This window comes from Rhinolophus ferrumequinum, chromosome 18 (genome assembly GCF_004115265.2).
Source record: "Rhinolophus ferrumequinum isolate MPI-CBG mRhiFer1 chromosome 18, mRhiFer1_v1.p, whole genome shotgun sequence".
NCBI classification, from domain to species: domain Eukaryota; kingdom Metazoa; phylum Chordata; class Mammalia; order Chiroptera; family Rhinolophidae; genus Rhinolophus; species Rhinolophus ferrumequinum.
In genome coordinates this window covers 30,043,891-30,332,248 of record NC_046301.1, presented here as the reverse complement: position 1 = coordinate 30,332,248, position 288,358 = coordinate 30,043,891, and the positions used below count along the sequence as shown (strand labels likewise).

Genomic DNA, 288,358 nt, shown 5'->3' with positions numbered 1-288,358 from the left:
ACATTTTCCGAACAACAGCAATGAATTAACTGCTGCTGATGTTCAGGCCATGGAATTAGACATGATTCCTAAGCATCAGACTCATCTCCCCAGAGAGAAGTTTGAACGTGGATTTCTGAGAACAAGGACCTGGCAGTCAACAAGCTGAGATAGGTTGAACTTGACTGAGCAAGTACTATAGAGGGAGAAAAATACAAAACTATGAACTTGTTTCTATATTCACTCCAGTATTTATTAAGTGTACCAGGCATGGTGCTAGCATTTGGAGAGTCTGAGACCAAGAGAATATGACCAAGGCCCCCACAGGAACTGACAGTCTAATGAGAAAGAAGTGCAGACGACACTTACCAGCCATGAAGTATGTAATTGAGGTACATAGCAGATACTTGGAGAGGAAAAGGAAGAAGCACAGAAGGCTTGAGGTGACAAGCAAAGATTCCTGGGGAAGGTCACTGCGCTGAATCTAGGAGGGTGGGCGGAAGTCTGCTATGTCAATAGGACCTATCACCTATGCCAAGATGAGGAAGAGCGTGACCAGTTCTGGGAACGAACGTGACAGATGAAGCTGGAAAGGTAGTCGGGGCCCTGATTATAAAGATCCTTGTATGCCATCTAAAGATTTTAGATTTAATCTTGGAAGTGATGAGGGTTATTGATGGATTTTGAGTAGGAAAGTGACATGATCAGATTCACATTTAGAATGATCACTAGCAATTTATAGAGCTTTGCTACTCAAAGTGAAGTCCACAGAGCAGCATCGCATGAGAGCTTGTTAGAAATAAAAAAAATCTCAGGCCCCATCCCAAACATACTACATCAGAATCTGCATTTGAACAAGCTCCTGAGATTATTCACATGCACATTAAAGTTTGAGATGCACAGTTAAAGAGGAGATATTTTCATGAGAGAGATGAGATTTTAAGAGGATGAGTTCAGAGGCTATGGCAACAATTTATTAAGCCATCCCTTTAAACACCTTTTCAGGTATCAATCACCTATGGATAGATCCATGTATAGAGTGTTCTCCATAGTATACAATTGATGAGCGAAACACTCAAGCAACACTTGTGTAGACAAGCTGAGTTTTATCCTCAAGTTACCTTCACATTCCACCAGATGAGTCAGAATCCTATAGACACAATTCTATAGACAGAACCATATGTCATGTGCCCTAGAAAATGCAGTGGTGTCTATTGTGGAATTTCATATACAGTTTCAGCAGAAGAGAGGAGAAGTCCCTTTGTCTAGTTTGGATGATGGGTACAGGCAATGAAACTGTGTTCTTTCTCTCTCTGTTATCACAAAGGTCATGTGTGGGGTGAACACTGCCTTGGTAGTGGGGACCCAGAGATCCAGACTAAAGTCAATTGTGAACTTTACAATTACTGCTTGGGTGTGCTGAGAGAGAGAGAGAGAGAGAGAGAGAAAGAGAGAGAGAGAGAGAGAGAGAGAGAGAGAGAGAGAGAGAGAGAGAGAGCAAGATCTGAAAAGAAAAATGGGAGAGTCTGTGTGTCTTGGGGTTGTGTTTGGTGGAGATAATTTCCTCTTTGATCGTGGGCAATAGTGATAACGGGACCTCACTGGGGTTGCCCTGAGGAACTCCTTTTCATCAGAAAATAGCCTTTCCACAAAAGTGAATCTTGAAGAATTTGAAAAAAGGAATGTGATCTACTACGTATGAAGTTGGGGGTTTAAAAGGACAAACAAGCAATTAGTCTATAAATAAGCACGAGTGTACCTCATCTTTAACAATCAGGGTGTTATTGAACAGGGTGTACAAATTGGACTGGGGTTAAATTAAACCCATTTTAAGCCCATTCTGGGAATTTGCTATTTAAAGGAATCCTTTGTAGAGTGGATAATCACCCACTAATGAAGCTTTTGTTAAATCGGGAGTTCCACAAAGCTGAAATTCCCAAACAGACTGTGATTGGAAGGTCACCCCACATATATCTGGCAAAATACAATCTGTGTGCCAGAGAACTGAGCTCTTTAAAGAGAATCCAGTGGTTAGGAAATGCACCCTCGAAGGTAAATAGAGTAGTCCTGCCTTTGGGGAAAGTGGGTATGCAGTTAGATAAAAGAACACATAACTTGCTGACTAAAAGAAAATTTAAGGCCCAGGGGTCAAGTGAAGTAGGTAGAGGACTGGTAAGGGAAGAGCAGATGGATAAGTAGACAGCACATCGGAGGTAGAGAGAAGAAGAAAGGGTGAGTGGCCACAAAAAAATATGGAGATTGTACCTAAATCATGATTAAACCCTTCTTTATTCATCTCAGGATTTCTGGTGATGGTATCCAGAACGTTTCGAAATACTGTTAATTCAATTACCTGAGAAGCATCTGTGAGTTCTTAACTAGCTGAAGAGACATTCTGGTGGGGAGCAATGTAATATACAAGTAACTTAGTGTTAATCAAGTGATCTTGCATATCTTAACTCTAAGTGCCTAAAGAGGACGTCCTTCTGTGCTGGACTTCTTGGAATGCCTTCACAGAAAAGAGGGAGCTTGAATGGGAAATTGAAAGATGGGGAAAGTTTGGTAAATTGGAAAGGGAAGTGGGAAAATACAGTCAGAGTTAAACCCAGAGGTATGGCTATTTAAGACTCTCTCTTTAAATTACCAACTGCAAGTCATGGACTCTCAAATAAAAAGGGTATGTCCAGCTATAAGCATGGCATAGTGCTCCAAGAAAGAGCCCAGCATGGATAGATAAGGACCCAGCACGTTCCCTTTCCCAATAGCTACCCAGCTCCAACACAGGCTCCTTAGCACCTCACACTTTCCATGAAGTAGAATGTCCCCTTCATACAGCCCTAGGCTGAAAGAAAAGGGGATTGGGAGAGACAGAGGCACCAGTCCAGTGAATCAAAAGAGAATTCAAGAGATGGGGAAAAAAAAAAATCCAAGGCCAGTCAAAGGATCAGAAAGGGGTTAAATAGAGTCAAAAGGAGCTCCATTTAGATTTCAACCAAGATTAGTACCAGCTATTTCCCAAAAGCTTTTAAGACTTCATGTAACTTAGCAACTGACCTATGTTTGTTTTTTGTTTTGTTTTTATCCATGTCAGTTTCTCTATAGTTACTATCAGAAAAAAAAATGCTAAGGATTGTGCATTTACTGAGGGACGGGAGGCAACAATAAAAAGCATATACTATGTCCTGTTTGACAGGTTGTGACCAGACAGGACAGCAACAAAGATGAGCAAATGGTCTAATCCTGGGGGTCCTCAAAAGAAAAATAAAAGCCTGAGGGCCATCCCTGGGATTCAGACATGCTCTCAGGAGTGTGTGTCCCACAAAAAGGCCCCTCATGGGATTTTTTTTTTTTTTTGAGATGCGTCAGGATTTTATTCCTTGCTTACCTGAAAACCAGAACCAAACCAGGTGATCAGTCTTCACAGACCCCCTTATTGCATCCCACATTGAACAAAAGGGTCTAGAAAATAAATCAGGCTCTCTTAAAGTTGACTTGGGGCCCCCACGAGAAACCTCGCCCTCCATCCCCTCCAGATGCCTATTCTCTCTTCTTAGTGAAGGATATTTGGAAATGCCATTGTCAGTGAGCTCTCCTAGCTGTGAGGGATCACAGTCACAGGAATGTGCACACACACACACACACACACACACCACACACACACACACACACACACACACACACACACCCCTTGTCCTCGCCTTGCTGCTGCCATGCTGTGGCAGTTGCAGGGACAGCGCCCAGGTTCCTCAATAACTACGCAGCATAATGTGCATATCAGCACCACCATCGCGGACAGCTCAGAGCAGGGCATTCTGTGGAGCTTGTGAAAAATTCCCGTAATGTGAAAAAAACGCAAACTTCCTTGCTGTGCACTCAGCCCCCTTTCTCTCTGCCCTGAGAAAGAGTCAAAAAGTTCTGTGATCCTCTCTTGGCTTAAAGAGGACTCTCACACCTCCCCCAGAATGTCCATATCGCTTTTCATTTTAGAGAGTTAGGCACCTGGAGGTAGCTGGTTATTTGTACTGGTATACAAATACCTCAGGGATGCAACCAAAAATTCTGGGTCTTTCTATCTTCTCATCCTGCCATTCTTAGCTTGCTGGCTTTTTGTCATCCAATGGTCTCAGGATAGCTGCCCCTGCTCCAGGTATCATAACCACATCCAAGAAACATAGAAGAGAGGAAGGATGTCACTCCAGTAACGTTCGTCCATTTTATTAAGAAAACAGTGTTTTGCCCTGAGAAAAATCTCACATTCTGAGATTCCCATGTAGATCTCATTGGCCAGTACTGTCAGATAGATAACCACTTCTCGCTGCAAAGGAGACTGGGAGAATGAGTACTTCGCTTTTCCACCCTTTGTAGTAAAAGGGGGCAAGGTGGTGGAAGGGGATTAACACAATCAGTTAACGTGTCTGCCTTAAGCAAAAAAAAAAAAAACCCCGCATGCACTGTGAAGCTATTTCCTCATCTATAAATTTAAATAATTCTAGCACCTATTTCATAGAGATAATATAAAGTTTCACGGCATGGTTCCCATCGGACACAGGACACAAGGCACATCAGATCCCAGAATAAGCACTGGATATTCCATAGTCCTTACAGAAGGTATGCAGACGAAACTCGGGGTTACAACGTGATGCTAATGAAAAATCTTTTGAGGCAACAAAAGTGCACATCAATATAAAAGCAATAGGAAGCTTGAATCTTTATGACCTCAGAGTACAAAACAAAACAATCTCTTTTTAAAAAGGCTGACAAATTTGACTACGTTAAAACTGAAATTATCCCTAATTTACAGAGTAGATAGAATTGGGGCTCAGAGAGGTTAAGTAACTTGCCCAAGATTACATAGTTAATAATATTCGTGACAATAATAACTGCCATTTATGGAACACTTAGTATGTATGTACATTATATTTTATCCCACAACAACCCTGCAAGATAAGCATCAGCATCCCTACTAAGCTAATTCAGCCAGTAGGGCAGGGTAGCCAAGAGGGGAACCCAAAGCTGTCTGATTCCAATGCTCTTCCTTCTACAACCTAGTATGGCATGTACCAGGCCTTTCCACCATCCAGAGATGGGACCCAAAAGAATGTTCAAGCAGGTGAGTTCTGAGAACTGTTCTTTCAATAAACAAATCAAACTACTGCAGATCAGCTGAAGATACAGGGCTATTCAGCATAAAGTATGATGAAGCAAACATTTTGACACACCCTTGCCCCAACACTTGGAGATACATGGGCCAGGCTTTCAATTCTAGAGTCTATCCAGCCACCATCGATTCCTGGCCAACTGCCAAGCTGTCCCACAGATTCTTCTAACCTCCTCATGAAAAATCCTTCTCTTCAAAACATAGTCCCCCATCTACTGTAGAACCTGAAATACCACATTGGGGAGGCCTTGAAAAATGGATGTATCTCTGGAGATGTTATTTATGCTCATAGTTTATTACAAGTGAATTTGGTCCATTCCCTTCTTCATAGACAGTCAACTAAGAACAAAAGGAAATGAAACCTCACCTGGGTTACATATTTTGTTACATATTTTGAAGGGAAGTGGGGAGCTAGATTAGGTCAAACGGAAAGAGCACTGGACAGAGAGTCTGGAGCCCTGAATTCTGATGGAAGCTGTGTTTCTCCATTCATTTGTTGATTGGGGAGTCCTTTCAACTGCATGAATTTAAGGGTCTCTTATAAATCAGGCCCTGGAAAGGCAGGAAGCACGTCTGACAAAGCAGCTTTGTGAAAAAGGTGTCAGGATCTTGCTTAGCCACTAGGTATTTTGAGGTCTCTGAGTGAAATTCAGGGCGACTACCTTGGGGGCAGCCTGTTAGGAGTGGAGGTAGGTGGGTGGAGATGTAATGCAGGGAGCAGGTGTCAACATTCACTGAGAAATCCAGGAAGGCTACATCTACCATGGATTTCCCAGTGAAGAGAAAATGGCAGTCCTTATCTATGCAGACATCCAGCCCCATACTATGCTTCCATGCAGAGATACAAGTGGCCATGGTTCCCCTTCCTAGGCAAAGAGGGCTCTTAACTGAGAACCGTTTCTGAACAGCCTGTTTGCTGGAATCTCAAAGAGAAAAAACCTGTCTTTATTTAGTCGAAAGATTGAATCCAGCATCAACTTTATGCTAGGCACTGTGGGAGACACAGAGAAGCCTAGAGGAAGAGACCTATCTAGAAGAAAACTTGAGTTGAGCACCAACTGTGTGTCAAGCCCAATGCTAGGAGCTTTGCATCCATTATCTCATTAGATTTCAGAGGTCACTATTACAAAGCGAAAAGGAATAAACTGCCATGAGACATTCAGATGATAACGATTATAATAATCATAACATTTAATAGATCTTAAGTGTTTCCTGTGTATGCCAGGTACTGTTCTAAGAATTTGCGCATATTCGCTTGTTGCGATAACGTGCTGTGGAGAGGTCTCTTCATTTTTTCCTTCACTTTCTTGGTTTTCCCTGATCATTGTGGTTTCTATTTCTTGAGTTTCCTTCCTGCTGTATGGGGCCTCTGAGCCTGTCTTTGGTCTCAGTCCATAAAGTGATTCTGGGAAAGAGAAGAGGCTGGTCTCAACCAGCTAAGAGCCCCCAGGGTGGCCGTGACCCAAATGGAAGCTTCCAGGGAGAAGAGCAGGAAAGAACAGTTCCCCAGAGAATGGGTACATTAAGGAAAGGGGAATCCCTTAGGAAGTGATCCGTCACTTGTGACATTTAAAATGGAGTCAGGAAAAGTCAGAGGACAGGGGCCAACATAAAGGAGCTCCCAGACTAATGCCCAGAAAAATGAAACTGGATGAGCTGAGCTCCTTCCCATGCTTATTTCTCTGACTCCCTGGCTTCCAGCTTCCAGCCTCAGAGCCCCCACCCACCCACCTGACCCCCAGGAACTGGTTGGTGAGCTCAGCCTGACTCAATGCAAGAACCACAAGTTTTAAACCCAATTTAGACTCTCCATTTGCTGCTTGACCCTTGATTCTTACGTAGTATCTTACACAACCCCAAAACATCTTATCAGTTGAATCAGAAAATTCAGCCGGTCATTTACCTAAAGATCTGTGCTCCAAATCTTTGGACAATTTGAAAGCTGTTTTTATTGGATTGATTAAATTGGCCAGATGTTTTCCCTTCGTTTTGGAATGGCCTCGGGTACATATCTGATTACAGCACTAGAGCCTGAGGGGAGGAATGAATGAGGAGTGGATGTGCATTTTTTTAAACCCGAGGTTCTGCTTACTACAATTTGCTTGAATAAATTAGAGTGGGTACACTAGGCTTCTGAGAACCAAATCTATGAAAAGAGACCCTTCCCTGTTGATGACCCTTCTTTAGTAACAATGATAGTTCACAGGGCACTTTACGGTTTAAAAGGCAATTCCACATATATTATTTCATTGAGACTCGATGCAAAACAAGATATTATTTTTCTTATTTCACAATCAAAAATCAGTATTCTCTCACCCATAATAATCACCTCCCTCTGGTATGACCTATATAAAGTTCAGCCTTTTTGTGCCTGGCATCAGGCTCAACCAACTCTAGGGATCTGAGATCTGGGGATCATTCACATCCAAATGAAAGCAAATCTGGCTCTAAAAAAGACCTTACAGAAAACTCCAGTCAATACGACTCAGTCAGTTCAAATTTGGATAGACTTCTCTGCTCCAACACATAGCACTGATAGATAACATGTATTTTAGAGAAAGCTTAAACATGGATAGCTGGACTCGAAAACCAGATAAACATTCTCACAGGCTATAAATGGAACAGAAAAACAAAGGTCGAGAGTGAGTAGGATTGAAGTAAAGGCTGCTGGGCCTGAGGTCTGAGGGCAGACAGTGGCAGCTGGGACCTCCCCTCCTATAGATGGTGGGCACTCAAAGTGTTCTTTGAGACTGAGGACTACATCTGGGTTTATTCTTGAAGCCACAGCCTTGGTGGTGCCCCTTTATTCCCCAACCCCCGCCCCTTTGCTCTTGAAAAGAGGCTTTCAAAACTGCATCTTAACAAAGGATTTTTAGAACAGTGCAACTACCCTGTTTGATGATGGATACATGTCATTCATTATACATTTTTCCACACCCATAGAATATACAACACCAAGAGGGAACCCTAGTGGACCCTAACGTAACTCATTGGACTTGGGCTGATAAAGATGCGTCAGCATAAGTTCATCCGTTTGTAACAAATATACCACTCTGGTGGGGAACGCTGATGATGGGGGAAGCTGTGCATGTGTGGAGATGGGGGGGTCCATAGGAAATCTCTGTACCTTCAATTTCTCTGTGAACCTACAACTCCTCTAAAAAGTAGTCTATTAAAAAAAAAAAAACTGCTTCTGAGAGTTCCCTGGGGCTGTACTTATTTTGAATGGGGTACTGGGGACTTGGAACTGGCTGCAGGAGGACCGAGAGGCAGCCTCATAACCAGGAACAAAGCAAGCCAACCACTGACCTGGCTGGCCCAAATGACGCTGAAGGACAATTACGATGACACTACCCTGTCTTTTTTGCTGGCTACTCCACCTCTTCCTAATCACTAAATATTGGAGTGCCCAGGGCTCTGTCTTCAGCCCCATTGGGCTCTACTTACACTCACCACTATAACGTTCCCATAAGTTGATGTTTCCCAAATTTATGCTTGTAGCCTTGATCTCCTCCTTGTGAGCTCTAGGCTCATAGAAACTCCATGGTAATTCATCTGTACATACCTCGTGGTACCTAGAGCAAGACTGAGACAGTGGGTCTCAGTGAGAGGTGCTGCGTTACGTTCTCTGCCTCCTAAACACAGAGACAAGATGGGAGATTGGTCATGCAGCCTAGAAAGTTCAGGACTTCTTTCTCAGGCCCATAGTTTCACTCCCAGGATGCCCGAGGCTGACTCGTCCTCATAGCATTCCAAGAGGGTCCGCCCACATTTGCTCCCACTTGAATGCCACACTTCTCCAGGTTTGACCAAAACACCATCCACCAGCACAGTTAGGAGAATTGTGCTTTTCAGATCCCCCACAACTGGAAACAAAAACAGCAGAAATTACTCAGCTCCATCTGAATCATTTTTAGAAAAAATCCAAGGGGGCCCTGGGACAAGACAAGATTTCTCCATAACTAAGCAGATTGTTGGTACAAGTTACAACTGGCACAGTTACCCATTGCAATGGTAGCCTCTAAAATAACCCCCAGGCATCCCCACCCTCTGGTATTCACACTTCTGTGTAATCCTCTCCTTTTAAGTGAGGACTGGATTTATGAACTCGCTTCTAATGACTAGAATATGGCAGAAATGATGATACTCGTATGTCACTTCCAAGATTCAGTTATAAAAAGACTAAGGCTTCCTTTGAGGGCTCTCTCTGGCTCTCCCTAGAAGAATCCAGCTGTTACCTCGCAAGGCAGCCCTGTGGAGAGGCCCACGTGGGGAGGGCCTGAGGCCTGCCAACAGCCACGGACTAAGCCTAGAAGTAGATTCTCCCCCAGTTGAACCTTGATCCTTAGCTAACAACTTGACTGCAGTGAGGGACCTTGAGCCAGAATTGCTGGCTAAGCTGCTCCCAGATCCCTGACCCACTTAGTAACTGTCAGATAATAAATGTTTGCTGTTTCCAGCTACTGTATTTTGGGGTGATTTATAATCAAGCAATAGATAACTAATACACCAATTTTAACAGGCACTGACCCCACAAGCTCTGAATACCAATTTAGCTGTTTCCCACATTTGTTCAGATGTTAACGCGCACATTCAACTATTCCACATACGTTCAAATTCAGTTGTTATGCACATGTCGGTATGTCATTCACATTTGGATGCTAAACTCAGTATTTAAATATAAAATATTCATTTCAATGTACCCAAAAGCTCTCAGATGCTGCCTTGCCCCTGAAAACGCAGTTGAAGCAAATCTTTTGTGCAAACACATGAATGACACAATCACAGGGTCTTCGAGGTGGTGGGTGGGGGGAGGGAAGGTCGGAGACAAATACAAGGTGGTATGTTCCCCAGCTGGCTACAGCTTCACAAAACCACACAGCCAGTTGCTTAATCACAGTGGAGTCTCCAGAAAGACTACATATATGGCGTCTTGGCAACTGGTACAGTCCAGGACTGGGAGGAAAAGGGAATCATTTATTTGTTGGGTCCTTCCTGTTTCTTGTCTCTCCTTGGTCGAACTTCACCCAATGGGACATTAAAACCAGCCTACCCTTCCAGGATGTGTAATCCAGCAGCTCCAGGCTGCCGCTGGGGAAACCAAGTCCTATGCCCATGGTCTGGTGCTTCCTCTGAAACCAGACATGAGAGAGCCAAAGCCCCTGTGGGGGAGACAGGTCACTCCTGGGCACTGGAGCTGTTGTGGCTACCACCACAGCAGACGTTATGGAGGCCTTGCCAAAGTCCGGCCCTCACTCGGGGGGTGCTGAGACAGATGGCAGTATTAGGAGATGAGGTGACAGAGGAAGCAGCTGGGTTTTTTTGTTGATCAGCCACCAAGAAATAGAGGGTAGGTGAGGCTAAGCAAATCAGGGAGAGCATAAACTGGGACTGGAACAGATGTACGCACAGGTGAATACCTACTCATTGAAAAGCTACTTTTACATTTGAATTGTATGGGAATATATGCACATTCAGGTGTCACCTGCATTGACTCAGACTTTATTATTTGTCCCATGAATGCAAGGAGGAGCAACCTTATACAGTTCTGCAGCTCTGAGCAGTTTTGTTCCATGGAGGCATCCTTATTCCTCAGAAGAATTCTACATTCCTGGAAACTTAATATCATTTCATTCCCTTATCTGGTTTCATATGATGTTACCAAGAGCACAGGAAATTGGGAGCTGACCCAGGATGAGATAGCAACTGTGACCTGAGTCAATCCTACAGAGGGCGCTAGAGCTGGGATGGCCCTTCAGGGTTGTCCCCAATGAAGCAAACGGGCCTTTGGCCTTTCTATTCTTACATCAGCCTGTCATCAGCAGCCCCTCCTTCCCCCTGAAGGGGATGTAACCTTGGATGAGGCAGTTCCCTGCTGACAAGAGCAAATCTCAGCAAGAGACGCAACTCTGAGCCAACACAGCTAGTATTCCTGGTGGCCAGGGGATGGGCACATAGTCTGAAAAGGGATCTGGGTAGAACGCCAAGCAAGGTATCCACTATGGTTGGCTACCATCTGGACTAAACTCCTCATGTGAAGAATTACAACTTAATCTAACTCTGGTTTGCCTCCAAAATTAAACACACGGATTCACCCTAGACTTTTTTCCAGTCAAAAAAGGCTCCCAAGAAGGGTTTAGAATGATCACATGATGCTTCTTTCTGGGCTCAGATGATTCCCTGATTCACGAGAGTGACAGAGACAGGAGCCAGGCCACAGGTAATCCAAATTCCAGGAACCTTTGCATTTACAAACACTCTGAAATACAGATTCAGCTTTCTTAACCACCGTGGCTGGATTTCCTTGCCCCTACTGAACCAAAGGGCAAGCCCAGCTGTTTGCTCTAGACCAAGAGAACAGTGCCCTGTTGCCTCCTCGGATCTAAAGAAACTGGTAAAATAAAACAAAAGTCTCACTCTGAGGTCAGAAAATCTCACAACCCTCCCCCTGCCTCCAATGTGGCTAACTTCTTGGAATCACTGTCCCTCGCCTACCCCTTATGCATCTTCTAGAGTCCCTGCTGGCACAAAGTCTACAGGATCCTGTCACTACACTCAGGTTCTCAGGCTCTGCTTATTTAACAGGCCCACAGAATCCTCCCCTGCCCCAAAGCCAGTGCTTCTCAAAGTGCAGTCTGAATGCTTTGGGTCTAACTCAGTAGGGAATGGGCCCAACCCAGTAGGGAATGGGCTCCCATCCTGGCTTTTTCAGAGCAGCTGTTTTATTTGTTGTTGTTGCTGCTGCTGCTGGTTTTAATCTGTTTTACACACTGGTCTTCATATAAAAGGTTTTCTGAAGAAAGGTCAAGAAACTAAATTTGAAAACCTCTCTTCTTGTTCAATGTTCAAGCGTTCAGCATCAACGACATCAAACTGACTCCATTTCAGTAACTAGGGTTCCTCTTTCTGAGCACAAACTCCCATCTAACACTTGTTAATTTCCTACTTTAACTGAAAAGAATTATATATATAAATATATATGTGTATATATTGGTATTGTATGACCTTTTCCCCCATTTTGTTCCTTTTAAGGTTGCCGTCTATTATGGTAAGCAGTATGTGTTTATCATCTACATTTACGGAACAAAGTTTTCATTTTAAATAAATGTATTTCAAATCTTTAAATGAACAAATTTAAAGAAAACTAGTAAGCAATAGAGCAGGCACACACAGTTATGGCAAAGAACATAAAGGTTGTGCAGGGGTAAATGCCATCCTCTATGGGGCAGTTACCTTTGCTAGGCCATCTGTGGTCCATCAGCACCATCATCCAAATACAGCACTGCAAGAGTTCTCTATCTTACTGTACGTAAAAACCAGAGATGGAAGCCAGGAATCAGCATTCTTTACGGGCACCTTGGCTTATTCTGATGCCTGATGATCCCCTTTCCAGCATATCAATTCTCCAGGTCCACCAGACCAGGATTTCCTTAAGGGCAAAAACCATGTCTTACACATACTTAGTTGTGCTTAGCACATAGCTGTTAAATAAAGGTTTGGGAAATACAGTCACACAGGTAGGGCAGAAATTCCATAAAATCAGAAGTGTCAAGCTGGGAAAGGCCTTTCCATTATACAAATAGATAGTGAAGCTCAAGGAGGTTGAATTCCTCATGTACAGCCCTTGGCTAGTAAAAAAGAGCCACATCGAAGGCCAAATATCTGGACTCCAGGTCAGCATTCTTTCCTCAGAGCTCTAGAGCACTGCCTCTGGAGTTGAGGGCCTCCTGGGATTGGAACAGAAGTTTACAAGAATTTAGATTATGGGGGAAGCTCTGGTGAAGATAGCAGAGTAGGTAAACACTATGCTTGCTTCCACTAATGACCACATCAAAATTGCAACTAAACTACAGAACAACCATCATTGAGAATCACCTGAAATCTAACTGAACAGAAGTCCTACAACTAAAGACATACAGAAGCCATGTTGAGATTTGTAGAAGAGGTGGAGATGCAGAATGGACTGTCCCACACCCACGTGTGGTGGTTAAAAATCGGGAGGGGTATCTTGGCTGTGGAGGTCCCCTTTGTGGAGCAAGGAGTCCCAACCCCACACCAGGCTCCCCAGCCCAAGGCTTCAGAGCTGGGAAACGTAGTCTCCATCACTTCTGGATGTGAAAACAAGTAGAGATTGTGGCTGAGTGAGACAGTGGGTGGCTGAAGTCCCATGTGTTCCTGTTAAAGGGCCCCCACATGGACTTACTCACTGACAGATTTACTCATTCTGAGCTCCAGCATGGGGCAGCTGCTCGAAGATTTCCAGGGACATACAGGGAGAAACTGAATTGTCTGGCTTTAGGATGACGGCTGGAGGGGCAGCTTTCTCCCCGACAGAAGTGCTGGCAGAAACTTTCCTTTATTGAGTCCTCACTGCACCCAGCTTGCAGACACAGGTGAACACTATATCTGATTCTCCATCAACATAGCTAACATAATATCATTTGCCCCACCCTGGTGATTCCCTCAGACCCTGCCCCACCCAACTTGTGGACCCAGTTGAGCCACTTCCAATGTCTTTTTCATCCAAATGGCATGTCTTAGCTCATTCTGTGGACTTTCCCAAAATCTCTCAAAGGTTCACAAACCCCAAAACAAGCAGCATCTGGTCTCAGCATGCTTTGTACCTCTTGGTAAACAGCTCCAAGCCTGGCACTAGCAGCAGCAGACCTCCGTTCACAGCTTAGCCTCTCCCAGGCACCTCCAAGCCCAGCACAAGTTGTAACCATCTGCATATCACTTTGTAACTCACACCAAGGGGCCCTGGGTATATAACACGTGACCTTGGCCTGCAACAGAGCCCCTCCCAAGAGGCTCCAGGAACAACACACCCAGTGGCCAGCTTCCAACAGCACAAGAGCACCACCCAACCACCTCCACAAAAAATATATATAACCAAAAGCCAGGCTACACAAGCACCAGAGCCCTGCTAAAGCAAATCCTACTCCATAGGGTCAGCCCCTGAACAACAGCTCATCCGTTTTAGTCACAGCCAGTCCTCATAGTCAATCAACCCAAGGGTCAATCCCTCCCATTGATGGGTAAACAGCAACCAAGTTTCAACTACAACAGCAGGGCACACACAACCCACACAAGGGACACACTTTTAGTACCCAATTCAGGTGAACAGGAAGAGTGTGCCACTGGGCCCCACAGGACATGTACTACATAAGGCCATGCTAACAAGACTGGGAAACACAGCAGCTCTAGTTAATACATAGAAACAAACTCAGGGAGGCAGCCAAAACAGGAACACAAAGAAACATGTCCCAAATGAAAAACAGGACAAAGATCCAGAAAAAGAACTAAACAAAATGGAGACAAGTAATCTACCAGATGCAAAGTTCAAAACACTGGTTATAAGCATGCTCAGTGATCTCAGGCAGGACTTCAACAAAGAAATAGGAAACATAAAAAAATAACCAGTCAGAAATGAAGAATAAATAACTGAAATGAAGACTACATTAAAGAGAATCAACAGTAGATTAGATGAAGCAAAGGCTCAAATCAGTGATTTGGAAGATAAATAGCAAAAAACACCCAATCAGAACAGCAAAAAGAAAAAAGAATCCAAAAAAATGAGTATAGTTTAAGGGGCCTCTAGAACATCAAGTGTAACAACATTCACATGATAGGGGTACCAGAAGGAGCAAAGAGAGCGCAAGAAATTGAAAGCCTAGCTGAAGAAATAATGATGGAAAACTTCCCTAACCTGGCAAAGGAAATAGATATACAAGCCCAGGAAGCACAGACAGTCCCAGATAAAATACACCCCAAAAGGCCCACATCAAGACACATTATAATTAAAACACCAAAGGTTAAAGACAAAGACAGAATCTTAAAAGCAACAAGAGAAAAGCAGTTAGCTACCTACAAGGGAGCTCCCATAAGACTGTCAGCTGATTTCTTAACAGAAACTTTGCAGGCCAGAAGGGATTGGCATGAGATATTCAAAGTAGTAAAAAGTAAGGACCTACAACCAAGATTACTCTACCAAGCAAACCTATCATTTAGAATCAAAGGACAGATAAAGAGTTTCCCAGACAAGAAAAAGCTAAAGGGGTTCATCACCAAACCAGTTCATTACCACCAAACCAGTGTTACAAGGAATCATAGAGGGACTTCTTTAAGAAGAAGAAGAAGGAAAAAAGATAAAAAATATGAATAATAAAATGGCAATAACTGCATATCTATCAATAATTACTTTCAATGTAAATGGATTAAATGCTCCAATCAAAAGACCGATTGGATAAATGGATAAGAAAGACTGATTGGAAAACAAAACCCTTATATATGCAAGAGATTTACTTCAGATTGAAAGATACACAGAGACTGAAAGTAAAAGGATAGAAAAAATATATCTCATGAAAATGAAAACAGCAAAAAAAAAAAGCTGGGGCAGCAATGCTTATACCAAACAAAATAGACTTTAAAACAAAGGCTATAACAAGAGACAAAGGACCCAATAATTCCACTTCTGGGTACTTATCCAAAGAAACACAAAACACTAATTCAAGGGGATGTGTGCATCCATATGTTCATTGTAGCATTGTTTACAATGGCCAAGATATAGAGGCAACCTGCTTGTCCATCATTGGATGAATGAATAAAGAAGAGGAAGTACATATATACAGTGGGGTATCACTCAGCCATAAAAAGAATGAAATCTTGCTATCTACAACAACATGGATGGACCTAGAGGGTATTATGCTGAGTGGAGTAAGTCAGACAGAGAAAGACAAATATAATATGATTTCACTTGCATGTGGAATCTAGAGAACAGGATAAACGAACAATCAAAATAGAAACAAGCTCTTAGATAGAGAGAGCATTTTGATGTTTGCCAGACTGGGAGGGGTGTGAGGGAATGAGAGGAGATTAAGAGGTACAAATTTGTAGTTACAAAATAGTCATAGGGATGTAGAGTACAGCATAGGGAATATAATCAGTAGTATTGTAATGACTAAGTATGGTGTCAGAGGGGTACTGGATTTACCAGGGTAATCACTTCATAAGTTATATAAATGTCTTATCACTGTATTGTACACCTGAAACTCATATAATATTGTATGTCAACTATAGTTGGAACATAAAAATAATCATGGACACACATTCAATTAGTTTGATTCACTCTGTCCCACAACACAATTTATGCCCTGAATTTTGCAAAAGCCTAAGGGAGACTAAGTAGGAGAGCCTGGGTAGATCTGCATGACTGGAGGAAAAAGAACAAGCAAATCTACTCTAAGGAGTGAGGAGCAGTTTCTTCAAATGCATATGCCAGGCATTGCACATACCCTGGAACCAAATGAATGAAATGCCTTTGTGACATAAGGAAGTTGTACCCCTCCCTGACATGGAGAATAGGAGGTCCTATGTAGCCATCTTTATCCATCCTTGTGTTCTTTCTGTTATTGCCCCAGTACAGCTGTTTGCTCTAGACCAATAGGGGTGGGGAGCAAGCTGATGGACCCTGAAAACAAAAATTCTACAGTAACAAACATTCCAGCAGCCAATTAAAAAGACTGGACCAGGAATTAGAGATGGAGCCACCCATCAAAAGATAAATTGGAACAGGTATGAAACCATTGACCCGCTATTCTTATTCTCTGAACTTTAGTCAAAATAACCATAATGCAGTTTATATTTCTATCAGCTGATACCCTGATAGGAGAAACAATAATAACAAATCTTACTCTAAAACATGGCCTGGCTTCCCCTAACTTGCAAGAAAAGATCTTGGCTCTGCACAGCACAAACTGGAATGGGCTGCAAGAGGCAACCAGCTTGGAGCAAAGGGGAGCAGAGGCTCCCCATTCCTAAGCATAGAAGCACAGGGCTGGGTATGGAGAAGCTGGCCTGGAGTGAAGAGCTCCCAACAGTGATGAGATGCAGGAGGCAGAAGCAGGAGCTAGTGCCTGATGCTCCACTACGATCTGCAGGGAGACCTGAGTTCTCCAGTAGCCAGCACAGGTCGTGGATGGGCCAACCATTCCAGGCACCATGTTAGTCCACCCAGGTGTAGTGAATCACTTGGCATATCAGAAGAGCTGAGTGGAATTTTACTTGTATTTGACATTTTATCATTCAGAGTCCTGGCAGGAAACAGATGGCTCCGACTCCAACCTGCTCTCTCTTCTCCTTTTGCCCTTCAAGTGAATCTCCTGTATTTCCAGCTCCCCGAGACTGCGACGACACTGTTCCCTGTCCAGGTCCTGTCTTTACCTCTCTATGGCCCTCTGTTGGAAATATGCTTCCATCTCTAGCTGTCAAAATCCTACTTGACATGCAAAGATCTGTGCACAAATCTTCACAGCAGCTCAATTTTTAGTACCCACCAACTGGAAGCAACCCAAATAAATATCCATCAGCAGGTGAACGGAAACACAAATTGCAGTACATCCATACAACGCACTGCTTCTCAACATCAAAGAACACACTATTGACACATGCAAGGACATGGATGAATCTTAAAAATCATTACGCTGAGTGAAAGAAGCCAAATTAATTTTTTTTAAAGTACATACTGTTTAATTCCATGTATATAAAATTCTAGGAAATGTGAACTAATTTATAGTGGCAGAAAAGAGATCAAGCATGTGACTGGGGATGAGAACAGATAAAGGAAAGATTACCAAGGGCCTCAAGAACTCTTTGGAGAGTGAAAAAGATACATTTGATTTTGATTGTGTTGATGATTTCACCAATGTATACGTATTTCAAAACATATAAAACTGAACACTTTAGATACACACCAATTATACCCTCCAACAGGTGTAAAAGATACTACTACAAACAAAGAAAACACAAACTGGAAAAGCTACTGGCCAGTAAAGGAGTATTATTCGTAATAAATTAAGTGCCCCAACAGATTTTTTTTTAAATTTATTGGGGTGACAATTGTTAGTAAAATTACATAGATTTCAGGTGTACATTTCTGTATCACATCATCTATAAATTACATTGTGTGTTCACCACCCAGAGTCATACAAATAAAGCAATGGAAAATGGGTACAGAGTACAAGTAGGCAACTCAGAAATAAATACAAATGGCAAACATGCGTGCAGAAATTGTTCTGCCTCAAAAGGATGTAAAAATACAGCCTATTCATGAAAGGGTCTGAAGGACCAGCAATGTCTCTAATAGCCATGAGTGAGGGCGGGTCCTCCAGGCAGGGAGAGGGCACATCAGCCCTTGTACCTTCACCCCGCCAGTCTACGCTCAGCGTCCTCGGTGCTACCTGGCATGTCGGCTCACCAAATTCCTTATGTGAAACCAAGGCCCCCTCCCACGTGGACACATGTCCTCACACTGCACCTTTTCAGTCCAATCGTGATTAGAACGTCAGCATACCCCAATCACAGTTACGATTCTATTACTTCAGACTCATACAAAGAAGGGCTGGTTCCCGATCCTCAGGCCACAGGACAGAGCTCAGTGACCTGCGCTATCACAGTCCGCATTCTGTTACAGTGAGTGGCACACGCCTCTCTCCCCCACAGGGAGAGACACTAACTCCTGCCAGCTGTTTGGGGGTCTGTTCTTTGCCAGGCCCTCAGATCCCAGCACAGGGCTTCCAGCCCTGCTTGCAGAATAGTATCTTTTGAGTGTTAGAGTGGCACGTAGGAGAGTGCTGTCACAAACTTTTTTTATTCCACTTTCACAAAAACCCTGAGCTAATATGATGGTGAATATTATCGTTAGTCTTATTCTCAATTTGAGAAAGCAGAGGCTTGCAACTGGGTACCTTTCCTCGAGGTGGCCGGCTTTATCAGAAAGGGGGTGAGAGCCCCCCACCTCCTGCCTCAGGAAAGGGAGCCTCCCACCTCCTGCCTCTGCGCCCAGCGTCCAGTGCCCGCGGGAAGTGAGAGCTGAAAGGAAGTGCGCGAGGCCGGTGAGGGTGCGCCCACAAAGCGCTCTGACTGCTCAAGGGTTTTTCTTCCTCTTGGTCTTCTTTGGCCTGACTGTTCCACTCTATTTGCCTGTAGCATCAGACTGAAACTGACAGGCTGGCGGGGGAGCTGGAGCAGAGCGGGGTGGGGAGAGCCCAAGGGGAAGGGGGGCATGTGGGGGAGGGGCGGAGACAGGAGGAAGAGCTGGGATGGAAAAATCCCAGGTGACTGTGGAAGAAATAAGGAAAGAAACGAGGGCATCCATAAGAAGGAGACAAAGAAAAGTTGGACAGCCGAGGAGACACAAAGCGTACATAAGCTTTTAGGAAAGAAAAAAAAAGTGGACAGTTGATGGCTCATTTATTATTAACAAACAAGTAGCACTAATGAATAGCATCATTAAAGGGCATTTTGTGAATATTAATATGTAGTTATATTCTAAATAATGTTTTCCCCTTGGCCAGGCAATATCCTTCCAATCTCCATTCAAAAGTCACCTATTTTAATTACAGCCACCACCACGGCCATCAAAACCCCAGAGTCACAACCCTGATTCTGTATCGCTAACAGTCTTTATCACCAACAAAACACTGTTAAAAATAATGTCCTACATTTCTTTTCACTGTCTGTCTCCCTGCACTAGAGCATACGCTTTACAAAGATGGGTTTTTGTGTGTTTTGTATACTGATACGAACAAGTAAGTACCCAATATACCACAAACGCTCAATAAATATTTATTTAAAAAAAAATAAACTAATACTATATATGAAAGGATGAGGGGTTTCCTTTAAAGGACCACCACCTACTTCCTGTAAAATTCCTCTTTCGAATCAGACATTTCTCCCACCCAGGGCTTTCAAGAGAGGAGAAGAGAACCAGTTCGGCCATGAGAGCTGCCTTTCCCTCCGAGCAGGCTTCCAGCAGCAGAGAGGCTGGAACTGAGAGCTCATCACTGAGCTCCTGGCTGCTAGCAACCCGGTCGTCTGAACCCAGAGCAGCGTCCTTCCACAAGAGCACATAATTAGACTTCCAGAATTGAAAGGGTCCAACCCTCTCATGTTACAGGTATGGGCTTTGGAGCCAGTGAGGTGGAGTGCTCTTCCTAAGGGTACACAGCTAGCTCCTGAGTCCCTCTATGCTCTCTACTGAGACACAGGGCTTTGTTGGTAGGTAGCCAATGGCCCAGCCTTTGGCAAAATGCCAAAGGTAGAGGATACGCTGGGGCCTTCCAGCTTTGGTTTTCTGTGTTTTTGTCCCCCCATCACTCCTGCATAGGTCTGTCCTTTCCCAACCTTCCCTGAGCCATGATGTACTCAGTGCATTTGGCCCAGAAGACAAAACTCTTATTTGGATTTCTCCAGGGGAAGAAGCTCTGGCAGTAGGGTTTCAGTCCTAGGGAGCTGAGTGAAATGGTATTCTGCAGAGATTAACCTTGTCCAAACTCTAGTATGTGTTTATGTGTTTTTTTAAAAAAGCTTACAACCTTTTGAAACTCACATGACAGAGCCAAAATCCAAAACCAGTGAGAGGAAACGACTGGCCCAAGGTCTCTCTGTGAGTCAGGGCTGTAGGAACCCAGGTTTTCCCATTCCTGACTCTCTGCCTCCAAATTTTCTCTTCTTCCATTATCATCATGTCTTGGGCAGGGAAGAACTGCATATACAAGGAAAATTTCAGGCATTTTTTTCACCTGGATCCTCCCAAATCTAAGTAAGCCTGCGACGTGGGCGCCTGTTCTCACCTATGTTCTTTCAAATGGAGGAACCACATCATCAGAGGCTGCCAATAGAGAACTTGGAGCAGGAGATAAGAAACCCAATGCTTAAAATAGTCCACAATGACTTCTATTTGTTGAGCATCTAATATGTGCCAAGCCCTTCCAATTATTCATCCTCTGATGGAATCCACACAACAGTCCTATGACATAGGCTCAGAGAGGTTAATCAGCCTGCCTGGAGTCACACAGCCAGTAAATATAAGAGGTGGCATTCAGACTGAGCCTATTTTGATGGAAGATAGCAGAAACTCCTTCTCTTCGATTCACTTAATGTTCTCTTCAGTTCAGTTCACCACATGACACCAGAGCCCATGTGTTTGCTCCCTGGCATGCCACCTCTCTAAGATCCTAGCTGCAGTAGACAATGTCATAATGGAGCAAAGGACAAGCTTCCCATCTGCCTTCAGGAGGATAAGTTTTGTCCTTCAGAGGCTGCCATCTCCATGAAGTCCCTTCCATCCCATGTTTCCGGGTTAGGTTTTTCACAGCTTCCGTTGCCATGGCATTAGGTGCTCTCAACATCATTCGAAAAACCAGAGAAAATAAGAGGATTCAGCTTTTCGATTCGAGAGCTGCCCAGTTCTTTTAAAGGATAAACTCAATCTGGCCTTTGAATCAGGATTAGAAATGGGAGACAGATAATGGCACTTGTAGGCCTTGGAGTTATTTAGATTCTTGCTCCAAGAAATTCAGTTCACTTTTCAGACATGATCTCATTCTTCTGCACAGGCTTTTAGGCAGAGACCAAAGAAGAGACCAGGACAATTCCTTGTAGCGTGAGACTCGAGGGAGGTTCATGGCCTCACCCACGTGTCTGAACTTGTTCCTCTTCTTGTCTCTCCTCCCGGGCATGAAAGATAAAGATGTCACACCACTGGCACTGTTACATGTAAGTAGGAATTTATGTGAGGACCACACTGTTGCTCCATCAAGTTTAAAAGATCAAGAAATAAATATGCTGCAACGTTTGTAGACTATTAGGGATGAGAGGCATATTACTGTTTCAAGCTCTGTTCCCTCCACCTAGCGACCCATGCCACCCATGTGGCATCTTCCAGAGGAACAAACAGAAGGCCAGAGAGATGAAGTGAACTGAAGAGAAGGAGTTTCTGCTACTTTCTTTCAAAATAGCCTCTAGGTATTGGGACCACCTTTCCTGCTGCCAGGAAGAAGCAATTTCATTCTCCCTCTAGGATGCCCAGAGTATGTTCTGTTTGTCACTCACTCTCTTGGGTCTTTGATTTTTCTCTATGAGTCTACTTGCTCTTAGTGCGTTGGTAGAGTGGAAAGAAAATAAATGTCCTTTGGGATCCGGAAGACTTGGGTTTAAAGCTCAGCTTTTCTTCCACTGAAGAGCTGTATTGTTTTAGACAGATTACTTAATATTCTCTCAATTTCAGGGCTGAGACCAGTCTGGACAGACTCATTCGAAGTCCAACAGTCTCTGATTTCCTATGCTAGTTTACTTAAAATAAGTTATCAGAAAATTCCAGGTCCTTGCTTTATGCTTTAGTATCCTAGTACTTGTATTTTTAATGTTTTGAACATTCAGTTTCAGATTCCACATCTCACATTCACCACGTTTTTATATTTAGACACCATGGTTAAAGCCTTGTTGACCAGTTCCCAATACAGAGGAACCTGTTGAGAGCTCTACAACAGGGACACATACCAATTTTCAACTTGGCTAAACCACTCAATAATGAAAGGAGAGGAGACAGAGCCCTTGCTTTTGTAAAACATGCTGTTTACTAACCAATTTCCCTGTTTAAAGGTGAGACCAAAGATGTTACGTGTTTGTTTAGTCATCTGTGAATCAGTGCTCTCAGCTCTCAACCCAAACTGCAAAGGAAATTTTATTTGAAATTTTCAACACTCCTAGCCTTGGGCAGCATATAAACATAGCAGAGAGAAATGGCCTAAAAGTGAAATTCTAGAACTTTCTATCCCAATCAATACATTTAAAAATTAAGCAAAATAGACACTATTGAGTAAGAATTCATCCAGAAATTCATCCTCATATTTAAACTAAACCATCTACTTATCTGTCTTATCAGAATCAGTCTCAAAGTGAATAGTGTTTGAGGGGTTAAGTAATATTCTAGTAATTCAAGAGTTGTACGTTTTCACAAATCCTTCAGTACTCAACAAGCCTAAATTAAAACCCTTAAGCAAAGGGATATGGGGAGAAAGCAGGCTGATGGATTCTGGGTGATGAAAATGTTTAAAAATTGTGTGATGGTTGCATAATTGTGAACATACTAAAAAACATTGAGCTGTACATTTAAAATGGGTGAATTGTATGGTATTTGAATTATATCTAAATAAAGTTGTTTAAAAATCCCTAGGCAGCTAATTCTCAGTTTCATTATTATAAAATGAGGATAATACCTTAAAATGCTGGTGTGAAGACTGAGTAACTGTAGTATAGTGCCTCGCACTGGTTTTATAGTAGATGCTCAGTAAATAGAAGCTGCTATTGTCAGAGTAGCAGTAGTAATAGTAATTACGACAGTAATGGTAGTGAAATCATTCCTATATCCTCCATAGTTTCTTAGTCCATTGTAGCTCCAAATTTCCTTTCTTCTCGAAATTATTATCTATACAGTTCATTCGAAAACTTGAAAAAGTAATGACCTACCTTTTCATGATAGTGCTTCTATTGTTGTTCAGAGCAATTATTCATATCTTCTACTCAGCTAGTTTTATAGTTAAAAGTAACTTTTTGCTTGTTTATCTCATCTTTCAACTAGACAAGGACAGAGAGAATATCTCAGTGAGCCTCCCTACAAAACTTTCATTTGGGGGGTACTCAATATGATTTCTTGATTGGATTTTATTATTGGATCTGGTTTTGAGTATGAAATCAATCTCTTTCAGTTTCTTTTGTCCCTCAGTTGCCCCATCTGTCCCTTCTTTTCTAATTTCCATCTAGTAGCCCATTTATTATCTATCTGCAAATTTAAAGAATCCTCCTTTTAAAATGGCCTCCTCCATTTTCTACCATCCCTGTGAGGTGGACAATACACCAGAGCTGAGAAAAATAAATTATTGTTCCACCTGACAGATCATCAGTTGGAGAATCTTGCATAGAAGGGTGGACATGATATCTTCTTGATATGTCCCCTTAAGGAATATTAGTACATGTGGCCCCCAGAAACCTTTTATATACAGAATCTTGAGCCCCAAAACTTGCTTCCAAGGAGCAACAGGGTCTTCCTACTTGATTAATATCTTCTTCCCTGTAGGCTCCTTACTCTATGTAACTAAAGGACATATTTCCCACCAAAACAAAGAAAACCACACACATCAAGCAATTAAGTTAGCAAATGAGGCTAGGCGCCTAGAGGAAGTAGAACCAGCTATGATTAAGATCGAATCTGAATATCTAACAAAATAGAATCCACAAACTGGCAGAAAATGTCTCCTAACTACTGTCACCTTACGTCCTGATATGGGCAGCTAAGAATGGCAGGAGTGAGTGAAAATGCTGTTGGTTTAAGAAGCTCAGTAGAGAAGAATCCAAGATGGCAGAGTAGATAAACATTGTGCCTATATACTTCCGTGAACACATTAAAATTACAACTAAATTATAGAATAATCAACCTGGAGAACCATCTGAAGTCTAGCCGAACAGAAGTCCTATAACTACAAATATAAAAAAAGCCACGTTGAGACTGGTAGGAGAGGCGGAGACACAGAATGGAACCCAAACCTCTCTGTGACCGTTGAAAATCAGGAGGAATCGTTCGGCACGGAGGTTCCCCACCTGAGGAGCAAGAGACCACAGCCCCTCACACTAGGCTCCTCACCCTGGAGAACTGGTGCTGGGAAGAGGAGTCCCCACAACACCTGGCTGTGAAAAACAATGGGGATTCTGACCGGTTGAGTGGGACAGAAGGCTGCGGGAAACCCAGATGTCCTCCTAAATTGCCAGCATATAGACTCACTCGCTCGCAGGCACTCACCTTGGGCTCCAGCAGAGGACAGTGACTTGGGTGGCCTCAAAGAAATACAGAGGACAGACTGACGTGTGTGGCTTCAGAGGAAAAACTGGAGAACATTCAGCATTTTCCTGCTGAGGGATCCTCCTCTCATCAGCTGGCAGACCTGCGCCATCTTTCCTATGTTGAGCCCGCCCCCACAGGCCAAATCTGAATCTGATTGGCCCATGAGCTCTACTGCTCCACCCTGCTGACTCAGCTGGGAACCCCCACACCCAACTCGCACACTGCTGGAGGCACTTTCTCTGAGAGCAGCCAGCCCCTCCCTCATTGCACTCTTTCTTGGAAAACTATCAGAATCCACTGGCCCCAGGCTGGCAGCAACTGGCCTCCATGTGCTCTGAAAGTTTTGCTGAGTTCCTCCAGGCTCAGCACTGACACCAAACCAGAATCTTCATTAACCTGGTGACCACAACTCTTCCCACTCTAGTGACTCCATAAGACCCTGCCTCACCCAACTTGCATGCCACACGAGGCTTTATCAGTGGCTGAACCTTAAGGAAGCCGGCAGGTAGCAGCAGGCCTCCAGGTGTCTTGGCTTTTTGCAGAACTACCCCAGGCCTGTTACTGGTGGCAGACGTCCTCATCCTTGGTTTGCAGTATGGCCGCTCCCACGCACCTACAGGTTTAGCACAAGCAGCGAACAACCTCAAATCACTTTGTAGCTCCTACCAAGTAGTCCCCAGCTGGTCACAGGCAGTGAGTGGCCTGGGCCTGCACCAGAGCCCCTCCCAAGAGGCGCCAGAACCGACATATTTGGAGGTTGGCTTTAGACCATAGCAGAGCACTTCCCAATTAACCCCACAATTGGCACACACAAAAGGTGGTCTCAACAGGCACCAGAGATGGCTGGGGCAAATCCCACTCAGTGGAGGAGTAAGCCTCCCACACAGCAGTGCATAAGCTGTGGACGTGGCCAAATCCCACAGCCAGTCAACCTGAGGGTCAAGCCCACGCATTGATGTGCCAATAGCAACCAAGGCTCAGCTATAACAGGAGGTTATACACACACAACCCACACAAGGGATTAAGAAGTACAAATTGGTTGCTACATAGTAATCATGGGGATGTATGATATAGCATAATGGATACAGTCAATATTATTGTAATTGTATGGTGTCAGATGTGTACTAGATTTGTTCGGGTGATAGACGGGAGGCAGTTGGGGGCAGAGTAGAAAAGGGAAAGGGATTAAAAGTACAAACTGGTAGTTACAAAATAGTCAAGGGGATATAAAGCAAATATAGGGAATATAGTCAATAATATGATAATAAATATGTATAGTGTTACTAGGCTAATCTAGTAGGTACTATACTAGTCAGGGGGATCACTTCTTAAATTATATAAATGTCTAACTGCTAAGCTGTATACCTGAAATTAATATAAAATAACATTGAATGTCAACTGTAATTGATCAATTTAAAAGGGGGCAGGGGAATAAGAGGTCCAGATTTCCAGGTATAAAACAAATAAGTCATGGGGATGTCATGTACAGCATGGAGAGTATAGTCATTAATATTGTGATAGCATAGAACAGTGTCAGATGGTGGCTGGATTTATGGTGATCACTTCTTTAGGTATATAAATGTTGACTAACTATGGTGTACCCCTGAAACTAATATAATATTGTATGTTAGCTATATTTTAAATAAAAATATTTTCTAAAAAGCTCAGTGGATTGATTTGGGGTATTGTTTGTGGGGCTTGGTAGCAGATCAATAGTGCTCTGTATCTTTGACAAGTGACCTAGACTCATCTCCTGCCCAGCAACGAAGTGTATTAGAATGTTTTTAGCTGCAAGTAACAGAAACCCCTGCTCAATCAATAAAGAACTTGATTATCTCATATAACTGGAAGGCCAGAAGAAATATAGTTTTCAGAATTATTTGATTTGGTGGCTTGCCAATGTCACCAAGGACCCAGATTGTTTTCATCTGTCTGCCACGCCACTCATGGTGTTGGCTTTATTAGCTGGTCGCAACCTAGCAGCAACAAGTCTCAGCATCTCATCCAGAGACTTCAACATCTCTTAGGTGACCTCACAGCAGTAACTACCAGCACTGGGGAAAGGAATATCCTTTCCCCAATCAGGCATAATTGGGAGCTCGGGGTGAGGTCAGTTTCCCATAAGCACATGGTTATATAAGAATGAAGGATAGATGAGCACAATTGGATTTCTGTTAGGGAAGAAGGGGGAATGGAGGCGGCGTAGACAGCCAAGCATCATCATTACACCAACCATCCTAGTACATAATGAGATTACTGGCAAGGGCTAAATGCCTACATAAGCACATCAGCAGGAATTGCATTGTCCACATACCTAGGGATATAGGGCTTACCCTCCCTTAGAGAAAATACAAAGCAGTCTTTCTTAGGAACTCTAAAGGAAGGTCAAATCATCCAAAAGCTATGGCAGCAATGAGTGGAAGTGACATGAAGGTAGCTGGGGGATGGATGGGAACATGTGGGTGATGACTAATAAAAACCCACAGGCTTCTGCAAGGCTCTGAGATGTCTAACTGCCAGTGGGAAATGAGGGTGGAGGAAGGGATGTGTCACTAGCTCTTTCCAACAGCACTGTGACTGTCTGATAAATCAAGTCTGTCAGTGTGAGTGTCCCTGGCTTATTAAGTTAATGGAAGAAAAGAAATTTTTTTTTCAGATACAGAAGGGACCAAAGCCAAGTTCACAGGCAACAGCCAACTCAAAGCAGGATGACAAGCTTTCCTTTGAATTTTCCTGGCATCACTATCTGCACCTCTCTGATGTGCATGGTTTGACACTTTCATAGCCTAAAATGATTAGGAACCCAGAAATGCCAATATCTTCCCATCAAAGGTTTTGTAGGGACTGTTATTATCAATTATTGGCTAGCACTCTGCAGTTAACAGAACAGTTTTTCATGAATGATCGCATGAATTTTTACACAAGATATATATTTGTTGTTATCCCCCTTTACAGTTCAGGAAACTGAGATGCAAGGAAATTAAGTAACCTGCTCTAATCTTCATCGTTAGTGAAGAATTAGAAGTAAACCCAGGGTGACCTTTCAAAGAGGTAGAGTATCAATGTGTATTTTATTGCATAATTTCTGGCATCTCTGAGACCCTGGAGATTCTTTCTTTCCCCCTGGAGATTCTTAAACATTATCTTCCACTTTGGCCTGAAATTTCTACTAGTGGGAATATGCCCACTGAGCTACAGCATCATGTCTGAAAAAGGTCCTTGCCAAAAGGTCCATGTACTGCCTGGGAAACTGGAAAATAAATGGGCATCCAATTTGCTGACAATTATACGTTGGTGTCCATTCATGTTTTCCCTGAAATCCAGGGCTGTTTAGCCAACTTTTGCATGGAAAAACGGAGAGCCAGAGGTCCAAGGAAAGAAAGAGCACACTTAGACCAAACGAAATGAAATTAGTTATGGGAAGAGAAGAGGTGCCACAGCATTTCGCCTCATTTCTGGTACAATTGGGCAAAAAGAATTAGATAAATGCCTCAAACAGCTGGAAAAAGAAAAGGGAACCTTCAAGTCCAAAGAAATAGACTGAAAAGGGAAATGATTGCTAGCCTGGAGTAAAACCCAAAGGAATCTGAGTTAGACCTCTGGTTGCTGAGCCTTCTTTAACACCCCAGGTTCCAATCTTCAGCACAGCTTGCCAAGGACACTGACTCAAACATGCAGAGCTCCCAATGTAAACAGCCACGGAGTCCCAGCTCCGTTTCCGAGGGGCGCCCTCGAGGCGCTGTCTTCGGTGCTGAAGTAGCACAGCCCGGTGCCCGAAACACGCAGAGGCAGCAAGAGCCATTCCTGGCTGTGCCACGCTCCACCTCTGAGTGAGCTCCGGAGTCACGCGGCCCTCGACCATGGAATTGTTTGTTTCACAACTGAACCAAAGTGCCTTAAATCCCCACCTTTACGTTTATTCCCACCACTCACACCAACTTCTTGAAGGTACAAGAAAGGGACTTTTGGGGGGTGGGGGATGAGGGTGAGGGGGATCAAATGTATGGTGATGGAAGGGGAGCTGACTCTGGGTGGTGAACACACAATGTGATTTATGGATGATGTGATATAGAATTGCACACCTGAAATCTATGTAATTTTACTAACAATTGTCACCCCAATAAATTAAAAATAAATTTAAAAAAAAATATTTCAAAATTAAAAAGAAAAAAGAAAAAAAAAGAAAGGGACTTTTGAAGCTTCAAAAACCTGTACCAGCCAAATTGCCAGGTCAGATCATTTGCTACTAATATCCCCAGAATCCACTTGTAGTGTCTCATTTCCTCTTTCTATGGTGTTTCCTACCCCTGTCTTAAGTACAGCTTTTCCACAACCTTCTCCCCAAGCCTCCTCTTGGAAGAGAGTTTGGAGAAGCCTCTTACAAACCAGAGTGAATCTAAGTCAGTATGGGACTTCACTTGAAACCTTACATGCCATGAAATGAAAGCTTATACCACCATTTAAGAAAGACATCTGGGAGGCAGTAAAGAAGGAGGAGATTTCTCCAGGCTTCTAATGTCGCACCCACAGAGAGCTTCCTGTTATCTCTGCATAGGAGTATGAGCCTTCCTTATTACTGTTATCATTACACAATGTGAAAGGCTTGGTATTGTAGGACAAAAAAATCACATTTAACTTATTATAAACTAAAAATGTTTAGTCATTCAAGTGAAATGTAAGGCTGACCAAGACACAGGCTCTATTTTCAAGGCATTCTCAATCTAGTTGGGTGGATGGGTGGCACACTGCCAACTAATTATTTATATTCCAAGACATGAGCCAAGTTTCATGGGAGCCCAGAGACCTGCAAGGAGGACATAGGCATGGATCTAGAAAAGGAGTTTATTAGGTTAAAATAAAAAGGGCAAGAAAAAAGTGCAGGTTTTGTGGTTAGAAAATGTGGGTCCCTGTCCTAAATCTGGCAATTATGGTGTAATTCTAGAAAAGCAATTCTTCTGTAAAATAATAATAATAATAATACCAGAGAATAATAATAATACCAGACTTGCTGAGTTGCTTTAGAGATGAATTGAGATAACATGCAAACATACTTCCTAACCTGCAAAGCACTATTAAGTAAAAATCTGACCATTTCCTGACTGTTTGAGTGACAATGCCTAAGCTTGTATGTAAGTGCCATGAAGGCAGGGTGGGTCCTTCTGGCTGGTTACAGTGCCCAGCATAGCATCATGTTCCCTGAGAGAGTTATCAAGACTATTCTGACTCCAAAAGAGCTCTGACTTGGGGAAGAAAAAGTACAATGTTTGCCCTCGTGGCCAGTTCTGCCCAAGCCACCCCTGAGGTGTTGGGAAGAGAGGTGCAATAGAAAAAAGATGGCTCTCACAGGAGGAGTTGGCCTAAAACAGTAGCTCCAGATGGAATTTCAGCTGGAAGCATACAGCAGCAGCTGAGCTCAAAGAAATGACTGAGGTTTTCTGGACCTACTCTTTGGCTGGTGGGTGAGATGAATCAGAAAGAAAATATGGGACAGGTGGTGCAGGCAGAAGGGAAAGGAGATGGGGATGAGGAAAGCAAAAGAGAGGTCATGATATACAGTCACATTCCAAATCTTTTGCTTGGGTGGAAATTTTCGACTAATACAACTGCCACTGGATATCGCTAGAGCTTCATGAAGAGACACATTTTAGGAAGAAGATAATCACAGATTATTAAAGTTGGAAGAGACCTTTAAAATGGTCCAATCCAACACCTTCATTTTACAGATAAGATTGGGGCCAAGAGAGGTAAAGTTCAAAGTCAAAAAACAAATTCCTGGAAAAAACAGAACTGGATTCAGGTCTTCTAATTCCCAGGTCAGTTTGTTTCTCACTACTCAATAACTGAAATAAGGTGAAGTTTCAGGTACTGTAACAACTAAATATAACATTGCAGACTTAAGGAATAAATAAGAGGGTCTTCCCCCACTCATGTAACCGTCACAGTGTGAGTGGTATATTGGGTTGGATTTCAACCCAATTGGTAGGAAATTGACTGATAAGGAATTTTCCATACCAGAGGTTTACTGGGGAGTGCTTTCTGGAATAGGAGGTGGACAGAGGTATTATTGCAATTGCAACAAAAGCTTTGGCCACCACCACAGTGATCTCTGTAGTTGGGATGCTTTTTAGAGTTGTCCAAAATTGAGGCATGAGGCCCAGGCCTTTCAACCCAGCATTGACCAATTATTGGATGTGGGCTGCTCCTGGGGGAGGGAGTGGAACTTCAAGTGAAGCAGCGCTCTCTGGCCAAGAGCAATTCCAGAAGAAGAATTGAAATGTGAACTATCAGTAGCCAATGTACCCAAAATCTGGGGAATGAGTGCTTCAGGCCTGAAGGGGAAGATCTAGACAGCCTACCACAGCACCTATTACAGTAGTCCAGGTTTTGGGAGGGAAGCAGAACCCTTATTCCACATGGAAGCAGCACCCTTACTCCACATTCAGGGATCCATTCACTGCTCAGCCACACTTTAGAGAATCATCATCATCAACATGTCCAAAGCATAATAACTGGGCTCATGTCATAAGACAGAGAGCATAGCATAGACATACCAATATCCTAAGCAATAGAAGTGGACGTGGTTCAGATTCCATTGACAAGAACTCAGTCATATGGCCATACAGCAAAAGAAGCTGGGAACCGTAGTTTTGCCATGAAGATGTGCCCAGCTACAATTCTGCTACTATGAGAGAACATATTAAGAAAGAAAGCCCTAAAATGCCATTTATTTTTCACTCAATGTATGCTTTAAATGATCTCTTGGTATTTTATCCCTCCATTTGGAGCTGGAATACACATGTTCCTTGAACCTATGCTGCCTTATTATTCTTCTGGAAGCCAAAGTTACTCCAAAGAGAGTTGCTTGTTCTAAGACAGTGGTCAAGCCAGACTGCTCCCTGGATAGGGGTCTTTCTGACGAGCCCTTGAAGTGACCAGAAAACCATCAAAGAGATTTTCAGTAACTATCAGTCTGTCTATGGAAAGCCTAGGTTCCAGAATTTCTCCACACCCAATAAAATCTGGAAGGCACAATGAGTCTTTGCCCCTCCCTATGTATGTAATTGCAAGGTAAGGTACAGAGACTTGCTTGGTAATGTTTTGCTTAATTTGTAAATATTCCATATTTGCATAATTTGTAAATATTCCAAAGTCTGGCTTGTCATAAGCAGCATCTCTTCTGGCTCAACATCCAATATACCTGACCCCACTTATTTTATATCAGAACCCTGTAACCTAACTACTTTTGAAGAAACAACTGAATTTTTCAAGATCCAGGGAAGGATTTCCTAGTGTCCCGTCCAAAATCCTAGACCTGTACTGATAGTTCTGGTTCTCTGAAACCCAACCAAGCCTTCTAAAGTTGCACTGTAGAAGCATTTTTTCTTCTTCCTGTTTATAATCCTACAGTCACACTTAACCTGCAGAAGTCTTCCTTCTTACAGCACATTCTCTCAGGACTCCGATCCAGAGAATGTGGAACTGGGATCTATGCTGAAGGTGTTTATAATAGTCGTGCCAGGGGCACATCTGGAGTCAAAAAGGTGTCGGTGTGATCTGGGGAATATGCAGAACCACTCATCGAAGTGCAGGAAAAACAATATCAAAGCCTTTATGTTATCTTAAATATCAGAAAAAAATCTATCTCTATTACTCTCTAACATATGGGCCAACCATGATGACTTTTTTCATCCATGTGTCAGAAGCCCAGGTGTCACTTACAAGAAACGTGTTATTCTGAGAGAAGACTGAGAGTTCCACACCGTAGAAGGGTTAAGTGGAGTTGTAGATTATACAATCTAGTTTTAATTAAACTAACCCCCATGCCCCAAAGTAGATAACTCGGCTTAGAAAGATTCCTGCAAAGAAATCCCAAATGGAAGCAACTACTAATTACACAAGCAAGAAGAGAAGGCAGAGCCAACACTTCCACTTCTAGTAAGAGCTCAATCATATTACATATACAATATTCAGGACCATGTTACAAGATCAGAACAATGACTTATTCAGATCCAAGAAGAAGTTGGCCAAAAATGTTTGAAATTATCACACTTGTTTGAAATATCATTTAGCATCCACTACCCTAAATAATGAAACTCATCCTTAGTGTATATTATGACTTGAGATATTAGCTAATGATAGAAGTGTGTTACATAATTTACAAGTATATAAATAAACATACATTGGGGGTGCACATGCAAATAAATTTTTACTGATAGAGAACATACTCATAAAGATTTGGAGACCATTGTCATAAATCGTCTAAACAATTCATGACCGTTCTGTGAGTGGTGTTCATCTGCAGATGAGAAAACTGAACTCACAGCGGCAAAAATGCCCAGGTAGTACCATCAGCTATCAGATTTGTGTGGAAGCAAAGACTACTCACCAATGAAACTAGCACCCCCAAAACTGAGTGAGCAATTCAGGGAGACATCTGTGGGAATCAAAAAATGAACTTCAGCCCCCTAGCTAATGAGTCCTAGGCTCTGATCTGTTTTATTCCCAGTAGATTTTCCAGGAAAGCTGGGACCACAAAGACTACTTCAGTCTGCCAGACTGAATGAACCACAGAAGCCCACGGAAACATCATCCTTTAAGAAACAAACAAACAAACAGGAATTTGCACTAGGATGCTTTAAAGACCCTGTCATCGTCCCCATCAAACAAACACAAATGTTGCCTTAGTGCATATGTCTGGAGCAGGAAGCGAGATCACAATCCTAAATGATTAAATTTGACTTCCCTAAGGGGACCTGATCTTGACAAAAAGCAAGCTTTCTCAAATTCATCCCTTGGAGGTTGCAATGTTTAAAAGTAAAATCTCTTCCCATCACTAAAACTCCCTGGGTGGAAATAGCCCTTGGAAGAATGGAAACCCATTTCCCTCCGCAGCAATCCAGTCTGCTTCCCCAAGCTCAGAAATGTGCTGTGCTCAGCATTTCTGTGCTGATGCAGCATCCATGGTCAAAAAGGCGGGCGGCTGCAGCAGCCGCAGCAGCAGTTGCTCCAGGGGGTGGAAATCAGATTGCACCATTTCTACCTCATTTGGCAGCAGAAGCACCAAGTCACAAGGAAGATGAGGTCCTAGTCGAGAAGCGGCTGGATTATGTCATTCTAAAGGTGGTGAGTAAAATGGCTATTCGTTGGGGCATTAGGTTTTTGTGCTCTAAGTGAAGATTCTGGGTGTAAGATTCTGGGTAGAAGAGGATGCATGTTATGTATCTGTGTGTGCCTGTGTGTGTGTGATGGTACACACATCTGGGCACTCATATTGACACCGAGCAGCAATACATGGAAAGCTGTGAGTGGAATAAATAAGTAGAAGGTAGTGTTGTCAAGTTGGAGGGGGTGGGAGAAAACATGCCTTCCAAGCCCCTTGTTTCACAGAAGAGGACCCAGAAGTTCAGAGAAGTGAAGCCCTTTGCCTGAGATTACAGAGCTCATAGGTGGCTGGGTCTCGGACCCGGTGTCCTGATTGCCAGGCAGGGCCCTTCCCCTCGCTCTACGTAAGGCTAAGACAGATGACTGCCTGTATGCCAAGGAACCTGTATGCCTGGAAATAAGCTGAAAACTGCAGCCACAGCATCAGTGCTGCTGAGACATTTCTCAGTGTTTCCAGTAAACATGGGAAGCCATTTCTGACTAATGGCAACCTGGGATACAGCAGCAAAACAGCAGCACATGCTGACTATAAATTGCTCCAGTCCTGATGGCTACCTCCTCCCCGTGAGGTTATTTTTTGGATCACACAGCAAACAAAGTGTGTACAACACCAGCAAATCTTCCCAGCAGGATCAAGCGGGCTGTTGATAGGGCTGGAGAGTCTGCTTCATCAGTATATCCCCCTTTGCTTGGAACAAATATTTGCTGAGTGCCATCCATATGCCAGGCACTGTGCAAGCCACCATCACATTCTTTATCTCACTTAATTCTCACCACAGCTTCGTGAAGTATTAATATCCACACCTGACAAGTACACCTGAGACTGGATGAGGTTGCATTGTGTGGGTTGCTTGGGATCTTTTCAAAATTCCTACTTCTTCCAAGAACCATGGTTGTAAAAATACTTATTTTCTATGATCCTCCTTACCAGAATGACCATTGCCCTTAAACTGGAAGGAAATGTTCTCTCTTTAATGAAAAACAATTATTTGCAACATACTGGATCCAATGAGTAGACAGAGCAGGGACAATGACATCGAACGTTTGCAGATTTTGACTCTAAATGAAGCATTGCATGGGCCTTTTGGGTTTTCTCCTATTTTTTTCTGGGTTCTGGTTCAAGGTAAGGTTGCACAATATACTTCGGAATCTTGGCTTTTGTATACATCTCTACCCCTAATCATGTGATTTGGAATAAGTCATTTTCCTTCTCTTAGCCTCAGTCTTCTCATTGATAAACTGACAATTAAGACGAACAACCTCTATCCTCCCTTTGAGCGTGGACATGTTTATGTATGTATTCATTCTTTCACTCATTCAAGAGTTTCTTGAGTTCTCATGACATGCCAGATGTAGTGCTGGTGGGGGAAGGAATTTCAGAGATATCCCCTCCTGGCCCCACATCTTTCAAGCCTGGAGATGTTATTGGCCAACAGTGAGAATTCTAGTCAAGTCCAATCAATACTCTGTCCAGCACGCTTTCCATGAACTTTGTACGCCTTCTCCTCAGTCTCCCTCCCAGTTCTGAAGGGTTTGAATTTTCTTTCCCCTTGCTCTTTTCTATAGTAAGACGTATTGAAGTACTTATTCAATAAAACTCAGTGCCGGGCACTGTGGTAAGCAGTTTTCATGCATTACATCATTTAATGCAGACCATAATCCTCTTCAGTAAATATATGATTAGCATTGATTTACAGATGAGGAAACTGGCAGGTTGAGCAAAACTGCACAGCTGAAAAGTAGTGGGGACAGAGTTTCTATTTGAGGTGATGAAACAGTTCTGGAAATGTATGGTGATGGTGGATGTACAACATTATGAATGTACTGACTTGTATCATTTCAAATGATAAGTTTCAGGTTATGTACATTCTACCATGATAATAATAATTAAAAAAAAGTAGAGGGGAACGTAAACCTAGGTAGCATACAACTCCAGAACTTTCTAGCCCTAACCACTCTTCATGCCTTCAGTCCTAACCACAGACAGGACTCAGAAAGGAATGTGTTTCTTCTCCAAAGGAAGACTTAGGACTTTTTTTCTTTGGTTTCGTATGAAGCCACAGAATCATGCCCTCATGTCGGGGAGGTTCCTGTCTGTATTGAAGGTCAGCAGTAGCCTATTCTAAGTCTGGGAGAGTCCGAAATCATTTCCACCTTTCTTCTCCCATTTCTCTCTCAGCCTGTAAGGTAAACTCTGTCCACAAACTCAACTCCACTTCGAACACATTTAAATATCAGGTATCTTCTTGATAAAATGTCTTGGCTTACCTGTTGAGCGGGAGCAGAGATGAGAAAGATATAGTTCCTTCCGCAGAGTTTACAATCTAGCAAAAGGAGTATATACACAAATAACTACAGAAGAAAAGTCACTGAATAGAATTGCTGAACACCTATGCTAGATGTGAAAGCTACAGGGGTGACATAGATGCACAGATGACACAGGATCCATGAGAAGGGACTGCAGAGGAGACAGACTATATTCTGCTGAGAGAGAAAGGTATTTGCAATGGAGGGATAGTTCTCCTTATCCATAAAATAGCCATGGGCCTATTCCAGAGTCTAATCTTGCCACCTATCCCCTCTTTTTTTTTTCTCTTATTATTTTTTCTTCTTTCTTTAGGCTTGCTCTGTTTTTCTTTTTTTAACTTCTGCCATTGGATGCTTAGGTCATTCATTTTTGGTCTTTCTCCTTCACTAATATAAACATTTTAAGGTTGTAAGTTCTCCCTTAAGTATTTCTACCATGTTTCCCCGAAAATAAGACCTAGCCGGACCATCAGCTCTAATGCGTCTTTTGGAGCAAAAATTAATATAAGACCCGGTATTATATTATATTATATTATATTATATTATATTATATTATATTAGATGCGGTCTTATGTTATAATAAAATAAGACTGGTAGTCTTATAGTTAAATTTCCAATTTGTTATTTTTGCCCTAAAATGTCTTCATTTTTTTTTTTTTTTTTTTTTTGCTTTTGTATTTTGAAGTTATATTTCTGGGGGCATTCAAGTTTAGAATTGTTCTTCTACTTAATTGTTCTTTTCACATTGTTCATTATGTGGAAATAATCTTTATAACCAATAATGTCTTTTGTCTTCACGTCTATTTTATCCGACATGAATATACTATGCATTTTTTCTTTTGGTTAGTATTTCCTTGTTATTCCTTTTACCATCCTTTTCCTTTCAGCCTTTTTGCTCCATGTTTTTGATGCATCTCTTATAAACAGCATATAACTAGATTTTTTTTTCTGGTCCAGCTATATTTATTTCCTTCAAGCTCTACTATGCAATTAAAAGAATATTTATGTATCTTATCTAAAAATTTTAGGTATTAATTTCCAGGAAGTTTCCAGGTTTCTTATTGCCAGAAATAAAGGGTCTAAGACCCTGTTATTTAAGAAGATTTCTAAGGATGTTTTTTACAATGTCTCCCTTAGGTTGTTCAAAATTGGTCTTTGCTTTCACTCAGTCTGTGCTGTTCCATCACATCAAACAAGTCCTAAATGTCATCTTGTCTCTCCCAGACATCCCCAAAGAACTTCACATCCACAGCTATCATCTTCAGGATCTTCTCTTGTTCCTGCTAATAGATTGTACCAGAAGTGAAATTATAATAAAATAGATACTGGAGGTTGTCGCTTCCTTGAAAACAGATCTTAACTTCAAGGCTCAGTTCTCCAAAAGGGAGTTAGTGACTTAGACCCTTGGAAATCAGCCTCTTCTGTGATGACTAATAATGCCATTAACGCAAGGCGTTGGGAAACTTTTCTGGATTTCATCAAGACCAAAGAGAACTGCACTAGCAGTCCTTCTTTGCCAATAACGACACGACTGCATTTTTTTGTTTTTTTGAGGTAAAAAATATTTCATTAAAAAAAATATTAGCTTTTAACTAATATTTGTTGAGCACTTACTATGACAAGGCACTATGTTAAGTGTTTTTTTAATACCATGTGTCATTTTATCCTGCCAACAACTCTCTGAGGTAGATATAACCATTGTCCCTCTAAAAGAGAACCTGAAAAACTTGGAGTTTTGTCAGAGCTGTGCTCAGGCCCAGTGAGCAAGCAAGTCAACAGATTCTACAAGTTCTCCCAGCATGGAATTCTACCTCTTCTCCTGTCTATATCCTCCTTTGGTTTCCTACACAGCTATGCGACCCTTTCATCTCTGATTTCTAGCCACTTAATAACTGTGTGATCTTGGGCAAGGTGCCTTACTCTTCTAGTCCTCAATTTCCTCATCTTCTAGCACTAAGATTCTCTCTTGTCTCTGACCACTCCACACACAAGGGCCAAGACTGCTGGTCAGCTCGGGAAACGACGTCCCCCACCTGCTCAACCTCCATTTCTGTGGGAGCTCCTGAGACCCTCAGAATTTACAAACTTTCCCCCCCAGAAATAGCTGGATTTCTCCCTCTTTCATAATGTGTTGTTTTTACAACGCTTGTTCAGTCAGATCATGGGTCAAATACAAGACACATCATGAAATAATCTTTCCCCTGGCTCCCCTTTTGCTCAGCTCAGCGCCAGCCATGGACTACCCAGCACATGGCATTGCATTTCACCTGCCCACTTCCCTGCCCTCTCTTTGCCTGGGGTTGGGGGGGGGGGGAATGACAGGAGCAGAGGTCATCCCTGGACCCACCTTTTAGAAAGAAGGCAGAAAGACCGATAAGTACAAAACTGGCATTTACTGTGTTTTCTCTCAGTAAACACTAATCCTGTGATGTCAGTGTTATTATCCTCCCCATATTGCATGTGAAAAATTGGCCCAAAGTCATCAAATAAGGAGATGACAGAGCTAGTATGTGGTCTCACCTCTGTGTGGGCACCAAGATCCCTGCTTGTTCTCCTATAGAATCCACCATCTATAGTAGGAGAAGCAAAGGACCAATGCAAAACCAGCACAATTTCAGGACTGTCAAGAAAGCATCCTCTGTCTCCCCCCAAAAACCATCCCTCACGAGTTTAAAAGCTCCCAAAATGTTTGTTGACTGCTATTACAGCCTTTTGTAAAAAATTCCCTTAAGAGAATAAAGGTAGCGAGGTGCCAGTCACTGAGTTGTGATCTTGTCTTGCAAGCATCAGGAGAAAGCGTCATGAGGTGGGGAAGCAGAGAACAGAACAAAGGAAGGTTGGGGGTCTGGGTAAGTGGAAAACCCTACACCTCCCACCTACCAGTAAGAGAGGAATTAGGCTCAGAGGGGAAAATGACTTGTCCAAAGTCACTGTAGCAAACCAAGGACTAGGACCCAGGACTCCTGACTCCCAGACCAGTAGCAGACAGCCTGCAGCATTTTGTCAGCATGCTGTCTCCTTTACTAGAGAGGGAATTCTCTTGATAATTGTGCAGTTGTTGCTATATGACTACTAAGGAATCTGAAATGAAATGCCATCGTTTCCTGTCCTAAAGCAGCTCAACAATTATATATATATATATCTATCTCAGAGAAACAAATCCCCTGAAAACTATATTCCCACCATTCCTCTTTTATTCTCTCCCACCTTTTCTATCCCTTGCTTCAATCCACCGTTTTCTTTGGCATTGTATAGTATCAGCTTAGGATATCTGATCATGCACCAAAACCAGGGAGCGTGTCTGCCGTGCAGGGGTCCTGTTTATCAGCCCTGCCTTGGGGCAGAGGGAAAGCAGGAGATCACCCAGAACCAAATGGAAGTACGTTCACCTTGATTTACAGTCCTCCATCCCAAGAATTTCCCGGGGCGCTCTGTCCCCAAATGAGCCCCTAAGTCTTTCTCTATTTTCTGGCTCCCCTCCCCCGACCAACCCCAGGTGACGAAACGCTGGGACTGTTAAGATGCTGTTTAAATGCAGAATGTTATTATCACTATATATCAGCCAGATCGGCTTCTAGGTCGTACTAAGATGTCAGAATGATGCAAGCCAACATTTTTATTATTTAGGATACAGTCTACTAAGTTTATGTTGATTACTCTAAGTATCATCTTTGAAAGATAACTAGCATTAAAGTGTTGATAATATTCCACTTTTGCAATCATATTTGCATAGTGTACAACAGAGTTTAGCAGGAAAAATTATCTTAAGTGGTGTTTCTCATCTGTTCTGTCAGTCTCATAGTGCTTGCTTCAACTGGGTGCATGAGGCAGGACAAACGCTGACAATTTTTTTTTTTAATCAGCTTTACATTATATAATGTTATTCTTGTTCCTTCTGGGAAGCCTGCAGCATGAAGCTGTAATAGAAGTCTCAGTCTTTGGGGCCGGTCATAACTGGATTCCAGTTCTAGCTTATGCACTTGAGAAAAGTCATTTAACCACTCAGAGAAGCAGTCACCTCTTCTATAACATGGAATGAGCGAGGCTGTGAAATTGTGGCGAATATATAAAAAGCACCTAAATAGGCTTGGGCCCAACACATAGCTGACTGTCATGCAGGGGCCCCCTTTGTCTTACAGGCACTGTTTTTAAATGCCTGTTTACAGCATTTTTTAAATTAAAGATTGAAAGTTAGCCGATGTTCCCCACACTATACTTCAAGCTGACTATTCTTTGGCCTCCCAGCAGAGTTATATATGCAGATAATCTGTTTGATGCTGCTCAGTACAGAAGGGGCACTAATTTTCTTTTATGAACAATAGTTGAATGTCTCCTGAGTGTTAGCTACTGGGAAATGAATATTCTAGATTTCATCTATTCATTCATTCATTACAAACAAGCTATCCTCCAAACAACCCAATCATTCTTTCTATTTCCCCCTTTACTTTTTTTTTTTAGCACTCCCCCCAGGCCTACTCCAGTCTTTTTCCCAATTGGATGCTATTTTTCATTTTCGTCTTGTCACCACCTAATGTCCAATTTTATTTAAATCATCCTCAGACACAGTCCTACAAGATATGAATCACATTTGGCTTTTTTAAAACTCTGACTAGTTAGCTGTCTCATTTATGATTGACAAGATTTCCATTTTAGTAATTTCTACTAATTCTGTGTCAAATCTGTATATTTAATGAACACCAATTGGCGTCTCATTATTAGTCAGGATCACTTTTTAAGTGGAATGCACTGATTTCATAATTTATAGTACATGGTAGCTGCCTCTAAATGATATTCAAAGAAAGTCTTGTCCAGTTTACGTTATAACTGTATCTGGAATATGAATATGAACATTATATCCTCACCATGGTCTCATCCTTTATGCATATGAACAGTTTGCATGATCCCATCAGACTCTGAAACACAAACAAGGCTTTTCTTTTTGTAAAGGTATGTTGAATTGTATGTCCGCATAAAGACAGAAAGAAAAACAGGTAGTTTGCCTCTTGCACCAAAACAAACAGACAAACAACAACAAAAAAAAAACAGTCCAAGTTCTCCAACACAAACCCAATCTGACACAAGCTAAAAATTGCCTGAAGCACTGACGAGTTAGAGATCTTCTTCCTGCGGCAGGTAATGCATAGGTACTTCATTAGGAAAGAGATTCGTGCCCTATGTAGCAATTGAACACAAATATTTACTTGTGGTAATATCAGATGATAAGGGGAACCTGGTTCCTTTCTGAGCAAGGAGGGAGGGAGAACCCTGCCATAACTGCCCATCGTAAGCATTGCAAATGAATCATTAGTCTTTATCCAGCAATCTGGGTCAGGATGGAGCTAAAGAGGAGAGCTTTTAAAGCTGCTACAGGGCTCAGGTTGGATCTGCTTATGTGAAGGCACAAGAGGCAGACAGTTACATTGTGGTGAGGCATTCTAAGGGGGATACAAAATGCTTTCCCCTGATAGAGGGACCTTTTCCTGACCCAGAGAGTAAACAAGAATAAAGAGGGGTTGTACTTTCAGGTGAATGCCATTTCAACACAAACACACACACGCACACACACACACACACACAAACACACGCACTACTTTTCTCTAGGCTTTCTGTGTTCAGCTTTTCAGGCCCTAAACAGTGTCTGCCAGATAGATTTTAAAAGGAAGACACTGTCTTCCGGATTGAGGAACATGTGGATTTTTTAAACAATAGAATCACGTTATTTGTGTTGAAATGGACTTTAGAAATCATCTACTCCAAGCACCTCATGTTGAAGAAGAGGATATTAGAAAAGGAGGAGAGTGACTTAACTTGCCCAAGGTCACCTTCATCATGCCACAGTTTAATTTCTTTTGTTTTTTTTTAAGATTCCTTTTTTATACAGTATGAATAATTTATTAAATAATGCAGAAACAAAACAAATTGACTTGGTAACTGCCACCTGATAAACTGGATATGTGTCAAAGACTCTTGTCACATGCCTCATCATTCCCCCAAAATGATTACGAAAGGATGCTGTTTGCCAGACCTCTGTCTTGGTGTGTGTGGGGGGCGGGGGGGTCCTTCCTCAAAACCTCTTGTGCTGGCTTTAATGCGGTTATTTTCTAGGCATGTTTTAGCCCTTAATTTACTCAGCCAAGGCTCTGGAACTTTTGTGTGACTCTTGCCCTATCTCTTCAGGCAAGAGGGTGGCAGTGTGTGTTTTCCTAACTATGTTCTGAAATATCGCTAAAACTAGAGACATTTAAATATAAAAACTTAGGTTTCAAAATTAAATTTAAGCTACACAATAATTGTACTTGCTAGGGTCCATTGCTATTTCTTTTACTTACCGAAATCAGAAGAAAACTTAAAATTCAAATATGGTATGAGAAAAATATACAGGCAAGAAATGAAGAGACCTGCTTTTGTTCTTAACTTTCCCACTGAATTTGCTACAAACCATCCACATGATATCTAGCAGCAATTTTTCCTTCTCTCTAGGCCTTGCTTTCCTGAGAAAGCAGGAAACCGAATGATCTGTGGGGTTCCATCATTAGTTATGCCATTCAAATAGTATCTCCAAAATTGTTTTGTTTATTTTTTTTAAAGTTACAGTAACTGCATAAGTATCTGTAGCTATTTTCAAAGATGAGAACTGACACTAAAGGAACACTTCCGTATCTGCTAAATCTATGTACAGCTTTCAGAGGAGGCAGTTTCCTTATTGAAATAATTCTTCAAAACAGTGTTGACTGACTTTGGACTATGAGCTTGTGAATCTAACCCTTTAACCAGTATTTCCCCCCATTTACTTTCCAGATTGATTTATGAGGGATTTTTTCCCCCTCTTCCTTATTTGAAAATATTTGTTAAGACCTGAAGAGAATTAGGAGTATGGAGTATACAGTATGCATATACACACAAACATAAGTAAGATCAAGACTGGTTCTTATCTAACCTGAACACTTCAGTAGAAACAGTTTTATACTCAGTTTCTCTGGCCACGACCACTTGAAGGTTATAGAATATTCTATTTCAAGACACCTTTAAAAATGAGGGGCCCTTTTAAAAAGTACTGCTGCAGAGTGTTATGTTATTTTGATTTCTGCCACAGAATGAATCACTCCTGAATGCAAACACCAGCAATGAATGCGTTAGAGGATCCGCCATCATATTAAAAATTAAATCCGGCTGCATTTCATAATGGGCTTTTCTTTGTAAAGCACGGTTTCTTCTTCTCACCATGGAAATTGCGCTCTGATGGCCGTTCTTTATGGTTAGCACTGAAGCATCGGCTGAGGTCAGAACTCTACTTCTCTGAACAGGGAACCACAAATGTCACTGACACATGGTACACTTGGCAAATAGTATATTTCTTTCCAATCTCCTGCGTCTTCACTTAGCCTCACGTCATGCTTCTGGTAAGCTGAAGAGGGTTTATTCCTCGGGTGATCTTTCCTTCCTTTAGTGGGACGGAACATCGGGAGACACGCAATTTACAATGAATTCAAAAGTGAACCTCTTTTGATTTTTGTTGTTGTCTTTATTTTAACCTCCAAGAAGGGAGAGATTTAACTCAGTCTTCACCCCAGGCTAAGCTAATACTTAGGTCATGTCTGAGCTCTCTGGGGAACCCCCTCTTTATACCATCCGAGGGGCAATGGTGTCTTTTCACGTGGAGCAGCACAGCTGTCCAGCCATATGGGCCCCGAACAGCCCAGTCAATCGGATTTGGGGAGGTTTTACAATGTAATTTCTTAACGTGTTAGTATTTGGGGTGAATTTGACCAGGAGTATAGACATCTCTTAAGCCCAAGGGTTCAGGTTTTAAGAAGCCATCACAATGTCCCAGCATCTGATCAGATTGGTTAGAAACACATATGAAATCAATGACAGGGGGAGGGGAAAGGACTCCTGACCCTCTCGTTGGAGAAAGCCCCAGGGGTCTGCTCTATTAATTCAGCATCAGCTGCTCCCCCCCCCCTTTTTTTAACCCGGGGCTCATCATTTAAGGCGTTCCCACTCAGGCCTGCAGAGCCTGTTACAAAACCATCTCTCGGCTCCCCTCCCCCCATGCCGCAAGATGAGAGAGCAAATAGCCTGCATTGCAGCAACCGCGCAGGACGACTGCAATGTTGAAACCGTCCTCAAGCTAAACAAAACCAGGCCTTGAAGAAAAACCAAGGAAAAGACAGCAGCGGTGTGTCCTGCCGCCCTTCAGTCAAGATAACCTCAAGTCACAGCCCTGTCCCTCCATATCCAAAGGGTTCAGAAACTGTCTGCTTAAGGAATTTTTAATGAATAGAAAACAAATAATCCTGAGTCTAAAACCCTTGTCAAAATGGTGGGAGTCTTGAGCCAAGCGACCGCCAATATAGTTTTTCCACCAGAAAACTACTTTAAGTTTGAGGGGGAACGTTATCAGAATGGTAAATTTTCTCCGCAGAAATATCCCAGATGATGGCTTTTTCCAACCTCAGTCTTCAGAAATTAAAAATGTATTGCAGGGATCTTTTCTATTCGTTTCTTCTCTCTGTCTCTCTCCACCTCTCTCAATTTAAACCAAAGCTTTCCGCTTCTAAGAATTTATAAAAACTGCTTATTTTTAGGCTTCTCGTGGTACACTGTTGGCGGCAAAAAGCTAGTGTTAAGAGGTTTTGCGATTGCTATTCTTTTATGGGACAAACACCCAATAATTGACAAGAACCAAAGCGGCCTTGAAGCTGGCAGGGCAGCGCCCGGGGTCACCATTCACTCAGATCGTTCCTACTGGTGGGCGCGCATCTGCGCGACCCCCGCAGGACCACTTGCGCCGCAGCGCACCGGGCCATCTGATTTGAGGAGCTGCTCTTAGCTGTCAGGGGCTTGTCTTCCTCTCCATCTCTCATTGCTCTGAATCCACGGCTGCCCAAAAAGCAGATTTTTTTTTTAAGTTATCAAAGAAGAAAAGCCGGAGTAAGGGAAGCGGATGGGCCCTGCGCGTGCGGAAATCGCCAGGGTTGGGGTTGACTCCCACCGCTGCAGAACGGACTCTAACGAAAGACCGAAGATTTCTCTTTGCTGGCCCTAGTTTTTTTATTAGGGGTCGGGACCTAGAGTATGTCACGGTGTCGTTCTTATGGGCAGATTAATTCTGAGTCCTTCCTTAAGACCCAGCTAACCTCCTGCTCCCGGAAAAACACACCACGAACCACACCACCACCACAACAAAAGGCTCCTCCCCAAAGTGAGTCTAAACGTACGCTGGACGGGTGGCGGTCGGACGTGGAGACACACTTTCGTGCCTCTAATCTCGAGCGTCCATCTAGCCGGGGTGGCGCGGGCGGGCGGGAGGGCGCTGGGGGCGGAGAGGTGGGGAGCCAGGAGGGGCGCGCACACGTATCCAGAGGCGCGGGCGCGCGCTCCCGCTCTCCTTCACATTCACCTTGACTGCAGGGGGACGGGGGATGGGACTACCTTACCCCCCCTACACCAACCCTTCTCCCCACCCCCTGCCGCTGTCCTGCCCAGACGCCAGCTTGGGGCTGGAGGGGTGGGGTGGGATGAGGAGGTGAAAAGGCTCTCCCGGAGCCGCAGCGGCGGGACAGCCACGCGCTCTCCGCAGTGATGTCAACCGCTTCCGCCGCAGCCCCCCCGCCCCGTCCCCCTCCCAACTACCCCTACCCCGGGCCTCGCCAGCGCCGCGGACCGCGCCAGTCCTAGTCCCGCTCCTCCGGCCCCGGGACCAGAAGCAGAGGGCGTGCCGATGCCCTGAGTTCGCCACTGCGTTTGCCAAAGCGGGAGACCGGGAGTGGACCAGCCGCAGTACCGCGGCCCCTGGATCGGAGGAAGGGGAGGGGACAGTGGGCCCAGATGTAGTTTGACGCCCCCGGCCCTGAAGGGGAGTCTGCCCCGGACTGGTGTAGCCGGGGTTATGTTATTAAAGGGGCGGAGGGCACGGACCCCTGCAGGTGCCGCGCGTGGGCACCGAGAAAGCGCCCTCTTCTCCCAGGATAGAACTGGGTGAACGGAAGCGCGTGTGAGTGTGGGGGTGCGAATCGCCACCTCCATCCTTGGCTTTCCCGCTCTTCCGAGCGCTCCCACTTCTCACTTTCCCCAAATCCGCATTTTCCTTGGCACAGCTCTCCCCGAACAAGAAGGAGAGGGAGGTACCGGGGGCAGTGAGAATGACGTGTGCTGGTGCAGAGAGGGGGTGGGGGGCTGCGGGCCAGGCTCTGTGGACCGGCTCCTAATCCTCTTGTTTTCGGTACAGTCAGCAGATGTGGCTTCTTTTAGCTGAATAATCCTTTAAAGGAATAATAATTTTTTTTAAAGGAGATCGACCTCACCCAAAGAGGACGGCGAACGAGATTAGGGCTTGGTAAGGATAAATTAAAAGCCTCCAAATTCTCTCTGTCCCTCTCTGCCTTCCTTTCTCCCCTCCTTCCCCTCCCTCTTCCACCCTCCCCTCCCCCTCCTTTTCCTCCCATCCCCTGCAATCCGCACTCGACGCGAGTTCACGCGGAGGGCTGGATTTCCAGGCTGAACCGCAACTTGCGCTGCGCGTTATTATTATTCATCTGAGGGTGCTGCCGCCACAACCTTTGCCTCCTGCGCTCCTCTCCTTCCCCCGGGCCGCCGCCGCCAACAGGGCAGTCCCTCCTGCCCGCCAGCTCTGGGAGATTCAGAATTTTTTATCATGTTCATGATCATCGTCGTGATGCTCCTTATCACGGTTATTATTTCCTCCTACCAGGTAGAGCGACCACCGGCGCCTTCTCGCCGCCTACCCCTTCCCCGGCGAAGGGAGCAGTTGGGGCCCGGCCCTGGCGGCCGCTCCCTAGATGCAGCTTCCTCTGCTGCTCCGCATCCCTCCCTCATTCATCTGTACGTATATTATCTCGATCCTTTTTATTCCAGTAGATCTGCTGCCTTTCGTTGGGCTGGCCGAAACGCTGCGGACTGCGACCAGTCTTAAATAGAGCAAAAAGGAAAAGACCTTGAGTGGACATCGGGACAAAGCACTTTGGGGTCGGCGAGAAGGGACGCACGGGAGCGCTGGCTCCGGAACTCGACTCATCTCCGGTGCCAAAGGCCTGCCCGGCGTGCGGACCTCTGAGGGTATTCAGACGGACTTTTATTCATCCTTGTGGTATGCTTGAACGGTGTTATTGTTGGGGAAGAGTTGGGTTTTTCTGGGAAAGAGCGGAATTATGGGACTTCAGGTACACTTTACGTGGCTTTTCAGTTCCCCTGCCTCACCTTGTCGAGATCCGGTTGTGGAGAGGAGACGGGACCAGAAGGCTTAGAAAAGAGTAGAAGCCGGAGATGTTGTCTGGAAGGCTAAGGGAATAATAGTAGGGCGAGGGAAAGGTGAGTGGAGACGGGCCAGCTGGAGGAGGATTTCGAAAAGAAGGGTTAAAATAAAAAAATCTTTCGGGTTCACAGGATGAGTTTTGCTGGGGATGAAAATACGGGTGTCTGTCATAGAAGCTCTGAGAAATTGATGAAAATGTGATATGTCCATGTACACACATAAGGAGGCGTCTGGATTTGTGTGTAAACAGAGTGGAGAGGTGAGGAGGGCACAGAGGGAGGGTGCTTAAAATCATGTCTTATTATCCCTTTGGCTTTGGGGACTCTCATCCTTTGGCTCTCTCTCTTTTTTTGACCCAGGGAGCTAGCCGCACTAGACAGGAGTGACCTTTAAATCTACGCCCACCCCTTACCTAGTCAAGTCCGTTGACACTTTGGGGTGGGGTGGGGAGAGTGGTAGGGGGGTTTCGAAGACATATATATTCTCTCTCTCTCTCTCTCTCTCTCTCTCTCTCTCTCTCTCTCTCTCTCTCTCTCTCTCTTCCCCCCCTTCTCCTCCCCTTCTTCCCCTCCTCCCTCGCTCTCCCCCCTTCACTCTCTCTTCCTCCCTCCCACCTCCCTCGCTCCCTCCCTCCCTGCTGCATTTTGCATGAGCTATCTAGGTCATTAGCATTTTAGCGTATGCAAGACTTGACAAAGCTGATGAGGGGCCAGATGGGCCTCGCTCTTATGGGGTTTTTTTTTTTCCTTTTTTTTTTTTTTCCCCTTTTCCTTTTTCCCTCCACCACTTGGGACCTGAGCGAGAGGACTGCAGCAGGCGAGTTCCGGAAGGCTGACTCCCCAAATCCCGGCCGCGGACCTCTGCAGCTCGTCCTGCGGCACGCCCGACCAGGCTGCGCCTGGCCTCGGCCAGCTAGGTAAAGGCAGCCGCTGTTGCCCTGCCCTGGCAGTCGCTGCTGAGCCCCTGCTGCCCCCCTTGTCCCTTGAGCTGTTCCTCCTCCTCCTGGCCCCCCTCAGTTTCCTGGGCAAAGCTGAGGGCGAAATGGGTGGATAGGGTTTGCTAGACTGGGTGAGGTGGGTTTGATGTTGTTTTGTTTTTTTTCATTGTCTAAAGCTGCAGAGGAGGCGAGGCGCGGGGAAGGGACGAGGGGAGTGCGAGTAATTAACACGGCGGAGGCACCTCTCGGTCTCCCACTTCCACCCACACCCCCCAAACCTCCACCCTCTTCGCTTTGCAGGAAAAAGCCTGGATCCGAAAGGATGGGGGAGAACAAAGAGCCTTTGGAAGACGTCGCTGTTATCTCATTGTCTGTGTGATTGGGGGAGCTGCGGTAGGGTGGATGCTGTGGTCCTTTTCTCCCTGCACTCCCCCACCCCCATCCCTCTCCCCGCTGTCACTGCGCACGCATTCGCGCCGCTTTTTACTTATTTTTTTTCCCTGTTTTCTCATTCCATCTTCTCCCCACCCCCTTCCTTTCTTCCCCTTCTTTCCTTCCTCCTTGCTTCCCTCAGGAGAAAGGCCTCTCTCTCCGTGTTCACAGCGGACCTTGATTTAAATGTCCATACAATTAAGGCACGCGGTGAATGCCAAGAATGGGGCTGGCTGAGCACCGTCGGTCCGCGAGGGCCCGCCAAGGAAGGAGCCACAGAGGCGAGGCGCCCTCCACGGAGCTCAGCGCTGCGGGTGGGGGAGGGAGGGGTCTCCGGTTCCTGCTGTCTGGGCTGCGGGAGCTAGAGCCTTCAGGGTGGGGAAGTGTGTGGCTTGTGACAGACATGGGTTTAGGGATGCAAAAGGACTCAGGGAGAGAAACTGAAGCTGATTCTGTGACAGAACCACAGATCTGTGCAAGCACGGATGCGGTGGGAGGGGGGTGCCGGTGAGCGCACTGCGGAGTGATTCTGTGGGCATATTTTTCTCTACTCCGGGTGCATTGTATGCGGGTGGACACCTTTTTCCGTGGTTGTGTTTTGTTCGGGGCTTAGCTTTTGATTTGCTTTTTAAAAAATGTATCGGGTATCCAGAAGACTGGCAGACTGTACCAGGGTTTGCACTGCGGGTATATTGTGTTCTGCTTGAGGTTTGGAGGGAGGGAGGTAGCCAGTTGGAAGGGAGGAGGGAGTTGTTTTTGTCACCCTTCGCTGTAGAGCTGTGGGCACCTGACAAGATTAAGGAAGTCATTGGGATAGATGGGGAAGAAGGAACAAACTCTTGGTGGGTTCACAGCCTCCATCAGGGCTGAAAGCATGGCCAGGGCTCTTGGGAGCATCTCACTTCCTCCTTGTGGCTGTAATTGCAGTTTTAGGCAGAGATCCAAGAGATGCAGAGGAAGGGAGAGGCGCAATAACCTACATGTACCAAAGCCCGGGTGGGGGTGGGGGTGCATTCCTTTTAAAATCTGAACAGAAGGAAAAAACAGAATGTGTGCAAGTCAGGGTCTGAGAAAAGACTGTTTTGAAAGAGAATGTCAGGGAATGGAAAGGGTCAACCTTCCCTCATCCTGAAGAACCTGCTTCCCCAATGGGGCCTTCTTCCCAATCACTGGACCTAGAGCAGTAGCTGGTCCTAGAGGCCCCTGGCACACTGCACAGTGACAGCCCATCCCATCTCCAGCTCTGTGTTAACCCCCAAGCTGCAGTGGATAGCGGCATGACCTAAACTCATTAATTTCCTGGTGGAGAAAATGGAGGAGGGGCAAGTCCCTGCACAGAAAGGAGGCCAAGAGCTGGATCTTCCTACCCAGGAAACCTGCTGCATCCCCTTCCCTGCCCTTGGCAGAGGCCTATCTTTGCAAGGCCAAGGCCATAGGGATGCTTAGGTTTTCAGTTTGATTCCTGACACAGTAATCAAAGCCTTAAAGAGCCTTACTGAGGAGCTCTTTCCTCACCAAAGCCTCATCTAGCCTACTAAATTAGTAATCAAGGATACCCTGGCCTCATTTCTTCCCAAATATTTATGAGTACCTATTATGTGCCAATCATTGTGTAATTATATCTTAGCTTCTTCCTTTGCCCTCGTAAGGGGATGTCTGGAGTCAGGTGAGGTTCAGTGTGCCGTGCCCCATCTAGACACTTCCAGAACCTTCTCTGGGTCGGCAGAAATGTGCTACCACTTGCTCACCCCTGCAGAGAAGGCTACGGTTCACATCGTGCAACCTGCAGGCACAGTGCCTCGAGTTCCAGAAGGCAAGCTTGGCTGTAGGACAGAAGAGCGAGCAGCTTCTCTGGCCCCTGAGCCTTAGCCAGGGTTGTCCTAAGAGGCATTGGCAGTCATTGCCTTCAAAATAGACCTCCTTCCAAATGGAGCCTCTTTGGGATATAAATGCCCTTGCCTTTCCCTCCTTACTAAGAAGGCTGCTCTCAGGATTGTTTGGAGCATGATTTCAGCCTCTGATGACCAACCCCTTGCCCCCACCCCAGTTGTCCACATTAGTCAACCTTGTCTCCATAATTGCTTCCCTGTAATTCCATCAGACATGGCTGCACCCTTTGCTGATGTGCCTGCCCAAGTAATGCCCCTTTTAGTTGGAAACCTAACTGCACTTCCCTCTGAGAACTTAAACCGCAGGCACCACCGACAAGGCCTGCCAGGTTCCTGCTGCCGATAATCTGCAATGGGAGGGGCATATTTTTTATTTTATTACTTATGTAAACTCTTGGTCCAGAAAGCTTTAATGTGTGTGGGAGTGTTCTGGGTCTGCTGGGTCTGTCTGCATGAGTGTGGGGATATTCCTGTGTTCACCAGGTCTCATTACAAATGTTTTTATGTGGAGCTTTAATAGCCCAAAATGGCAGAGATGAATGTACCACTCTATACGCTATGTTATTTTAAGGCCCCCGTTTTGTTCACCAGTAGAGGTATTGGAGTGAAGATCAGTCCTGGCTTCTTCCCTTTCTCTATGTTTGGGGCCTATGTATGCCCGGCAATATTTAGTTAAGAAACAAAGATTTCTGCTTTTTCAAGGCCTTTCTTTAGCTCTTAACATCATCTTCTCCCCCTACCTGTGTATTTGAGCCCTTCTATTCACATCCTATTGTTTAAATGAAGCGGGGAATATATGATTTTAAAAATCTAGGACATGTTGGAGGCAGTTTGCTGAGAATATGCCAAAGAGGCCCCCATCGGTTCACACATACCACCATCACTATGGTCCTCATGAGGATGGGAGCTCCTATGTTTCTCAAGGTGACTACCAGATATTTTAAGATGGATTTAGAAATGTATCAAAGGAAAATTGGTGTAATTCTTTCCCCTGCCAGAGACAGCCCAGGCCCAGATCTCTGTTTAGCGGGAAAGGAAATTGATCAAAGGCAAAGGTAAATTTCTCTATCTCTTCTGTCACCAAAGGGGTAGAGAAAGGGGACAGGTTTTGTGGATGCGAGAGGAACCTTAGCCAGAGAAAGAAATATTTGGGGCAAGAGGTAATTTCTCAGCACGCATATGCCCATATACACACATTTTTTTTCCTCACATAACCATATCCATTGCTAATATTTATAGAAAAGCATTTAAATACACACACACACAAATCCATACATCTATACTGTCTCCACAGGGAAATAATTTTCTGTTTCCCTCTACTGAACTTACATAATACCTCCACCCCTTGTTCCAACCTGAGAGTGGAGTCTTCTGGAGGCAGCTGAAAAGCATTCTCCTTAGCACAGATGGAGCCTTCCTCCTCTAGGCTGTGGGTGGTTTTAGAGTCCCATGAGTCAACATGGGCTGAGGGCTGTGCTGGTGTATGTGTGGTTGAGGCTTGGCTGGCTGATTCAGGGTGATGAGTATGTCAATCAGAATAATTATGAGACTTTTGATACCTAATAAAGATTTTTTTTCTTCCAAGTCCCATCTACAATTCTTTCATTTGGGTGTTTTTTGCCAAGTCTTACTCAATTTGACTTCAGTTTAAAAGATATAGATTTCATATGTAATTGCATCTCCTGTGTAGACATAGAATAAGAGAACGGACTTCAAATGGGATTCATTGGAGTCGATGTGTGCTGTTCTATGCCACCCAATTCAGGTCTGCAGGAGACCTGGAAATATCTGCACCAAATTTAGATGGCCCCAAAGAAAAGGAAAAAAAACAGGCCTTATTGAGAGCCAGGAATGTTCCAGGTCAGAAAGAAAATGTCAGCAATTCTCAATAGGTTTACCTTTTCATTTTCTTATCCTTCTCTCTTTTGTCTTAAAAGGGAAATGTTACCCAAAAAAATAAAGACCTGGGTCATGCTGCATAAGCCCCAAAAATAAACTTCCAGAAGCACTAGGGGCTTTCTCTCTCAAAATTAAAGTGGGGGGAGGTTTATTTTTAAACTATTTTATTAAATTATTTAAAAGTCCAATCTATGTCTTAAAATATACAAATATTGGGACTAGGACCTAGAAGGCAATATTTTCGCTGGACGTTCAATTTGCTACTTGGTGTAACGTTTTTAAGGCGGTTCTCGGGAGATCCCAGTGTGCGCGGCTCCTGCCCCAGCAGCCGCGGTCACCCACCCGTCCCAGGGCTTCCCAGCGACCCGCTTTCCAAGGCGCATGAGGCTTTTTTTTTTCTCTAAAAAGACACCTTTCTCTTTAGACATCTAAATTGAGCAGGGTGAAGATGCACAGACGCTGGTTTCCCTTTTCTTTTGGGCTCCTGTTTTCCCAGCTTTGATATTTTTGTCTGAATCAAGAAACAGCGCATCCAGACCTGGGTCATCCTGCACTTCCCAAAGCTTCGGACTGATCCAAGGTGCCCTCGGCACAGACAGGGGCCACCAAAGACAGGGAGAATCCACCTTTTCCCCTTTCCACACACTTTCGTTACCCCCATTTCACTCTAGGGCCAGATGGGACACACGACGATCAACAATAGAGATAGATGATCAAGGAGTCGGGAACAGGAATTGGGGCCGGCTCAGGGCGGGGATGCATCTTCGGTTCTGAATGGGACGTGCCAAACCCAAGGCCCCCGGCAGAATGAAATGTCTTCCCTGCCAGCGCCCCAGCGCTCGCGGAGGCCTGCGGCTCTAGGCCTGGACGCCTCGAGCTCCCCGCCGCGCACCCGGCCTGGCCTCTGCGCCCAACAGCCAGGCGCCCAGTACTGGGCGTCCCTCTCCCTTTCCCCCAGCTCTTTCTTGTCCACAACAGGACCTGCGGCTCCGACGACCTCATCCCGCACCCCAGAAAGCCTCAGAAGGTGCGAGAAAGAGGAGCAGGCACAAGCACAGCCGAGGAGGGAGGAGGTTGGTTAAGGATTGCGACCGGCTGAAATGTCACTTCTTAGCCACTCCTTTGGCTTCCCACGCACAGAACGCACGGGTGAAAGCACCTTAGGGGTGTTTTGGGGGGGATTTTTCGCCTCAGTGCCTCCTCCCTGACTCCCCTTCACGCCGCTCAGCCTCTTCTATCCTCCACACCCACAGCGACAGGACCAGGGAGCTGGGCCTCTGCTCCCAGGACCCAGGATTCCACCGCGCCCCCCCCGCCCCCCGCCCCCCGTGATACGTCCTTGCCATGCCCTAACATCCTCCTTCCTCACCCCCGCAAAACTCTCTAAAGAAGCCAAAACAACAAAATCCTCAACCCAGAAGAAAAACAACACATTTATCCTTCAGCCTTAGTCAGCGCTGGTCCCAGATCCTATGCCAAAGGGGACGGAGCCGCTTAGAAGTCTGAAAGAGGAGCCGACATGCTCCTTCGGTGAATCTCTGAACCCCAGTCCCTATCCCAGGCAGAAAAAGATGCAGCCGCTCCCCTCGATTGGACATGGTCTGTTTTAAAAAGAATGAAATTCCTTCCTTTTCCTCATTTGCTGGGTCCACCAGGGTGCAGAGTCAGTGATGTCAGGTTCCTTTGGATTAACAGGCCAGTGCCCGGAAATAACCTTCAGAGCCCTGATCTCAAGGTCATGCACCCCAGGAATGGAGGCCGGTTGGCCTCTAGAGGCCAAAGGTTGGGACCAAAACGTGCCTGACAAAGGTCCTGCCACCAAAATCTTCTGACACACAGGAAGGTGCACCTGGACTAAACAAGGGGTTCCCTCAGCCCTCTCCCACACTTACCACTTACACAGACTGATGTGGGAAATATTTATTCCCATTTAATTGAGACACTGGTTTCATTTCAGGTTACTCCAGCTTAAGGCCCAATGGGGTTTTCTGCAGCTCTTTTCCCCTGTGCCTCTACAGAAACTAATTGCTGTTAATATCCAATTTTGGGCTTTATTATTCGTTAGCCAATTATGGATCCCATAGCCCAGGCCCCTTGCTGCTTACAGCCTCTGCTGGAATCAGCTAACATTGTGCCTGCTTTCTTCCTTCGCCTCTATTCAAACCCTTCCCCCACCCCCAAGATGATTTACTGGGAGCATCAGTCATTTTGTTTGTTTGTCCCCAGCACTTAGCCCAGCTGGGGGGTTGGGGGTACTTTCAGGCTTTTTTCCCCTTTTGAGGGCGATTTTTTCTTTGCAGTTGAAGAAAATAATTCTCACTTAAAAAAAAAAATTAAGTGTTTTCACTCTCTTTACCCCCCTCTGGGTTTTCTTTTTCTGAAGCCATTTTTGGAATAGCAGTTCTCCACCAGAAGAAAGCACGATGCCTAGGCCTCAGATTTCTCCCCTTCCCATTCTCCTGTTCACCTCCCCAGGAGCCTGGCCATAACCCAGCTGAAAGCTACCACATATATATAACACCATCGATTCCAAAAAAATGTGCTCAGATGATGTCATGTCACATTTTGAGGAGGGAAACTTGAAAAAGCAATTTGGGAAAGGCACCATTTTCGGAGAGGAGGAAGGAGCCTTTGTCTCCTCTCCCACTGATGCTCTGGAAACCGGTCCTGCCTTACTTCCTTACCGGGTGGAGCTGACGCGATTGGGGGCCGATAGCCTTATTTAAAGAGTGTTCTTTTGCTTCGTTTTATTCATGTGCTCTGAGTTCATTGATATACAGAAGCAAGCACTTCCCATTCCTGGTGCTCTGGAAACAGGAAAACAAAAGTAAAAAAAAAAAATCATAAAGACGGCAGGAAGATCCTTCTTTGTCTGTTTTCCCTTCTTCCCCCATTTTGAAATAATGCTTTAAATGCCCTCATTGCTCTTACATTTATCTCTAGCAACCTGCATAGTGTCAGCACCAGAATCCAATGGAGAGAAAAGAAAATGTCAGAGCAGCTGGCTTTGGCTGAAGCCTCCTATTGCCACCCGGAGGCCCGGCCCCTTCTGATGAACCAGAGGAGGCCGGAAGCTTTCATCACCGCCTGGGAATCCTACGGTCAGGTTTTTCGTAGGGGGGCATGTGGGGGCGAGTGTTGTGTAAGGCTGGGACATTGTTAAGAAGGTGCCTTACACATAAGGCTCAATAAATACCACCCAAATTGGATGCAATTAAATCAACAGCAGCTGTCCTGCTTTTCCTGCAGAAAAGCTACAATTATGCATATCCTCTTGGGCAGACGATAGAGTGGCCTCATAGGAAAGGAAGGGGCTTAAAAATGCTTCTGGTTCATTCCCAAGCCTCGGCCCTGCTTAACTCATCCAGATGTGTGGAGTTTGATTTTCAGAGCGTTCCACATACACGCCCAGGGCCAAAGTCTAAGAGTAAAAAACCCTTCTTTAGAACACGTCTGTCTTCCTGTAGAGCTCTTCTTTTACTTTCTATGACCCTTATACTCATCGTTCTCCCTTCACTGTTCAGCATTCACATCTCACGCAAGGTCTTCCCCATTAGGGTATGCCCGAAATAAATAAATAATCGATTCTATTTCCTTCTACTCTCCTCCCCCAGCCCCTTGAAAACATCTGCGTTCTCAGTGGTCAAAAGGTATTAGGAAAAAAGTAGTGAGGTTAAACCATTTCACACTAATATGTGAATTGCTGAGTCTCTTACCTTTTCCAGAGATATTTACATCTTAGAAGAGGCACTTACATAACAAGTGAAATCTAACTGTAGGAGTTTCTTATAAAGCCATCCAGAACTGGGAGGGCAGAATGGCATCAACTTCCCACTTTTGGAGGGAGGAGAGCATCGTTACCCCTTCATCCCAGACACACCAATGCTCCAAACACATAGACATGACATTTGATGAGAAAACACAGTTCAAAAGCCCTAAATGACTCCTTGTTAGTTCCCTCTCCAAGCTCTTACATTTTACTGGTCTCACTTGAAGGCAGGAAGGAGCACCCTGAGCCATTAATCAAGACACCTGTGATTTTTGCACATCACTTTTGCATATCGGTCTAGGTCAAAGGCCACCATGTTTATTTTTCATATTTTTTAATTTTTATAAAAATTTATTGGGGTGGCATTGGTTAGTAAAATTACATGGTTTTCAAGTGTACAATTCTGTAATACATCATCTATAGATCACATTGTGTGTTCACCACCCAGAGTCAGTTCTCCTTCCATCACCATATATTTGATCCCCCTTTACCCTCATCTGCCACCCCTCCCCCCTTACCCTCTGGTAACCACTAAACCATTGTCTGTGTCCATGAGTTTTTGTTTATTTGTCTCATTCCTTTGTTGCTTTAAAAGAATGAAACTAGCCTGCTATCTGCCACCATATACCAAAATTAACTCAAAATGGACCAAAGACCTAAACATAAGACCTGAAACAATAAACTGCATAGAAGAAAACATAGGTACTAAATTTACAGACCTGGGGTTCAAAGAGGATTTTGAAGGCAAGGGAAGTGAAAGCTTAAATAAATGAATGGGACAAGATCAAACTAAAAAGCTTCCGCACAGAGCCGGCCCGGTAGCTCAGGCAGTTAGAGCTCCATGCTCCTAACTCCGAAGGCTGCTGGTTCGATTCCCACATGGGCCAGTGGGCTCTCAACCACAAGGTTGCGAGTTCAATTCCTCGAGTCCCACCAGGGATGGTGGGCAGCACCCCCTGCAACTAAGATTGAACACGGCACCTTGAGCTGAGCTGCCTCCCGGATGATTCAGTTGGTTGGAGTGCGTCCTCTCAACCACAAGGTTGCCAGTTTGACTCCCACAAGGGATGGTGGGCTGTGTCCCCTGCAACTAGAAAATGGCAACTGGACCTGGAGCTGAACTGCACCCTCCACAACTAAGACTGAAAGGACAACAACTTGAAGCTGAACGGCATCCTCCACAACTAAGATTGAAAGGACAACAACTTTCCTTGGAAAAAAGGCCTGGAAGTACACACTGTTCCCCAATGAAGTCCTGTTCCCCTTCCCCAATAAGAAAAAATAAAATAAAAAGCTTCTGCACAGCAAAAGAAACCAAGAAACCATCAACAAAATAAAGAGGCAACCAACCAAACAGAAGATATTTGCAAACAACGCCTCCAATAAGGGGCTAATATCCAAAAAATATAAGGAACTCATACAACTCAACAACAGTAAATCCAATTAAAAAAAGGCCACCATATTTAAAGCCAGCATGTCATTCTGCATAACCGTGAATTCTGATTTCACTCTTCTATGAATCACAATTCATTATTGGATTAAATACTGCACTATATGACTCAGTGAGCCCCCTTCAGTCCAGTGACCCAAAATAGACTCCTTTGAGTTCCAGGCAAACTGGGAATTGGGCAGAGCCTGACTCTGGCATGTTCCAGGTTGGTTTCATTCACTCTCCTCTCCCGAGTCCGCCCTTCTCTTGTTTAACCAGAGCTCCCCTCATCTGCTTGATGCACTAGTCTCATTTCCATAGCGCATCTATGATGTGAACAATGGCAAAGCCAGAACCCAGAGCAAGTTCTTGTGTGGTCAGAACAGTTGTGACTTGTTAGTGATTGTGAGGTCAGCATGTACAGTAACCACCTACCCGGCTTCCCACCAGCCTCCCAGAAAACCTGGACTTGGAAAATGTCAAACGTCTCTTCCCTTCTCTGCCCCTCCCCCTTCTACCTCAGCCTCGTGCCGCCTTCATGTGGACAATTAATCAATAGTAGCAGCACCACATCAGAGGGTAGGAGTGTGATCTGCTGCTAGCCCATACTGCACCCCTATTGTGTTAAAGCTGTCATACTCAATTCCTGAATCACTCATCCTACTGTAGACTAAAAACTATCCAAGACAACATTCGGGGCAGCTAGGAAAATTAGTGTGATCCCAGGGCCTCTCAGAAATCTACAGGGACCCTGTCTCTTCCATATTCTGAGGCTTCCAGAATATTTTAAAAAACTAAGAAATGCCAAAGCAAGTCTATACGCTTATAGTTAAGAATTTGATATTACATGATTAATATCTGCTTTCAACTCTGTTTGTATACCTACCAGTGCTGTGTGTTATAGCGTCTTCCAAAAATATTACCAAATAGTCCACATATGGAACCCAAGCAAAAGGCCTATATGCTTAGGCTTAGCCCCCAGAGAGAGCATAGCAAGCTCGGGCTTCACAATACCTCTGATTCTTGGCTCTACCACTAGGTTGTGGGGCTTTGGATAAGTTATTAAACTTCTCTGTAAACAGATGACGACAATAATGCTATCTACTTCCCAGAGTTGTTGTCAAGATTAGATAATGCATGTTGAAATGTTTAGCATAGCACATAGCACTGTTCAATAGACGTATAAAGCAAGCATGTAAGGAATTGTAAATCCTCTAGTAGCCACATTTTAAAAAGTAAAAAATAACAAGTGACATTAATTTTATTCATGTTTCATTTAACCCGATCCATACAACCCAAAATATTATCATTTCAACATGTAATCAATATCAAAATTATTAATAAGATGTCTAACATTCTTTTATTCATATTAAATCTTCAAAATCGAAGGTGTATCTTACACTTACCATGCATCCCAATTCAGATGCTAAATTTTCGCGAGAAATAGTTGTTTTGTGTTTAAATTTTATAAAATGCATGGTTTTTTTATTTAAAGTTTATTGGAGTGACAGTTGTTAGTAAAGTTACATAGACGTTAGGTGTATAATTCTATAACACATCCTCTATATATATCACATTGCGTGTTCACCACCCAGAGTCAGTTCTCCTTCCATCACCATATATTTGATCCCTTTTACCCTCATCTACCACTCTCTTTCCCCCTTACCCTCTGGTAACCACTAAACTATTGTCTGTGTCTATGAATTTTTGTTTCTTCATTTATTTGTCTTGTTCCTTTGTTGTTTTCAGTTTTATATCCCACATATCAGTAAAATCATATGATTCTCGATTTTTTTGTGTCTGACTTATTTCGCTTAGCATGATAATCTCAAGATTCATCCACGTTGTCACAAATGGCACTATTTCATCTTTTCTTACCACCGAATAGTATTCCATTGTGTATATACCACATCTTCTTTATCCAGTCATCTATCGAAGGACACTTTGGTTATTTCCATGTCTTGGCCACCGTAAATAAAACTACAATGAACATTAGAGCACATGTATCTTTATGGATAAATGTTTTCAGATTTTTTTGGGTATATACCCAGGAGAGGGATTGCTGGGTCATATGGTAATTTTACTCTTAATTTTTTGAGGAACCTCCACGCTGCCTGCCATAGCGGCTGCACCAGTCTGCATTCCCACCAACAGCGTATAAGGGTTCCTTTTTCTCCACAGCCTCTCCAACACTTGTTACTATTTGTCTTGTTGATGATAGCCATTCTAACTGGTGTGAGGTGATATCTCGTTGTGGTTTTTATTTTCATTTCTCTGATGTTTAGTGATGTTGAGCATTTTTTCATATGTCCATTGGCCATCTGTATGCACGCTTTGGAGCAATGTGTATTCAGGTCCTCTGCCCATTTTTTAACTGGATTGTTTGTTTTTTGTTGTTGTTGAGTTGTATGGGTTTCTTATATTTTTTGGATATTAGTCCCTTATCGGAGGTGTTATTTGCAAAAATTTTCTCCCATTCGATTGGTTGCCTCTTTATTTTGTCAATAGTTTCTTTTGCTGTGCAGAAGTTTTTTAGTTTGACATAGTCTCATTCATTTATTTTAGCTTTTATTTCCCTTGCCTTTGAAGTCAACTTCATAAAATCTTCTTTGAACCCAAGGTCCATAAGTTTAGTACCTATGTTTTCTTCTATCCAGTTTATTGTTTTAGGTCTTATGTTTAGGTCTTTGATCCATTTTGAGTTAATTTTGGTACACAGTGACAGCTAGCCGTCTACTTTCATTCTTTTGCATGTGGCTTTCCAATTCTCCCAGCACCGTTTATTAAAGAGGCTGTCTTCTCTCCATTATGTTTTTGGCTTCTTCATCAAAAATTATCTGTCCATATTTATGTGGGTTTATTTCTGTGTTCTCAATTCTATTCCATTGGTCTACATGTCTGTTTTTCTGCCAATACTATACTGCTCATAAAAATTATAGTTAAAGAACGCAAATTCATATACCAAAGTTAGTTCCAACCATTCTTAAATATTTTCTAGTAACCAAATAGAGTATCTGTTTTCAAGCATAAGTTAAAGATTCCATTCTTCAGTGGCAGTAGCCACATTTCAAGTGCTCAGTAGCCATATGTGGCCGGTAGCTACTGCATAAGGCCATGCAGGTTTTAGCCTAATACCTGGCCATTGCTCTCCGAGCCACATCCCATCCCAGACATAGGGAACAGCTCCTTCTCTTCCCTCAGACTCCAAATCAGAGGCCAGGCCTGTCATTTGCTCCACACATGGCCTGTGAGATGAGCCCAGGCCCGGCCTCTCCAGGGCCTCTTTGGGGTACAATTTTTCCAGTCACTGATGGGGCCATATGCCAGGAACATCTTCCTGACTTTCCCCATTATAGTTCTGGGAAGACTTTAGGAGTCTCAGGATTACTATGCTACGTGCATATGTGTAATAAGTGGGGACGGCGTTTGTGGAGGGTTATTCTTAGAAACAAGAACTTGGTACATCTGTACAGCAGAAATGATAGGACTAACATGGACAAACAAGTGACTGACATTTATTCCTGTTCACAGACCAAATTGTAGCTGGGAAAATGTAGACATGAGTGTGGGACATGTTCCTAAATTTAGTTCTGTGCTAATTTCTCATACTGTTACTTACAAATCGTCTCAACTTCCCTCATATTCATTTTTCTAGCAATTTTTATTGAAATCTTGCTGTGTGTCAGACACTGATGACAGTTAGGAGGGATTTCTGGATATATAAGACTCCATCCCTGCCGTCAATAATCCTGCAGTTCAGTACAGATAAATAAGACAAATATGTAAATAACTATGACAAAGACTAATGTGATTGGTGCCATACAAGAGACAAACTACTAGGAGAGATCAAATGAAAGGCATGCATTTTCCAATGAGACGTACAGGGAAACTTCAAGAGGCAGGTGAGAAAAGGGGGTGGGGGGACATCCTAAATGGTAAGATTAGCATGAGCACTGTCCCAGGCAGAAAGAGGTTGGCAAAACTAAGCCTAGGTATATCAGAAAGAAAGTTTGGGGCCAGATTGCATGTGGGAATTGCTGGATCATATAGTGACTTAGTCAGCTCAGGCTGCCATAACAAAATACCACAGACTGGCTGGCTTAAACATCAGAAATTTATTTTTTCACAGTTCTGGAGGCTGGAAGTCCAAGATCAGGGTGCCAGCATGGTCGTGTTCTGGTGAGAGCTCTCTTCCCGGCTTGCAGATGGCTGCCTTCTCGCTATGTCCTCACGTGGCAGAGAGAGAGAGGGAGTTCCTCTGGTCTTTTCTTATCAGGGTAATCATGATGGCCTCACCTTCATCTCAAACACCATGACCTGCCAAATACCATTTACCGTCTTCAAATTCCATCACATTGGGGATTAGGGCTTCTATATATGAAGTTGGGGCAGGGGGGCAGACAAAATTCAGTCCATAGCTCATAGAGATTCCATTTTTAATTTTTTTAAGGAACCACCATATTGTTTTCCACAGCGGCTACACCATTTTACATTCCCACCAACCGTGCACAGGGTTCCAATTTCTTCACAACCTCGCCAACATTTGTGATTTTCTGTTGTTACTTATTTATTTATACCAGCCATCCTAATGGATATGAAGTGGTATTTCATTGTGGTTTTGATTTGCATTTCTTTAAAGATTAGCGATGCTGAGCCTCTTTTCATGTGTTTATCGGCCATTTGTGTATCTTCTTTGGAGAACTGTCTATTCAAGTCCTTTGCCCATTTTTTAATTGTGTTGCTTGGTTTTTGTTGTTATTGTTGTTGTTGTGACAATCAGTACTCTAGCAAGTCGGAGGCAGTTCTGACAAATACAGTGGAGTCAGCAGCGCCTTGCCTGCTAAAGTCTTTATCATGTAAGTCTAGTGTCAGGTAGGTGCCCTGGTCACCTGCATGCTTTCTGGTCATCATGTGTCTCCTGGCTGTTTGTGCTTAAATCCTCAAAACTTTCTCCTTGGTTGGCTCTCTGAAACCCTGCCTACATTTTGCTTGACTCCAATTTCTGAGAGCTTGGCTTGACCTGTGGAGGGGTCCTAGTCCAAATCGGATGAAGGACTTTAAACAGCAGTACGTTCACAGCCCTGACCCTGACCACTAATATAATATTCAGAACTCTGATGCTTTCAAGTGACAGAAACCCAATGTGAACCAGCTTAAACATGAAGGATAATTTATTGTGTCATGGAACCGTGTACAAGAATCTAGTTGTAACACAAGGACAGCTGGAAACACAATCTCAAAACATCTTCCCCTGAGTCTCCCGTCTCTGCTCCTTCTGCACATATTTAATTCTTCTCCCTTTCTGCAAATTGGCCTCTGCTACCGAGGTCCACACAGCAAGAAACATGCCATTGGGATTTCCAAGGCTTTACATTTTATAGCCCACCTTAGGTCATGTGCCTATCCCTGGGCCAATCAACTTGACCAAAGAGATGGAAAACCCTGATTGGTCAAGCGTGACTTCGGGGTATTCATGGAATGCCCATGGTAACTGTGGATGAGGAACGAGGGGCGGCCACCTAGAAAAAGGTACTGGCCAGGTAATACCACAGGTATCTCCTAGGACCACCAATGTCATATGAATGGTGCCCCTGGAGTTGTGCAGTTCACACACTGTGTGATGGAGGTCCTGGTAGAATATCTTATTTCTAGAGCCCTACCCTATCTGATTGACTTCTTCCTCCCGCGTCCTCCCTCCTCAGAAGATCTACATACTGGAGTCCATCATGTCCTCCGGAGTCCCATGGTTTGAAGTGCTGGCCATTTCTCCTAACCCTGGTGCCAAAGCCCCAGCATTCTTCAGGATCCAAGTTTAGTTTATGACAGAAGCTGGTTGTGGAGACCAAAAATTGGTACTTTTTTTTTTTTTTTTTTTTACCAACTGTGTAACATTTGGTGCTTTTCACAACACCATACTGCTTCTGTCTTGTTGTGCTGTCTCTCTCCATAGCAAGCCACCAATATTTCTTGTCTCCTCCCTAAAAAAAAAAAGAAAGAAAGAAAGAAAGAAAGAAAGAAAGAAAGAAAGAAAGAAAGAAAGAAAGAAAGAAAGAAAGAAAGAAAGAAAGAAACAAGAAAAAAGAAAAGAAAAGAAAAAGGAGGAGACAGCAGCAGAAATGTCTCTGTTTCCTTCTCCCTGAGGTTCTTGGACAGAGAGCAGTTGCGACATAAAGGAAATCCCTATGGAAAGGCCCTGTTCCCAGTCTCACTAATTCTGGGTTTAATTCTCTCCTGTAAGCCAGGCATTATGAGTGCCCCCTCGTACATCTCCTGTTTTCAATATTCTCATCTAATGAAGGTTCCAGATCCGAAAGTCTCTGAGACCCTAACCCTAATCCAATTAAACCCTGCAAAAGCAACTTGTCTCGAGAAAGACAAAGAGGTGAAGAGGTTAATAGCAGACAGAACCTCCACTGACAAGCTAAATTAGCCGTGCCCACCTCAGGAGAAATGTTAAAAGCAGATTACTGAGACGGCTGTTGGTGATTAACATTTGCTCAAAATCTAAGTAGGTGATTTTTTTTTTCCAAGTTAAATGTTAACCTGAGGAACGAGGGACAGTAGCTATGGGAGAGAAATACGAAGAAAACAGACCAGCTTGCTAGGTGGATGTCTTCTTCCCAAAGTAGTCGGGATTGAGGATGCTTGGGAACAAATCCCCTTGTTTCCCTCTCAGGTAGGAGAGAGAGACAGATTTTCAGCATTGTCTTTCAACAGAGAAGCTGTGTTCCAGGATGAGAATGAAAGCAGGGAGGCAGCTACCAAGCCTGACCTTGGAGAGGCCAGATCAGGAGCTATGTAGAGGCCTTCCAATTTTGTATCCTATCTTAGTTCAGCCTGCTATAACAAATACCATAGACTGGGTATGTCTTAAACAACAGACATTTATTTCTCACAGCTCTGGATGCTGGGAAGTTCAAGATCAAGATGCCAGCCGACTTGGTTCCTGATGAGGGCCTTCTTGGTTTGCAGATGACTGCTTTCTCCCTGTGTTTTCACATGGTAGAGAGAGAGAGAGCTCTGGTCTCTTCATCCCCTTATAAGAGCACCAATCCCATCACGGGGGCTCCACACCCTGGATTTCATCCAAACCCAATTACCTCCCCAAGGCCATACCTCGAAATAGCATCACTTTGGGGACTAGAGTTCCAACATATGGACTTTGGGGGGTTGGGGCGGAACAGAAACATCTAGTCTATAGCATATCCTTGTGAATCTGGGTTTGTTCTGATGCAACAAATAGCTAACACTGTGGAAAAGCACCATCTCCACACAATATTCTTGGTGCAAATAAACATCTTGATTTTCCTTGATCTCCTTTGATAGAGGCTTCGTCTACCAGGATGAAGAGTAGAAAGATTATGATGTGAGTATGAAAGATTATTTGTGAACACCGTTAGTAGGATGTCAGTACGGTTAGAAATTCAGTCCTTCAACAACCCGTGAGGGGGAAAATAAACAACCAGTGAGGCACAACATTGAAGCCCTAATCTAGACATCAGGGAGGAAACAAAGAAAAATTCGACATGGATCTTACCTTTTAGGAACTTATAATTCAAGAAAGAAAAGATTTGTATAAGTGGCTAAGAACAGAATGAAAAGTGATACTTAACATAGACTAGAAAGGTCATGTAGTTTCAAGAATGTAAAATGGTTACAGCCACTATGGAAAACAGTATGGAAATGCCTCAAAAAATTAAAAATAGAACTACCCTATGATGCAGCCATTCCACTTCTTAGTGTAAATCCAAAAGAAGTGCAAGCAGGGACTCAGACACATATTTGTACACCCATGTTCACAGCAGCATTTCTCCCAACAGCCAAAAAGTGGAAGCAACCCAAGTGTCCATCAACAGATGAATGGATAAACAAAGTGCGGTATATACATACCATGGAATATTACCTGGCCTTAAAAAGGAACAAAAGTCTAACACCTGCTACAATATGGATAAACATTGAGGACATTCCGCTAAGTGAAATAAGCCAGTCACAGAAGAATAAATCCTGTATGACTCCATTTAGATGAGGTACCTAGAGTACTCAAATTCATAGAGACAGGAGAATGGTGGTTGTGTGTGGCTGGGAGGTGTTATTGTTTAATAGCACAGAGTTTTGCTTTGTCTCCTGGCTAAGGTATGCCGTCTTTTGGGACTAGGACCTCCAACTGGTAGAGCACAAAGTTGTTGGAACAGGTGACACGAAATCCACCCAGTGGGTCACTGACAGTGGTGGTAAGTGGGGGTCACTTCTGCTTCAACCTCTTGGTTTCCAGACTCATATATCCTTCCTTTTAGAGACACAGGACAATAATAGGTCTTTGGGCACTGAAGGATGGCACCCAATCCTTTCAGCATATTCCCTCTGAGATGGCACTAGAGTTGCTCTTTTAGAAGGCTACTCCAGGATTCTATGAGGCCTGTCTCATGATGCTGTGGTACATGATACAATTGATGAATCCTGTGGTCATGGGCCTGCTTCTGATCCTCCTTAGCTTGAGGTGTGTCCCTAGTCAGGTGCTATGCTGTCTGGAAATCCATGCTTGTGGATCAGGCATTCTAGATAGTGGTGTTGGGTAAGATGCTGTGGGCAGGAGAGGCAAATCCATGCCCAGAATAAGTACCTACCTATATGAGGATGAACCACTGTCCCTTTCAGGCTGGTGTCCTTGAGGTACGAAACCATATCAAGGGTGCCTCTGTTGCTGACATTCAGAAGCAGCAGTCACCACAGTATTGGCCTTGCCAAGTGGGAATCATGCTGTTGCACCCAGAGTTAGCCTCCCTCTCTGCCACCTCAGTCATTCTGTTCATGTGCCTATAGTGCCAGTTCTGGAGTGAATAATGACAGCTGCTATCACCGGCCAAGTCATTTTGTCTGATTGTTCAGAGCCTCTGCCATGGTGGATGCTTCCAGGTAGACATTGAAGTATGCTACAAAATCCTTCAAATTTTGTGCCCACTCTCATTTGTATATCCACATGCCTACACCTCTGTCCCCCTCAGCCACTGCCCAAGATCTGCGTGTATTCTCACCAGTGGCCATCTTTTCTTCCACACAAAGTGGATGGCTAAGTGCGCTGCTCACAATTCTGTCTACCGGGAAGATTTTATCTTTACACTGAGTGTCCAGGCCACCCCTGACTGTGTCTGTTATCCATTTTTAGTTTGTTCCCACATATCAAGCAATCCATTTGTGAACCAAACTTGGGATTTCCCCCTCTTTCAGCTGGTCACATGGGATCCTGTAGACAGCCACAGGTATCATTACAGAGAAGGGGCACTGGTGCAACTGCAATGATAACAGGAAGTCTAGGCTACCTGCTCATGCAGCGTACTCATGCCCTATGGTCCAGCTCAGACTCGATCGAGGATATACCATTTCGGTTCTATGAGGGACTGCAGCTGTTCAATTTATGACTTTGCAGGTTTGACAGGAACCAGCTCATAATAGGTAGTTCCGGATGTAGAATAACTGGGTACCAAGTTCCAACCTTCCACGTTCCAAACTTCCAGAACTCAATTCCACCTCCACCAGAGTCCAGTAATACGCCAAAAGCTGATTCTCAAAGGGTATATCAATTTCTGAGGGCCTGGCCCTGCTCCAAAATCCCAGGACCAGCATTGTGATTCTCCCTCTGCTGATTTCCATAAGCTCTATAGTGTATCTTTTCCCCCTACTGACGCCTCCAGCCCCACAGGACCTGCCAGATTGTACGGCCCAAGTGGCACTGCAATTACACCACCAGCTGGATTTGCTGAATCATTCTTTCCTGCTCTGAGTCCCACTCAAAGCTGGCTGCCTTCAGTGTCCCCCAGATATGAGCAAGAGCAATATTCATAGGTGTGGGACGCATTTCTTCTAAAACCCAAAGAGGCTCACTGGTGCTGGGCTTTCTTCATTGTTGTGGGGGATGCAAGATATGCAATTTGTTTTCTTTTTTTGGGGGGGACACTAACCACTGGATTCCTGAAAACTGCACTGAAGTGTCCAATCTCTGAATATTCACAGGGCATTTTTTACCACTGACTGGAGTGCATGTTTTACCGAGGCCTCCAGCATCCCAGCCACCTCCGCTCGTCCTGACCAATCTGTAGGATGTTGTCAGTGTGATGATGTAATCCAGCTCTCTTTGGACTATATTATGAGAGAAGGTGGGAGAGTTAATAATAGATCTGAGGCAAAATTGTAGATGAATATTATTGTCCACCCCACAGGAATGCAAACTGTTTCTGATCCTCTTTTCCAATTGGAAGGAAAAGAATGCATTCACCAAATCTCTGGCCACATACCCCATACCTGCAGCTTGGTTAGCCAGCTCCAACAATGATACCATATGCAATAGAGTAGCTGCAATCAAGGTTGCTAGTGGATATAAGTTTGTGGTAGTCTATGGTCCTTCTGTAGGACCCAACCAACTTTGTAGGGCCCACCATTTGTTGGCAAATTGAATGGACTACCACTGCTACATCTTTTAGGCTTTTTATGGTAACACTATTCATCTCCTCTTCCCACCACCCACTAGACTATGATCTTGTTTTTTATTTACTCTCTTTGGTTGGGTATGGGGGGACAGATCCGTTTCAGTGGTTCCACTTGGCCTTCCCGACTGTGGGAGCTTTGTATGACACTGACCAGGGCCTGATGTGGGGGTTAGTCCAACTGCCAATTATATCTATTCAAGTTCTGTGCTTCAGACCTGGGGAAATGACCACTGGGTAGTCCCGCCATTTCACCAGGACTCCATTTATTACCTGGTCCTCATAGGACTTCACTCTTATCAGGGGATGTAAGGACAGCTCAGATCTCTAGGGATCAATGTCATCTCATGTCCTGCCACTCGATGGTCCTCAAAACATGTGGTTATTCCCTTTTCCCCAGGGCACAATCACCCAAATAAATTAGGTCTCTTGGGGAAGGACTTAGGGAATTATCACAATGTATACTTGCTACGATATTGTAGCAAGGGACCCTCTCTTCAGTCCATGGGTGTCTGATCTTAAAATTGTCTCAGGTCTGGAAACTGAACAAAGGATCTTGAGTTTTTATTGGAGTGGCTGCCCTCAGTCTACTACACCTCCTTTCTTGCTTTATATATTTTTTACTATAGATGCTAACAGCACCCTATTTTTCCTCTAGATATGCCATATTCTAACCAACCATTTCCACAGTTTCTGCAGGGTCAAGCTCACTTGGCTGTCTCTCCAGTCTTGCTAGTTTTTACAGTAATTGTGGCCTCTTGGCTTCTGGGTTACCTGCTGCCACCTGGTCTCTATTATTCAGGGCCCTTCATAATAGAGACCAGTGGAGGTTCATGAACTCAGCTCTGTGACCACCTCTCCTAGCTCTCCTGGCTTGCAGAGGAGGGCCACCAAGGAACTTCCTCATTCATTCCTGATGCCCGTGGTAAATGGTATGTCCTCTGGGCCCTCTCACAGAAAAAAGCCCTTTGGTGGATCTTCTTCTGGCCCTGTACCCACTTTCTCTTTGTGCCATCTACTACCAGTGCCATCTACTACTTCCAGAGTAACTCATGCATCTTCCACCTGGCTCAGTGGTGACCATCGTTTTGTCCAGGCTTCCGAGAGCCACTTCAGCAAGCAGCTAAGTTTTTTCCACCCTCTGGGGTGCTCAGTATGGTGTAAAATCTCATGTTCTATGAGATGCCCCAAGTCCATACATTCTTGCTCATCCAGCCTCACATTCCAGCCCCTTTGATCAAACACCCCTATAATCCAGTCCTAGCTATCCCCCTTCGGCTCCGGCCAGTACGTGCTCTCTCATTTTTAACAACTCTTTATGTGCAGAGTCTATTTCCTCCCTCATCTGGCTGAGCACATCTCCAGCCAGATTTAAATCTCTGCTGAGATTTAACTAGTTATCAGCCTGGCACCCAGAAAAGGAGGTGAGGTCAGCTCCTACGGGGAGCACTTGGTGCCTTGTAGGGGAGAGGTTTCTGCAGCATCTTCCAGCCCAGTGGAAGTGCTGGATATTACTAGGGAAGGGTGAACTACCTCTGCAAGCCCAAAAGGTCCAGGGTGGCTGTAGATTTAACATCCTCGATACCCATCCAGATGCCCCTGTCCGATGTTTCGGGGTCTCAAATCATCTTAATTGTCTCAGGCTGCATAACAAAATACACAGACTGGCTGGCTTAAACAACAGAACTTTATTTTCTCACAGTTCTGGAGTCTGAGAAGTCCAAGATCAAGGTGCCCACCGATCTGGTTTCTTGGTTTCTGATGACATCTCTCTTCCTAGCTTGTAGATGGCTGTGTTCTTGCTGAGTCTTCACATGGGGGAGAGAGGGAGAGAGAGAGAATGTTTCCTCCTCTTATCAGATTAGAGCTCCATCCTTATGATCTCATTTAACCTTAATTACCTCCTAAAAGCTCTGTCTCTAAATACAGTCACATTGGGGATTAAAGCTTCAACATACGAATTTGGTGTGGGGAACACGATTCAGTCCATAGCCCACATTTTCCCAGGGCCTTGTCCTTTGCATAACAGACCTGCCTTAGCTGAGCCTTCAAACATCTATGCAGCCCCACGATGCACACTGAGGTCTTCAGCCTGCTGCTCAAGTGTCTCTACCTTTCCATTCACGGTGGTAAGGGCCTCTTTGTGAACTATCACCAAGGCCTTCCAGCTCTGGCACTCAGCCAGTATCTGCTTGTTAACAGCCCTCATTATCCTTTTGCAGGGCATCAGTGCAGTAACCAGTCAACTCCACTGTCTTCATTGGCATTGTTCCTCTGTACCTTTAAAATGTCTGCATCATCATACCTGTCACATCGTTCCCCTCCACCATGACATTTCCCAGGTCACCACCTGTGAATCTTTAGCTATTGGACCACCACATTGTGCCAGAGATTCTCCATGCACCACCTCCTATCCTCTTTCACAGGTGGGGTGGTGGGTGATCCAGTCCTATATCCCCATCTTGCCCTCTGTTGTCTCAGACCATTCTCAATAGCACTGGTGTTTGTCCAGGTCCCATGAGAAGCAAACACTAAGAAGGGATTAAGGATGCAAGAATTTTATGAGGGGAAATGCCTATGGGAGGGCAAATGGGGAAGGAGCTCAAAAGGCTGGAGAGCCATGTCGGATCATGAAGCAAGTCTGACCCCAAGTGAAGGACAGAGGGAGGGTGGGAGCTTGGTACACACATCATCATTGGCTGTGAGTTCCCGGTGGAAAGCGTGGACTCAGTATGAATATGGCTGTGGGTTTCAGGGCAAAGAAGTGGGGCCTTTGGCCAATTACGATCCCTGTAGTTAGTGGTGTATGAGGTGTAGTCACTACTCTACAGTGCTCCAGGTCTTCTCTGACTCCAGTTGGGCAGAAAGAAAAAAAAAAGTGTTGCATTCAACAAAAGAATAAGCACATAATGTTTTTAAATCTTTGCGCGTTGATCTAAATATCCACCTCTGCCAAAAAATCACAGATAAACTTCCTTATCACTGCATAGTCTCCACCATTTTGGTAGGTATTTGTTATTTTTCCTACAGGTCAAAGGTAACACTGCCATTGCTGGCAGTCAATTAGACTGAGGATGCTAAAGTCCATCTTCACAGTTTGTTCCATATCTCTTCAATAATTGTCTTCTGGGAAGCTCACTGCCTAGTATTCATAATGATTTGCCATTGCGGTGAACATTTTGTAATGTTCATGATGCTTGGCTAATCTTTGTACATGAAAGTTCAATGGTCAATGGAGGCACATCCCCATGCAAAGTCTAGAAGGAAAGAAATGAGTAGGTTGGCTTCTGTTCCTTTACCCAAAAGAGAGAAACTCACATTCATGGTAGCATAGGTGACTACTCTGTAGGGAAGAGTTCTTGAAGGCCTGAGTGCCTCTGATTGCCAAAGCCATTCCACAGGTACAGTTGCAAATCAGTTCTGTGCCATGGCTTTTTACATCCCCAGTTTTGTTTTTTTTTTCATTTTATTTTATATCCCATCCTAGATCCTCCTCCCACTAGTCAAAATCAATTTCCAGTCATCAATGGCAGAGCCCCATATGCTCTTTCTGGACTAAACGTATACAAAACTTTTAAAAGCTTCTAGGTTGTCATCTCAGCATTTATTGAGCTCCTGGTGCATACCACACTATTCAGTCCGGAGATACAGAGATAATAAGATACAGGCCCTACTCTCTAAAAGCTCCCAATCAGCTCTTTCACAATCCTCATGCTCTCCGCTGCATTTGGAGTGCCAGGGTCTAAATTATTCACAGAGGATAAAATGGTCTATTTTGGGGTAATTCCTATCACACTTCATGGTGACTGCTTCCATTTTTAAAATAGCCTCAAGTGTGACTATTAATCAGGATATCATTAAAAATAATATCTGTCAGGATGACATTCATTTCTGTTCCATAAATAATGTCACCAGCATTGAATTCCTGAACAGTGGAACATTTACCAGGTTATAGAAGAACTCTAGGTAATGAGCTTCTGGGGGACAGGGCTAACGCAAAATACCTGGGACAGTGCCTGACACATAAGAGGAGCTCAGCAAGTGTTTGCTGAATTAATTTTAAAATTCCTACGTCTCACATTATGACCTGCTATGAGAGTACGTGGTTCTTCAAGCTCCAAGTTTCAAACAGCTTCCCAAAAATCTTAATGTGTCTTAGTGACCCCTTATCACTTTTTAAAAGTACATTTATATCTTAATTTTTAACATCTCTTAATGAATACATTTCATGTGTTCATTCATTGTTCAATATGTGAAAATGTACATAGTTCCATTGGTTTTAAATCTACTTCTGTTAAAGGTCAAGAGCTGTCCCCTTTTGAATTGGATAAAAATCAATGTCAGTGTTGCTTTGTCGATTTCTACCTTTCCCCTAAAACTAACATGCTAGGCTTACGAGTGTTTAATATTTTAAATTAGATTTTGAGATAATTGTAGATCTTCATGCAGTGGTAAGAAATAATACAGAGTGATTCCATGTACCTTTCACCCAGTCTCGAACTGATGGTGGCATTTGGATAACGACAGTACAATATCATAACTGGGAAATTGCATTGATACAATCCACTGACCTCATTCAGATGCTAGTTTTACGTACACACGTGTGTGTATGTGTGTGTGTGTTTAGTTCTGTGCAGTTTTGTCACATGTGTAGACTTGTGTATTCACTACCACAGTCAAGCTTCAGAACCGTTCCATTGTCACAAAGATCCTTCACGTTATTCTTCTACAGCCACAGCCACCTCCCCTCAACCCCTGACAACCACTAATCTCTATAATTTTGTTTATAGAATGTTACAGAAATGGAACCATACAGTACGTAACTTTGAGATTTGAAATCTATCCAAGTAGCTGCATGCACCAGTAGTCTGTTTCTTTTTATTGCTGAATCGTATTCCATAGTATGGAGGCAGCATAGTTTAACCATTCACCCTCTGAAGGACATTTGGATTGTTTCCAATTTGGAAATTTATTTGATTTTATAAAATAAGAAAAATTAGTCCTATCAGCCATTAGTTTGATAATATTCAAAAGCCTTAGTACTTTTCCTTTCTCATCCCCATCTTTACTGTTCCTTTCACTTTTTACAGTGCCCTTGCTGAGTCCTAGCATATTTTTCTGAGGTTTAGCAACCAAAATTCTGCATAGAATTCAGACTCAAAAATGCACTACTTTTATATGATAGTACAACAATGTTTTCCCTTATGTTTCTAATACCTTTCCTCATTGGGACCTACACGTAGTCAGCTTTCTTGGCTACTTGGAGCTGATGAGCTCACAGAACAAATATTGCGTGTAGACATATATTTAACCCAAGAGGCTATAAGTATAGTTTGGATTATTATTTTTCTCAACATTCAATCATTCATTTACCCATGATGACACTCATCGGCTACTTTTTTGTAGCTCAGAGAGTCTGGAAAGAGTCTCTTCCATCTTAGGATTCTTAGTTTGTGTTCTCACCATCTATCTGATAAATCCTGTGTGGTCTGCAAACTGGGAACCAGCACCTTGCTCCCCTCCTTACTCTCATACGAGGTTGGACAATTAAGTTTGCGAACTCATCCTAGAAAAAGTGCTATAGACCTCATTGCTGAATATCACTACGGTCACCTTTGTAGTATGCCCCTTAGGAAGCTATGCCCTGATGCCAGTGCCTAGTCCACCCTTCAAAGCAATTTTGGAACTCTTTTTCTGGAATGGCCATCAGAGCTGTCGTCGTATTACCCTTGATATTCTGAATGTTATCAAAATTCTTCCTTTCAATATTTCCTTTATCTTTGGGTAAAGAAAAAAGTAATTGGGAGCCAGATCAGGTGAGTAGGGAGGGTGTTCCAAAACAGTTATTTGTTTACTGGCTAAAAACTCCCTCACAGACAGTGCTGTGTGAGCTGGTGCATTGTCGCGATGCAAGAGCCATGAATTGTTGGCGAAAAGTTCAGATCACCTAACTTTTTCACTCAGCCTTTTCAGCACTCCCAAACAGTAAACTTGGTTAACTGTTTATCCAGTTGGTACAAATTCATAACGAATAATCCCTCTGATATCAAAAAAGGTTAGCAACATTGTTACAACAAGTTTGCAAACTTAATTGTCATACCTTGTATATAGGTTCAGGGCTTCAGGCCAGCTTTTCTCAGTTTCCTGTCACTGTGTCTCTTGCTAATGAAAGTCTTATCTATGACTGCTTTCTGCTCATCAGAAAGAAGGGATTCATTTGACTTTCCAAAATCCTGATCCAGGTTTCTGAGCTCTAAGAAACCAGCATCATTCCTATCTAGGCTGAATAAGAAAGACATCAATAAGCCCCACCAGTGGTTCCCACGTCTGTCTGCACATCATACCCTGGTCTCATCTCCAGTGCATTAAGTCAGGGGGAAACCTAGCGCATGAGCATTTTTTTAAAGTCCTCAGGATAAATTATAGGAGATTCATACATGGGAATGCTATACAACCATTAGGAAAAGACCGAGGAAGTTGTTTACATACTGATAAGAAAAAATCTCTAAGATAGTGTTATAGGAATGAAGTAGGTATAAATCAGTATGCTACCATTTGTGTAGGGCATGATTTTATTTATGTATATGTATGTTTATATATATAAATATATATGTATATTTATGTATATATACACATATATGTGTCCTGGGTAGTCTTTAATATATATATATATAAATTTAGCATATATAAATGAAGATATATATATATATATATATATATCTTCATTTATATATATTCATTTATATCATTTATATATCATTTATGTATCTTCATTTATATATATCTTCATTTATATATGCATAAAATGTCTCTGGAAGGATTTATAAGACTCTAGAGACAGTGGTTGCCTCTGAGAGATTTCTGGGTGGGTGGGAGATAAGGGTCAGAGGGCGACTTCTCACTGTGTACCTTCTTAAATGTGCTGGATATTAAACGAGGTAAATAGATTGCCTGTATCAAAAACATCAAATTAAAATTAAAACAAAAGGAAAGGGATGCCCATGCACGGCCAGGATGGAGAACCCCTGCAACGTGGTCACGATCTGACAGTGAAAACTGCAAGTCTAAATTCTAATTACACATTTACTGGACTATTAACTTACTTGTTTATTTTGGAAAAGGTTGAAAATTCCCTTTTAGGTGCCATACCCACTTGTCTTTTTAAAAATTGAGGTATAATATACAGAGAAAAGTGTATAATAAGTATATGTCTTGATGCATTTACATGTGTGTACACCTGCCTTCCAATCAAGATATAAACCATTTCCAGCACATCATTGGGATCTGTATGGCTCCTGTCAATTAATAACCCCTTCCAGAGGTAACCACCGTTCTGACTTCAATTACTCCTTGAACTTCATGTACATGGAATGCAGTATGTAGTCTTGTGTCTGACTGCTTGCATTCAACCTTATGCCTGTGAGATTGATCCGTGTTGTCACAGGTAGCAGTGGGTTTTTTTTTCGGGGGGTTCCTTGTGGGGGGATTGCTAAGTAGTCTCCCATTGTATGAATGTGCCACAATTTACTTATCCATTCTTCTGTTGATGGACATTTTGGTGATATGCAGTTTGGAGCTACTAGTATCCTCGACCTTTCAAAAATTCCCATTATGTCACTTTGCTCTTGTGAAAGACCAACATTAGTACCTCTTTCCGCTAACTGAAAGGAATCAGAAGAGGATTTTCACTTTTACAAAAAAAGGTGAAAAGCGAAAACAGCATGCAGCATTTGTTTTGCACGAGCCATTACAGAGGCAGCGTGAAGGCCCAGCAGCGAGAGTGGCCCCGCCAAGGCCCTTCCCCGGGAACCACACTCAGCGTCAAGCCCCATAGCTCTGAACTATGTCTGAGCATCTGGGCTTTATCTTGATTTTGTGCCTTTCTGTTTTTGCAATATATTAGTGTTATTTTAGGTTTTGTGTATTATTTGGTAGGTTATATTTTGGATCTGGGAACACTCAAAATTTTTTCCACATAAATTAAGGGTAACTGCTTCTTTGCTTTATGCCATTTCAGCTCAGGAAAGGGGTCACAGGAATGCTCTCCTTTCAGAGAGCGGGGAAACCTGTATTATAGATAAAGGAATATTACTATTCTTATAGCTAGCTGCCTTTCAGACATAGGCAAGGCACTCACTTCTCTTGGGTACAATTGCATCTTTTTATTATTATTATTATTGGGGAATGTTGGGGAACAGTGTGTTTCTCCAGGGCCCATCAGCTCCAGGTCATTGTCCTTCCATCTAATTGTGGAGGGTGCAGCTCAGCTCCAAGTTCAGTTGCCATTTTCAATCTTAGTTGCAAGGGGCGCAGCCCACCATCCCCTGTGGGAATTGAACCAGCAACCCTGTTGTTCAGACCTCGCCTCTAACCAACTGAGCCATCCGGCTGCCCCAATTGCATCTTCTTAACAGCAGTCTTCAATTGTGTGATTAACTGTTCAATGTTTATCTTCCCTGAAGGAGTATCAGCTCTATGAAGGTAGGGCAAGATCTGACTGTTTACTGGGACATTCCCTGAATAAAAAAGCAAATTCCCTATTGCCCTTCACCTTTCCTATATTCTAACCTGGAATAAGAACCTGATGTCTGGAGATAGGGCAGCCATCATATGACAATGAGAACAAAAGCAAAAGGAAGGCAGGGCAGGCAGCTATGAGATATCTAGGTCTTTGATGATGTCCAGAACCACAGCACCAACCCTGGACTGCCTACCTTCTGACTAGACTGCAAGAAGAGAAAAAAGAAAATGAAAATAGATGCACAGCGTAGAGGAGAAATGAGGGCTGGAGAAGGTCTGATGGGTTTGAGCCTCAAATCCCACTTTATTCCTGAGACCTGCCCTCACGTCTTGCCATGCACCCTGTGTCTTCTCATAAACCCTTCTTTTTGCTAAGCAAGCACCCCTGGATTTCTGTTACTTCAACAGAGGTCTCACTTGAATCAGTGCTTCAGCACTGTATTATCACTGATGTTTATCATTTTCACCTCTAACTCATCAAGGAAAGGTTACCCCTGTGCTTGATAATCTTTAATTTGTAAAAAGTAGGAGAGTTATCACAGTGTGGTAACAAGAACCTGGGTTTTGGAGTTGGACAAAATTGGATTCAAATTTCCATTTTGGCACTCACCCAACATGTGATTTTAGCCAAGTTACATAAGTCCTCTGAGTTTACTGGCTAAATGGTGATAATCCTGATTTTGCAGGGCTATTAAGGCCCGACTGCAATAATGTATGGAAAGGGCTGGCAGATAATTAGTATTCAACGATGACAGGAATTTTTTTTGGGGGGGAAATAGTGGAACGGTATGTATTATATAGTAGAAAGATTTACCTTGAAAGTAATTTTTCTATTTATGGAATTATCTTTTTTTGAGAGAGAGAGAGAGAGAGAATTACCTTATTCCCTAATGATGCCAGATGGTAGAATATCAATGCACACTAGTCCAAACTGGAAGTATTGCAAACAGTATGTTTAAGTGTCAATAAACCATTAGAAAAACTATGCATTAGCTAAATAATATCTTCAACGTAAGATTTTTAAAATTGTAGGCACTGTGTACAGAGATTGACAGCCCAAGGCCACTCCCAACTTCACTTGCCAGAGCCCGGGGACAAATCGAGTGTCTCAGAACAGCAGATGACTTTACAGACCACACGCCTCCTGTATCCGTCTGAGCCCCAGAGGCTTGGTGCAATCTCTGGACTAGAAAACCACAGCCACAGCTCTGCTCTTCATCATGGACAACTGTAGCTTTAAATACAAGACAGCACTTTACAATCAAACAAATCCAGATGGACAGCTCTCCCAAAGGCAACTCTATACCCAGGACACAGATTTCTAGACGAAAATGCAGCCAAGGCAGATACAAAAACAACTCCGGGAACACAAAGTCCCCGTCACTATAAAGTCATCGATCACTCTGCTGCTCAAAATTGAGTGGCGCATGCGCAGTGTGAGGGCAGGCACCAAGGTGGGGGAGGACACCAGCCAGATGCTGACGCCCAGGAAACGCGCAGGGTGAGTGGCGGGCAGCAGAAGACAGCAGTGACGGTGGGGAGGGCATATGTTCCCCAACAACACAGTCCACTCCCTTCCTGGCTGAAACGTCAGGGCCTGGCCTCCCACATACTGTCCTCAGTCCTACTATGTGCACGGCCCTGTAGTGTGGGCCGCCATTCCTTGTGTCCAATGACACATCAAGGAGATGAACTGACTAGGACACGTCCATCTTCTCAAAGACACGGCAGCTCCAGCAACTCCTTTCAGCATTGTAGGCCATGACCTCAACTTGGTCAGTTTGCTCAAAAGTGCCCAGGTCTGAGGGGACTGCCTTGTGCTGACCAAACTGGTAAGAGACTCCTTGGTAAACCAAACATCTGTTGACTGACTCGTTCAATTGGAGGATGTACCTCTTTGAGGCTGCCCTCATTTGGTAACACTCCTGGCTCCAAACCTTCTTATATTCCACCAACGTAAATCCCCCTATGTCCTTATGTCCATGTCTTCAAGTCCCTTCCCTTTGAAGCTAAACCATCTGATAAACTGTTAATGATGATGGTGGGTGGTCAAGGGTAGGCTATTTCTTTCCTAATTACAGTAATAATACTTACCATTTCTTGAGTCATTATCATGTGCCAGGCATTTTGGTAAGCATTTTACATATGTGATCTCATATAATTCTCAACCCTATGCAATAGATACTGTTATGATCATCCCAATTTTTATAGATGAAGAAATGGAGGCTGAGAGTGATTGAGTGACTTGATTGTCCCAAGTTGGGCTCTCCAGGAAGCAGACTCCAGAGTTACCGTGTACTCATCAGTTATTGCACTCATCAGGGAGTACCCTTGAAATCAACACCCATGGAACGAAAGGGATGGGAACAGGAGACGGCAGAAGAAGCTGAGCTGTGAGGCACTCACCAATGGTCTCAGCCAAACCATGGAAAGCTCTGGAGGTAAAATGGCCCTTCAGAGGTGTCCCAAATTGGGTCAGGATGGCCAGGTCTTTATATTCCCTCTCCATCAATTACTGGACTTGGGATCCCTCAAAAGGGTGGACTTTGGGCGAGGTGCCTCTGCAGCTGAGGCAGATCCCAAAGGGGCTGACAGATGGGAGCAGTCTGCTACCCACAATTCCAGCAGCTAGAGCAACAAGTCCTTCCTTGACACAGAAATTGGGTGGTACATCACCGTGTCCAGAATGTTAAGAAGGTCTCAGAAGTGGTGAGTGATTAGGACAGGCTTGGAAAAGAAGCCTCTCTGACTCTAGATCCTTCTAGTTAACCACCTTCCTAAACACCTCTCACCACCCTTTGAATGGAATGTTGAATGTTCAGCTCTCACAAGGTGGTTTTCTTTTTTTATGTGCTCTGCCTATAAATTAGTATCCTCCTCCAAGGTGATGTGCCCCTTGTGGACTTTTGTGATTCTTGCCTAAGGGAGGATGTGCCCTTCTGTGGAAGAAGAGTGGCCTCAGCAGTGTTGACATCCTGAGCCCTTAGCCTGGAGAAAAATCGACAGATACCTCTGCCCCCTACATTCTCAGTGGGTACTTCAACCTTGAGACCAAAAACACACAACCACAGAATGAAACCAAGTATTTCAGCAGCCCCACTTCATTCTTACTACTCTAGAACAATTTCCATCCATTTTCTTCTTTAAAAATTAACTTGTGAGATTATTTAATTTGCTCTTTCCTAGCAAAGCTGTTAGTGTAAACAAGAGTGAATTAAACAATGTATGTGACAGATCAATTTTGTAAAAATGACACTATCTCTGTAGGAATTTGAAACCATATATTTTTAAAATTACTCAAAATGACAGTATTCAGGGATAACCACTGTTAACATTTTGAGTATCTCCTTCCAGAAAGTTCTATGCATGTATACAGAGGAAATTATATGTATTCAATTTGACATAAACGGGAATAAGCTATACAAGCTGTTCTGTAATCTGCTTTTTCCCTCACCAGAGTGATAGGGACATCTTTTTTTGACAACAGAGTTTTCACACAGGAGAAGGTGAGAGTAAGCTGAAGATGACCCCGGAGATATGGACAGAGCTGGAGAGAAGGCGCTGGCTGAGATAAAGGATTAAGATCTTATCCTAAGTATAAGGAGAAGACACTGAAAGAAAAATTCAATTTATTTTTCAAATGGCTTATTCTGACTACTGGTTGTGACATGAGCTACTGGTTTGTTGTCCATTATTCACTCAAAAATCTACATCTAAATGATGTTTCCATGGTGTTCAACCTTCACCATGAGAAAGGCAAATATCAGCAGTTTCCACTCAATCCATTCCTACCCATAGGCTTCTTTAGTTAGAATATATTAATGATCAGAGAAAGAGACATCAAATATTAAGGGTTTCCTATTTTATAAATCTTATCTCTCTGTTTTCCAGAAACAATAAATATTCATAGTTAAAAAAAAAAGAGAGACTTTTGTGAGTAAAGAAAACTTACTGATAATTCTACCATCCAGAGATAACTACTAATCATTATCATGTTGGTGTATATCTGCCTGTCTTTTCTCTAAGAAGTTCCTTTACACAAAAGAGCAATCATATTGTACAAACTGTTTTATATTGTAACATATCGTGAACACCTTGCTAGATCATTAAATATTCTCCTTCATTTTTAATGGTCAGCTAGTAGCCATTATGTGATACCATCATTTGTCCCCAGTTGGTGGCCGTTTACGCTGTTATAATCCTCACTGTGATGAATATCCTTGCGGTATGTCACAAAGTATAAGTCTGTATGTATTGCCAGGTAAGATTTCATGTTCTTTCAGCCCCACCCTACCTCATACCAAAGATTGTAAATGTACCTCCAGCTCATATTAAATACCATTGTTTTGCTGTAAAAAAATTAAAAGGATTTTCTAAGTTGCTTTTGAAATTTAGCTCTGAAGAACACATGTAATTTGGCTGTTTTGGCTATGACTTCTCAGCAATCATTTAGCATATACCAGAATTCTTGAGAAGTGAGAAAAAGCAAACCTACAGAGTTTTTGAATACAATGGAATTTTATGAACAATACATTTAATAATGTATTAAATTGATGTAAAATTATACTTTGTGACTAGTTAGTTGAACATCTGTTGATTTCATTTTTCTTTTTTTAATTTGGAGATATACATCTTTTTTCTAGGTCTCAAACATTTTTTTGTAGGCTCCTTAAAAGCTGGTAGGCCTCAGGCAGTATGAGTAGATCCTAAGAGATAAAATGACATGGAGATATTGCTAAAAAAGGGCCGATAATCTGGAAAGATTTTGAAATAAAGCATGGCCACGCTCACTCTTGATAAACTCTAAACTGGCTCTCGGATCCCCTCCTCTCTTCTTGCTGTCCCTCTCTGCATGTGAGTGTAACCACGACTACCTGTAGGTCAAGGGGTGTCCCCAGGAAAAACAAGAGAAAGAAAGGCGTATCACTTCCCAGGGCTTGGTTCCACTCAATGGCCTGCTGTCTATTTTGGGGGGTGGAAAGGTCAGATGGGTCAGCCCACACACTGGCACATGACTTGCTCTTGCTGAATGGACATCTGCTGAGATGGAAATGCGAATGTATTGACATGGATACATATGAACAGGGCTCTGCAGATGCGACATAGTGATGGAGGCACAGGTCACCAGAAAAGCCCTGTATCTGGGCCCCAGACCCTCCACTCCATCTAGTGCTGCCTTTCTGGGTCCAGGAAAGCTCACTTTGCCTCCCAGTGTTCTTCGGAGGCCAAGGGATCTTCCTCTGAAAGGCACCTTCAGAAGACACAAGGAAAGAAAGCCACCCCCTTCCAGCCATCTGGGATTAGGCAGGCTTCAGCCTGCAGCCCCCACATACATCGTGGCAGGATTTCTCAAACCATCTCCAAATGTCAAGTGGAAGAATGAATTACAGCTCATTAATAGACGCTTTTTTCTTTGAAGAGACATTTTAGGAAGAGGAAAAGGTCACTGTCTGCCCCTATCATTCCCTTCTCACTCTTCCTCCCCCCCCCCCACCGATAGACTTTATTTTTGTACAACAGTTTTAGGTTCGTGGCAAGTTGAGCAGGAGGGACAGAGATCTCCCATTGACCCCCTGTCCCCACACTTACGAGTAGCTACCCCGTTATCAACATCCCCACCAGAGTCTCACTCATTGGTTTCAATTCCCTGTATTTATACTTTTGAATTTTTTTTTTTTAAGCCTCAAAACTTCTTTCTTTTCCAGAAGTGCCTCTCCTTTCATTTCCCACTTAATGTTCTTTTGGCTCTAGCCCCTTACCACGGGCATGAAATCTCTGGGGCTTCTTTCTTAGGTCCTCACTCCAGCTAAGTTTTCTTCGTGTGACTTTCTTAGTGTGATTCAGCGGCCATGCTGCATGATGAAGGTGTTGGATGGTATTCACTGATGTACATTGCATGGGAAAGGTTGAGTGGTGTCAGTAAAAGGGCATGTTTTAGTGGAATTGAAGGGTCCGCTTAAACCAACGGTCAGTGAAAGCCAATATTATTTTTCTTATCAACAAGATTGTAACCCTTTCTGGGGATAGGGGCCCTGTTGTACACGTCTTGCATCCTAACACTTAGCATAGTCCATAATAACAGTTTCTGCTGCTCTGAAAATAATACAAAATTCAGTTGATGTCCCCAACCCAATCGCATGGAAATAGCCCCCTCCCTCATCTCCTACCCACATCCCATGAATCACATACCTCGAGTGAGTTTTATTTATTTCTACTACTGAAACAGTTTTCCAACCCATCACCTCCTCTTCACTGCCATTGCCCCAGACTAGATCCTGATCGTGGCTTAGGGAAACATTCCCTTCTCGGCCTAGGAAACCCGTACAGATTCTCCAAAATCCAAAATTACTTGACTCTCCAGACAGCTTTCATCTCCCTCTCCCAGTAGGGCTTATTTCATTGTATTATAATTACCTATAAATATTTTTGGGGTCTACAATTAGTCTAAGTTCTTCCAACAAAGGTGTAATGTCTCCTCCTACCTTCACCTTGTCTGCCTAGCACAAAATCTGGAACACAACAAATACCAGTAAGTGTTTGCTGAAGTAACAATCTCCTCTAGATCTTTCCTAAAATGTTTTAAGATAAAAATCATATGCAAAAAAAAAGCACAATGTAAAATATTCAAACAATACAGAAATTACAAAATAAAGATAAATCTTCCTCCCAATGCCAGTTGTCCCCAAAGATTATCTGCATATGTATTTTTTCATTTATAAAAAACGGAATTATCCTGTACACATTTCTGGAGCTTGCTTTTGTTGTATGCATCTAGGAGACGTTCTCTATGGAATTTGTCTCACTCTTTTAAACAGCTGCATAGTATTCCACTGTAAGTATATTTACTTACCCAGCCCCTATTGGTGGACATTTGGGTAATTTTCAGTCCTTTGTTATAATAATGTTCCAATGAACTTATCTTGAAATCCCCCCTTTTAAGTCTTATTTTTAAAAAATGAGTAACACATTCACATGACTCAAAATCCAAATGTAAAAGAGGGTATAAAGTAAAAAGTCTCCCCCACTTCCTATAATCCCTATTCCACCCATCATCCACAGCCACCACCCACCCAGTTTTCCTCCACGGAGGCAATTAATGTCATGACTTTCATACCTATGTCTATATTGCTACACTTTTAAGACAATATCCAAAAGCTAAATTCTAAGTACTCAAATTGTTGTGTCAGAGTATGTGATTTTTTCGTTTTTAGCTGAGACTGCCAACTTGTTTTTCAAAAGCATTGTGCTAATGTAATTTAATAATTAGTACAGATGACCCTTGAAGAACATGGGTTTGAACTGCACAGCTTCCCTTATACGCAGATTTTTTTTATTCTGTAAATATCTGTATTGTTTTCTAACCATAGTTGAGAGTCCACAAATGCAGAGGGCCAACTGTATGCATTGATTACACCATTTTATGGAGGGCACCTGAACGTCTGAGGATTTTGGTATCTGTGGGGTGTCCTGGAACTAATCCCCTGTGGTTCCTGAGGAACAATGTAAGTTTTGGGAGAGTCAAAAGTTATACCTGGATTTTCAACTGCAAGGGCACCCCTAATCCCCACATAATACTAAATAAGACTTAGTAAATTAATATTTATATTCTTACCAGCAACAAATAATGTTGGTTTTCCTACATCCTCACCAACACTTGCTATTTTCAAATTTGTAAACATCTGCCAATCTGACAGGTGATAAGAAATAACTTGTTGCTTTGATCTACAGTTCTTTAATTATGAGTGAAGGTAAGCAGCTTTTGCTATGCTTATTGCTGTTTGCATTTCTTTTTCTGTGAACTCTGTATTTGGGTCCCTTGCCCACTTATCGGTTGGGTTGTTATATTTTTCTGACTGATTTGTAAATTTTTCTGGATAAGCATCTGCAATATGTTCCCTCCTAATACATTTATAATTAAAACCATGCACTTCAAAATGTAAAGTTTCTATTCAGGGGTCTCACTTTTGTCTCCCCAGTCAGATTGTAAATTCTTTGAAAACAGGGTCCAAGAATCTACTCTAATCCTAAATTGCATGGCAAACTCTGGTTGATCAGCTGCGACCTTCATTCTGGGCACTTGACATGGACCGAGATCCTCTGGGGAAGAATTGTGTCTTCTGTAGTTACAGAAAAAGATGAGATTTGCCTTCCTGGGTCAGCCCCTCCATCGATCCAGTCTAGCTTTCTATCTGACAGCAGCAACAAGAAACACGTTGAAGAGAATCCAATTACCCTCTTTGACATCTGCTTCAAAAGGTTAGGAATTTATCCTATGTATCACCATTCGAGATCTCTCTTCCATCAATTCATCTAAACCCTTCCTGAACCTCAGCCTGTGGTCCCACTCCAGGCACTACAGATAATGAGTTCTTTTGTTTATAAAGCAATATATCAACTTCTGGGTCAGGAGGGCAGTATTATGTGTAAGCACATATAATTCTTCCTGCTTCCCTCCAAAAATCTATAAATAGTAAATTTAAAATAGGTTTAAAATATTAACACAATATTCCCTTGATTCGTTCCAAACTTTCTTCAAACTTTTCTTTGGCCTTTTTAAATTGTGTATTATTACACACAGAAAAAGAGAAAAATATATAACTATACAGTTTAATGAATAACACTGAAGGGAACAGCTATGTACTCACACCAGGTCAAAGAAGGTCATTGCCAGGGTCCCCAAACCTCCTACGTGTCCCTTCTCCACAAAGGAAGGGTAAACTTTTGAGAAGATCACTTTCTTGTATTTCTTTATGTTCTGTCATCTATAGATATACCCCTAAATGCTAAACTTTAGCTCACTCTGATTTTAACTTTATGTAAATGGACTATCTGTATTTTTTGTGTGTCTTGTTTCATTCCCCGAACATTAAGTTTTTAGGATTCATCCATGTGTGCTGAGCCTGGTTCTAGGTCATTCATCTTCTTTTTTAATAGTCTTCCATGATATGACTATCCCAGAATTTAATTACACATTCTACAGATGATGGACATCTGGGTGGTTTCCAGTTTGGAGTTGTTATAAATTATATGCCGCTATTCTTGTAACTGGATCCTGGTACATATGTATACAAGTTTCCCTAGGGGTATCCTCAGGAGTGAAATTACTGTTATAGAGATGTATATTTTCAACTACTAGACATTGCCAAATGTCTTTCCAAAGTGGCTATTTGCACTTTTTTTGCACAAATTTCACTCCCACCAACAGCACCTGAGAGTTCCCGTTGCTCTATGTACTCCTGAGCACTTGGTATTGTCACAGGTTTTTAAAAACAGCTTTATTGAGATAGAATTCCTGCACCACACAATTCGTCCTTTCAAAGTGTACAAGTTGGTGGTTTTTAGTATATTCACAGAGTTGTGCTTCCATCATCACAATGAATTTTAGAACATCTTTGTATGCATACATCAAATCACCATAATGTACACTTTAAATGTTTTGTAAGTTTATTTGTCAGTTATACCTCGATAAAGCTGAAAAAAGAATTAATATTTTTAAAATCTTAGGACATGTTCATTAACACACACACACACACACACACACACACACACACACACAAATAAAGAAATAAAACCCACATCCCTTAGCCGTCACTGTTGATACTCCCAGCCGTAGGCAACCATTAATCTACTTCTGTCCCTATAGATTTGAATATTTCATACAAACAGAAGCATAAATATGTGGATCTTTGTGACTGGCATCTTTCACTTAGCATAATTTCTCAAGGTTCATCCATGTGGTGGCATCTGTAAGTATTTCATTTTTATTCCAAATAATATCCTACTGTATTTCCCACACGCGATTTATCCATTCCTCAGTTGATGGACATTAGGGTTCTTCCTCTTTCTGGCTACTATAAACATACTGCCATGGACATTCATGCACAAGTTTTTGGTGGACATACTCATACGGTTTCTCATAGTGGTTTAAATTTGCATTTCCTGGATTACTAAAAAGGTTGAACAATTTTTCATATATTCATTGGAATTTTTGATTTCCTTTTATTCAAGTGGTTTGTCCATTGGGGGAAGGCTGTTTGCCTTCTTCTGATTGATTTACCAGAAGATTTTTTTTTTTTTAAGTTCTAGATATCTGTTCTTTGTAAAGTATATGTGTCGCAATAAATATCTTCTTTTCTGTGGCTTTTTAAAACCACTCTCAATAAAGTCTTGATTAAGAGAAATTCTTAATGTTTATATAGTCAAGTATATGGTCTTTTTCCTGACCGTAAGATCAGAAAGTTTGTGTGTCTATGTAAAAAATCCTTCCCTATTCCAAGGTCATCAAAATATTCTCCTATATATTATCTCCTAACTTGTTTTCCTTTCATTTTTAGGAATTTTCCCCAACTGGAAATGTTTTATTGTGAATGATATTGGGTAGAAATCCAACTGATTTTTTTTCTCATATGGACACTTACTCATCCTAACCCTATTTACTGAAAAGATCGTTCTTTCTCTAATATTCTTCAGTGCCAACTCTAGCACACATCAAGTATCCATAAATATTTCGGGGTATCTATTCAGTTCCAATGGTCTATCTGTTTATTTTTATTTCAACACTACACTCGTTTAATAATAATTACTCTTGATAACCTATAAAACACCTGCTTCAACCACGTTCCTCTTCATGAGTGTCTTGCTTCTTCTTGGTCCTTTGCATTTCCATGTACATTTTGGAATCAGCTTATCAAGTTCCACCAAAAATTTGTTGGATTTTTTACAGGGATTGCATTGACTCTACCGATAAAACTGAATAGAAATGACACTTTATAGTACTGACTCATCCAAACTATAAGCATGGTATATTTCTCCATTTATTTAGGTATACTTTAATACCTCATGATAACTTTTATTTGTCTTGGTAAAGACATTGCACAGATATTTTGATGTACTTCACATTTTTAATGTAAATTATATTAAGATATTTTCCATTTTCCGTTTCTAACTAGTATTATAAAAATTTAATTGATTTTTGTACATTGATTTTTACCTCCAGTCTATTGGCTCAGTATTCATTAATGCTGGTCCTTGAACTGTAAATTCTCATTAATTTCTTTGTATACACCAGATCACCTACAATGATGGAAATTTTGCTTCTCCTTTTTAATTTTATTTTTCTTTCATTACTGTGCTGATTAGGACTTCTAGTAAAATGTTGAATGAGTGGTGATAGTCAATTTTTGTTTCCCATCTCAAAGAGAAAGTGAAATTTCATTAAGTGTGTTGTTTGTCAGAGCTTTTTGTTTGTTAGTTTTTTTTGTTTGATTGTGTTTTATTTTGTAGATATCTTTTATAAGGTTAAAAAAATTTTCCTATTCTTATTTTACTATAATTTTTTATCATAAATGGACATTAAATTTAATCAAATAATTTTTTATCCATCTTTTGAAATTATGATCACAGGCTTTACACTTTTTACCTGGTAATGTGGTGATTTACAATAATTTTTTTTCTAATATTAAACTAACCATAGTTTTCCAGAATAAATCAAGTTGGTGATGATATACTATCCTTTTTATATATTGTTGGCTTCTATTTACTAATATTTTGCTTATAATTTTTGTATTTGTGTGAAATTGGCCTATAATTTTCTTTTCACATTCTATCCTTGTCAGATTTTGTTATCAAGATGATGACAGCTTAAGAAATGAATTAGAAGGAACTCCTTTCTCTATTTTCCAGAAAGTTTGTGTAAGACTGGAATTATTTGTTCCTTGAATTCTTGTTTCCAGTGAAGCCACCTGATTTTTTAACTGGAGCATACAGTCCACTTATATTTAATGCAAGTGCTCATATATTTGGATTTAAACTTAGAGTCTTTAAATCTAGTATGCTTTCTAATTATCCCATCTATTCTCTGTTTCTTTTTCCCCCTTTTCCTGCCTCTTTTCACTTGTTTATGTTTTATCATTTTATTTTTCCCTCTGCTGATTTATAAGTTATATATTCTGATTCTATTATTTTAATGAATACACAGAAATTAAAGCATGCGTAATTAACTTACCAAATTCTGAAGTTAGTCAGTATTTATCCTTTTTCTGGACAATTAAAAATTTTTAGAACACTTTAACCTCACTTATCCCTCCATTTATCCCTCTCCCACATATCTGCTATTATTGTCATGCATTTTAATTTTATTTTAAACATCACAAGACATTATTGTTTTATTTAATCAATGTTAACTTATATTTTATCTAGATATTTATCATTTTTTTTTGTAAAAAATCCTTCCCTATTCTAAGATCATTAAAATATTCTCCTATATATTATCTCCTAACTTGTTTTCCTTTCATTTTTAGGAATGTTACCCACCCGGAAATGTTTTATTGTGAATGATATTGAGTAGGAATCCAACCGATTTTTTTCTTAATTTGGTATCACATTATTTCTGTTTGAAATATATCCTTCGGCATTTGCTTTATTGATCTTCTGATAGTAACAAACTTTCTCTTTTTATTTGTCTGTATGAAAAATTTCTATTTCACCTTCATTCTTGAAGTATATTTTTACTATATATAAGGTGGCAGTTATTTTCTTTTAGTGCATTGACCTTATCATTACGTTGTCTTCTGGCTCCCACTGTTGCTATTGAGAAGTCTGTTATTAGTCTTGCTGCCGATCCTTGGAAGATAGTTTTTCCTCTGGTAACTTTTAAGATCTTTCTCTTTGTTTTTGGTCTTCTAAGCTTCACTTTAACCTCAATGTGGCTTTTTCTTTTCTCTCTTTCTTTCTTTTTTTTTACTTGAACGAGCTTGTGATTTTTGGGTTTTTACATCTCTGGGTTGATATCTGTACTCATTACTAGAAATTTCTAGAAAATTTTTAGCTTTTCTCTCTTCAAATATTGCTATTGCTGTTGCCTCCCATTTTCACTCCTTTCCTTATGGAACTTTGACTAACTATATGTTAGACATTTTCACTCTGTCTCAACTTTTTTCTGTATTTTTTTTTTATCATTTTTGTTTCTCAGTGCTTCCTTCTGGAACATGTTCCAGACCGCCCTTCAGGCTGATTAATTCTCTCTTTAGGTTATGTCTAATCTTGTGGTGAACCCATTCATTGAGCTTTTAATTTCAGTTATTATATGTTTTACTTCTAGATGTTCTACTTTGTTCTTTTTCTATTAAATTAGTTTTACAGTTGCTGTTTCTTTCCATTTCCCTATAAATATATTCAAGCTTATCTTTTATCTATTTAAACATAAGCATAGTTGTTTAATTGTGCCAACAATGCCAAAAACTTGGGTCTCTGTGGGCCTTGTCCAATTGTTTATTCTGGTACTTAGTCATATTTCTGTTCTCCTTTTACATTTGCTATCTTTATGTGTTCTACTGTACTAGAAAGAATTGTTTATAGGAAATATTTGAGGCCTCAGGTGAAGTTTCTTTTCCCTGGAGAGGATTTGCATTTGCTCCTGCCTGATGTGGAGACATGTAAAAGTCCAGGCACTCCTTGAGGTTTCCTAAACCACCCAGATGATAATAAACCTGGGGACGGTTCGCCCTTATCCTAAAGATAAGGCCCTTTGAGTTTCAGATTCTAGTCACCATTCAAGCTATGCTTCCCTGAGATAGTTTCTTCTGAAAGTACCAGAAATCTCACAGTATTCCATGTAGAAATATCCATAGCTTTAAATAAGGATAAGACATTGATGTCTGGGTGCTTTATTTTTAGCAACATTCCCTAGGATATCAAGAAACTTGTTGTCATTTTAAGTCAAGGCAACATTATGTCAGTTTCCTTGGCAAACAGTTTATAAAACAAAACAGTATATAATTCAAGAGATATTTATTAGGTTTCTGCCGTGAACCAGATGCTATGGTGCTAGGAACACAATAGTGAGAAATACAGAAACCAGCCCTCCAAGGACTGCTTAATTTCTTTCCTGGATATAATTGGTGGCTTAAAGATTATTTTATTATTTTGATTTATAACTTTAAGAGTAAAATAAGTCATAGTGTTTCCATTATTTTCCACTTACTACTATTCCTCAGAGACCACAAAGCCTATTAGGGGACAAAACATGAAATAGCCTGGATAATTCAACTTTATAGTTATTTATATGGAAGTTCTTCTCTAGGGGCTACATGGGAACTAATGGTCATTGAGTTCTTAATTACTAGGTGTCCAGTACTCTACATTTATTTCTTACCTCAAACCTGAGAGAGAAGCATCAACACCCCTATTTCACAAACTGAAGAAATGGAAGTATAAAGGCATGCACTTTCCTGAAGTCACACCATGTGATAGGCAGCTTCTAAAATGGCTCCCAAAGTTCCCTGACTCCTGGTACCCTCACCACATTGTTGTATCACTCCCGTTCCTTAAGAATGGACAAAAAAGACTGACTTCCATTTTCCTCTCTCTCTTTTTCTCTGTAGAAACAAGCTCTTCTCACTTGTTCTGATGAAGCAAGCTACCATGTCGTGAGCTGCCCTATGGAGAGACTCATCTGAATAAACAGAGGCCCCCAGTCCAACAGCCCTGTTAACAACCATTGACGTGAATGTGAGAGCAGATCCTCCCCCTGGCTAAGCCATCAGATGAGACTGCAGCCCCAGCTGACACCAGATTCCTGACTCATGGAAACTGTGCCATAATAAATGTTTGTTTGAGCTACTAAGCTTTGGGATAATGTGTTATACACTGCAAATACGAGGCAATCTGATATTTGACAGGTCTACTTGAGACCACATTGTCTTTCTGTGCATGGTTATACGTTAACAAATTGGTAAATCCTCAGAGGAGTTACCTTTGAATAGAAACTTCATGAAGAATCCAGACAATATACACCATACAAAAGTAGAGCTACACTTGTTCTTAAAGCACAGGTAAGCCAACTACCTCATTCTACAGGTGAGGAAACTGAGGGAAGGAGACTTTCCCGGTTCCCATGGCCATGTGGGTAGGGCCAGGACAAGAACCACATTTGTTTCCCCATCTTTGCTTCATCCTCGCTTCCCTTGCTATTTAAGGGAGGAAAAATGCATTCTTGGGTTTTGTTCAATAATATATTTTGTATAAATGGCTTGTATGTGTTATGAAGTCATCAATATATTCTGGAAGAGTAGAAGATAAACGACTTGGCCCTTGGTGGGGCCAATGAAGAGAAATTGTTCCCGCATTCCCTTTGTTCTCCACCTCCGACTCCAGCAGCAAGAATGGAATTAGTAAGAGCCCCGGAAAATGGGTAACCTGGTTGCTTTATGAATAGGAAAGTGTAATTAGGCCACACAGTAGGCAAGAGGGAGGGAGTTATGAGAGTGGGATTAGCTAGCTTATCAACCAGAGAACAGCAGATTTTTTTGTGGCTCCTGGGATGTGAAAGGTGATTCATAAGATAAAGAATTTTTCAGGGTCCTGAGGAATCCTTAAAAGAAAACAGAGCACTCTTTGCAGAATGCATTCAATAGCAACTTATCAAACAACTTCTCTTTTCTCCATGATCCACTAGAGGTCAGCACTTACCCGTTTCTAAAGCAGAATTTCCACCTTTTTCATCTAAAGACTAAACCACGTGAGATATTTTGTCTGCCAAATAAACTAAATTTAGTAAGAAATAACGTGGGTTTCCAATTTTTACTTATAAAAGACACAAATAATAGCCACCACATGTTTCATATCACTCTTAGATAAACAGTGTTATCAAATCCCAGCACCCCAAAAATAATTTTTCAGTTAGCCTTCTCATAGGGAAATGTAAAATATCCACTGAAGTTTTGAAATGCTAAAAATTAAAAGAAAGAAAGAAGAGAGGCAGGAAGGGAGAGAAAGAAAGAAACTAAGGAAGGGAGAAAAGGAGAGAGGAAGTCTGAGATCCAATACGACTTCCCAGTTCTTTTGGGATTCAGAGGCCCTGATATTGAGAAACACCAATTTTAGTCAGAGGAGTCCAACTATCTCCTCAGGGGAGCATAGTTATTTTCCTTTTCAAAGTAGGACAGGCATATATGTCCCTGGGTAGAGCTTCCTAATCTATCCTCCGATTAGGAAAGGACTAAATATGTGCTGGAGAAATCTAGCTCAGGCAAGCTCCTAACCCCAAGTTCTTGCCCAATGATGAATGTTTTGGAGTTCAAACGTTGATATTTGGCATCAGCGAAATTTCCAAGTCTACCCACATTTTGGTGCCACAGGTTTTCACCGAGGAGACATCAATCTAATTCAAGACATGATGAATTTAATCAGCAAGTTGTAATCTGCTTGAAGTCAAGGACCCCCTACTCTATGTCACTTTTTCCCTCCACTATCACTACAGAGCTTGGCACATAGTATACATCGGTTGATGGCAATGTAATAAAAACTAAGAGTACCTGTGGAAATGGGCAATGCACTACACACCCATGACTTAGACATATGATCCATGTTTGATGCTCAAGTTAAGACTTTAACAGGTTGACAAAACTCAGAGGATTTGAAAAGGAATATTGTGCATGTTCTTTGTGTATCACATTATGAAGGTCCACTACGGGGCACATTGACAGCAGTAAAAATATAGCTTGGTCACAAGGTGGCGCTGTTGCCTTAGCGTCAACCTTTCCTCCGCCTCAGTACTCAAGTTAGTTGGGTCCTTGATGAGGCTAAATGGCCCCCAGATTAGTTTTCTGTGTTTTTTTGTTTGTTTGTCTGTTTCTGTGTGTACATTTATTTTTACATTGTAGAGAAAGTTACTTTTTAAAAGTTGTATATAAATGAAATAGTACATAAACCATCCAGAACGAAAGAATTAACATGCATTTAATGAAAAGAATCAGAATTTCTGTTAACACAATAAACACCTACACCCTACATTCTTTTGGACCAAATGGCAACTACACTTATATATTCAAGGCAAGAACTGGTACCTCAATGGTATGAGAACACCTTCTTTGATGAAGTCACTTAGGATTGTTAAAAAACTCTGCATACTAAATAAAAGAGCTGGGGGGCTAAACAAACAGGAGTCACTCTATCCCCTTTCCTATTTCCAACTTTTCGGAATCTAAGTTTATTTAAAAATTTGACATCTATAACCCCATCAACTACTATCTCTTCTTCAATAACTTTGGAATGGTAGATTTAACAACTTTAAAACTTGAGGTCCTTCTGAATCTCCCAAAGTGTTTCTGCACTCTTCTTCAGACGAGCCTCTTCTTCAGGGGTCAGTTTTACCTTTATAAGGTCTGTAATACCATTCTCTCCCAGGACACAGGGAACACTGAGGGACACTTCTTCATTTATTCCATAGAGACCCTTAATTATGGTGGAAACTGGATGCACTCTCCTAAGATTCTTCAAAATACTTTCTGTTAAATCGGCTACGGATAGGCCAATGGCCCAAGAAGTATAACCTTTCATTTTAATAATCTCATAGGCGCTGGCAATCACATCTTTGTGGACATTTTTCCACTGCTCAGGATCTTTATCAGTTCCTATATGTGAGTTCACATCCTTCAGAGGGACACCAGCGATATTCACTCCACTCCACACAGGAACACTTGAGTCTCCATGCTCTCCAAGGATCCACCCATGGCAGCTTTCAGAGTGGATACCAAGCCTTTGCCCAATCAAGAAACGAAAACGGGCAGTGTCCAGATTACAACCACTTCCAATAACACGGCTTTGGGGAAATTTACTTATCTTCCAGGTAACGTAAGTTAAGATATCCACTGGATTGGAAACAACAATCAGCTTGCAGTGAGGACTGTGTTGGACAATACTAGAAATCATGAATTTGAAGATGGCCACATTTCGCTGGACTAAATTAAGGCGTGTTTCTCCCCTTTCCTGGCGTGCGCCTGCTGTGATAATCACGAGGTTGGAGTTTGCAGTGACACCATAATCTTTGCCAGAAACAATATTTGGCATTTTCACGAAAGGGCTGCCATGTTGAAGATCCATTGTCTCGCCCTTCAGTTTGTCTTCAGCAACATCCAACAAGGCAAGTTCATCACTCAAGCCTTTAAGAAGGATGCTGACAGCACAGGCCATGCCAACCGATCCAGTTCCTATAATGGAGACCTTATTGCGATGAACGGCCTTCTCTGAAGTTAAATGCTTGGTAAGCTCACACTTGACAGTCGCCATCTTGGACACGGGGATAACGGGCCAAGCGCCCCCGTGTGGGATCCAGGCTGGCTGGCGGGGAAACGGGGTCATCCCCAGACACAGGAAATTCGCTCTGGCAGCGCCTACTCTCCGGCTGGCCCACAGGACTCCCATAGCCCAGCTCATGGCCACTCACCCAAGAGGTGGAGGAAGAGAATAGAGGAAAGCGGAAGGCAAGCTTCCAGGAGCGAAGGAAGGGAGCGAGTGACCGTTGGCTTGCTACTGCGTCTGCGCGTGGCTGTGGTGGGCCGTGGGCCGTTGGACGCGCCCTCAGCCTCCTACTGTGGCTGCTCAATACAGGAGCAGCTCGGGTGGCCTCGCAAGGGCCTCCTGGAAGTCCCTGTCCCGTCTGCTCTGCTCGCACTGAGGCGGTGATAGGGCTTCTCTAGCAAATGAACTCTAGAGTTCAAGTGTTACAAAACATGAATTCTGGGGGGGGGGGGGGGGAGTGGGAGATGAGGGTAAGGGGGATCAAATATATGGTGATGGAAGGAGAACTGACTCTGGGTGGTGAACACACAATGTAATTTATAGATGATGTGATACAGAATTGTACACCTGAAATCTATGTAATTTTACTAACAATTGTCACCCCAATAAATTTAAAAAAAAAAAACATGAATTCTCTTCAATATTTAATGTCTATAATAGATAGACCAACCCAGATCCCTGGGATTACTGTATTTTTAGTATGCATGCCAAGTTAAAAAACGCTTTCATTAAGTACAGATGAAAAAAGGTTCAATTTTCTGAACTGTAACCCTGCCAGGAAGAGCAAAGTTGCCTGCATACTGTCTCTCCGTGGCCTTGTGCACCATTTCCTTGCACGTGCAGAAGTGGGGATCCTGCTCTACGTTGTATCCAGTTTGAGAACCTTCTATTTGGAAAGGGTTCTGTTGCCTTTACGCCAGTCACCAACCTGACCCACAACTCTGGGGAAGTCACAGGCGCTTGACAACAAGGGTAAGGGGCCGACTATGAACTCGTCCAAAACTAAAAATCCTGAGGAGAAGCTGTTAACTTTTTCTCACACCAGAGGAAAGCTTATGATTGAGAGAGCTGATTACAAAATATTTCTCAAGTAGAAAGTTGTAGATGATGTGGCCTTCCTTACAATGAAAATATGTCTTAAATGTCCTTAAAGTGGCAAATTTTAACTCCTGCACAAAGATAATTGATTAAAGCAGTAAAATAAAATATGGTTGACCCTTAAACGATATGGGTTTGAACTGCACATGCCCACTTACAGATTTTTTCCAATTGACCCACACAGTTCAAACCTGTGTTGTTCAAGGGTCAACTGTATTAGCTAGTTCAACAACGCATCAGTATATCTTGCCTTCCAATGTGTTTTTCTGGTTATTCTTACAAATTTCCTTTCAAGTTTCTAAGAACATACGAAACTTTCCATCTGATGAAATATATACTCTAATAAACCCAATAAACTATAAAAGTCCAAATAAAATTAATGGTACTTTCTCCCCACTTATAAACAGAATTCTGACCATGTAAGGATTGCTCGAAGCTCTCTTCTCCTTCTGAGAGAGCAATGTGCTCTCCCCCAATGGAGCTCTTGGTACACGCAGCAAACTCCCTCTTGGTCAGCAAAAAAAGATTTCAGTTTTAGAATACTGAATCTTGACAAAATGAATATTTCCTATTCAAGGCTTGAAAAGCCATCCTCATTCTTCCTGCCAACTGTGAACGCCTAAAGCTTTCCAGACGGCAAAGCTGATCACACCAACCCCACACCACGCATACAGGGAGCACCATCCCAGGGCTCGCAAGGCAAGGGAAGACCCACTCTCCGGGAGAGCAGCGGTGGCCACACTTCCCTTATTGAACCATTCAGGGCTTTTCTTTTTAGCCAGTGATAATGTTGTAACAAATCCAGCTAGCGTTCCCGCTGCAGCAACAGTACCAAGGAAAATTCCACCTTTAACCACGAAAAGCCGGTCATTGGTGGATGCCACAACCTCCAGCCCAGAGGACCGTTCCCCAGGCCTAGTGCCCATGGTCTCCATGTTTATAAGCCTCCACTACTGCATCCGGTGCCAACTGGGCCCCCCCAGATTAGTTTTAATTACTAAATTGGGGGGGGCTGCGGGGGAAAGGGTGCGGAGAAAGGATGGGCAGAATGATCAAATCACAGCCAGACTCTTCACCTATGGGTTCATCTGAGACTCAATTTGATTTTATCAGAGCAGGAAGAAAGGGAAATAAATTTTACAGAAGCTCATTTCCTATCTCTGAGAGGCTTACTGAGCTAGGAGTTTGTATATATTCTGTTTGGGCTCCATTTTATCTGTGTTCTCTATTCTGTGGGGTCATCAATAAGACGTGGCCACGGTCTTATTCCTTGCAGAAGAGAGAGAGAAATGAGGGCTGCATATATGCATGGGGGGAATGGAGGGAGGTTTCTAGAGGTGAGTTAAAAGGTCTGTCTTTCACCATGTTTTCAATAACACAAAGCAGGGAAGGTTATCAAATACTTTTGATCATGATTCAGAATGACCAAAGTAGGCAGTAACAATTGGCTAGATCCAATTACATGAAGTTGAATCTTCAATAAATACAGTCTCAAACATGGATCCAAATAAATAAGCTGCCCTGGTTCAGCTGAATACCTCCTCCCAACACCCTCTGAACACATTGGGTTCACTTATATCTACTCTGGGCCATGGTTTATTTAATCCTCACAACAGCCCCACAAAGAAGCTACGATTAGCCCCTTTTTATGGATAAGGAAAACAGGTTAACTACCATGGCTACAGGCACGTAGCTAGTGGTGGTTCTGGGATTTGAACACATCTTCCTCCCCGAGAATGCTACTTCCGCTTTGTCTGCACAGCCTCTCCCACAAACATCAGCGAAGGAGGTGGGGCCGATGGAAGGCGGGTTCACTGGAAGGGAGCTTCTTTGTGAGGATCCATGAGGGGCCTCCACAGTAACATGCTCATGGCAGGAAATTTTACTCTAAGTTGTTGTGACTCTAAGGCAGGACAACATTAGGCAGTTAAAGAAACACTGATTATGGATCCAGCTGCCTGGTTTGAGGGTCAGTTCTGTCATTTACTGGTCATATACACTTCAGCAAGTTACTTAACCTCTCTGTGCCTCAGTTTCCTCATCTGTACATTAGGGATAATAATAGTGCCTAACATAGAGTTCTTGTGAGAATTAAATGAATTAAATACAGGTAAAACACCTTATATTGCACTTAGATTTTTTAAAAACTGTATTGTTGCTATTGTTTGAGGGGAAAAAACTTGTATTATAATATTATTGTAATTAGATAAGTCACAGTAATCAAATTCCTGAGCAAAAATTAAGTCAGAGAAAACTTTAAAGCAGGCAAACATTGTTCTTTCTTTTTTTTTAATTTGATCTCTCTAGTTTTTTTTTGTTTGTTTGTTTCCTTTTTTTTAATCAAGACTGCTCTATCCTATGAACCAACGGGCCTAGGCTTTTTATGTGGCTTTCATGAAGAGAATCAATGGTTCCTATGTGAATACTTTATAAAATTCAAAAAAAAGGTGGAATTTCCCTCTCAAGACAGCATAGATATCAAAAAACTAAAACAAAACAAAACAAAAAGTCTCTTCTCATGGCAGGACTCTTCGGTTCTAGAATAACTTCGAGTTCTCAAGAGCAACAGGCAGAACAAAAGGTGGTTAAATCTTCTTACATCCCAGGATATAAAGACCATTTAAATTTTTTTTTTTTACTTAATGTCATTGAACTGTATTCTGTAAAATAGTTGAAGTGGTCAATTTATGTTATATATTTTGCCACAATTGAAAATATTTTTAAGGAAAAATCACCTAAGAGCTCAGCCACAAGAGATGTAACTTAATTGGTTGGGTCAGAAACCAATTTTCAAGGCAGAAATCATGAAATACTCCTGGAAAAAGCAAGACGAATGTGTTGGGCTGCTTGTGAGCAAGTTGCCCTTCAGAGCCAAACAGCAGCACTAGCTTTTAGAAAAGTGATGTGTGGCTTCAGTTTGGACACAGACCCCCTTTTATCAGGAAGGTGGAGAAATCTCACATTTCTGTCGTCACATTTCTGACTTCTCCTAGGCCAGCTGGACCCAGTTAGCTGGCCCTCAAGCTCATCTACCTGCCCATCATTTAGAGAGAAGGTGGCAATGCAGAAATTCTCCTGAATGATTTTGGTCTCATGTGGGACTCCCTTTGCAGAGTCTGTCCAAGATTCTAACACCTCAGCCATTGTTCAACTGAGCTTCAAGAGGGTGGGGGATTTCCATGCTCTTGGCTTTGATAATGACATAATTCTGGCCCCAAGAAAGACTCCCAGAGTCTGCTTCTCCTCAGACACACACCGAGTGCTAGATTGTCCCACCCCATCCCTCAATATTGTCCGATGAGTCTTCTCAAACACAGAGCAGACCTACATTCCCCGAAAGGCCAAGTCAAGGTGTTGAAACATTAGGTCCTCTTTCAGGTACCAACCAGTGAAAATTAACCCTTGCTTTCCTGGGGATGGGTTTCTCCTCCATGAGTTTTATCTTATAAACAGACCCAAAGATGTAAAAGAAATACTAATGGTAGTCATTAAACTAAATGAGATGAAAGTGCCTAGAATAGTGCCTGGCTCATAGTTGGGACTCAGTAACTCTTTCTTTCCACCTCCCATTTACTCCATGTGTCTTAGAAAATCAGACGACTTGCACAGCCTTTAAGCTCGTTCTATATCCTGGACTTGGTTTCATCAGGGAGATCTACTAAAATTATTGTTTATAATTATAAATGATTCAGTAGCAATTATGGGAAATTGCTTATATAGGAATTGCTCATTGACTATAGGAAACTCTCAGAACTGGTATAAAAGGTGTGAAACAATTTGTGCTCTCTGTTTGGGTACTCACTGTCAAGCTTTGTGGAGTACCTTTATAGTGAGTGTTACTGCCCATCTTTTGGGAAAGCCACATGTGAAGCTGGTTTTCTTTGGACAAGCCTCAGCCTACCCATGGGAGAACCTTAACCTTCTGCTCGTACCTCTGATTATTCTATTGCTGCAAAACATCCATTCTCATGACTCCCAAGTCAACATCCCCAGGCGTGATCGGAGTTATGAGGTCCACTTGTAGTGTGTTTGTTGCACGTTTCTAATTTGATATCCTGACATTATCTCATGTTGTATTCTCATATGCAATGTTATTCTCTTGATAACCTAAGCTTGAATTCTCAAAGTACCTTTGATTTCTTCATTTCCAGGTGGCTGAATCCCTAGGAGTCTTACTCTAGTACTGCTCTCTCCAAGAGGCAGACAGATGTCTAGGATGAGGCAAACTGGGAAACTAAGGCACAAACTTTAAGGTGGCACTCGTGCACAGGGTAGCACAAATGCGGGGACTGCCCTGAGATCAGTGCCTCCTAAAATCTTATATCCTAGGAACCTCCCTCACTCCTCTAGACCAAATGTTTGTGTCCCCCCCGCCAGAATTCATGTTGAAACTGAACCCCCAATGTTATGCTATTACACTGGGGCCTTTGGGAGGTGATTAGGTCATGAGGGTGGAACCCTCGGGAATGAAATTAGTGTCCTTATAAAAGAGGCCCCATAGAGCTCCCTCGACCCTTCTGCCATATGAGGACATGGCGAAGATGGCCATCTGTGAACCAGGAAACAGGGCCTCACCGGGCACTGAATCTGCTGGCACCTTGATCTTGGACTCCCCAGCCTCCAGAACTGTGAGAAATAAACGTCTGTTGTTTATTTCACCTAGTCTATGGTATTTTTGTTATAGCAGCCTGAACAGACCGAGATCTATGGCACCTTCCTCACCTCTCCTTAGTCCCTTTCTGTTGATCTGTCCTTCCCCTTGCCACAGCCACAATCCCAGCTCCTGATCTGATTATTTATTGCAATGACTTTCTAACTAGGCACCCCGTTTCCACTCTTCCAACATCATTACCCTAGGAAGACTTAACTGTGCCCCATTTGTGTTCTCAGAACACCATGAAGGCATTTATCATCCAGCATTGTGGTTATTTCTTGACACCTCTGCCCCTCTCTTGAAGGCAAGACCTGTGACATCCCTCTTTGTGTCCCCAAAGAATACACTGGCACAGTCATTCATGAAGTGAGAGGTGGTGCATCAAGGTGGTTACGAAGGGAGCTCGGAGTCTGATTGCCTGGATTCACATCCTGCCTCTGCTCTTCACTCACCCGTGGCTTTGGGCAAATCACTTAACCTTTGTCACTCAGATTTTCCATTTTCAAACAAGGTGACCAAAGTACCACCTCATAGGACTATTGGCAGGATTGAGTAAGACTGTCCCAGTATTTGCCTCAATAAATGCTAGCTACCATTAATAAATGTTTGCTGAACTAAACTGGCTCTTCCCTATACATTAGTGACCAATTACTCTTCCTAGATTGCCGTTTTTGTTATCTCACTCCCCTGACCAAAATCCTCCCAGATCTTGCTCAGTTTGGATGAAGACTCAACTCCTTGGTTACAGGTGGAATTGATTTATCTCGATTTTAAAAACAAGTTTATTATTGTTTAAATGCTTCTTCAAACACGATTTTTGAAAAGCTTGTATTGTAATTACTAGTCGGACGCAAGAAAATGAATCTGTCAGAATTAACCTAGGGAGCAGTTCTGGGAACCTACCTGTAACTCAGTGATTTCCTGTCCTGGCTGCATATTAAAATCAGCTGGAGAGCTTTTTAAAGCATCCCAACCCCCAGAAATTCCAGTCTAATTGGTCTGGGTTGTGGCTGGACTCTGGGGTGCTTTGGTTTTTTTTTTAAAGCTCCCCTGGTGAGTCTAGTGTGCAGCCAGTGTTCAGTGGCACCCTTCTCACCTCTGCTTTGTCACACCTAGTAGAACTTTTGCGCCAACTCACTTACAACGACACAGTTCTCAGGTGCTTGCTCCTTGGCCGGCTGTTCCTGTCCCCAATTTGCCTGGAATAGGTCCAAGTCACACCAGTTCCTGCCCTGAAGGATTTATAAAGAAGTATCTTTTGATGCAAACAAGCCTTGTCTTCAAATCAGGCCACAAACACACCTTGACTCACCCTCATAACTTCCTGAACTCTCGGTCCGGTTTATGGTTTACTGATAACATCCTGGATAGAGAACCAGTTTCTGACTTGCAGTTACTTACTCACCCCTTGGCTGGGGCTGCAATCTCACATTCTCTGGGCTCTTCCCTGGTCCTACACTAGCAGAAATTCATTACTTTTTTGCTCTCGGTATTTTGCCTCCTGGTTGTCACTTGATAGATCCTAGCCTTCTGAGCTTTGACAATCTTTAACTTCCATCTTGCAATTCTAACCCCATCCCAGCCCCTAGTCCCAACCATTGGTGCCTTTTGGGCAACTATGTTCCACTTACTTTTCTGATAGAGAACTAGGTGATAACCTGAACATTGAATAACAACAAGGAAGAAAAAAGTCTGGAATAAGTTAATGCAGGAAGAGGGCATTTTGGGGGTTGGTCCAATACAATGTACCTTTTTTGTGTGTTTTAGGAACCTGAGGGTGATGGATAGGTTATTCCAGTACACAGTGCAAAAAACGCAGTCCTTCCAATCTTAATATCATGGTTTTCACTCCTTATTTATTCCCTCCTCCAGTTTTGCTTTTCTCCCTTTTATCACACATGGCACATGAACCCAAATAGGAAATCAGAATTACTTTTACAATGAAAACAAGCATGAGATTTCAAAAACTAACCAAGCCATGTTGGACTATGAAGTGTGAAAGAAAGTTACAGGTGACAAAGATTCATCATTTACATAGGTCCTTCACATAATATTTGTATCACTAATCTGGAAGGAGTCTGGAAGGAGCTTGCTCTTTAATTAAAGCCCTTGCAATAGACTTAAGACTTGTCATCTTCTCCCTCCTTACTTTGGACCATGAAAGACTAAGCTCGAAGTTGCATTTTAAGAGAAGCGAGTGCTGCTTCTTACGTCAGCTCACTTGGAGCAATTACATTTCTCTACAGTTGTCAACTGAGGGCAATTTAGTTCACGGATCTATCTAGTATGACACTTCAAGGGGTTCTTTGACTCAAGACTTTAAAGGCAACTAAAAGATTCATCAAGAGTAAGAGAATCCTACACTATGGAATGAGAACTGTGCACAATATACTCTATAATTAGCGTAAACATGACTATATAAATAATAACTAAATAATATGCAGTAATGTTTTGATATTAATTTCTTCTCTTGGTGAAAGCTTAGACAAATTTCTTTGTGGAGTCTCCTATTTTGTCATGGTTTATTTCATCATCATCTTCCCATACAAATCTGCAATGAAAAAGCCGTTTCCTGAAATTATGGCAACCACATTCATGGTTGGCAATTGCTCAACCTTCAGACAGTATTATAACATTCTATCCGATCATTAAAAAAAAAAAATCATCAGGGAAATCCACACAAGAAAATCTGAAGATAATTACATCAATTGCCTGCCCCATCCATGAAAGAAATAATGGCTCCAAGTCTGAGGAGAAGAGCATCTGAATGAAGACCAGCTTGTATACAAAATATATCCCAAGTAACAGAACGAAGTGATCTGTTGGGTAGGGTCCCTTGGGATCATTCATGTGTACATAGGATAATATCGATCGAAATTCTGTTTTAATTTTTTCATCTTGACAGTGGCCAACCAAGAAATCTGATCATAACTTAAAACTGCTCCTATTTCATTGTAATACAGAGAAGGTTTTTTTCTTATTTTTATAAGGCTATTATTGGTCATTAAAATATGTAACTCAAAAAAATAAACTAATTGTTACAAATGCAAAAAGTCATCAGAAAAAAATTTGTTGATATGGAAAATTGGGAAAATATGAAAAGTATAACAAATAATTAAAATTAGCCATAATCCTCTCACTGAAATGTAACATTTTGAAGGTATTTCTAACTTTTCTTTTTCTTTTACTGTATATTTATATGTATGTGTATAAATGCACATTTTAGGTAAAAAATGGGATCATACTATAAAGTGTTTTTTACAGTTATTGTTTGGGTGTATTTTTTCATGCTAATCAATATTCCCCCAAAACATGAATTTTAATGATTGCATTTAATAACCGCATCCCGCTGTAAAAAACATATCACAGTTTATTTAACTACTATTTCTCTGTTGTTGAAAGTTTAAACTACTTTCAATCTTTGAATATTATACATAAAACATAGTTGAATATCCATAATCGTAAACATTTATGACCTCCTTTCATTCTTTCCTTAAGATAAATTCCCTAGAAGTGTTTAATACTCCTGAAATTCACGTCTAAGCTGCTCTCCAGAAAAGTTGCACCGATATATGTATACCTCCTAATAGAAATATCTAAAGTGCTATTTTCACAGGGGCTGACTCCTGTGGATTTAGCATTGAAAGTTTCACATTCAAGGAAACCCTCTAGCAGACACCAGAAGTCCTTATTTTCAGTATAGGTGTGAAAGATTAAGGGAAAAATACAAAACTCAGATGGCAGCCAAAACATAGGGGCTGAAAGCAACACTGCTTTTAGTGTCAAAGAGATATCCACCTCCCATGGTCACTGACTGCTAATGGCTACCATGATTTTCAGTTCCCAATAACAGATCCTCCACTGTTCCATCACTAGACATGATATGACTTAAATCTGCAACTCAAGGGCCTTGTAATCATGAGCTTTAGCAGTCTTGTCTTTGACTCTGCCTGTAGATGAACTATTGTGCTTTGTTTGTTATTGAGAATTTGTTTGTATTGAGAGCTAGTTTAATTTTTAACATCATGAATATTGTGCTCCTGTTTTCTAAGAGTTCACATTACAGTACCAACACCAGCATGATCCAGACACCATGGAAAAAGAAGTCTCTTGACTGTCATTTTAATGACAGATGGAAGGACACAGGTACGTGATTAGGAAGATAAGTAACCAAAACAGAGCAGACTACACAGGGGCAGAAAATAATTTGGGGTCAGGCATGGTGGGGAAGGGGATATAGAAACACATGGAAGACTAAATCTCCAAAGTCCTTCCAAATCAATCAAAATTTTTTTTGTTTCTCCCACAGGCACCAATGCTTAGGGGAAAGAAATGGCCACTGAATTTAGTGTGAACATACTCCACTATGGAACACTAATTCTCATATTGTTTCCTTGATCACATTTCCTGATTCAGAGGTTAAAACTAAAGTGTCCTGGGGGAGACCCAAGATGGCAGAGTAGATAAACACCGTGCCTGCTTCCTTCCATGAACAAATTAAAATTACAATTAAATTATAGAACAGTCAACCAGGAAAACCATCTGAAGTCTGGCTGAACAGAAGTTTTATAACAAAGGATATAAAGAAGCAGCCACATCGAGACTGGTAGGAGGGGCAGAGACTCAGAACTGGCTAACCCCAAACCTCAGTATGGCAGTTGAGACCCAGGAGGGATATCTCCACAGCGGAAGTTCCCCCCAGAGGAACAAGGGACCCCAGCCCCACACAGGCCTCTCCAACCCAGAGTACTGGTTCCAGGAAGAGGAGCCACCACAACATCTCTCTGTGAAAAACAGTGGGGATTCCAAACATCCGGGTGGGAAGGAAGGCGGCAGGAAACCCAGACATCCTCTTAAAGGGCCCACGCACAGACTCTCTCCTGCGCAGGCACTCACCTTGGGCTCCAGGAGGGACAGTCACTCGGGGGGGTGTCGGAGACATGCAGAGGCAGACTGAGCTGTGTGGCTTTGAGAGGAAGGATGGAGGATAATTGGCATTGTCTCTTCCAGGAGTCCTCGTCCTGTACAGCCGGCTGGTGGCCACCATCTTTAATGTGTTGAGCCCGCCCCCTACGTTTACAGCCAAATCTGAATCTGATTGGCCCGGTGAGCTCCATAGCTCCATCCTGCTGACTCACTGGGACCCAACTCCCCTAACACCAGAGGCACTTTCTCCAAGAGCACCCAGCCCCACCTGCATTGCATTCTTTCTTGGAAAACTATCCAGTTTCTTGCAGTTTCTTGGAAAACTGCCTGGAGTCCAACAGACCCCAGGCAGGTGGCAACTGGCCTCAGTGTGTTCTGAGACTTTTGCTGAGTACCTTCAGGCTCAGCATTGGCACCATATCAGAATCTACATTAACCTGGTGTCCACAACTCTTCCCACTCTAGTGACTCCCTGAGGCCCTGCTTGACCCAACTTGCATACTGCTCGAGGTTTTATCATTGGCTGAACCTTAAGAGAGCTGGCAGGTGACAGCAGGCCTTGAGGTGTCCTGGCTTTTTGCAGAACTACCCCAGGCCCAGTACTGGTGTCCTCTTCCTCAGTTCACAGTGTGGCCTTTCCAACATGCCTCTAGGTTTAGCACAGGCAGCAAACAACTGCGGATTATTTTGTATCTCTTACTAGGTAGTCCCCAGCCGATCACAGGCAGTGGCTGACCTGGGCCTGCACGAGAACCCCTCCCAGAAAGCCCCAGAACCAACATACTTGGAGGTTGGCTTCAGACCTCAGCAGAGCACCACCCAAGTAGCCCCACAAGCAGCACACTTAATAAACAAAGGGCAGTCTCAACAGGCACTACAGCCTGCTGGGGTGAATCCCACTCAGTGGGGTAAGTCCCCGCACGGCAGCCTATAAGCTGTGCATGTGGCCAATCAGCCTGAGGGTCAATCTCACCCACTGATATGCCAATAGCAACCAAGATTCAACTGTAACAGGAGAGTATACACAACCCACACAAGGCACACTCCTAGAATACCTGGTGCAGGTGACCAGGGAGACTGTGCCACTGGGCTCCACAGGGAACCTACGACATAAGGCCACCTGGCCAAGACTGGAGGATGTAGCACATCTACCTAATACATAGAAACAGAGAGGCAGCCAAAATATGAGGAAATGAAGAAATACAACCCAAGTGAAAGAACAGGAGAAAATTCCAGGAAAAGAACTAAACAAAATGGAGGCAAGCAACATACTAGATACAGAGTTCAAAACAGTGGTTGCAAGATGCTCAAGGAACTTTCTGAGAACTTCAACAAAAAGATAGCAAGCTTAAAAAAAGACTTAGAAACCATAAAAAAGAAACAGTCAGAAGTGAAGAATACAATAACTGAAACAGAATGCACTAGAAGGAATCACCAGCAGACTAGATGAAGCAGAGGATCGAATTAACAATTTGGAAGACAAAGTATCAGAAAACACCAGAAAGAACACCAATTAGAACACCAGAAAGAAAAAAAGAATCCAAAAAAATAGAGGATAGTTTAACAGACCTCTGGGACAACATCAAGTGTAACATATTTGCATCATAGGGGTACCAGAAGGAGAAGAGAGAAAGCAAGGGATTGAGAATGTACTTGAAGAAATACTGACTGAAAGCTTTCCTAACCTGGCAAAAGAAACAGACATACAAGTCTACAATGGAGTATTGCTCGGCCGTGGAAGGGAATGGGTTCTTGCCTTCTGCGGAGCATAGATGGACCTGGAGGGAATTGTGCTGAGTGGAGTATATCAGACAGCGAAAGATAGATACAATGTGATTTTGCTTATATGTGGAATCTAAAGGACAAAATAAACACAGAAAACAGAAACAAACTCATAGATACAGGGAACATTTTAATGGTTGCCAGATTGGGGGGGGGGGTTGGGAATGGGTGAAAAGGGGGAAGGGATTAAGAAGTACTAATTGGTTGTTAAAAAGTAGTTATGGGGATGTAGCGTATAGCATAAGGAATACAATCAATACTACTGTAATAACTATGTGTGCTGTCAGATGGGTACTAGATTTACTTGGGTGATAGATGGGAGGGAGTTGGGGATAGGGTGAAAAAGGTGAAAGCACTAAGAAGTCAAATTGGTAGTTACAAAATAGCCATGAGGATGTAAAGTACAGCATAGGGAATATAGTCAAGAATATGGTAGTGCCAGGTGAGTGCTGGAGTGGTCAGGGGGATCGTTTCTTGAATTGTATAAAACTGCTGTGCTGTGCATCTAAAATTAATATAAAATAGTAGTGAGTGTCAGCTGTAATTGAAAAATTGAAAAGGGGCAGGGGGAAGGTGAAGGAAAGTAGGAGGTTCAAATTTCCAGGTATAAAACAAGTGAGTCATGGGGATGTAATGTACAGCCTAGGGAATATAGCTAATAATATTGTGCTAGCATGGTACAGTGTCAGATGGTAGCTGGACTTATGGTGATTGCTTCTTTAGGTATATCAATGTTGAGTAACTATGTTGTACCCCTGAAACTAATATAATATTGAATGTTAGCTATATTTTAATTAAAATCTTTTAAAAATATTGTTATATTTTTCTTGTACATTAGTTTTCAATTTGTTTTATTATTGATTACTACTAGTTGTCCTTGTTAACTAGACTCATTGTGGTTTTGTTTAAATAGCAGTCATGTAACAGAAAAGTAAATAATACAGAATAATATATTATTTAAAATTAATACCAAGTTTTCATATTTTATGTTAATGTAATGACACATATATGTGTAATTATTTATTATACGTTATGTTATCATTAACTTTTTCGTCTGGCATGATTGTTTCCTAGTTTGGCACTCTAAACAGTTGGTCACCTTACCAATCTTACCTCACGAAAAACTAGGCATTAACTTTTTGTTAAAAGTTTGACAATGCGTTAGGTGAAAAAATGCTGTCTTTGTTAAATGTGCATGTCTTTGATAGTAAGGAGACTAACCATTTTTAATGTGCTCATTGTCCACATTTCTTCCTTTGGAAACAGCCTGTTTGTTAACACTTGTCAAAATTTCTTTTGGCTTCTTTCTGTCTTTTTTTTTTTTGCTTTATAAATCTTCTTTAGGACCATACCTCTATGTCTATCATAGGTTGCCAACACACAATTTGTTGTCTCTCTTTCATTTCTGGTGAGTTTTGGGGGAATACTTTAGAAATCTTTGTTTTCTGAACTACCTGTTTTTATTTATTTTTTCTTAAAGAAGCCTTTTGGGTGGGTTAAGCTGTGGCGTTACAGACCCGAGGGGGAGGACTAGCTCCACTCATATAGAGATAGACCTTGAGCAAGTTTCTCCATACTTTTACTGATGACTTCTTTCTTTGCTTGAGATCAGCTAAATATTCACTTTTATTTTTTCTAGTTTTTCAAGTTTTTACATGTAAGCCTTTCATTTGTCTGGAATTTATATTGGCGAGTGATGGCTACATCATTCTATATTTCTAAGGAGGTTTTGCTTTCCTCCCCTAGATGATGCAAAAGAGTGAGACTGGTGCAGCTGTCCTCACTCAGTACCAAATCTTGTTCAGCTGCCTCTGAGTCATGCTGTGGCATTGGAAGGGTTTTATAGCTCCTGGCTTTCTAGTGGGTAGAACAGCTTCCAGACTGTGTCCCAGCTAAAAAAAAAGTCTCCCTTGGTGGCATAGAAAAATGAACTCTAAGATAACTTCCTATTACAGAGCCCCTGGGCTGCAGCTGTCTTGGGTTTCTCTTTAACCACTTCACTCCCAGTGTCTAGAAGATGAAAACCACACGTGGCATTCACTGTCACCTGGGTTATTTGCTCTGCCCTTCTCTTTCTTCCAGTGTCAGGAATTTGGTGCCCCACCCTCATGCTTCCTGCCTAGGTGACACCTTCTAGATCTAAATCTGGGGTGACTCAGAATGGTCCTTTTCTCTCCCCAGCTAGGCTCAGGCTCCACCCACCTGCAGCTGCAATAGGTGACAATTTACCTGGGAAAACAGGATCTTAATTACCTGCCCAGTATCAAAGGAGGAATTCCATGGATATTTTTTCCACTGTAACAGCATACAGTCGGCACTCTGTATCTGCGGGTTCTGCATTCTTGGATTCAACCAACCTCAGATCAAAAGTTAGTTGAATCAGATCCAGAGGGCCAACTAAGGGACTTGAGCATCCTTGGATTTTGGTGTCTGTGGATCTTGGAACCAGTGTCCCTTGGATACTGAAGGATGACTGTAATTATCTTCAAATACATTCTAATCTTCAGGAAATGCAGTTTGTCAGACTCACTTTTCGATTCCTTATCAGGCAAGCACCTTGCACTGATTTTTTATGTATATATATATATATATATATATATATATATAGTCAAATATTGGTTAGATTTAATTATATTTGGTAAAAATAATCAATAATGAATAAAGGGAGGAAAGTATCTTTCATGGCAAGGATTTACTTCTCCCCAGATATATTTCTGGGAGATTTCTTTCGTTTTTTCCCCTAAATTTAATTTTATCCAATATTTCTCAGAGGAGGTTTTTTGCTCCTTCTGCAGATAGTCGTCCTAGTGAAAAAAAAGGCAGTTACTTCTTCTTTGTCTTGGAGCCCTGGGCAAAATAGTTTACCTCCTGCTTACTCCACCCTTTCTCTTGTGGTTTCAAAACTCCTTTACATTCTGAATCAGATTTGTTGATGAGCTGTGGAAACCTCTGAGTTTAAGGAAATAGACTGTGGCAACCATAGATCTGACTAATCTAAGCCCTCAGGCATGGGTCGCACAAGCAGTCAATGTGTTTGTACTGCAGCCTATGAATATTTTATGGCTGTTCTTTTGTGCTCACTAAAGGGCCGGAATTGTACAATCTGCCTGGAGTAACGCCAAAAGAGTACCCTCTCCCGACCTCCGTCCCTAAATGATTTATGGACATGAGCGAGGCCTATCAAAGATTCATTATTGATGTTGTTCTTTAGAGACACTTTTCAACAAAAGATTAAGTGAATTTATGTTCCTCCAGATAGTGAACACTTTAGGGGAGTTTAGGGTGAAATCTGTGCGTTTGGGGAGGGCCTTTAGTTCTGGATCTTCAGAGATTAGAAGGAATTCACATTTCCTCGGTAAAAAGGGCAAAGGGTTGTTCTACAGCTCTTTCATCCCACTACTGTTCAGGCTTATTTTATTCCTGGAATTTCTTGTCACTCTAGATTGTCAGCCCTTCTCTTGTCTCCTGGCTCTTTCATCTCTATGCCTTTTGAATTGGAACAACTCCATCACCTGGGATAGGTCATGTCAGCTGTGTGCTCCGTCACTCTGAGTGATACTGAAGGTGAGAAGACATCACCACCCTGCTGCTGAGTCCTCAGTCTAATTGGAGAAGACAAGACCTACATACATTATTTAAGCCAGCTTGTAACACGATGCTAATATGGTACAATACTAGACAAGTTTCCAGAAGGGAGACAGTAATGTGCGTAGGATTACTGGAGGGATGACTTTATGGAGAAAATGGAGCCTGAATGGTTAGATTGTCATTGGCAGAGGGTGGGCATCTTAAGGAAGGAGCAACTTGAGTGAGAGTAACCAAAACAGAAATGTGGGATAAGAGAGACAGCAGGGACTGGGGAGAGAGCAGAAAGGGGGAGGCGAGGAGGGAGAGAATGCCACCTTCCATAATAAAGTAAGACCCAGGGCTGTTAGGTTAGTGTGGAGAGAGGACCCTTGTGGAACAGAGCCCAGGAACCTCAAATCTATACTTCTGATTTGACTCTTGTTGTGGTCTTTCCCCAGTCCCCACTGCCTTCACCACATTGGCCGCAGAAGTACATTTCTTCCCTTTTAGAGCTCTGTCCAAAAGTCCCTTTCTTTGCTTCCCTTAGCACAGGTCAAATCAACATAGATGTGAGAGAATTTCACTAAGCACAAAGAGAGAACAAAAAGGAAGCTGATTCATAAATAATCACTTTTACAAGGTATACCTTGCTCTCTGGGGCTCATCAATCTTACCTCATTCCAAATAAGATCCCAAGGAAAGAGGGCCTTGCCTAGGTCCACCCTACTAGCATGTTTCAGGGTACGTCTTTAACCTCCATCACCCAAGAAGACTCTTCTAAACATGTACATTTCTCAAAGCCTAAGCCAATTCCATTTAGCTTCCTCAGCTCACAAAGTTGTGGTTTACCCTTTCAGGAGAAACCTAATTCTATGACCCCAGAGTGAGTCCCATACACAGGATGTAGGTACTTTCTGCCCAGAGGTATCTTCTGGGGAGGGGTCATGCAGAGGCTCGGAAAGCAAGGACTTTAGAAGGCTTACAGTAGGATTGTGGCAATAGGGATGGAACAAATAGGTATAAGAGACACAGCTTTTGCCTTGAAGGAACCCACATGAGTGTTTTGCAATCTATACTCCTGCATCTATTCTTTGATGCAGACTATGTTTCTTTCCTTTGTCCTCTTTGTTTCAAGCCTACTTTCTCTCTCTCTTAGCTGCCCACTCCATCTGTTGGCTCTTCTTTGCTCCCAAGCTCTAGAATTGGATGGAGTATCTTTAGCTTTGTCTTTTATGTGATCTCCCAAGCCAGGCATACTGAACCTTCTTCTTCGTAGGGCATTGTTTTTAGAGGGGATTCCCACATGGTTGTGAGAAACAAACAAAGAGGCAGCCAAACAACTTGAAGAAGTTGCAAAATTTCCAGAAATCTAACCCAACTTCTTAGTCCTTAAGGACCATCACCACATCTTTTTTTAATCTTTGTATCGCAAGCATCAAATGCTTTAGTGCCAAGCACATGGAAGGGAAGTTTGTTGACTAAGATAATAAATTAATTAAAACAAGGAGAACAGAGTGATGCCACAGAAAGCATGGGAATCAAAAGCTTCAAGAAGGGGATGGTCAAAACACCAAATATCATGAAGAAATCAAGGAAAATGAGGATTGAAAGATAACGCTACTGGATTTGCAATTAGAAGGTCAATGGTACGCGCTTTGCTATGACAGTTTTATTGGCGGGGTGAAGGCATGTGAATGTGTGATTGTGTTAATACCGTAGTTGGTCGAGTAATGAATGACAGGTGAGGAAGGGAAGACAGTGAGTGTGATTATTACTTGTGGGAGTTCGGCTATGGCAAAAGCAGAGACTGGTAAATAGAAGTGAGGGAAAGTTGTCCTTGTTTTTTTCTTTAAGTTTTGCTTCTGTTCTTGTTTTTCCATGGGAGACTCTCAGCTGAGGGAAAGATGCTAATGGAGAAGGAAAGATTGTATTGGTTCGACAGGGAATGACTAACAGAATAATATTGCCACAGAGGGGGCTGGGTGAAAGAGCATGGACCAGAGGCCTTAGCTTCGAGCTGAAGATGCACAACTACCTCTCCAACGAGGGGAGAAATTGATGATGAGGGTCATAGTAGATAAAATTGTGGGCACAGGAAGTTTAGGGCATTTTCACCTGAGAGCCCTGATTTTTGCAGTGATGTAGGAGCGGCATGAGTTTGGAGCGGCCCTGTTGGGTTGGGGCTTGAAGAGAGTGGTGAAGATGGTAAAGGCTATGGGAGGAATGAGAGAGGGAGCTGAGCAGGGTAAAGGGGTTTTCAATGTTACTGAGGGCCATACTGAAATCGAAGATCACAGATTTGTAAGGGCATCGGTGTGCCTGGATATGCGACTTGCTCCATCTGGACTCCTGGCCAACATGGAAGCATGCAAGAAGGGAAATCACCTAAGTTTAGGGATTCACAGGGCATGAGTGTCGTTGACAACACAGTCAAGAGGGAGGTTTAGACTGAAAATGTAGGGAAATGAATCCTTGAAGCAGTATGGGTGTAAGGAAAAGGGTAAGTTGAGGAACTGGAGGCTTAAGATTAATGTGTATAGGAGAGCACTGGGGCATAGGAGAGCGAGTCAGTTTGGATGAGGTTGAGGTTATGGATGAGAGTGACTGAATTTCATAGGTGACACAGTCTTAGATCGTGGCAGGATGCACGGGAGGCCCTGCCGGTGGGTGCTTAATGAAGAGTATCACTAAATGCTGCGGGACCCCAGTAAAACACCAGGTACTGTAGTGAAGAGGCAGGTCCAGGTGTAGTAACAGTCTGACAGTCCAGGCAAGACGCACAGGTAGACCCAGGATTTGCACTGAGGAACCTCTTACTCAGGCCAGTGCACAAAGATAACTTCCCTCATTAAGATTCAGTTGCCCGTCTGTCAAAGGCTGTAACAATAGCACCAACCTCATGGGATTGCTGTGAAAATTAAATGAGATCATATACATGGGGGGGGAGCGGTCTGGGCACAAAGCCTGGCACATAATAAACACTTAATAAATAATGGCTATAGATGACTGCTATTACTGTGACCTAAGCTTCCACTAAGAATTCACAATGTAGGAAAGATAAGGCTAATATGAAAAATAACATAAGACCTCCGACCTATGGCGCGGCCTTCTTTGTGGAAACAGCATAGATTTTTTTCTTTTTAAATCAAACGCATTTGTGTTTGTATTCCAACTTTGTGGCTTACTAGCTACACGACTTGAGGCAAGTCATTTAATTAGTCTCTCTGAGGTTAATCATGATGCTTGTTAATATCTTCATTTCTGAACACGTATGAAGTGCCTGCCTACTAAGTACCAGGAAAGTACTAGGTGTCAGAGGGAAAGGGGCTTGAACAAGACATTCTCCTTGTGCTCACAGTATACATGAGGAGACAGGAAGAGACAATTCAAATTGGGAAAACTAAGAGTTCTGCCAAAGCTAACTCTCAGGCAAGAAGGTAAATACTGATTTATGCTGGAGAGGTCTTTGGCCTTAATGAAGTGATTAGCTCATTCCCTCCTTTTTATAAAGGCAAAAATTAGAACCTAGTACAGAGTTCCCACTTTTTAAAAATAATGAGGTTTTAGAAACTATTTTGGAAAGTAGAATAATGGGGTCAAATTCCTATGCGCGGAGCAATCTGCATGGAGATACTTCCCATTATGAAAGACTGTAGAGTGGGAGATCACAGTAGCAACACAGCAGCACCTCGGGAAGTTGTTCAGGTCCTCAGTTTGCCCATCTGTAATATGGGGATAATAACAGTAGCCACTTCATAGCGTTAGTGTGAGGATTAAGTAAATTCGTGTAGAATGTTTAGGACAGTGTCTAGCATGTAGTGAGGGTTCAATATATGTTAGTTATCATGATTCTGTAAATCATGATCTGATGAAAATAGGACTAAATGTCCTCCTCAGCCTGTGCAGGGACCATCAGAAACTGATGAATGGGTGGATCAAAGCAACAAAAAATAAACCAGAAATCAGTTTTAAAATAAGTAGATTTGCAAAACAACAAGGAGAAACTTCTTATCAACACAGCTAAATTTCCATGTTAAACAGATCAACTGCTGTGTCTTGAACGTAGTATTTACACTATAAATATTGGTTGTTATCTTAAGTACTTGCTTTACAAAACAAAGGTCCAAGGGAGGGACTTATTTATGAGTTCTTTTTCCGCTTCTTTCTTTTAATAGTTGAAAAGAAAGAAACCAAGACTTTCCCTTTCTCCTGTTGGAGCCTGAGCCTACACCCAGCCTGGTGACTAGGCAACTCTCCAGTTACCTGGTGTAAAAGTCCCCAAGCTCCTGGGCTGCAGGTTGTAACTCGCATCTCAGTCCTTTCTCTCAGGATTCTCTCAGAATCCTCTCCCCTCACCTTAACTGCAGAAGTCAAAAGAGAGATTGGTGTGAATAGAAGTCAAAAGGGAGAATAGGCACATGGGTTTTTCTCTACAGTCCCTTGGGAAGCTACTATCATTTTCTTCCAATCAAATGTTTATAAGACTATGGAACTGATTTTGGAACTTTAGAGAAAGTCCTCACCTCTCCCCTACTAATCCCCACCCCTCCTTCAACTCCTTAGGGGCTTTCTCCTCTGAAATTTGAGCTTAAATTTAAATACAATGTTCCCATAGAAACTGTGCAACTTCTCTTTTTTTCTGCCTGCTCTGCTTCGGTTTAAAAGCTAGATTCAAGCTATTATCAGAACATGCCTTCAAAAAAAAAAAAAAGAAAAGAAAAAGAAAAAAGAAAGAGATATAAAATGAAGAATGGATGCCCAGAATTCTCGGCACATTGCCAATCCTTATTTGTTTATAACCTGTACGTGGTGAGATGGTTATTAGGAAATTTGTTTAAGATCAGAGTACTCAACTGCGGTGATCAGCCCAGGAGCCATGACAAAAGTTTTTCAGTGCTTTTCCAAAGCAAAAGGACAGTAGCGATCATTAAGCAAACAATTTCAATATAAAAATCAATATAAAAATATATTCTTTGTGACCCTCCTTTAAAAAAAAAGAGCGATGGTGATTGTAGATACCAATTGTTATGTGCATTAGTTTTTAAAGAATTTACTTGGTAAAATTAAACAACTTTTTCTAAGTTGGTTCTCCTTATTTTTTGCTTTACTGGGCTGTGAAAATCATAAGACTTATTATACTAAAACCTACTGTTTCTATAGCTGAGAAGGCCCTCGTGAGACCTCAGAGGAAGTGCCTCTAAGAAAGAAATCCCCTTCTTTTAAAGAGGGCCTCCTGGGTATTTTCACTTTTTTTTTAACTTTAAAAAAATTTCTTTTTAACTTTTTTTTTAATTGAGGTGTAATTGACATGTAACATACTAGTTTCAGGTGTATAACATAATGATTCTACATATAACCTTTTTAAAATTGTGGTAAAATATACATGACATAAATTTACCTTTATAACCAATTTTAGGTGTACAGTTCAGAGGCATTAAGTACATTCACATTGTCGTTTTCATCTTGCCAAACTGAGAATCTGTACACTTTTAAACACTAATTCTGTATTCTCCCACCAGCCTGGTCCCTGGCAATCAACATTCTACTTTCTGTCTCTATGAATTTCACTACTCTATCTGATATAAGTGGAATTATAGAGTGTTTGTTTCTACGTGTCTAGCTTATTTCATTTAGCATAATGTTTTCAAGGTTCACCCATGTTGTAGCATATGTATGAATTACATCCCTCTTAAAGGTGTTATTAACCTTTTTGACAACTCTGCTTGTATTGAAGCTCTTTCAACAGTAGGATGGTTGGTAAAAGGGCAAGTCTTGCCAGCTTTCTCTGTTTACTCATCTGTAAAATGGTTCTGAGTTCTGTACTATCATGTAAACATATATAAGCAGGCATCATAAACCCTTGGGATCTAGACACATGAGTGGTAAAGCAGACTTTAGGAGGGCTATGGTGAACTGAAGAGACCTGCCTCTTATAAAGTGGTCACTGCTCCTCAGCTCCAATCCATATTTCCGATGTGTAATGTAGGCCCAATAGTGCATATAAAAATTTCTTGATTTTCATGTGTTGGTGAATACTGTTGAGTCAAACAGAGCATATTTACAGGCCAGATCTTGTCCACAAGCCACCAGTTAGCAGTCTCTGCTAGGGCTTTGTTAAAAAACAAAATTCAATGGAGTAAATTTGAAGATCTGATAGGCATTATTACCGATTCATGAATTGGGTAGCATTCCATCCAGCAATTAGGAGGGCGCTCAGAGGAGTGGCACAAAATGGAAGGCTTTTGTAGGAAGAAGGGATGCAAAAGAGCTATTAGGGAAAGAAAAAAAAGGGGTTACTTTTGGGCAGGGACATCTTTTTTAGAGGGAAAAGAACTGGGACAGGTTTTTTATTATGTATGTTGTCTCTTCTTTCTATGGGGGATAAAGAGGGCCTATATGACAGATTACTTTACTGGTGCTTGACCAGAAAATTCCATACTGGTTGATTAAGATTATATTTCTGGGAGAGGTTGAGATTGCAATTTGATTAGGTATTAAATCTAGGTTTGGTGTCATGGGCTTTTAGCATGAGCGAGGCCATTTGGGGCCTGTGGTGGTTTTTTTCTTTAACAGCTTAATAAAGAGCCAATTTTAGTGTGGCTTCATTGATTCATTGATGCAATAAATGTTTACTGGGTCTCTATTACAGGCTAAGCTACACATATCAGTAAGATACAGTTTAAAAAATACATGCTATGAGAGTCATAAATAGATGCAGCATAAATGCTCCTAACAGCAAAAATAATGACTAACATTTACTGAGCACTTCCTATGTGCCAGGGAGTTTTTAAGAGCTTAGGTGTATTAACTCAAATAAACCTCACAACAATCCTATAAGTAGTCATTCTTATTGTCTTTGTTTTACATATGAAAAGACAAGCACCGAGTGGTCAAATCACTTGCAAGTGGCCACGCAGCTGGAAAGTGCTGAGGCAGGATTTGAACCCAGATTGGTTCCAGAGACCAAGGTCTTGACTGAAAGAAGGGTAGGCGGTGAAGTGGTATAGGGTTAACTTGTGGGTGGCATAGGGTTAACTTGTGTATCTATGAAGACTTCCACAGGAGGTAACTTTTGACTTGTCTTGAAGGATGATGTCTGTAAAACAGGTGAGGAGGCAATCTAGGCAGAGGAAATAATTTGAGCCAGGGATCAAACCCTAAGTTGGCAGGAAATGAGTCTGAAGAGGTTGCAGGGTTTCCAGTGCCAATTATTCAACTGTTTTTCTCAAGTGAGGTAGCAGCTCATTGACAGCTTACGAGAATAAGGACGGTGTGAGAGCGGAGGGGCATTTACAAGGTCCTGAGACACAAACACTGAATTCTGTCAGAACTCCTCCGCCGCCACCTTGCTCACGACCACTTTCAGGGACTACAAGTCCCGTCAAGCAGCGGGGATGCGCCGGCCCCGCCCCTCGATAGGCCCCGCCCACCGAAGGCCCCGCCCCCTCCCGCCCGCAGTCCCCTCCTGCCCGGTCAGCCCCGAAGAGTTGCCCGGTGGCCGCTGCAGACGGAAGCCGAACGAGAGTATCGGCGGCGGCAGGATGGGAGACTCCAAAGTGAAAGTGGCCGTCCGGATCCGGCCCATGAACCGAAGAGGTGAGAGCCGAGCCCGTCTGGGGCCACCGCGGCGGAGGCGGCAGGTGCCTGGTGCGCCCTTTCCTTTGCGGCGATCGCCGTGTGGGGTCCGGACGCCCAGCCCTGGAATCCGTATCCGGGCGGGAGGGCGGCCCGCGCACCCCGAAACCTGGTCCCCCGCGCCGCCCCGCCTGCGAGGGACGCCCCTCCCCTCGCCCGCACAGTGTCCCGGGGCACCACGGGCCCCACGTCTCGGTCCGCTGCCCCTTCCGCCGGCGCTCCCGCCCCGCCCCAGCGCCCTTTCGCCCTCGATCCCTCTCTCTTCCCCTGCCCTTCCAGGAGGGCGCCCTTGTCCCTCACCCCCGCCTCGCTTCCTCCTTCCCCCACTCTTGCTCCTCGGCCCGTGCCTCGCCGCGTTCCCGCTGCCTCCTCGCCAGCTGTCAGTGCGGCCCCCGCCCCTTGGGTCTTCACCCCTCCGGCCTGGCGGAGACAGCTAGGGACCCCGAGGCCCCAATCCTGTGGCCCGATCGCCCCAACGCTGCACTTGGGTGGCTCGCGGCAGGAAAAATGGCAGGGAATTTGGTCTCCTCCTGGGAAAGCACTCAAGTGCAAAAATTCCTCGTCTTGCTATTTCACTTCATATTCCTTTAACCTGGACGGTCATAAAGAGTTATAAATACTTTGAAGTTGCCTAAAAGAGGTGTCCCTTACCCCCCCTACCCCACCCCGCTTCTTTCGACTGTTGAGAAAGTTTTGGTTTTGCTTGAAGTCATGTTTGTCATCTCTCAACAATAAATAGTTTAAGTGCCAAGATTCTTGTGAAATTGTATCTTTCAGACATTCTCTCTATTCTGCAGGGAGGGTAGAGAAAACAGATAAACCGGGTACGTTTTAAATCCTCTTTGGGCAGTGAAATGGAGTGGAGAGAACTCCAACTAGAAGTTCTAAGAGGAGGTGGTCCGGGTCTTAATGCTTAACTAGCAGTGTGACTGGGCAGATTACTTTAAATGAGATAATATATTTGAAAACACATTCTGTACAAGGTTATATTATTGGGGATCACTATTATAATCCCAGGAGATGACTTTTCAGTTGACAAGACTCTTAACTAATCAGAATCATTTGTAAGTACCAGAATCATGTTCTAAATCGTTTTTGTCCACTTCTTTGTCCATAATCAAGTGTTAAGTTCGGTAGAAATTAGGAGTTTTCCAATTTTCCTTTTCTTTGCTGGCTTTTGTGTTTAGTGAGATATACAGGTCAACCGGTTGACATTTTCTTTGTTGGTTTGTCCTTCTCTTGGGAGTTGGTTTATCTCTTTTCTTGGAGTTAGACCTTCTGTTGGAGTTGGTGATTCCTTCTGTCCCTACTAGGTCAGCTTAAGGCTGTCAGGTGACACAGAAGAGTTTTTCCCTAAGAACTTAAACTACTTAAGTCTTTGCCTCACTGTTCCGTGCTCTGACAAAATGAAAGAATTTAGAGGAACTCTGAAAATTTTCAAAAGCTTCTGTTCTTCAGTGTTCAGGCATCTTTATTTAAATTCGTCTTAAGTTTATTACCATCACAGCAAATTAGGAAAAACCTAAAAAACCAAGCCACGTAAAACACAACTGATCTGGGATTTGATCTGAAAGGATGATCTTAGCACATTCTTAAAATTTCTTTTTCATAAAAAAACTTGGAAATGTCAGTACTAGAAAGAGGCCAGCTAACCAACCACCACAAAAGACCTATCTCCCCTCTTCCTCTCCTCCATGGCTGTCAGTTTTTGAGGGGGAAGTACTACCCTTTTTACAAATTGTCATGAATTAGATTGTAATCGTTGTCAGTATCAGAGTTTTGATGGATGTATAGAATAATAATTTTAGCTATGGAATTGATGTTAGCTGTTCCTTTGGCGGAACCCATTTTAAAATTAAGGTTTACACATGGATCAATTATCCTATAAATAGAAGTACATTATTTGTGGTGCGCTGCCCCATTCATTTAGTGCCATCTCTTACCTAGCCTTATATTTCCTGAATGCACACTGCCTTCTTTTTTATTCAGGGATTACCACAGATAATTAAAATTGGTTCTATTTCTATTTTGTTAGGAAGCAGATGTTTACATAAATCTAGAAGTTATTATGGAATATACTGTAGTGAAGTTCTAAAAACCCGTGATATTTAAACTTCCATCTAGAAGTTTGTTTAAAAAGGCTAAAACAAAACCATGTTCATTTTCAGTAATTTTGAAAAGAATCATGTTACTTTGACCAACTATTACTTTTGGGAAAATTAATGTATCAAATAATAGTATATAATTATGACAGATAGTAAACCTTTAGTCATAATTGTTTCTCTCTTACCATACTAATGCAGAAATCAGCCTCAGAAATCACTCTTCACAAATAAGAATGAGAATGGGTTACTAGTAGGATGACGTAGTTTTCCTCTATAGATTCTGATGTTTGGACACACATTAACTACTTTTTGAGGAAAATCCGAAGTTTGCAAGAAGCTTCTAGTGTACCATTATGTTCTGCATGTGATTCAGTGTCTGACCATGCTTAAGTGTTCAGGTAGTTAGTTGGTTTATTATTTCATGTGCATCCTGCAAGTAAGAGCGGTTCAGTCTTTTTTGCTGACGTATATGTGGGTTTTAGAAATGTTATTTGAACATTAAGCATTAGGCCCTAATTCAATAATAGCATGAGATGTAATGGCTAATGAATATGCTTTTGTCAAGAATGTTTTTCTTGTTACATATTTTAGCATTATACTAACAAAACAAACAAAAATTAAAAAGGAAAATGTCTCTGACATCCTTCCATCTTGACAGTTCATACTCTCGTTTTCTTATTTTCATTCTACTTTGTGTTCACATGCATATGTAATTTTACATAGTTTTAATTTTGCTTTTGTGCATTCGAAATATGAACTTAAGCCAAAGAAAAAGGGGTAAACTTGTTTTGTCATGAGCTCTTGAAGTTCTGTTTGCAAATACTGTTTGTCTTTCATGTTATCTTTCAGACTTGTACAACTTACCAGGTAACTCTGTTTGTGTTCTTCAATATACTTACTGTAAAGAACACCCATTTATACATTATTAATCAATCTAATTATTAAATGAGCTGAAAGTTTTACAAGCATAAATGATGGTACTAGCTAGATCAATGACACTCTCCTATTCAGGAATTTGATGTTTTATAACTTTAAGTGGTTTAAAAAATATTTCATATTTATTGAGTGCCTGCCAGGTGTCTAGCTTAGATATTAGATATTATGGGATCTTTTTGCTTTTCCTCAAGGGGCTTCCCGTGTTTAAATATGTATAAGATCAACTACCAAACTAAATAAATCTATATATAAAGTGTTTGGAAAACACCTTTGCTATCTACCTATCCTGAGGTGGTAAAACCGGAAATTACACTAGAAATTTAGCTGGAGAGAAAAGCAGTGAAATGGGTTATTGCAGGTGTTAAGAAGTGTGTACAATAAATTTATTTCAACAGGCATTTCCCAGGTTTACTTTGTATTCTACAGTACCTGATGCAGTGAAAGACACAAAGAAAGACAAAGAAGAACGTGATGTGTAATAGAAATCAGCGCTTAAGTAAATCACTGTCTAGCATCTCAGTGGAAAGACTGTTATATAGCTATTAAAAATGATGAAAATCAAAACCATTTAATACGGAAGACTGTTTTCTATGTTAGAAGTAAAAGCAGAATCCAAAATGGTATGTGTAACTATTGAATCTACTGTTGTAGGCATCTACTACTATTCAGTCTACTCGTAGGATTATTGTTATATAAAAATGTAAAGAGGGATGGACAAGGGCTAAAAGAAACATGAAAAAATGAGATTGATTGGTCTTGTTGGGATAATTTTATGTCCTAAAATTCTTAGTGTCACCTAGTACTGTAGCTTTCACTTTTTAAAAAGTGTGCTTTATAGTTCATGATCGTGAGGAAATGACTGTCATGTGAAAAGATAAGATGAAAAGGTAAACACTATAGCAGATTATCAGGTGAGTGACTAAGCGCCAGGTGGATGGATGATAGGGAACTACAGGAATTCAGAGGAGTGAGAGATCCCTGAAAGCCAGGTGATTAGGGAGGGCTTCTCTGGGGGGACGCCTTGAGTGGAATGAGTGCAAGGTAGGAGAGGAGGGGAGAGCATTGGTTCTTCGAGGAGGAAGTATGGCCTGAATGCAAAGACACAGAGATGGGAATGAGCTAGGCAAGTTTAGGCATCAGAGCCAAGCTCAGCCTGCCTGCCAGAAAGGTAGGTTTTGTGAAGTTGATTAGGGAAGAATGAAATTAGAAAGGCAGGGCGAAATTACGGGGAACTCACATGCTTGCTAGGCCCAGAAGTCTAGGTTTAGGGTGACTGGTCCATGTGCTCTAATTTAGCTTTTTAGAACCTAGGGATGCATATATATTTTTAAATTAGTGTTTTGGATTTCTTTGGATGAATACCCAGAAGTAGAATTGCTGAGTCATATGACAGTTCTATTTTTAATTTTTTGAGGAACCTCCATGCTGTTTTCTGTAGTGGCTGCACCAATTTACAACCCCACTCACAGCACATGAGGGTCCCCTTTTCAAATAAGTTAGAGAAAGACAAATACCACATGATTTCACTTACATGTGGAATTTAAGAAACAAAATAAATGAACAAAACAGAATCAAGCTTAAAGAGAACAAACGGATGGTTGCCAGATGGAAGGGGTTTGGGGAGCTGGGTGAAAAAAGGTGAAGGGATTAAGAAGTACAAATTGGCAGTTATACAAATAGTCTCAGGGATGTAAAGAACAGCATAGTCAATACAGTTAATAATATTGTAATAACTACAGTGTCAGGTGGGTACTAGACTCACGGGGATGATCACTTCATAAGTTATATAAATATCTAATCACTGTGTTATACACCTGAAACTAATATGATATTGTATGTCAGCAGTAATTGGAAAAAAAAAAAAAAGGCAAGGTAAAACTGAGGAAGTAGGAGGAAGCTTAGAAGGCCCTAGCAGTCAGTGAAGAAACAGGTAATCCTTAGGACATGAAGGGGCGGTAGGGCAGGAGAATCTGTTTGAAACAGGAAGGTGTTTTTGACTGAGGCCAATAGTAGTTCTTTGGCCTTCTTAGAACTGATGTTGGAGTTAAGGATGACTGGATGGAAATTTCTGACATGTTTTCTAAAACAGAAGATTCTTGTTTTGCTGGCATCTGCTCGATATGCTAATAGAAATAAGACACACATCTATTACAACATTGTTTTGTTTCTCCTGTCAGCTCAGTGACTGAAATTGGGATTCACACACAGAAGGCCAGAGGCTTTTGGAGAAGAAAGTACAAGTTTATAAAATAAAATAAAAATTTGTTTGAACTGGTATTTACATTTTTACCTCCCCTGCCCCTACCTCCATAAAACAATGACGAATGTCTCACGGTTCTAGTGCTTCAGTTTTGAAGATGGAAAAAAACCATCGACAAAACTATTCGTTAAGCCGACGAATCGAGATGTTCATTGAGTGGAAATGGATTTATTATTGATCTTTATGCTCCCTGCTCAGGTCTCCTTGTGTTCAGAGCATGTTCTTCAACAAACTTGGCAAAGGAGAAGGGTATAATCTAGAGGAAGTGTGTGAAGCTAACCAGTCTGTGGGATGTGCACAACACGAGTGGTCGGAATTAGCACGTGGATGTAGGAATTAGCAAGACGTTTGCAAGAAAGGAAGTTAGCTGTAAGAATTCGGACAGCAGGAAGTATCTGTATAATTTACAGTTATTGAAAGGTTGCTGTGTGCTGACAGAGTCCCAAGCACCGAACTTGACTATTTGAGTTAATCTTCACAACAGGGTTAGGAAGCATTTATACTGGAACTCTATTTTACAGATGAGAAAATGGGAGTTTAGACAAGTGTAGCAACTTGCCCCAAATCATCTAACTACCGTGTTTGCCTGAAAATAAGACCTAGCGGGACCATCAGCTCTGATGTGTCTTTTGAAGCAAAATTAATATAAGACCCGGTGGTATTTTACTATACTATAAGACCAGGTGTAGCATAATATAATATAATACCTGGTCTTATATTCATTTTTGCTCCAAAAGATGCATTAGAGTTGATTGTCCGGCTAGGTTTTCTTTTCGAGGAAACGGGGTATGAAGTGGAGAAACTGGTACTTCGCACCTAGGCAGTTCAACTCCAGAACCCCAGCGTTAAATGCTATGCTTTCTTGGACAAGCTGGAAGAGTGTAGGGAGGGAGAGGTCGGAAGAGTCATGGAAGTTGGCCTTACAGAAGTAGAGAGGTTTGTGGGGAGTTAGGGATATGAAGTTATTTAGGGGAGGTACAGACTGAGTAAGAAGGATCTCAAACACAGTTTGAGGAGTACGGTGGGTGATCGTAGGTGTTTTAATAGAGCAGTGGCACTGTCAGAGTGATGCTTAGAAAGGTAAATTAATCTAAATGTAGAAGTAAATTATACAGATACTTCCTGCTGTCCGAGTTATTAGCTTGCCCACAAACTAATAATAAATGAGCTTGCTACTGTTTCATGGTGGCTGGTAGAAGACCCGGGACTTGTGGGTCAGAGGACTTACTGCTCATGGCACAGGCAGCAGCGTGAGCAGTTTCTCTCTCCTGCAGGTCCTACAGGGGCCACGTGGATGAGTCCACATGGATACTCTGCAAGCTTTGTGTTGCATCTGAGGAACACTGAGCTTGGGGACGCCTTTGCTCGAAAGTGGTCAGCAAGCCTGCTCTTTGTCTTGAAGGAAGCCCTAGTTCCTCAAGGTTTGCTGGCTGCAAACACATTTCTGAGAGAGGGGCTGGGTAATGAGTATTTATGGCCTTGCATACTGGATTTATCCAGCAAGAATATGTCAAGGTGGTATGAAAGCAACGGACATTTAGAAAATACAGGAAGACCGCAAACTTCTGATTTAGATGGCTAAGCGAATGGATGCTGGGTCATTAACTGAGACCAGAAGTATAGGAGAAGGAGGTTTTCAGGGTGGCGGTATGGGAAATGATGAGTTCTGTTCTTGGACATTCAAAAGGATTTAGGCAGTGCTTGTCATGTGTCATACACCGTACCTATAGCTGTGAATAAGATAGAGTGCGTGCCTAAACGAAACTCAACAGCCTTGTTGAGTTTTCAGTGTCTGAAGTACAGCCAAACGGATGGATCCAGAAGGCTGTTGTATAAATGAATCTGAAGCTAAGGGACTGGAGATACAGGTAGATTTGGGAGTCAAGACTATATTTAGAAGATAAAAGACCAAATTAAGGTGGGTTCTTAATTTGGAAGGAGGAAGTCACAGAAGTCAGGAAAAGAGACATAAAGAAAAGCAGGTGAAAGGAAGTAATGTGGAACCCTGGGGGAAAAATGTATCAAAAAGTGAGTGGTCAGTTGTCACATACCACAGGAATGGTGTGTATGATCATACTGAATTGTGTTCAGTGGATTTGAGATCATGGCAGTCAGTGGCAATTTTCAGAAGAATAACAATGACTGACTGACTGAATCAGTGTTGGTGTTTTGGTATTGAGCTGAGAAATAAGTGGGCATACCAGTATGAAGGCAGTGAGTGTACACGAATATTCTGCACGCAGCTCCATGTAAAAGGGAAGGGTAACGAGTGGATCCATTGCCTGTCTTCCCTATGCTGTACTCCACATCCTGTGACCATATGTATGTATATAATTATAGTTGACATCCAGTATTATTCTGCTTCAGCTTCAGGAGTACAGCACAGTGGTCAGGCACACACACACCAACAGTGAACTCTAAAACATCAAAAGAAATCTTCACTGTTCCCTAAACAAACACAAAAAAAGTGTTATCCAGAGGTGTAATTAGGAACGGGTCTTTTTTTAAGTCTGGGAAATATTTGAACCTTGTTATAAACAGAAAGAAGGAGCCAATAATAGGGAAATTTTTGAAATATGGGAGGAAGAGGATAATTATATAATGGGAAAGCCCTGGAGTGCCTAATTTCCTTGATGAGGTAGAATGTGAGGTTATTAATTAAGAGTAAGAAGAATTGGGTTGGCTGAGATCCTCAGAGTAGTGAATGTTTAGATATGTGGTTGAAGGACTCTAACCATATTTTATATCTATGGAGGACAGTGGGGTCATTCCTTCTAAGTATTTTTTTTAGAGCTATAATTCATACATCAAAAGTGTACAATTCAGTGGCTTTTAGAGTATTTGCAGAGTTGTGCAACCGTCACCACTATGCAATTCCAGAACATTTTCATCATCCCAAAGAGAGACTTTCTCCCACTAGCACTCACTCTCATCCACCACCTACTCCCACACCCTCCCACCTCCCCCCAGCCCCTGGCAAGCACTAATCTACTTGTCTCTGTGGATTTGCCTATTCTGGACATTTCCTAGAAATGAAATCATACGAGTACAGTATGTAGATTTTTGTACCTGACTTATTTCACTTGGCATAATGTGTTCAGGGTTTATCCATGCTGTAGCATGAATCAATAGCTTTATCCCTTTTGAAAGCTGAATAAATTATGTTATGGATATGCCATATTTTGTTTGCCCATTCATCAGTTGATGGGCATTTGGCTTGTTTCCACCTTTTGGTTATTATGAGTAATACTCCTGTGAACAATTGTCCCTATGTTTTTGTGTGGATGTATATTTTCATTTCTCTTGGGTATATATATCCGTAGGAGTGGAATTGCTGGGTCATATAATTTTTGAGGAACTGTTAAATTGTTTTCTAAAGTGACTGCACCATTTTACATTCCCACCAATAATGTTTGAAGGTTCCAATTTCTCCATGTCCATGCCAACACTTGCTGTTGTCTTCTTTTTGATTATTGCCGTCCTATTGGGTGCGAAGTGGTATTTCATTGTGGTTTTGATTTGCTTTTCCCTGATGTCTTATGTTACTGAGAATCATTTCATGTGCATATTGGCCACTTGTATATTTTTGGAGAAATCTCTATTCAAACTCTGTTCTTATTTTTAAAATTGGGTTGTCTTTTTTATTATTGAGTTGTAAGAGTTCTTCATATATTTTAGGTACCAGTCCCATATCAGATATATGATTTGCAAAGATTTTTTTGATTTTTGTGGGTTGCCTTTTCATTCTCTTAATGATGTTCTTTGAAGCACAAAAGTTTTCATTTTGATGTGGTCCAATTTATCTATTTTTTCTTCCGTTGCTTGTACTTTTCATATCTAAGAAACCATTACCTAACACAAGGTCACATGGATTTATGCTTATGCTTTCTTCTAAGGGTTTTATAAGTTGAGCTCTTACATTTAGGTCTTTGATCCATTGGGAATTAATTTTTGAATGTGATGATGAGGTAGAGGTCCAATTTTATTTTTTTGCACTTGGATATCCAGTTGTCCCAGCACCATTTGTTGAAAAGACTATACTTTCCCCAGTGGATTGGCTTGGCACTCTTGTTGAAAATCAATTGACGATAAATGTGACAGTATATTTCTGGACTCTCAGTTCTATTCCATTGATTTATGTGTCTGTCCTTTTGTCAGTACCACACTGTTTTGATTATTGTAGCTTTGTAGTAAGTTTGAAATTGGTGAGTGTAGTCTTTCTGCTTTGTTCTTCTTCAAGACTGTTTGGCTCTTTTGGTTTTGCCTCATAAGTTTTTAAACACCTATTTCCTACCCCTGTGAAGTTGATTAGTTTCTTGAATGTACACATGTTATGTTTTGGGCCATATAAGATTATTTTAATTATTTTCATACTATAACTTTTCTTCCCCTTATCAGGCATCCTGTCTTGGATCTTCCTTCATTCCTTCCTTTTCTTTAGAATAACTATATGATATGTTTAGTTACATTTTTATCCTTAATTTATTGAATAGATTTGCATATTCACTGGTAAAAACATAAAAGTAGATTATTAGGATATTTTATATATCACTTACTAGAAACCAGATGACCAATTTGCTTTGTACCTATGTGGCATCACATAATTTTTTTTTCTTCCTGGGTCAGTGGGCCTTCAGGGGATCCAAAGCAACCTTTAACTATAGTAAAGAAGTGTAAATCATATTCTCTATTCTGCTGCTAAGAATATGACAGTCCAACTGGGAAAACAAATCCTTTATACGTGAATTATTAGGGATGAATATTTTATTTATATGAACATAAGTAGACATGTAAAAGTATTAGGCATGTAACACAGTTGAAAATACAACCATATATGAGCATAGCATCCAAAGTTTGCAATTTAATTAAAATGTGAATCTTACAAATAATTTATCTTCATTTAAAAAGTGGATTCTCATGAATTTTAAGAGTAAGTTACAGTTAGCTTTTTAGGAATGTGACTGGTAGGTAAAGGGAGGTACATTTATATTTCTAGGTAGTAGCTTTGGTTTGAAAACAATTATTAATTTTCTAGATTACTAAATAGGCATTTCAGAATTATTTCGTCCTCATTGAGAATGCTTGTCCCCCGATGGAACCTGAGTTGTGTAAAGGGAGTCTCCCAGGGCCCGCCCGTCTTTTACTATGATGTCATTGGAGAATGAGGCACAGCTGATTTATGCATTGAAGAAAGACGTGTTTCAAATTATTGTTCACTTTACAAGGTGACTAATTTGCTGGCTGAATAAGCTGAAATGTCAGCTGCAGATATTTTAATACTCAACTTGAGGAATTGACCTAGAAAGGGATCCTGTTTGGAAAACAATATGGGATCTTTAATGTTAGTGGAATAAATTTTTCTTTGTTTTAGGACTTGTGGATACATCAAAGCATTCATGGTTCTGAGTACTATAAATACAGCTTGATTAGTCATGACATAAACTTACAGTACTCAACTTTAAGATCATTCTGGTTTTTTATTGGTTTCCAGATATCGTACTAATTAAATCCCAATCTCATTATTTTAGGCTTCACTAGAAATAAACTGGTGTCCATGTGTTACTTATTATAATAATGATGAATATTTGTTGCTGTTTTTCATTGTGGTAAAGTATACGTAGCATAAAATTGACCATCTTAAACCATTTTTAAGTGTATAGTTCACTGGAATTAAGCACATTTATATTGTTGTGCAAACATCACCACCTTCTCTAGAACTTTTTTGTTTTGCGAAAGTGAAACTCTGTACCCATGAATCATTAACTCCCCACTGCCCCTTCAGCCCAGCCCCTGGCAACCACCGTCCAGCTTTCTATCTATGAATCTGACTCCTCTAGGCACCTCATGTTAGTGGAATTGTACAATATTTGTCCTTTTGTGATTGCTTATTGTACTTAGTATAGTGTCTTCAAGGTTCATCTATGTTTTACCAGAAGTTCGTTCCTTTGTAAGGTTGAATAATATTCTGTTAAATGTATATACCACATTTCGTTGATCCATTCATTCACCAGTGCTCAGCTGGGCTCCTTCCACCTTTCTGCTGTTGTGAAAACGGCTGCTGTGACCATGGCTGCACGTCAGTGCTGGTTTTGCAGAGACAGTGCTCAGCAGCTAGGCCCCTATCTTGTTAATCTAAGTATTGTTCCAAACGAAGAGGAAGATGTTTATCTTTCGGATTTTTGGTGTTTTTTTAAATTAAAACAAATTTTTTTAATTCAGATTACATTGAAAGCCTAAATTTGTTACTGCTGTTAAATCACTGCTTTGCTTTCTAAACCATATAGAGCAAGAGGTTTTCTATGGAGAAAGTGTCATATTTAGACTCTTAGAGCACTATAATTTAGTTCAACCAACTAGTAACTTTTGATGGTACACTAGCTATGGTATTTTATATGAAAATGCTTTTCATATACCTGACCCTGAAACGCTGCAAATCTCACTGATTTATTTATTTGGCTGTATTTCTTAGACGTTCCACCCATGTTCTAAACAGTCTTGTGAAAAGCCTTCTCTTAATATATATGTATCAATCAACAGAGTCGGGGTGGGAATTCTGTTTGATAATAAAAACTGAGCTAATAAAGAAGTGAAGACAGTTGTTGATATTTTAAAGGCCAACTGTGATGGAAGTTACATGTAAGGACATTTGTTAAGCATTGCACTCTTTAGGACAAAATGAGTTTAGGTTGGATATATTGTTAACAGTATCAGGTGACTCTTTGTATTACGTAGGATTTTCCAATGATTGGTTGCTTTATCATGAAATTTAATGTTTCCAAATAATTATTAGTTGTATCTAATGAAGTCACGAAGGGGAGGCGGGAGGACCTGTGAAGAGGATAGGGAAAAAGCATGCAAATATTGAGGAAAATGTTGGGATCTGTCTCAATTCAAGATCATTTGGAATGAAGGCAGAGCACTGCTGGTGATGGGGAATATTTGATTTATACTCTTTCAGGCTTATATTCTATATGTATAGTCTGCATACAGATCTATACATGCAGCTCCTCTGCTCAGACCAGATGTTCTTGCAAGAAACTAATAACCAACTTTGTGGTGAGATAGTATAGTGTGAGTCATAGTACAGTTTCCGGGGAGCTGATAGTGCATTCGTATGTAATACAGATTTGACTATAAGGGGCCAGCCAATACAGTATGGTCAGAGACCATTAAGGGGTAGTTTTAACAAAGCAAATGTTCTTGAGCTCTGAGCCTAAGGAAAAGAAGCACAATTGTACATTTGACACGTTTCTGCAGTGTGGCTGACACTTTTTTGCAGCATTTCTGTGATAGTGTAGAGCGGATTTAAACACAAAGCATTAGAAATAGGTGTTAATGCTACTGATTGCAGTGGAACCATAGGCCTTTTTGGCGGTTGGTCTTCCACACCCAGGTGAAACATAGCTCTGATGTTTTCCTTTCAGTTCTCTGCCTGAAAAAATACTCTGGCTAAAAAAAAAAAAAAAAAGACCACTAATTTTTTTGTACTTCTAGGTCATATCTTTGAGAACCAATGTAGAATAACTGATATGAGAAAAGCTGAGTTGTGGCAGGCACAGGGTTTTTTTGGGTTTTTTTTTTTGCATTTGTTTCAGTTATATAAATTAAAACAAAAAAAGAAGTTATCTTTACTGGCATTGGAAATACTTTCAAGTTATAATGAATATGACATTGACGTTGGCCAAGGTTCTTTGGGAAATGCAGAGTGAGTCCCGCGGAGTACAGCTTTTTCTTAAGAGCGTATCTTTGCGTAGTAGAGACAGGCAAACAGAAACAGTTTTATACTTTGGGTCTGAAAAATATAAGAATATAAAAGTACGAGAACATAAATATGATGTGGCCTATACTTTTAAAAAAGCTTTATTGAAATATAATGTACATATCATACAATTTGACCAATTCAGTGGTTTTCATTATGCTCAAACAGTTGTGCAACTATCAGCACAATTTTAGTACATCTTCATCACCCCAATAGAAAACTGTGTCCACTAGCAGTCACGCCCCAGCCCGAGGCAATAACTAGTCTGTTTGCTTTCTCTATTTTCCTATTTTAGACATTTGAAATAAGTGGAATCATATAATATGTGGTAGTCTTTTGTGACTGGCTTCTTTGACTTAGCATAACTTTCATCCATGTTGTAGTACATATCAGTATTATTCCTTTCAATTGCCAAATAATATTCCATTTTATGGATATACCATATTAATTCATTCATTATTTGATGGACATTTGGTTTGTTTTCATTTTTTGGCTATTATGAATAGCCAGATAATATTGTTATGAACATTCAGTACAAGCTTTTGAGTGGACATGGGGTATCGTTTCTCTTGGCTATATATCTGGGAGTGGGGATCGCTGGGTCGTACGCTAACTCACGTTTAACCTTTGAGGAGCTGCTGGACTGTTTTCCAAAGTGCCTGCACCATTGTATTCCCACCAGTTATGAATGAAGGTTCCAATTTCCCCACATCCTTGCCAATACTTGTTATTATCTGTCTTTTTTTATTGTAGTTATGCTAGTGAGTGTGAAGTGGTATCTCTTTGTGGTTTTGATTTGCATTTCCCCAGTGTCTAATGATGGTTGCGCATCTTTTCTTGTGCTTCTTGGCCATTTATGTGTCTTTTTTTGGAGAGATGTCTATTCATATCCTTTGCCCATTTAAAAAGTGCGTTGTTTGTCTTTTTATTATTGTTATATATATTTTTAAATTAAAGTTTATTGGGTTGACAATGGTTAGTAAAGTTATATAGGTTTCAGGTGTACAGTTCTGTAATATTATCATCTAAATATCACATTGTGTGTTCACCACCCAGAGTCAGTTATCCTTCCATCACCATATATTTTTATTATTGAGTCGTAAGAGTTCTTTATATTTTCTGATGCAAGTCCCTTATTAGATATCTAATTTACAGATGGCTTCTTGAATCTGTGGGTTGTCTTTTTACTCTCTTGATGGCGTCCTTTGAAGCACGAAAGTTTTTCATTTTGATGTGGTCCAATTTATGTTTTTTTCTTTTGTTGCTTGTGCTTTTGGTGTCTAAGAAACCATCACCTAACTCTAAGTCATGTGGATTTACCCTTCTGTTTTCTTCAAAGAGTTTAACAGCTTTAGCTCTTACACATTTATGTCTGTGATCTATTGGAGTTAATTTTTGTGTATGGTGTTAGGAAGGGGTCTGACTTCATTCTGTTGCACGTGGATATCTAGTTGTCCAGCACCATTTGTTGAAAAGACTATACCTGGGCTGGCCCGGTGGCTCAGGTGGTTGGAGCTCCATGCTCCTAACACCAAAGGCTGCAGGTTCGATTCCCACATGGGCCAGTGCCAGATGGCTCAGTTGGTTGGAGCGCATCCTCTCAACCACAGGGTTGCCGGATCGACTCCCGCAAGGGATGGTGGGCTGCGCCCCCTGCAACTAGCAACGGCAACTGGACCTGGAGATGATCTGCGCCCTCCACAGCTAAGATTGAAAGGACAACTTGGAAAAAGTCCTGGAAGTACACACTGTTCCCCAATAAAGTCCTGTTCCCTTCCCCTACCACCCCCCCAAAAAAGAAAAAGAAAACGAAAAGACTATACTTTTTCTGTTGGATTGTCTTGGTACCATTGTCAAAATCATTTGGCCATAAATGTGACAGTATGTTTCTGGACTCTCTGTTCCATTGATCTGTCTGTCCTTCTATCCTTATGTCAGTACCACACTGTCTTGATTATTGTAGTTTTGGAGCAAGTTTGAAATTGGTGAGTATAGCCTTTCTACTTTGTTTTTGTTTTTCCAAGGTTGTTTTGGCTATTCTGGATCTCTGCATTTCCATATAGATTTTAGCATCAGCTTGTTAATTTTTGAAAAAAGGAAAAGCCAGCTGGGATTTTAATAAGGATTGCCTTGAATCCTGTAGACGAATTTGGGGAGTATTACCATCTTTAAGTGTGAAGTCTTTCAATTCATGAACATAAGATGTCTTTCCATTTGTTTAAGTCTTTAATTTCTTTCAATAATGTTTTGAATTCTCAGTATATGTGTCTTGCACTTCTTTGGACTTTATTCCTTAGTGTTTAAATCTTTTTGATGCTATTATAAATGAAATTATTTTCTTAACTTTGTTTCTGGAGTTTTCATTGCTGGTGTATAGAAACAACTGATTTTTATATACTGATTTTGTATCTTACAACTTTGCAGAACTTGTTTATTCTAGTAGTCTTTTAGTGGAGTCCTTAGGATTTTCTAAACACTAGATTATATCATCTGCAAGTAAAGATCGTTTTACTTCTTTCTTTCTAATCTGTATGCCTTTTGTTTGTTTAATTGTCTAACTGCCCTGACCAGGATCTCTAGTACAGTGTTGAATAGAAGTTGCAGTAGTAGATATCCTTATTCCTTTTTAAGACAATTTTTAAATTAAATTTATTGGGGTGATATTGGCTAATAAAATTATATATGTTTCAAGTGTACAATTCTGTAATACATCATCTGTCTATTGCATTGTGTGTTCACCACCCAAAATCGAATCTCTGTCACCATATATTTGAGCCCCTTTACCCTCTCCTATCATCCCCTACCCTCCTTAAACTTTGGTGACCACTAAACTGATGTCTGTGTCTATGAGTTTTTGTTTGTTTGTTTGTCTTGTTCGTTTGTTGCTTTCAGTTTTCCATCCTACATGTGAGTAAAGTTATGGTTCTCGACTTTTTCTGTCTGACTCATTTCGCTTAGCATGATAATCTCAAGATCCATCTATGTTGTCGCAAATGGCAGTATTTCATCTTCTCTTATGGCAGAGTAATATTCCACTGTATCCTTGTGTTATTGTTAGAGAGTAAGCCATGTTAGCTGCAGGTTTTTGGAGATGCCCTTTATCAGGTCGAGGAAGTCTCCTTCTAGTCTTAGTTTGTTGAGTGTGTTTATCATGAAAGAGTGTTCGATTTTTGTCAAATGGTTTTTCTGAAGTAAATTACTTTAAAAAAAATGACTATTTTTCCTTTTTTTTATCTGCAGAAACCGACTTGCATACCAAATGCGTGGTGGAGGTAGATGCAAACAGAGTTATCCTTAATCCTGTAAATACTAACCTTTCCAAAGGTGACGCCCGGTAAGTTAAGAAACAGTGTTATGATCAGTGGGTTTTGAATGACTGAAAGCAGTAGAGGCTGCTGAATTGAGTTCATCTTAGCAAACAGTGAATGCTTACTATGTAGAGACATGCTGCCGTCAAGTTGAAGAGACGAGGTCTATAATATGGAATGACCAAAAGCCAGAGTGAGGTTTTTAGATTGTATTAGAAGCTCAGAGAAGAGATGGTGAAGTAACCGAGGAAGACTTCTTGAAGGAGATGGTACTGGCAGGAGGATTAAGTAAGATCTAAATGGGAAGAAATGGGGTAGAAGGACTGCTTTTAGGTTGTTCCTCAGCTTAGGTTGTTTTTATTTCTGCCAGTTCGAATCCTGTGTGTCAGTCAGCCCATGTCAAGTGCTATCTTCTTCCTGCTGGCATTTCTCAGCCCTCAGTGAGTCTTTAAATTCCTGTAAGGTGTAATCACTACTAATTCAGTCATTGTATGTTGTTTTGAATTGTTCATTGTAGTTCTCCAGGAGATCATCAGGTCTTAGAGGGAAGGACTCTGTTGGGGTTGAGGATGAAAACTTTCGCATCTCTTTGGAGTTTGGATGATAGTATGGGCAAGAGGGAGGGCAAGAAGATGTAAAGAAAGTGAATTTGGAGAAGGAAGAGATTAATTTGGCTTTTCTCAGTAAGTGCAGGGAAATTAATTTAATTAAATAAGATGGGATCAGATTACAGGAGACCTTGAAAGCAGATAAGGAAATTTGGCCTGTATTTTGATCAGTAAGATATCACCTTTGATAGTTTTTGAATATTGTGATTGAGGAGGTGGATTAGGAAAAGTTGTCAGCTGGCATTTTAGAGAATGGGTCCAATTGGGGAAAGACTGGCATTTTTATAGAGGTTAGCTCTCTCAGAGATGTTTTTGTACTGACCCTGGAAGTGGAGAGCACAAATCAGAGAGACAGTGCCTGCCGTGATGCTTTCCACAAAGTATGTACTATAAGTACTTATTGAAACAATGTTGTATATGGAAGTAGACACTCCATAAATGTTCTTTGGAGTTGAGTTGAAAAGAACACTGGACTTAAGATTCAGAAAATCTGAAATCAAATCCTTACCTAACTATGTTATTGCAGCTACTTACATTTAACTTTTTTAAGCCTCACCTGTGTGATGCCTACCTTACCTGTTTTCTAAAGATCAAACTGGTGATTGTTAAAGTGCTTTGTAGAGTGTTCTATAAATGTTCAGTTTTATTGTTACTGATGTGTTATTTCTTCAGCATCTCTAGCATAGGGTACTATCAGATATGCCGTTATCAGGATGTGAAGGGTATAGATGTGTCAGAAATGAGGCTGGGAGTTTGGGCCTGCTGATTGAATGACCAATTGTCCTAAGTATTCATTGAAATCAGTAATTTTTACAGGCTGTTTATTGCTCTCAGACTTTCCAATCTGGAGACTTTTGCTTGCTTTGGAAATGGGGGCACTCCAATTGGGAAATTGGAGGCAATATCCTATGGTAGAAAGAGTGTGGGCTTTATATAGAGACTGACTTGGATTCAAATTCTGGCTTTGCCACTTGCTAGCATGGTTACCTACCTGTGTTCCTTACTTACAAAGTGTTTTCGTTTTCTATTGCTGCATAACCAATTATCTCAAAAGTCTAGTGGCCTAAGACAGCCATCATCATTCATTATGTCATGGTTTGTGTGGGTCAGGAATTCAGACAAGGCACAGTGCGGAGGGCTTGTCACTGTCCCACACTGTTTGGGGCCTAGCTGGAGGACTTGAAGTCTGGGGACAGGAGTCATCCGGGCAAGGCTCAGTCACCCAGGTCTGGTAGTTGATGCGGCCTGTTGGCTGGACGCGTTGCCGGGCCAGTAGGCAGAACATCTACCGACAGTCTGGTGCCAGGTTCCCAGGGCAGGCAAGCATCCTGAGAGCGAGAAAGCCAGGTGGAAGCAGTATTGCCTTCTGTATCCTAACCGCGGGAGTCATGCAGCCTCACGTGTGTCACATTTTCTTGCTCAAGGCTGGTATAAAATTCTACACGGTTTTAAGAAGAGGACATGTAGACTCATCTCTCAGTGGAGGGACGTCACTTTAGCAAAAACAGCTGGGGTTGGGATATGTGTTGCTGTGGCTGTCTTTGGAAAACAGTCTGCCACAAGTGTGTCATAGTAGCTCCCTGATAAGGTAGTGATGAGAATAAAATGAGCACATAGAAGTTAAAAAATAAGTTTTCTTTCCTTTTGAGATCTTTAAATCTCAGGGATTTGTGAAAGAATTAAAAAATACTTTTTGGTTCCATAGAATATTTTGGATGGCTCTTTTTTTTCCATATGCTAAAAATACAAATTGAGTATTACTTAGTGCTATAGAGTGCAGTCTGATAAAAAAAACTTAAAAAGGACAACTTCCAATAATGTTGATAGGTAAGTGGTTTTTGGTAAAATGAAGTTAAGAAGCACAGCTGTTTTAAAAAACAGCTTTTTATTGAAGTATGTGATGTCCATCCAGAAAAGTGTGTATAGCTTGATGAATTTTCCTAAGTTGAACACACTCCTGTTACTGGCACCCAGATAAAAAACAAGAACATTGGTAGTATGACAAGACTACCTCATGAGAAGTGGTTTTTCTTTTAATGTAATATCAAAGTGAAAAAGAAAACAAATTTTGGAATGTAGCAATTCAGTGGTATATGTTCACTTCATTAAATTTGAGGGGGAAAAAGGTAGGGAAGAACAAATTAAAAGCTGTTTTACATGACATGAGATCTAGCTTATAGAAGGACTAATCCATAAAACAAGTTATGGTTTTATAGGAGCTGTACTTTTAACTAGAGAGCCAGGGATTTGAAATTACCATGTTAAGTTATCTGAGTCTGTTTGAATCACTAGTCAGAAAGGCTCAACTTAATATTTTTCCTTTAAAAGCCACAACACCCGTGCTTTTCGAAAGTATCCAATTTCATTAACCTAAAACTGTGACTAATTTTATATGTATACTTAATAATTGAAGTCAGTATACTTTAGAAGTGAACATAAATATATTTTAAACAATGGTTTATATATATTCTAATTAATTTTAACTTCTGAGAATTTAATGATTTGATGTTTATGCTTATTAAAATTAATAGAAACCATGGTTAAATGAATAGGTAAACTGTTTCCAGTTTAATGGCTTAATCATGGGGACTTGGGAAACATTTTTGCTGTTGTTATATATGGAATTTTGAAAATAAGATGCTTAAAATTCAGAAAATTGATAGTACAAGGCTAACAAGATTAAAAATGCTGACTTTGGAGCCAGACATCCTGGATTGAATCCCAGTTGCACCATTTAACATGTGATATGGGGCAAGTTATTATATTGTCCTCTGCCTCAGTTTATTCATCTGTAAAGCAGAGATTATAATAGTAGTTGTCAGTAGGTTATTATGAGGACTAAATGAGTTAAAATACGTAAAATGGCAGTGCTTATTTACAATATACCTTATATAAATATTGAGTATTGCTGTTATTGTTATTATTATGGCCCTTTTTTAACTTATAGTACTTGGTGTGTTTACTGAGTTAGAATATAACTCCATAAAGGAAATAAATTTTTTTTTAACCAAAATGTATTCAACTCATTTCTTGAGTATATATGCCTATCAAGAAGTTACCTTGTTCTATACAAATTTCAGCTTTGCAGAGTCAGAAACTTTCTCTTATCTAGTTTGCCCAAAGTTGATGGGACTCCTGGGAACCAACACGCCATCTGTTAGAGAGATAGGACCCCTGATTTCATGTTTACAGCGAATAAAATATTAATCCCTGCAATCTGGGCTTCTCTGCTTAGTATCAATTAACTTGAGAAACCAGGTCAAAACATTGCTTGTGAACATGGGTAAGAACAAAGGGACATTTTATCAAATATAGAAAAGATTAAGGACGAACTCTTTCTATTCTGCAGCACTCTACTTGAACACTAGTGACTGAAATACACCAGATCAGTCTTTTTCTTATATGTATAGTACTGGATACACACACTGGTAGATTTGATTTGTTTATTTTCTCATGTACAGCTACACTACTTATACAATTAAATGTCTTTTTGGAATTACCTTTTACCCTGAATCAGTTTAATTTTCTAGATAGGTCCTGGGGTTTTCCAAATCTTCACTGGCCACATATTGACAAATCATCTTTTAGGGTTTATAGATGACTAACTCGTTATCTGTTCTTAGTAAAATTTTACAAGTGTAATTCTCAGTGTGGGGTTCTTAGCATTTCGGGGTATTTTAAGTCCCTTTTGTAACTAGTTAGGATAGTACCATGATGTAGGACAGTAGTCCCTTTTAAATAATGAAATAAATATTAAGCCTTATTTTGTTTGAATTATACCTTAAGACTTATTAAAATTTTATCCTGTAATAAAATGTTAATGCTAGTTAGCTTGTCACCATGATTGGGCAAAATAGTTTCTTAGGCTAAGGTTTATCTTCTGCTTTTTTCCTCATTCCCTCCTCTACCCACCAAACAGGCCTTTCCTGCTAACTCAGGTTAAAAGGTTGATTGAGATACTTAAATGTTTTTTTTGTGTTTTTTTTTTTAAGGGAGTAAGGTGTGACTTCCCATAGAGAGTGGCAGCCTCCACTTTATGAAACAGTTTTGTTGTAAAAGTTATGTATAGGTGAGTTTAGAAATGGGAATGCATTTTCCCATAGGAACCAGCAGTCATTTCTAGTAAAAATGCTGTTCTATTAAAAAAGTGACTCGTTTGGCCCACATCTCATATAATCACACTTTTTATATTTTGGTATGCCGCAGAAGTGCTTCATAGCTGCTTCTCATTTCATCACATGTAATATTAAAAAGATGTGTATTCAAGAGTTGAGATTGAATAAAATTAATAATTTTTATTTCTTATTGAGAACATTTTGAAGTGAAAAAGATTTTATTTTATGGTGTGGGTAGGTGGCGATAAAGAATTCAGTGACTGCCAGTAACTGGTATACTTTGTTGTCACTGTGCCAAACGTGTCAGCAGTTTTACCCACCATCATTTTTGCACATATCATCAACACAGTGAAAAATATCAACTGTGCAAATATCAACCAACACAGTGAAAAAGGCAAATGTCTCAGTATTATGAAAATAGTTTTGACCTAAAGACCCACTGAACAGTTCTGGGGGGACTCCCTGGAGTTCTCAGACCACAATTTGAGAACCAAATTTAGGGATTAATCTAATTCACAAGCTCTAGGAAATGAACGGTGTCTTTGGTTTGTTTATTTTTAAACTACTTTATTGAAATATAATGCACATACCATATAATTCACCTCCTTAAAGTGAACAATTCAATAGTTTTTAATGTTATTATTTTAATGTAACCACAACAAAGAAAATACCTGTTGAGAAGGACTCCTGGTGGCTAACTGGGCTCAAATTAAAAAAACAAAAATGAAAAAACAAGGCCCAGCAGCCATTGCTGAACAGGGCTTTTCATGCAAGCTGAGCTTCCGGGAGAATCCTGCACTTAACTGCCTGGCTGCCTGCATCCCGTTCCTGGTGTCCCTGCTGTCTGAGCCAACCCTTATAAAGGAGTTCCTAGAATTGTATTTCAACCAATAGGACTGAGACTTTCCCTGTCCAATTGGAGCTTTGCTGCTGTATCCTTATTAGCATCTTCACCGACCAATCAGAGCAGCTCCATTATAACTATTCAGGACAGTGCTTTTTGGACCAATCAAACTGAAGATTTAGAGTCCTCATGTGCATGAGAACAGACCAGACAGGGTGCAGGGAAGAGACTTTTCTCTGGGTAAGTCAGCTCCCCTCTGGCTTGGGCAGTGCACTTTCCCTTTCCATGTTGCCTTTCTCTGGCTGGAGCTGAAACACTGAAGATGTCTTAGTGGACTGGACTGGAGTGGAGTGGAGCTGTCCTTGGCACACTGGAGCAGAGCAGAGCTGTCTAGCCAGAGAGGAGCTGAGGGCCGCCTTACCCTGAGGGCTGCTTCACAGCTGTGCTGTTTCATTATTGAGCTGTTTGCGCTGAATCTCCTTCAGCGCACCCTAACTGGGGATTCCTGTTGGTGTTGAATCAGCGGCACCAGTGACCATTGACTGACATTGTGTATTTACCGAGTTGTGCAACCAACACCATTATCTAATTTTATGACATTTAAATCACCCTGTTCATCTACTTTCTGTCTCTATAGACTTGAGATTTGTCAATTCTGGTCATTTCATATATATGAAATCATATATGGTCTTCTGTGATTGGCTTTTACTTAGGATAATTTTTCTTTTGAGGTTTATGCATGTTGGAGCATTTATCAATATATCCATTTTTCTGGTGGAATAATATTTCATAGTGTTCTGTTTTGTTTATTCATTCTTCAGTTGATTGGATATGGATTATTTCCTCTTTTTGGCCATTAGTGAATAATGCTGCTGTGAATGTTTGTGTAAAAGTCTTTGTGTGGACATATATTTTCATTTCTTTTAGGTACACATCTAGGAATGGAATTGCTGGGTCATTTGTTAACTGTATGCTTTACATTTTGAAGAACTGCCAGACTGTTTTCCAAAGCAGCCTTACCATCTTACATTCCCACCATAAATGTGTGAGGATTCCAATTACTTTGGCTTTTAAAGAACTCTCATTTACTGTAATCTGGCTGATTGAAGAGTGCATATCCCTGCCCGAAGACATTCAAATTACAACTAAAAAGCAAAACAAAACATTGTGCTGTCCAAACAAAACAGGTCTTGGCCAGATTCAGCCCTTGGCTACTATTTGGAACCCCAGGTTCTAGTATACTTTTCTATGAGTAGTACTTCTTGTAAGGTTTAAAAACAATTGAGCAAAAAATTTAAAATATAGTGTACAAAAAGGTTTAAAGAATAAAACACTTTTATGTACCTATCACTCAGTTTAACAAATCATTACCAATACAATTTAAGCCTCCTCTGAACTGCCTCTCAATTTTAACCGCTTTCCTCTCCACCACATGAACCATTTCCCTGAATTTGTTTCTTTGTCTTTCTCTTGTATTTCTTTACATTTTTCACTATGTATATTTGTAAAATTGTTTGCACAATATTATGTGTACATGAATCCCTTTTTCTAGTAAAAAGTCAGATTAGATATGTGACGTAAAAAAGATTGACTACTCATAAAATATAATGCCTGATTTTTAAAGGCAAAAAGAATTTTGCTAAAAGGAGCCAAAAATAATATCACAGTTGTCTTGGGGAGAAAAGGTAAAAGTTGGTATTTTATCAAATACCCTGTTTATCAGGTATCCTTTTTTCCTCTTAAAACAAAACAAAACAAAACCAAACACAAGTTTTCCCCCCTCATCTATTATTTGCAGTGAATTTCAAGCAAGAGTGGCAGTGAAAACTGTTTCAGTGTACTTCCACATCTTTGAAGGACTGAATCAGTGAGCCTGTTAGAGGTGACCATGCTGAACTGAAGCCTGAAAGGGAAAGAAATCCTCGGTGTAAATTGCACTTTTCAATCCCTTGGTCAGTTAATCCACTTTCTTCTTTAGCTTTCTGTTTTCTGTCGCGTGTGTGTCTGTGTGTGTGTGTGTATTAACACTACAAGAGTTAATACATTAACTTAGAATTTCTCTTACAACTCTTTCCGTATACTGTCCTACCAAGTGTAAGCATTTAAGACCAGAATTTTCAGAAGTAGAAAACATTTGGAGAGTTAGACTTCAAGATCTTAATGAACCTGAACACTGATTTCTGTAGTGTTTTGTGAAATGGCCTGTTCTTTAGTACGTATTGGAGAATTTCTCCAACATGGACAGAATAAGCCATAGATAGCAGAGATTTTCTTGTTTTATAGTCATAATATGATTCTTCCCCCTAACCTTTCCATTTGGTCAGGTTTAACCTAGTGATGAATTGATAATAAAGGTTGTTAACTACTAGTCTAGTGAGAAGAATGTCTGAGATGTTGATCTCAACCAGCAGTAGTCAGTAAAGTCATTAAAAATCTTTTTATTTCTTCTGATTGTTTACTAGACAACAGTGTAGTCAAGATCATTAGGTAATTAATGAAATGCCTAATATGACCAGTCCTTCTTTGGAGGTTCAGAGTACCCAGATTTTGGTAAAGGAATGAATATATACAGAAATATATGCAGAATTAAGTGAGGTTGACCCAGGCATATACATTTCTCTTGCAAAGGGACTGAGTAATGCTACCAAGGGGAGGGCTGTATGCCAATAATTGTTTTGAAATATATGAAATCTTTTTCAGACTAATTTCTTGTTAGTGGAAGGCATCATTAGGTCATATTAGATAATGACATTTAAAATTTCTCTACTGCTATGTGGATGCTAATTTAAGTAAAGATTTTAATTGAAGGAAGTCATGCAAAATGTAATTATGGTATGTACAATAGACCTGTTTGTTTCCTTGCTGTGAAATGATTCGAGTGAGGCTAATAATTTTGCCCAAATAGAATTTACTCCTCTGGAGAATAGTATGTGGTATGTTTTAATTTCATAAAGAGGCCCTTACTAGGGGAGCCTGTCCACCCTGATTATGTCAGAGTAAAGTGGGGAGAACATTGGTCTATGTACTGAGAAATTTTAGATGATTCCTCTTTTAAAAAAAACACTATGACCACTGGGTGTACAAGTCATTTACTACTTTTGAATGTTGTTGTGAAAATGAATTGGGAGACTCTTAAAAGACAAAAAGGTAATAAAATATATATGGTTGAATTCATGTCATTGCATAGTTAGTAGTAGCAGATAATTAAATAGCAATAAATACAGATTTTTTTGAAGTTTTACCAGCAAAGAATAGTAAATTGCTAATATGAACTGTTTGATAGCTGATTAATAAACCTGTCTGAACAAAAAGTAGACTGTTATAGTAGAGTTTATGATACTTTAGCATTATCGTTGATCTCATTCATGCTCTCATTCATGCTTTTATTGCTTTTTTTTGGTACAACAACAAGAAGGAATAAACTTTTTTTTAATACAAGAAAAAGTCTCTATCATTGTGCCTGAAATACAATTTAAATACTAACATGTGATATAATGAAGTCTCAGGGTTAGGTGCGTATGGTCAGTTACCATTACTAGATTAAGTAAGTTAACCTAATAGGAATTAAATGTTTTGAATTTCCCTAGAATCCTGGATTCAGCATAAAATTATCATAGCATATGATATAAATATCTAGTTATGAATAAAGTTCAGGTAAATCTATCAAGTCCCATTATTGAGGTTTAAAAAATTTGCCTTTGTTTGTTTGACAAATTTTTTTTAAGGGTTCTTTGTCTCAATCACTAGTGTAGCAGTTGTTGCTAATATAAACTGATATTGTCTAAGAATGTAGACTTTTGTTTTAAAGATGTAGAGAGCAGTACTACATGAGGAAATGGGACATGAGAAACCAATCCAACCCGAAAAATACCTTACGAACCGTTATGATCCATTTATCAGTTGAACATTATCACTGCCAAGTGTGAGGCTAAGAGTTAGGATCATCTTTATTAATCCTTAGCTCCATTAAGTTGTGGATAAATAATTTTTAGCACATAGGGTCTATAAACATACTAGTAAAACAAAGAACAAAGCAAACAGAAAACTGAACAGTAGAAAGAGAAGTTGAATTATTCACTTGGGGATGTAAGGTTAGATTTTTGCAGGCTCACACTTGAAAAGATTCTGCTGTTTAATTTTGAGCATTGTGCATTTTCTTATGAGAGTGATATTTAGCTAAAATGAAAAATAATTTCCTTGCAAATTAGTAGTCTAGCATCTAGAGCCCTTTAAAATCTTCCTTAGAGTTTAAGAAGTTAAGTTTGTTACTCATTGATACAGAGAACAAACTGATGGTTGCCTGATGGGAGTGAGGATTAGAGAGATGGGCCAAAAAGGTGAAAGAGATTAAGAAGTACAAATTGCCAGTTATAATAAAAACAGTCACAGGGATGTAAAGTACAGCATAGGAAATACAGTCAATAATATTGTAATAACTGTGGTGCCAGATGAGTACTAGGTTTATCGGGGTGATCACTTAATAAGGTATGTAAATGTCTAATCAGTATGTTGTACACCTGAAACTAATGTAATATTGTATGTCAACTGTCATTGAAAAATAAATTTTATAAAAGTTTACTTTGTTAAAGAATTACCTTGTATGATGGTGGATTTCACATTTGCTTCACGTTTATCAAACCAAATTTACATATACTTAAATAACATTTCTATATAGAATGGGTGATAATTAAGAGTAATAATAAATCTTTATCTTCGTGTTTTGACCCTTATATGAAACAAGTCAATAATACTTTGTTCTACTTTTAGGAAAACTGAAACAGAATTTATGTAAAGTTCATCAAGTATGTAAAAGTTGAATTTGCCATTTAATTTAAAAAACCTTTTGTTGTGGAGAATTTAAACATATGCCGAAGTAGACAGAATAGTGTAATGAACTCCTATGTGCTTGTCACTCAGCCCCCAAAACCATTAACCCAGGGCTAATCCTGTCCTATCCACTTCTGCAATTCTTTTCCTCATATTATTTTGAAGTAAACCTCATTTTAATATTTTAATATATATTTTATTAGTTTTAATATAATCACAGTACCATTATTACACCTAAAATATTGACAATTGTTATGTAATCACATTAAATTTTCAGTCAGTGTTCACGTGTCCAGTTGTTTTGTAAAGTTTTTTCCCCTGATGTTTGTTTTGAATAGCATCCAAATATGGTCGACATATTGTGATTGGATAATATGTCTTTTGATTTGTTGGTTTCTTGGTTATTAAAGAAATTGGATCATTTGTTCTGTAGATGGATTAATTAGTGAATTTTTACAGAGGATAAATTATCCTTATTTAGTCAGATGCCAAATCTTGCTGATTTTTCTTGTGAATGTTTTTATCCTGACATTCCTTTCCATTCTCTGTGAAATTACCCTAGTTAGGACCCTAAGTGTTTAGATTACAACACAGACTTCTAACTGGTTTCTGGAACTCACTAATACCAGACTGCGCTTCCTTCAAGCTTGCTTCTATTTCCTATAATCTGCCTTTTGAATTCAGAGCATGTATTATTTCTACTAATTAAGGAATGTCACTGCCTGGGTAACATCTTTTGTATGTTTGTCTCACCCTGTTTTCTAGTGCTGGTACTGTTTAGCTTTTTCCTGTGTGTTTGGAGCCCCACTACCCTTTTATAGACCGATTGCTTGAAAGCCCAGACCAGTTTTTATTTGTGTCTCTTACAGTGCTTTGCAAGTGGCAGGTGTTCAGTAAATGTCTGTTGTTTGATTACAGCTGTTCTAGAAAGCCCCCTGTTCTGATACTATCCCCAATGAGTAGTTGGATGGGAGTGTGATTTGTGTCTGGGGGTTGGATTTTATGAAGAGTATTTCTCAAGGCAGCGGTAGAGCCTTACGAGCCATCTCCATCCACTCCACCATGTACAGTGCAATTTTCTAGTAATAGATGTCCTGGTCCACCAGAGACAGTCTCTTGTTTACTCATGTAGCACCACAGGTTTTGTTTTACTTTTGTCGTTTTTACAACCTTTTGTTTCAGTGTTGTTTTCATTGATTATATTTTAAGTTTGCTCTTTCCAAGTGATCTAATAATAGATCATGCTGTAGGATAAACTTCCTTCCGGAGGAATTTCCTAAAGACTGGATAATTCTGTTTGTAATATGTAGAAAAGATGTTGCAAACTGAGGTAGGCTACATTTACCCACATACGTGTTTTGTTTGGACTGCAGTTTCAATGTTTAGCAATCAGGTTTCATATAAAAATTCTGATTTGTAGTTTTTCTTGAACAACCTGAAAATCTGGCAATACTGGGCTTGCAGCCTCCTTTGATAAGCTCTTATTTGTGTGATTTGCCCGACCTCTGTGGACCTTTCCATTTACAACCCTGGGGGTAGATTCTTCCTGGCTGCAGTCACAAAACATACCCTTTCCTGACCTTGGGCCTGGGTTTGGGGGCTCACATTACTTTTCGAGACCATCAATTTCTGCTCTCTGAATATGCTGTATTCTCAAGTTTTCTTTAGTTTACCAGGTTTAGCCATGTGAATTCCATAACGGTTGACATGACTTTTATTGATGAATTATCACGTGTTCAACTTAATATGTCATGTTAATTTGCAAAAATGTAAAACAATGCCATTCTTTTATTAAATATATAAATATTTATACTTACATATTTTTGTTTTGGATAATAGTGTTATTTTTCTTAAAAACGTCATTTATGTTAATGTAACAAATCTTGCTGTTTTTAAATGAATTAATAAAATCTTAAAAAAGTTTCTCAGCTTTAATTTCTAATTCAAAAAAAAATTTCCATAGGCCATAACCCACATTTAAAAAACAAAGCCCTTTTGGGTCTTCAATAATATGTAAGAGTGTAAAAGAGTCCTGATACCAAAGAGTTTGAAAATCTCTAATCCTAAAAGATAATGTGTTAGCCCAGGTTCATTAAAATTGTCTGAGGCACTCATCAAAATTTTAGAACATAATCATTTTCACCTTGTAAGCAACATCATATAAATGGGTAAATCATCTCTAGGTCCCTGCAAAAGTATATTTAATATGTAGTATTTCTGAAATGTATAGCATTATTTAACTTAGATGTTTTGAACAAATAATTCTGTGAATTCAGGGCTCCCATTTAGAATGCCAGGAAATTTAACTTTTTACCTTTTGGGGTAGGGGGTCAGGGATTTCCTGGTTCTAAGCCTTTCTGATTGTTTCCTTGCTCTTGATCAAGAGAGTTTGTTGGGTAAACAGTGGGAAGAGGATTTGAAGAACTGAGATGGAATTTTGGTGTGATTTCAGGTTTTTTTTTGGGGGGAGGGAGGGTCTTACAAAGGGGATATGCAGTTGTAGAGAAGAAAACGGGTTTCTTGGAGATTTACAGGGGGTGAAATAATCCTACCTTCTTCCCTGTGAGAGGTGGACAACCTGGAAGAGAAGGTGCAATGCCGTGGTTTCCTGAAGTTGCTCCTCCATCTTCTTTCCATTCACCCACCAGCCGCCTGTTGCTTGTTCCCAGCAGAGGAGCACAGAGGAAATCTTTTTTCCTTCTGCTCTCCACTTTGGCTTACTCTGCCCTAGTAAAGAACCCTCACCTTACATCATTGGAGTAATAGAACAGTTAAAGGGAGAAGAGGAATTCTTTTGCTTTTGCTGTGGTGAGATAGAAAGGGAGGTAGACAGGATGGAGAGAACTTCCCAACAGTTGTAACTAGGGCAGGGGAATGCCTGGACCAGTTCAGTTGGGCAGCTGTCCAAGTAGGACGGTACCTATAGTCAGGACACACACACCTTTTGATTCTCTGGTTGCAAATACCTGTCTTGTGTCTCCAACTATTTTTTAGATCTCTTTGGGTTAGGAATTGAATCCTCTCGAATTAATGTCCTTATAAGAATATTAAGGATCCCAAAGGATTTATAGAGATAGAGTATCTATCTGTTAGTATCTAGCATAGGGTTAGGCACCACGGCTCTCAAGCAAAACTTGCAATTGAAAACCATCTTGTAAATTGTCCTGTTATCCTAAGAAGAGGGTGGAAAGTCCTTAGAACACATCGCATACAATTTCCTTCATGGTGTTGAACTGGAGCAGGCTCTACAAGTCTTGGGGGAGTGTATATGGAGAAGATACGATTAGAGGTATTTAACGATAGCGCTGATTATTGGAGGGTCTTTGGCCGGCAGTTCCCAGTGCTCGAGGAGGGCGAGTCCTGGTGGCTCTCTTGGTCTCCGCTCTGCCTTTCAAGAAGGAGCTCCTCTGGGCATCAGATTCCCAGGATAGGTAGGTCAGTTCTTCACAGAGTGGGTTATGTGACGTTTCTGTGGCTATCAGGATATTAAAGAGGACAGAAAAGGCGGGAAAGTATATACCAAAATTGATCTAAAAAAGCAAGAAACCGTTGACAAGTCAAAATTCTATTGCCAGCGAGATGGAATTATTTGATTATAAATTTGTATGTCAAGAATTTACAGTAATTTAACAAAAATTTAAAAATATTCAGATGTCAGCAGAATGTAGTCCCTGTGAAGGAGTAAAGGATGGCAAGATTAATTTTTACTTCGAAGAATAGTAATTCAAATTTCAGTATATCTGTTAGTTCTTATGTAGCTGGAAAGTTACAGATTCTTTGGAAGTTGAATTTGTCATGTATAAGCAGTTTTGATTGGAGTTCTTTATTTTGCAAACTGGGATTTTCACAGCATTGTATGCGATAATTCATGTATATGTAATTCTCCATTAAGATAAACCTTTTCCTTTTTATTTTTTGGATGGTATAAATATTCACAAAATTATCAAGTTTTAAAAAAATAAATTTTATCCTATGAAATGAAAACCATCATATGAATCTGTGCATAGTAACTGCTGTTCTTATAATTGTACTTTATTATTTTGTTTGATTTACATATTCCTCTGTGTAGAAAATAGGGTGAGTTGATGTTTTGGTCATATGTAACAAGTAAACTTCCTTGCTCAACTTTCTTCTGATAAAAGTGTTACCACAACAGAAACCCTGTGTGTAAGCGAAATCTTTGCATGTTCAGTTATTACTCCCACTTAGTCACTTGTCCAGCCATAGCCACCCTTGCAATTTGCAATAGTCTTTGGGGGTTGGCATCTGTGGTATAATGGGAGGAACCAGACGTTGTAAACACACTTGGTATTATTTCGCATTAGTCATTCTCATTAAGTTATACAAGTAGTACAGGAAAACCCTATTGTGCGAAAATCCTTTCTTTGAAAGTTAGATTTATGATGACTGAACCTGATGCCAGCTTTTATCCACTTACATCAGGAAGGAAGCATAAAAGTAGGATACTGGGACAGAGACTGGTTCAAGATTAAGTCATATCTTGGCACTGAACTAAGACTTTGTGCCTTGCCATTTCCGTAAGCTTCACTGAAGTTTTCTAACTCTGATTTCATCATTATCCCCTATGTCAGACACCTCTTACGTGCCACTTCAGATCCCCTTAGCCCCACTCTCCCCAGAGCCTTTGATCAGTTTTCACCCTTGGCTGTTGCCAACTCAAACTGGACTCTGACCAACTTCGCGTGGACATAATCTGACACCTCATACCTGCCCCCTCTTCCCTGGGACTGTACTGCATGATAAGCCTTAGGCTTTCTGAGGAATCCACACTAAAGAAATCCTTTTTGTATGCTTTCATTCTATATATAAATGGATTCTCTTCTGTATTAAACTGTCAAGTTGATCTGATGTATTTTGGCCTGACCTGAACTTAAAAATTAGGGAGAGGATAGGTCTGCTCTTCGTAGAGTGGATTCATTTTTAGATGTATCAACTTCATACGCATTCGAAAGGATCTAGGATTGAGGCACTGCCAGTGGGGTTTAACCATCCTCGTTGATTGTAAGGCTAGGACAAGGCACGAGTGAGTTGAAGGGCATTAGAGGAGCATGGCTCAAACTGTGGTTTGAGTTCTGGGTCTACAATTTACCAGCGGTGTGACTTTGGAAGTTTACATCACCTCCCTGAGCTTCAGTTTCCTTTTCTGTATAATCGAGGTGATAACACCATAGTATGGATCCTTTAGATTGCTGTGGGCATCAATGAGGTATTTTTGTAAAATGCCTGGCATGTGGTAGGTACTTGGTAGATGGTAGCTGCTGTTATTTCTTGATTTATTTATTTTGATCAACTTTCTTTATACAAATCTTATTCATTGAAATATGTCATATTATAAGTAATGTTTTTCTTTCAAACAACACTGGCATATGCTAGATACTCAGTAAATACTTATTGGCTGGGTTAGACATGTAGTAAACTTACCTTATTATGTTCCTAATAACAAATCATGCCCTTTGCCTTTTATTTGGCAATAATCTTAGATGACACGCTGTAGTTCTAAGTGTAGTTTCTTAACCCTCCCGATAGCAACTACAAAATGTTTATTTCTGGAATTGTGGGTTTTTTCTGAAGAGCATCAATTTGCATAATATTGCTCAGAGTTGGTTTCCTTGTTCTGAGCAAAGAGCTATTATTATCATAGTAAAAGGAACTCAGTGGTCAAGGTCTTTGAATGCTTAGAAGGTATAAGTAATACAGAGACAGTACAGAGTTCTTGGAAATACAAAAGATGAACAGAGAATTTAGTTATTGGATCTTCTCACTGATGATAAATAGCGTCTATTTATAGACATTATTATTGCTTATAGAGTGTTGGATTCTTTGCAAGGGTTTTACCTACAAGTACAACAAAAAATATAGGTACCATGATTACCTCAAAATTTTCAGAAGGGGAGTGAGGCAGGAAGGTGTTAATATAATCTCACAAGATCACACACTAAGTGGCAGAACTGGGATTTCAGCTCAGGTCTGCCCAAACTAATCTCTCCAAAGCCAGGTGTGCTCACTGCTTCTCATTGCCTTCTGAGAGTTTACAGAAGAACATCTTAATCTTTAAACATTTGAAAAAATATAGTTGGTTAATTCAGATGAGAGCAAAACTATGGGCATTCAACAACTGTTGAGTGATAATCTAATATATGCAACCCAGGTAAGGTGCCTGATAAGGGAAAGATAAATATGACAGGCACTTTTTTAAAGGAACTTACATTCTGGAGTTAGGAAAACCCATGCACAGCTAAGTATATTACATTCATTAATTCACTCAACAACTATTAACTGACTGCTTTCTGTATGTCAGGATGGTGTTGATCCTAAGAAAACAGTGATGAACAAAAGGAAATCTGAGGGTCAGCCTGGTGGCACAGGAGGTCAGAGCTCTGTGCCCCTAAGCCGAAGGCTGCCGGTTCGATTCCCACATGGGCCAGTGGGCTCTCAACCACAAGGTTGCCGGTTCAACTCCTTGAATCCTGCAAGGGATGGTGGGCTCTGCCCCCTGCAACTAAGATTGAACACGGCACTTTGAGCTAAGCTGCCGCTGAGCTCCCGGATGGCTCAGTTGGTTGGAGCGTGGGCTCTCAACCACAAGGTTGCCGGTTTGATTCTTTGACTCCCACAAGGGATGGTGGGCTGCGCCCCCTGCAACTAGCAACGGCAACTGGACCTGGAGCTGAGCTGCGTCCTCCACGACTAAGATTGAAAGGACAAGAACCTGACTTGGAAAAAAAGTTCTGGAAGTACACACTGTTCCCCAATAAAGTCCTGTTCCCCTTCCCCAATTAAAAAAAAAAAAAAAACTTTAAAAAAAAAAAAAAGGAAATTTGGTCCCAGGGTTCATGGAGCTTATTAGTCCAGCAGGGGTATTATAAACTGATCCAAGCCATTTTGGTTATTTATAATCAGGTGTTAGTAACCTCGTATGATTAGAGCTAGCTGAGAGCTTACAGGCCTTCTACCAGGGGTATGTTCCAGGTGGTTCTGACTGAATTGTGCCACTTATTTGCAGGCAGGCACAGCATTAGTCGTACAACCTGTTGCTGTACGCTCAATGAAGTCACAGCTGTGAGACAAGCACCTTGCTAGAAAGTTTCCCTTGAGATAAATGTAGCAGGGTTCGAATCCTGGTTAGGATTATGTGACAGAATATGAATCCAGATCTGGGTAGAGCCCTAGGCTGAGAAAACTCATACCAAAGGCACAAGGTGCTACGTTTGTGAGAATCTTATACTTTGTTCTCCCAAGAATGGAGGTAACCTGTCTTTCTAGTCCATTATACACAGTTTACGGTGTTTCTACATAGTTTTAACACTGCATTCTACCAGTGAAAAATGATTTCTGCATTATTGTGCTGATTAGCAAACCTCGTGTCGATCAGAAAAAGAGATAGCTGAAGGCACGTAAGACCTGCTTCTAGAGAAATTCTTAACCTATGTTGGCCGTGAACCCCTTTGGCAATCTGATAAAGTCTGGACCCTTCGCAGAATTAATCTTTCAAAAGGGTAAAATGCAAAGGAAAGCAAATGTAATGAAATACAGTTATCAGAAATATTTTTAAAGATGTATGATACAGTAATTGTGCTTTTTTTAATTACAGTATTAACTATAAGATCTAGTGTTGGGAATAATTGCTTTAATTTCAAATTTGTGATGCATGTAAATGCAAAGTTTTTGCAACCATTGTGATAATGGAAAGAGCTGTGATTTTTTTTTTTATTGGTGACAAAGTCATTGCTAATAACTGTATTTTATTACCTATATTTATAATGGACGGTCATCCATCACTGAATTTCAGAAGTTAGCAAAAATAGAAATGAAATGTAACTTTTTTCCTATCCATTTTCATAGACGCCCATTCATTCTGGCCAGGTTAAGAATCCCTGCTCTCTAGTGTGCATTCTTGACTGCAGTCTTTCATATGCTACCTAATCAACCCTGGAGTATATATTCACGATTAGGGTATCAAATATTAACTGATTATCCCTACATGTTGATTAAAACTAATACTTGCATCAATTGCTTTTTTTCTGTTTTTCTGTGATTGAGTAGGGATGATGAGACTGTACATAAAGAATATAGTGTGTGAAGAGTTCCGTAGGAGAGAGTTATGAAGTGTAATGGGATTATGCTGAAGTGTTTTAAAATAAAGGCAAAAGGGTCTTGTCTAAAACAAAGACAATTATGATAAGAGGATCTAGACAAACTTGAATTCAGTGATGTATGCTATGGCTGTTAGAAAAAAAATGGGGAGAAAGAATGAAAGTTACAATTAGCGTGTAATTCTTAAGGTTGGAAAAGACATTCCAGAAAAAGATATGATTAGGTCTTTGTTCTGTCTGGTTCAGAAATAAAAAGATATTTCAGATATAGAGAATAGCGTGACGGTGGGGGTGGAAGGTGGAAAGGCCGAATGGAGTCACACATAAAGGAGGGCAAGGCCTGGAAGATTCTCCTGTATGTGAGGGACAAATTATGTAGTCCCAGTTGTAAGCACTTTACACATGTTACGTTATATCATCTTCACAACAGTCCTATTCTTATTTGCATTTCACAGATGGAGGAACAGGCATGGAGAGATTAAGTATTGTGCCCAGAGTCAAAACGAGGCCTTGTCTGGCTCCACTGGACTCAAAACAGCTCAATACAAGATTACACTGATGACACTGTGGAGGAAAGATTAGGCAGGAGCATGACTGGAGATAGGAAAATCAGGTCAGAGACTGTTAAAATGATACTGGCAAGAGGTAGATTTCCAGCTTGGAAATCTACACGTTTATGTTTTCAAGTTAGACAACAGCCACAAAATAGGAAATGAAAGTCCAGTGTTGCTGAGTAGAGATTTTTACCAGCTAGTTTTAAGTATGTGCTTGGCTGGATCAATTCCTGTGTTACAAGTATCTCTCCCCCACTGAAGAGTGTTCATTATGGGCAGGATTTTCTTGTAATCACCAGTTAATGTTTACAGTAAGCACCCCCTTAGTCACTTGTCTAGATGGGAACGGCAAGTGGAAAGGTTCCCAAATGTTACACTGCATAGTGACTAAACTTACAGTTGTAAAATATACTTAACACATTGTCACACAGCAACAGAAACATTCAAAATCTGGCTTATTTGCTAGCAATGAGTTTGAGAAAACTCAAGAGAAGTACGAGGGAAAGTTTTAGGTCAAGGGCAAACTAACAATGCATTCAGGATTTGGAGCAGGATTGATCCATCTTTGATGTAAAATACAGCAGCCACCGCAGTCTATACACATGTATGTGTATATATGTGTGTATATATATATGTATATATGTGTAGCAGACAAATAACGAGAGTCCATAGTTCTTCACATTATACATGATTGGAATTAATGGGAGTTTACAAAACGTACCTAATCCACATTTTGCATTTACAGAGGAGCTAAGTTCCAGGTCACAACGCTTGCTATGGCTGAGCCCAGGTTCAGCTGGTGGCCTCATTGATTGGACAGATGTTTCTTAGGAGCCTGTACACGGATGGTGGGGAAGGCCCATAGATGTTCATTCCCTGCACACCCACCCATGCAGTCCTTCTAGCTCTTTCATTACTCTCACAGGCCCCGGAAAAATGCCACTTTATCTCACATTCCCTGATATTTTTGGTCAGAAGTATTGTTTTGTTTTTAATTTACCATCCAGCAATGAATACTTTCAGGTCAGTCAAGAGTAAATATTCAAATTTTTACCATCATAGTCGCTCAGATATGTTCTCTGCATTCGCGTTTTTTCACTTCCATATGTTTATTTTTCACTTTCATGTTGACAGACTGTTGGTCTGATTTAAACTGTCTTTTCTGAATAAATAGCTTCTGTTTAAGTTTAGTTGTTAATTGCAGTTATCAAATTGTAGGCTGGACAACAGAAGCGATTCTTTCATATTCTTAATACTCATCCCTAGGACAAGCCATTAATTGGAAGGACAAGCACTTTCAAACAGCCACATCAGGAAAACTAAAATTATTCCTTTAGGGTGCATTGGCTAAATGCACAGATAAAATTTTTATGCTATTTCACTCAGGTTTTTGATATACCTTATTCAATAAGGTAGTTAAAAGATATTTTTATTAAATCATATCATGAAGTATTTATTTCAATTACAGTCAATCCTCATCTCATTTTAAGCTATAACATAATTAATATCTTCTACTACCTGTTAACAAAAAGCACTTTATGCCAACTGCTAGAGTGGTTTACAGTTCTGTGTACTCTTCTCTTTCATGAAATACATACTGTACTAGGAAAAGTCTAATCCGATGCTTAAAAAGTTAATGGACTTCTCTCTTATTCTTGGTTAGTTATTTTTAAAAACTCAGTATACCAGAGTTTGATACACACGTTATAGGAAAACTATGTCTTTATCATACTCCTTGTTTTGTAAATAGCTTCTCATTTTAGTTGCACATTAACTTTTATTATTACAAATCAGTGAGGAACAGCATATTGATCTATTTTGTCTTTTATCCATTTAAAATTACTAGATGTAGATAATTTAAATTCCTACTTGATTACTATCTAGCTTATAAAATGTATTCCGTTGTTCTTCTTGAAATGAGTGTTAAAACTTTTATTGAGATTTTAAAATGAGGTCAGGTTATTTTATGGAAAATTTGTTTGATTTACCCGGCTTTGTTATAATAAGAGAAGATTTGATAAGATACGTAAGATAAAAATTTGATAATAAAGCCACATTCTAGTTAGATTATTAGGGTAAGCTTTTCCATATATTTAATTAGCTAAATATGCAGCTTCAGTATTTGGAGGAAAATATATTTAAAGCATGTCATAAGATGAAATCATTTTCTCAAATAATACTATTTTGTCAAATGTATAATAAAGTTAACAAGATTTGATTTTTCTCAACCCTTTCTGGGTTTCCGAGGTTAAGCGAAGTTCCACTAAGTGAAACAATAGCAAGTGTAATTAGCTTGATAGATTATGATAAAGTCTTTGCCATCTGTCCAAGAAGCTGAGAAAATGAGTACACTGTAACCTGGGTCACAACTCCTTTTGCAAGTCAGGTAGTTTCCAATTCTTTGCTTTCAGGAGACCTAATTGATTCATTAGCTTCTAGATCATTAAAAATTATATTTGATGTTAGATCACTATGTGATTTTGGAGGGGCTGGGGGGAGATACCATGACAGTTGTGCAAAGATTTGAGTGATGTTGCTCTAGCAAGCAAACCTCCTTCCAGTCCCATCCGCTTATATGTTTGAGCGAGGTTTTTAGTACTTCTCTACAAAAGGAAATAGGAATGGAATTAATACTCAGTGCTGTCTCATTGTAGTAGTAAGTCATAGTTGTCCCATGGATTCATTTCATTAAAGGTACTTTTCCAATACAGTTTTTACTTCTTATGTTTATCAAAGTTTGTGATATAATTGTTTTGTTCTGATCAATCATGTGCTACTAATAATTGTATTGATAGTTCAATGCAGAAGAAAAATAACCACAGAAGTTAAAAATCTTAATTTATGTAGATATTTTTGCAGAAAAGAGTGATAGAGTAGTTAACAAAAAATTTTACGTTAGGATAAAATATTTTGTGGAAAGTGGAATGGAAATACGAGTTTGTGGGGAAAAGGGGAAGATATAAAATTGTTGACTATTGAAGAAGAGATTTTTTTTCATTTACAAAAATAGCTGACAATATCAATAATAAAATATCAGTACCCAAATTTACAAACATTTATAGTACTTGGACACCGATATGTATATTAAAAGAAATTTTATTTTAAAATACAACATTTCAGAAATTATATCCTTTTCAGCTATTTGAACTCATTTTTGAAAAATTTTATGTGACAACTTAAAAATGAATAAGGAATCAACAAGGTTTTTGGGGGGTATATGAGCAAAAAAGCTTCAAGATTAATGTGCGCATACCTTGATATATTAATCTTAGATGTATATTCAATGACTTCCTGAAGATTATATAGCTTATCTATACAGTCTTTTTACATCTTCTCCTACTGATTTTTATATTATTTTTATTTCTGTTGGTCATTTCTGTGATGTTTTTACTTAACATATTAAATCAACTTTAAACATCTCTTCACTCTTTCTTTATCAAGATCAGGACCCCACCCTTCCCCTTTCACAACCCACTTGCTTTATTCATAGGTTGACATTATATTACATGTATATATGTATGTATCATTCATCCACCTGTCCATCTGCCTGCTTGCCCACACGTCCATTCACCCATCATCCATACTCATTTATTTCAGTGCAAAACCAAATAGAGTGTTAGGGTTGCTGGTCCCTCTCTTGGTTCATTATCACAACCCATGCGCTCTTTGATGGAATGTGTTCTAGCATAAACTTTAAATAAATTCTTAAGTTCTACCAGGTCCATTAGATTGTACCACATTTTTGTTTGCTTTATATTTGGACCACAAATCACTTGAATAGCTTTTTATGTTTCCTGTAGTTTTGTTTATTTTTTATTCTGCCTTTAGCTCCTTCTTAATTTTTCTTTGTCTCAAATTCTTAGCTAGATTATTCTATTAATTTCCTCCAACAATCTCTGTTTCAGAGCCTTCTGTCTTCTGGTTGTGTAGACCTGCTCTTAGATAACTTTTATCTGGAATTCAGTGAAGAAGTATTAACATTTTCCAGCTCTTTTTAATTTTCAGATCATCGTTTCTTAAGGAAACTGGTAGTTTAGAGTCTAATGTGTAGCAATGAGGGAAGGACACAATATTGACAAAGATACACATAGGAAAAGTGGTGACTGGAGATTTAAGGAGAGGCTTATAAGGGAAGATTTTGCTTTAGACAGGATGTAGCCATGGTTAACCTAACTCCTAGTCTCTCATTTCAATAAACATTCATTGAATGCCTGCAGTTTGGCAGGCACTGGGCTAAATTTAGGTGCTGAGATATCAAGATGAAGGAGCTGGTTTGGAGGTAGTCGACTCAAACATACCTGCAAGCAGTTGGTATGAAGTAATAATACGTTACCGTGTTTCCACAAAAATAAGACCTAGCCGAGCCATCAGCTCTAAAGCGTCTTTTGGAGCAAAAACTAATATGTCACCTGGCATTATATTATATTATATTATATTATATTATATTATATTATATTATATTATATTATATCATATCATATTATATTAAGACCCGGTCTTATACTAAAATAAGACCAGGTCTTATATTAATTTTTGTTAGTTGCTTCACTTATACTATCCCAAGATGGAATATGTGTTTCAGATAGGAAATGGATTTAAGAAGTTCATGGGGGAATCAGCTGATCCCCATAAAAGAGAGGTGCGATTGGGAAAAGCCACCAAACTTTAACATTTGTTATTGGTTAGTGACACATCCAGTTACCACAGCAGAGTATAAAGCACCATCTGGGGGTGTGTGGGAATGTTGTCCAACAGCCCTCTGCCCTGGAAGAAAACCATGTGACTATGCCTGGGGAGATTTTAAACTAGACACCTGACTGCCTTGTGTCCTCTAGATACCAGCCCTTACTCTGGAGTTTCCTCCAAACTAATTCACCAAAGAGTAAAATAAGACATTTGCATCATCTTGTCACCAAAGTCAAAGGCGTTTATCTCATCTAACTTTTGAAAGAAATTCTTTCTGTTGGGATTTTAGGAAGCCCATACACAAAACTCCCTTTTGCCCCTACCCCAATTCTGAACGGATGTCGTCACGGGCATCAATAAGTCCAAACAGAGGAAGCATACACATCAAAAGTAAAAACACTAACACCTGGTGCTTATTATGTGCCAGGCACTGTTCTCATCTTCGTAGCAACCCTATGAAATAGGTTCTCCTCTTGTCTATATTTTACAGATAAGAGAAACTGGGACGAGGAGAGCAGTTAGTTGCCCAAGGTCACATAGTAAGTGGTGGAGCTGGGATTCAGAATCAGCAATTTGATTCCAGAGCCCAACCTCTTTACTACTGTTTTCCTGCATCTCATTTCACCTTGGTTCCTGATAGAGCTGTTGGAGAAAATGGCTTTAAGGGCGGTTGGCCAAGTGAGCTTCCTGATCCCTCACCCCTGAATTAAAGCCTTAGCCAGGCACAGGCCCTCTGCACAGCTGCAGGCCCCCTGTGGAATATGGGGGAGCAGAGTCCAGTTCCTTCTCTTGAACGCCACTAGTTTGATAATTCACCCTTCCTTTCCTCAAGAGGCAGAGTGAGGGCCATAGACACCTCAGGAGTGTTACTTGGAGTTCTCCCACATGGAAACACGAGGAATGAGGCATAAAGTATTCTCTCCTTAGCCCTCTCACTTCATTTAAGACCAAGTCTTTTTTTGGGGGAGTTTGCATAGGTTGGGCAAGAGCTGGAGAAAGGGCAGCCTTCCCCCAAACAACAAGATTTCACGTGAGCGCCGCAGCTCACACAGCTTCAGCTTTGGGCTGCTGTATGTACTTCTCCAGCTGGGCCTTCCTAGTTTGTAGCACACTGGCTCATGCTGCATACTTTATTTGGAGGCAAGAGACAAAAACAAACAAAAAACCCCCCAAACCCCAAATCAAGTCATTTTAAATAAGCATCCTTCCTCAAGTGTCCTGAAACAAGCAAAGCTGTCTTGAACTTGTTCTCGTGCATCATTTGCCATATATGTATAGGGAGAAGCAGAATGTGAAAGTAGAAACAGCAGAATGTGACAGTAGAAATACTTGTAGAATCAGAAACTTAGGTTTGAATCTCAACTTTGCTACTGAACAAATTATTGAACCTCTCTGTGCTATTCTCTGCTTATTACTTTATAAAAGAGAAAATGTAAGACCTACCGTACAGGGTTGGCGTAAGGATTAGACCTAAACTTACACTGGGTATTTGACACACAGTACCAAAAGGTAGCTTCTATTGTTAATAAAGACATGAAAACTACAGACTTAAATGTGTTGAATGCTTACAAAACAATTTGAACACTTTTATACAAGCAAGTTTCTTGGGCAAGTCTTTTAGCACTGCTGGGAAATGGGAATACTGATGAATACTTAGGTATTTCATCTGGTTATCTGCAGACACACGCTTGTATGTATGAAGGTGAGTGCACAAAACTAATCTGCAAGTATACTTCCTATATGCAGTACTGGTCCCCTATATGTTGTATGCAAGTTGAATTTTAATTTTAATAATTCATATCCTCATTTACTCTTTTATTTCCAAGAGTCTAAATTTACATTCAAAAGCTTCCAATGCTTTTTTCTTTGTCTTTCAAGCTAATACATTCAGAGATTGCTGCTGCTTTCTTCAAAGCACTTTAGCTTGGTTAAGGGATTCCATCAGCTCTGAGGGCATTGTTTCTTTAAGAGTTAGTTGGTTATATCTTGGAACATGAAATAATGAAAGGATGTAGGTTATTTTTTTTCTTCTCTAAGCTCTTTCCCATGTGCTGTGTACCTGTGCCACACACCCCCTCCCTCCTCTGTGTTGCACTAAAATTAATGTATTTTGCTTGTTTGTTAGATAGGCTTGATAATCTCTTCTACCTGGATACCTGTCTCTCTCCTACCCCTTCCCCATATATCACTTAGTTGGTTTGGGGACTGGAACACATTTCCATCATGCTTGTTTGCCTATCCAGGAAACCATAGTTCATGAGGGAGGGAAGGAGGACACAACAAAAACATAAAACTAATGCAGGGAAGGAAGAGCCACGGTACGTAATTGACTTTAGCAACTTGGTCCTGGAAAGAAAATGTAGTATTGATGATCTCATAAAACCTACATGTTTTGATTTTGTCTCTTCAGTAGAGTATTGCTTCAACCTTGGTTTGAATCCCCAATCTAGTATCGTTGACCTTGAACAAGTTACTTAATCTTTCTGAGCCTTAGTTTCCTCACTTATAAAATGAGGAGAATAATAGGATCTATTTTTTAGGGTCATTGTGAGGATTAAAGAGAAGAGCACATGAATGCATTTACAATAGTACTTGGACCTGGTAAGAGGACGAACATGTATTGAATCTAGATTTGAACCCACGTCTACCTAGCTCCTAAGCCATGTTCTGCCTAAAACCCTTCATTGGCTCCTTATTCCCTACAAGATAAAATTCAGTCTCTTTAAACAAGAATGACTGGCCATAATATCACCTCTTCCCACCTCTCCAGAATTATGACCTGATCAGGTATGTGGTTTAGGTCCATACTGAGTGAGTGGAGAAGAGACTGGAGTTGCAAGAGTACAGTAAGGAAGCTATGTGGTAGATAGATCTAAAGGAAGATGAAGAAATAGGCATCACCGTGTCTGCTGCCTAACCGTGCGGCTCACTTCCTTACTTCCCATAGGCTTCTGAGCAGATGCCATTCCATGAATCTTCTCCTGACTACCCTGTTTAGAATGGGAACCCAGCTTCTCCATGTCCCCCTTCCCTGCTTTATTTTTTTTTCATAGCACTTATTATATTACATGTTCATTCATTCACTCATTTATTCATTCACTCACTTGTTCATTCATTCATTCTATTGGAGTAGAATTTATGCTCTTAGAGGAGTACGGTTTTTGTCTGATTTGTTCAACACATTTTCTCCAGTACCAAGATTACCATCTGACTTATAATAGATACTCAGTAAATAAGTAAATATTGCTGAATGAAAAAGTAAATGGGTTTGAGAAACATTTGAAAGATGCAAACCGTATCTCAGGAAAGGGATAAACATAGCAATCTTCGGTTAGTTAACTAAGCAGTTTATACCCTTGTAAGTAGTGAAGTATTTAGTGGGAGAATGTTTGGAAATTGAGTTACTACTTAAGGAAGCTAAGGAAATCTTTGCTAAGCAATGGATTTAGGGAGTAATTGTAGTAATGAGCCAGAAATTCCAGTTTTGCTCAACCTGCTAGCTGGCTTGAAGCCCAAGTTAACATATCATGAATCAAAATTACAGCAGTGATATCTAACATTTATTGAGCATGGCTGAGTGTACATGTAGTTCCGGGTCTTTGATTTATTCTTTCAGTGGTAGTGTTTTCAAACCTCTCTACATCCTGAATGCTATTCTCCAAAATACTCCTCTCTATCAATGCAAATTTTAAATTCTTCAAGATAGAATGGAGTATTCCAAATGTTGAGGAAACAATGAATGGGACTTTTGGTGATATTTGTACTTCTTACTTAAAGTTGGCTAGATAAGCAAAGATTGATAAACTGCCTTTGTGAGTCTCATCAGTGTCTAATTTTTCAGTCAGGTCAGCTTTATTCCTTACGCGCATCGGGGGAAGGGTGACAAAGAAAAAATAATGATCATCACACAGATTGTTGTTTGGTTGCTGGTACTGCCAGCTAAGTCCAAAACAGCAACAATATCATTACGTAGTTTGGCCGTATTAGAATAAGCTCTTTGTGATGTATACATCCGTTATAGAGTAGGGTGGAGTAGGATCTTGTTAAAATGTTAAAAAGATTCCAAATATTTCTAATTGTGAAGGTTTCAGAAACTGAAATCTTTAAAATTAAAAGATGGTGTTTAGGTATAATGTTTGATTTTGGTAGTTGACAGCAGTAATTATTTATAACTTGTCATTCTACTGACATTGCTTCGGGTTTTACACATACACAATACTTTGTGGTTTGTTTTTGGATCCAATATTGATTTTATTTTTGTCATAGTCAGAAGTATTAATAAAAATTTCCAAACATCATTAACATGTAAAATCATCACTAAATTTCTTCTTCATATGGTGACATTCTAAAGGTTAGGAATATAATTTGACTTAATTTTCTGGTGTAATTTATTATTTAAATGAGAAGTGAGCATTAGTCCCTCAATCAGGTCAGTAAAAAGGAAGTGAGTACGTTATTCATAGATAACAGTTCTATCCGAAATATGCAACCACATCATTTGTTGTGTCCCATGTTATCCTCTTCCTAAAAAAGCATGTTCGTCTGTGTTGATTGCCCTGGGCTGTTAATATATCCAATACCTAGACAATCATCATTTGGGAAACAATTAATTGTTGCAGGCAAAACAAATCAATGGATGCTAAAATTCATGGGTGAAAGTCTGATGAGAGGTGGTATTTACATAGTCTCAAAGTCGCCCTGCACAAAAAAACTAGTACTGTCACAGTGGCGAAAATGAGTAGATACAGCCGTAACCAAGTGATCAGTTCCCATCATCAGTAATGAGACGTGGACGTCACTATGTGCCTTTTGGTGGGATGCACTGACAAGGGCACATTACTTCTGTGCTGTGTTTGCCAAAATGTGTAACTTGAATTTAGTCGGGAGGAAGCATTAGGCAGACCCAGATTCAGGGACATTCTACAAAATAACTATCCAGTAACTCTTCAGATGTCAAGGTCATGAGAGTCAAATTGTCCCAGATTGGAGGAAACATGGCAACTACATACAGTGTGTGATCCTGGAGCAGAAAAAGGACACTGATGGGGCAATTGACAAAAAATTTGTGTAAGATTGGCTCTAGATTATTTAATAAATCTAGGTTGGTTAATTTCCTGGTTTTGATTTTTTTTTTTTTTTTTGTAACTGGTTCTATGAGATGTTAACACTTGGGGAAGCCGGGTGAAGGGTACACAGGAATTCCTTGTACTATTTTTGGAACATTTTGTAAGCCTGAAAGTATTTCAAAATGAAGTTAAGCCACAACAGCAACAGAAAGTAATTCAACTCAGCTGACAAACGAAGACTTTCATGCTTTTACTTGTGATGTTTCTTTTGATTGGTTAGGGATGGTTTTCTTTGCTTCCTAAATCTCCACTGTGATCTGGATAGCTGAGGTTTCTTATTAAGGGATTTTGGGATAAAGCGAGATGTTGCCGGATTGGATTGCAACTACACTTTGAAAGGTTTTGTTTAATTAATTAATTTACTTATTTATTTTTGTACAGAGCTGTAATTACATCTTTGGGTTTCCAATGGCTCTCCAGGTTATTTGAGCTTTACTGCTGTAGCCATCAGAACCCCTAGCTGGAAACTTAGGTCTGTAATTAACTTACCAGTTTGGTTCTGTTTTTATGTTCTGAATTCAGGTTAGTCCTATGGATTCTTTTGCTATGTGTTGTATATTACTGACAACTTGTTGGTTGTCTCTTAGGAAAAGCTGATTTTTGTATAAAAATATTTTATTTAAAATTGAAATATCATACTAAATATCTTAATTTTCTCTCAGAAAAGACAGTCTGGAGTTTTTGTATATAAAATGAATAAGTAAACTTACACTGGCATAAGCACCAAGTGGTAATCTTTTATTGGGTAATAATTAGAATGGAGGAAATTAATACATTGGGAAATGTTTCTGTTAGCAGGAGCAGTGTTAATATATGACTCATAGATTCTTAAGTCTAGAAGAAACTTGACGAGGCTGTTTTGACCAGTGTGGGAGAGGAAAAGACCATGGACTTGGGAGTCAGAAGACCTAGTTTTGCATATCAGTAATGATCACTGCTAATTATTGTGTTTTGAACAGGTCATTTAACTTTTCTGAGCCCTAAGTTTCTCATCTGTAAAACTGGAATAATAATAAGATCTTTCAAAGTTATTGTGAGAATTCAATGAAGTGGCATGCAGTGTACCAGGGCTAATGGGGGCATTTCATATATCTTGGCTTTGTTCTGACCTCCAGCTAGGTTTATAACTAAGCCGTCTGCAACTGATGAGAATCTGCTTTGCTTATAAAGTCCTATAAAAAGATGATAGCATATGTCTGTAACCTCTACCAGTATCTCACAAGTCTTTTTGTTGGGAAGCTTCTCCGTATCTCTTACTCCAAAGAAATTATTTTCTTTTATGTGTTAGCCACGTAAGCTCTTACTCCAAAATCTGTTAGACAAATGTCACTCATTTGCTGGACTTTCCTTGGAGTTTTAGTGTTCTTATCTGAAATAGTTTGACACAGATAAAGTATTAAATTTATTTTAGAAGAAAATCTTTTTTTTTAATTAAAGTTTGTCTTTTATGAGACAAAGGGACAGGAAGATGTACAGACAATTGGAAGGAAGCATTTCCATGTACAGTTTTCTTTCAAGTTTTAGGTTTGAATTGCCATTTGAGCCTCTGAAGAGAGACCAATTGTTCCTAAAGCTCCAGTCATTGTTCCTGTTTCACTCTAGTTTCCAAAGTACTTTCATTTATCCTTAAAATTTCAGGTTATGTAAGTGACTGTCATTGTTTTTAGACATTACATACACTGAAGTGTTCAGAGCAGAAGGAGCATGTCTGCAACTGACTCTCAGATGGTTAAGGAAGAAATAATGTATGTGTGTATACGTTATGTGTAAATACATCTTTATATGGGGGAGGGGGAGAAATGATATTGCAGTCGTGGCAATGTTAACAGTTGGTGAATTTGGGTGATGGGAGTTCTTTGTACTTTTCTTAATAACTTTTCTCTAAATTTGAAACTATCTTAAAATTATATTGGATTGAGTTATATTCCTGTACGCTGAGATGTAAGCGAGTGGCAGTGTCTGAGGGAGGGAGGATAGAAGCACCTGGGGAAGCATAAAAAACAAGTAATAAGTAATTCAGTAAACAGTAACTCACTGGCAAAAAAATTAGTTGTTCCTTTAATTTAACCTTTTTTTTCCTTAGCCAGAACAGAATTCTATTTTTTTTGTAGACGGGCCTATATAGATAGAGAGTAAGCTGCTGCTATATCAAAGCAGGGAAAACTACTTGGAAGCAAATCAGATGATAAAAAGTAAAGAATTTAAAAAAATATATATTTATAAGACATATACAAGGATAAGCAAAATGTATAAGGCAGAAATATTATGACTTTAAAAATTATCCAGTATTCAGGTAATCTCTCTTCTACCTGAGAGATACGAGTCAGTTTTCTACAATTAGCACTCTCCCCTACTAGTTAACAGATATTAATTGATCCTTTATTTTAAATTGCTATTTGATTTCATAGTTAACATTTCATATTCTTAATAAAAATTTACATGATGCTTATTATAATTTTGCCCTTCAAAAAGAACCTTCTAAACTAAAGAAAATTTTTTAACCTCTCCCTTTTCTTTCATGTCAACGATAACATTTCTTTGGGGAACTCAGAAGCCAGCCAAAGGTAAGAGATTTGGTGTATTATGCAATGCTTGTAAAGATCTTATGTGCATATTTTTGAAGTACTGGTAAGTTTCTTCTCAAAAGTATTTTCTCTCTGTCGCTTTTGTAAAAGTAATGTAGGCTGTCCGCCTGTTCATAAATGCGAAGCCGTTTATTGGCATAAGAGGGACTGGAGGTTTATGGAAAAACTGTATTTGTACTTTGACCAATTCTGGCCAGTCTCCTGGCAGCTGCAACACAGATTCCTTTTGTGCTCTGCTGTTCACCATGGACCGGCTCGAAACTGGTTGTTCCAAACTGTGGTCAGAACTGTGCTGGGCAGGCGCATCCATGTTGCTCCCGAGACAGCTGGGGACACATTTTTGGGCCGATAGAAACCTACCCTGGCCCACAGCTTCCTCAGGGGACCATGCTTCCATCTTCGATTTGAGCCCAGATTCTAAAGAAACTTCAGTGGGGTGTTTTGGTGCCTGTATCTCTTAGGGAATTTATAGGTGTTTCAGCGTGGGCACAGGGCTGTATTTTTGAAATGACCATTCTTTGAAGTTACTTGGAACTTTCCAGGAAATTCTGATTTTTATCTACATTCTTGGAATTTTGTTTTTGCTTAGCGCCTACGGTTGAATTGTAATTCCATTCTCTATTATTGTTGCTAAAATATGTTCTAGACATGGCTGTTTGGGACCCTGAATGATTAAAAAAATAGTTTAATGTGGCACTCATTTCTTTAAATACGTAAAACTGATTTTATTAGTTTTATCTCATCTTTTCTATGAAAAGATGCTGGATTATTTTTGTTTTCTTATTTTTTGATGGAGCAGGGGCTGGAGATTACAGCAAAGATGTGAGGAAACATCACATGACTATTTAAAAACTATTCATGTTTTCTGTAATTCACCTGTATCTTAATGGCTAGAGAAAATGTGTTGACATAAAAACTATGGAAGGACCAATAATACCACTTTATTAACATAGTGGTTACCTCTAGTGGGTGGTATGGTTGGTGAATGGGAGGCCTTTATTTTTTACTTTATGCTACTGTGTTATTTGACTTTATTACAATGAATGTGTTTCTTGTCTGTTACTTGAAAAAAATTTATATTTTAAAATTTTAAGGAAAAATGCTTATTTAGAAAGAAAACGGCTTGTCTGCTTTAGGAAATCTCTGGCTGGAAGATCCCTATAATAATTTATAAAATTGCTGAAGCTTAAGGGGACCATGAAGGCTAAGTGTTCATTCGTTTTCAACTAAGTGTTCATTCGTTTTCAACTCTGTGGGGCTTTCATGTAACTGGGGGAGAGAGCTAAGCTAGGCTAGTGATGGAAAGCCTCGTGGAGAGCAGACTCCTGGCTCAAAGGCTGGGTTCAACTCCCAGCTCCCCTTTCTGCGAGCCACCAAGTTCTTAACTTCTTTGTACCTCAATGGCCTTTGTACCTCAGTGGCTGAGCATGGAGTATCAGCTGTTGGGACAGTTACTTTAATGATAGCTTCTCTACAGGAATTGAGAATAAGATATGCAGTTGTTGGGTGGCTGGTTAGCTCAATTGGTTAGAGCATGGTGCTCTTAACAACAAGGTTGCCGGTTCGATCCCCACATGGGCCAGTGTGAGCTGCGCCCTCCACAACTAGATTGAAACAACTACTTGACTTGGAACTGATGGGTCCTGGAAAAACACACTTAAATAAATAAAAGTGTGTAAAAAAAGAAAAAAAGAAAAGATAAAAGAAATGCGGTTGTCTAAGAAATCCCTAAATTAAAAAGACAAAGATGAGGGGGAAAAAACCCATGATAATGGAGAGAGGAGTGCCATTTAGAAGCCGCATCTTTGATAAGTGTACATGCATGGTGATGGGATGGTTGAAGTGAGAGCTCAGCTCCCAAGAACGAATCGGGGTGATTTCTGCTTCACCTTACTAAGAGCAGAATTAAATAAAACGATCAGAGATGAGAGTTGAAAGCTAGAACGGAAGAAACTTAATTTGAGCTTCACATTTCATTTCATTTCACCCTGCTGAAATGATTCTCACCAGGGCTGATGAATATAGTTTGAAAAGCAGCCCTATCCAAAAGGTTGATACACAGTCCTTTGGGACCGCCTTCTAGCTTCCTTCTTCTTTTCCTCCTCACCCTGTTAGAGAATGTCTAACATAGTGAGCCACCACCATTACTGATAGATGTATGTGTAGCTTTGGGCAAATGTTGAAGCTTAGTACGGCAGCTGGGTGGTAGCTTCTGGACTCCAGGGCTCCTGCCTCTTGGGTGTTGTCAGCCACTGGGCTTCTGCTTGCCTTTCTGGCATAGCTTCTCCATCACCTGGCCCATCCCAGGGGACACATGCCTCCCCTGCCTGCTGTTTTGAACCAAGGTATGGGTATTCTGATCCTACCCAGCGTTGAAGGTGTTTTTAACCAGTCATCCTGTTGGTTGCTCCAGGGTCTCCTCTTGTTTATTTCCTTGTTCCGGTCCACTCCCAGAACTGCTCTGTGCAGCCGTCTCCTTTTGTGCTCTTTAGGGCTGTGATCTTGCTGTGGCCCCCACCCCACTCCCCCATCAGTCTCGTTGCAACTGTTTTTCAGGGATTCTCCAGTTCTGATCTAGGTACAAGCACGCAATTTTGGTGCCCAAAACTTGTTTCTTTCCCCTTTTGGCCCTTTCCCTCCCTCCCGCCATCATTTTGAGTTAATTTCTGGTGGGATGGAGGATATAGGCATATATATTTAATTTACCATCCTAATCTCATTTCTTTTGTTAAAAAAGTTAACTTTAGGGGCCGGGCTGGTGGCTCAGGTGGTTGGAGCTCCGTGCTCCTAACGCCGAAGGCTGCCAGTTCGATTCCCACATGGGCCAGTGGGCTCTCAACCGTGGTTGCCAGTTCAATTCCTCGAGTCCCACAAGGGATGGTGGGCTCTGCCCCCTGCAACTAACACCGGCAACTGGACCTGGAGCTGAGCTGCGCCCTCCACAACTACGACTGAAAGGACAACAACTTGACTTGGAAAAAATCCTGGAAGTACACACTGTTCCCCAATAAAGTCCTGTTCCCCTTTCCCAATAAAATCTTAAAAAAAAAAAAAAAAGTGAACTTTAGACCTCTGGTCCAGATGGCCTTGTAAGTTCACACAAAATTCTCCTGCCAACTCCAAACTCACAGCAGGGACAGATAAAATATTTTAAAATGTTAAAATCATGTCATCATATTCAAAAATGACATATGTAACTTTGGGGAGTAATAGCAAGTTGGGGCTGAAGCAGCGTATTTTCTGGGCCTTGGAATCAGAGGCGGGTTCTTGAAGATGACTAGAAGTGTAACTCTTGCAGATTAAAGGGGGTCCTGATGTCTGGTTGAGGACTGAAGGAGCTCACCATGTGAAAACTGAGTTTGGGTGCAGTTCCACCTTGAATGAAGGTTTACAAAAAGATTTTGGCCACCAACATTGCTCTAATGTTTGTGTAAATAGCAGGGAGTAGAGACATTGGGGCTTTGGAAATACCAAAATCTGGGCTTCAGTAGCTGGGAGTGGCAACGTAACTAGTCATGTAAAGGTAGCCAAAGGGAGAGGGAAAAAACAAGCAATCACGTAAACCATAAAATACAGACTCTCAATTCAGACGCAGTTGCAAGGCACAAGAGGAAAACTGTCATCAGGAAGTGAGGCAACAAACTCCAAAAGTTGGAGAGTTTGAAATAAAAGCTGAAATGAATTAAAAAACCAGTTACACTTAAAATCCTTAGAGAGACTAAATTATAAAACATGAAATCCAAAAACTGAAAATAACTTTTAAAAGATCGCAAAACGTATAAAGTAGTAAACGTAACAGAGCAAAACAAATCATCTGTGATATTCCACCAATTGGCATTAACCACTATCAATATTTCCAATGTACATTCTTTCTACTTTTTTTCTATATAGATATTTGTGCAAACATGGAATCATGGTCCAGACTTACATAACGTTTACATTAATACATTAATATGTGAACATTTTCTTCTTAGTCTTCTACAGTCTTAAAGTTATATAGTATCACACATGGGTGTGTTAAATTTAAAGAATCTGCTATTTTACAGCTATTTTCAACATGTTGTAATCATCTTTACATTTTATTCTCTTAAAAATGTGTTTAATTTATAGATGATGTGATACAGAATTGTACACCTGAAATCTATGTAATTTTACTAACAATTGTCACCCCAATAAATTAAAAAAAAAAGTTTATTTTCTCTAAAAAGGAAAGAAAAAATATAGAGAGTACATAAAAGCCTAAAGAAGAGAACAAAGAACACTAATTTTATGCAGAAATACACTTTATGTATATGTGTTACTGTGTGTATATGTGTATATAGTACACATCATATTGTACATATTGTTTTGTAGCCTCCCCCTTTTCATTCAACATTTTGAAGTTTTCCATGTGAAATAAAACTTTATATCATCTATAGAATGCTTAGTTGTGCATTGTAAGGCTACAATAAATAATTTAATCTTCATTGCGGGACAGTAAATTTTTTTTTATTTCACTATTATAAGCAATGTTATCAATGTTATAAGTATGCTAAGGTTTTATTCTTATTACACACTATTATTTTTATTTTCAACAGGTGTTTGCATATGATCATTGTTTCTGGTCTATGGATGAATCTGTCAGAGAAAAGTATGCAGGTAAGATTACAGTATCCTCTTAACTACTGATAATATAGCAAAGGTGTTTTAATATTTTTCCATAAAGTATCATTGTATTATTTTGTGTAACTTTAAAAACTATATAGAGAAATTCCTCCAATCTTTGCTATTAGAGTTTTTACATTGCCTGGGAAAGGGGAGATTCACAGTGTGCTGTTCTTGGTATACGATGATGAACTTAGATCAGAGTACATGGGTGAGGTCATCTTACTCACACACATCCCCAGGCCTTCCATGGCCCCAAGAGCACACAGTAGCCATATAGATTCCCTTAAATGTCTGTTGTGTGGTCTAGAGAGGCAGCTTGGTGTAGTGAAGGAAGAGTCAAGCAGAAAAGGAAACCTTGAATTTAACCAAGGTTCTACTCCTGACTGCCTCTGTGATTTGAAGTAAATCACTTAAGCTTTCAGTGTTCTGTGTTCTCTCTTTAAAGGAAGAGGAATCACTGTGTTCTCTCTAAAGTTGCTCTGAATTCTGTTACTCTCTTACTCTCCTCAATGACGACTGTCGCAAGCCACTTTTCACCACAAGTTTAGGACAATAGTGACAACCTTTTATTTCCTTCATCCATAACTACTTACAACCCCTGTTTCTAAGCAATCTCTTTTCAATACGGAATGTCATATGGTATTGGCTTTTGTCGGGAGAGACAGTACTACAGCTGTTTCAAAAAGTTAAGGTTAATTAGTTTTAGCTGGTCCAGTGATGACTTGAAGGAATGCGTTAGTATGGGAAGTATGATGATACACTAATCTAGTAAATTAACTAGGAAGTAAGAAGACATGATGGAGTGCTACTTATAGCATTTGAAACATAACAAACATAATAGCCCCCAGTTCTTACATATTTTATTTGAAGTGTGTCCAGATCCCAATTCCAGTTTGTGATGGGGAGGGGTTTCACCACCACCACCACCACCACCACCACCACTCAATGCTTGCGGACACCAGGTGGGAGTCCTACAATTCAACTCAGTTCTGGTGCTGTCTACCTAGAGATAGCATCCACAGGTTCCACAGGTTAAGGGCTCAGTCCTCCAAGGCTGGCTCCCACCCTCCCACCTCCACCTCAGAAACCAGTCGCAAGCCCAGGTTGTTACCTGTGCTTCTGACCAACTGGCTAGAAATCATAGGTTCCCACGACCTCCTCCTTGGATTCGGTTACTACTAGACTACCAGATTATTATAAAAAGATATAACTCAGGCTTATAACTACAGATGGAAGAGAAGGTATGAAGGAAAGGGTGTGTAGCTTCCATGTCTTCGCACTACTCTCCCCAAATCTACCTATGTTCACCAACCTGGAAGCTCTCTGCATTCCTTTTGGGTTTTTTGTGGAGGCCTCATTATATAGGTATATTTGATTAAATCATTGGCCATTGATGGTTGATTCAACCTCCAGGCCCTCTTCCCTCCCCAGAGGTCAGGAGGTGGGACAGAACGTTCCAACCCTCTAACCACATGATTGATTCTCCTGGCAACCAGCCACCATCCATCAGTGCAATCCAAAAGTCACCTCATTAATAACAAAAGACATATTTATAACTCTCAACACTAAGGAAATTCCAAGAATTTGGGAGCTATGAACCAGGAACTGTGGATGAAGACCAAGTATATCTTTTTTATAAATCACAGTATTGTCGCAATATTCAAGACTCAGAAGTTGAATGACTTGTTAAGGTCATGTTTGATTACTGGCGTATTTAATTTAGACTGTGGAGTAGCATTTGACCCTATTATTTATGTCCATGATTGAAAGCTAGAATAAATTTCCAAGATTTCCACCCTTTCTTAGCTGTAGACCTTACACTGTAGAGCCTATAATTTAAAATTGTCATTAAGGGGGGGAAAAAAAAGAGCCCCTGGAGAATTCTAGTCACCCAAGACCACTGATTCCAAACATTTGGCTACAGAAGCAAAACAAGCCATCCGTGAATTTAACCACAATTATATTTCTTTATGAAGAGGATTGAAATTTAGTTCCAGAGCAATGTTTTCTGCCTGGTAAGACCATTTGTACCATACCAGCGTGTTTTACAAATAAATATTTCCAAATGAAAAAAAGTATCATGGAGGAAAAGGAGAGAGAATTAATATAAATGATTGTTTTGAACTCTAGTAACCACTGAGTAAAGTATTAGCTAAGTGGTATATAGTTAATTTCAGGTTCACCTAGGTCCCAAATATAAATTTTGGATATTTATAATCACTGTTTATAAAATCAGCAGTGCATTATTAGCTTTTTGCATTGCAGAAGACTTTTGGTCAGTGTTTATTAATTCAAGATCATTATTATGAAGAACATTTTACTGATTTTCTCGTATGTGCTAACTAGAAATAACCTGAAGAACATAAGCCTTTGGAAGTATTCATCAAGTTTAAAAATCTTGTTTGGAGATAAACAAGCTGGAAAAAAAAGTGCCTTTTTGAGGCTTTTGGTTTTTTTTTTTTAATTGTTCATATGTAGTTTTGGCTTAAAACATCATTTCTTTTTCTCTCTTTTAGGTCAAGATGATGTTTTCAAGTGCCTTGGGGAGAATATTCTTCAAAATGCTTTTGATGGCTACAATGCATGTATTTTTGCCTATGGACAGACTGGTAATGTTTGTTTTTTAAGCTTTAATAATACATGTTTTCTTTAAGCTTTAAGGATCAGAACAGAAAAGACCAAAAAAAAAAAAATTACGTATTGTTAGCATCGGATCAGTTATGATTGATAGGGAGCATTTTGACTTCTGTACCTCTGTGGTCAACAGGGAAAAAAACTCTAAAGTGAAGGAGTCACTTTTTTAAGAGCATATTATATAGCTTATTCTTCATGGAAAAATGCTTATGATATTTTTAAGAGGCAGCCTGTGTGGTGTGGGTATACGAGCAAGAAAGGAAAAAGAATTATACTTAAGATTGGACTATGAGTGATTTAATTTTTTTTCTTTCTCTTTTCCTGTGTTTTCTAAATTATCTTTAATGAATATGTATTCTTGATGTAATAGAGAAAAATCATTTTGTAGTAGAAAAAAGATTACTGTTTGGTTTCTGTACTTTTGCCAAAGGGTGGTAGGTTCCTTTGCTCTGGGCCTGCAGGGATGACATAGATTTTTCGTGGTTTGGTTAGTGGTTGGGAGCAAACACAATAGTATTGCTCATATGGATCTTCCCAGTTAATTTTAGGATGCTATTCAGACTCACTATGTTTCAGTTGTTTTAGGTAACTTTTTTTTTTAAGTATGAAGATGGTTAAAGTTCTTGTTTTCTTCCTAAAGGATATTTACTTTTGACTTTTTACATGTGCAGTAAGAAAGCTTTTCTATCAGTCTCCTATTTATATTTGGGTATATTTTTATTTTGGGAATTTTACTCAGCGCTAATAATTTATTATGAGCACTGGAAAGAGGATTTTGTGTTTAAACTTCTCAAAATGACAGTAATAGCTGTGATTTTCATTTTTTAGGATCTGGAAAATCTTACACCATGATGGGTACAGCTGACCAACCTGGATTAATTCCAAGACTTTGCAGTGGACTCTTTGAACGGACTCAGAAAGAGGAAAATGAAGAGCAAAGTTTTAAAGTAGAAGTGTCTTATATGGAAATTTATAACGAAAAAGTCAGAGACCTTCTTGATCCCAAAGGGTATATGGCTTTAAGACTCTAAATGTTACAGTGTTATGGACGAAAATAGATTTAATAGATTGGCTTAAGTGAGATTTTTTATATTGAACTCAACTAGAGAGTTATTTGTCTAGTTATTGTCTTTGTGATTTTATCTAGTTACTGTTTTTGTGATTTCTTGTCAGTTACACTGAGTGACTTCCTGCAGCCAGTTCTGGGCTTTTGAACTTTGGGCAGGGAAGTAGGGGCTGGGGACTGTGGTTGAGCCGCATACGTTTGGTCATTCTGTCTTTCTCAGATAACATCCAAAACCACAAATAAAAGTTACATAATGAAAAGTAAGTTACTTAGTATCAGGATAACTGATATCCTTAATCAAATAAGTTGTTTTTTTTTGTTTTAAACCAAGAAATTTCAGGCAGAATTCAGGTGTTTGTAGGCTGTGAAGTGAGAGAGACATAATTAGAGATATAAAACCTGGACTTTAGCATAATTTTACAGATTCCCAGAGGGGAAAAATGCCCATTTAGTGGCATAGAGTTTGAAAGAGAAATGGCTCTGAAGCATTAGAAAGCCTTAAAAAATGCTGTTCTCACTCTACAGTCATATCTGGACATATTGAGGAAGATAAGAGGTATCTAAGGAAATGTGTCCATTGCACAGAGTTCTTTGAGTTCAGATTTTACGACAGTGCAACAACAGAGAGAAGGAAACGTAATAATCACAGCCTGTGGCTTACTGATGTAAAAACAATGTTCAGAAGTGATCCCCTAAACTTACCAGGGGATCGCTTCATAAATGTCTAACCACTATGCTGTACACCTTGAACTAATATAATATTGACTGTCAACTGTAATTGAAAGAAAAAAGTATTCAGAAGGACAAAGAGCCAAATGAGCTGAGATTTACAGAAATTGTGGAGGCCAACGAGGGGGCATTAGTTATGTTTGGATGAGGAAGATGATCAAGGAAAGATGGTCTTTAGGGGTAGTGAACCATAGTAAATCGTCACTCGATCAAAGTGAGTATCTTTGCCCAGAGGAGAAGGGAAGAGTCCACAGAAGGTGCTTGATGAATTTTGTGCTGAGTAGTAGTTAGTTCACAGAGAAGTTAGATGAGAACCACTCAAGCACAGGAGGATAGCTTGTGCCAAAGCGTGGAGGTATTAAGAACTCACTTGTTTGGAGAATGACCCAGCTGTCCAGTGTGGCTGGAGGGCAGTATGCATGGAAGGCAAAATGGGGAACAAAAGGAGACCAGGGGTAGAAAGATATGGCTTAAGTACCCACATCTTGCTCAGTGTTGTGCTCTTGTACTTTTTCTAGCTCTGCCCTGAATACTTTTTCTTGTACCTTCACTTCTGTGAAAACCATCGTTTTCTTAGAGATACAGCCCAGACCTACTGTTTCCAGAAATTCTTAGCTGGTTTCATTCTTGTGTTTTGTATTCCACAGTGCCTGTGTGGAATAGCTTAAACTTTACAATTTTTTCAGTCTTTAGTAATTTCTTAGATGTTTAGTAATTAACAGCTGGGGCTTTGGATTTACCTAGCTTTGGACGCAGGGTGTTTCACTGTTACCTATTGAGCAAGTACCTTTGTTTTCTAGGCCTCATTTGTGCAGAGAATATGATATTACATAGTATCTCGGAGGGCTGTTGTGAAGATAGACGGGTGATACACTCGAGGCCTCAGAACATTTGTGGCACATAGTACGCACTCAATAAGCGTTAGCTGTTGTCATTGTTGTCTCCCCGTGAAAGTTTCTTGAGGTTTTTGTAGTGTTTTCTGAAGAGTTGAAGTAAACAGATTAAAAACTGTAAAAGTGATCTCTTTACCAAAGGGAAGACTATTCAAAAGAACTTTGTTTTGTTATTCAGGTACTAATTTTATCAAGTCAGCATGTACTGTGTATCATAATGTAATTATGTTATTTTACTCAGGAGAGATAATAAGTGTACATTATCTTTAAGATAAAGAGAAAAAGGGAAAGGAAAACGTTAGACTATATCCTTAAGTCAGAGCTAACTTAAATAATTGTTCTATACTTTGTGCACAGTTTTATTGCAATAAGTAAAGTTTTTAGTGGTTGATCCTAGGGTATTGAAAAATTCCAGATCTTTAGAAAATATTAAGTTACATAAAATAAGAATCACTTGTAATCTTACCATCAACAAATATTCTTACATTATGATGTTTTTATTTTTTAAAGAGCTTTTTGGAGATATAATTCACATGACATACAATCAACAAATATTCTTAATATTTTTGGTTGATATCACTAAGTATGCTATATGCTCTATGTTTTTGGTAGATTCCTTTACTGGGTTTATCAGTTCCTTGTTTGCTAAGAGGCTTATTTATTTTAATCATGAAGAAGTATTTAATTTTATTGAATACTTTTTCCTACATTTATTAAAATGGTCATGTGTATTTTTCCCCCTTTAGTCTATTGACGTGGTAAAGGCCATGAATCTTTTTCCAGTGTTAAAAAAAAACCCTGGCAACCCTGAGATAAGGCCAATTTTAAGTTTTTAAATCATCAGATTATTGTCATTTTTTGTTTGTTTGTCTTTATTCATGATCGAGGTTAGTCTGTAATTTTCCTTTCCTGCGCAGTTAACATTTATTGAGTTTCTGCTCTTTGTACCACATTCTGTGATATGACAAGTAGATTGTTTGTATTTATTTGACTCTGCATTCTTTTTGGTAGTAAATAGACATCCCACAGTGTACCCTTTTGAGTGATGTGATATTTTACCACGTTATGAAGTTTTTGTTAGCAGTCAGGATTTTAAATTTTGGTTTAAATTCTTGTGGGATCAAGTCGGTTGGTTTAATTTATTTGGGATTTTTGTTGAATTCAGTATGTATTTTATTGAGTACAGTTGCGTCCTTTAAAAATCGGGTTATTGTTTAAAAATTGTTTCTTTGTTTTAATGAACAGAAGCCGTCAGACATTAAAAGTCAGAGAACACAGTGTGCTGGGACCCTATGTGGATGGACTTTCTAAATTGGCTGTCGCAAGCTATAAGGTAACATATCCTTTGTGTAAACTAATTGGGTTCCATGTAGCAGTTTTTTTCTTTAATTTGTGACTTTTTTTTGTAATTAAGAAAAATTACAGTAGTATATCACTTAAATCATTTTGTTTTACAAAAATATTTACTTAAAAAGCCATATATGCTGTCAGGACAGTTTAATTTTGAGAGAAGGTGTACATATTTGCAAGGCACTTATCTATTGCAAGGCATTTATCTATTGTGGATACATTTTTTCATATTTTACAAGCTCTAAAATTGTGATGTGCTTTACAATTACATTTTAAAATGATAAAAGGCAGGCTTTTTCTTCCTTAGTACACAAAATAATTTAGTTGATTTAATGAAATAAAATGTATGAGTTGAGTAGGTGGAATTCCAAGCCTGTTTCTAACTTGAGAGTCGATCATTGGCCTTTAGTTAGTTCATTGTCAAGCTTCACGGTTGTGCTTTGTGAATCCCTCAGGCTTTGTGCATTGGGGAGATGGGGGTGTGGTGACATGCTGTGATGTAATGTACATTGAATTAAGAGTCAGAGAATGTTGATCTAGTGACATTTAATTCGCTTCTGTGACTTCTGTATGACTCCGGATCATTTAGTCACCTCGCAAGCCTCTTTGTCCTAATTTTAAAAATAGAAATTAGTTTTATTGTCTTGATTATCTTATGACATAGGTCCCTTTGTTCATTAATTAATTCTGTCCTTTGGTCAATAATGCTTCATTTAGTAAACACCTATTGGGCACCTGTCATGTGCCAGACATTGTGCTAGGTGCTGAGGATATAACAAGTGAATGAAATGGTCCATTACCTCCAGATGCGTACAGATGTTATAAAAGTATTATAAAACAACATAGTTGTTTTTTGTAGTTATTGACATTTTATTCATTAAAAAAATATTTAGCATAGTTTTAAGTGCAGTGTTAGATGCATGTTCAGGATTCATTATCATTTGGATATGTAGGTGTCTGGTGATGGTGGTGTCTGGGAAGGTTTCCTGGAGATCAAATGGGATAATGCATGTGAAAAGGCTTTGAAAACTCTAGAATATTTATACAAATGTTAGGTATTGTTGGTACTTTAATAATGATTGTTTGAGGGTATATTTATGCAACATTGGAGAGAGATCAAGATATTTCTGAGTGCTCAGAGGAGATTGGAAAGTATAAAAGGACAATCTGCTTGTTTAAAAAATTAAAAGGCTTAATACATAGTTCATGCATGAGACAACAGATTAGAGACCAATGAATAAATGTAAGCTAAATAGGATAAAGCTTTTACATTAAGCCTCAGGATTGTCAGATTTAATGGGTCTAAAGTGGATTTAGAATGGATCTAGAAAATTATGATTTTTACCTTTTGCTATTGTTTTTCCATTCTGGTGCTTCTTTATATCTCTTTTGCAGTTAATTTTTTTTCTTTGAGGTATTTTATTTATCTCGTTGAATTTTTCCTTAAATATTCTTGTTCTTTTTTTATACAGCAAAATAGAACTTTATGATTTTGATTTTCAAATTTTTTTATATGTGTCAGTTGTGATTGTTTGGCTTCATAAAACAGAAAAAATATAACAGGACTTAAGTTTTTTGGAATATAAATTATTGTCTGTTTGATCATGTGTGTGTACCCTCAGTATCTTAAAATGTACCTGGCACACAGTAGGTACTTTCAATATATATTTGAATGAATGAATGAAAAAATGAATGGTGAGAAGTCTGGTATGGTGGCCCCAAAGATGCTCAATTCCTGCTAACTCTATGGTAATGCCCTTATGCTCATGGTTCAAGATGAATTTTAGAACCAAGATGTGATAGCATGCCTACTCCCTTTAAGGAGAATTCCCAATGACCTGTATTATACTTTACCTCTTATTCACTTAGTCATGTGGCCAGACTGCAAAGGCGTCTGGGAAATGTTGTCCCTTAACTCTGCTGTAATGTGTTCATTAAAAGATTGGATTCCTCTACTGAAAAGAGGAGAAGATTGGATAAAAGGAGGCAACTAGGACTCTTTCACACATATCATTTTTCTTGTCCCATTAAAATTCTTGTTAAGAAAGTAGTTCCTTGGAGAGTGGTAGTATACCCTTGTCAGTGTGTACTTCCAGGGCCTAACATCATGCTTGGCTCTGAAAATATATTTTGTTTGTAGGAGAATGTGTATGTATATTATTTTATTATTAGTGATGATTGGTGGCTGTTTTTCCCTGAATAAATGTTGATTATATTGGGGAAAAAAAATCCTTGTTAAGGTAGATGATGTTATAGCTCTGTATTGTTATTTGTGAAACTAAAATTCAGATTGGTTATGTAACTGTTTTAGAGTTTACAACATTTTTTAAAATGAGGATGCTATGATCTTTATTGCATCGTGCTGTCTCCCTTTTAGCAGTAATGGCGACAAAGTAGTAAATCTGTGCAGAAAGTTAGTCTCTTGATGTTTTCATTTTTATAAACAGGTCTGGTAAGATATATTCCAATGTGGTGATGTGGTGGTCTGCCTCCATGAAGGGGTGACAAATGATTTTTGTTTGTTATGTACTCATTAACCTAATTTGATTTAACTTCTATTGCTTCTGTAATGAAAGGCACTAAATTTTTTCAAATTTCTAGATTAGATGAGGACAGACATGGCATATTTGTCCCTCTTGTGAGCCGCAACATGTCGCTTCTGAACGTTCCTAACTCTCAGTCAAAGCTGCCGCTTTATTCTGCATGTACAGAAAATAATGTCTTTTATATCATAGATAGTATCATAGATAGTAATGGCTATTGCATTCTGTGGGGCTTAGTAGTCATTGAAAAACAAAGTGTGAACGCCAAATAGGGTTGACTAAGTAGTGAACCATGTAATGAATTTTCGTAGTATTGAAGAGTTTCAATATTAATAATTTTAATATTAAGAATATTATTAAGAATAAGCCAGATTATGAAATGTGTGTCGGTGACTTTTTTCCACTTAGGACATTGAGTCTTTGATGTCTGAGGGTAACAAATCTCGTACCGTTGCTGCCACCAACATGAATGAGGAGAGCAGTCGGTCCCATGCAGTCTTCAAAATTACACTCACACATACTTTGTATGATGTGAAGTCTGGGGTAGGTATTCAGCTAATGTTATAGCTCTTTTTTTAAAAAGTGGGTCATGGTTTATCTTACCCCCTTCAGGTGTTACATGATGTATAGCCCTAGCCGGACAAGTGTATCAATTAGGACACAGGACAAGAAACAGAAGCCACACTAGGTGAACAGAAAGAGATTTAAAGGAGGGGTTTGGGTGATTACAAAGTTGTTGGAACATCTGAGGAGGAATGAGTTCTAGACTGAATCTCTAGGAATAACTCCCATAGCTATGCAGATCTTATCGACCAGGAGCTGCTCCCGCTGCAGTGTGAACCGTAAGTCCCATAGCACGCCCCATAGCTATGATCCAGGACACCAGAAGTTGGTGCAGCTGCTTCTTAGCACCTTGGAAGCTGCAGAGAGTGTGCAGGGACACTCTTGTAGAAAACCTCATCCTTCCACTATCCTGCTTGCCAGCAGAAAAACCCAAAACGGGGTAAAGGGATGGCCTTTGTTTGACTTCTGCTTCCCAAATCTTAAGCAAGTGTATCTGATTGACAGAACCTAAGTCACATCCTGAACCCTGGCCTGCAAAGAAGCCTGAGAAACTAAAGGAAGGTAGAACAGAAGTTATGCAAGCTGATGGTCCAGAGTCTCTGTCACAGCATTTTTTGAGCTTTAAGCTATGATGGCTAACGGTATAAGCTAATGTTAATACTGTGGGTGATTCAGTAGAGATATTTTTGAAATATTACCTTCTACTAAGCAGCTAAGTATTAGAAGAATAAATTGCACTAGGGAAATAATACTATATGTTTGCTAGATTTATAGAATAGTTTTTTAAGTACTTGGTTTTGAAGCTTATAAGAGTAAACAGAGCCAGAAATGTGTATGTTTGTACACACTGAAAACTTCTCTGTTGACTCATACATTTATGTTTCCCTCTTACTTTTAATATGAACTTTACGTATTTTATTTTGATGCCTACCCCCAGTGAATCATTTTCAAATACCAGAAGCTAAAATAATCACCCTGGCAAAGTGTTATATTTTGGCAAGATTTTCATTTGCTGAAAGCATATTTTTCTTCTTTTACCATCACAGCAAGATTAGTGGAACAACAAAAAGCTCTTTGTTTCCTATTCCTTTTCAGCATAAAACAAAAAACATACTAAAGACTTTTTTTAAAAAACTAAATGTATTTTTGATTTGGAAAGCTGAATATCTTTTTGTTAGCTACATGTTTATGGAAATAACTATAAATGTATATTGTAAAGGGAAGTTTTAAAAAATGATCTAATCTATAGATTTTGGCATTGTTTTCCCACATTTCTTATATTGCTGCTGAAGTATAAAATATGTTAGATGTTAAGGAACATTTTGATAAAGGAAAATATCAGTATGTGTGTGTGTGTGTATAAAATAACTAGAAAAAATATGTAAATTTAAGACCTGGAATTATGAAATAAGGGAATTGTTATATATGAATAATATGAAAAATTTTAGAAAGTGTTGAGTTTTTAAGGGATCCTTCTATTTATGAAAGTTAGATTAATGGGTTTTTTTGGTATCAGTAAGAAATTGTAAATATATTTCCCTTGGAATTATTGGTAAATATTCATGAAGTTTTAAGCATAGTTTCAAATTCTATTAAAATTTATATCTTATAAGTGGTTTTGTATACTCCCATCAAGAAAATTTTATTGGGTTCCCTTCAAAATGTCCCATTTTGGAAGGGCACTGTTTTTCTGAAATAACTTTCACTCTGTCTGGATTAGTAGAGGTGTGTATAATTTTGTATCTACAGTTTTGTATCTAGATTGTACAATTTTCTTACGCTGTTTTATAGCAGCACAAACTCATTTTGAAATAACGGTCAAGAACTCCTTAATGAAGAGTTTCTATAATCTCATTCTGTAGAGGTGGTGTCATCGCTTGTGGTATTCTTTAACTGTGTATTAGTATTTATCCATTTACTTTCTAGACGTCTGGAGAGAAAGTGGGCAAACTGAGCTTGGTTGATTTAGCCGGCAGTGAGCGAGCAACAAAAACTGGAGCTGCCGGTGACAGGTTGAAGGAGGGGAGCAACATCAACAAGTAAGTTGTTCAGAAGCTTACTTTTATTGCTTTCTTGATTCATAGCCAAATAGGGGGACTTCTGTGGTTATTAAAAGAATAAGATTCTGGACAGATTCAAAGTATGAATAGATCTTTCAGAATTTTTTTCAGATGTATATATTTTTATGGGCCCGAGCCTGTTGTATGTTTTGATGAGATGTCTGATGGGGCTGAGGAGCGCAGACACAGTCAAGTCAGGGGTTTCTCAAGAGCAGCCTCATTGAGATTGGGGCCTGGCAAGTCTGTCCCTGGGAGTGGTCCTGGGCATTCCACGATGTTTGGGGACACTCCTGGCCTCTCCCCACTAGGGGGCGCTAGTATCTGCCACCTCTGTCCCCCACTCTCGATGACAACCCACATTATCTCCAGACATTGCTAGCTGCTCCCTGTCAGGGCACAGTCACTTCCAGTGGAAAAGCGCTGGTTGGAGCTACAGAAAAGAACAAAGAGAATCAGTCTATCAGCGTCTAGCTGGTGATCTTGACCTGGGTGTCGCTGTCTGAACCGACAACAACCTGGATACGAGCCACATCGGGCTTTCCCTTTACAAGTGCTGTGGTGCTTATTTATTCCAAGAAGCTAGGGTTTTATGAAGTCATGTTCTGTTCACCAATTCCTTCATGTGGTTATATTTTCTACCTCAAGCTACATTATTAGCTCCTGTGGGCAGGGATCTTTTCTATCCCCGTGGCTCCCAGAACAGAAGGACACATAGTGAGGTAACGAGTCCACCAGTAACCAACTGGAGATCACAGAGCACCATCATCCACATGCTATGCTATTACCGCATGCTGACGTGTATATGTACATATGTCACATATATATGTACTGTATATAATATATAACAACATGTGTAATATGATACATATGTATTATATAGAGAGAATTTCTTTTGCCTTGTACTATGTTTTAATTAATTGTATCGTTTTTGTGGCTTCCCTCACAAAGTGATAACCCCCCCGCCCGCAATCTGCCCCTCTGAGATCGTATGTAGCTGTTACAATTCCATGGACTCTGCTCCCTATGCTGTACTCCACATCCTGTGACTATATAAATATTAAATTATAGTTGACATACAATATTATTCCGCTTCAGCTTCAGCTTCAGGAGTACAGTGCAGTGGTCAGGCATCTGCACCATCCATGAAGTGGTCTCCCTAATAAGACATGTGTGGCTTCCTTTCTTAAAGATATGTGGTGTTTGTGTCGATATCTTGACCCAGAGGTTTACAGCTCACATTTTTATTTACAAAAATGAAAAAGAAAAAAATAACTGAGCTAAGCAATTTTATTGCTTACACTAGTAGTAGAGGGACAGCAGCTTTTAGAGTTTGTGATTTTAAACAGCAAAATGCTGACAACAGTGCTGTTTTCATGCAGGTACAAAGGCATCTGGATGTTTCAGTCTTTGTGCTGAAACGTGACATTTGATATACTGAGTTTTTTATGATCCTTACGGTTTGTTTTATCATGCAGGTCCCTCACAACCCTCGGTCTGGTTATCTCAGCCCTAGCAGATCAGAGTGCTGGCAAAAACAAGAATAAATTTGTTCCATATCGTGACTCAGTTCTCACTTGGCTGCTCAAAGTAAGTTATTTTTTCCCCATCCTCTTGGTGGTTGGCAATAGGGAGAATAACGAGTAGAATATTAGTCCCTCCCAATTATCTTCTTCTCCATCAGTGTTCAATTTTATATAATCATTAGGCTCTTATATGATAATCATAATTCTAATTGATTAAGCATAGGTTTCTTCCTAATTCACCAAAACCTGGAAGCAATGGGAGTTTTGGGCACTCTGTATTGCACAATTGCCTCTGAGATGTTTGGGGAATAGAAAAATGACCTAGTGCTAAACTAATAGCTGTGTGAATCATGGAGAAGGAATTTCTACTGTCTTACAGACTCCTTTTGTTTGACTGGCATTTTGGACCTTATTTTTCTATTTAACTTCAAGACTGCTCATGATATTTTGATTTGCTTTCAACTTTTTATAGCTGTTAAGATACAGAGTAAATCACATAGCCATTCATTGGTTGGTTCGGTAAATAAGAGAAATGCAAATGAAAAAGAAAAAAAAACTTTGTGAAGTGCTGTGAGGAGAACATAAAGAAATGTAAAACATTCTTTGCCCTCTTAATTGCTCAGAATCTAGTAAGGGAGACACGGTAAATACACAAAATATTATAATATGAGTGAGCGATTCCATGGGAGAGGTAGTAATAACGTGTAATAGGAGTTTGGGGAAAAGAGAGACTTCCCAGGTTTCTTCTAGTTTTCGAGGTTCCGTTTAACCTTGGTGAATTGCATATTGGTCTGGGAATGAGAGGATAAAAAGCTCATGATAGTTGGACTCTTTACCGAGTGGCCAACCTGGAACAAAATATTTTCCTGATAACTGTTTTCTATTTTTTTAAATGGAGAAATAATTCTATGAGCCCCATTTAGTCTTGTGAGGGTTTTTTCCTCATTGATGAAGAATGTATTGAACACCTGTTATTCACTGTGCTAGGGGTTGAGAATATGAAGATGATTTAAACACAAGCCTTTAAGTAGCTTTAGTAGAAGACCCTACTTTGACTTAGTCCACGGCTTCTTTAGAGAACTGTGTTTGTAAAGGGAATAGGATTTTCTTCTAGTTTCTACAACCTCTCAAAGGGTTACTGGTATTCAAGTTTACTTTCCAAAACTGTACACCATTTGAACATGCTTTATTAAATGTAATTTGACCAAAATGCAGTAAAATTGACATGTAAAACAAAAGGATAAACAATTTCATAATTAAAAGCCACTTCGAATAACTCTTGAATTAAAGGGATATTACAAAACATTTCACTACTGAGGAAATAATTCTACTGGTGTTCATGTGTTAATAATTAACCTTGAAATCTCGTTTATTTAATTTCCAGAAGAAATCTTAATAAGATACTCATTTCCGCCTCACTTTCCACAGAAACATTTCCTGATCATTCATGAGTATTCCCTGGATATGCCTGATTTAAAAGACAGAATATTCATTGTCCTGTTGTTTCAATGTTGCTATTTTATTTAAATCAACAATGGGAAATATCTTTTGTTAAATTAATTGACATAGTTAAAATGGCCTAGGTAATTATTCAGTGGCCATTCCATAGGCTAAAGGCCAGGAGAACATGTTTGAGGAGAATCTGATACCATGCTAAGTGGTTCACATGTATTATCTTATTTACTCCTGGGAAGATAAATGATGGTATTCCCATTTTACAGATGAGAAAATAGAGTCAGAAACAAAATCGGAATCCAGGGCCCGCTTCGCTGCCATCTTTTTTTGCTTAGGCTATGCTGTTATCAAAGGTTACTTTTCATTAGAAGGAGAAGTACTTGATTGTTATCAAACATTGATAGAAACTATTGAAAAAACTTCAACTTGAAGAACAAAACTAAACGTGTTTTTAAAAAGTTCAGTTTATCTTCTGTTTAGTATGATTAGGTTATAATTGTAAATTTCATATGTTAATTCTTAGGGTACAAAAATGAATACTTTCCTTAATTTTTGTCATTTTTTTTCTTAAAAACTATGTGATCTTCTTTATCACGTTTGACTTTTGCAGTAAGATTATAAGTAGGAGCATTTATGCAAAACGTATTTCAGGGTTTTAACAGTTTTCCCAAAGGCCTCTTGGAATCCATTGATAACACAGATCATTTTCCTTTGAAGTGGATTTTATGTCTCTGTTAGTTTTTCCTAGTTCTTAATTAGCCTACCTCCCTAATCCTTGTTCCATTTGGTATGCTTCTGATATTCTCCAACGTAATTTAAATAGTACTCATAAAATTGCTCATCCTTTATAAGATCTGCAATTTCTTTTAAAAGTTTTTTTTTTTTTTTGCCTTGTATTTGCTTTATACTTATGTTTTGCTGTTGATGTTTATAACATCTGAGAGTTGGAGAGATATTGATATACTTGGTGGGGCATAGATAGGAGTGCTTTCCTCTCAGGGAGGGTTGAGTGGTCAGTGGGGAACTATTTCGTATTAAGAAGATTTTGCCTTTCTGTGTAACCTTCTAAACATGGGTCTCTTAACATCAAGTAACTTCTGGTAACAGAAGCTCCAATGATGATTATCTTTCAAATTCATCCACTTTTTCCCATTCTTATTGCCATTTACATAATAAAGGCAACTTTCATCTCTCATTTGGATGATTAAAACCTCTCCCTCGAGCTTTCTTAGTCCATTCCATTCTTTACAATTAGGTTGCAATAGTTCTAAATTAATACCCTTCATAAACTTCAATCTCTTCAATAGCTCTCCAGAAGCCCTGATGATGAAGTCCAAATTCTTCAATGATTTATAGTTTACTAGGCCCTTTGTAATCAGACCCCTCCCTACTGCTCGTTCATCTTTTGCTCTTGGTATCATCAGTTCTAGCTAAGTGACTCTGTTTGGAACATTCTTCCTCCTCTCTTCCATCTTCTACTACCCTCCTCCTCCCCTTTACCTGGGTAATGCTTATTCATCTTAAGGTCTCAAATGTCACTTTCTCTGGGAGTCTTCCCTAACTTTTCAAGACCAGTCTTTTGCCCTGTTGTGCAAACAAGGAGTTGAATGAATTAATGAATAATTGGTCTGAACTAGCATTATGACCTTTGGTAAGTCTGTCAATCTTCCTGGGTCTCAATTTCTCGGTCTGTAAAATGAAATAGTTTGATTAAATGGCTTCAAAGTGTTCTTTCAGCTTAAAAAAATTCTGACTTCCCCAAATTAAATTTCTTTCCTAAATCCATTTAATTTGCAATTGCTACATTACAAACAAAGCTCGCTGATTTGTCTAATTAAACAATTAAAGAGTAAACAAGAAGCGTTATACTTTCTCCTTGACTGAGTGCCAGGTCTTTTGTTGCCATTTCCTTTTCGCTAATGGCCTGTGGCCATTTTTGAATACAAGCAGTACTGTTGTTGCTCACGCACAAGGGCTTTTAACATACCAAGTATTTGTTGTTTGCCAGGTTTCCTTTTCTCAGCACAAATTGAAGCACAATGTGTATGCTTTTCTCCTTTGGTACTTATTGTTACATATCCCCCTCTACCCAGTAACATTTGCTGCTCATGTGGGCTAACAGAATGCAGTGGTTCTTGAAGGGCAGCACTCCTGAATTGCAATCTGAGATGTAATTCCTCTGATCTTTCTATATGGCACTGGAATTCCATTAATGTGCATGGAATTCTCCTTGACATTTTCCTGGAAGTTGCCAAAGCTGGCCACCAGCAATGTGAGATAGAAGCAAGCAATCATACAGGCTTTGCAGAAGTCACGTTTGTTTCCGAAAGCTCAGATCATTTATATTTCCTTACCTTTTCTGCATGAAAGTATATTTCCTTCAAAGATTTATTAGCTATGTTTTCTGTGGAAAAGCCCATTTTCAGTAATGGATAAATACATGGTCATATTGTCTGTGATTATATGGAACTGTTAGGTATGCATAGGGAATGATCTTGTTTTTGGCACTCGGGCAAAATAATTTGGAAAGATGTCAGGTCACCTTCCTTATTCCTCAGGTCTGAACTCTCTGGGTGTTGCCAAGTGTTGTTTTGTTACTGTGTTACTGTGGGTACCTGTGGGGGAGTAGAAGTCATATTGGACTTGAAAGTAAAATACAACTAGACTAGAATATTGTTCAGTTTACTAGTTCTGGATCTTTAGGCAAGGTATTGAACCTCTTTTGTCAGAACAAACCTCTGTTTTCTTCATCAGTAAGATGCCGATACTGATAATCCAATTCACAAAAGGCTGAGGACTAAATAAAGTCTACGCACGAAGATTGTATAAATCACAGATTGCTCAAACGAATTTTAGGTATATTGAGATTTGAAAAAGTTAATATCTTGAAAAGTAAGAATTTTATATTGGTTAATGCTACCCAAAGGTAACGTTGGCTTTCTTGTAACCTAGTGAGTTACCTATTACAGACCTGTTTGAGTATTCTCTCCTATCTTGAGAATCTGTAATTCAGTGATATTCTGTTACTGAAAGAGGGTACTTAATCTATTCTTTGCGGTAATTCCACTCATCCTGGGATGGCATATTAGTGTATTAGTAGTTATATGTTGCTGTGTGACAGATTACTCCTAAACCTTAACAGCTGGAAATGACAGTCATTTATTATCTCACAGCTTCTAAGAGTCAGAATTCTGGGTGTGGCCTAACTAAGGGGCTCTGGCTGGGATGTTTCATGGGCTGCCATCAAAGTGTCATCAGGGGCTGCAGTCATCTCAAGGCTTATGGGTTTGGATCTGCTCTGCTTACTGAAGTGGTTGTTGGCAGGCGTCAGAAGATCTGTTTCCAAACTCACTCCTGTGGTCCTTTCACAGGAACAGCTCACCTCATGGCAGCGGTTTCCCCCAGAGTGAGAGAAATACCATGACAGTCTTTTTATAACCTAATCTCAGAAGGACATGCTATCACTTCTGCTGTGTTCTGTTCCTTAGGGGCAAATCAAGAAGTCCTGCCCACACTCAAGGGAAGGGCATGACACAGAGCTTGACTACCAGGAGGTGGGATCACTGGGGGCCATCTGAGAGGCTGCCTGCCACAGCTGTTGTATGGTGAAGTGGAGTGGGGTAGACTTAGTTTCCCAAGTCTAGTGTAATTCTGAGTTATATCTAGTTATTTTTAATGTTCTCAAGTGAAGTCGTTGTTTGAATTTGTTGGACCCCGTTCTAAAGTCCATTTCACTGTACTTACCAGTTTTAGTATAAGGCAAGTAGTAACTTTTTTTCAGCACCCTTCTCTGGACTGTAGAAGTGGTTGTGTGGAACATGAAGCCTGTGTTTGTTTTTGAAGTGCTATCAGAGGGAATAAAATGAAGTACCTTCAATGTATCTTTTGTTTTATAAGACTGTAATTGTACCTTCTTGTTTTTAAAGAATTTGCAAGGTGCTTGATAGCTTGTAACAATAACACTTGCTGAGCCACTATTTAGGCTTCTCAGAGATTCCAGGTACATGGTGTTATATAGATTGTAGGTAATTACTCTTTGATCAGATAACAAATAATATCACAATTGTTCAATTCATGCAAGGAAAAATTTATGAACATTTAAGAAATCATTCTTTTTTATTCTGAGTAGTCTGCTGACTTATCGTATCATGTTGCCTGTTAAAAGAGCACAAATTGACTTAGAGTTAATTTTTATTAAACTAAAATAAATGTAGACTTCATTGTATTTTCCTGTCCTTTCTCAAAAACCATCACTCCCTTTTACAGAAGTAGCTTGGCAGATAAGAAAGAGCATGGGATTGGGAGTCAGTATACCTGTATTTTAGTCCAGACTTTGTCCTTCAATATCTGTTTGACCTTGGGATGTTAGCTCACCATTTCTACCTTCAACTTTCTCATGTCATGTTTCCTTCCACCTTTATATTTCTGCTTAATTTCTCTTCTCCCCTAGGACAGTCTCGGGGGTAACAGTAAGACGGCCATGGTGGCTACTGTGAGTCCGGCAGCTGATAACTATGATGAAACGCTTTCAACACTGCGGTACGCAGATCGCGCCAAGAACATTGTGAACCACGCCGTGGTGAATGAGGATCCTAATGCGCGAATTATCCGGGATCTCCGGGAAGAAGTGGAAAAACTCCGAGACCAGCTAACCAAAGCAGAGGTATAAGGCACATCCCAGCGTCTCTTTCTGGGTCTAGGAAAATGTGGTAAAGTTAGAACTTGAATTTTCTTCCCCTTAGCCAGAAGTGATGAGCACTCCACTCAGAATTTTTGAATTTCCTATAGGAAGAGAAATTTGAGATGAGTAATAAAGGGAGATAGAATGTCGTAGTTGAAATGGAGAGTTTTTACAGGTGTTTAAGTATTGAATAAGAGGAGAGGATAAAGGGCATTGAGAGAATATTTCTTTCCACAGTGTAGGCAGGAGACGAGAGAAGAGGTATAATAGAACAAGGGAGAGGAAAAGAGAGAGGCTTGAAACGGAATATATGTAATTTAATTTTAATGCAGAAAATGGTGGAGAGTGGGTATAGACTAATTGGAGGAGGAATCAAACAGGTTTTTGTTGTATCTTTTGTTCACTGGTTGAAGTCAGAATGGAAATCTTAAAGTCTGTCACACCATAATAATCTAGTTTTTCCATGTTGTGGGTTAATTATGTTTGTAGGAAAAATATTTTATAACAGAAGTACCCACCTATTTAGTGGTACTCTATTTCCACTGTTCTTGAACATTTTATAATGTATGATATTTCTGTTCCATTACTGAATTTGAAACCTACACAATTCTAACCTACAATTGAATTGAGTGTTCATCCTCTTGTTAAAAGAGGAATAAAATATCAGATTTGGGATCCCTCCTTTAATTAGCATTTCTGTTCCTACAGTTTCCCCGCACAGTGGGACTCTTTCCTTGGGATGGAACCATAGCCCTCTTTGTCAGAACATGTTTTCTGGTAGCAAATGGGTAAAATACATGGTCAAAACTTGTTGCCTTGATCATATTTTTACCTTTTGAATCTTATCCTATTTGTATAGGAATAATTTTACAATTCATCAAGATTCTTTGAAATTTTGTTTCTGTGTTCCTGTTATTAACACCATCCAGTTTGCAACATGTACACCTTGAGTCGGTATGCCCTTGAATAAATAAAGACATCAATAGTCATCAATAAAGACTCGCATGAATCATGTGGAGGAATCTAAACATAGGACCTCCTGGGGTTTTAAAAATAAGCGCTTGATAGTTTGAACTATCTCCTTAAATGTGATTAGATCTTTACAGTAAGAATAGGTTGGGGGAAAAGGAAAAAGTTACGGTTTCCATTCAAACCCATGTTAGATGACTGGATGAGTTTGTGGGACTCACACAGTCGGGTGCTGTGTGTCAGTGACGTTATGTCTGAGGTGGATCAGAGACCTCAGCGAGCCTGAGAGCCGAGAGGAGGCAGGTTGTAACTTTTGTCCTTCTGGATTTATCTAATTCTTTTGTTAGGGCATCGTACAGACATTTCATGAAATAAACATTTTGCTTATAGGCAATGAAATCTCCAGAGCTAAAAGACCGGCTGGAAGAGTCAGAGAAGCTAATCCAGGAAATGACTGTGACCTGGGAGGAGAAATTAAGGAAGACTGAAGAGGTTGCTCAGGTTGGTGCTTCCTGATGAAAGCGAGAAACCTCGGGGCGGTCTCTACAGTGGGACCAACTCATGGTGTTTCTGGTTCCTTGTTTGATTTTCAGCTTCGAAGATGGTAAATCTAGCACCATTAATAACTTGCAGGATAAAATAAGACATAATTAATTGTTAATTATGTAAGAAATAATTTTTTAGGGTTGTAAAAAGTTTTTTTTTATGCAATAACTATTTTGTAGCCTCTGGCTCTGAACACCAAATTCTATTAAGTGCTTTGTAGACCTAAGGAACTTTCCCAAACCACAAAATTATTAGTAGTAGATATTAGGCTATGAGATGCTTGCTTGCACATGACAACTCAGTAATAGTAATATGAAATACTTAAATCTGAGGTAGCCATCTCTCATTTTTAGAACACTTCATATAGAGTTTTTAAATCTTACGGTGGGAACATTAGCCTTGGACAGAATCCTAAAACATCCAACTGTCTCCGTAATAAAAGACTTACGCAGTGGCTTTCAGCCTCTGTTTTAGAAACATGGTAATGTGGAGTCCAGTACCCCGTCAAGCAGTCTTTTCATGATTGGACAACTCTAATAGTAGCTGGTCAATACAACTCTTTCATTCTTTCATTTCTGCTCACTGGCCTTAGTTTGTTCTTCCAAAGCTAAGAGAGTAAGTGTCCCACTTGTATGTAGTAACTAATAATAACAATAATAGCCAGTATTTATTGGATATACATATGTATTGGGCCCTATGTTAAACACTTTTAAATACAGTATTTTATTTAATCCTCCAGTAGCCCTATGAGACTATTATTATCCAGGTTTTTAAACTCACTGATGCCTCTTCCTTTCCTTTTTTAAAGGTAAAAATATCTAGTGTTTTCACCTGTCCCCGATATGAGCAGATATATAGAACTTGCTACTACTTCTGTCACCTGGTAGATTCATCTTTAAGTGTGCTTTCCAGAACCAGTCTATACCTCAGATGTTGTAGCACAGTACTACTATTATGTAGCATAAAGTGGATGTTATACTGGGGGTGCTGAAAAAATGGATACAAGTGGACACTTTGGGCAATGTGGCTCAAGCAGTAGTTCACAGTAATCAGAAGTGTCTGGACGCTGATGGTAACCACTTTGGGCACCTCTTGTAATTGCAGAAGTCAAATGTGACTTGTATTCATCTTTTCTTATCAGTATATATTGAGTATTATAATTTTAATACAGTTTTCCTTTCTTGTAAAGTGTATATATTTTTTTGGCATCCTCTGTATTTATATTAGTAAAGAGTAGCATTGAAGTCGATTTTTAAACACTAATTATTATAGCCAATTTAAAAATTGGTAAGAGTATAACCACATGTACCCATCATCACCAGGTTTCATTAAAAACATAGGAGCAATCTTGTCTTATCTGTATCCCCCCACTGGGTTATTTTAAAGCATATCTCCCAAATTACAGAGATGAGAATACACCAGTGTATAAACTTTATTTCTTGTAACATATTTCACTTTCTGTTTTTCATAAATTATAAGTCATTCTACTAGTTGTCCAATTGGGAACTAATTTGTGTGAGCCTTTTGGAGCCACCGCAAAGGTAAAACATTGACTTTGAAGTGCTCTTGTAGTTGGGTTGCTTTGCTGATACAGAGCAGGGAGGTCTAAGTGAGACGGCAGTGCTGGTGAATCTTATCTTGTGCATCTTTCCTTACCTAACTCTTCTCTCCCTTTCTCACGTGTCCCTTTTGGGGACTGAGCCTGATTTTATCTGACACCTCTTTCAATACCTTATCTCTCCAAGCCCCCAGGCTTCAATGCTGCTGAGCTTTCTTCTTCTCTCCCACTGCTGCGCAAGACCTGGTAGTTGATGGTTGACCTCTTTCCAAAATAGACGAGCGTTTCCCAAAATGTATTTCGGGCAGGAGAGCCAGAAATTGTTAAGAAAGCCTTCTGGGGGAAACAAATGGTTCGTGTTCAGATAACTTTGGGAACATTTGGGTGAACTAAGTTCAATGGATTACTTTTTTGAAGGACTTTTCACATTATTTTGGGGGGTTCCATTCCAAGGCATGCAGGTTCTCCGTAAGGCCTGAAGCTCTGTGGCATCTTCCTCTAGTAGGCCAGCCCCCTACAGACCATCCCAGCCACTGAATTCCTGTGGAAACTATCTGTACCCTTTGCACCCTTAAGTTATGTAATAGTTTACTGTCATTCAATTTTTTGTGTATAGTTTTATTACTTAATGACTGTAAGATCCTCAAGAAAAAAGGCTGTATCTTTTTGTTTTTAAAGTGTGTGTTCAGTAATATATTCAAGTAAATGAACAGAACTAAAGTTGACTAATTTCTAAGCCCCGTGCCATATCTACAATACCAAATTGTCTCTTTTTTTAGTCTTTTCTATTCTCATTAAGAAACGCACACTGAAGTGAAATCAAACTCTTGACAAAGCTCAGGGTTTGGCAAATATGCCTTTGGGCGAAACCCGGTCTGCCACTTTCTTTTATTTTTTTTTTAAATTAGAATTTATTGGGGTGACAATGGTTAGTAACATTCTATAGGTTTCAAGTGCACAATTCTGTAATACAGCATCTGTATATCACATTGTGTGTTCAGCACCCAGAGTCAGCTATCATCAACAAAACAAATAATAACAAGTGTACAGAGGTGGTCTGCCTCTTTCAATTTTTTCTTTGTTTCCAAGGTGAGAATTAATAAGTCAGAATACGAGTGTAAGTAGAAGAAACTGTTGTATTACAAAAGTAGTATTTACTTATAGAAAATATAGAAAGATTATTACAAAGAAAATTTATGTTAACTGAGATCCAGTCATCCAGGAAAAACCACTGTTAATATCTTTGTGCTTTCTTCCAGGTTTTTCCAGTGCACAAATTGATATACTGTAATCTCCTTTAATATTACTTTTGAATTATTTAATATTCATTTAATATTATTTCATGAGCTAGTTTACAAACAAACAAATTTTAAATTGGCTATAATAATTACTGTTTAAAAATCGATTTCAATCCTACTCTTAATTAAAGTATCTCACTGCTTCAATAGCTGTGGAATGAATACTTCTTTAATACATTTACAGGAGCGACAGAAACAACTTGAGAGTCTCGGAATATCCCTTCAATCTTCTGGAATTAAAGTTGGGGATGATAAATGTTTCCTTGTTAATCTGAATGCTGATCCTGCTCTCAATGAACTTCTGGTTTACTATTTAAAGGTAAAGTGTCAGGCTTTGCTACTATTTCCTGCCATGAAATAGAACTGTGTTTCACAACATTTTTTTAAACCTTAGAGAACCACTCTTACTCAAAAATAATGAATTAGCAAATTGTTTTTATTTGAATAAGCTGTAGTGTAGAAACATCTTGGGTTTCTGGAATAGTTTCCCTTTTTTAGTTCTCGGGTGATGTCATTCAACCTAGTAATATAAAAAGTGATATTCTGATATTATTTCTAACAAATTAAATAGCTTAGCTACTATTATTTAATAGTAACTAGTAGGAAGTTAAGTAGACAACTTTAAAGCTTAAAAAATGACTTTTAAAACTAAATGATTCATTAGTAGATGAAAGCTTTTGTGGTTTATATGAAGCATACCTTTTTGTGAGTGGTTTGTTAGCGTATGTGGAGTTAAGTAGTTAACTTTAAAGCTTAAAGAATATTAGAATAGGACTTAAATATTCTGCCTTTTTTTACTCATTAGTAGACTAAAGCTTTTGTGGTTTCTATGAAACACACCTTTTTGTGAGTGGTTTGTTAGCTTACAAGAAGAGTTATGTTCCTAGGACCACTTGATATGAAATTTGTGTTTCCACTAACTCTTAGGAAAATTAAAAAGTTTGGATTATCAACTTATAAAAAAAGAGAGAGTAAGTTACGTAGAGACTGAGAATGTCAGAGTATGGAACAGAAAGAAAAGAAATACTGATAGACATTGAGCTCTGTAAACTGCAGGACCTACCAGGAAGACAGGAGACGACTTGATGAATCCTGAGACACTACATAAATTATGAGTAGCTCCCAGAACTTGTTTTTATTAACCCCAGAGCATAAATGAATTATATAATGGACTATATGACCCTAACAGGAAGTTAGTAAATATTAGGAGGACATTTCCCCCCCCGCCCCCCATTGGAACTATATGTGTGGGTTTTACTAAGGTGACTAGGAAAGTAAAGATAATGAGCTGGGAGAACTGGAAGCTGCTGTAAAATTAGAGAATTGTGTGGTTTCATTTCCAAAGAGACTAAAGAATTCATGATGCATTGGCTAGTTGCCCAGTTTTTATCAAAAATATCCCAGGATAATTGCTTGGTGTAATTTTGAATACCACGTTTTATTACACTGTGCATTAAGTCGTGTCTTTGATACATACAGTCATGTGTGAGCTCGCAGGTATTGTGGTGTAATGGGAGGAACGCTGGAGTACGAGGGGGATGGCCTGTGTTTCTGGTCCCGTACCACTACTTCACAGATGTCTGATCACAAGTCCTTTGCCCCCTCCCGTCTACAGATGCTTCTTCTATAAACGGAAGTTTTCTCTGTCTGGCTACCTCATGGGGTTCCTGTGAGGAGTAAGTGAGATTGGATATAAAGAAACACTATGTAAACAGAAGCAGTGTACATATATAAAATATTTCACGTACCATTTTCACATTTGATACTCTCTGTGGTACCTTACGTATCTGACCCTTATCTTACTCATCACTTACTGTGCTTCTAAACAGTGTTGGCAGCATTTTGTGTTAGAATTTGAGCCATAGATATTCATATGTGTTAGGAGAGGTGCAGTATTACAATAGGACTTCAATAGTCTGCCCTTTTTATTTCTCCGAACTATGAATTCTTTTTCTTTCTGATGTGGCGAATTTCAAATTGGAACACACAAACACACACACCCAACAAGAAAAAACCTGATTTATATCTGTTCCTTAACTAAAAAGTTAAACAAAGAAACTATTTAAAGACTTTTGGAGAGTAGTCAAAATATTTCTGGTCGTCTTGTGTGGAGGTGTTGGGATTCTGTTTCAGACTGTGTGGTCAGCCCTGTTTTGGCAGAATTGGAGACAGTGTTGATTTCTTCACTGCCCAAGCTAACCCCATGACAAGAGTATTCATGACCAAGCACGTTCAAAAGGATGCTGATCTCAGTCCAAGAACAGTTTTTGCTTCAGTAAAGTGACACCATGATGTGGGATAGAGGAATTTGGAGGCCCAGCGTTTTTTTTTTTTTTAATTTCTTTGCTTTCAAATTCTCCAGTCGATTTAGATGCTGGGCAGATGACTTCACATCTCTGGGTGACCTTTGACATCCCATCTGTAAAACGAGGGGACTGGATTAAGATCTCTCTAACATTCTTTCTACTCCCAAGTTATATGGTTCTCTTCCAGAACAGAATCCTCCATATATGTGTTCTGTCTAGAACTGGCAGAGGCAAGGTATAGTGGCTAAACCATAAACAGAACGTAACTCCAAGGTAATTCTGTATCTAATTTGCATGTATCGGGAGTCCTTTCTTTGTACGGGTCCATATACACAAATTCTAGTTACCACAATTTCATAAATAATGTTGACACTGCCGCCACTCATGAGATGCTAGATGCTCAGCCAGAGGAGCGCAGTAAAGGTGAACGTACTGATGTAAATAATGCAAGTGGTTGTGACGATAAGAATAAAGGTGTTTCAAGGGAGTGATAACCAGAAAACACTCAGATAAGGAACTCACTGGTATATTTTGCAACACCAAAAGCATAGAGGATAAAATGATAGAAGGTTAGAAAGGAGTGTGACAGTTTGCCAAGTCATGGAAAAATATGCTCCCTTTGTATGGTAAGTTACGTATTGAGAAGAACGCAGCAAGTACTGTTCAGACAACTCTGGATAAGCTTTTTGTAAAGAAATAAAATGTTTTGCTTCTCAGTGTTTCTACTTTTAAAATTATAGCATACTAAATAAATACTAGCTTTACTATTTTTTCACTTCCCTGTACATTATAACAATAAGAGAATTTTTAATGTTTTTACAGACATTTTTAAAAGTCACAGAATAATTGCAATTTTCCCCATTGATTACTAGTAAGCTTTCCTTGCACAATTGTTTTTATGCTTCCGCACACTCGTGCAAAGCGAGGTCTGCCTGGAGTTCTGAGGTGAACTTAGAGATTTATTCTAACATGAGCCTAGCTCCTAGAGAGAAGAGCCTAAAAACATTATGGCAGTAATATACTGTTTTTTCTAAAAGTTTTATATAAATATATTAGAAAAACAAGGGGGGATTAGCACCCAAATTCCAACACCCAGAGATGACCACAGTTAATATTTAATATTTTCATCTGTATCCTCTGGATCTATTCCTATATGTATGTGTCTACATTTATACTGATACATATTTTTTAAGTATAGAAATGGGATCGTAGTATGATTGATGCTAATCACACCCCTAAATTATCCACCAAACTTTCAGGAGAGCTGTTTGGCTTATGCGGTTCTGGATCTACTCTTCCACAAGTCAGCTATTTTTTAAAAGAATTAAACAATTTTTTCAGTTACAGTTGACATACAATATTACTTTAGTTTTAGGTGTACAACATAGTGATGAGACATTTATAGAACTTACAAAGTGATCACCTCAATAAGTCTAGTACCCGTCTGACACCATACACACAAGTCAGCTATTAATGGCTGGGAAAGCATTGGTGATTCTGAAGGATTTGGGGGCAGATTATACATAGGCACACTTGAGAAGGATTTGCAGCAGTGATTCAGTAGCAGCTTCAAAGCACAGGGACCCTATAGCATAGTTCCCATTGCAAGCAAACTGCCTGTTGTCTTTGCCAGTATTCACAGTCACCAACTGAGGTGATCAGAATGGCAGGGGCCACCACCATTCTATGTCTATGGAGCTGTGGGCGAGGCTTTCAGGAACCCAAGATGAATAAGACACAGTTGTGGCATTTTAGAAGTTTTTGGTTGGCAGCAGTGTGGCTCATCTCATGTAGAATTTGAATTTGTAAAAGACAGAAAGATACTTTTCCTTCCTTCTTCACCTCCATTCCAGAAAAGCTGTCTTGAGAGTCTTGGTTCTTTAAGCCAGGGTAACTTCTTTTTTTTTTTTTCTTTTTTAAGATTTTGCTTTGCTTTTTTTCCTTTTTTAATTTTCTTCTCTCTCTCTCTCTTTATATTGGGGAACAGTGTGTTTCTCCAGGACCCATCAGCTTCAAGTCGTAGTCCTTCAATCTAGTTGAGGGCTCAGCTCAGCTCCAAGTCCAGTTGCCATTTTCAATCTTTAGTTGCAGGGGGCGCAGCCCACCATCCCATGCCGGAATTGAACTGGCAACCCTGTTGTTCAGAGCTTATGCTCTAACCAACTGAGCTATGCCCACCAGGCTGACTTCTTTGTTAAGAATTTTGACTATTTAGATATGTAAAGAGTAACAAATACTTTTCTGCTTGTTGCCCCAGGCAGTTACTTACCTTTTCCTTCAGAAATATTGAGAAAGCTGAGAGATGAGAAAGCCCAGGCTGTACTGATAATGCTATTTTTCCTGCTAGCAGGATAGGAAAAGCCACCCTGTGAAATATGTCACCAACGCATATGCCCTGTCTTTCCCCCTTTTAAGGATTTGGCTAATCAAAGACAGATTCTCAAAAGAGCCACATAGATAGTTGATTCATAAAGGAAGCAAGGTTAAGTAAATTTATAGAATAGTTACTGTGTTTCCCCAAAAATAAGACCAAGCCGGACCATCAGCTCTAATGCGTCTTTTGGAGCAAAAATTAATATGAGACCCGGTCTTATTTTAATATAAGACCCGGTCTTATATCACATCACGTCAATCACATCACATCACATCACATCATCACCACCACCGGGTTTTATATTAAGTTCTACTCCAAAAGATGCATTAGACTGATGGTCTGGCTAGGTCTTATTTTCGGGGAAACAACGGTAACTGATCATCTCTGGTGAAATTAAATTTAAATGGATGAAAAAAGGTTAAAAAGCCATTCCTATCCTTTGATTATTTCTAAATTTTTAAATGTAGTACTTTGTATTTGCTAAAGTTTTCCCTAAAACTAGTATTTTTTGTCATTATACCCATGTATGACATACAGACTAAAAAGCTATCCTGATGAACTTTTATCTTATTTTGATTCCTTTGTACTGTCACAGCATTTAGTTACTGATTAGATAAAACTTCTATACCAAACTATGATATTTATTTTTTTCTCATCACTATTTTTATCGCAGTATTTAGAACACTATAGGAAGAACTTACCAAAAAGCTTATTGTTTAACTTGTTTAAGCATCAGACAGTAAAGTTTTGGCAGAGTTGAGCTTTTGGAACTCAGTATTTGAGATTCCAGTGAATCTTTATCCAGATCAGAATAGATTGCAAAGTAAAATGAGAGATTTTGTTGCCATTTATAGTGTATGCTCTTATAGTGTATGGGACCTTGTCTGTCTTTTATCTCCAGTGGTTCGTCGCCCAGCTCAAAATAGGTGCTCAATACTTGTTGAAAAAATGAAAATTTTCTTGTAGACTTTGGAGTAGATCATTGCATGTTTGAGTTAGTGTCTTTTCTCTGATAATTTTAAAACAACATTTGTGCAATAGATAGTATCAATGGAATAGCCAAACCCATAGGGAATTTTTATGAGTTTATTTGAGCCAAACTGACGACATGCCAGGAAGCAAGATCTCAACCGAATGACAGTTTTGCAGTTTCTTTTATACATTTGAAATTAAGTAAAGAAGATTACATGAAGGTGGGAGAAAGCAAGGTACAGGATAGTTAACAAAATTACATGTTCCCTTGAGGGAACCTTGAGGGAACCTTGAGGTTACGCCTCAGGGGGTCTGAAAAAGAGGATTACTCTGGTATTTCAAAGGTGTGTTAACTTAGATATACAAGAACAATGGACAGGGCTGGCTTAAGGCAAACATAAACCTTTTCTAGGCCTGGGGCATGACTACCTACCATGACCCGCCCAGTTAGGAAGTTTATGATCAGATCACCCTGTGAGGTTACTTTTGGTCAGATTTATTACGGAGCCCCGTTTTCATCCACAACAGTAAATTGGGGTACTAAGTGTAATCAGGGTTCAGAGGTGGGAGAAGTCAGTGTTGCCTAATAGTGAAAGCTTCAAGTTGAAGATGAGGTTAGAAGTAGTTGCTGAAAAATATTTTGTATTTCGAGGAAGAGAAGAAAGAGCATTTCAGGCAAAGAGAACAAGAGCAGGGCAAAGACTGGGAATGAACCTCTGTGCGGTGTTGAACCGTGATACTAGGAGTTGGTTCTACACTCAAACTCCAATCTAGGCTGTAGCTCAAGGCTTTTCTCCACCTCCACCCCCAGGACAAAAAGGGTTCCAAAGTCACAGTTAGTATTCCAGCTACAATTTCTCATAGGACCAGGAAAGGGGTTATAGTAGAAATGGCCTAAGGCCAAGTACTTTGGGGATTGCTTTCTTCTTTTTTAGGTGATCTTGGGCCCTTTTTCTCTTCGGACTGTTTTTTTTCCTTTTGGAACTTCTCTTTCCTTGGGTGTGGTAAGACTGGGTAGGAAGAACCAAGGTGGGAAATAGAGATGGGCATGGAATGGATTCTTGAGACCTGCTACAGAACATCCCAAAAGCATTATTTGTAGGACTTGTTCTCCAGGTTAGGAAAGTATGCGATTGGCTGGGACGCCTCAGCTAATAGTGAACAGTAGACATTTGCCTGGAATGTCCTTTGTGTTAAACAGGATCGAACAGGGTACCATGGGACAGTTCTGGATCCCAGCTCTTTGTTTCCTTGAAAACACCACTGCAGTATATTTGACAGAAGAAACCCCCAGAAAAGGGGAAACCAAAATGCTAGAGGGGAAGAGGCCTTTTTATGAGATTGATAGTCTTAAAGAGATGGGAAGAATTGGAACCCAGAATATAATTAGAAGGATCATCAGCAAAGAAAAGGAAACAATCATCTTCCATTGTGTCTGAAGGGAATGCTAAAAGAAATGATGGTTCATTTATTTTTCTTTCATATTTATGGAATGCCTTCATACCAGACCTGTGTTAAGTGCTTGGATTACAGTGAGGAGCAGGTCAGGCTGTTCTCTGCTCTCGTGGAGTTTCCAGCTAGCTGTGGAGATGACTGTAAACCCACAAACAGTTAGTACTGTGTAAGGAATTCAAATGTGAGAGTGATGGTCTGGCTGTTTCTGGTTGTCAGTTCAGGATATACCTCTCTGAGAATGTGCCCTTAAAAGCTGTGGCCTAGGGACACACTCAGGTCATGTCAACATATAATCATGGATGGGCAGTCGGATGTTGAAGCTTATAAGAAGGAGCTTGATTTTTATGTCCATTTGTTCAGTTACCTGCCAAAAAGTGAGGCTGGTGATTGGGGCTAAGAGAATTGAGACATCAGGGTTTATAGTAAAAGAACACATCTATCACATGTTTTATGAAGATTAGGGAGACCATGTGGTTCATAAAATAATATTAGTCTTTTCAAACTCCTTATATTTGAAAAGCATTTTATCCTCATAGTGAACTCATCTTGATTGAGACCAGGTAAGTGACATACAACTTAAGTAACTAATTTTTAGACCAATACTTTTGGTACATCATTGTACATCATTTGGTACATGGGTCATACTCTGAGAGTGGTATAGAATATTTGGAATCAAAATTGCAATGGAAAATAATGAATATAGTATAGATATTAATATGAAACTACAGTTTTTGGTTTAAAAGATATAACTCAACTCCGTGCATTATTCTTTATATGGAAATAAAACTTATGGAATGATTTTCAGAGAAAGCCAGAAATTCCCCCTGCTATTCCATTTACTTTTAAAAATCTCTTAGCTAAGGTATGGATCAGTAGAAGAGAGCTCAGAGTAGATGATTTCAGTTTCTGTGCATGTGACCATGTGACAGTACAGTATTAATCAGTGACTTGATTCTTTTGTAGGAACACACATTGATAGGTTCGGCAAATTCCCAAGATATCCAACTATGTGGAATGGGAATTCTTCCTGAACACTGTATTATAGACATCACGCCAGAAGGCCAGGTTATGCTGACTCCTCAAAAGAACACCAGGTAATGTGCTTTAATTAGTGTTAATGTCACAATAATTTTTAAGAGGAAGAAATCACACTTAAGAGGAAGAAAGCACAGATGGTACACAGGCTATTTGGCCTTTTTTTTACTTTTTAGGTTCACTTAATGAAGATACCCAGTTAGTTACCAAGCCCTTTAAATTAACTTTTTAGTATTTCTTAAACCCATCCCTTTGTCTCTATACCTACTACCTTGGCCTTATTAAAATAAGGCCCTCATCAGATCTTGGCTGGAATCCCTGGCCAGCACGCTGGTGGTTTTCCTTGTCCACTCACCAGATAGCCATGTGGCTTTCTACTATTTTTGATACAAAATCCTTATACCCATCCTATTTTTACTCCCATTGCTCTGCATCTGCCATTCCTGTGGCCAGCTAACTCCTGTTTAACCTTCAAGGTTAAGCTCTGTCATTATCTACTTTGGGGAATTCCCTGTTTGGTCTAAATTGAGAGCTCCTAATATATATTCCCACTGTACCTTATGCCTCTTGTTATGTTAACACTTGGTGTTGTCTTCTTCTGGGCTGTTAACCTTTATTACCCCATTGGACTGTGAGCTCCTTTAGGACAAGGACCTTCCTTTCTTCATTCTCTATCCTTAGCATATAATGTAAGACTAGGATGTACGGGCTCAATAAGTAGTGAATGAATGAAGAGACGTACCATTATTAAATTACGTTTGTCACTTTGTTTCCTTAACTTTAAAGCTGTTATTGCCCTGTTACGTAACTATCTGTAACTGTGATAAGTGATGCTTAACGGACTTATGTTGATCTTCCAAATGTTTTTCCATTTCATTATATGTTATCAAAAAATCATTAATATCGTTGCTGATTTCATCTATGAGGTCTAACTGTTGTGAAGGTATCAAGCTCATGGTGAAGTATGTAAGTGAGAAAGGAAAAGAAAAAAAGCAGAAGCTGGCCTGGCACTCTAAGCTAGGCCATGTTAGTCTCCTATTAAATAATCTCACAGAATACAACCTCAAGCAAGTTACTCTGAGGCTGTGATAAGACAAAGCAAGCCACAGTATAATTTTGTTTCAATACAAATACCAAGGTCACTGTGCCACACCCAAAAGACCAAACACTTTCCTTTGGCTGACATGGGTGACTCCTTCTTCACCGATTGCAACTTTATCCTCTTTCTACATCTCCCCTGTATAGGTACGATTTTTTCGAAACACCAGTCATAGAATTACTCCTGTTTTCTGACAGCATGCCATATATAGAGAACCCTCACTTCCTGAGACCCACTCCCAAGTCATTCCGCTCAAGCCCAGACCCGCAACGGTCCATCCCAGCACCCTCTCCCTGAGACATCAGGCTTCCTATGGCATGTGCTCTCCCTTTGCAGGAGCAGTGACCCAACTTGTTCAACATCAGTAATGCTCCTGTCTCTTTGGTTGGAAGGCACAGACTCTTATTTTCACTTCAAAGCTTAAAATGGACAATTGGCAACAAGTACTGTCAGTTTTCCTCCCAGTGACAGGCGAGTTTTTATTTATTTTCAAGAACATGTCTGCCAGAAGACTACTTTGTTTGTGTCTTGCTCAAGACAGGCGTCATATTTTGGCCTGCATTAACAGTGCTTTTTGTGTACCTCTCAGTTTGTCACCTCATATGTTTAAAAAGTTGGGTACTCAAGGGTCAAGATTTAATACAAGTAATAATTTGTATTGCTTCATCAAGGACATTCACAAACAAAACTTGTCTTCAGATTGTGAATGCATTGCTGTGGATAATTCAATGATGTCTAGTAGTGTTTGGGGCGACTGCCTTGATTTGTGCTAAAACACCAGCAGTTTTGCTCATTGCTCACGCAGATGTCAGCAGGGCAGGTGAGCGTTATAAAAATGCCTGACCTTGGGGACCTCACACAGACCACACTTTGGGAACTGTTAGTACGTTCATGTTTTCATTTACTAATATGGCTTCACTGCTGTAGCTTTTTAAAATAAGCCTATATGTGTGTTAACCTTTACTTAAATTCCTCATTGTATTGAAGGAATTTGTGTCATAAAGGCAAATATCTGTTAATTTTAGTAGGTCCTCGCTTGTCATAACTATATTTTTTGAACTCATGCTTTGAATAATCAGACTATAGGAATATAAAGACCAATTACTTTTAGTGTTTAAAAACTCACACAGTAAGTAAAATCTAGATAGAGAATAAAATTTTGTGTGTGTATATATATGTGTATATATATATATATATATATATATACACACACACAATAAGTAGTGAATGAAGAGACCTACCATTTTATATATTGTGTGTATATATATACATATATTTACACATATACACATATATATATATACACATATATGTACACACACAAAGTCTGTGTGAGGTCCCCAAGGTCAGGCTATTTTTATAATGCTTACCTGCCCTGCTGATGTTTTTCTATGCTATAGTCAGTTACAGAAGAATTTAGCATAGGTCTTATTTCTTATTACTGATACCCATAGATATTGCTAGAGTTTAGTTTGTTGACTGGCTCTTTTTATCCATGAGATTGGACATAACTCATTTTAGTTGTAATGTGTACTGCTACCATCTTTTATTATTGGCTGTAATGGTTCCATATTTACTCCTTAATATGTTATATACAAATTTAGAACTCTGAACAATAGAGTATAATAATCTATTATATTTAGTACCATAAAGATTTTAGATAGATCAGCAAAGAAGTGAATATAAATAATAAAATTCACCAAGGGCAGGTTTTATTTGGGGAATTGATTATTTTGTTTTTCCTAGTAACTAAATCTCTACAGTATTGGAAAATTAATGGGGAAGATTAATGGAGAAAACATGATAATCATCGTTTACCTGTTTGGCCTTCTTCTCCCACAGAACATTTGTAAATGGCTCTTCTGTATCCAGCCCTGTACAGCTTCACCACGGGGACAGGATATTATGGGGAAACAACCACTTCTTCAGGTATGACATTACTCATGGCTGTTAAGGAGATCACTGAAGATTATTCTTTGACATAGAAGAATGTATATTGAAAAGTAACCTTAATGCCATAAAAATTATGCATTGTTTTGTGTACATATTTATTTATTTACTATATGTGTATTTATTTACTATATATGTGTTTGTTCACTATATGGTTTGATCCAGAGGGCCATAGGAACAATACACTCAGGAAAAATACTGAGTTTACTTACGCAGTTTTTATTTCTCAGTGGAAGATGATAGTTTTGCCATCTGGTATAAGAATTCATTAATTTTTTTTTTCTGACATACTTCCTTTTTAGTTGTTCATTTTTGTTTTATTGGAAATGTAGTGGTTTTAGTTTCCTCATCCATAAAATAAGGTTTGCATTTCATTTAGCAATGCTTTTAGCTGCAAGTAATGGCAAACTTGACTGTAGTGGCTCAAATCAATCGTTTATTTCTCTGACAAAACAAGCAATCTGAAGGAAGATGGTTGTTGGCATTGGCTAAGCCCCTCAAAAAAACGTCATGGCAGAAGTCTTCCCAGAGCCCCAGCAACCTTCCTCTTACGTCTCATTTGGTAGAATTGGCCTCTTAGCTGAGAGGGAGGTTCATAGGAAAGTGTCTGACCCGGGACTGCACCCATTGTTTCCCATGTAAAATTGATATTGTGTTGGCACGGAAAGGCGGGCTGCATAGTGTATAAAATTAAAATCCTGGTCTGTTTCTCTTCCTGTCAATGGTGACTGTGCTTCAGACATAAATTGACTTTTATAATAGCTCATGGAGATCCTTTGCTTGATCTTTTGATTATTGACGAAAGGGCAGAAGGGTACAAAGTGTGTGGAAAATATTTTCCATTTGTTTTCCTTCTCAAACCAAATTAAGTATAAATTGCTTGGCTTTGTATTTAAACCCGTCATAGTTTGGGTTAAGTTGATCTTTCCAGCGTTATCCCTCACAACTTCTGCCATACAAATTTGTGTGTCCTCCTGTTGTGTCAATAATAATTTCTCCAGAGACAATGAGTGTCCATTCCCACGTTTTCTCATGCTGTTCCCTTTGCCCTAATGCCCTGTTTTATCCTTATCCCTTAAGTCTCAGTCAGATGGATTTCTACTCCTCCATCCCTTCCATTATTCCAGTCTTAAGTGGTCCTCAGCTGTTCTTCACCACCCAGCTGTAACAGTCCCGTGGCCTCGTGTCACACTCTCTGTTGTAATTATTTGCCCACGGGTGTCTGTTTTATTTCTGCTACTGGAATATGAACTTCCTGAGTGCAGTAACTGCCTTACACTTACATAGTGTTCCCTTGGCATCTAGCAAACGCCAACATTTAATGAATGATATGAATGAGTGCATATCTTTATTTTAAAAAGAATATTATTTTTTTCCCCAAGATTGAATTTGCCTAAAAAGAGAAAGAAAGCAGATCGAGAGGACGAAGAACAAGACACCTCCATGAAGAACGACACCGAGCAGCTGGATGTAGATGGAGACTCCTCGAGTGAGGTGTCCAGTGAAATCAACTTCAGTTATGAATATGCACAGATGGAGGTGACCATGAAGGCTCTGGGCCATAATGGTGAGCAGATCTGTTATGCATTTTAGAATCTTTTAAAGTTGGTAGAGAATTAAAAGTGTTTATGACTGAAAACTTTTTTAATTATTACTAGTTTCAGATGTACAAAACAATGCGATAGTTAGACATTTACACCCCTCACAAAGTGATACCCCCCAATCTCCTACCCCTCTGACATCGTACACAGCTGTTACAGTTCCATTGACTCGATTCCCTACATTGTACTCCACATCCTGTGACCATATATGTGTTAAATTATGGTTGACATTCATTATTGTTCAGCTTCAGCTTCAGGTGTACAGTGCAGTGATCAGGCATCTACATCATCCCTGAGGTGGTCTCCCTAATGAGACAAGTGTCCATCGGATGCCCTACAAAATCTTTACAACATTATTGATTACGTTCCCCAAACTGACTTTCGTATCCCTGTGGCAATCTTGTGGTTACCGACTGTGCTTTTTAATCCCCTCACCTTCCCCCTCATCCCTACCCCCTGCATCTGACAACCCTCAGTTTTCCTCTATGTCTCTTAGACCGTTTCTGAATAGTTTGTTCATTTATTCTATTCTGTAGATTCCACATATAAGTGAGGTCATGTGGTGTTTGTCTTTCTCCGACTGAGAACTTTTTAAGTGTTAACAAAAAAGGATATCTTTAGGTTGTTCTCTATATTCTTTTGGGTTTTTAGCTTTAATGTATTATATTTATAAAAAAACTTTCATTCTTTCTTCCTTGATATACAAGTCACTGTAGACTTGTTCTCATTGATAGAATTTCTCAGGTTTGAAACTTGACTGCCACTAGTTCATGATTGTCGTGGCTTTCTAGAGCATTAACTGTATCTTAGGTTATGTGTGGAACATGTAATACACCTGCTTTTTCTGTATGGAAGATAGTTTGGCATATATCTGACAGACTAGATTATACGAGGTTGGACAATTACGTTCGCGAACTCATTGTAGAAGTGCTACATACTTCATTGCTGAATATCACTGTGGTCACCTTCGAAATATTCCCTTTGGGAAGCTATGCACCGACACCAGTGCCTAGTCCACCCTTCAAAGCAATTTTGGAACTCTTTTTCTGGAATGGCCATCAGAGCTGTTGTATTACCCTTGATGTTCTGAATGTCATCAAAATGTCTTCCTTTCAATATTTCCTTTATCTTCGGGTAAAGAAAGAAGTCATTGGGGGCCAGATCAGGTGAGTAGGGAGGGTGTTCCAATACAGTTATTTATTTACTGGCTAAAAACCCCCTCACAGATAGTGCCGTGTGAGCTGGTGCATTGTCGTGATGCAAGAGCCATGAATTGTTGGTAAAAAGCTCAAGTCGTCTAACTTTTTTACACAGCCTTTTCAGCACTTCCAAATAGTAAACTTGGTTAACTGTTTGTCCAGTTGGTACAAATTCATTATAAATAATCCTTGTGATATCAAAAAAAGGTTAGCAACATTGTTGCAACAAGTTCATGAACTTAATTGTCAGAACTGTTATCATACGAGGAGCAAGGAAAGCTAAGTTTACTCCACACTGTCTTTAAGAGTCATACATGTATTTATTAGGATGACAAACAACGTGTAGAATAGCATTTGAAATAAATTATGTTGTATAGTTACCTTTTTCATTATTTACTTTTTTATAAAAATCTTATTCAGATCCAATGCAGTCAATATTGAACAGCCTAGAACAACAGCACGAAGAAGAAAAACGATCTGCGTTAGAGCGCCAGAGGCTTATGTATGAACACGAATTGGAGCAACTGCGAAGAAGGCTGTCTCCTGAGAAGCAGAACTGTCGTAGCGTGGACAGGTTTTCTTTCCACTCACCCAGTGCTCAGCAGCGACTGAGACAGTGGGCCGAAGAGAGGTAGGTGATGCCGAGGGCCTTTATTAGGTGCATTTAACCCACCTCGGTGAGATACAGAGTGGAAAAATCTAGACACTACTTTAAGAAGAAGTATATTAAAAGAGAGGAGTACAGCTAAGAATCACATGGCATTATCCTTTTTTTTTTGAAAAAATGGGAATGTCAACTTATATCGATTTACTTAACGCTGCTCAGGTTAGGTGCTCCCCCATTTTCAGTTTGTATGGCTTTCGGATTTGAATGAACAAGTACTTAGACGTTATACTCTATCATTGTATTATACTTTAGGTTCTGAAGCGTGGGTAGATGCTTTTTTAAAAAAGGAAAAAAAAAAGAAAGGTGGTTATCTGGACTGATTAGCTCAGGTAGGTAAAGCATGGTGCTAATGAGATGCAGATTGCAAGTTTGATCTCTGTACGGGCTGATTGGCACTGCACTAAAATGTCTTATCCGTGGTTACAGACTGTACTTAACTAACCTAACCTCTTGTTACTCAAAGTTTGGTCTGCAGAAAGGCAGCGTCTCTGTCACTTGGAGATTGATGGAACTGTAGCATTTCAGACACACACACACACACACACACACACACACACACCCACCCACCCACCCCTACTGAGTCAAAATCTTCAGTTTATCAAGATCCCCAGTTGATTTGTACATAGAGTCAAGTTTGCGAAGCACTGCCCTAATCCAGGGCCTGATTGTTACACGAGTGTGTGCCAGTGCTCATAACGTAGCCCAGATATGAGAGTGTGCATGGGTCAGTGTGGGTAATGTATTCTGTGTGCAAAAGACAGTTGTAAAGCTTGGTTGGCAGTTTGGCATTAACTTAACTATGTAGTGTGTAATATTCTGAAGTGCTGTTTGATGGTTATCCCCCCACCTTTTTTTTTTTTTTTTTTTTTTTTTTTTTGCATTTTTAAAGAGAAGCAACACTGAATACCAGCCTGATGAGGCTACGGGAACAAATTGTTAAAGCCAATCTATTGGTGAGAGAAGCTAGTTACATTGCAGAAGAACTGGATAAAAGAACAGAGTATAAAGTAACCCTACAGATTCCAGCCTCCAGCCTTGATGCCAATAGGAAGGTGAGGTGGCCATTAGTGGAAAAAACAAAGATATCTTTGGATGAAACTGTTCTATATTTCCCCAGTGTTATGTAAACACCAGTGGGTTTGTCCTCAGCCCCATCTCTGCCCTTCGCAGTCTAGATCCTTTTGTACCTGTCCTCCTCGCTCAAGCAGAATTTACTTCCTTCTAATGCTCCACCTTTGTGCATGTATGTCCTTTACCCACTAGACACATGCTCTCCACCGCCCGGCCTGACCAATTTATTTCACTCGACTCCTTTCTTCACATTTGTTTAAATTACTTCTGAGAAGTCTTTCCTGATGAATTTTCCCAAAATGGATTTTCTGTTCATTCTGTTACAACACTGCAACACCCCCTCCACCAAGTTAGGTGTTTTATTTATACCCTGTTATTTTCTACTTGCTAATAGATTGCTCTGAAAAACTGTTCATCGGTTGTTTCACGTGTGTATTCGAGATCACAATTTTTTGTGTGTGTGTAATGTAATAAACGTAATAAAATGTAGAGGGGAAGTACCATCAAAATCTTCTATCCTTGCCATTCAGTTGTTTTCTTTCTCATTTAGGTTCTTTTCTAGCTCTTGCTGATATTTATACATGATTTTTGATGGGTTAGATAGAATTTTGTATTCAGATAAATATTTGAGGGTCCATGTGTTTTGTTTCTCCTATAGTATTCACCACAACAAAGCTTTGACGAATCCTTCTTGAGTGTTCTATTCTAATTTGGTAGCAAGGACCACATCTTTCTCTCTCTTGTGGCATCACAGCATCAAGGTCAATGTTTTGCACAAAGTAGATATTTGGCAAATATTATGCTTAGTTTTATTTTAGTAATAAAGTTATTGTGAATATGATGCAATCATTATTTTATGGAGAATTGTCTTTTGATATATATTCTGTGTATAATTTGAAAGATCTTACTCAGAAGCTTATTTTGCTTGTTGGTGTTTGTAGGACAAACCGTGGGTGCAGTGGCACTCATAGACAAAAAACAATAGAGGAAAGCCAGTCCTGGGCAGAAGGTACAGGGCTCAGCTTCTACACGACTGAGAAGAGCAAGGCCTTTTTGCATTCTGTAATCTTTGAGTTGAAAAAACAGAACTGGGAACCTTTTGTCCCCATTAAGCATGACTGTAGCCCTTTTCTATGTATCCCGGCTTGGGCTTTGTTGGAAGGAGCAACCCTGCCTCAAGGTATCCAGTCAATACCTAGAAGTGACTTAGGTCACCTTTGGCATTTCTGCCCTCCCAGACACCTGATAGTGTGTTCATGGGTCTGGTTCAGTTGCCGGTACAGATGACGCACAGTGCTGGGATTGAAGCAGCCATTGTTAACAGATGGCTTCTAATCTACTTTTTACAGATTTAATAGATTAGTATTTTCAGATTTTAGCCAAAGAGAGATGCTGGACAAGAAGTATTTCTTAAAGAGACAGTCTCCTTAACTCAGGCTGGGTCTTGTAAGCTTTTACCCACCAAAACCTTTCTTTTTTTTTTTTTTTAAACTTAATGTCTTGTCCATGCTGTGAATGCTGTTGTTTAGTCTGGTCCTTACTCCTGGTCTTGTACTCACCTCTAGCTAGTGATTTTTGCTAAGAGGCAGAAATGTCTTCTTTTTCTTTTTTCCAGTCCCTGTTGTAGGTATTTGCAGGAGGGCCACGTCAGGATGTTACAGAGGATTGTTCATTGCTGTTTAGTCCCACTTCTAGCATTGTTCCCTTGAAAAGCCACTACCCCAGATCACTAATGAGATTTGCATATTTCCCCAGCTGGCTGAATGTAAGATAGAAGGGCCTTTACAGTATGTGAAAGAATGGTCATTTTTAACCTTCAGAATTCATTATATAAATTCTGTTCCTTTAGAACTGGTGCTAGGTAAGATGTTAAAGCAACATTGGTGTATTTCACAGTTCTCCCAAATTCTGAGTAGACATGTTAGAATAGTTGATAAATTTATCCAGTGAATCTAAATTGATTAGATAACTGATAGATTAACTGATAGATACATCTCTGTGGGGAAGATACGCAGGGGCATATTTATTTTCTATTTTGTTGTTTTAAAAAGTTTAAACATTTTTTTCTACATTAAAAACACTTTTTTTAAGCTGGAAAAACTTCAAGGAATGCTGTGGGTTTTTTTTGAGGTGAAATTAACCATTTTAAAGTGAACAATGCAGCGGCATTTAGTACATTCACAATGTGCAACCATCAGCTCTGTCTAGTTTCATACTGTTTTAATTATAAATTCAAACTATGTATATTTGGAAATTGGTATCGTTTCTTGCCTCCGAATGGGTAAATGGGATACTTCTCAGTTTACTCTTTTAAACATTTTGTTTTTTTATACCACGTAAAGATGCTACCCATTCAAAAAAAAAGTTTTAATTCAAACTTTTAGAAAGTGAAAGATAGTTTCTTAACCACCCATCCCAGTAAACCTTCCCCTGCCATTTAATACTCAAGACTCTCTTTGTACCCATTGATATTCCCTGGACATATGATGGCCTGAATAAAACATTTTTGACTTCTGATTACACATGGTCTTGTCTTTTGTTTTTTTAAATTTAAATTTATATCCAACTTCAACGAAAATTTAAATTTATATTTAAATTTTGATTGCATTTGGATATAAAGGCATTATCTTACACTTGTAAGATTTCTGGGAAGCTTTGCAATTCACAGAATAAAGAGTGATAGTAGTTTCAGTTTTGGTTGATGACATTTGGTTGATGACTGGTGGGTATAGAATGTTTAAGGTTGACTTCCATGATGGATATTTTTGTGTTTCACATAGTTACTCTTAACTGTCTTTGCAGCGAGGCTCTCTTCTTAGTGAACCTGCAATCCAGGTGAGAAGAAAAGGAAAAGGAAAGCAGATTTGGTCTTTGGAAAAACTGGAAAACAGGTTGTTGGATATGAGAGACCTTTATCAGGAGTGGAAGGAGTGTGAAGAAGATACCCCCGTAAGTTATTTAAAAAATTACTTAACTGGTATTCATTGAAGGAACCAAGCAGGAATGAGTCTACCCATTTAAGGGGAAAATTACCCATTTTGCAAAATGTTTCTAGAATATTTATTTTAATCCTCTAAGTTGTTTAGCTAATCAAGAATTTTAATAACCCATTATTCTCGTATCTTGTTTTTTTCTTTTCCTCATTTTATATTATCTGGATTTCTAGTCGAATTTTTTTATATCCCATTCTTACTCCTGTTGGTGTAACATGTTTCTCCTGTACTGGACTGTGAATTTATTTAGGACAGAGACCACAACTTATTATCTCGCTTTTATTTCTCAACACATTTAATCTTGCAAATAATAAACCTACAATGTCTGTTTTTGAATTGAACATCAGTGGTATCTGAATATTTATACTATTAGGAATATATTTTGAAGGTGTTTTGATCCTTAGGTAGGTGCCATAGATCTGTACTCTGATTCTCTTTCCTGAAGTTGCAGGTTTTCTCATTTAGATCAGCTGTGTACTTGTATATATTTAAAATAGAAATATGTATTATGTATATTTTTACATATTTTCAATACTGCTGGTCCTGTTTTGGCATATAGTTGTTTACTTCCTTAGCCTCTTGTTTTGTAAAAATTATTTTTCCAGAATGCCATCAATAAAAATGACTTCTTACATTTAGATGACATTTTTTCTTAGGTATTTTTATTTTTTATTTTCTAATCTATCCCTGCCGTATTTCAATGTAGAAATAAAACCACATTAACTATAAATACAACAAAGCAAGCCATTCTCCTGTAAGGGGTCACCTCTCATTAGCAGCTGCGTATCTAATGATTTGGTAGAAACATGTGGAATAGATATGAGTGAAAAATGAAAACTACTTTCGTGCACTCTTCTATTTCTGGTCTACATCTGTTTTCTCTGTTTCATGGCAAGATTTGCACATAAACGAGAAGAAATAATAAAAGTAATGACATGTTAGTGGGATTGTTCTCTCACAGGTGAAGGATGCTGACCACTATTTTAAATAGGAATGAGAGAAGGGGGAGAGAGAGTATGCATGTGCGTGTGTGCGTGTGTGTGCGTGTGTGTGTAATACAGTGCTCACCTCAGCTAAGTTTAATGACCTCATTAGAGTGCATCAAAAAGTGGTAGGTTGAATTCATTTATTTTAAGCGGTTTTCTGAAGTTGTATGTTCTGACTCTCCTTAAAGGTAATACGGTCTTACTTCAAGCGTGCTGATCCATTCTATGACGAGCAGGAAAACCATAGCCTCATTGGAGTGGCTAATGTCTTCCTCGAGTCCCTCTTCTATGATGTGAAGTTACAATATGCTGTTCCAATTGTCAACCAGAAAGGAGAGGTTAGTTTTCTCTCCATGCCTTCTATCCTGCAGAGAACGGTTCAAGAAACAGTAGGGTGTTGCTGCTATACTGTTGAGTTTCATCAGTAACAAGTGGTATTTATGTGTGTTATTAATACCTGTGTTTTCATGCTGCTTCATGGTGATTATTGCAAGCATTTGAGGGGAAGTTACTGTTAGAATCTAGGCTTCTAGATGCTTGTATGCCATTAACCTAACTACTTGACTCTAAAGCAGAAGGAAGAACAAAATCTGGAATAACTGTCATTCCCCTCCGTGGTGCAGGTGGCTGGCCGGCTGCATGTGGAGGTGATGCGAATCAGTGGTGACATTGTGGAGAGGATTGCCGGAGGAGACGATGCCGCGGATACCTCCTTTGACAAGGAGTCCCATGAGAACAGACTTACATGCATGGTAAGTCCGGTTTCATGTAGAAGTCGTGGAAATGGGGCTCATTTTAACGATTATGGGTATTTAGATGATAAATTATTTGTTATTTTTCTAATTTTGAAAATAGCTGTCTCTGAATCTTGAATATTTACTATTTCATCATAGATCCTGACGTACCAGTTAGCCTGGTACTTCCATTCCCTTCCTCTGGGCCATTCCACTCCAAAATTAAATGGATTTGTGTTTATCTGAACTTCTTAAGGAGCAGCCTCTGTAGTTCGTGTGTGTGTAAAAGGGGGACACACACGTGAACAGAAGACTCTGATACTGTGTGACCCACATGCTCTGAGAGAGGTAGACAAGCCAGGTTCTGGGATGCAGAGGAGAGGTCATTAATTAATTCAGATAGGAAGATCTGAGGAAAATTTCTGGAAAAATCAGACTCAGCGTGGACTTGAAGGAGGACGTGTTATGTAAAAACTTTCTCTCCATAAGGTGCTGTGGTGTTTTCATAGGTTTTTGTAAGTAAGATTTTAGGTAGGTCATTGCATTCTTGGACTTTTGCTCAATCGGCATGGGTAGTGCCACCTCTGTCACTCGTGACATTGAAAAAAAATTCCCTCATACATTTCTCTACACACTCGAGTGAGCCAGTATGCCATTGGTTGAAGAACCAGTTAAAAAGGTTTTTGAGGAAGAGAAACCAGCAAGGGTCATAGGAATAGTATAGGAGTGAGGAGGAGGCCATTAAGAGCTCAGGTGAGGGAATCCTAAACTTTACTCTTATTTCATGATCTATCCTAGGTCCAGGCCTGTGTCTCAGCAAATAATTCTAGAATTGAAGTTGATATTGAAAAGAGTAAATTAGGAATTAACTGCAAGGTATGGGGAAATAAAGCTGTCAAAAGTTGGGCTACTTTCTGTAGGCCTTTGTATATATTAAGATGGCCTCAGATGTTTAAGTCAGTTATTTCAGTATAAAGAGGAAAATCCTTTTTTTTTTAATTTTTAAGAATTTATTTGAGCAAAAATCAATTTGAATTGGGCAGTGCGAAGCTGGAAGTTGTAGGAGTGCTCTGGGGATGGGAGCCGGGGGAAAGACACAAAGTCAGGCGGCGGGAATTCCTAATTCATTCAAAGGCTAATCTTTATTGTATTGTATTTAATTTCAGAACATTTCCTTTGAGGTTATAGGATTATCAGAGATGGAGACATAGGCTTGATGACTCCATAATGGCCCATTTGAAAGGTGATGGACTAGTGAAAAGAGCAACTGTGTGAAAGTTTACCATGAGTAAAGTAACATAGAAGGATACTATCTCATTTGGGAAGTTTGTCTTTATTACTGAAAAGAAGTAGTATACCCTGGGTTGCAAAGCTTTTTTTTCTTCAAAAAAATAAATTTTATTGGGGAATATTGAGACAGTGTGTTTCTCTAGGGCCCAAGTCGTTGTCCTTCAATCTAGTTGTGGAGGGCACGGCTCAGCTCCATGTCCAGTCGCCGTTTTCAATCTTTGGTTGCAGGATCCCATGTGGGAATTGAACCATCAACCTTGTTGTTGAGAGCTCGCACTCTAACCAACTGAGCCCTCCGGCCACCCGTCTGGCAGCTCAGTGGCAGCTCCTTGTCTTCAATCTAGTTGTGGAAGGCATAGCTCGCTGGCCTATGTGGGAATCGAACCAGCAACCCTGTTGTTCAGAGCTCACGCTCTAACCAACTAAGCCATCCTGCCGCCCCAACATAGCTTTGTTTATTAAAAAATGTAGTTAAAGTATCCTAAGATTTTTAAAACGGGCGATATCAAACATATATAAAAAGTAGTGAGAACAGTGTTATTGATCCCCATTTGCCCTCCTTCAACATTTATCAATTCATGGTCAGTCTTGTTTCTTTCATACACCCAAGCTGCTTCTATGCTGTCCCTTTCCCTTGGATTATTTTGAAGTAACACAGACATCATATTTCATCTATAAATAGTTTCGTATCTCCAAAATAAGCATACCTACAAGAATCAATATAACCATAATATCATAATTAAAAATTAATACTTTCTTAATATGAACTATCCAGTCAGTGTGTTTGATTGCCTTAGTTGTTTTGTCTCGAAGGCTATTTTAATCTTTAGGCTCTGGCACTTTGCATGTTCTCACTCCCTGTCTCTCTTTGTCCTTTCTCTCTCTCTCTCTCTCTCTCTCTCTCTCTCTCTCTCTCCCTATAATTTACTTTCTGTAGAAACTGGGTTGTTGCCTTGTATAATATTTTCTCAGTCTGGATTTTGCTGATTGGTAATATTTAATGTGTTAAGATGTGTTGGGGCTAAATGGGTACCATAAAGGCAATGTATGAGGGATGGAGACTAGCAAGGATACTTTATAGGTGGCAGTATGTTCTTCCATCAGAAGGCACATTATGTCTGGATCTCATTTGGGGATGTTAGAAATCATTGGTGATTATTACCTAGGTATTTCATTAGGCATTAGAGAAGAATGATATTATAATTCCATCATTCCTTCATTTATTAGCCGGAATCCTTTTATAGAAAGAATCTTCCTATTAACTATTTTGCTATTCGGAGGTACTGTTTGTATAGGAAAGTCAGGTAAATGCTCCATTCTCTCCTGTTATTTACTAATTTTCAAAATAATGAATTGGTTTTTTCACTAATATCCAAAAATGATCAATGACATTTTTTTTGTTGTAGTTTTAATACCATTACGAACTCTTGGATTTAAACATAGTGGATGTGTTTTAATCCATTGTATTTATTACCCATATTAAAGCTTAAATGATCCCATCTTTGGTGTGTGGGGGCCTCTTCAGTTGGCTCTTGAGTCCTGTTGACACAACACTAACCCTCATAGATTGAGCTAGCCTTCGTGCTTTCTGATAGGATGAGTATTCTGGTCTCATGCTGTATATTTCCTGTCCAATCCTAGACCTGAAATCAGTCATTTCTCCAAGGAACCTGACTCTCTACAGTGGAAAGTGGTTTTTAAAGAACATATATTGAGCATGTGATAGCCTTTTGTGTAAAAGGAGGAAGAAAAATAAACTATACGACAGTAAACAAAATATTGGTAGGGAAAAAAATGAAACCAGTCTAAGGACACTTAAGGTGTCATGGGTGTTAAATATTGCCGGTGTATAAAAGAAGTCTGGATTTATTTTTCTGTGGTGAAAAAAAGTATGCACATACTAACATTGATATTTTCAATTACATTGAGTACAATTTCAGTATATTTTAAAATTCCAAACAACATCAATGCCTTCTGATATTCCTGGGCAGTGAGTATCTTGAGCAGCAGCAGCAAGTTAAAGTCTGTGATATTCTGACACCTTGTGGTGGTTTTTGGTTTCTGTCTGCAAAAATGAAAACAAAACAAAACAAAACAAAACCCCAAACCTGTGTTCTAGATATCAAGATGTTTCTCATTCCTGATATTCTTCATTCCTGGGAAGTCACATTCCTGAGAAGTTGCCTGTTGGGGAGAGTTCAGCCTATGAACTCTTGCTTTCTTATTTATTTCAACCTTAAAATTGAGACTAATTTCTAAGGAAAAAAAATGGCTTTCAAATAGAATTCAATCGCAAAGACGTATGTATTGAACGTCTATCCACTCAAAGCTTGGCAGTGTTTTCGTTCATTCCATTTCATTGGTATGGTCAGTTGTCACACCAGTATCATTAGGTAGCTATCCTATTTCACAAGGAGAAAAACTAAGCTTAAGAAAACTAAGATTTTAAGTAATTTGCTCAAAAAATAGAAGCTAATAAGTGGCAGAGATTTTTATTTAGATCTAAGTACTCCAAAACCCTGTAATCTTCCCAAATACCACTTGCCTCACCTTAAAGAATATAATAAGCATTTTTAACACTTTAACGAAAAAGTGATGATTTTTAAAATTTAAAGAAAACTTAATTGCTGAAAACTGATCAAACTGTGTTTGGTTTGAATGAATAAAATGTGTTAGTACATATTTCATAGCCCGTCAGGGAATTGCGGTCTAGATGTTTCTATCTAGATGGCAACTCTTGTTGCCATCACAGGAAAAAAATGAGTAGTAATAGGAGTTCCCATTCATTGCTTACCCAGTATGGACCTGGTAGAGAAGAAAAGAAAGTCATTTGCTTTGTGAGATTTTCTTTGTCCTTGTTATGGCTTTCTGAAGTGTTAAGACTATTATATTTGTGGTTGCTGAATTACACCAACTTCTGCCACATAGTCAAATCTATTTTTGTTAAATTTATTTACTGGAGAAATAGTGCATTATACAACACAGGAAGTGACCAGGTGAAGAATAAATAAATGATCAATGCTCAGTCATATGAAATTCGGCCTAATCAATTATAAAATCAGAATTTAGCTTAATTAATTTTAGAATTTAATTTCTTTCATACTTGGAGGAATTTTAGAATATTATAACATCACAACAACTCCAGCTTAAAAATTAACCTGGTGCTACCTGCCAAAAGAAATATTCAGAGTATTTGGCGGCTTTAAAATCTAATATGGGCATTTCTTCTGGTGTTGTTGGATCTGATTAGATGCATGTTTCTAATTGCACATTGTTTTCACAAACCCCCAGACTCCTGCAGTCCAGGGCACATTTCCTTTGATCTACCTATCCCCCCTAAAACTGCATTAAAGACGTTCACCATCTTTAATCTCCTTCTTTACCTCTCCAGGTCTTCAAGGTATACATTCCTGATGATTCCATGATAAAATTTTTCAAACAATGTTCTAGTAGCATGTAACATTCTACTTGGGAATCTTGTTTGTTTTTATACTTTAAAGTATCAAATAAATGTTTTTTGCCATTTCCTGAATATTTATTACTTGTTGGCACATACACTGATTTTGTTCTTCATTCATCATTCTTAATAATCTTTTGTTCTTATGACGTATTCATATTAGGTTGGTGCAGAAGTAATTGAGGTTTAAAAAGTTAAAAATAATTGCAAAAGCTGCAATTATTTTTGCACCAACCTAATAGTTAGCCAAATTTCTATTGTTGAATGGTGTTGATGTTTGAGAACTTTCTTTCTCGGAGTTGATTATTATTATTATAGTATGATGACGATCATGATATAAGACCCTAGAATATAAGTGTTCTTCATCAGACTGTAAATGCTTTAAAACACCCATCTTTATAGGCAAGGTTGTTGTTACCCGCTTGCTAAATATGACAGTGGTTGTCACTATTTCACAAAGGCAGGAATACAACCCCAGGGTGAATGGGATTTGGTCAGTCAACAGTTAGTGATACAGTCAGGCTGGAGTCCGTATCTCTGACTCAAGTGTTTCTTGGAACATTCTTAGTTAAAAACAAACAGAGCCTTTCTTTTCCTTCAGGTTAAAATACTCCAAGCCACTGGACTGCCACAACATCTGTGCCATTTTGTATTCTGCAAATACAACTTCTGGGATCAACAGGAGCCAGTAGTTGTTGCACCGGAAGTGGATACCTCGTCCTCCCCTGTCAGCAAGGAACCCCAATGCATGGTTGTCTTTGATCATTGTAATGTAAGTTTGTTTTCCAGACTTGGTCAACATTTAGTTACTCAGGTAAAAACAAAACAGTGAAATGAACCTTATTTTTTTGAATAATTTGATACCAATATATGTCTTGGATCAGAGTTTCTTAGAGTGGAGCTATAAAAAGTGTTACCAATACATTGAATACACTTCACTTACACAATGTTATATGTCCGTTCTAGCTCAGGAAAGCTGGCGGGAAAAACTACAGTGTCAATGCATTTAATTCCTCCACAATAAAAAGTTAACTTTTGTGATCGCGCGCACACACGCATACATATATATGTATACTCTTCTCCAAAAGGAATCATATTTTGTATTAGATTACTGAAGAAATTGTCATCTAAAAAGAAACTAATGCTTTAGAAATAGTGAAGATAGAAGAAAGACAAGAACTGACTTTATTGAGCACCTAATGCTCTGCTAAGCACTTTATGTTAGTCTTTCATTTGATCTGGACCTCAGTTGTATTTGATGATAGTCCTTTCTACCCGCAGAAGAAGCCAGTTCTGAGAGGTTGTTTGCCCAGGGCTAGTAACTAGCAGAGCCTGGACCGTCAGATTTTTAGATTCAGTCTTCTACTGTGGCACAGTTTTGGAGCTTTATCCTAATTATTGCAAAATACTTTCTTATATTTATCTTGTAAAGATGGACAGGTTGGGAGAATTTTTGAAAATTAGATGACTTTTTTTTTTTTTGCACTGATGATCGTTATTTATTTCCTTTTTCTGTTATTGGAGATAGCTTCCTAAAAACTGAGAAACACCCTGCTACCTTATTGCATGTAATAACTTTTATATCAGCACATACTAGATCATTGTTGTAATTCATAATATAATTATTTATACTTTTAAAAATAGCTCTCAAAATATTGCTAACACAATAGAATACAATGCTGGTTTTTCACAATAGATTTTCAAGGTGTAACATTTTTCAAAAGTCAGAGTTACAGTTACTTTTAAAGGGAAGAACCTTAGGCCACCTGAGTTTTCATTATGGGTGTAGTATAATAGTTCCGTTCTATAACTAAAACATTTTTTATTTCTCCTCTCCATGATGCAGTAAGTATATGATGTTGGGTGTAAGTAATCACAAGGTTACCAGAAAGTATTTCCTCTTCTGTAATTATTTCCTTTTAGGAGTTTTCTGTTAACATCACTGAAGACTTTCTAGAGCACCTTTCAGAAGGGGCATTAGCAATTGAAATATATGGCCATAAGATGACCGATCCTCGGAAGAACCCAGCCCTGTGGGATTTGGGGATTATCCAAGCAAAAACACGCAGTCTTCGGGACAGGTGAACTTTAAATATCCATCTGATTCCGTGTACAGTTTTTGCTTCTGTACATGTGATTACGATGTTTAGATTTTTAAACAACCACTTTGAAATAGATTTGTAATTAGACCTTCTTGAATAAAAAAAAAGGACTCATTTCTTGTTCTGCTATTAAGTTTGTTTAACTTCGCTTTTAATTGTATTTACTAATATGTACGTGTATATTACCGATTGAACTACAGATCATTCTGTTGAGTTATTCTGTTTGGAGGTCATCGTTAAATCTCGTGTAGGAGCCTAGGCTGCTTGTGTTGAAATAGAAATGTATGATTTTCCAAGAATTTCACCTATTTCTTAGGTGGAGTGAAGTCACCAGGAAAATGGAATTCTGGGTTCAGATCTTGGAACAGAACGAGAATGGTGAATATTGCCCCGTAGAAGTAATTTCTGCAAAGGATGTACCAACAGGAGGAATCTTCCAACTCCGGCAGGTAATAGAATTGTGAATGTTGGCATTTTCAATGTTAACATTAAATTCTTTGGGACCATAAAGTGTAATGTTGGGTTCCTTTTAGCAGAAATGTCAGTGATAATGAAATCTAGATTGGCCAAGTCCATTTCCTGTGTTAAAATCATCTCCCGACTTCATGTGTGTTTTCCTTCATTTTCAAAGCTATTTCTATTTATAATACTTTTAAACTAGCTTTTGTTAGTAGGTTTAAGTAAGAAAAAGATAAATGTTAAAGAACAACTTAGAATTGACTTGTATGAAATAAAACAAACATATCAAGCAGCATTAGAATATTTATAAAGACAAGGAGAAGCAATGTGACGTGTAGAAAGAACAAGCCTCCAGAGTCTGACATGCTGGGGTTCAGCGCTGGCTCCCCTGTGGCCTAGTTGTGCATCTGTGCGCAGGCCCAGTAACCTCTCAGAACCTTTCTCAGGTAGAAATTGGAGGTGACGATAGTACCAACTTCTGTGGATTAGTGTGAGGATTGGAGATACTGCATATGAAGTACAAGAGCTTGGTACGTGGGAGATGAGAAGTGTGTTTTCTTCCTGATGCCAACCAATTCTCCGATTCTCTGCAGACACCATCTGGGTGTCCTATGAGTGCCTTGTCTGCAGATGAGACTTCCAACTATTGGATTCCCAGGTTACCCACTTCTATCTGACTTGGCTGCAAAGTCGGGGGTTCCCACAACTCTCCTCCTCAGGTTCAATAATTTGCTAGAATGACTCACAAAACTCAGGAAAGCCTTTTACTTACTGTTACCAGTTTATCGTAAAGGATAAAACTCAGGAACAGTCAAATGGAAGAGATGCATGGGGCACAGTATGGGGAGGAGGGACGAGGAGCTCCCGTGTCCTCTCTGGTACGCCACCCTCCCAGCACTTGGAGATGTTCACCAAGCAGGAAGCTCTCTAAGACCCATTGTTCGTAGGTTTTTGTGGATGCTCCATTATGTAGGCATGACTGATGACAGCATTGGCCAATGGCAATACTCAGTGTCCAGTCTGCCATCTCTCCCTGTGGGGTGGGGCTGAACGTTCCAGTTCTAATCAAGGCTTGGTCTTTCTGATGGCCACCCCCACCTGAAGCTATCTGAGGGCCTGCCAAGAGTCGCCAAGTTAAAAGTCACATCATTTAAAGATGTGCCTATAACTTTTATCACTCAGGAAATTCCAAGAGTTTTAGGAGCTCTCTGCCAGGAATTGAGGACAAAGACGAAATATCTTTTTATGATACCACAGGAGGTGTTAAATAAATTCAGCTAGGTAGATACGAATACCTTCCAGAAATCAATACAGCAGGGAAATATGTGAGAATTGTCACTTAACCCCAGGCAGATTGTAAGCTGGAGTGTCTGTGCTGCCAACTAAAGAGGAGAGAGGGTATCTTAATAGAATTTACATGGTAGACATGGAAATACTTTTTTTGGCTCTACTTTAGTGGAATATTGCATCCTATGATAGCTTCCATTCTTCAGAATAATAGTAAAATATTAGAATAGCTCGGGAAAATAAATGTTGAGATCATTCAAAGCAAAATATGAGAAAAGATTAAAGGAAAAATAAAGTTTGCTGAAATATTTAAGTTCCTGAATGTTTTAGTAGGAGGAAGGTGTCACTGGGGTCACTTATTCTCTGACCCCAGCAAATGAATTTTAGCAAATTCATTCATGCATGGTCAAGGAACTAAAAGCAAAAGGAAATTAGTTTAAATTATAGCATGAGATATACACATAAAATAGGATTCTTAAGTGTGTGAAGAATCTTTTTCTGAACATCTTTTAAAACTATATATATCTTCTTTGGATCCCTTAGAAATTCATCTCCTGGAAGGTAAGACCAGTTAATTTTCTTTGATTTAGTGTGAATCAAATATTTAAGTATTTATCATACTTCTGACAACCTTTACTACAAGTTGGGTTTCAGTATTTCTACTTCTGGGTATTTATCTGAAGAAACACAAAACACTACTTTGAAAAGAAATATGCATCCATATGTTCATTGCAATGTTATTTACAATAGCCAAGACATGGAAGCAACCTACGTGACCATCCATAGATGAATGGATAAAGAAGTACTACATTTATACAATGGGATATTACTCATCCATAAAAAAGAATGAAATCTTGTCATCTGCAACCTGGGTGGACCTAGAGGGTATTTACACTAAGTGAAATAAGAAAGACAGAGAAAGACAAATACCGCATGATTTCACTTACATGTGGAATCTAAAAGAGAAAATAAAACAGAAACTCATACAGAGAACATTTTGATGGTTGCCAGATGGGAGGGGGGTTGGAGGAGTAAGTGAAAAAGGGGAAGGGATTAAGAAGTTCAAAGTGGTAGTTACAAATAGTCACGGGGATGTAAAGTACAGCATAGGGAATATAGTCAATAATTAATAATTATGCGTAGTGTCAGATGGATACTAGATTTATCGGGGTGATTACTTCGTAAGTTATATGAATGTCTAATCACTATGCTGTACACGTGAAACTAATATAATACTGTATATCAATTAATTGAAAACTTAATAAAAATTTAAAATAAATGCAGTCATGCAAAAAATATATATTGAGTTTATCAGGAAAGGCTTTTTGGAAGGATGTGCATCTTCACCTGGATGCTGATAAGAATCACACAAAGGCTAGAAAAGTTTTTCACATATAAATGGCAAGACTAAAGAATAAAGGTACTTGGAGTTAGGTAAATTTAGATAGAAAGTAATGTGTAGGAAGAGCTGGAAGACAGTAACGGGAGAGGTTAGAGAAGCATAGAGGGCCTAAAATGGTAGGTTCATTGAATTCAGTATCTTTCAAAATTGGAACCTGTTGTTCTTGAACAGGAAAAGTGACAGAGGAAAAACTGATTAGGTTAACCATATGAAATTTCTGGTTTTGTAGTTACAAAAAGGTCAAGTATCAGCAGCTAAAGGATGTTCACTATAATGGTTTAAGTACACTATTCAAGGCATTTTCTATGGGACGTTAAACCATTATTGGATCTTTTCCCTCCTTTTTTTTCCTTCTTCTTATCTTGAATCCTCCCCAGAGTGTATGTATTTCACACATTTAAAATAGGCCACTTTCTGTCCTAAGTAAATAAACAAAAGGTAGCTAACTAAAAATGACTAAACTATTTTAGACAATTAAACTGTTTTCTTAGGTACTTGTTCCACAAAATATTTGATGCATAGTGGTTGGAAAATATTAAAAGACATCTGTAGCTCATCTTTTTAAATCTAGCTTGATGGGGATCAATCATTGCCTAATTGATTTTTCTGATAATGCCAAGCTCTTGGGATTCCAAATCTGACGGAAGAGGAGAATAGTAATAGACTTGAAATTGTATATTCAAATTCTATTTTATGTTTCTAGACTTTATATAAACCAACTTTGAAGTCAGTAATTTGGGAAAACTGGGAATTTTAAAAAATATATTTAACTCTAAATATACATAGTCACAGTAATTATCCTGAAAACGTGCCTAAGAAGGAATAGGTTCTCTCTGGTTGAGTCTTCATTTTGCAGCTTGATTTAAAATTATTTTATTTTGTGATTAGAGCAGTGAATCCAGGATAGTAGTAATTATTTCTACTCTGATTGCTTATTTTTTAAAAGTAGATCATACTATATATGCTGGGTTTGGAAATCTCTTTTTTTAAAAAGTATAGTTAACATCTGTCACCACACTCTTTAACTTAAAATATCGTGTATATTTTTCTATAGCTATATTTTAATGACTATGTAATATTTTATATATACTATAAGCAGTTACAGTATTATACATATAATTTGTAACTAGTTTTTTATTCTTAACATTGCTTTAAGATTCTTTATGTACATATATGATTATTTACTTACACAAGAATCCTAGAAAGTTGAATTGCAAGGGAAACTTATATTTTTTAAGGCAACTTGCTCTGCAGAAAGCTTTACCAGTTTATATTCCCACCAACAGTGTATGTAATTGCCTGTTTCATAAACTTTGGGCAGTATTGGAAATTTCCTTTTTAAAAGGTAATTGCTAGCTTAGTAAGTGAAAATAAATGTGTATCATGTTTATTTTAATTTGTATTTATTTGATTATTAGTAAGTTGACCATTTTTTATTGTCTATTTGTGTTTCTTTTGTTAGAATGTTTTCCTTTATTGTTTATTTTTATTGAAAAAATACGTAAATCATGTATTCTCTTTCTACGCCCTTCAAAGGTAATTTTTCCTGATTAGTTTTTCAATTTGTAGTTTACCACTTACCATTTAAAATAGTGTCTCCAAGTTAAACGCTTTTCCCAGCATCAGCCTGTAGGGGTCTCTCTAAACCAAATTTTTGTGAATCAAACTGATTTTTAAAAGCTCTTAAAATTGTCTGTGATATAGGGGCAGTCCCGGCGAGTCCAAGTGGAAGTGAAGTCGGTGCAGGAATCTGGGACTTTACCACTGATGGAAGAATGTATATTGTCTGTTGGCATTGGATGTGTGAAAGTTAGAGCGCTCAGATCCCCCAAGACCCATGACACCTTCCATGTAAGTCTCTGTGCCTGCTAGGTTCTTGCTGAAAGACCCAACCAGGCGCTGGAACCTGTCAGAAAACGGCCTTCCACGAACAGTTCTTTCAGTATTTCTTTTGTTTCCCATTGATGTCTCTCTTTTTTTCTTTTTTTTTAATTGTAGTGCATTTGTATGGAATCACTGCACCAGACTGTTGGTTTTGCCCTGGTACATGGAAAACTGAGGGTTAAAACATCTCAGTCTCCAGAAACTCCTCAGTGCCTGCTAGTGATTAACCTCCTCCATCACCCACCCCTCTGCAGAAAACCCCTGCTGGCTTGTAAAGACTATTTGCCAGCAGGTGTTTGATTTCCCCTGGGGAGTGGGACTATAAACCCAGCAGGGAAAGTATTGTACTGGTTCCTGAAAAGGTCAAATGAGTGTTCTTCACTTTCCTATGAGAAGCTCAAGGTTTTACTCCAACTTTCTGAAAACTATAAAACCAAGAGTGAGGATGAGCTAGGTGGGAGAAAATATAAAGTATGGGAAGAGACTCAGATTGTTTAGTGTAGCCGGATTCGTGTTTCGGTTCTGCATAATGTATTTTGTCTTGTAGGAGGAAGAGGAAGACATGGACAGCTACCAGGTAATGAAACACCTGTTAGCCTCATCAAATAAGCTTGATTAAAGTACTAAATTACCTATTCGTGAGTCTTGCTATACTGTTACTTAATACTTATACAATTTTGATTCAAATATTGCTTTTTCTCAAATTAAAATAGAGTAGGGAACAATAAGTGTTTCATAGCCTGTAAAAGTAACATCTGTTTAGTGTAGGAAATCATTTGTGACTGTTATCCTTTTCCAAACCTGGAGCTCCTCCCCATCCAGGCTCCCTGCTTTTTCTGTCCTTGAGTGGAATCACCCACTCCTTTCCTTATAAGAGTTGTCTCCTCTTGAGTACCAGTCAAGCCACACCCCCTAGGTATTTTCCTTATTTGAAGCCAGGTCTTTCTTCCCCATTTCATGGAGTCATACAGGTTTTGTCCCCCCACCCCACCCCACCCTTCTTCCTAATCTGCAAGATTTTGTTTATGTCTGTTAAGGTTTATCTTGTTAGTCTTGTTAGGACTCTCAGAGCTCTTTGGATCCTGATTATGTCATCCAGTGTAGTCACTCTCCTGGTTTTGCATCATTCTAATTTGATAAAAATGTCTGCCTTCCTATAAGTCACTGATAAAAATATCGTATTGGAGAGGGTTAACTACAACGTCCTATCGCACAACAATACAGACTTCTTTTAAGCTGACATTATTTCATTAATCACCGTTCTTTGGATGTGCTATTTCAGTCGTTTCTGATTTCATTCAAGTAGATTCATTGCACATTTCTCCATCTTGTCCACAAGAATGTCATGAGCTATTTGGTTAAGTGCCTTAGTGAAATCCAGATATACACCATTTCCGCAGCATTCCACTGAGCTACCCAGTCTTGTAACTCGATTACAAAAGGAAATGAGGTAAGACTGGTGTACAGTCAGGTGTTGACTGGAAGAGTTGTTCATCTCTGTAATGCCCCCACCACCAAAACACCACCAAAACAAGGGAGAGAAGCATTTACATGTTTGCAGAGACTAGTGAAACATGTTGAAGGCTGTAGTGAAGAATTCGAAGAATTCTTATGATGGCTTTAAGGGAAAACTTTGAAGATGATTGAGAAGTATTTGTGATTTTTATTCAGCAAAGAGACCTCATGGAAGATCTTAGTTACCAGCTCTTGGCGTTCTGCCCTTTGAGCCAATAGGAATAAAACTGGTTCTGGATATCAGAGACCACTCTTTCAGAAACAGTAGTGTCTAGAACTGTAATGCTTTAATTTCTGAGAGTTTCTGTCCTGCATAATGGTTGGAGTCAACTCATGGTGATAATGAAGACATTAGTGGTATATAATACTTTGCGTTTCCGAACCAGATTAAAGTAAGATAGAGCACAGTTTCAAATATATTATCTTGGCATTGTACTGACTGTCATTTCCCTTGTCTTCTTCCAGGATCGGGATTTAGAGAGACTACGTAGAAAATGGCTAAATGCGTTAACAAAACGTCAGGAGTACTTAGATCAACAGTTGCAAAAGCTTGTCAGTAAACATGGTAGGAAAGCAAGTTGAATATTTCCTTTCCCCCACGTCGGTGCATAATTAATTCCCATTTGCAGCCACATAAATTAGAAGTAGATGAATACATCAATAATGGGGATGGCAAGAGCATAGGAGTGTTTCTTATTTGTGTCATATCCTTTCAAAAGAACATTTATCTAGTTGTAATGATGTCTTTGCCCTCCCAGCCCCCAACAAAGAAAGAGAATACACAAAGTAAATATTGTCCCGCAAAAATAACTTAAGGTAAGATGCTAGCATTCCTTGTCCAAAAGCACTTGAATCCTCTGACTCTGGAAGAAATCATTCATGTGCTCTTCCACGAACCAAGGATGGGCTCGCTGTAAAGAGTGCACCAACCCCTCTAGCTTATAGTTACTTTTTCTTTGTGAATTTTTTTTTTCACTAATTCAGGAAGTAATAAGTTTCTAGTGAATTGTCATCAACCGATACCTGAAATATGGGCAAATCCTACCATTACAAAGGACAAAAAGTGTCAATAGCGAGGGGGATATCAATCTTTGCCCCTTATTTCTGATATTCTAGATAAGACAGAGGATGATGCTGACCGTGAAGCTCAGCTCCTAGAGATGAGGTTGACGCTCACGGAGGAAAGGAACGCGGTCATGGTCCCCTCGGCCGGCAGTGGGATTCCAGGGGCCCCCGCAGAATGGTAGGAGGTTGCCGTGTGTCTTCTGAAGTTCTAAATGCTCGCTAAACAGACTGCTTTCTGTAGGAATTTTGCCTGTGCTTTAATGAAAGGAAGACTCGTTATAGCATATGGAGAAAAAGTTGTTTGAATTAGAGGAAGTGTTAAATTATTTTCATGAGTCAGAATAACTATGACCTAAAACTGTTTTATTAAATAATAATTGTTATTGGCTCAAGCAATTAAGATTTCTGAGAATCTAAATCAATATTTAGTACCAGTGCACTTAACATTTAAAAAAATAGTTAATATGTTAATTACTTGGGTCATTCCCTTAAAAGACTATTCGGTCATCGTAAAATTGCATCTCCAGGAGTTTTAGGTTTTGGTGCTGGCTAAAACTATATTGTCAGCAAATGTTCTGTGCCACTTTATAGAAATTAAAAATAGTGAATTAAGCCATATGAGGCCCTAAGGTATATAATTTTATAAGAAAGTAACTTTAAACAAGGGGACTTCATTTATAAACAGGTATATGTGTCTTATAAGACTGAGTTCTAGTTTCAGGGCATATGATAATTATACATGAGTGAAAAGGAGCAGCACTTACAGTCAAGTCTTTCTGGCATCTCTGATGTGAAATTATAGCAAATCCAATCGCAGAGCTATTATTGGCTTGAGCTGTAATAGTTCTGAATGTGTATTAAGGCTGTGTCACGAAGTACATGCTGATGAGACAGTCCACTTTATTTGAGATGCTATTTGTTCATTATGTTTTAGGACACCAGTTCCTGGGATGGAAACACACATTCCTGTTATATTCCTTGACTTAAACGGTAAGTTAGGAGGTGCGTTCTGAAGGTTTACCTCTGACAGATTAGTGTCCAGATAACCCCTAGATTCTGACAAAGTATGCAGTTAGGCAGTTCTGTAAGCGTAAGAGTAGGAACCCTTCCTTGTGTGCCAGAGGACTCTGATACTTGACAGAGAATGGATTTTCTGTAAGAATAATATTTTTATAACGGTAATAGGTATGTTTCATCGTGATGTGTTCTCATATTTCATTCTACAACCCAAATTGCTACGTGTATGCTTTGTTCTTTCAGCAGTTTGGGATGGTAGTCATGGTTTCCTGTGCTTAAAATAGCTCATTAATTAATTCATTTAGACATTCAATATTTTATATTTTGGGTGTACAGCATAGTGGTTAGACAGAATATTTCCTTCTTTAATTTTTAGGAAAAGACCTCTCTCTGGAAAGGACTAATAACTAGTGATTGCTTATGTAGCATGTTTTATTTTATCTGGTGTTTTCTTAGCACTGTTTAATACATTTCTCACTTTTTTCTGTGAGTTCTTATGCCATTTACCCCTACATCACCTATTTTTAAAATAACTTGTCATTTTTTTTTCTCTGACTTTCCCCCCTCTTGTAAAATATTTTGGATGTGGCTACATTTTACGTATACTTTGTCTGAGAAGGAAAATAAAAATGAAAAGGTAGATTAACAAGCTAAAAATAAGTTAAAAGTCAGCAGTTAAATTCCTAAAACATCTGCAGAAGAACTATACATTAAAAGTAACTATCCTAAATGGACAAGATTAGATGTCTTCAGGGGTTTTCTTCCACCTAGCTGGATAGCTGGAAGTGAGTCATACCTGAGGTATTTCGCATCTTGTGCCACTTAGCTTATTGAGACACATGGAAGATTTTTGTATATACACAGAGTTAGGGAATAATATTTAGCCACTGTCTGTCCATCTGATGGGATTGTAATATATTACCACTGCACTCTCTCCTTCGTTGTTCTCTTGACCTCTAGAGACTGAAGATGACTCTGAACTAGTCTTATGTTGGGTTCCTGGATAGGTGAGGGTGTGTGTGTGTGTGTGTGAGTGTGTGTGCCTGCTCACGCAAGAAGGTGGGAATGAATAAGCTTAAAGAAGACCTGTTAGTAAGACTATTCCTAGATATGATAAGGACCTTATTCAGTCTTTTGCCCGTTCTTGATCCACCCAACCCCATGTACTAGAAAAGATACTTTTGATGTCTATTCACAAGCTTATGATAGATAGATAGTTGGTAGAGCCAGGCTTGGAACTGAATAACCACAGCGCCATGGGACAACCCTCCAGTTTCTAGCTCATGGAGCCAATTGATTCGTTTTTTGAACTTAACTATCAGATAATTGGAATCTCATTCTTGTTTCTCCAGATAGGGAATTTGGGTTATAATCCTATCGTGAATGTTTGTGGGCTGACTTGAATAACCTCTTGGGTATCTTGGCTTCAGTTGCTTTCCATGTAAAAAAAAACGGCATAAAGGTCGGAGATTGGATAAGATAATTTCTTGAGGCACTTTCCAGCTCTAAGATCCATGAACTGTTGAATGGTCATCATCTCTGTCACATAAGATTTTAGAGCCAAAGCAAATGAAATTTGACATAGAAGAATCTAATACTAAGCACATTGAAAATTAACTGGTAGGGATTATCCTTTAAAATGATCTCCATATTTAATTGAATGTCTTTGCTTTTAGCGGATGATTTCAGCTCTCAGGATAATATTGATGACCCGGAGGCTGGTGGATGGGATGCTACCCTCACCGGGGAAGAAGAGGACGAGTTCTTTGAACTGCAGATTGTAAAACAGCACGACGGAGAGGTAAATAAAGCGTAGCTCAGGAGGACTGGATGAAAAGTAGTTTCTTTAACCTTTCCATGAGCCGTTTGAAACAGTTAGCAAGGTTGTCATTTCAGTGCTTAATTTCTCAAGAAAGATGAGTGAACACCTTTTATTATGACTTTCAGAAAGAATGGAACCACTTCCAGAAAGAGTGGACCATCAGGTTACATCCCTTCACCATTTTCCTTCCTCTCCTGGTAAAAGCTCATAGTTTAGGTCAGCTGAGGTCCAGGCCGTAGGGAGGGGTGACTGGAATTTGCAGAGGTCAAGTGATAACCATGCGTGGGATTTGCTGTGGGATTCTTCAGTAAAGACTTCTTAAAAGGGAAAAAAGAATAGATGAAGCCAGTGTGGCCAAATCTTGATAATGTTTGAATCTGAGTGATGGGTATTCAATGGGGGCTTATTTAAATATTGAGTACATTGGAAAAATTATAAAATATTGTAAGGAAGGAAAGCTGATACGATGCTTTGATGGGTACGTCCTCACTTAGTGGCATGCCTAAGTTGCACATCCTGACTCTAACAGTGAGGAAACAATCAGACAAACCCAATTGTGGTGTTCTCTGTAAAACAGAGGGCCTGTGCCCTTCTTTAAAGAGTCAATGTCATGAGTGATTCAGAAACCCTGGGGAACCATTCCAGATTAGAGTAGACTACAGGGACATGACAACTAAAGGCAATTTGTGATCTGGATCAGAATCATTAAAAAAATGGAATATGGACTCTATATTACATAATAGTGTTGTATTAATGTTTAATTTCCTGAATATGATCGTTGTCCAATGGTTAAATAAGAGGATGTCCTTGCTTTTAGAAGATACTCGCTGAAGTCGTTAGAGATATAGTTATATGTCTGTAACTTACTCTGAAGTGATTCAGCAAAAAAAAAATATATCAAAAAAGTAATAATAATACTGTATATATATATGTGTGTTGTGAGAAAGATAGGATAAGGGAAGGTAGCAAATGTTAACAGTTGATGAATCTAGATGAACGATACACAGAGGTTCATTGAACTGAATTTCCAAATTTTTTTTTTTAATGTTTGAGCATTTTTCAAAATAAAACTTTAAAAGCCAGCCAGCCAGCCAGGAACATTCTGCTCTGTACTTCCCAGACCAGGGTGCCTGAGGCCACAGCCTCATATTCCACAGTCTCTCAGGGTAGTTCTGGTCGAACTGCATTCGTGACTGGCACGTACCACTTCAACCCAAGCCCAGATATTCCCTTGCGAGGCTTTTTGTTTTCAGGAGGAAAAGGAGAAGTATGTTCTCTGTGTCTTCTCTGCAGGTGAAAGCAGAAGCCTCCTGGGACTCTGCAGTACACAGTTGTCCTCAGCTCAGTAAAGGCACACCTGCGGATGAGCGACTGTTCCTGATTGTGCGGGTGACGGTCCAGCTCAGCCATCCGGCCGACATGCAGCTGGTGTTACGCAAACGAATCTGTGTCAGTGTGCACGGTCGGCAGGTGAGTCCTTACGCCTAGTTGAAGAAGTGACTTGAACCGCAGGTCTGACACGAGGGCAGGGCCAGGGAGTGATTGCTCTGGCCTTCTGTCCCAACAGGCTCTGGGGAGCATTGAGCTTTTCGTTTCCAGGTGACTCTTCCTGTCCTGTAACCGCACTTGTTTCGGTCCCGGAACATGTCATCCTGGCTTCCTCCTAGACAGTGTTCACTTGTTACACAAACTCTTTCTTACTGCATATTCACAAAGGACTGCCATTCTTTTGGGTGCCCCAGGGCCCTGTCAAGGCGAAGTTCACTGTGTGTGTTTGTGACTTTTCATCTGGGTCCTACACGATGAAAAGGTTCACTGCAGAGGTTCAGGCAGAGAAGGAGCTGTTGGCTGTTCCATGGAGAGGAGGAGATACATGTGCAGAGGTAGTGAGGATGGAAAGGACGTGGCAGGCCCGGGGACCTTGAGAAGCAGAGTGTGACAGACTGTGCTACAGAGGCCAAAGCTGTGGCTGTCGACGTCATTGCAGCTGGACTATGAAGAGCTTGTGTCATATGAAGGGGGTTAGTAGAAAACTCTAGGTAAAGATATAAACCATTTCTGTTACTGGCTTTTGCAAATATAAGATTTGGGAGGTTGATTCTAGGGATTCTTTTTAACTGTCTATTCTTACTTTTTGGAGGCCTTCTCGATACACTGACGAAAACCAGGACAGATGAAAATAAATCTTTTCATTTAAAAGAGCACAGTCATGGTTGACAGAGTCCTAGATATAATCTCCACGCCTAAAAATTAATCTTTAGTTCTAAATGTCACACTGATATCAATCTTTGAAATGAAGACTGGCGGTATGCTGTTAAAATTGCAGCTCTTTAGCTTGGCAATCCAACATCAATAAAATCCAGGTCATCGGGTTAGCCATAGAGGCACGTGGTGTGCCTCCCATTCACTCTTCTCTCGCGCTCCCTTTTCTCGGAAATCTTTAAGGGATTGAAAAAGACACGTTGCTCCCAGGGAGCATTTTGAAGAGTCATCTGCCATTTCAGAACTAGAGATACTGGTTGTCAGGCACTGAGCTTGACCTCGTACCAGCCCCGCAGAATTTTTAACAGAAAGGGTGCATTGTGGCATCACCAAGTTTCTTTTTTTTTTTTTAAAGGTTTTGTTTTATGTTATTTTTTTCTATTTTTTGTTTTAGGAACAAGGAATTCTCGCATTTCCCCCTAGTTGAAATGATTTGGCAGTATCCAATGGATGCTGAACGAAATGGTAGTATTCTAGGGCATAGCTGTTTTCCCTCCCAACTTTAGATACTTCATTCCTAAAAATGACTTCTTTGCAGCAAGAACAGAGACTTCCTTATGACCCTAATACATGCAAGTCAGCTTCAGCGATTCCATACAGATAGAAAACAAAACAGGAAGATGACAGTAGCACCCACATTTTCCCCCACCACCCATTGGAAGAAAGGTAGTGTCACTAGCAGTGGCACAGGCTCACGGCGAGAGAGTGAAGGGGTGAAATAAATGGTCTCTCTGCAGTCTGAGAGGCTAGCATCTTTTAATTTTTTGTTAACTGACGATTACAGAAATCGAAATTATGAAAAAGAAAATTATGATTAAGCAAGTTTTTGAAAATAACGTATTTCTAAAACCAAACAGCTTGATTTTTCTATTTTCTTTGGGGGTTTTCACATATTTCCTGCTTCCCTTTCTCATGGGGAGAAAGGTTCAGTGTTCATTTAATATTCTCTCCTCTTATCTTTATTCACCAATTGTATTCTGCCCTCATCCCTGCTCTCTTCAACCTCTACAGGATGTTCAGTCTTAGCAGCATCTTCAAATGAGTCATCTATGCATTAATTCAACAGTTCAATTCTTAACTGCTCAAAGAGCGCAGTCAGCATAAACAATGACCATGCACTCTTAAATCATTCTTCATAACGATCCTGCTTTGGTCAAGAATTTAATGCCTGAACTTGTCAATATTCATGGTACAAGATGTCCATCGTGCTGCACCAAAAAAAAAAAAAAAAAAAAGTGTAAGAGTCACCAGTCCTTGCTTACATGTTAGTTAGAAGGTCATTTTATTGTGTAGAAGTCAACAGCCTTATTTCTGTAGCCCTGTAGCAGAGCTGAACCAGATGCTTAGTGCCAGTTTCCAGTTTAGGGTCTATACTTTTCATACACTGGGTACAGGACCTGTCACCCGTTGTGTACATTTAGATGCACAGGTATCTACAGTTGGTTTTGTGTACTAAGATAAAGTTGAGGAACTTGTATTTAGTGATTTGAATTTCAACTTGCTTATATGGGAAACACTGTTTCTTCTTGGTTAGAGTGAATGCAATATCTTTACGCTGTCTCTCTGTCAATGTAAACTCAGTTTTTGAGGTGGGAAACCATATCTTCTATTTTGTTTTTCTCTAGGGTTTTGCTCAGAGTCTCCTAAAAAAGATGTCTCATCGGAGTTGTATTCCTGGCTGTGGAGTGACTTTTGAAATTGTCTCCAATATTCCAGAGGTGAAGGATCATATGAAATTTGAATTTACTAAAAATAAACATGTAGCTTCCTGAAAAGTCACCTACCCGAGAAATATGTATTAAATGGAATTGTATATTTAGGGAAATGCTATAGATTTTTAGAGCAACTTCCTAATCTTAACTGGACTCATAGTAAAATGTACTTGTGGCTTTAAAGGTTCTGGTTTTAGTATTTTATTAAAGAAGAGCATTCTTTTGAAATGCAAATCAACACCTTTTCACTGAGAAGGTGAAGAGGAATAAAAGGTACAAACTTCCAGTTATAAAATAAATGAAGTCACAGGGATATAATGTGCTGCGCAGGGAATATAGTCAATAATATCGTAATAACTTCGTATGGTGACAAATGGGTCCCAGACTTACTGTGATGATCACATTCTAAGGCATATAAATGTCAAATTGCTATGTTGTACACCTGAAACTAATCTAATGTTGTACGTCAACTATACTTTAATAAATAATAAATTTTTAAAAAGACATAAGATAATGTTGTAACCCTTGAAGGGAGACAACATTGTATAGCATAGAAATTTAGTGTTTCATTTTGGAGTCAAACAGAAATCTTGTTTATTTCACCTATTACCGAAGTGAACTTAGGTAGGTACTCTGAGCCTAAATAGTGTCATTTATCAGATGAGGTTAGTGATATCATCGGAACAGGCTTGTTTTTAAGGATTAAATGAGACAATGTATACAAATTGTTGGTATTATTGCGATTGCTATCATTATTATAGTTGCTATTATTAGTTTATTATTATTTCTCTTTATGAACTGAGATATTCATAGGAATTAAACAAATGGAGCTTAAACTATCCCTGACAGAAGCTTATTGGGGGATGCAGTTTATACATGCTTCCTAATATTTAATTCCTGAATTAGACAGATTTATTTATCTGGGCACCGGCACTGCTGGAATTGGAGGCCTTTCTTACAGGGGGAGGATAAATTAGGGGGTCTAAGAAAAGGAATATGAAAAAGGGAAAGAAGAGCAGTCCCTCTGACACACTCACTGTCCAGAAGCAGGGAGTGAGACTGAACTTTCCTCAGGAGTGGACAATGGAACGGGAGCCGTGGGGCTGAACATGTCCTCTTAACCACACCTCCAGTTTCAGCCTCATTCTCTTCATTTAAGGGCTCAGGATTTGTTGATTGATTCCACTGAGTGTTTGAGCAATAGATGGACAATATATATTTTAATACAGAGACCAGTTTTGGGAAGAGTAAAAAGATAATGCAATACTTAGGCTTTGTTTTAGATTTCTTATATCGCAAACGCACATTTTCCTCCCAAAGAATGTCAAATAGTAACTAGTTATTTCCTGGATCTTCAAAGTGTTAGACTTACACAGTAAATATTAACTGTTAAACTATTTAATTTGGAGCCTGCTGAACAAATGTTAAGTCTGTTTTCAGAGTTAGACTACCTGCAAAATCTTGGGTCTATAATAGATTACTCCTTGTATACTTATGTGTTTGATTAGAGACTTACTGTTTACTCTCTGTGTCTGAATGTTTTATATGTTTTTCCAGTTGTTTCAGATCTTAACTCTAGAAATGATTTGAATGCAGTTGAGAAACAGCTGCATTCAAAATCTAGTGTACATAGAGACAGCTACGTGAGCCATCTTCAGTTCTTCCTTTGTTCTCTTCATCTTCCCCCCGGCCCCCCAGCTGGTAGTTTTCTTACCTTCTTTAAAAGTGCTTTCATCTTCAGGTAATATGGTTTTCAAAGGGAAGAAATGTTGGGGAATCAGCTGAAAGATAAGCCTCATGTGACTGGGGTACCTGTTAATAATTAGCGAAACATCTCAGTTTGCAAGCGTTATTTTCACATTATCAAATCCTGATGGTAGAGAAAAAGGAAAAGTGAGACTTACAGCTTACAGTGTCAGGACTACACTTAGTTTATTTTTTATTTAAAAACAAAAAGATCCCTTAAGAAGCTAGGTTTCATCATGAAGAAGCCCTGAAAAGTTCTTTGTGTTCCTTGTTTTACAGAAGCTTTGAAGGCTGATGGCAAAAAGAAATGGTCAAAGGCCAGAGAGCAAAGGGAGATGTTTTTTAAAAAGCAACTAGAATGCTTTCGTTGCTAGTAGGAGTATGAAATGATACCAACCTCTTTAGAAAATATACACCTGCCCCATGATCCAGTAATTCCACTTCTAAGTCCTTAAGCAAGAAAAATGCAAGCATATATCCATAAAGTCTTGCACAAGAATATTCATAGCAACTTAATTCAAAATAACCTATATGGAAACAACCCCAAACATCCATCAACAGATGAATGGCTAAATAAATTGTGGTATATCCATACTTTGGAATCTTAATCTGCTATACAAAGAAATGAACTACTATACAAATAAATCTCAGAGTCATTATGCTGAGTGAAAGAAGCTAGACCTAAAAGGGTATGATTCCATTTATTTAAAATTCTAAAACAAGTGAAGCTAATCTATGGTCCAAGAAATTCTCTTGCCTTGACGAAGGGACTGTAGCCCATGAATGAACTTCCTGAGGTAACAGAAATGCTTTACATCTTGATAGTTGTGTGAGTAACATGGATATATGTGTTTCTTAAAACTTTCCCCTTTCTTAAAAACCAGGATGATGTCTATCCCCTTCAGATGCCAGAAAGTATTCTGTGTTGAGTGGTAAAAAGAATTGGTGATAAAAAGAATGCGTGCAATACCAGGAGTCAGGAGACCTAAGTTCTAATCTTAACCTCTTTTGTTAATTATATAGCTTTCCTCTTTCCTCATCTATAAAATGAGAATAATTTCTTCTTTTCAGAGTTATTAAAAGGCTCAGATGAATTACTATAGGAGACAAAAGTTTTGCCATCTTTCAAATTCTTCCTTATTTAGTCTGTTCTAATGCTCATTTAAATTTTAAAAAATATTTTTGAGGTTAGAATGTGGCTTACAATTGATATCTTAAAATTAATTGGCAATTTTTTTTCTTCTGAGAGCTGTATAGAAAGATGTTATTTCTTAAAGTTGATGGCATGTTCAGTTGCAGTAGCATACGGATATATATTTTGTAGTTTTTAACATTATTATAACAAGTTTACAAGTAAATAAAGTATCTGATTTTCCCTGAGAGGAGTAATTTGTTATGAAACAAGTTTGCTTGAGGTGACTGAGTACATTAACAAAGTCCTTCCCTGGCTTGTGAATGTCTGTCCCTGTCAGAGGAGCAGGGTGGGCTCTACCGGAAAGCACAGTGAGGGAGAATTTGCCGAGCTCCTCCTCTTCTTGGTAGGCTCCCTGCCTTTTGGCCTCTGCCCCTCCAGAGTTGTGGATGGAGACCAGGTTTAGAAGCTGCCACGTTTTGAACATGCAGTCCGTGATAGGCTGCCTCGTGAAAAGATTGAAACTCAGCCCTTCCTTCCGCTCTTTTTCTCCATGCCCGTGTCTGCCACCTACTGTCGTTGTTTGGTTCCCACCCTTACCTCGCTATCACCCCAGCTCCTCCTTCCTCTCTCTTGCCCTTCAAGATCTGTTCCTCAAGTATTGTGGTGGTTCAATTTCCAGCTAGCCCACCAAATCCTTTCTAATGTTTTTGTTTTCAATGGCCATAGAGGACAGTTTTGTTGAGAATGTGCTCTTTCAGCTACACTGTGTTTAAACTAGCCTTTCAAGACAACCTAACGACCATTTATACCAGGATTTCTGTGGGAAATGAGTTTTGAGTTCCAGAAGCTGACTTTAAAATGGAACTTTGGAATGTATCCTATTTATTCACAGTTCAGTACTCTCTCTCTCTCTCTCTGTGTGTGTGTGTGTGTGTGTGTATTTGTGTGTGTATTTGTGTAGATCAAGAAGCATTTATGTTTTCTTCTGCAATGTACTTAATTTAAATACACCACTTTCCATTCTCCAGGATGCCCAGGGAGTTGAGGAACGAGAAACATTAGCAAGAATGGCAACTAATGTTGAAAACACAGCTTCCCCTGACTCAGAGGCTTATATTGAAAAATACCTCAGAAGTGTGCTGGCCGTGGAGAACCTTCTCACGTTAGATCGTCTTCGCCAGGTCAGCCCACAGTGCTGATAGCCGCAGTGCTAACCCAATCTGATTCTGCGTTTGACTTTCTGCAGTTCACAGTACTGTTATGTCTACACTTTTGAAGTGTCTGTTTAAGTGGAGCATATTAATTTAGCTTAAACATGCCAGTTAAGTCTTTGAAGTTATAAAAGCTACATTTGACAAGTTACTTTTTCTAAGACACTACATGGTTATTTAGTTGCCTTGTGGAAGAAAATATTTAACTCTTACTGGCTAAAGAATTATTTTAAAAATTCCTTCATACTGGGCAATAATGTTGCTGAAGAAATACGCAGTAATGAGGCACAATGGGTCCCTCATAGCTTGAAAACGCCTGCTACAGCCTTAGAGCGGTGTCGAGAAGGGATAATAGAAATGCCAGCAATAAACCTAGTCCTTAGTGAAACCCTAAACCTCATTTTACCTAGCAATATTGAGACTTTTTTAAAAAACCAAAAATACTAATGAAAAATAAACGTGAATGGTCTAATTTTCATGATCTTTCTCCTGGGACTCACCTCCCAGGAGAGGCCGGCTGCAAAGGGACCATCAGTAGATAAAGAAGAGAATGGTGTAGGTAGCCTGCCAGCTGTGTCATTAACTGAATATTCTGCAGTGAGTGGAATTGGATCATTCTGTCATGTGAAGTAACATGACAGAACTAGGAATGTGTATGTAGACTTGGTAGCTCAAAGCCCGCTTTTGATAGTATTGCTTTGGAGGTGTGTCTCTAGTAAGTATTTTTCCTCTTTTTTCTGTCTGACAGGAAGTTGCAGTGAAGGAACAGTTGACAGGGAAAGGGAAGCTGAATAGGAGAAGTATTAGCTCTCCAAATGTGAACAGGGTGAGTACATGGAATCCCCATTCTGTGCTCTGCTCGCGTTCTTTCCTCCTCTTTCCGTCCTTGGATGTCATTTCTTTGTCTGAACTGATGGCAGTGCCCTCCCTGCCCCTTCTCTTCCCGGTAGGATCTGTCCTCACTGATAATAGGGAACAGTGCCGAGTATAGTGACTGTAGGTGCTCAGTGAATGTTGCACGAAAACCAACCTAACCCATTGCCTAGGGCATCCCTTTTGAATTTTCTGGGCTTAATTTAATGACTTTAAGTTGAGAGAAGTCTGGGTGAGGTTTACAAACTGAGTTGCTTACAGGTCATCCAGGATAGTATAAATGTGTAAAATAAGTTAGGTTTATTTCACTTAAGTATCTTAAGTTTGTTGTTGTTTTTTTAAACATAGATAAATAGTTTATGTGCATATTAAGCATGCAAATAGTTCTTCACAAAGAAATATGCTTGAAGCCCTATGATTTATCTCCTTTTCTTACTTTTGATAAAGGTTTAGTTATGAGAAATACTATACCTTTGTCTGAACTGTACGCTAAGAAAAAACAGTATAAACATTGTGACAAAGAGTAGCTGTCCCTTAGCCTTAGTGTTTGAGAGACAATAGTGAGCGGTAAAAAGGGTATCAAACCGGAGGGTACATGTGGCCCCTGAGTGACTGAGTGACATCACTTAATGCTCTGAGACCGAAATATTGGGAACATTCTCAGACATTAAGAAATGTCACTTTAATTCAACATAAATATCTTCTCATTCCTTCAGAATGTGATATATTAAAATGTACTGACATCTGCAGCGATTTGGGATTTATAATCGTGTGGTTTAAAATGGGTTGAGTGTATACATTTTCTATGAATATCCAGAAAAAGGAATTGTAAGATCAGGACACCGGGAAGGTACCCAGTGACCTGAATGCTCTAAATGGAAGGGGAGAAACAAAAGGAGTATCTCTTACTCAGGCCCATTTAGTTGCTATCTCAGTGGAAACTGGATATCTGATCTTACACAAACCTCCCATCTTAAAATTGTTGATAACTAATTCACTTTTTAAAAAAAATCTGTGCCTCACAATGTCCCAAGGCCACTAATCTAGTTTGCAACTTTTGTCTTGACAACCTCTCTGCTACCATCCAACTTTAACACGCGGTCGATTTGATTTTCAAAGTCCTGTTTCCAGGACCGTTGATTTATGTACTTTCACACATAAAGGACTAATCCCCCTCGTTATGTCTTCTTCAGTTGTCTGGCAGCCGTCAGGATCTCATTCCATCCTACAGTCTAGGCAGCAACAAGGTAAGCTTTTGTACGTTTTTTTGTGTCTTAGATCTATTTCCCATTCATCTTTCTTTCTCTCAAATATCATGTGCTAGTTTTGCAGGCCAGAAGTTCTCCTATTCTTCTGTACCTGTAAAATTTATTGGAATGTGTTTAGAATTCATTTCTTTTTACCTGCCAGTTAGAATATGATTTAATAGACCTTCTTATTACTCTACTTTTTAGGGGTTAAAAAACAACTTTGTTGCTTAAGTTTATATTTCTGTTTAAAATGTTCTTCCAGTTTGTGTCATAAAAGAGACTTCAAATCAGGTTTTTAATGGTAAAATAGTAATGTAATGATTGAAAATGTATGAGGAATAAGAAGATTATACCCTAAAGTTAATATTATTTGTTAGAAGAAAAAAAACACGGGAACAGAAATTTTGTTAGCTGGAATTTATTTACTTGTTAATAAGATTGGCTATTTAATGCTAATTATTAAAGGTAAGTGAGATTCATTATACTACTCTTTCTATTATTGTTAGATATGCTATACTGTTTTTGTATATGTTTGAAGTTTTCCTTATAAAAACAGTAAAGTTGATAAACACTCATTTTTAGGATCTAGGTTACTAGTAGTGTGCCTGAAATAATAACATATATGTATGTGTATATATCCTGTTACTTCAGGCACACTACTAGTAACCTAGATTATAAAAATGAGTGTGTGTGTGTAAATGTTTATAGATATATAAATTGCTCTCCAACTCATCAATTTACTGATTATTTACCGTGTCTCTGAAAATGTGCTAAGGTTTAGTACTCCTTTATACTGGTTCAATAAGTTTGATTAGCTCTTGATAAGCAAAGCATAGGTTGCAATTACCTGAATGAAGCAGAGTTTTTGGAAAATTGTGTCATTATTTTAAAATGTAAATAAATGAAATATTTTAAGGAAAACCTATTTATAAGGAAAAAACATGACTTTCTGTGTTTTTTGGAAATACATTTAATCCAATTGTAAGTTTATTGAAAGAAGTGGCCAAATTTTTTTTAGCTTTTCTATTCCCCCCCCGCCTGGTTTCCTTATGTTTAAATGGAGAAAATAATAGAAAATAATAGTATCTACTTGAAAGAAAAATATTGTGCTTTATCTACTCCAAATAAATAGAATAAAGGAACATAGATGCTCTAATAGAAGTATGGCTAGGTAGAGTAGGAGCCCAAAGCAGGGAGTGGACACTTTTATGTGCATTATGCAAAGATGAAGAGAGGCTGCAGAGAGGGGAAACCCCACAGAAGCTTAACACGAAAAGACGATAAGGTCCTCCCAAAGCAGAGAAGGAGCTGAAGCAAGAGCGTGAACAAAGCATGGAGGGATGAAAGACTTTGCTGTGCTCATGACAGTGCACCCAGCGTGAGTTAAAGTCAAGGGCCCCCAGAGAAAGGGGGCCTTATTTGAGAAGATCAAACGTGTGCCAAGGAGTAAGGGGGGGTAGGCGTTGGGGAGCCACTGGAGGTGTACCATGCTTAAATTTGAATTGGAAAGTTTTTTTCTTAACAGTTCACCTAAAGGCCACTTCTGTTCCTGGCTATGATCCATAAAATTACATTGGAATAACGTAGATAGCAAAAATGCATGCAGTTATCAATGCAAAAGTGCAAACAAATTTTTAATTGGAGGGTGGAGAGATCAGGTAAGGGAGAAGATTCAGCAGTGGGGAGAAGGAGGAGGAGAGACTGAGATATGTTAAGGAGACAGAATCCCAGAAGTCTGTGGGCATGAAGGATGAGGCTGAGTGAGTGGCGGTACTAGGGTGGCACCAGGGTTTCTGGACGATCATGTACAGAGATGAACTGTAGGAGGGCCAGGCTTGGGGAAGAAAATGATGTAGTTCAGTTTTTGGCAGTAAGGTATCTATTGCCAGTTCAAGTGTCTGGAAGCCTGGGCTGAAAACAGAGTGAGGAGGTCAGGGCATAGTTGAAATAGGGGGAGGGATTAGGTCACAGAGGTAAGGCCATGAGGGCATGATGATGACACGTAGCGGCAAGTGCAGGAGCAAAACCTGGCCACGCCACTGAAAGGAAGCCTCAGAGAGGCAAGGAGACCAGGGAGGGAGAGTGACTTGGCAACAGAGGGAGGAAGGTGTGAAGAAGGACTCCTTCCAGATTCTTCAGAGACTGGAAAGTGAGAACTGAAAAGACTATTTGGATATGACAGTAAAGAGTTTGTTGGAGACCTTTCCCAGGGCAATTTCTGTGGAGGGTTGGGGTGAAGTTAGAAGTCATTTAAATGAGTATATATAACATTACATATTTTTGTTGCTCCACCAGGACTTCCCCTATTTTAATCATCTTGATTTCTTGGGGTGCCTGGGTAACTTGTTGAAGATGAGGAAAGTCTGATTTCCACCCTCTCCGATTTTGCTGATGTCATGCTGCCATTATAGCGAGAAGGATATGGATCTCGCCTCTCTGTTTCAATATGTATTTTAAGTTGTCGTCATACATGTCAAAACAAGTTAAACATCCTTGTCTCTCATTGCCGCCACTTCCTCAGAGTTCGGTCTCCCCTGCTCCTCCCTGACCATAGCAACCCCCACTCTCTGACAGACAGTGGTACTTACGTATCTGGCAATGATGCTACATTGCCAGGGAAAACAGAAGGTTTTTCCACTTGCCGTTCCAGCTCTGCTCCCCGTTCAGTGTGGACCTATCATTTTTATTTTGTCTGGAACTCTTGGCACCCATGAGCCCTGAAAGGGTACCAGGTGTAACTGGGCTTCAGCCATCATCTTGTCACTGTCCCGTGGGCATCACTTCTCACTTGTGTGCAGATCTGCAGGTTGAATGAATGTTTACGTATCAAAATTAGAGGCCTTTTGCTTTTCACTAGGGAAAAGATTGAGGAAAATTGTTCTAAGACAGATTATTATGGATGGACCTGTCTAGTGCATAAGGAAAGTCAGGTAGTAGAGGATTATACTTGTGATGCTAGAAAACAAAGCAAAAAGAATACTAAGCAAAGAGGACTTGATCTCAGGCTCACTTCAGCAGGGAGTACAGAGTGGCTCGTCCATTTTTAGATGAGGGGCCCTCAGTAGTTTTATCGTCTAAAGCAGAGCATCTTACAAGATTTTTAGGGAAAATAAATATTCTTGTTTTTTTTAAAGTGTTTATTTATTTTTTAAGTGTGTTTTTCCAGGACCCATCAGCTCCAAGTCCAGTAGTTGAAACATTCTTAAAATTATATTTACTTCCATGTGAGAAAAGAAACGTTTCCCCTCCTATCAGCAGCAATGAACAGAGGTTCTCCCTATGGCCTTTTTAATGAAACAATGAAAAATATCTTCAAATATGGCATTGCCTTGAATTCAAAGTGTGTTATTAATGCGACCCCTACCAGAGTTCCTCAGAATTGAGTAGTGTTTAAACTAACTGACGTACAGATTATGTGAGTCCTATTAAACCCCTTTACACAGCAGCAGTGCTTACACACATGTGAAACGACATATATACAAGGGTGTCCACTGTGACATTGTTTATAATGGCAGAAGATTGGAAACAAACTAAACGTCCCTTGGTTTAGTCTGGTTAAGTACATTTTACCCACACCCACATACACGCGTGCACACACAAATAAACAAGTGGGATGCTATGCAGCTGTAAAAATAATCAGGAACCCCTCCAGTTACTAATATGGAAAGGTCACCAGGATATACTTAGTGATTAAAAATGAAGTGCAGAACAGTATGCTGCCATTTGTATTCCAAAAGGGGGAGGACGAGAGAGAAGTGTGTGGGGCTGTTTATGGATTTCCTTCCATATACGTAAGAAACTTTATGAGGCTCTCTGAGAAACTAATAGCATTTTTCATCTGCCTCGGGAGAGGGTAGAAATATGTGGGAGTAGAGGTAGGCAACTTCTCACTGTATGCTTTTTATATTATTTGGGTTTGGATTATGTGAACAAATAACCTATTTAAAAATTAAATAAATTAAAATGTAAAAATTCTATTCTCTACCCTTTTAAGTAGCTAGAAGTTTTTGTTCTCTTATATGCAGTGGTTTGAGAAGATCTGTTGCTTTATCCATAACAGTTTGCTCACAAAATCCTAAAGGAAAGATGACTGAAGAAATTGTTTTGGAAAATTTCAGATTCATGTTTTTTTGTGTTTTTTTTTTGTTTTCTTTTGGGGAATTCCTGTATTCTTCTGTTGTCAGAGATCCAGGGAGAGGCAATGAATCCATTAGGTTTTTCTAATGAGCAGGATGCAAGTGCTGTCCTACTGTCTGAAACTTAACATGCTTGTTTTTCCCTTGAGAATAAAAATGAGTTTTTAAATAGTTTTTATAAGGTGACAAAATTCGACATTATACTAATTCTTTGGCTCTTCAACTTACCATTTTGTGAAAGTAACTTCTGAAGTCAGTATGTCTGATTGTTTTCTAACGTCCCTTGTTATCTGGGCCTAAGACTGAAAATATCGGTCAAAAGACATGAGGAGTTAAGGCATCTTACTGAATTTAGAAGGCTCTGGAATGTGAGGATTTGGAGTCAATTTATATTAAGCCAATAATACAGATAAATATTTGAGAACTTGTGAGATGTTCTTTTCTCAAGCGTGGGACAAGAGGAGAGGAGTGAAAAATGGCAGAAGTGCTTTGGGCATTCCGCTGACACCACAGAACTTTGCTCAGCAGGACCATCTTGGTTTCTTTGCACAAAAGTATTTAATGTACAAGAGTCGAGTCAGAAATATCATTTTAACCTGGAGTTGATGATGCTTAAAATGCTTGAAGATGTCTTCTGAAATAATTGAAAATTATAATTTCATTAGTTACATCTACTTTGTCAACTTGAATGGGCCGATTTCTGGGTTCTCTGTTTACGTTCACCTATGGCTATCCCTCTGATTTTGATTATGAAATCAGAATTACACAGTAAGAATTTGATGCGCTATGTCTTCCCCTGTATGACTTCAGAACATTTAGGTTAGTGGAAAGATTGTGTAGACGCAGGGAGAGGCCACAGAGTAGGTTCAGGCCCCCCTTCCTCCTAATTTTCAGTTAATATCATGGCAAAGATCGGTTCAGTTGGGAGCAGCTGGGAGCAGCGTGACACGGAAAGCTGTGGCAGGAAGGCAGGAACAAAGAGCTTGATAGGATTAGGGCCGTTGGAGAAGGGAGAGGAAAACAATCTCACACTTGGGCCTGTAACACTTCAAATTCAGCCAGGTATTTTGCATTCCTTTATCAAGGCTTGCTACATATTAAAATTGGAATTGTTTTCCTGAGCTCCATCAAAATTGAATTTGATTAACTACTCCCAACTTCTAAATATACCTTAGGGCCTAAAAAAAAAAAATCACTCTTGATAAGCTTTTCAATTAAAAATACAAACTATCCCTAGTCACAGTGATGTTATTTACTATAACTGGATATTTCACCCTGTTCATAAGGCAATTCTTTTATAGATCTACTGAAAACTTAGTAAACTTTTTTATGACCAGTCTACCAAGATGGACTCATGTTTAGGTGGAGAATTATTTCAGCACATTGTTTTTCCATCTAAAAATTGGCTGTGCATTGAGCTCTTTTGCAATGCAAAGAACATTGTCAACATAAAAACACTGGGTTTTCTAAAGCCCTTTTAGATGGAATTATGTTTTTTAATAAGTTAATAAGATAATGTGTTTGTCATCTTCGGATTGGAGTTTTTGATGCAATTAGAAGCAGCCAGAAGCCTAGATGGCTATACAGGTAGCAAAACTGAATTGTGTGTTTTAGCCACATCCCCTTCCCCAAAACTACAGTTAGCTCGTGTGGCCCTAGGAAGGGCCACTGTCAAGTGTGAGGATTTCTTCAGCTGCATTAGAAGCCATCTTTGGGCCTGGAACATCTCTGGCGCTTCTTTTGATGTACCTCTGTGTTACTTTCCTGATGAAAAACAGACCTCTTTGTGGAAAACTCAGCGAATCTGTGTCTCGTAGAGGACCTGTCACAGGAAACCTGAGGCTGCACGTGGCGGGGGCAAAGGCGGGCACCAAACCAGGTCCTCAGGTCAGCTGAGAGCCTCCAGTGTTTTACCCTGTGCCTGTAAGCATGTGCTAGCTACAAATGATCACTGTCGCGAGTAGCGTTTTGTTTCCTTGAATCCAGCCTGTGAGGATACATCCTCTGTGATACGTGTGAGGCTAGTGCAGGGATCCACAACCATGCCCGAGTTTTCTCTCTCGTCTCTCCTCATCTAGGCTGATTCTGAAGTTTGATAGACAGGCAGAATGTTAGAAACAGATCACAGATTTATCTTTTTAGATTTTAGGTAGTGGAGTATATAGATAACTGTGGCAGAAGTTAAAAAAAAACACAGCAGCAGCAGCAGCCACATTCTCACTTTGAGAGCTGAGCTCATAAGAGAGCAGAAAGGTCCAGGGTCTGGCCAAATGGTTTTTATTAATTGTCCTGAGTTCCTCTCCCTCTAAAGTATCTTTAACCAGGATGCTTCCCCCACCCCCCAACTTTTCAGTACAGGGTGATGACTCTGGAACAGCCAAACATATAAAATTAATTGTAAAGACACTAATTGCCTTGTCCCCGGGGGTGGGGGGGCAGTGGACATGGTGTAGCTAGACCCTGAACCACAGGTTTATTTTCTGGCAAGAGAATGGGACATGTACTGCTTGAGAAAAAGAATATAATGAATGATTTCAGTAGAGTGTTTCCCCGGAGATCTGTGGGTGTCAGAGAGAGGAGGGAGGAATGTTGTACCCAGTTCATTATCCAAATTTGTTGTTCCCTGTGAAGCAGAGCTTGTTCTGTCTCAGAGTGATTTGAGACGCTCTGTGTCCTTGTCTCTGGTCACCGAGACCTGGGAACAGTTAGCATACGTGATTCCTCAAGGTTAAGATGACGGTTACGATAGGTGGATGAAGTGAAATGTGTCGCCATTTGTCATTATCTGATAAGGCTAGCAGTCTGGCTAAGGCGGTGTGTAAGTACTGTGTGCATCCTTTCAAATGTTCTCACTTGAGCTATTTGAATATATGAGACAGTAAGAGTTATTGCTTTCATTCTGATTTGGTAGTAACATTGTGTGTGGGAGTGCCAACTGGGAAAAATTACTCGGGAAGCTCGCAGAGCCCTGAGTGTGCCTTGGGGAAGAGGTGACACCTACATTATTTGTCATTGGACCATTATATACCAAACAGCTGAGGTGCCGACTCCAAATCAGCTACTCAGTTTTCCAAAGGGACAGAGTGCCACTCCGTCAGCTGCCAAACAAGGAAGGAAATCTAAAATATGAAAATAAATGTATTCTCACATTGAGTAAGTTGTCTTCAAAATAGCCTTGCAGGAGCTTACCACTGTCAACCAAGCATGAGGCTTTTGAAGCCCCAGGGGCTATCGACCTTAGTGTTCACCCACCTGAGTGTGATGTCCCAGAATATACAGAGCCCCTCCCCCCCCTTTCCAGACAGAGAATGCCATTTAAATGCAAACAACATTAATGAAACATTAACGTATGTAAATCAGTGTGTGATTCATAGTAACACAAATGCTCCTGCAGTGAAGTGTTTCAGAATTCATGGCTTCCCAAACCTTCTCTTCGTGTCTCTTTTGTTTCCTTGCTTCCTAATGCTAAACACCATACCATTTAAAGAAAAAAAATCAAGTGCTGCGAGAGTTCCTAGGGCAAAGTGTTCTCTAAGGTAAACAGGATCCAGATCACTTAGAGCTCATTGATTTTATGATCAGTACTTAGGTTGCTGTTGAAAGCAGATAGGTTTCCAATCCGTATCTGAAACGTAAGAGGCCTTTCTACCTCAATCTGTCTTCTGGAGCGGTGAAGAACTTGCTTTGCAGGCGATTACTAATGAAAACTCACTTAGTCGTGGCGGTCACTCATCTGTGCAATACTAGCTTAAACTAATATAAGATGCCATTATTTAACTCTAGTGAAAAAGAAGTCAGAGTGATTAACAGAGGATCAAATGGGAACTTAAAGTGTTTGAAAGATTTGCGTCTCATCTCCATTACTGGTTTGTGTACTTGTAACATTTGGTTGGGATTTATTTCTTTCCAAGATGGGACTAATGTTAAAAGTGCTTTGATGGTGTCACCATTTTTATGGCTCACCACAAGTTCTAGAATGGTAAATTAATCAGTGATCTACCGTGTTTCCCCAAAAGTACGACCTAGCTGGATAATCAGCTGTAATGCGTCTTTGGAGCAAACATTAATAGCCACCCGGGTCGTATATTAATCTTTGCTCCAAAAGATGCGTTAGAGCCGATTGTCCGGCTAGGTCTTATTTTCGGGGAAACAGGGTAGCTGGCATTGTTTTGGTACTACCCAATGAAATCTCTTTAATGGGAATTTACAAAATAAGTTGAGAGTGCAATAAAACTTGTTAATTCAGACTTCCGTTATTGGGAACTTGGGATGCCTTGGTTTGGACTTAACTGGAACTTACCTTTAATGTCTATTTAAAATGAGAAGCGTGGTAATATACTGTGCTACAGTTTTTCCTTTAGTGAACGATACGTGAATGGATGGAAAGATACACTCCTGGAGAGGAGAGAAGAGACACCTGACACCACTAGAGTTGTTCCTGGGTTTCAGTTGAGAATCTGAAGTGAAAAATGGTTATCTTGAGGCAGAAGAGCCAAAACAGCCCAAGAAGCAGAATAGGGAGAATTTCAGAAGGAATGTGTTAATATATCTGTATTTTGTGGGAAGCAATATGATGTAGTATGAAGAATGTTAGGATGGAAATGAAGAGACCATCAGTGGTAAACTGGAGGGAAATCCAAATGTGAGGTGTTATTGTTATTATTAGGGAAGTTAACAAGACAAAGAAGATTAAAAAGCACAAGAGGAAAAGTACTTACGTAATCAAATCGATCCTGTCCTATAAGGGGAAGAAAGCTTTAGTAATATATAACAGTCTTAAGTGTCTTTAGTTTTTTTTGTTAGATGATTGATTTGGATCAAAATTTCCGATTTTGTCCTGCATAGGGTCGATGGGAAAGTCAGCAGGATGTATCTCAAACTCAAGTTTCCAGAGGAGTAGCTCCCGTGGCCCCATCCCTCCCTGGTTGTCCCCAAAATAACCATTCTCCTGATCCAGGTAAGTTATATTTTCATTTGTCAATCACTGTCATGAAATTTGAGCAGCTTTCAGAAATAGTTTCAATCAGGATTTCCTACCAGGTAACCACTGTCCTACTAGTTAAAGCCCATCTGAATTTTCCTCTTTCTTGTCTTGACATGTTAGGTTATATTGATTTTTGAATGTTGAATTTGTCTTGCATTCCTGTGATAAATCCCCCTGGATCATCATGTGTTTGTTATACTTTTATTTGCTTGATTTCATTTGCTGATATTTTGTTAAGGATTTTTGTGCATATGTTCTATGATGGATATCTAGCTGTACTTTTCTCACAATAATGTCTTAGGTTTTGGTATCATGATTATGTTGGCCTCATAAAATGACTTGGGAATTTTTTCCTCATCATCTTCTTTTTCTGAAAAGGTTTATGTAAGCTTGGTATTACTTCTTCCTTCAATGTTTGACAGGATTCACCAGTGACACTATTTGGGCCTGGAATTTTCTCTGTAGGAAGATTTTAAATTATGACTTCAGTTTCTTTAATGTAGGGTTACTTAACTTTTTGTACTTCCTTATGAAACAGTTTTCATAAATTATGTTTTTCAGGGAATTTTCTATTTCATCTGAATTATTACATTTATTTTCATGAATGTTACAGTTTTCCCTATTGCCCTTTTAATGGGATCTGTTTTGATATTCTTTCTTTTTATTCTCATATAGATAATTTTTTTCTTTCTGTGTTTCTTGAATACTTTTGAGACAGGTTTATCAGTTTTCATAGTCTTCTCACAGAACCAACATTTGGTTTTATTTTCTCTTTCATTGATTTCTGTTATTTCTGTCTGCATTTCACATTTTGGCATGTTGTGCTTTCATTGTCATTATATTCAACATATTTTCTGATGTCCCTCTGATTTATTCTGTGAGCCATGGATTATGGAGCATGTTAATTCATTTTCATATATGTGTGGGGAGGTCTTATTAATTTTTAAATTTAATTTCATTATCAGAGAAAAGACTTTCAGTCTTTTGAAATTTTTTGAGACTGCTATATATCTTGGTGAACATTCTGTGTGCACTGAAAAGAATGTCTATTCTGTTTTGGAACATAATGTTCTGGATATATCAATTAGGTCAAGGTGGTTGATAAGCTTGTTCAAATCTTCTGTATCCTTACTGATTTTTTTTCCCTATTCTATCAATCACTGACAGTGGGCACTGAATCTCCAAATATGATTGAAAATTGTCTATTTTTCCCTTTATACCAGTTTTTGCATCATTCACTTAGAAACTCTGTTATTAGGTATACAGAGGGTACCAAAAAAATGTATACACATTTTAAGAAAGGAAAAAACTGTATTAAAATTGTAATAATATATACTGATACCAAAAGATGAATACAAGTCATGTGTACACATTTTTTTGGCACACAGTATATACGTTTAGGATTGTTATTTTTTCCTGATTAAGTAATATTTCTCAGAATGAAATGTCCCTTTATATCTCTGGTAATACTTTGAAATATCTCTTGCTTGATATTACTACATCAACTCTCTTTTGCTTACTGTTTGCATGGTATATCTTTTTCTCAGTGTTTTAAATTTTAGCCTGTATTTGTCTTTAAATTAAAAGTGATTGTCTTGTATACAGCATATAGTAAGGGATAGCTTTTGTAAAAACTCTAGTCTGACAATTTCTTCCTTTTCATTGGCATGTTTAATTCTTTTACATCTAATATTATTATGTCTGCCACGGTGCTGTTGGTTTCTATTTGGCTTTTCTATTTTTGTTTTTTTTCTTTTCACTGTGACTTCTCTTTGCCTTCTTTTGGTTTAATGGAAAAGTATTTTTTAGTGTTTGATTTTATTTCCTCTTTTGGCTTTTGGATATACCTGTATTTATTTGCTTACTTATTGAAGTCTTTTTTTGAGGACTATAGTATGTATCCTTATCACAGTCTACAAATTAATATCACTTCCTACTGCACACATAGAAGAGCCTTGCAACAGTATAATTCCATTTATCTGATTTCCCTCCCTGCCTTTATTTTGTATCGTTGTTGTATTTTTTTAGATGTTATGAACCCATTTTGCAGTGTTACTCTTTTTGCTTTAAAATTGCCACTTTTGAGGAAATTAAGAGACTATGGATGATCTTTCCTCTTTTCCTTCATATTTATTATTTCTGGCACTATCCAACCTTCCGGAATATCTTATATTCATCTGATATCATTTCTCTTTCGCTGGAAGACTATCCTGTATTATTTCTTACTGTGCAGTTCTCCTGGAGAAGAATGTTCTCCTGTTTGAGAATATCTTTTTTTCACCTTTTTTTTTCCTTAAAGGATATTTTCTCTAGATAGAGAATTCTGGGTTGATAGTTTGTTTCTTTTAGCACTTCAAAGATGTTACATTATTTTTTAGACGCCTTTTCTTTATTTAAAAAAATTTTTATTTTTTAATTAAAGTTTATGGGGGTGACAATGGTTAGTAAAGTTACATAGGTTTCAGGTGTACAGTTCGGTATTACATCATCTGTATATCACATTATGTGTTCACCACCCAGAGTCAGTTCTCCTTCCATCACCATATATTTGATCCCCTTTACCCTCATCTACCATCCCCCTCCCCCTTACCCTCTGGTAACCACTAAACTATTGTCTGTGTCTATGAGTTTTTGTTTCTTCATTTGTTTGTCTTGTTCCTTTGTTGTTTTCAGTTTTATATCCCACATATCAGTGAAATCGTATGGTTCTTGACTTTTTCTGTCTGATTTATTTTGCTTAGCATAATAATCTCAAGATCCATCCATGTTGTTGCAAATGGCACTATTTCATTTTTCTTATGGCAGAATAGTATTCCATTGTGTATCTATACCACATCTTCTTTATCCAATCTTTTATTGAAGGACACTGGTTGTTTCCATGTCTTGGCCACTGTAAATAGAGCTGCAGTGAACATTGGAGCATATATATATTTACGGGTGAATGTTTTCAGATTTTTTGGGTAGATACCAGGACAGGGATTACTGTGTGAAGGTTCCTCAAAAAAATTAAGAATAGAATTACCATATGACCCAGCAATCCCACTCCTTCTTTTCTGATGAGAATTCAGCCGTCATTTCTGTCACCTTTCCCCTACATGTAATGTGTCTTTGTTTACTTTGTTTGCTTTCAAAATTTTCTCATTATTATTATTAGTAGTAGTACTAGTTGTTCAATGATATGCTTAGATATAGTTTTCTTGAAATTTATCTTGCAATGTTCTTGCATCTGTAAGATGAAGTTTTACAACAAATTTGGGAAATGTTCAGCTATTAGTTCATTAAATTTTTACCCACTCTCCTTGTCTCTTTGTAATCCCGAGAACCTAGAATCTAATTACACGTATGTTGGATTGCTTAATACTGCTCAGATCACCAAAGCTCTATTCTTTTTCAGCTTTTAGTTTTCTTATTTCTTTTGGTTGGGCAATTTTTATTTTTTTTTATTTTTTTGTCATTTCTAATCACAGCACACCCAGGGAATTTTTTATATCAGTTATTCTTCTTTTCAGTTCTAGAATTTCTACTTCATTTTTAATAGTTTTAATTTCTCTGCTGATATTCCCTGGATGTATATTTGTTAAGACCATAGTCTTCTTTATAAAAGAAGCTTCTGCTTTTATAAAGAAGCTGCTTCTTTATAAAAAAGAAGCTTCTTTAAAGTTTTTATCTGCTAACTCCAGCACCGGGACCATCTCATGTTCTATGTCTGTTGAGTGCTTTTATCTTGACGATGGGTCCTTTTTAGTGAGTTTTGACAAATGTATTTACCCATGTGTATTATAACTTATACCCCAGTCAAGATATAGAAGATTTATGTGACTCCAGTTACTCCGCCCATTCAACCAATGTTCTGATTTCAGATTAGTTTTGCCTGTTTTACAATTTCATATAAACGATGTTATACAATATATATTCTTTTTGTGTTTGGGGTTTCTTTTGCTCAACATATTTGTTCAAGTCATCCAGGCTGCTGCATGCATCAGTAATTTATTCTTTTTTATTGACGAGAAATATTTTATTATCACAATTGAATTTATCACAGTTTTTAATCAGTTTTGTTTATGGGCATTTGCTTTGTTTCCAGTTTTTGGCTACTGTGAACAAAGCTTGTTCTTATGTAAGTCTTTCTGTGAACATTTCTTTCGAGTAAAGATCTAGGAGTGAAATTACTGGACCATAGAGTACCACCTTGTTTTAAAATTCTGTAAATATGTTGTTTTTTTAAGAATATATATATATATATATATATATATATATATATATATATGTAATTTATATATATGTAAGAAAATTACATATATATATATATATAATCAATGCTTACTTGCTTTACTTGCTTTACATACTCGTATTTACTACTTTGCTTTGGTCATTATTGCTTCTTGTACCCCACACCATTCTTCTGAGTTTAGTCTCTTTTTTGGTGAATTATAGTGCTTTTAGCAATCACATTTTAGTGACAAACTATTTCTTTTGTATGTTAGAAGTTTTTATTTTGCTCTCACTTGGAATCCTTTCACTACGGAAAATATAAAACATACAAAGTAGAAAGAGTAACATGATGTGCCCTTCAGTACCCCCTCCTGATTTCAAAATGATCAGTTCATCACCAGTCTTATTTATCTGCACTCCCACTACTGCTTCACACCCTCTCATGACAGACACTTCTGAAGCAAATCCCAGATATTATTTTATCTGTAAATATTTGTACATGTATCTCTAGAGCAATACCCACAATACCATTTTACTCCTAAGAAAAATTAAAAATAATTCCTACTTATCATCAAGCATCTTGTTAGAGTTTAGATTTCCCCGAGTGGATCAAAAATATCTTTTATGTATTTTGAATGAAAATCCAAGTAAGTTTCATACGATGTGGTTAGATGGTATTTGTCTTAAGTCTATTTAATCTGTGTGTTCCTCTCCATCTTTTCTCCATTGCATTGTATTTTTGAAGAGACCACCAGGTTTTTGTACAGTAGACTGTACAGTCTTATTTTTGCTGGTTACATCCCCATGAGGTTGTTTAAACATGATTTTCTGTCCCAGTATTTTCTGTAAATTAGTAGTTAGATCCGCATCCTTGGTCGGATTCAGGCCAATTCGAGGGAGGTGTGGGAGGTAGGATAAACGAATGGGTAGTTCTGGGTACTTCCTCAGGAGACACCGCATGTCTGATTGTCTCTCTCTGTGATATATGCAGCCTTTGATTGATTAGTGATTAGATCTTTATTTAATTAGGAGTCATCTTTACTCTGGAATGTTAGATTGTCCCTAAATTTTTTTCCTCATCATTTAGATGATTATATCTTCTGCCTCTTTAGTCATCTTAAACTTATTTTATTTTCTGTTTGTCTCTTTTTTTCTTCTGTTTGTTTCTCTCTTCCCTATTTTTGCCACCTTGTAAATTGTTTAACTTTTTTGAACTTAGTTTTACCGTATCACTTGACATTATAGCTATCTCTTTGCTTTATATTTTTAGTGATTGCTCTTCTGATTACAAAACAGCCTTACCTTTTCATAGTTCACCAGAGTTGATATGACTGTACTTTATGTAAAATGTAGAAACCTTACAACTGTATAAGTCCATGTACCAACTGTATTGCCAGTGAAATTTGAGTCGTTTCAGGGTCAGTGTGGAGTAGAGATAGGAGCGTGGCTGTGCCCTTCTGTTCAGGCAGTACCTCCTACAAACCCCTCCAGTGGTCTCGCTTTTTTAAAAGAAGTGTTATGAGTATACAGTGTTTCATCATTTATGACTTGAATTAGATTTTCCGAAAAATTTAGTTTTATTCACGAAGGGGAAAGAAATCTTATATCATAGGCATCATCTGCATGTCTGATCCAGGCTTTGGTAATGAAGAGCAGCTAAGAACATTGTTGGTTCAGGGCGTGTGTCCCTTGCTTGTAAAAACAACTAAAACACCGTTCTCTTCCTGAAAGGTCAGTTTCATCATCTCCATGCAGTAAATAGCATGAAAAATTAAAGTTGAATAATATGTAGTCCCTGAAGCGTTTAAAGTCTAGATGGAATGCTATCCATATGTGTCATCAGTTATGTGATTTAAAAATGAGAAACCTTATTTTATTTTAGGGTAGAAGTTAGAACTTGAACCAGTTAGTAACGAGGACTGGGGTTGGATTACCTTCTGCATACTAATAGGAACCCTGGATATTAGAACATTTTAGAAGTACCCCACTTCCTCCTATTTATTCAGAAAAGGAAACACCATTGTGTTTGAGTGTAACTATAATAATACTGTGTTTTTTTAATACTAATTTTTAAGTATACTTTTTTAATCTGTAATTTTAGATTTGCTTACAAATGATATTTGGCAAATTTACAGTAAAGAAAATGTCTGTTGTAACTGTTTTTGCCTTATCTCTTTTCCCTTTGATATTTTTGACAGGACTTAGTAGCCTTGCGGCCTCCTACTTGAATCCAGTAAAATCCTTTGTGCCACAGATGCCGAAGCTACTGAAGTCTCTCTTCCCTGTTCGTGACGAAAAAAGGGGCAAGCAGTCATCTCCCTTTGCACATCAGGTAAAAGCATCAAAAAGCAACAGGGAACGTTTTTCAAAATAGATTGCTGGCAAAATGGTGCTCTGTGTTGCCCTGAAGCTGGAGGGAGGGGGGTAGAAAGCAACAATGGGGGGCGTTAGAACTAGGCTTTTAGACCTGGTAAAAGCTTGTGATAATTTCTCTTCCACTCTCTTCAGAGATAACAGAGCTGTTTAAACTTATTGACACTCTCAATCCTTCTTGCTTTTAAAAAATGCTAAGTACGCTACTAATGTGATTTATGGTAATACCACTTAGAGCAACAATAGTAAAATTTATGAAGTGCACTTAGTGTTGTTTGTGTATTGCCAAACAGAAAATGCAATTCTATTTTTAATTCTTGATTTCATTTCTTATTTCAAACAATTTCATATCATCGCTGTCCTTCCCTCTCAACCTCTTTTTTTTCTACTGTGGTTTATCTGTTCTTTCATTTATAATATTAAAAGTGATCATTTGTCTTATTTCCCCTTTTTCTTAAAACTCCACCTGGCCTTAGAATAAGTTTTGGAGAAAATGTTAAAGCGTTTTCCAAATAATCAGGAAACTGCTCCTATGAGACGGTGAGTGGGAAGCCTGTTGGAAATGCAATTTCTAGACTTCTAAAGGTGTGAATTCAGCAGAAAATGATAAATGAGGATTTATTTATACTCATTCAAAAACACATACAGTGCAAGTTCAGTTGTTGAAATAGGTCTTTTGACATCAACTTCTCAACATTCACTAAAACATTCAAGTTACAAAAATGCAGGTGAGCCCTGTCTGAGACCTTAACTATTTAAAAGAATTTCTAAGTTTATGAATGCATATGCAAGGGTGATGGTGTTAGTTTTGTAAGACTGCTGTGCAGATATATAATTTTTCAATCTCGTATTATATAAGCATATATGTACTCACATTGGATGAAAACACTGTGATCTTGGAAATGTTTCGACTAAATTTAACTAGGCATATAACGGGTTCTTGAAAGTTATCAAAATGAATCTGTGACCGTGAGAGCTAAGAGAAATAGCAAGTCTAATACTTGGTGGGGGTTGAGGTGGGCAAAAATGATTTTTCCAAGGGTTAGTTATACATTATTCTGTTCTAAACTTCCACATTGTTATTTTGCAAAGTATGATTCATGGACTGTGTCAGAATTTCCATGGTAACTTTTAAAAAATGGTACCAAAAGAAATGCCTGATCTCATAATCCATACCCCACCTGGGGGCACCTTATAATCTGCATTTATGAGCAGCCAAGGTGATTCTTACTCACATTAAAGTTTGATAACCACTGTTTTTCAATTGCCATTGGGTGAAGACAGTTATATACGTTAAAGGAAATTGGAATGGCATTAGAAGTCATTGAATCGACCTACAATAGTTACAATTATTTTTTAAAGCTACTCTGAGTTTTTGATATAGCAAGTCAAATCACCTGCTACAATAAGAAATTATTTTTACTGTTTTGACAGTAAGTGATCATTTCTTCTGGAAGAGCAATAATGTGTTAGAAACAAATCTAGCGATTGGAGGATAACTGTAATTTATCCAATTTAAGGAAGGTAATCTTGAAATATTTGGAAGCTATCTTAAAGCAGTACTTGCTAATTCAGTTTACTTTTTTTTTTGGAGCATATATGAGCAAAAGTGTTGGGGAAAGTGGTCCCAAATGTTTTATATTTCATAAATAAATGAAAAGATAAATGCAAGACTGGACTTAAAGAAGACGCTCAACAGTGGAGCTAAAATGTTCCAACTAGTTTATGAAACCCTCACTCCACTGAAGGACCCTTTCTCAGGGTTGCTAGGGAACTGCATCTTGCCTGCACGGCCTCTGTCCTCATCTGACTGGACCTTCCAGGAACATCATGCTTGAAACACTTTCATCTCTAGGCTTCGTTCACTACAACATTTGCCAGCTTCCCTTCTGCTGACTGCTAAGTCTTTCTCGATTGCCTTTTCTGGGACCATTTATTCCATCAAGCCGCTAATATTCAGGTGCCCCAGAGCTCTGTCCTGGGCCTTCTTTTTCTTTTTTCAAACCTCATTCTTTCCTTGGGTAATGTCATTCCACGCCTTTAACTATTTATACACTGACCGTGCTCACCTTTCTGTTCCTGCCTATTCAGTCCTTCTCGCTGCATGGATGTAATTGTTCATTCAGCTTCTCCACTTAGATACGTATCGGTTAGGCATTCACGTTTTACAAGTCCAAAACATTACTGTTTGTTTCAGCTCACAACTCTGTTTACCCCCAACACACAAAATACTTACAGAACTACATGCCCACGTCAGTATGTAGCACAAACATCCACCTGGTTGCTTACACCTCACAAATAATGCATCAGTAAAATTGGGTAGGTACAAAAAAAAAAATTGTGTAGGTACCAACCACCTACAATCCAGTGACTTCTGGTCCTCTCCCTTTCCCACCACTCATCCACGTCACCGTTATCTCTTAACTATGGCAGCAGCCTTCTGGTTGGTCTGTCTGACACTGGTTTTCCCTCATGACCGTGTATCATGCGCAAAGTAGCCAGAGCGACCTTCAAAAACCTTACATTAGTCCACGGCTTGAAGCCTTCCACTGCTTCTTACTGAAACTAAATAAAATCTGCATTTCATACTGTGACTAACAGCATCCTGTGTGATCTGATCCCCTGGCCTTTACTGTCTATTCCCTTTATTCTCCTCTTTGCTCATCATACTAAACCATATTGGCTGTTTCTTTCTTTTTTTATCTCAATGACTCATGAAGCTTCTGTTAGTCTTAGGCTTTCGTACTTGCCTTTCCTTCCACTTTGACTGCTCTTTCCCAAATCTTTGCATGGTGCCTAGATCTCTGGAAGAGAGGTTTACTACTTGACTGGCCAACAAAGGCCACTCTGAGGAAATTGTCTGAGTTTAGAGTAGCTTTGACCAACCAAACTAAAACAACAGCCTCCACCATGCACAGTACGCTGTGCTACTGTGTTTAATCTTTTCCTTAGGAGTTAGTGTTACGTCTGTATGTGTATTGATTATCTCCCCTCTAGACCGTAATCCTTGAGGGCGGGGGCATAGTCAATGACAAAATGTCTGCCGGTCGATGGACCACGACATACATACAGATTACAATATTGGATAGCTTGTATGTACCCAGTGTCATATGGTGCTATAAAGGACTCTGTTTATAGTTTAGAGGTGAGAGAATCACATCTTGGTGGGGATTTGAGATATCAAGACATACTCATGAACTTTCTTTCCAAGACTGATTGATGTAAATTACACCAAAAGAACCATTCCTAAGGGAGGGAAACACTGTAGCTTATCATTTTGGATTCAGTTGATCAAAGATACTTGTGTTCATCTCATTTTTACTGACTGTCTCTGCTAAAGCTCTAAAAGAAGTAAATTATAATTTTAAATGACAGTATCAATATACAGGTTCCATTACTTGGGCCACTTTAAATATGCTTTGAGTTGTTACCACCTGAATGGTGTTTCATCCTTCGAAATGGAATACTTTAGTGCCAGTGGAATTTCAAAATAACAGAAACAAGAACAAGGCGGTATTGGCTACTTGAGTGTTCCCTAATTTTTTTACTCTAATGGCATCCTGTTCACTTGGTAATCAGATTTGGTGCCTAAAAGTTGAGGTTCATACTTTTTTTGATAATGTATACCACCCCTCCTTGTGGAACCTCCAGGTCTTCCAGGGAAAAGCTCGGCTAATTTCCAGCTAGTCTTTGCCTCCGAGTTTTCTCTGCTATTACTCAGGAGTTACAGGGAGGGGTGGAGGAGGATCTATGTTCCCTTAGGCTTACTCCAGACCTTAGAGCTACACGTTAGTCAACTACATCTCATGTAATAAATGCTTCATCATTTTTCACTTGTCTTGCCAGGGTCTTGCTTAAAGTGGGGAGCCCAGAAGCGATATGGCAATCCATATGCTTAAAAATCATACAACCATTATCTTTCTCTTCTAAATAATGTACTTCTACCAAAGTAGCATATGATTGTACTTTTTTTTAAAGGCATGTATTAACTCATCATGCTTCTGGTCAGTTAACATTCCTGTGTTTTTTTTTTCTGTTTATTTGTTTACACTTTTGGCAATGAGTTCTCCTTTATCACTATATTGTTTAGTTGATGTATTAAAAGTACTTAAATAAGGGACTTGAGAGTTATTTCTAAAATTTTGAAACTTGATTTTGTTATAACATTTCTAGGATATCAAGATACTTTTTTGAGCAATTATTTTAAAAGTACATGTGTTCTAGCTATCATCTGCAAACCTTTTAAGGGCATAATCTGTCTGCATTTGAGTCATAAACAAAATATTGAACCTTATAGGGTGGAAGAGAGAATGCTGTCATACACAATTAGAGATCACTCCTCAAATCACAGGGTGACAGATCAACATATTTCAGCCCTATGTATTTAGTAACTTATGTCTTCAGTCCACCTCTCTCTCGCGCGCTCTCTCTCTCTCTCTCTCTCTCTCTCTCTGTACCCTCCATCTGCCCCTCCCCCAAAGAGATTGTGGGAGACTTTGTTAGATATGTGAAGTCCTCTATATCACCAGTCCAGTTAGCCTAAGACAGAAGTTCATACTGATGAACATTCTAGATCACCCTGTTCACTGAAGGGCTCTGCCGAAGCTCTGTGTGAGTATCTAATGGTCCGGCTTACCAGTAGCATAAAGAAATACATGGACACCCTGAACCTTGCTCTCTATTTTGATTCTCTTTTTGATTTGCTGCTAGTGCCTTGTGAGTATACTAATTTCACTGGCCAATATAAATAATTATTAAATAATCAATAACAGGCTAAAAAACTTGTAGGTTTTGGAATAACATCAAAGATAGAATGCAGAGAAATAGAAATCAGCGCATACGCCTTAACGGAATCTGGATCAATTCTACAGTATAGGAAGGGATAAATATTGATATATCAATATTGTATAAGACTTAGAGGCAGTAAGTAGATAGTAACTTTCCTTAAGACTTACGACGTGAAACGGCACAAAAAAAAATACAAAAACCTCAAATGGTTTGAGTATCAGCAGAAGCAGAACATGATAACCAAAGAGACCCTGTATAATAGCACACACTTTTATTTCTACCTACCCCCAACTTTTTTGATCATTTTGAAAGCCATTTCTCTTTCCATTTCCCACCTAACTATGGTGAAAGATATTAAAAAGCCTTCCTTTTTATGTTCTGTCCCAGTTTAGTTTGGAGACTTGAAATTCCTTCTCTGAAACAGTCAGAATGATGAAGACACTGACCCTCACCTACCTAAACACCACCTTCGGTTCTCCACGGCGTAATTAGACTGCACTTAGATTATTGCACTTGGTTCTGGATACGTTACTACTAGAAATTCATTGACCAATTGAAATTATTTCAGAGAATAACATCAGAAATGATTTATGAGGAAGGATTAAAGGAGTTATTTATAGTTTGACCAAACAATGACTGAGAGAGCTGATTGTATAAGCATTCAAGGCCGATCAACACCAAAGGCGGGGAAGAATTGTGTAAGGCGAGTTCCACTAAAGCACTGGCTTGAAAGGCATAGAATGACAGAAATGAAATTAATGAAGGGAATGGTAAGAACTGTGAGTAAGTAAAATGATTTATAGATAGCAGGATACTCTTTAAAAAAATGGGATTTTTGTCACTTCTATTTTTCAAAAATAAGAAGATTTTGAGGGTATAAAAATAGTCCAAATAAGAACTGAGGAATGGAATAGGTGCTGTTTCTACCACTCATTCCTCATATTTTTATTGTTAGCTTACGTGGAAGAGACAGGAGTTGTGTAATAAGGGAATGATTATTATCAAAAACGTACTTTTAATCAGAGTGTCCTTGACATTTTCAAACAAGAATGTTCAGTTCCCTCCCTCATGCAAAGATACAAACATACAACTACAGTGAAACTCTAATGAAAAGATTAACGTTTATTAACTTACTCTTTGGAATCAGCAGGTTCTCAGATCAAGATGCTATTTTTTTGGCATTGTATTTCAATATTTGAAAAGATTCATGGATCTTTTCTTGTAAGGTAGAGGTTAACAGTTTATTCAGAAGATTTAAGAAACAAAGATTCTAATACAAAATCTTTTGGCTTGTCCATATTCATAAAGACTTATGTTTCTCATTTTTATAGAGACTTGTTTTTGTTTGTAACCAGTTTCTGTCTTGAGTCCCAGAAATGCAAAGAGACTGCACTGGAGAAGGTGACAGCTGACAAAATTGCTGCCTTTGACCTTCTGATGCAAGTTTAGTAACTAATCTGGAAAATAATGAACTGCAATTAATGAAATCTGTACTCATATTCAAGTGTGTTTCTCAGACAGCACATAAAATAATTGAAAGAACTTCCTGCTCTCTAATTAGTTAGATTGAATTAATTTGGCATAATAGCTTTTTTCATGTATCTAGAAGTTTGTGTTCAGATGATGCTATTTCTGTACTTCAAACTTCGGGACTCCAGATGGCATCTGTGGTTCATCTAGGGAACTAAAGAGTTAACGCTCAGATTTAATATCCACCCTCAAAAGCACAGTCCGAGTTCCTTTCCGGCCTGTCTTTGTTGCCCTGTCTGCCCTTTTCAGTGTCCTGCACTTTGCTTAGGATGGCCGGCCTCGTCACCCACTGGGAGTTTTCTCCAGTTTCAGCACAGCTTCCAGCGTGGTAGATGGACAGAGCCTTGGGAGACAGCAACACCCTGCATGTCTCTGGTGCCAGCTGGGAAGATGCTTGTCTAGTTCTTCTGCCTTCATAACAGGGATCTTTTCATATATAAAATAGGAACAGAGAAGCCTGCTAACGTCCTTCCCTTGTGCACGAAGATGCTGCTTTAGACGACTTGGACTTGGGCTCCCTTGATGAAACGACCCTCCTTATCCGTTTGTTGATTAAGGGTTCATCATCTTAACTAAGATTAGAAAAAGGATCTAGCCTTGTTTTTTAGCCTTCCCTTTTCCGTAATTGTTCAGGTTCTTTAAATTTACTTCTTCTTGAGATGACAAAGGGAAGTTTGCACAGGCTTTCCTTCTGGAATGCAGACTTCTTTTAAAATGCGAGGCAAGTGATTTTCATTGCTCGGAGGGAAGAATTCTTAGGCACTCTTCCTACTGGGAGTAGAAGATTCTTATCTCTGTTTTATTTTTCCAGTCATAACATTTTGCTGTCTATCTTTGCCCCAGAAATGTATGGGTCCTGTATTGACATACTTAGAGATACTAAGTTGACAAAGTTGTCTTCAGAATCAGGATTAGTAGCTAATGTGAAAAATAATGAAAATAAGATAGTTCCTGAGGCAGTAGAGAAGTTGATCGAAGAGACTTCAGTCTGACAGTCATTTTTCAGAAATTGGCATTGTATGCTTTTGTATAATTCTGTAGATCAGGGATTGGCAACCTGTGTGTGTGTGTGTGTGTGTGTGTGTGTGTCCGTCCAGATAATGTTATTTTAGGCTTTTGCAAGCCATACAGGCTCTGTAAAATAAGCCATAGACAATAGTAAGCAAATGAGTCTGGTTGTGTTCCAATAAAACTTTATTTATAACCCTGAAATTTAAATTTCATGTAGTTTTTATATGTCACTGAGTGCTCTTTTATTTCAACAATTTAAAAATGTAAAAACCATGCTTACTTAAAGGACTTACCAAGCTGGAGAGAGTCTAGAGTTAGACCCTATTTTTCAGTTTCCAGAGTAACAAATATTCTGTGTTTTAAGTAAACATCCTTCATCCTTCATGGACACACTTGAAAAACAACCATTATTTTTGATGAAGTGAATGTTACATCCTCTTTTTAAAGAATATAAATTATTTTTTCACATAATGTTTAAATAAGTTTTAACAATTATCATGTAGAAGTTTAAAAAGTAAACTAAATTCTAAAATTAAGAAACTATTTTTTCTGACAACTCCAGAAATATTAGTGTTCATATTTTTCTATGTGCAGTACCTCTAATAAGTCGAACTAACACATATATCGAAATAAAAAGTTTATTTGGATAGTCTCATTCACTTTTATTCACGGAGAAAATGGTTTACTTATTGATAGAAGAAACGGTCCTTTTAGTTGTTTTGTATAATTAAAATTAAATAGGAATATCAGCTATTGGACCCTGAGTGCCTGTTTTTGAGGTGCATGGGGACTATGTACCGTATAGTTTGGCTCATACTGTAGCTCCAGCTCCTGACACAATCTTTAGAATATATAATAGCTACCTGGTACATGTTTGTGAATGGGTAACTCAATAAAGCCTAAGTTTTTTTGTTTGAAAGAAAATTGAATTAATGTTGTATCGTGAATGGCTTTGGGATTGATAAACATGAGTAGGAACTTCAGATTTTTTAGATCAGATATAATTGTTGATGGTTTAAAAATGTGCTTATGGTCAGCCAACCCAGAGATACGTTGGAAGACAACGCACAGTGTTCCAGTGGCAAGGACAGCCACGACGTTGTGCACATGTGCTGAGTGCTCACTGTGTGCCCGGGGTTTCCTGTGCGTCCCCTCGGACATCATGTTACATTTTCTAGTAGCCACATTTAAAAGAGTAAAAGGAAACAGGTCAAGTTAATTTTAATAATTCAGTTCCTTAACTCAGTATTGCCATTTCACCTGTAATCAGTATAAAACATTTACTGAGGTATTTCCATCTTTTTATCTGTACAGGCCTCGAAAGCACATGTGTGTTTCATATGTTTTAGCGCATCTCAATTCAGATACTAGATTTTCATTGGAAATACTTGATCTGCAGCATTTCGACTTCGTAGCGTTGAAAAAATAGGTCCACATGCCCAAGCTGTTTCAAACACACTTAAAGGCACTTTAATTTTTAAATGTATATATTATTAATTAAAATTAAGTAAAATAAAAAAAAAATGTTTTTCCCACTTCTCAGTCACATTTCAGGTACTCGGTAGGTACATGTGGCTGGTGGCCGCCACGTTGGACGGCGCCGAGTCAGAGGGTAACATTAGATACTGAGTTAGCTAATGAGGAAGAGGAGACTCAGGGACGTTGACCTGAGACTCTGTCTAAGATTACAGAACCTCGTGAGGGTAGAACTAAGATTTATATTCAAGAAGCAAAATTTAATGCACAGTTGTGATCTTAAGAGATTTCACTGGATTTGATTAAAAATAGCAAGTGGTTATATTTGTAGAATGAATGAATCTGTAAAGTATTTGAAGGAGGCACTGCTCAAGCTGTGGAAATACACTGAGTAGGACCTTTTCCATATTTCCTTTTCTTGCTCATTTGTTTCTGAAAAAATGATCTGTGGGCAGTGCAGTGGGGAATCGTTGACGGTTTTAACGCAGGAGAGTGGCATGGGCAAATTTGTATTTTTGAAAGCTCCTCTGACTGCAATTTGGAGGGTGGGTTTGGAGAGGATAAAACTGGAAGAATCTATTCAAGTGTATGCAGAAACCTCATGAAGGATTGTCAGATTGGTCAGAAAAATGAAGTCGCGTTTCCATCCTTGACAAATTGATACTTTCATGTCATTGATAGAAAGGGGCATGTGGCAGGTAGGGTACCAGTGTTTCTGACGGGGACCAGCTGGTGGCCACCTGTCATCTTCCCTGGGTGGCATTGCTTAGAGAATTCACGGTGACTGGATTTCCACCTCCCAGATGTGCAGCCCCAGAGGTGATCAGGTTTACACAAACAAAGCACGGATGGATCAATTCAAATGTTGTTACCCACTTAAAATAAGAAATATAACTGCCAGATGGAGAGAAGTGCTGATGTCATCACAGCTAACACACTCCCCCCTGGATCACCGTGGAAAAGCCACTGGATAAACCAGAAGGGTTCTCTGTGAGCATGGGGGACCTGGCTGGGTGAACCGGTTACGGACGGCTTCAGACGATGGTCACGGAAGTGCCTTCCTCGGCACCGGGGCTGGGTGCTTCCCACAGATTTCCTCCTGTGACTTTCCAGTGCCTGTTCTTCCAGCCTAACCACCCTGCCTCTGATTAATGTAACCTTTAAAAACTATGTTTATATTGATTAGGTTATTGCTGAGTCTTGATCTTTAGGTAAAGTGTACATGTCTGATTTTATCCATTGTTTATTACTTTTAGCAGAACATATTAGAAGATTAGGAAGCATTTTGTTTATATGCACTGCCCATGCTTGGTTTTGTTCCTTGTATTCTTCTCACTCTGCAGCATGAAAATCAAAGGTTGGGTACTGGTTATTTGTAGCAAAAGTAAATCTTACGTCTTGTTGTATACGCCTATGCTTGGATTTAAATGATGGTTGGAGTTTTAAAAAAAGACTTAGAGGATGTGAACTTAGGAACCACTAGGAAATGACAAGAATTTATCAAATTCAGGGTAAAACGTGATTATTAGGAAGGGTTAATTTTCAAACAAGAAAATAGTGCATCAGAAAATTCATTGTTTTTGAACATATATTATTTTTTCCTTCAACTGATCTCTCTTCTCTCCTCTACCACCCCTATGCCCAAATTTCAGAATGTCTTATTCTTTTCCAGATTCTATGTACCTGTGCAATGTGGCCTTCATGTCACTTCATTCATTCATTCATTCATTCATTCACTTACTTGTCTATTCATTCGGCACACATTATTGTTTTATGTGTGGGAATACAGAGATGGATGAAACATAATCCTACCCTTCAGAGAGCTTGGTGTAGAGGAGCTCCCTCAGCGACATAAACAGAATGATGCCACGGATGCTATAATACGTGGGGTCTGAAGGCAGAGAGCATTTCTACCTGTGATTTCAGGAAGCGTAGATCATGCTTGAGCTGAGACTTAGAGATGAATAGGTGATCACCAGGGGGACATGACTCCCTAGGGGAAGGAACAGCGAGTGGAAGGCTCAGGGAGTCCTGCGTGGGTTAGCGTAACACGCCAGGAAAGCCTGCAGCCTCACGGAGAGGGGATGGTCTTTCACGTCGTGCCGAGGAGTTAAAACTTTATTCTTTTAGGCAAAAGGGTCTCCAAAATAGCTTTTAGGCCCAATTAGGAAATTCTAAGTTAATTTGCCCTATTTTCATTCATGTGGCAAGTGAAAGCCAGAGTTAAAAAAAATGACGAGATATGCTGTGAGTGACCATCAGCTCTGCCCTGAAATACTTCTAAGCAATTCTCTTACCTGTAACCTACTCCTTAATAGCTAATAGTTTTAGCAATGCTCAGTCGACAGTGTTATTGCAGGTTCAGCTGGTGCTTGAGAGCTCACCCCTTTTCTGTCTCTGTCGCTAACTCACTGGGCAACCCTAATGCATTTATCCATTAGGTAAATATCTCTGAGCCTTGGTTTCTGTGATGTGAAATGTAGATAATTATACTTATATTCGCTTGCCTCATGGGACTTCTCCTTAATATTTATAGCTGCAAAATACTGTGCAGTCATTTTTATTAATAGTTACCAGATGTGTCGTAAGGATTAATGAGCTTATGATCTGTAATGTTTTGAGCTCCTGAAATAGGAGGCAACTGCCTGCACAGGGGATATGTAAAAGAGCATTAAAATGCAAACAATACACATTTGGAAATTTGAGCTGTTACGTGTGAAGGACAAATGGCACACTTAAGATTTCAGTATACTTTGTAGTATTTTTGGAACTCTTAATAAGGTTGCTGAATTCATCACAGGCCACTGCCAAATATAGAAAGCTAAGTACCCTTTACCCCTGCACATATGGATGTGCATGTGTGTACACACACACACACCCGACACTGTTTCTGTTAATACCACCCTTGCCCGTCTCCCTGTCACCCTTACTTCCTGGGCATCATATTTGATTCCATTTCCCCTGCCTCCAGAGCCAATTGTTTCCAAGTATTCTGTAGTCTCCTTCATATATCTAAATTTTAATTTCTATTTCCTTTTCCTCTTACCATCCAAATTTAGGCTCTTATTAGCTCTCCACCGAACCATTAAAGCAACTTCTTAATTGATTTCCCCACGTTTAGTATCTTCCCTCTACTTAAGGATTAATCTTCTGTAAGCATTCTTCTTATTACTGCTTCATTCAGTAACCTTGGATAGTTCTTTCTTGCCTGTGAAAATCAACCATGAGCTCATACAGCCTCCTCCACGTGGCCCTAACCTCTCTCCCTCTGCCCAGTGCTCTTCTGTCCAGACCCTTCTCTCTAACCCCCGAAAGATCCTGGAAGATGGAGTAGCTTTTCCCTGGCCAGAGATGTGAGTAGAGGGAACACCAGACACAAAGTGGCTCTTTTGCCATCCTGACTTTGTCACACCACGCTTCACATTTGAAGTGTCCCCCTGCCCTAGGAAATGACACTCGGCCTTCGAGGCCCGTCTCAGAGTAAAATCACCCTCATGAAGGAACTCGAGGCCTGTTCCATGTGGGATCCCTTCCTCCTCCTGTCTTTTCTGCTATTGAAACGTCCATTCTCATGTCTGTCCTATTCCTTGACATTTTAGTTACTTACCTGCGTGTCCGTCCCACAGACGAGATTGCCAGTCTGTCGAGAGCAAAGCCATTGTCTGTCTGACCTCTGTGTTCTCCACGGCGCTTCTGCTATGCCTTGTGCACTGTGGCCTAATAAGTCTTTGCTGAACTGAATTCACATTGGCTCACAGCCAAGTTGCCTTCTTCATGTAGGGCAGTACTATGGAAAAATGTGAAACACACACAGTAATGAGGGTCCTAGGGTGAATCCCTGTGTACTCAGCATCCAGAAAAGTGAACACACGGCTAAGCTTGTATGTCTGTACCCGTACTCTTTTTAGCTTGTAGCGTTCTTTTTTTTTAATTAAAATTTTTTTTCAATTACGGTTGACATTCAATATTATATTAGTTGCAGGTGTACAACATAGTAATTAGACATTTATATACCTTACAAAGTGATCCCATCGATGAGTCTAGTACCCACCTGACACCGTACATAGTTATTACAATATTATTACTATATTCCCTGTGCTGTACTTGCCATCCCCATGACTATATTGTAACTGCCAATTTGTAGCATCTGTCTTTCAGACATGCTCTGTTGGAGAAGTGTCTTCCTGTGAATCCCACTTGTCCAGAGCGGGTATCTGGCAGCCACCACTACCTGGCACCATGGAGGGAGACACCATGAAATGACTAGTGCGTGAACAGGAGAGTAGGTGTGGTCCAAGTCGTGGCCTCACGCAGGACCCACTCAGACCTGATCGCATCTTAGTTTTGACACCAGTTTTAGCCATTTCAGATGTGTTGAATCATCTACTTTTTGGTTCACACTTTATTTAAATGGTGGGGGTTGGGTGGCATCTTTATGAAACGTATTGCCTGATTAAGAAGTGGTCTTTGAGAGTGAATGATGGTGACAGGAGACGTATGAGTGGTACACAGGAGGTTTTCAGCTTAGTAGCTAGGAGTCGTGAAGTCAGGGCCCAGGGGCCCTGGGCAGCAGGCAGCCCTGTGGTCCCCTGGATTCCAGCATGGTGTCACAGCCAATCTGGGCCTTTAATTCATCGTAGCTAATATTTTTAAAGCATTTACTGGAATTTTCTAATTACTCTGAGTCATAAAGAAAAGTGTAAATTATGTTTCTGTGCTTTATTTAGGAGTGCAAGAGTTATGTCATCTTAGAAAAGGTTTCATCCTGGGTGGTTATAGTCTCATCGTTGGTGGGATTTTTGCTTTTATGCTTTGAGAGGAATGTTTAGCTCTTGTATATTTTAAATAAAATCTAACTGAAAATGTAAGTATTTTAAGTTAGAACTTAAGAAAATTTTTTTCTGCCTTTATTAAGAAATATGATCTGAACACCTTTTCATTTGTTGGGGGCGGGGGACTTCAGATAATATGGGGAAAAATAGGCATAAAGACAGCGGCTGCCAGCAGGGCGTCCTCCCTCCGTCTGTTCCGTTGTCTTTTTAAATATATCTCTGATTCTGCTCTTTTGCCTTAACCCCCAGTAACTCCCCGGTGTTTGCAGGGCAAAGTATATGAGGTGTGATAAAAAAATATGGTGAATGTTTAAAATTATTACAGTAAAAGACACAGTGCCATTAATCCTCCTCAAAATACTCCCCCTCACTTTGAACACACTTATCCCGTCATCCTTGCCACTTTCTGAAGCAGTGCTGGAAGTCTCCTTTTGTGAGTGTCTTCACTACTTCATCTTCCATCAAGACAATGCTCTGTCACACATCGCTTCTGTATACGGCAGTTTCTGTCAAGTAAAAACATTACTGTGTGTCCTCATTCACCTTATTCACTGAATCTGGCACTGTACGACTTCTGGCTCTTCCCCAAAGTCAAAATAATTCAGGACATCGAGGCAGTCATGACAGCGCAACTAATGACACAAAAGAGGACTTCCAGAACTGCTTCAGAAAGTGGCAAGAACGATGGGACAAGTGTGTTCAAAGTGAGAGGAAGTATTTTGAGGGGGATTAATGGCAATCTGTCTGTTACTGTAATACATTAAAAAAAATATTTAAACATTCACCGTATTTTTTGATCACACCTCGTATGCGCCTTTCGTGTATCCCTAGGTCCTTCCATCTGTGTAGCCTTATCTTGTATCGTTTCCTATTTAATCGCCTCTCCTCTGTGCCTCTTCTCACATCCTGTCACTGTTCCCTTACTTTCAGCAGAATCAATCTATTCTCACACTTTTCTCCCAAAGGCAGCCCCAAGGCATGGTTGGTTATAGTCGTACCCTTTGCAGAAATGCCTTTAGTTCTGTGAACTCTGTGAGCCTTTTAGTTGCACATAGGCTCTTCTCCCTACAGTTAAGAGTTTGGGCTGCCTGGTAGGAAGCAAGGCTGGCTGTCCAGCCTCCGTGCCTGCAGACTCTGTCCACTCTTGACGGCATAGAAGCCTCGGACACCCAGATACTGGGAGGACCTGGAGTGCTTAGGGCCAGAAGGGAAGTGGAAAGATAAAGAGGCTACATCGCTCAGCAGTTTAGATCAGATAATAGATCAGTGACCAGCTCTTTTCCCTGTGGACCCAGTAAGAGCAGAGCGACTCATGCATTATGGAAACCAACTCCCACACCCAATTATGACTCCTCTTGTAAGTATTTGTTCTGCCGGAATGGAGCCCTCTTAGAACTGAGCATGCTGAGGTCCAGACCCTTGCATAGGAGCAGGGAGACCTGGGAAGGGGCCAGAGGTTGGTTGAGGGTATAAAGGCAGAAGTGGTGGATTGCCGGTTTCTTCTAGATGGTTGATCACTTCTGCGTCTGTGTCCCACAGCCATTGTGAGCTCAGCGGCCACAGTGGCTTTCTGATTCCTTCTTCACAGTTACCAGCTCCTTCTCTGACATCCCTTTTCCTCATCCTGGTGCCGATCGTATTTTTATTCTTTTTATTTTTATTTTATTTGTTAATGTTCCTTAAATGACATGTCCATAAGTAACGGAGTCCTTTCTCGTGATGTTACTTGCATCCGTTAATTCAGGCTCTTTTCACCTCGCACCTGCTTTGTTGCTGGAGTCTTATTAGTGATGTGCCTACCTTAGTCTTCAAATATTGCTTCAATCAGTTTGCCTTCCACCCTCAGATCAGTCTTCTCGGTCCTCTGCTTCCTGTGCCCAGGCCTCTGTGACAGTCCTCATCACATTACCTTGTTAGGTTCGTCTCAGATGCCAAAGCCTCTCTCCAGGTGTCCTGCTCTGTCTGAAGCCCCAGAGCTGTGCTCCAGCCAGACTGGCTTCCTTACTCCTCACTTTCTGTGACTACTCTCACCATGCCTCCTTTTGTACCACGAGGTTTCCCTGGTTATCAAGGCCTGGTTTGAATTCCACCTCCTGCCTGCAGCCTTTCCCGATCTTTCCCGTCCCAATAACTTCTCTCCATGAAGTCCTGTAAAGCTTGTCTGTACAGACACAGCCCTTTGATGAATGTATGTCGTGTGTGAATGGAGAGAGAGCCTGACAACATGTGAGCCCACCACATGAATTACTGTCTTTAGTGTGTGTCTGGTGTTGCTCACTGTGGAGTAAGCCACTTGCTGTGCTCTTTGTTTCTCCCGTGTCCTTGTGTAGTATGGCGCTCCTAGCACTTGGCATGCCTCATTGGCAGTGACTTGTTAGAATCCCCGAACGGTGATGGACTCTCCAGTCGGTTCAGGAAAATCCTCCTCAGGTTGTCTCCATTCTGTTCCTTTTGATGCTTATGCCCCCTTTCGCTTGTTTCCTCAGCCGGTGCCGCGCATCTTGGTACAGCCTGCTCCTGCGGATTTCGGGGTGACCAGGATGGCGGAGGTGAGTTACGGGTGCCGAGGGCAGCGCCGTGGCTGATAGCTGCCCCACATCCAGTGGGTGGCCCCCAGGGTATAATTGTTGAGTCCACACCTGTGGTTTTTTTATTTTAGGGTTCCCGTTTTGATAATTAACCATGATATAGGCCACCGTCTTCTCCCTCTGTATTTTCCTGGTTACACTTTGCTATTTTCAACTTGTTAATCATATGATTGCTAAACTTTTGGGTGCTCGACTGCTAATGTAGTCTGCTGCTTTAATAGCCCACTGCTAGGCAAAGGCAGTTTCTATAAACAGAACAATCTCCTTATTCTAAGTGTTTGCTTAATTCTCAGTTTTCCATTTCATTGCGATTCGTGATATCAGCGTGAAAAGACTACTGCTAAGCTGGGGAGAAAAATAGTCTCTTATGATCTCCCACAGATGAACAGCACTTCCCATCTTATGAGTCGCAAATCTGTTTTCTCCCACTGCGTGCTCATTCTCTTAGGCAATGCTATATCTTCATAGGAAATTTTTATTTATTAAAACAACAGCAAAAAAGGCCAAATAATCTGAAAGAAAAGCTGGGCCTCCGTGAAGGCCCTGCTTTCTAAAAGGCCCTTTCAACCCAGTACAGCCTTGGTGTTCACGAAGTTCACTGAAGGTAATACCGTGGCCCCTCTCTCTCCCCCGTTAGTAGTGTTTATGATTTTGCTGAGGCAGGACTGGGGCTCCAGGGCCAGTGGGACAGAGTGGGAGCAAGTGCCTTATTGCTGAAGGAACCTGACCTGCCATGGCCACTGCAGCTCAGGGCAGCTCATCGAGGGGGTTTTCTCCTGTCTAGGCTTCCATGGCAGTCTCTAGAAATATGTTCATGGCAAGGATAGCACCCGATGACGGCAGATAGGTTTCCACTGACCTACCACTGCCTGCAGTGCAGTGACTGAAGGAATCTGAGGCTGTTTGCTTTGGCTCAGCAGGGAAGAATACTACAATCGATCCAGATCCAGTGTTCCCTAGTTGCTTTTGGTCTTTCTTTGTAGTGGGTGTTGCTCTGACCTCTGATCCCTGGTTTCTCCCTTCCTGGTGGCTTTGGATAAATCCTTTAACCTCTGCGGGCCATGTTGTAATATGAATATGATAATACTTTCTGGCCTATACCAAAGGATTCATGTGGAAGCAAACAGGTAATACCAGGGAAATTTAAGGCACTAAAGTCACTAGACTGTCATGTCCTCAGGACAGGACCCAGGTGGCCACGGTTGATCTGGTGGTGCTGGGGTCTCCCCCAGGAGGGGAACAGGAACGCGTGCTGTTTCAGGCCCACAGTTATTGTTTGGATTCTGGGCTCTTGGAATTTGTTCGTGTTCTTCCCTACCTGGTCAGTGATATTAAAAATGAAATAGGAAAGAATAAATAAAACATGTATAAGTTGCAAAAGAAAAATGATTGAAGGATTGCTTAATCTTTTAGAGTATTTGTGCTGGTGACAGTTATTGATCTATTGGATTTAGTAAATTTTGCAGCCTAAAGATCCATCACAAAAATGGGCTGTTAATCTCAGGAGGTGTCGTTAATTTCGTGCCCTGAAAGTGTGCCTTGTGGGGATAGGAGGGCCTCTGGAGACAGGACTATAAATGACAATTCACGTGAAAATGCGTCGTTTATCAAACTGCTGAGTTAAGCCAAGTGCCTGTGAGAGACTTATGGATCTCAGCTGTTTCCCAGTTCAAATAAATCCTTTATTCCACATGGAAAATGGCCATTCCTGTAATATAAATAATCTTTCCGTAAATATTGGAAAGCATATTTCTTTTTCTGAGCAGCACGCTCTCCACCTCCCCAACCCCATTTTCCGTTCCTGCCGTCTTTCCCCCTCGTCATTGTGAATTGGGACTAGAAAGATAATCTGCCACCTTCTTCATAGGACTTAAGTTATCAACGAAAGAACACCTTACGAGCACCTTAGAAACAGTAGAATTTGGATGAGCAGTGGCTGTGTCATTCCCCAGGAGACGGGGCTTTGTGTGTGTGTGTCTCTGCCAGAGTGACTCAGGCCGTGACGTGAGAGGGAGAGGCCGGCCGCTGCGGCTCCATCCTCAGTCACCCCTCCTGCGGGGCTGACTGCTTCTTGCCTGGTGTCTCCCAGGCGCAGAGGCCCCCCTGACCTGTGACATGGGACCAGCCTTCAGCATCAGCCTGAAAGACAGCCTCTCAGAGGAAGGGTATGGCCTGCGGGCAGCCTCTGTCCCCTCATCTTCCACTCCCTCCCAGCCAGGAACAGCCAGTCAGCAGTCGGCCCAAAGGTCATTTCTTCAAACCTGAGCTGGTAAAGCTGAGTTGAAGCCCTTTCAGATACTCCACTGAGATCATCATGTCACTTCTGTGGGAGGAAAGTGCTCTTCTGGCTTCTAGTGATTCTCCCAGGCCCCCTGGGAAGTCGGTGTTGGGCAGGGGATCTCTCCACGGGAGCAAAGTTCTCAGCCGGAGTGCAGGGAGGTGGGGGTGCCAGTGGGAGGAGGCAGTGGAGGGCGTCGTGTGCACCTACTGTGCGCCATGCTCTGTGGTGAGGCCTCGATTGCCTTGTACCACACAGACCCTCGGTGGCAGCCCCGTATGTGTTGTTTCCTACACTACCAAGCAAGCAGTTCTCCGACACCAGCTGGGTATCTGAGTTCACCTCAGTTATGACGCTGTCTGTCCAGAGATAGTATCAGGTCCCACAGGTTACGGGCTCAGTCCCGCCAGGCTGCCCTCCACTCCAGACACCAATCTCTAGGCCAGCTTGTCACCTGTGCTGCTGACCAGCTATAAATCAGAAGTCCCCATGACCCCCTCCTTGGGTTTGATGAATCTGCTAGCGTGGCTCGCAGAACTGAGAGAAACATTTTACTTACTAGATCACCAGTTTATTAGAAAAGGAAAGAACTCAGGAACAGCCAGATGGAAGAGACGTGGAGGGCAGGGTATGAGGAAGGGGTGTGAAGCTTCCACACTCTCTGCATTCGATTCTCTCTGAGCACAGCACTCTCCTTGCTCCTCCGTGTGTTCAGCAACCCCCAAAACTGCGAAACCCGTCCTTTTGGGGCTTTATGGAGGCTTCATCATATGAGCGATTAAATCACCGGCCGTGGGGATTGCTTCATCCTCTAGCCCCTTTCCCCTCCCCAGAAACCGGGGTGGGACTGAAAGTTCCATCCCTCTAAGCATGGTTGGTTCCTCTGGCAACCAGCCCTCATCCTTAGGGGATTTCTAAGTACCTTTATTAATATACACTCAGGAGTTGTTGGAAGGGGCTTATTATAAATATCAAGATACCTTTATTGCTCTTACCATTTAGGAAATTCCAAAGGTTTTGGAAAGAACCCTATGTCAGAAACGGGGATGAAGACAAAATATATATTATTATAAATGCCAATATCATAGGCAACTACTAGAGTCTCTAGTTTGTATAGAAGGTGAGGAGATGGAAGGGGCAAGGTGTTTGCTCAGCTCTCAGCACGTGCAGAGTACACTTGGGGCCCTCACGATCCGGTGCCTGGAAAGCCGGGTAACGTGGCGGTAAGTGGTGTTGCTGATACTGGGACCAGGTCTGCCCTCCTGCCCAGCAGCGTGCTTTTGACTGTCAGAGCTGTACGGTTTCAACTAACACAGCATCTGTCTCGACTCTTGTGGACGTGAATACCTAACATTGAATTCTAACCAGTTACTCGTCCCCCTTTCCTGCTTCAGACTCACCGAGACAGTGTGGGGGTGAGTGTGGCCCCTGATGTGACGGCGCAGATTGCCCCGGTGGTGAAGACCGGTGACAAACCAGCTCAACTGCCTCCACCGCAGTGCGTGGCCACCAATTCCCAGGTCTCCGAAGTGCAGGAGGGGCCACCCAGCCCCCTGAGTGAGGCCTCCAGTGGGTACTTCTCGCACAGCGTCTCCACGGCCACGCTGTCTGATGCATTCGCCCCAGGCCTCGATGCTGTGGCCCAGGCTGGCATGCAGACGCCCGGCTCGCCGCCTGCTGTCTCCTGTCAGGCCAGCCCAGAGACTGAGTCCCCGTGTGCATCCGCTACCCCCAGCACAGACAGTGCTCTCCCTTCTCTGCTGGAGGGTCACAGCGGCCTTCCGTCACTGCCTTTCCCAGCAAAGCCAACTGTGAGGAGTGACGGTGGCAGTGCCCAGACCAAGGGTCTGGTTTCCTCAGAGAAACAGAATGGAGAAGCCGGCACGTCACCCCCTGGTCTTCCCACTTCTGTCCCCCAAAAGGAGTCAGCCAGCTCGCAGTGCGGAGACCTTTCCCCTGCCACCAAGCCGCCAGGACGACCCAAGGCCCAGGCCACGCCGACCCCCAGCTTAGAGTCGGATGTCTCCAAAGCCCAGTTGCCTCCTGACCTCCTGTCTCAGTCACCTGCACCGGCATCTCCCTTCAGAATCCGGAAGGTGCGAACCTCGGAGCTGAAGTCATTCACACGCATGCTCGGTGGGGACACCGGCGGCCCCCCTGGTGCTGAGGAGGACCCCCTGGCCGTGGCAGGGCTGGGCAACGACAGCTCTGGGGGACAGGCCCTGGAGAAGCTGGAAGTTTCCTCTGATTCCGAGGAAGCCAGTGAAGTCCCAGAGTGGCTCAAAGAGGGAGAATATGTTACCCTGGGCGCCAACAAGGTGGGCATCGTGAGATACATCGGGCCCACCGACTTTCAGGAGGGCACATGGATTGGCGTGGAGCTGGACTTACCTTCAGGTAAGTGTGACTTGTTGGGGACAGGTTCCTGGCACTGGAGGTGACTGCATATGCTTACTGTAATCGGGCGGAAAAGCTCTGGCCCCACTTCTGGTGCTGCCCATAATTTGCTGTGTGCCCTTGGACACGTCATTCAACCTCTCTGAGCCTCTCAGGCGCCACTTTTCAAATTCAGGGATTGTCTCTAAATAAGTTTTTCCTAAGTATTTTAAGAGTCAAGTTTTCTTTTTTGAACCTCCAGAAATTCCTCAGAAACCTAAGACATTAATTGAAAGCAAGTATAAATTTGGTAATGAACGTATTCTTCTTTCGGTCACAGGAGCATTTGCATTTGAGCTACAATAGTAGCCATATCTACTGTGTTTGCTCAGGTCAGATGCTGAGCTCGTGGCCATGCTCACTTGTTACTGAGACATCCCCGTGCTCCTGGGCCCACGGATTGCACTCAGACCACAAGGCCATCTAAGAGCTGCTGCAGGCTTGCCAGTCCCTGGAGCCTCATTCTGGAATGGCACCGCTCAAAGCCAATAATAAATCGTCATTTTCAGAAAAACTGAGGGCAGGACTTGAGGAAATATTTTGTCCCTTAGATGTTTTTAAAACATCTTTATTGTGATACAATTTATATGCCATAAACTCGACCTGGTTACAGTGTACAAGACAATGGTTTTTAGTATAGTTACAGAATTGTGTGAGCATTTCCATAATCTAATTTTAGAATAGGTTCATCACCCCCCAAAAAAGCCACATGTCCATTAGCAAGACATTGCCCCTCAAGCCCTAGGTAAACATTAATTTACTTTTTGTCTGTCTAAGTTTATATGAAATGTCCTAAGCTGGACTTTATGTAAGAGGAATCCTACAATATGTGGGCTTTTGTGTCTGGCTGATTTCACTGAACATGTTTCCGGGGTTTACCCAGTTGGAGCATGTGTTACTCTTTTTGTAGCCGAATAACACCCCATTGTATGGATGCCCCACATTTTGTTCGTCCATTTGTCAGTTGATGGACACTTGGGTTGTTTCCATTTTTTGGCTGTTGTGAATAATGCTGCTGGGACTGTTTGTGTGTAAGTGTTTGTGTGGACACACGTTCTCGTTTCCCTTGAGTAGCTACCCAGGACTTAACTCTCTGGTTCACATTTGGAGGACTGCCAGGCTGATGTCATTCTCCTTGCCACCCAGCCTCTCCACTAGGTGAGGGGTGGGAGCTGTGGAGATGGGTGTTGAGGAGGCTTGTGTGTGGCCCTGCGGGTGGAGCTGTTGGGGCGTGGGGTGCACAAGTGGAGTGGGAGTCTGAGGGGCTCTCCTTGGTGGGAGCGGGGCGGGGCAGGGGGTGCTCTGTGAAACCCGGGCCTGCCCCACTCGGACTCTTTGTGTCTGGGCCCCTTGGCTCAGCGGTGAAGTCACTCACTGTCTTTAAAAGTAATTTTGGCTAAGAATGTCATAAACTGGAAGTGGTTCTAGAAGACTAATGTAGCCCTGGCTGGAATATTTTTTGAACTCCATTTCTGCTGAAATGTAGAGGGGAATTGGGAAAGAAGTTTATATTTGCCGTTGAACTCAAGAATTAAAGGGAGATCAGCAAATAGATGAATTCGTCCAACAAATAAATAGTAAGCACCTACTGTGTTCCAGTCACTGGATACCTTGGGGAGCAAAACAGAGTCTCTGGTTTCACTGGACTTTTTATTGTAGAAGGGAGAAAATTACCAACTAAATAAACAGATGAACTTGATAGTAAGAAGTGCTATGAAGAAAATAAAATGGGCTAAGCAGATAGAGGACAGTGGGTGTGGGGCTATTTTAAATAAGACTGAGGGAAGCAAAGGCCTGAGTGATGGAGAGGCAGTCGGGCTGGGGCAGCATTGCAGGCCGAGGGCACCTCAGGCACGAATTCCACAAAGGGTCGAGCTCACTGCATTTGGGGGGCAGCCAGAAGGCCGGCCAGGTGGCAGAAGAGGCGCGATGGCTGCGTCTGGAAGGGTGAAGTATGATAGGAAACCATTGGAAGATTTAAAAAGATACCTGTTTTAGGAGACTAGACTTGGGATGATGAGTGGGCAGGCCACGTAGGAGGCTGCTGCAGACGTCCAGGCCAGGATGAGTGGTGGCGTGCAGGTGGTGAGAAGTGGTCGAGTCAGGAAAAGGATGACGATGAAGCCCTGAGTGACGGAGAATGTCACAGGGAGAAAGGGGTCAGGCTGACCCCTGAGTGTGGCCTGAGACCAGAGTCATGACCACATGCGAACACCTGAGAGAGCAGGTGAGTGCGCAGGGTGGGAGAACCCGCGTTCTGTGTCGGACAGGTGAAGCGGACCGTGCAGGTCGGACGTTCCAGTGGAGAGGAGATGGCACAGGGGCCACACTCAGGCTGGAGACACAGCTAAGAGGCATCAGGATTCACGGGCAGGCGGGCCCCCAAGGGAGAGGGCACAGCCCCCGGCCCTGTAAGGGCAAGACTGGAAGGGAGGAGCCAGTGAGATGGGAGGTGGGAGTGTGTCCCTGGCGCCCAGTGCTGGCAGTGGCCAGAGTGGGAGAGGTCATGTCCTCATACCTCGAGAGGTCGTCTGGACCGAGGTAATCCTTGTTGACCGTGAGAGTTGGGGGTGCAGACCCGGCCTATTTGGAGCGGGGTATAGAGAGAAAGGCCGCTTAGGATGTGCAGACAGTGAGTGTAATAAATTCATGATCATTTTTGTTAAAAAGATCACCTTCCCTACCAACCCATCACCGTGGGATGTTGACATGTAGGGGTCAGGTGGTCCCTACCTGGGTGCTGTGTTCTCATCCTTCACCTAAAGCATTTTTATTCACTCTTACAGGGGAAGCTTCTTTATACCACGTTGACATGTCATGTGTAGTGTCACATCTGACTAGCTACAATTCGATGATTTGCCAGTTTCCATCTAATAGATTTAGGAAAAATGATCATTTTACCAACAATATCCATCCGAGGTTTACATTTTAACCATCTAGATTGAAAATAATCTGTGCCCCTGGGTGGGGTGGGGGTAGTGCCAGCTCTGCTTTGGTGGCACCTGCAGCTGGGTATCAGAAGTGGCAGGACTAGGGTATCAACTTCAGGCTTCAGGCTGGGGGGCGGGGGCGGGGGGATCTGGCCCTGGTGACCACTGTGTGCTTCCCAGGAGACGGTCATCCCAGCTTCATTTATTAAATGGTGAGCACCAGGGCCGGACCTGTGGGGGGGGGGTGGGGCAGGGCACCGGCACTTGGGAGTCCTGCAGGGAGGGCGCTGTGGGGGTCGTGAGCAGACTCGGAAGCCACCTCCATGTCTTCTTTTCCTTGCCCTTCAGGTAAGAACGACGGCTCCATCGGAGGGAAGCAGTACTTCAAATGCAACCCCGGCTACGGGCTGCTGGTGAGGCCGGGCCGGGTGCGCAGGGCGGCGGGTGCAGGCCGGCGGCGCAGCGCGGGGCTCAGGCTGCAGGGCGCCCCCGAGTCCCGCAGGAGCAGCACCCTCACCGGCTCCGCCACCAACCTGGCCTCCCTGACGGCAGCGCTTGCCAAGGCCGAGGGCACCGCAGTGGTGCGGGCCGACAGGAGCCATAAGAACCCCGAGAACCGGAAATCCTGGGCCAGCTGAGCCGGCGTCGGACGCCGTGGCCGTCGGCCCTCGGGCGGACTGTCAGCGGGCGGCTGCGACAGCCCTGGAGCGGAGTGGCAGCCGAGTGGGCCGAGTCACCGCGAACCCCCTTCCCTGGGGGAGCAGGCAATGAAAGCTTTTTGCACGACGCAGAGCTGGTGACCTGCCCATCTCTCCGGGAACTCTGGAAGCTTTATTTCTTTCTCTACCCAGAGAATGGAGGAAGCCTCTCTGCAGGGTAGCGGGTGGAAGGTTCTAGGAACTCGGGCGGCCTGGGTTGTGGGGAATGAGGCCGCTAGGGCTTCATCCGCAGAGCCTGGGGCTCCTCCCCGGTCTCTTTTTTTCTGTTCTGGCAACCTCATTAACCTCTTAATTTAAAGAATAATCATAACTAGTGCCTTTCCTTTCCCCAGGGGCAGGGCATCCCCCCTCTGCCTCCAGGGCTGGTGTCCCAGCCCCCGCGCCCCCAAGTGCTGGCTGGCTCCTGAGGCTCCATGCACCCCTCTTATCCCCAAGTCCCCCACACCGAGGACCGTGCCCCTAAAGTGCCTCTGGCAGGCCTCCGGGGGCTCTGGCACAGGTCCCGGGTGCCCTAGAGAGGGCCTGTCCCCTCTGGCCTTGCCCTCTGACTTCCCCACGGGGTTTCTTAGCAATTTCTCTGTGGGTGTTTTAGCATCTATATACCTAGACATTTTTTTCTTTTTGCCATTTATTCCCTTAACAGAGTGCTTAGAATATATTTATTTATATTTATTTTTTCAAAATCCGAAATCATTCGCGAGCCACAATCGTCTGCCTGGGTGCAAATGCCCAGGCAACCTCTGTGGCCCCTCAGGAGCTGCCGGCCTCCCACCTCAGGTGGTCCCTGGAGGGGCCAGAGGATGACCCCCCCATATTCCTTTAATGCAGATACACAAGTGGCCTTACTCTAAGATGACAGCAAACACTTGGAGAATTATGTCGCGCTTCTCAGTCAGTGACATGTCAGAGGCATCACGACCTTATTTGGTGCAATGTTGGTTTCTGGGAAGGTCCTTAGACCAGTTGAACTTCTTGGCAGTTCTGTACCCTGACTAAGCCTGGGCCTGTGGAGGGAGCTCTCGCCCACCTCCTGCCAGGACCTCTGGTCCTGGAGCCCTGTCCCTGCCGGGTTTGTCAGGAGGGTGTCTGAAAGCGGTAAGCGGGAAGAGGGCAGGCGCCTTGCAGACCGGGCTGGTGAGGGGTTTTGGGGGGGAGCGGGGGGCTACCAGGGCCAGTGAACCTCTGAGGGCCCCCCACCCCCGCCCCTGGATGGGGGTTTGCACACGGCACTCTTGGCTGCCTGTTTTTAGTTCTCATGTTTAGACTTTAAAAATGACATCCAGAAACCTGTTTTTGAAAAATCTCTGGTTCTCTGGGGATTTGAAGCCCCTCATGGGAGGTAGTGCCAGGCTGTGTGGGGCCTGTGGCTCCGATGGGGAGGCAGAGTCCCAATGGCAGCGCCCACCCGACGTGGCTGCCGCAGGCTCAGACCCCGCGGAGAAGGGGCTGAGGGTCTTAGCGCCTAGTACTTACACATGGTGAGGCCCTGCGTGCCCCAGATCCAGCCTCCCAACTGGCAGCTGCCGGCCAGGTGAGCTGCCTCTCTGCCTTCCTGTGGTGCCTGCGGTTGGATAAGCTGCAGGGTGAAAGGGAGTCGCTTACAGCTGGCTAGTGCAAGCTGGCTAGTGCGGGGCTGGCTGCCCCCCCACCCCCATCCACCCTGGGGTTTCCTGGCCCTTGATGAGACCCCATCCTGTCCAGCACTGCCAAGCACTCACTTCCTCTTCCATTTTAACAGAAGGAGGTTAGGGCCAGGAGTTCAAGAGCACGCTCCTCATTTAGCTTTATCCCAGCACACATTCATAGTTTTACAACTGGAAGGGATATTCTCACAGGGAACAGGCTACAACCAAGGAAAGTTCAGATTTTTTTTTTTCCAGTTTACATAAGCTGCAGCTTCTGACTCCCGGCCTGGGCTCTTTCCATCACCCCTGGAAGCACCAGCACCAGCACCGCCAGCCAGTCAGAGCACCTGGGCCTGGGCCCGCCCCCAGGTTTTAGTTATTTAACCCATTGCTCTCTTCACAAGGGGCTTCTGCCCCTGCCCCCAGCGGATGCCAGCCTGCTCTCCCTGGCAGGGGCTCAGAACACTCAGCTCGCTGGGTGGTAGCTGCCTCCAGTGCCCTGTCCTCGCCCGTACAGCACCCCTGGCCTGGGAGGTAGGTGTCTTTCTGTTTCTTTAGTTCTGGCTGCCAGACACAAGGGCACCTGGGCCTGGTGGTTTGCCCTCCCAGAGGGTTGGCCAGGAGATTCCTGTCTCCTTCCCACGGCACGGCACGCAGGCGCGCGTGCCTGCTGGGGGGGGGAGCGGGGACGGTGGGCAGGTCTTCAGGGACTCGCCCCTTTGAGGCGGGCCCTCCCTCCTGTGTGCAGCTGGCATTTGGGGGGCCCCTGGGCATGTGTCCCTGAACGATGTGCTCTCAGTTCTGGGCTCTGCTCTTCTAGTTAAAGCAGCACAGAAGTTCCTAAAGGTCTGTTTTCAGTTTTCTGTCAGCATCAGTGTGGTCGGTTGACGTGGGTACCAGAACGACCGTCTCTGGGCAGAGCGGCTCTTGTTCCCATAGCCTCAGGTGACCCGCCACGGGCAGCAAGCTGTGCCCCACGCTCGTTAGAGGGAAAACACTGTGAAATGGTTGGGTTTATGATCTTAGCGAAGTATTACTGGAGCCCATCTGCCCCGTGACATGATGTCAACCTTCCGGAACCACCTTGGGAAGCTCAGTGGGGGATGAAGGGTGTCGTACTCTCTTTATCATTACGTTTAATTAAAATGGGACAAATTCCTATGGAATTGGTGGCTTGAGCAGGCTTTTATTAGCTGAAGCTCATGGGAGCCTTGAGTGATTCGGGTCCGCCAGCCGTGCTGTCTGAAAAGGTCTCGGGATCACCTTTTTCTCCCAGGCTGTTTCCTATGCCCGCGCGTACCCCACTAGCCCTGCCATCTCCCCCACCCCCGGAGCCCTCCCCGGAAGTGCTGTTCCCTCCACCTTGTGCCAAAGCAGCCTGGTCGGAGGGCAGCTTGGTTCACAGCTTTCAGCTGCTGGTGCCCATTGTGTGGAAACGCAGCCCTTTCTCTTGGGAGGGAAGCCCTGTCTCGTCAGCTTGCTTGGGGTTTTCTTAGGATGAGCGTGTTTGGGGCCGTTCTCGTAGCGTGTTAGGGAGGAGACGTTTGTCCCATTTCGCTCTTGGTGAGCTGTCGGTGCCTCGGGAGGCCGGCACGTGGCCGCCCTGTGGGCGAGGCTGCTGCCTGGGCACCCCGTCTGTCAGCTCGTCGTAGTTGTCAGAGTGCAGTGCAGCTGTCTGCTTGGGGGGCGCTGGGTCCCTGTGGGGGACTGGGTTTGCAGTCCTGGTCCCTCCCCCTTCAGGGCGAGTGTGTCGATGGCTCGTGCAGGGTGCACTCAGGGCGCTGGCGTGTCTTCCTGGGATGCTCGGGGCGCCCCCTCCTTCCAGATGGGGAGCAGTGTGTGTTTGAAGTCTGCTGTTTTCACCGTCACTTCTTGTGCAGACTGATGTTAACTTGTGTCTGGAAAAGGGGTGCCGTGCAGTAATGTGGTCACTGAAGCCGCAAGCCCGGGCAGCTCCCACGACCTAGCATGTATTGGGCTGAAGGTGCGAGCCTGAGAGTAGGGAGCTCAAGGGAGGGGCTCCATGTCATGTCATCTGTCTTGCCTTACTAATACACAGACCTAATTTTAAATAAAGTGTCAGCTTTAGTACTCGCAGTTCAGTTCCTAGCAGGCCCAGGCAGGAGGAAGCTGGGGCCAGACGATCACCCCTAGACAGAGACTGGACAGGGAGCCTCCTGGCCGCTGCCTCCCACTGTGCACATGCACAGTCACCATAGGTCCCCACCACCAGGGGACTGCGGGCAGTGGGCAGCAGCGAGGGAGCAGGAGGGCGAGGAAACAGCCAGTGATGTGATGGGGCCAGCCGTGACGGGCCCGTGTGTGTCCAGTGAGAGAATGAGCTGTGAATGGAACAGCTGAGTCGGAAAGGCTGACGTGTTTAGATTCCCGGTAACTTCCTTACGCTTTCTGCTCCTGGTTTGAAGTTCCCTGCATGTGAAACTGACAGGACGTCCCTGGTTATTTATTTCCCTGGCTAAGATTAGCCCTGTTGGCCAAGGCCCGCATCTCACTGTGCCTTCAGCTCCCAGGGCCGCCCCCGCCTGCCTGCCGTGCCTTACCTTAGGGACCAGCCTGTATTTTATCCTCAAGACACTGACTCATTTGTCCCCGCACGCACCTTTCTCTCTGAGAAGTCCATTGTGCCTTCCGCCAGGCTGCTGACACTAATTGTGTTGGGAGAGTCTTAGAGCGCCTTCTCCATGTGTGGAGTTCTGTAAATAGGATGGGTTCACATATAAATAAGTGATTTTTGATTGGGGGAGGATATTGATTTGCTACACATGAAATGGGAGTTAAAAAAAATCCAAAGACTCTGTAATGAAATGTAAAGACTTAGTGATTTGTGTTGTATAATGAACTAAACCTCGGTAATTTTGTACCATATATGCCTTTCCATCACATGACCAGCCGCTTCTGAATAAAACAGATGATTTCTTGTCTACGTCTGAGGTCGGTCTTGTTGCTTTCCCCTCCCCACCCTCACGCAGCGGCATTCGGGCTCATTCTAACCTGTCCCACCGGGCCTTGTTCTGAGGGATGGAGGTGGGGCTTCTCAAGGTGGAGCCTAGAAGAGTGAGGTCCAGGACAGCAGCAGGCCCCCAGCACGGAGCCATGAGCACCTCCCGGCCCGCACTCTGCGATTTGAACTAAAGAACCAGGGAGGCCTCATGGCTCCATGCTCGGTCTTACACCCATCAGTCGCGACTTCTAACAGGAGCCAAGAACCAATAGAAACTTCCTGGTTGCCTGAGGTCCAAGGTAATTAGAGCTTCTGGACTAATGGGAGACAGAGTGGAGAGGTGGGGACAGGCCACTTCTCTGGAGCAGGGATTGTCCCAGCTGTCAGGACAGGGCTCCACTGCCCGCCTTGATCTGTATGACGGGCCCCCACTCCTGACCCCGCAGCTGGGGAGCAGAGGACTTCTTTTCGCTGCTGCACAGGTGCGTTGACTCTGGAAGGTTCTGCAACAAGGTATTTGGGGAAAGGGATTGGAGGGGGATTTGGGCTGTG

General features: G+C 40.4%; 4 protein-coding genes across 5 annotated transcripts; 2 read left to right on the top strand and 2 right to left on the bottom strand.

Moving 5' to 3' along the window:
• Nucleotides 1-46,962: 46,962 nt before the first annotated feature.
• On the top strand, nt 46,963-50,696 carry LOC117038426 (uncharacterized). Its single transcript, XM_033135410.1, has 4 exons — nt 46,963-47,133; nt 47,265-47,394; nt 48,359-48,475; nt 48,797-50,696. Exons 1-4 carry the CDS (start codon nt 46,963-46,965, stop codon nt 49,291-49,293), a joined length of 915 nt encoding a protein of 304 aa, XP_032991301.1. The 3' UTR covers nt 49,294-50,696.
• Nucleotides 50,697-93,827: 43,131 nt separating this feature from the next.
• Nucleotides 93,828-95,163, bottom strand: LOC117038106 (L-lactate dehydrogenase A-like 6B). Of its 2 annotated transcripts, XM_033134762.1 has the most exons (2): nt 94,729-94,978; nt 93,980-94,560 (listed from the first exon to the last, which is right to left on the bottom strand). In XM_033134762.1, the coding sequence occupies exons 1-2, from the start codon at nt 94,976-94,978 to the stop codon at nt 93,980-93,982; spliced, it is 831 nt and encodes a 276-aa protein (XP_032990653.1). The 2 variants fall into 2 exon arrangements, with proteins under 2 accessions (XP_032990651.1, XP_032990653.1); XM_033134760.1 differs by having other exon boundaries at nt 93,828-95,163.
• A 1,518-nt stretch (nt 95,164-96,681) lies between these two features.
• On the bottom strand, nt 96,682-97,023 carry LOC117038425 (transmembrane protein 242-like). Its single transcript, XM_033135409.1, has one exon. It carries the CDS (start codon nt 97,021-97,023, stop codon nt 96,682-96,684), a length of 342 nt encoding a protein of 113 aa, XP_032991300.1.
• A 21,457-nt stretch (nt 97,024-118,480) lies between these two features.
• On the top strand, nt 118,481-285,487 carry KIF13B (kinesin family member 13B). The gene is made up of 40 exons (XM_033133863.1): nt 118,481-118,613; nt 134,953-135,046; nt 166,446-166,458; nt 171,057-171,117; nt 173,643-173,735; nt 174,589-174,769; nt 177,694-177,781; nt 180,750-180,884; nt 182,832-182,944; nt 184,441-184,552; nt 190,394-190,606; nt 191,984-192,094; nt 195,180-195,314; nt 203,066-203,196; nt 206,079-206,165; nt 207,569-207,753; nt 209,407-209,617; nt 210,543-210,705; nt 213,527-213,673; nt 214,892-215,041; nt 215,327-215,455; nt 220,786-220,956; nt 222,108-222,265; nt 222,603-222,735; nt 227,139-227,285; nt 227,866-227,895; nt 229,299-229,398; nt 229,950-230,076; nt 230,833-230,888; nt 232,592-232,716; nt 234,031-234,207; nt 236,625-236,717; nt 240,621-240,773; nt 241,552-241,629; nt 242,870-242,923; nt 251,908-252,019; nt 258,457-258,590; nt 274,755-274,817; nt 278,529-279,531; nt 282,849-285,487. Exons 1-40 carry the CDS (start codon nt 118,559-118,561, stop codon nt 283,136-283,138), a joined length of 5,811 nt encoding a protein of 1,936 aa, XP_032989754.1. The 5' UTR covers nt 118,481-118,558; the 3' UTR covers nt 283,139-285,487.
• The last annotated feature ends 2,871 nt before the right edge of the window (nt 285,488-288,358 follow it).

What these genes read in the sequence shown, in the direction of transcription:
- KIF13B (XM_033133863.1), top strand. Translation starts at nt 118,559, where the DNA reads ATGGGAGACTCCAAAGTGAAAGTGGCCGTCCGGATCCGGCCCATGAAC. An exon ending in TGGCTGTCGCAAGCTATAAG is followed by an intron (nt 177,782 to 180,749) that starts GTAACATATCCT and finishes TTTTCCACTTAG; the next exon opens with GACATTGAGTCTTTGATGTC. An exon ending in GGAGCTGGACTTACCTTCAG is followed by an intron (nt 279,532 to 282,848) that starts GTAAGTGTGACT and finishes CTTGCCCTTCAG; the next exon opens with GTAAGAACGACGGCTCCATC.
- LOC117038106 (XM_033134760.1), bottom strand. Translation starts at nt 95,125, where the DNA reads ATGAGCTGGGCTATGGGAGTCCTGTGGGCCAGCCGGAGAGTAGGCGCT.
- LOC117038425 (XM_033135409.1), bottom strand. Translation starts at nt 97,023, where the DNA reads ATGGAGACCATGGGCACTAGGCCTGGGGAACGGTCCTCTGGGCTGGAG.
- LOC117038426 (XM_033135410.1), top strand. Translation starts at nt 46,963, where the DNA reads ATGCTCCTTATCACGGTTATTATTTCCTCCTACCAGGTAGAGCGACCA. An exon ending in CCTCCCTCATTCATCTGTAC is followed by an intron (nt 47,134 to 47,264) that starts GTATATTATCTC and finishes ATCGGGACAAAG; the next exon opens with CACTTTGGGGTCGGCGAGAA. An exon ending in GCCTGGCCTCGGCCAGCTAG is followed by an intron (nt 48,476 to 48,796) that starts GTAAAGGCAGCC and finishes TTCGCTTTGCAG; the next exon opens with GAAAAAGCCTGGATCCGAAA.